General features: G+C 44.2%; 1 protein-coding gene across 1 annotated transcript; it reads right to left on the reverse strand.

The window, feature by feature from the left end:
- Positions 1 to 1,910: 1,910 nt before the first annotated feature.
- On the reverse strand, positions 1,911 to 202,903 carry SASH3 (SAM and SH3 domain containing 3). Its single transcript, XM_086918809.1, has 8 exons — positions 202,494 to 202,903; positions 138,882 to 138,977; positions 91,997 to 92,146; positions 86,724 to 86,871; positions 74,503 to 74,660; positions 58,149 to 58,355; positions 16,132 to 16,282; positions 1,911 to 3,780 (listed from the first exon to the last, which is right to left on the reverse strand). Exons 1-8 carry the CDS (start codon positions 202,548 to 202,550, stop codon positions 3,590 to 3,592), a joined length of 1,158 nt encoding a protein of 385 aa, XP_086774935.1. The 5' UTR covers positions 202,551 to 202,903; the 3' UTR covers positions 1,911 to 3,589.
- Between the last annotated feature and the right edge of the window lie 357 nt (positions 202,904 to 203,260).

Below are 203,260 nucleotides of genomic sequence, written 5' to 3' on the forward strand. Positions count from 1 at the left end.
ATTCCCTTCCAGTGAAAAATTCTATGTCTGGAGAAACGCTGAATACCATGCATGAATGTTTGCTGTACACCCGAGGAGTAGGCAGTAGTTTTTGATGCTAAACCCTGTCTGGCTGTCTTAGTATTTCTAGCTTTGCATCATAAGATATGGGTGTATGTGCTGATTCGCCCAGTAATGCCCTATTGACGCAAAGTCCTATTTGTGCTGAGGGTGACCTAAACTTGTTAAGTTCCTACAAAATCTTAGGAGCTCAACGGTGCAGATTAATCAGCAAAATTACTACAACAAAATATAGCACTCCACTCCTAGATGGTGCATATTGTTTTACTTCTAAACTGTAGGACTCCCATCATATCATCTGGTGAATACCAAGTAGTTGTGCATAGGACTTTTCTTACCCTTTTACCATAGAATATGTACTACATGACAAAAATATGTCAACATGTAATTAAATTACCAAATGTTTTGGGTAGATATTTGGTAAAGCCCACTGGGGTAGAAATTTGAATAAAACCTATAATTAGTTAGACAACATGTTGGAATATTTATTCTGAAATGTTAACCCTTACATTCTTGTTCCCCTTCCCATACTTCATCATCGCTTTCACTATCTCTTATAAGATCACTTATCAATAGGAATGTACAAGTTGTTGCTTAGATGTTACAGGCATATCTTGATCATGGCTTTGGTAGGAACAAATACGTGAGATGTGTTGTAAAGTGAGTCAAAGAGAGCGTGGAAGGGAAGGAAAGGGGAAATAATCTAGACAAAGCTAAAGCTAAAAGTATCTTTATTGAGGTCTAAGATATTCCATTCAACATTGGTGTGCCACTGCTGGGAATGGCCTGAATTTGAGCTTCACAGTCATGTCTCTAAGATAAATCACCTTTTCTGGTAGGAGGTTGTATTGTGCCTCTCAGCAGGCTGTGAATGTCTACAGTACATTGCGTTAAGGACGTGGGGAACCCAATAAACCCTTGTAGGCTTGGGCAATGGTTGATTTAAGTGAAAGGTGACTACAAGGGAATTCGTTTCACAACTAGTTTTTGAGAAATTTGGAGAATACGAGGAAGTGCGTGACGATTGATTCGAGACCCGCCTGCGTTAGAACCAAAATATTTACAATTGCCTACCTGGAAATAAACAGACCAGGATCAAGACATCTTTTTCTGTCGAATGAACCCTGGCAGAATTTCCTTCATCATATGATCACGGCTGCGGAAGATCAGATACTGACACCAATTCCCTCAATGGGGTTTTTTCCTTGATGAAATATTAAGTCCTGAAGATGGTCTTACATAACTAACAAGACAAGACCGAAACGTCGACCTGAGTCATCAACTCCCCAGTTTTTATACACTGAAGAACACCTTCATACATATGTTGTGTTTGGTTTTCTTTGCTTAAAATTATTTTTGGAGCTGATGAATTGTTATGAATTGTTAAGTGTATCCTTTAAACACTGCCTTTCATGACTTTTATTTTAGTTTTGTTCTATTACTTGTCCCCATGGTTTACTCTTTGTGATTGATTCAAATACAATTGATTTTTAACCATAACTTCCTTTTGCTTTGTGCTTTTTCGCTTCTCTTATTCTGTTTTTAATTACTAAAGAGATTATGTATACTCTGCCCTAAGAAATAATACAACTAATCTTCTAGTAATCCTGTGGATACATTTGTCTCAACTATTTAATGAGCCTCTGATTCAAATTTCTATAAATTCATCTAAACTAGTTGTGAAACAAAATCCCTTGTAGTCACCTTTCACTTAAATCATACAGTACGTTGTAGCATGCTGCCTAGTGCAGATTTTGACGTAATTTTACAGCACTATGTTTTTGTTCTTGTTTTATATCTGCTTACACAAACCATTCACACTTTTACAATAAAACCCACACTATTTGATATTCAAAAAACAAGATATAATTGTCAGTGCAATGGTGTCCTAAACGCATCATGAAATGCAGAGATATATATGATTCACTATTCCGAGGTATTGCTACAATGATGTTCTCTGAACTTAACTATTCACTGCTCAATACATTTGTTCTGAACTAGATAAGAACCCACATTATTTATATTAATTAACCAAATGTTTCCTATATAGTCACCTTCAAGATGCTCTCACTTTTTTAACCATGGATTATCGACCCTCTCAGGTTTGTACAGAGGGAAGAAAGATGTGTAATAGATTCTCATTCCTTTATGCACAACCTTCGAAGCTTGTCTACCTTGTGGAGATCCTGTACCAAGATCCCACAACATCAATACATAGAGAAGTCCTAAACCAAAACGTGTTCAGCACTTTCTAGCTGCCAGCATAGCTACAGAACATGTCTACCTTGGACATCTTGTACCAAGCTCCTGCAGTATGTAATAGATAGAGAATCCCTAAGCAAAAAAATGATAAGGACCTTCTAACCATCAAGTTAAGCAGCGGCTCCTACCCAGAGGGATAGGCCTCTGTTCAAACAATCTTCAGTGCATAGGGGGCTTTCATTTTGCAGATACAGCTCGGTCCCCTTTGCACAGTCCCTGGTCCTTGTTATAAGGTTTTTTTAAAATTACACATGTAGATGTTCCAGTATCCCAGAATGACTTGTGCACCTTCAGTGCATGCAAACAATCCATGCACATATCCAGAAGATACATTTATCATAGGCTTATGTCTTAATATAGTAATATCTAATTCCAGCTGGCAAAAGCACAGTGACTTTGACACAAATTATATTGGAATGTCTTATTGTCAGCTGATGCAAACATCCTACAGGACTCCATCCCAAGTTCGAGCCCAAGGATCTAAGCGTTTGCTTCCACGGTTGTCTTGGACAAGTGTAAGCTTGAGGAATACCTCAGCAGATCCATAGATTGACAATATCACTTTTGCATTATAACATCCACAACTAGTCATGATTGTCCTCTCTAAGAATGCTGGAAAATAACATTCACTGCTGGGACCCTTGAAACAATGGTCTGGCCTTTATTCTGTGAGTCGAAATATTGTGGTTAATATTCAATTTCCAACATTTCTAGATATTGAGTTTCTTTGTGTAGAGCTCTTCACAGACATTTTGCATGTATGGCTTATTCAGCATGGCACTGTCCTCTGGGTATGCAAATGGCTAGAACTACTCTCTGCCAAGCTTGTTGCACAATATAAATGTACTCATTCGTAAAATAAAACAAAGCTGCTTCTTTGAAAACAGTTCTAAAAGAAAGCACAGTTTGCTTTTTGCACGCCTAGTTGCCGGAGCAGCTTCTGGAAAGTAAGTTTTTATGCAGAAGCTCAAAGTGAGGCTTGAATCTCAGCAAGGTACACACACGCTTGGCAAATGCAATACATCCAATTGTCCCTAAGCGATTCATGCTACATTAAAGTTGACATTTGTTGTCTAAGAAATCTAGGCCATTCTTTATCCTATGGGTGAGATCTGCACTCCTAGCAGCATCCACCAGAGACTAAAAAAGGATCATCCAAATTCTCTGTTCCCTCAGTTCTCTTCTGAGACAGAAATTTGTTTCCAGATCGCTGTAAGGCACACTTTGGCATTCCGTTATCCGCAAGCTCTGATCTTGAGCTACTCTTTCAGTTGGATGCTTCCAGAGACAAGCTGAGAAGTTTTTCCTCCACACTGCTCAAATCCGGCTCTTCCCTGCTGTTCTCCATGTTGTCAGAGCCTTCGTAGCAACCAGAATCCCGAGGAACATCGTCCTTGTAGTCTGAACTCAGGGGGCGGGTCTCGGAGCTGTTGCTTCCGTCTTCAGTTTCACTCCCAGCTGTAAGACACAAAAGCAAAAAAGACTCATTGATCAGTGCTATGTCTCTATTAACTGACCTATTACAATCACGTTATCAGTACTCACATTATATCTAAAGGCTGTTGGTAATTTAACAATTTGCTATGGATTTGTTGAAGCATCCAGGTATGCATGCACACAACCAGCAAATAGATGGAAAACCCAAGGATATATTATGGGAAAAGAACACACTATGTCAAATTGGGTCAGGATAAGTATTTTCCTTCCATGTGTACATTTAAAAGGACGCAATGAACTCAGCCGCACTATCTAGCCCACTTCATCATAGGGCAATTCCCCAATAGAGATATAAGTCACAGATGAGCCTAATGCAAAGGCTCTTCCCTGATGTTTATGCCCCTACCTACCGCATACTCCTGTATTAGCACAAAAACTGTGTCCTGGTGGGTTGTAGAGCTATTTATTCCCACCATCACTACCAGTAAGACCAAAGGCTGCATTAGGACTCTGTCGGTTCGAAGAAAGTGATGTTTCTGTTTCATGAATTCCTTTAACTGCAGATTACTCATCCTTTGAATTCACCCCAGGCGCCAGACTGGATCTGGACCTTTTTCAGAAATTAGTCCTGCACACTAGTATGTGGTACGATTAGTTCCATGGCGGCTTCACATCGCCTCTGCAAGTGACACCACAGACCTGCATATAGGTGTCACCCAATGCCAGTTTTCTTTTGGAAATCAATCACACCCTCAGATGAATGAATCATAACAGATCGTCACATGGTCGCATGACAGTATGGGAAACCTAACTTGAGACCTTCTTAGAACCATAAAGTTCACTCCACAGAACAAGAAAGAGTGAGGGCAATGAGGAATCTTCAGTTAGAAGTATCCATCAAAATAACCAGTTATGTACCTTTGGTAATGCTCTTTCTGGTGGGTACTCTATCTGGAGAGTCCTTGCCTTTTGAATATCAAAGCAGTATCCCCTGTATGAGTGAACTTACACAAGGACGTCCTGTAGTACTGAGCTGGCGAAAAGGCCCTTCATGCAGACTTGATTGTTGACTGAATACATGAATGAATGAAAATCATTTATAAAACACACACCTACCAGAAGGTGTCGTAGCACTAAGAAAAAGAGAGAAAGAAACTAAAGAAAGAGAGGGCAGAAAATAGAACACTGTAGAGACAGTAGGATTGAACCTGGTACATACAGCAGCCTATGCTACTACTTTCGTGAGCAGCCATGTTTTCCACTGCTTGCTAAATTGCATCAGGGAGGCCGGACCTCGCAACGAGAGAGGGAGTAGGTTCCACCATTTACCTGCACATATGGAGAAAGCTCTACCTCGCATCTAGCTTTGTTAAATCTGGAAGTGTTAAAAAATAGCATAAAGAGCTAGATCTAAGGTTTCTACTTGGCATATACCAAGAGAAATGCTCATGTAGGTACTTTGGGCCAGTCAGATGAAGGGCCTTGTAAACCATGCACATGACCTTGCAAATAATCCTCTTTTGTACTGGGAGCCAGTAAAGATTTTGTAGTGATTCGGACACAGAGCCAAATTTAGGAATTTTTAGAAGTACTCTTCCTCCTGCATTTTGCAAAGCCTGCAGCTTCCGTATTACCCACTTTTGAGCACCCAGGTACAAAGCATTGCAGTAATCCAGTTTAGGGAAAACAAGAGCTGATATAACGGTCTTTTGAAGGTCATGGGGGATAAATGGAAGATTTTTTTCAGAATCTTCAAAACCAAAAAACCAGAGAAGGTAAAAGACTTTATTTGTTTCGAAAAAGATAGTTCAGTGTCAAATATGACTCCAAATTTAGAACTTTCTGGACAGGAGTAGGTGCCCAGGCTCAGTGGCCACCATGTGTCTTTCCCGGAAGAGGTTTTGTTTCAAAAAGCAGCACTTCCGTTTTGTCTGTATTTAGTTTCAGACAATTATTCTGCAGCCACAGTGTCACTTGGGACATGCAGTTACTGAAATTTCTGGCTTCTTTATCCAAGTCCGATGAGATAGAAACCACTATCTGTGTATCATCAGCATAGGAGAACACAGCTAGCCCTTGACTTTGAATGAGCTTGATGAGGAGGCTAACATGTACATTAAACAGCGTGGAACTTGAAACATAAGTGTCTGGGGAAGGAGTAGATGGACACCAATGGGACAGCCTGACAGATGTCCAGCACAAAACACTTTTCACCAATGCCGTGGTGGCAAGACTTGCTCTTGAGGAATGAATCTGAAGGCCTTCAGTTGGCCAATGATTATAAAAGAAAGATGACTTGACGTTCTCTGGGCGCCATATGTCTCTTCTATGGGGTCTGCTCATTGGTTTTCAGTTCCGCCTTTCTACAGGAAACAGTTTCCCGCTCACCGTTTTTGCTTCATATGTTTAGGCAAGCACACCACCCTTTGTTTCTGCAGGTTGGATGTCATTCAGTGAACCGTGTGTGCGCAGGGCCAGGCTGGATATATCACTTCTTTGCTGGTGGTCAGGAGGTGATGGGGAGAGGGCACTCTACTTGTTTCATTTATATACAGGCCTGACTTCTGACTCCAGCGTGCTAACTGCTGCGGGCATACCCGATCCCCCAGGATCCTCAGGCCAGTGCCTCCTCCTTGACCTTCACCATCTTTCCTGGCTGATGAGGGGTAATGCCCTGAAACCGGTCCCAGGATGCTTGTTTCCGGTCCACGGAGGACCTGGCTTGGCAGTTCGGGCTGGACTGTTCCCATGAGGCACAGGGTCAGACTGATTTGCATATGGCCATGTCTGAACTGGGGTGGCTGAGTGAGCTAAAGAATGGTGATGGATTAATCCCAGATCTGTTGACTGGGGGTGAGTGTTTGATTTGCTCTGCATTCCGCCAATCATCTATGTGTCTTTTGCTTTCTCTCTCTAAATGCGCCGGGAATGCCTAAACGTGGCTGCCGGGCTCACTGTGCCCCTGGATTCAAGCTAGCCTGGCTGATGTGGGGGGGGGGGGGGTGCCCCAAAACTGGTTCCTGGATGCTTGTTTCTGGTCCAGGGAGGCCCTCGTTTGGCAGTTTGGTCTGGACTGTTCCCATGAGGCACAGGATCAAGACAGATTTGCATATGGCTTGGTCTGAACTAGTGTGGCATGGTGAGCAAAAGAACAATGGATTTAACGCAAATCTCTTGACTGGGGGTGAATGTTTTATTTGCTCTGCATTCCGCCCATCATCTGCATGTCTGTTACCATCTTTTGCACAGTGCTCACCCTGCTGCTTAGGATCTTTGTCTTAATGATATCGTTGTTGTTAGTAATATTTTGCTTCTTGAACCGGAGGATTCAGCCACATTATTCCAAAGGTCAGACTAGGCGTGCCTTGTGCTGTTGGCTGTGTTAAATGGATGGGCCAGGGCGGAGAGGAGCATTGCATATCCTACTCTACGTCATCTTGACGAGCTACCCCAGCCTCAACAGAAAATATTTAGACCTAGTGTGGTCTTAGGTCTCTTCACACAGTCAAGCACATTTTCCACAAGGTACATAACCTGTCGGTGCTTAGTAGCACTGACTATTTAAGTGCACACTACGTTTGTGAAAAGTGGCTTTTTTAGTGCTACCTCATGATTTTTTTCAATATTCCATTCATTTAAAAGTCTAAATATGGCTCAAACTTTATTGCTGTGTCCACGTATGACTCTTTGGATGAACTACACACCCAAAAAGTTGAATTAATAATCAACTTAACACAATATATTTAATTCAAGAAAAGAGTCAAACTCTGGCTTGAAAACAACCTACTGTACGCGAAGCTGCAACTTTTTAATGAATCGTATATTAAAGTATCATAATGTGGTTACAAAAAAGCCAATTGTAATAAATATTATATGTATAGAACTTGCAGGGACCATTTAACACAGATAAGCTAAGTACCTATTATAACACAACCGGAAAAAGCAATTTGCACTGGGAAACGCAGTACAATTATCTGGCTTATTTTGATACTCTGGCCCATAGAGTCACACATATTCTGTGACATGGATGAACAAACAAAGGAATGAACGGGCAGATCGACAAATGCTAATTGGTTGGATGCCTAGTTGGTGCAGGGGTATGATGGTTTGATCTTTATATCCTTTGCTGAGACCTTACTTTGAAAGTGGAGAAAGAAGTGTCATTATCTAATAAATCCTTGGCCTCTCAGTGGAGAAATGGCTTGTATTCTGTGATTTATTCCTCACTATTGCTTTCTTGCCCTCCAAAGTATGATACTCAGTAGGTTACTCGAAATGGCCTTTATATGTTTGCAGTATTTGTGATATATATATATATATATATATATATATATATATATATATATATATATATATATATATATATATATATATATATATACACATTTATATATGCACACACACATATATACACCACTCCAATTGAGCTCCAGTCAGTGAGCCTCAGGCCCTGCAGGGCGGGTCGGTGAACGGGATCGGAGCGCCCCGTTAAAATATCCCAACAAATCCTCCCTTAACTCGCGAGAAGCACCAACGCCAGCTGAAAGTTATTTAACCCTTTCACTGCAGCGGCTATTCCGCCGCACTGCTAAGGGGCGGGGGGCTGCACGGTGCTCCCGTGCTGGTGACGGAACCGTTCCGTCACGCCCCTCAGGTGAGCTGTGCTTGTGACGGAACCGTTCCGTCATGGCCCCGCCCACTCAATAGAACGCGCCACGCAGGCGCAAAATCAGCGATGCGCAGGCTCGGCGAGCAGGCCGTGACGGAATCGTTCCGTAACCAGCACAGCCCACCCGAGGGGTGTGACGGAACGGTTCCGTCACAAGCGTTGGAGGGGTTAAAAGTGCTTTAATTCACGAGGAAGGTTGCATGCAGGTAAGAAACCCCAACGCGTTTCTCCTTTTTGCGAGGCTTGATCACAGGTAATGAGTCTCTGCCTTTTGACTGTCACGTCTTTTATCACTGTGGTTTAGTCGTCACACAGAGTGCAGCTACAAACAGGAGTGTCCCTTAAAAAGACAGCAGCTTTAAAAACCATCTCGGTTCACTTTCAGGAACAAAGCTGTAATTATATATTTGATAACGGCCTTTGTGTGACGACTAAACCACAGTGATAAAACACGTGACAGTCAAAAGGCAGAGACTCATTACCCTTGATCGAGCCTCGCAAAGAGGAGAAACGCGTTGGGTTTTCTTACCTGCATGCAACCATCCACGTGAATTAAAGCACTTTTGAATCACTTTCAGCTGGCGTTGGTGCTTCTCTGGAGTTAAAGGAGTTTTTGTTGGGATATAGACATATATATACACATTTATATATCACAGTACCTGTATCAGGTGCTCAATTTGAGCTGGTGTTAGTTGATACTCCCCACCGGCACTTAATTCGTAACACCAGCACTTATCACTCTCCACCACATAGTAGAACTGTTTGTCTGTGTTTGAAGTGAACAGTGATGTTTAATAATGTAATATACACAAAAAAAGAATAATACCAGCCATTTAGCCGAATCTTAAAGCTTTGTTTGGCCTGGAATAATCCGAATTTTCACTCTTGTAGGTGTGCGATGGTTAGCAGTTGTGTTAGTCCTGGCATCGGCTTCGATGGCAGGGGCACTGGGTGGTGCAAGCCGCAGTTGTCTCCTGATACGGTCCCTGGCACTTACTTATTTTTTACAAATTAAACACTACCTTTATTTAGGATGAACATAGTTCACATTTAGGGTTTCCAGGTTGCTCCACCTATGCCAGACGTTACGGGTCCAGGCATGCGATTTTCTTCTACAAGTGGTCTTTTTCATCACATCCGGGATGTAGGTTTAATTGGTTTAACAGAAGCACATAAAGAGTATAATTTACACGATGAAGTGAATTATTAATTGAAAACCCAAGCCCAGAAAGAAGTTCCTTGCGTATATACAGCAATCTGCCAATTCAAAGTAGATTCGTTGAAGGTTGGACCGTCTCACTAATGAAAACAGAAGAAGCAACATTAAAATGCTGCAGCAGCTAAACTCGATTTCTCATGCATTCTGCTTGGATTCTTCTCATGCTGCTCCAATCGGAAATCCTACAGTTGCACTTAGCACCTCCATGTTTGTACTTTCCATAGGCATTCATGCTAACCATGGCTTTTTTTACCTTTAATGTTTTAACTCTGTGTTTTTCCACTCTACTTTATAACCCACAGTCCTAGGGCAGGGGTTGCAATCAGCTCCCATGCTCTACACCAGGGTTGTTCAATGTTTAACTCCTATGTTCTGAATCATGATTGACATGAACAACACAATCAAGCACAAGGACATTCTCATGGTATGGAAAAAAGATAAAAACAGACTTCGCCACACTGCAGCAGACACGGGTCACTGATGAAGGAAAAGGGAAAAGCTAACTGGTAAAATCAAACCGTTGGCAGTGGCTCCAGAGCACTTGGGAACCTATGCAAAGAGCAATGGACCCAAGTCTTGAACAGGTTAACAGAAAGGCTGCCAACAAGAGAGTATGACCAGCTGATGCAGCCCCTCCTTGCTTGATAGCTGAAAGTAGTAATACATTTGAAAAGGGTCAAGAGAGTCATTAAAGTAAAAACACTGACTTGGGAAACTGTGGCAGTAACCAGTAACTAAACGGTTATGACCGGGAGAAATAGGTGATGGCATATGAGAATGGGTCAGTCTTAGATCTGCTTGGAGCAGTAGGCGCTAGATGTACTATTGTTCTGGTCACTAAGAGCTCGAGCAATTTGCAACTATTTTTTTTGTGACCAGAAATGTATTTTTTAATAATAGGTTTGTTTGCAAAATCAGGAATCGGAGTGGGTCACAGTCCGACCCATCTAATTAATATTGATTAGGCTTTTCGCAAATTACAACTCACTCTGATTATCACAGTCACAGGGAAGGTGGTCTTCAAGGGTCAGGAGATCACCAACCCTGAGACTGAGTTTGAAGCCAATTTCCTCAAAGGAAGGTGGGCTGCTGTTTGAAAAACAGTTATAATTTCTTAAGCGTTTCAGTGAGAGTTGGTAGTGTTCCCCTGGATCACTGTTCCCAGCCCCTCTGAAACTTGTTTCACAAATCACAAACGGGACATGGGTTCAACAGGGACCTTGGGGCACATGCATCATTGAAAATTGCATTCGCAAAGGGTGCAAATCGCAAAATTCGCCCGTTTGCGAATGCAATTTCATCATTTGGGATGCATCATAATGTTTGTACTTTTCGCAATTTAAAAAATCGCAAAATTGCGATTACTTAAATTGCGATTGCATTTAAGGAATCTCAAATTGAGATTCCTTAAATGCAATGCATCAAACTAAAAAAAATTGCGATTTCGCTAATAGGGGAAGCAAATTACCATGAAGTTGACCTTCATGGTAATTTGCAAAAACTTTGAAAAATGCACTAAAATGCATTTTTCAAAGTTCCATTTTACACACACACATGCCCTTGGGGCATGTGTGTGTGCAAGTTGTACTTATAGGCAGATTTCAGGGGTGCAACAGGGTGTCCTTTTGACACCCTGGCACCCTTGAAATTGCATTCTCAATTTGTGATTCTCTAATTGAGAATCGCAAATTGAGAATGTATTCCCATTCATTCCTACATAGGAATGAATGGGGAGGTATTCCTTAATTGCGATTCGCAATTTGCGAGTCGCAAATAAGGAATTTTAAGAAATCGCTATTTTTTTTGCGATTTCTTCATGCATAGCCTTTTGCAATTCCTTATTAGCGAATCCCTATTTTTCGCTAATAAGGAATCGCAAATGGCATTGTTGATGCATGTGGGCCTTTGTCTCTTTTGCGATTAAGTAACCATCCCAACTTAGGAGTCTGTAATTTTTTAAAGGTTTGTGGCTGGAATTCTAGTTGCAAACCAATGAAACATCTGGTACAGAAACAAAAGTTCCAAATTACAAATTGGTATCCAGTTGCAGCCCCATTTTAAGGATCAGGAAAACTTTAGGTCACAATTTTGAAGGTTTCAGCCTGGAGGGATCTTAGATGAAGATCACTTACGTAGCTGCATTGAGATGCTCCCTCTGAACTTCTCCATATTTTATGGTATGGCGGAGTTAATAATATGGCTTTACTGAGGCTATTGTGAGGATTACTATCAGCACTGTATTATGTATCACCAAGAAAGAACAGGAAAAGACAGTCTCGCGGTAAAGGTCTGTCTTTGTCATGAGGCATCTGAATTGGCTCAATTAAGGCTATCATCTCTTGTTGTGATATGGTTCTGTAGATCTTTATGATTCCTATAGAGTAGTTCAATCAGTTTAATCACTTGTTATCCGCCTTTGTGCACCAATATGTTCCAAGATCTAAAATTACCTTGATATTTACTTCTGGGGGCTTCTTGCATATGAGCATAAGCCAGTAAGGCACCTTCTAGGTACACAAAATGAAATGTAAACTAGGGCAAATTTAAGTCCTGGCTATTGAAGGAGCTTTTGGGAACATTCGAAAGACAGAGTTCTAATACAGAAACAATCTGTCCAGGGCAGTGGGATGCTTACAAGGTGCCTCACTACATAATATTTTTTTATTTCAGGAATCCGCTTAGTAGACAAAGAAAAAACATTGTGACTTCAGGAGGGGCATGAATAGTACGCATGGGAGGATTGGACATAGCCTCAGCACACATGAGTTAAAAGAAATTGTTTGGCCTTATTTGTTCTCTTTTGATCTCACCATTTAAACATTTTCTATTGTTTGTGTCATGTATGCAACCCAAAGTGTTTTTTTCTTCTCTTATGTTATGAATTGAGAACATATTTCAGCAAATAATGCCATTGATATGTTATAAGATTGTTTTGGGATGAGAGGGAGTTAAAGACAATATGAACAACTTGATCAATAGCTTACTCTTCAGTAAATTTACCATAGCCACAGCATGTAGGCAAGGATGTCCTTCATCTTTTGCTCCCTCTAATTCTCTGATGATTAGTGTTAGAAATGGAGGTTTCTGGTTAACGGAGTATATAACCTATCCTAGCAGGAGCTACAATTCTAGACAGGGTAAATCATATAAATAGCCTAAATTAACCTGTGCCCACCCTTTGGTAGCTTGGCACAGAGCAGTCATACTTAAGAGGCAATGTGCAAAGTATTTATGCAACACAGTGAAAACATTACAAAAACAATTCCACGCCAGTTTAGAAAAATAGAGAATGTTTAACTAAGTGAAACAAGGCCAAAACAAGAAACATCCAATAGAATTTGAGATATGATTTTTTAAAGAGTAAGTGTGAAAGCAGTGCTTAGAAGTCACTAGCGGTCCAAAGGTTACTTGAGGTCGTGAGGGCCCGGGGTGGATCCAAGACCGCGATTGACGGTAGACCGGATACAGGACACAGGTCCTACTAACAAACTACCTTGGATGGAGCAAAACGTTGAGTACTTGAGGCGAGGAGTCGAGGAGGTGCCGCACTGTCATCGATTTGTGGATGGAAGAGAGCATCGGTGTCAATCCGTGCCGTCAATGGAAACTTTGTTGCCGAATTCCTGTATGATGCAGGCACTGCACCATTGTCAAGCCTCGCCATCTGTTGTCATCATGGAACACCGGATGTAGAGCCCCGGTTATCAAGCAGCCGCTGCGTCTGTGTCAAAGGGCGATGCGTCATATTCGATCAGTGCAAAGCAGCTTCTGCGTCGACATCAATGTTGAAAAAGCTGCAGAATCCCATTTCTGAGGCCCTGGACTGGAGGGGCACCTCAGGCAAGGGTAGGACTCACATAGTGCAGAGTCTAGCAGCACCAGGAGAGTTGCAAGAAGTCTTTTGTGTCCCTGAGATCTCAGAAAAAAGGAGGCAAGTCAGCAAGCCCTTGGAGAATTTTGGGTTCAAGGATGTATAGTGCAGGTCCAGTCCCTTTCACTCCCAGGTAAGAATCATCAGGCCAACACAGCAGAACAGGTAGGAAAGTGGCAGTCCCTCCTACAGCACAGCATTCACCAGGCCCACACAGCGATGCAGTTAGCAAAATATCAGTCCCGCCTGCAGCATAGCAGCTCTTCTTCTAGGCAGAATGCCCTTAGTTCCAGCAAAGTTCTGATTTGATGGTGTCAGTTTTCCAGTACTTATACCCAAATGTGCCTTTAAGTGGGGGAAACATCAAAGAGGCCTTTGAAGATCACACAGTCCCTGCATTTCTTGCCATGGCTTCAGACACACTAGAGGGGGTTATGCAGCTCTTTATTTGGGGATAGGCATAGGCCTATTCAGATGCAAGTGTCAGCTCTTCCATCCCATTCTACCTCAGGAATCTCCATCAGCCTGGTGATGGGCCACCAGGATGCAAATGTCACTCCCCTTCTCCCTTTGTGTGACTGTCTAGAGGGAATGCACAAAGCCCAGCTGTCACCCAACCCAGACGTGTATTCAGTGACTGGCAGAGGCACAAAATGGTTAAAGTAAGAAAATGGCAACTTTTTAAAAGTGGTACTTTCAAAATTACAATTTTAAATCCAACTTAACCATAAGTTTTGATTTTAAATTGTGAGCCCAGAGACACCAAACTCCAAATTTCCATCTGCTCCCAATTGGGAATTACACTTAAAATGTGTTTAAGGCAATCCCAATGTTAACGTATGGGAGAGGTAGGCCTTGCACTAGTGAAAAACGAATTTAGCAGGTTTTTACTGCCAGGAGATGTACAATTCAGAATTATATGTTCTACTGTTTAAACTGCAGATAAAGTCCTGAGATGTCTGAAAAACATGCTGGCATTTTGAAAAATGATGTCTATAAACTGTACTATGAATAACTCAATAAAATATGTTAAAAAAAAAATTCTACTTTTTAAGTACACTGCACCCTGCCCATTGATCTACCTAGGGCCTACCTTATGAATGACTTACATTTAATATAAAGGAAGATTTGGGCATGGCAAGCAGGTTAACTTGCCAGGTCTAAATGACAGTTTAGAGCCTGAGCCATGATTAAATGGCTACTGAGTGGGTGGCACAATCAGTGCTGCAGGCCCACTTGTAGCATTTAATATACAGGCCCTGAGCGCATATAGTGCACTCTACTAGGGACTTATAAATACATTTAATATGCCAATTGTGGCTAAGCCAATGTTACCAGGTTTGGAGTACAAAGCATATGCACTTTAGAACTGGTTAGCAGTGGTAAAATGACCAGAATCCTAAAGCCAGCAAAAATTAAGTCAGCAAAACAGGAGGCCAGAAGGCAAAAATTCAGGGGAAACTACGCCAAAGATGCCAGATCTTAGAATTAGGATAAGATCATACAGCTCATTTAGGATTTTAGGGAAAGAGGGAGAAGGCACTGCATTAAATTGCATAAAGATGATCAAATATTGTACTATATACTCCACGGAGTCGTATCAACTTTTTTCTTTAGTGGTATAAAGTCACAATAAAATAGAAGAAACTGATGACTCTGAAAGTTCTGTGGGTGGTGCTGGGCACTAGGAAACTCCCTAGTCTCCCATTGGAGTGCTCAAAATAATACTCATTACTAACTTTTTAAAACTACCAATCATACCAACATAGAAGAAAATAAGAGTATTCACTTTCCCTTTTTGACCCAGAAGGATTTACTCTAGGGTTTGCAAAGGATAAGCCATGTAGTTTAATAAATAATCACACTTTTGATATTTATTTGTGACCTTTGGTACCTCAGGCACAATCTTTGCTCTCTGTGGTTTCAGGAGTCAGGAAAACAGCATTTGTAACGGTAAGTAAATAGTATTTAAAGAGTCATTTCTAGTACTTGCCCTATCCCTAACTTAGTGGTAGCCAAAAGGAGGCTACTGAGGGGCTAATGTTGAATGAGCTCCATCCATAGGATGCCATCAGGAGGCACAATGTGGAAGACGTCACTTCCACTGCAACTGGATGACTCGAGTGTATTCCATAAAGTCTGCATGAGCAAATAATTTGGAAGAGAAATCATTAGATTGTAAGCCCAAATGTAGTGGCACCCTATGTTTCACCGTGTTTCAGCGTTCAAGCCTCTTGCTTTCCTTGTAATTCCTAGAACTTTAGATGAGTGCTGGTGATTTTAGAACTCATATCAGTGCTGCACATACATTCCAGTTGACATTTCATTCTTCTTGTGGTCCCAATAGCTACTGAATTTCCTGATCTCATCTGTCAATGCTATGTGCCCTTTGTTAAGCAGAACACACCTGTAGCGCCGCCTGTTGTTCATTCCACTACACTGCACAGCTTTTTACCTAACATTCTAATAAGCAACCCTCTATGATTAATATATGAGGTAATGAAATAAGGGCTTGCTGATGCTGCATGAATATTACCCTTATACTGTTCATCTTGTAATAACTGTGCCAAGAATAGTAGAAAGATCAAGCAAATGTTGTGGGTTCACTCTTACTGTCATAATCCTGCAGTAGTTCTGCTGCAGTGAGGAGCTTGGCACTGTGCTGCGGGTCGGTGATGTTTAACTCCTTCAGGTGAGTTGCACTCAGGTCCTTGAAATCTTCCAAAGTTTGATAACCGTTCAGTAAAAGAGTAGAAATGTGCTCCTGGGGGGAAAATGGAAAGGAAGAAAGGATCATGGAGACAGGGTAACATGGTTGGTGGTATTCAAACACTACTAAATATCTATACACTTTGCTACAGATACAATATGGGCTGGTAAGACCCATTCCTTCAGGTTGTTATGGCATGGCAGTAGCCGACTATAATGTGTTCAACGTGTTTATGTGTCATATTTCTGTTTTAGCTTTATTGATAATGTGCGACAAGCCTATGTCTCGTGCATAGGTTCCAAGCTGCACTGGTGGGCACTATCATCAAAGCAAACCTGAACTGATGCAAAAGCGCTAACCACCTCCTTCCAGGGGATCAGCTGACAAGATTCAAAAGGTTACATTTTCACCAGTCAAAAGAATAAAAAAAGAGCGTATGTTTGACCTCGCCCATACACAAACACTAATGTATAAGCATAAAAGTCAGTATTAAATTCAAGAACCTAAGCCCTAAACCCAAGCACCGTACTAGCTCAGACTTCAACAAATCTCTCTATTCACAAATATTACATCTGTGGTCTTCAAACCTGCCTCATCTAGCTCCAAATCCCACTGTGTACAAGTTGTGCCAGGCACTGTGCCCACATGCCTTGAAAGTTTAAAAAAAATCTTGACCCTGCACATCAGAACGTACATCTTGTTACTCCCCTTTAGAACTGAAGCAGAAACTGTCCTCTTCTCCAAAGTTTACATCCCTTGATTTCTATGAGAACCCTCATCCTATGTGTGCCCAGTGAGTCTCTCAGATCACACATAAGTCCATGATACAGCATCTTTATTTCCCATCTGAATAACATGTAACCTCACTGCATACCCCCCTCTCCATCAAAGATGTACATTGCCCAAGTGCCAAACACCTTGAGATGTTACAAACAATTATGTTTGAAACATTTAGTGACCCTTTTTGAAAGCTGAGAGAATTCGCTCTGTGAAGTACTTTCACTTTGCTCAATTACATCCTCTTTTGTAAGGTAACAAGCCTGTTCTCAAACAGCATTGTATAGTATATAAAGAAGTATCAGAGTAGAAGAACTGACATAGTTCAAAATAGCTCCGCCTCTCTCTTTTCCTATCTTTTCTGTGTAGAGAGCTCCACCACCGTGGTGGATATCTCCTCAAGCTTAGGTACATGTTTTAGTAAAGGTGTAAGGGGCAGTGCCTGAAAAAAGAGAAATATTTGCTACTAAATGGGAGGAGTTTAGGGTAATTTATGGGGAGGGAGGGGAAATTACAAACCGACATCCACAAAAGAGTAAAAGCATTGCTATTTGTAAACGTCTAAAATTATTACAGTCCTAAGGGTGCCAAACTGGTGTAAATCTCCTTCAGCCCAGCCTTGGAACAAGTCACAGTCCACTCATGGCCATTCACAAATACTGCAACACACTCCCATAGAAAATAATAGAGATAGGGAAATAAACTAGCACCCTATATGAAGTAAAGTTAAATTAATTAAATTAGTTCCACATTTAAATAAAATAAATATCTATCTATCTATCTATCTATCTATCTATCTATCTATCTATCTATCTATCTATCTATCTATCTATCTAGCTATATTTATAACCTACTGTCTGTCACCAGTAGGTAGTTATAGTTAGGACCTATTTTCCGTAGGAAAAGCATTTTTTGTTTTGCTAATAACTTTGGCGCTGTTTGGCGATTTAATACAACCCTCAGTTCCGCAGCTGTATTGAACGTTTTGAGTGAATTGTGAAGCAGGGGCTGAGAAAAAGTGGGGGTCCCAAAATGCCTTTTCCCCCATGCAATTTCCCATAGGGATTTTGAACACAACTGCAGCCCGAACGGCTGGACGGAATTACACCAAGTTTGGCAGCAAGTAGCTCTTGGTCCAGAAAGAGCCCTTTTTCTTATTTGGTGTAAATCTGCTCAGTAGTTCTTGAGATATTAAAGGCAAAACACAAATTTTATTTCCAGGAACGTGGACCCTTCGCGGATCCCCTACGGGGAATCAGCGAAGTCACGCACCACCAGCAAAGCCCTAATTGACCCTGATTAGAGAGAAGTTGCGGCTAGCCCTTTTATGTATCAGGAAATGGTCCCTGGGGATGAAATGTAGGGTGCAATTTACATGAATGGATCAGGGTAGAAGTTCCCTGACCCAAGTTTGTGTTACATAGGTGTCAAAAGAGGGTATGATGGGCAAGAAATTGCCTTCAAACATTTCTTTTGCCACATGCAAGATTTGCAGATCCACAATGGAGCTCAGTGCGGCCCCTCATGTAAATCTGCAATGGATCCCGCAGTGAATTAAAAAAAGACACATATATATTCACTTTCCAACTCACAGACACTCATGCACCCAGTCACAGTTCCACACAGGCACTCACATACTCACTCACAGACCCACATAGGCACTCTCATACCTACACAGGCACTCTCACACCTACTCATATACCCCTATACACTCTCACACCCACTCAAAGACCTACTCATATGCTCTCACACACCCACTCACACACCAAAACACCCAGTCCCACACAGACACTCATAGATCCATGCAGGTGTTCTCACACCCTCTCACAAACCTACTCAGACACTTCCATACCCACACACAGACCCACGCAGGTGCTCTAACACCCACACAGACACTCACCAAGATCAACCCTCTCAACCCCACCATCCTCAAGATCTTCAGACCAATAGCCCTACTCCTGTATCTGTCAACAGTTAACTCGCCTCCTTCATGAAAGAAAACAACATCCTTGACTCCTTCCAATCAGGCTAAGGAAGAACCATAGCACCAAAACCGCCCATCTTGCTGCGACAGACGACATCCACTCCCTACTCAACAGAGGAGAGATTGTGGTCTTCCTCCTCCTGGACCTCTCGCTGCCTTCGACACAGTCTCACATCATACCCTAGCCCGCAGACTCCAAGACGCAGGAATCCAGAACAAGGCCCTGAAATGGATCCGCTCATTCCTCTCTGGCAGAACGCAGTGGGTCAGACTCCCCCCTTTCCTTTCGGAACCTACACCGACCACCTGCGGAGTCCCCCAAGGAACCTCAAGCAGCCCCACCCAGCTGCCTTCAACTCAACACGTACACAACCGAAGTACTCATAATGGGCCCACATCTGACACCTGGACTGACATCAGGTGGCCCCCGCTCTTTGGAACCCTCCCTCCTCCATGGACCATGCATGCAACCTCGGAATCATCCTGGACTCCGAACTCAAAATGGACCGCAATATCAACGCAGTTGCCTCTTTCTGCTACCACACCTCCGACTACTCCGAAAGACCTTCAAGTGGATCCCCCTCGAACACAGAAAAACTGCCACCCATGCCTTCATCAGCAGCAGACGGGACTATGGCAACACACTCTATGCAAGGATCAACAAAAACCTCACCTGCAAACTCCAGAATGTCCAGAACGCCGCCGCCAGACTAGTCCTCAACCTACTGTGCCACTGCCAATCAGGCATTACCTACGGACACTACACTGGCTCCCAGTTGAAAAGAAAATCACTGTAAAGCTACTCACCCATGCCCACAAGGCCTTTGACAACACCGGACCCGCCTACATGAACCGCCGCCTTTCATTCCATGCATCTCAAAGATCCCTCCGCTCAGTCCAGCTCTCCCTTGCGACAGTACCACGCATCAAGCAGATCAGAACAGGAGGATGCTCCTTCTCCCTCCTCATGGCCAAGGCATGGAACGCCCTCCCTCCCACTCCAACCCTGACAGACACCAACACTCTCCAAGTTCCTGAAGGGCCTCAACGAATCACCATGAACATCCGGGAGCTGCGCCCCCCCCCACCCCCACCCAGTTCATTGAGACCCTTTCGGACGAGCAGCTGCACTTCACAATGCCCCGATTGATTGACTCACACACCCACTCACAGACCCACCCAGACACTGACAGTCAGAGTCATAGATCTCCTGAGGACCCGCAAATCCACAGAAACTTTATGAGCTTTGCAGAGGATTCGCTGCTTCATGGAAAAAACTGCCAAACTCTGCTTCTACGCAGGGAACATGGAAAGGGTTAAAGACATACTGACCATTTAGGAGCGGTATAACAAAAATGAAAGATAAAAGTAAGCCTGTGATTTGTTAATTAGATCAGCATAAGTAAGAGCATATGGTGAAGGGTAGCCACTTTGTCTGCTTTTCTACTGAGAGAGGAGGTGGTTTGCAGGAGTTCTGACTGGAGCTTTGGAATGAAAATAGATGTTACCAAATATAGAAATAAAAATGAGAGAACAATAAAGAGGTCTTACAGGTATGTTGATTAGGTTGTAGTATATAAAAGTACATTTTGATAACAGATAGTGAGTGCATGTAAGCTGAAAAAAAATGTGTACCTTCCAGACATTATACTAGAAGGGAAAATAGAAGGGTGCTTAGATGATATTAAAAAAAATACAGTGAGCAGGAAAGGAGAAAGAGGAATTGGTATACTGAATGTATATTAATGGTATTATGCCATTATTAATGAATGTGTTTAAAATTAGATGTGGATGCTTGCTTATAGTATGTAATTTAATAGTATGTAATCAGCACATGCTAACACAGTGAGACATGCACTTACAGACCCAGTTACACTCCCACAAAGGCACTTATGTCCCCATCACTCATACAGCCGCCAGACAGTGACTGCAGCACTCAGTCACACTCATAAAACTAGTCAGACACCTCCATTTACTCACCTGTATGTCCATGTCTGAATACTCGTTTGCCCTTAGAGCCTGGGAGGACAACCACAGAATGCAATCTGCACCAGAGGAAGAGTTTTAAGAGGACTACTTCAGCACTCTTGAGATGGGAAAATCCTGATTGTAGTTGACCTTAGAATCAGGGTCCCTAAGGGTAGTGGCTCGGAGAAGGAGGGAGAGGAGCAGAGAAATCCTCTAAAGAGAGAGAGTTCCCTATTGGATTGAATACTGGGAGTAGTGTCTTCCCCCAAACCCAGTCCACTGAGGAGCCAATGACAGATGGGCTGAGAGGGATCTGAGGTTGCAGCTGGCCCAGCTGGCTGCAGAGGAGAGACAAGCTGAGGCTGAGAGAGCCTTGGAGGAGAAAAGGGTCTTGTTGGCTCATGAAGTGATTGTCAAGAAGGTGGACTTGAAGGCCAAATCACTGTTAGAGTCTAGCAAGAATAGCAGGGGCAAAACTACTGTGTCCAGTGCAGAAGAAAGAGTCCATATACCAAGTGATTTTGTATCTGACTGTAAGGAGGGGAGTGACAGAGACAGGTAGGTTGTTTCAGGCATATCAAGTAGATCTAGAGGTACTGATGATATCTGAGGATTGTGGAGCTGGCCTTTGGAGTCATATTCCTGGTGATCGAAGGGAAGCCTTACTGGCACTAGAGAAGGGGACAAGGCTGAGGTATTCCATCATGAAGGCGGCCCTTGTCAGTAGCTATGAATACACCCCAGAGGAGTGCAAGTTGAAATACATGGTCAGTCAGAAACTGGGAGAATGTTGTGGGGTTCTTTTGAAATGTGTATCAAAAGTACTGTTGTTTTTTAAGAAGGTTTTTCTAACAGTTTTATGTTTTCTTTTTTGTTCAAAGAGAACTGGAAAGAAGGAACTGGATTCAGACTGTGAAAAACATGGTTCACAGGGATGCTCAGAAAATAATAAAATATTTCTGCTGACAATACTTTCCATATCTATGTGATTGGAAACACAGTACTTGCTGCTTTACCATTTTTCCACAGTGTATTTTGGACTGCTACATGTTAGATACTGTTCCTTAAATGCAAGTACAGACTCAGCTGTGTCTGCTCCAAATGTAGGTGCATCTTTTAGCTAGAATTGCGTATGAATATAACAGCACATCTTGCTCGGTCCTTTTTTTGTGAAAAGAAATCAGTAATTTCTCCAAGAAGTGGATTTTTTGTTGTCGCAGATGAAGGACAGTATCATTTCAAAATCGGTGGTTAAAGTACCTGCAAAAATTATATAGATGTAAACAGCAAAGTTATCCTGGTGTCTTGAATTTTATGTCTTTAATGTTACAGTTTGCTTGTGAATAAACGTCATGTAATGTATCCCCTATATATTCTGTATAGCTCAGAGTTAGAAAACAAGTTTTTATTTGTACAATCTTTATGATTGTTTTTTGCCCACTGTTCATTGATGATTCCCACAACAGTATATCACTTTTGGTGTATGAGTATAGCACATGAGAGCAGTAAAAAAAAAAGGGAAAAAGCTCCCACAGAGGATATCCATATGGTGACAAGCATATGGCATTAAGTAAGCATCTCACTTAACTTTTTTTTAACATAGGTGGGATTTAAATTACTGTAGTTGATGGTGGTTCTCCCAAGGGTGCTGTACAGGTGGACTATCCTGCAGCAACTAGTTTGTCCCACATCATTTGGTTGTGGCCTCTTTCTGGAATTGTCTGAGTGCTTCCACATGGAAGTTATCCCAGGTAATTACTTTTTTGTAGTGCCCCTGGATAACTGCTTGCTGCAAGTATTGCAATACAAATATTTATCTGTAATCTTTTTTTCCCTTGACGGTATTGTAAGATGATTTAAAACATCCCTTTGTTTTATGCCTCCTGATGTAGTTGTGCACAAAAGTGTATTTGTAAATAGTTAAATAAGTTATGTTATGCTTATTTGCTAATCTGTTGGTTCAAATTGTTTTGTAATGTCTTAATAAAATATATTTGCAAAGTTATACAAATTGTATATTGGTAATTTAACTTATGGATCACAAATACACCAACTCAGTTACTCATACACCTATAAAGCCATTTACACAGGTACTGACACTGCCATACATACACTCACAGCCACTCAAAATCCCATACAGTCAGTCACACGCTCATTTACACATGCAAACTGCTATTTAGATAGACTCATACACCCACACAGTGATTCAGAGTCCCTCTCACACACTCACACATCGTCACACACCTATACAGTGACTCATGCACCCAGTTGTATACTGAAATACCCACTCACACACCTAACCGCATACACCAATACAGCTACTCACATGCCCAGTCATACACTGATTAACCAACTGTTAAAAACACACGCAGACTGTCACATCCGAGATTTCATCCAGGATGGTGCCCATGGACTCCAAAATAACACCTACTTTAGATGGCTTTACGCCATTAGAGACACAAGATTCCAATAAACGTCTGATGGTGATTCAATCTGGGTCCCCTTTGGACCCTTGTCCGGTGTACGTGATTAAACAAATCCCTGAAACCATTGGTTCAGACCTTACCCCCCCTGTCTAATATCATCTTTAACCTGGGCCAGTTTCCCAAAATTTGGAAAACAGCATCAATTCTACCACTGCTAGAAAAACCAAACCTGGATCCTAATGACCCGAACAATTACAGACCCATTCCGTGTCTCCCACTGCCGGCAAAAATGATTGAGAAGGCCATGAATGTCCATCTTAGCACGTTTTTCCAGACCAAAGGTCTGTTGGATCCCACCCAATATGGCTTCCATGCTGAACACAGCACTGAGCTGGCATTTATTAAATCTACTGAGGATGTAAGAGAGGCTCTGGACCAGGGAGGCGTCAATATTGATCATGTTGGATCTCTTGGCGGCCTTCGGTACGGTCCATCATGAAGTTTTGATGGACCGTTACATGGTAACTGGAAGCAGAAAAAAACAAAAAAAAATTAACAGGGTTGCTTCTTCACTGTATTCAAGTATGCCGCCACAGAGGATATTTTTAGAGCAACAGGCATGTGCAACTTTGCCCAGTGAGTAACCATCTCACTTAATTCTCTGCAGGCCGCTGTTATTGTAATCATTGCAGGTGCTGATGGTTCTCCCAAGGTGGACTGTCCTGCTGCACCTTCTTTCTGCCTCATCATTCAGTTGTAGACCCTTTCTTTATTTGTTTTTAAGAGCTTCCATGTGGAGCTTGTCCAATGTGATTCCTTCTCGGCAGTGCAGTTCCAGACATCACTTTCTTTTCTTCAAGTTGGTGTATCTTCCTCCTCATCTGGTTGTGGATGTTCATCATGCACAGAAGATGTAGCTTCAGCCATTGTGTAAAAGCAGAGCACCACTGGTTCTCAATCCTCCTTCTACAGACTTCACTGGAGAACAAACTGTTTTTGGGTGTGGTTTTCCATGTACATGGGTGGTGTTCTCATATATCCAATCAAAAGACAAGGTTTGGATGGGGTTTCGAACGAATTTGCGAACCTAGTGTGTAGTTTCGCGGATTTGCGAAACTCGTAAAATGGGTAACTTTGTTGAATAACAGATATAAGGTGTTTTATACATACTTTTAATATGTTCACACTGATGTCATTAATGACAATGGAGAGATGTACATATTTGAAATAATAAAAAGAAAGTTTTTCCAACCAAAGTTTTGGACTCTGGAATTGATCCCGATAGCGTGATCGGAATTAAAAACCATAGAGTAGTATTCCCGTCTATGTTTTTGGACCCACAGAGGAACTGCAGGACCCAAATAGTTTTTTTTTTAATTACATTAATTCAAACTTTATATATTTTACATTAAGTACATGTGAGATTTTTATGTTTTTAAACATATATAAAGTATATTTATAAAATAAAAAATGTCTACAGTTTAAAGCAATTTTTTTAATAAAAATAAATAGTAGGGCACTTAGTATTAAAAATAAACCCTACAAATTAACTAAGAAAATAAAACCTTACAGGGACATAACACTTTAGAAATGGAATTTGAAAAACCTTAAAAATACACTGAAAAAAGAAAAAGGTTACAGGGATGTTATGGTTAGACAAAGATTTCAACCGTACAAACCATTGAAAATCAGCTGTTATTTTTGCCCGAGCTAACTATAACTTACGCCCCCACAATGCACTGCCTATGACCTCATATATTATGACATCACTAGGGAATACAACCCCCTCTGCCGCACCGGCGGGCTCAAGGAGCCTGTCGGATGAGTGACGGTCGGTCTTTCCAACCGCCAACCATCCGCCCACCTTTGTAATATGACGGGCGGAGAACCTGGTTCCGATGGAGGTGGGACTGCCCACCATGGGCTGTCGGTGGCGGTCCCACCGTCATCATCAGCCCCTTTGTTTCGATAGGAAAATATTTTTATGACTTGCCTATAACTTTGGTGTTGTTCGACCAATCTTCATGAAATTTGCCCAGACAAGTGTCAAAGCACTTCCTGTGTTTCTTGGAAAGTTTGGGAGTGATCCGTGCAGTGGGGACTGAGAGATAAAAGGGCCAAATAAGGGTGCGTTTGTAAGATTAATTCTCATGGGAACGCGTTGTTGAACCTACAGCTTGAACCCCTGGACGGAATTGGACCAAATTTGGTAAAAAGGTAGGTGTTGTTACACAGATTGTGCTTTTTGTTATTTCGTGCAAGTCCATTCAGTAGTTCTTGAGCAATTAAATTCGAACAGTATAGTGATATCTCTAGTTGTTGATATTTTGCTGCGGTTTAGTGGTGATCGTGGGTAAATTGCGAGGAGTTTGCCGTAAACTGCAAAAGCTCACGCCAACGGGGATGCTCTGAGTGGCTGGATGCAACCGTAGCAGAAAGTTGCGGCGGTTTCGAGGGGCTTGCAATTACATTGCGACATGTTAGAGGTAAATTGCGAAAGTACGTCAATGGGAAAGTTGTGATTGACTAGACGCAACCTGAATAGAAAGTTGTGGCCACCATTTTATGCATCGAGAACAATCCCCGTGGGTGGAATCTTTTGGGGGAAAGTGACATAAGGGGTCAGGATACAGATACTCTGTCCCCATGTTTGACAAATGGAGGTATTAGTGACACAAGTTATGTGTTCAAAAATTTAGTTTTTTAATCACACCGATATTCGCAATGTAAAGGCAAGTGTAGCCTCTCGTGTACCATCGTTGGTATCAACATAGTCACAATGCCCGGCGTTGAGCAAAAACAAAAGGTCGATTTTAAAGATGAATTTTATACAAACCACCTTGATAAATATGATTTTAAAAGTACACTAACACACCCATAGTGTCTAAAATACTGTAAAATGTGTGCAGAAATATGTGTTTTATCCTTTATAAAAGAAGGTGTAATCATGGCGGCTAACGACATCCTTCTGATACTCGGTATACACGCGAACATGGAAACTTGGTTTAAATGATTGTTTTTGTACAAACTCCTCATAAAAATACGACTTTAAACAGTGCAGTAATAAACACTATCTAAAATACTGTTAAATGTGTGCATAAATGTGTTTAGCACCTCTTAAAAAGGCGCAATTGTTGTGGGTACCAAAGTCATTGTGACACTCTGCATAATCAAGAAGACTGGCAGTAGGGTTCGAACACACTTTTTGAAAAAGTTACTACAAATATATGTTTACAAACATGTTCTTTAAGTTAGTAATGTGTATTGTAATAGTTGGAAAGAATTTTTTACATTATAATAAGGTCTCGCCTACACAGCACGCGTGCGCTGCATAGGAAGGAGATCTTTAGCAATCGATTCGCCGTTTTAGCCAAAAACGTGCATGCTTTGCATTGCCTTCAATGGCAATGCGTGCAAGTTTGTCGTTTCCCTTGCGGGAGCAAGCTTTGACAGATGGTTACTGCTCACTCCCGCAAGGGAAACAGGCGCAGGAAACCTCCGCTCTCCCCTCCCTTGCTGCCTCGGGTCAAACTTTGTTTTTTTGTTTACCTTGAGTGTGCGACACCTCTGTTTGGTGAGACTCAATATGGCCATGCTGGTAAAAATCACTTTAATTCCAGCTCCCCAGTATTCTTGTACTTGTGGAAAGGGTTGTGCACATGCGACTCATGGTGCCCAGTGCTCACGGCGCAAAGTATACTAAAAGTCCTTGTACACCCAGATTAAGGAACATGATCTATTTCACGGTCCCCAAGCCTGTTTTTCTTCATCGTGGGCACTTATCTCTCCTTGCGGTTTCGCCTTCTGGTATGCCGTTCCGGCAGATGTGGACTCATTCAGTCTTCTCTCTGGTTTGGCTTTGACTTAATGTTTCAGGTTTTCCGTGTACCACCCGATCCATAGTCTGATGTTCCTGTCCTTTTTCGATGGTACCTGACTTCCTGTATGTACGTTGTCTTGCTGATATTCATTAGCATTGTGCCTGTGCTCTGTTCTCGGCGGCTATTTTATTTTCATGTGTGTCATCTCGTTTTGTTCCATATTCTTCTGCAGTACTGCTCCAAATTAATTTCCCGTGATGTCCTCTTCTAATACTTTCTATATTTTTATGTTGACATCGAAATCAGGCTAATATAAATCTGGGTTTTAAGCTTTTTGAGGGTAGGGTGTTATACCGGAGCACTCTGGTTTTTAAACTTTGTGGTATAGCTCACGACTGTGCAGTTGAATGTCTTAGTTGGTCTCATGTGTACAAAAACACAAGCACCCTGTAGAGTGTTTAAACACAAATTAAAATCTTTAGTTAAGTATATATTGTGAACAATAACCAGATGTATTTTGAGTACCAGGGAACACATTTTTTTCCCTGTTTTTTAATTTGAGGCCTTGAGAAGCACAATTGAGTTTTCATGTAGTTGCTTGTAAAGATGACTTTTTTAGCTTCTAGATACTTACTCCTAAAATGGCCCTTAATGGTTAGTGCAATTGCTTTTCCGGAGTTTTAGCAAGAGCAGGGTCAGGTGTCTGTGTGTGTGTTTTCTAGCTCTTGCCTTCTCTCCATTTGTGCTGCCCCAAAGGCCCACTCCTGCCTTCTGTGTGTTTCTCTCATGTATTTCTCACCCCTTCACGTTCCATGATGTTCCTTGTGTGTCATGCCCAGTTCTCTGTGTCCCTGTCACTTGTGTGTAATTCTCAGTCTCTCCATGCTTCTTCTCAAGCCCACACATGCCAAATTTTCCTCTAGCCCGCCCCCTTGCTCTGTGTTCTTCTCTCCATGTGTGGTTTTCCTCCCATCATTCCTGTTGCTCTATTCTTGGTGCAATACCTTTACCATCCTCGCCCCCCCTCGCTCCCCACATTCGTGCTTCCTTTAACCCCTCTGCAGTGCACTTTACTCTAAAACATATTTATTGTTTTATTTACCGAGCCGTGTAGCATCCATCATCCTGGATCGGTAAATGAAATATTAAAGAAAATGGTGTCTGTGTCATGTTGCTGCTGCACACATACATCGTCACTGATTCAAGCATTAGTGGAATTACGCATTGGTCAGCAGCGGTCAAATCATCCCGTCTTTTAAAAATGTATTTATTTTCATATGACGATTCAGCACTGCATCAGAAACTGTAGAGCATCATCAACATGCTTTGGCAGAGTCAATAGGTCGGGGGGAGACCTATTGGCTTTACCAGTGTTCTTTAAAGTTAATGTCATATACTGTCTAAGTGACATGGTGACGGGCAAGCTACCTGCCATCTGAGTGCTTGGTTGCGGCAAGATTTTATCTAAAAAAAATAATACAAAGCACAACTTGAGCACTTTTCTTAAAAAAAAAAAAAAACTAGTGAAACAGTCACATCAGTGAATGCTGTTTTATATTTAGACTTCTTTATTTTTAATACAAGTGAGAGGTGACCACATTCCGGTGGTGCCCTTGTTTCTTTATTTTTTATTTTTGCTTTCTTTGTTAGCTGCTTGCAATAAAAACAAGCATTGGCATAGCCAATAGGTCGTGCCTTTGGGAACTTATAAGTGTTTATCTATGCAACAGTTGATGTTGCACCAAGGATATTGTGCTGCGTAACTAAATACTTATAAGATCCCAAAAGAGAGACCTATGGGCTCTGCCAATGCTTGTTTTTTTTATGTGGTGGTGGTAGTTGAATGTTTGCATTTGTTTTGCGATTTTGTGACGTTATCGAGATGATTGTGACGTTGTCGCAAATTTCAAAATTCCCCACCCAATTTTTTTTTAAAAATCTTTATAAGTGGGGGGGGGGGGGGGTAGGGTGGGGGAGGGGATAGTTGGCGTTTTTCGTACATTGTATGCATTGTTACAGCACCCGACTGATTCTCAGTCTTTCAAACGCGGCTGGCCCAGCCGGGTTGTAGGCGGCATGCCATGTTTAATATGCTTTGTAAGAAACTTGCATTGGTGATGGCGCAGCAACTGTTTTGTCACTGTTCGGCCTTTGCCTCCAAAAGCACTGGTCGGTGTATTTGCTTTAAATAAAAAGATTTAATACTAAAATCTTTATCGTTTTCTGACATATACATCAGCATTATATGATAATTCACTGCAATTATAAACAAAAAGCAACAATACAACTATGCTATGACATCGTGTACATACATATATCTTAGGATTGAAATCAGGTAAATTTGAAATCATACAATAATAATTGTCCTGTGACCCAATCTCTCATATCAAGCAATGTTTCTTACATTACCTCTACACCCACAGAATGTTTATGGGAAACCAGTCAGTGAGCATGCTCTGCTCAGCCTACCCGGTCGGCACTATACCTCCAGGCAGTTGCGTGGAGGAGGATGAGTCCATGATAATGCAGGTATTCTTTAAGCTGCCCCCAAATGTCCTTTGGTCGGGAGGCAAAAGGCTTCATTTTGGCATAAAGTTCACCATTTGTAGAAAGTGAGATTAGATAACTAAGTGTTGACTGTGGAGGTGAGTCTGCTGCCCCACTTGAGCGCTATCTCTCGCTTAGCCAAAAAGAGAGTAAGCGTGATAAATTTGCGTAGTTCCTTAGGGATATTATAAACGTTTCCCAATAGAGAGACCTCAGGTGTAGGATCTATTACCAAGTGCGTCATCCTGGATATGCACTCAAAAATGGCTCTAAAAAAATTACCAATTTTAGGACGGTTCCACGTCAAGTGGGCAAAATCGGCCAAGGGGCTCCCACATTTTGGGCAGCTGTGAGGGCGATTGGCATCTATGGCGTGGAGCTTCGCCGGCGTCATGTAAACCCTCCGTAAGTACTTGAAATGTATTAACTTGTGTCTACTGCTGGGGGACACTTCTCTAGTCTGTGAACAGCAAAATGCCCAATGGTCGTCCTGAACTTGGTGCCCAAAATCCCGCTCCCATGCCTTACGGATCTATCCTCATGTCGAGGGACAAGGGCGACACAAGCCTTATAAAGCTTTGAAATCATTTGGTCGTCCTTTGGGCTAGTAATTAAAATTTTCAGAGGGGGAAAGGACTCGGGCTCAAAATGATAGGTCGGACTCTGGTCCATGAAGGACGCTGTAATGGCAGAGTTTTTGGCTCTATTTAGCAGTGATATAGATCTTAGTCTTGCTCACATCTAGTATAGGTATTCTTAGCCTGTGTTGGCCCTTTTAAGCCCTTTCTTCCAGACCTAGAAGAGGATAGCTGCTTAATATGATGATAGATCCCTTATTCTTGACTCTAACCTGTCTATTGCCTATTGGCTTTGACATACTTGACACATTGGTATGGTTTATGTAGGTATTCTGGCAGAGCTAAGGGGCATTTCATCCCTTTCAGGCCTACAGGCCTAGAGCTAGAGGGACTCCATCTTGATGAAGCTGAGAGGCTTTTCAGGGTAAAGGCAATGTTTATAGTTAAGGCTGATGTGTGCTAGAGGAAAATCCGGTTAGGACTGCTTCTTATCCGAGAAATGTGTTTTTCTCTTGGGCCCAGACGTAACAAGCAGATGGCCACTGCGGTTGCGTGGAAGCCTGGGAGCTGGCACAGGAATTCGGTAGGAGGCAGCCCTCTGATGGAAATTTCCATGAGGGGAGAGGAATCCATATTAGTGAGCTACAGGAGAGGAGGAGTGTTCAGTTCAGTTTGGAGTTCAGTTCAGCGTGGTGTGCATTCCAGCTTGTGTGCAGAACAGCCTGGAGCTCAGAACAGCTTGGAGCTCAGAACAGCTGGGAGCTCAGTTCAGCTTGGAGAGAGAGAGGATATCTGCTGAAGCTGCAGAATAGAGTGCAGTTCTTGAATGGAGAAAGAAGGCAGACGATTGCTGAAGATGAGGAGAGAGAGAGCAGTGCAGAGGGCATCAAAGAAGGCTGTCAGCTGGAGCAACTGAACCAGAGGCGTGGTGATGTGGTGAAGGAGGGAGAGACAGAGAGAGCCCTAATCCCACCAGAGGCAGAGAGAGAGAAATCTTCCTTCTAATAGGTGAGGTAGTCTGAATTAGTTACACTTACACTTACACTTTAATCTTGTTCTTATTCCCTAGGCTATTGTATGTCTAATCTTTTCTCTTTCAGCGGTGTGTTAAAGTTACTGCTAGTTATAGAGACCCCATAGTTTTGTATATGTATGCTTTATTATTGTTACAATAAATGACCCCATTTTAATTAGTGAATTAGTGTGCATGAGTTTTTTTATGATAAAGCTAACCTGGCTTCTAGCCAGTTGCCGTTGAGCCACTGATGGATCAGAAGGGAGTAGGAGCGCTTAAATCAAGAAATAACTCAATCACATAGTGTGTATATCTTTGTCCCCATACAGTGAGGGTAATCTTTCCTGGTAGGTATTACTGTTTGAACAGATGCTACCCCTGATCAGGTAAGTAATAGTGAGGGAGAGAGGAGACCTGCAACTAAGGGACCACGGTACTACACCCTCCCATAATCCTGTAAACAGCGTCTTCCCATAATATTATTGTAGTAGAAGACCCTTAGTGAAGAGACATATATCTGAAGGTGTTCATAGGAATGTGGTCGTCGTTGATATGCGGCGTTAGTGAGAACGTTGGGGAGGATGACCAGCGTGTATACCCACAGGATTGTGGCTTGTGTAAGTGAGAGCGTCAGGGAGGATACTGGCGTGGAGGTTTGCCGGATTGCGAACCGTTTGGAAAAGAGAGCATTGGGTTCTGCAGGCCCATGTGTAGACGCACCGGATTGTGTGTCATGTCTGCCCTGAGGTAGATCAGTCTGGGTCTGAGTGGCCGCGAGACTAACTGATGTATGAGTGTGGTGTAGGGTATGGATATCCTTAGTAATCAGTGAGTATTCTTAGTATCCCTATAGATTTAGTGGTGTTTTTAATAATATGAGCTTGTATATTGCGAGTTCCCCATCCTCAGGTAGGTACCCAGGTGCCTGGATAGATGGTCCTGAGGAGGGATGTGATTACGTTCTGGCTGGGTTGGAGGGGCCCCTAGGGGCTGATCCCATCTAATCAGAAAATCCAGCCATGACATCTGGCGTCACGAACTGCTTTCGAATACTGTGTGTCCTGGCCATGTGCTTAGAGAGTTTCCCATGTGTTCTGAGGGAGTGCCCTGAACGCCGGTTCCATCTGGCGTAATGTTGCAGTTTATGTAGCCTGTGTGACCTATGGGCTTGAACAGTTGCAGCGTGAGGAGATTGCATTACATCATGGCATTTGGTTTATTCAGGGTGGAAGGAATGGTTTTTATCTTGGTGTTTAACCTGCCAGGGTTGAAGGATGGCATTACATGAGGGAGCCAGTTACATCTTTGTGATGGTCCAATTGTATAAATGTGTGTAAAAAATGCTTTTAAATTGTCCATTAAATTGCTTGCTGCATCTGCTTATGCTGTGCAATGTTAAATGTGTTCATTGTTATATGATCTGTGGAGTTCTTTGCATATAGCTCCTTGTAAATATGGCTTGTGAATAGCGCCATGTTATTGTGGCTTGTGAGGTGCATGTTCTCATGTTGATCTGCTGTGTTCCTTGTGCATTGCGCCGTGGATATATTCTTTGTGAAAAGCTTGTCTTGTAAATATGGCTTGTGAATAGCGCCATGTTAATGTGGCTTGTGAGGTGCATGTTCTTATGTTGAATTGCTGTGTTCCTTGTGCATTGCGCCTTGGATATATTGTTTGTGAAGAGTTTGTCTTGTAAATATGGCTTGTGAATAGCGCCATGTGGTAATGGTTTGGACAGGGCATGTTATCATTACGTTAGGCAGGAGAGAGCTGGATCTCTCTCGGGTGCTTGGGGATAACGTTTTGAAAATGTGTGTACGTGTTATCTGTAAACGTGAAGAGATGTGCTCATGACTTTCCCATGTATCTGCAGTCATTGGGAATTGATTGTGCTTGAGCTCCCAAAGGGTTAATATCTTGAATTGAGATGGCAGTCTTTATTTTTAAACATGCTGTTTTACCTTGCATGGTTATCTGAACTGACTATAAAGTCAGTGTATTCTTTTAAGGATTGATGGTTTGATTTTGACTTTTATTGATTCCTTGGTCTGCCTATGTGCTTTGTCAGCTTCTTGACGGAAAGGTAACAACTTGTGCTTTGCGAAGGGTTCTGTTCATTTCACATTCTTTTTGAAATGCGTCTACGAATTTGTGTGAGTTTGCCTTGGAACTGACCCTTATCTCAACCAGTCGGATTGAGATAAGGGTTTGCACGGAGAGAGCTGTGTTCTTTTAAATGTGCTTTCTTAATATGCACCCACAGACGTGTGGAGAATTATTTTTGAATGCATGATTTAAAATGAGTGAAATGTTAAGGAGGTGGCCCGTTAGAATGGATGCTACGGGCTGTTTTCATTAATTATTTCTTTGAGGGTTTTCCATCTAGAAAGGAATGTGTTGGCCGTTTTGCAATGATCACAGGTTGAGAATAATCAATCTTGCCCGACAGTGCATGGTAACATGTGCTTTTAATTAGTGAAAGGCAACCGTGTGCTTTTACAATAAAATGTATTCTCATTGTTATTTTCCCAAATGCAAACTGAATTTTTTTTTAAATGTGACTGTATGCAGCAAAACCGGCATTGGTAAGTTAACCAACTCAGTTAGAAAATAAATGGCTGTTTATTAATATATGAATGTGGCCCTTTTATTAGGTTCAATTTAAAAGTTTGCGCTATAAATTACATTGTAATGCAAAATTACATGATGCCCCTGGTTGAACACAATACAATGGTGAAATGTGTCTGCATTTTATGTTGTTTTAAAATTATTTCTCTTTCAACAGCTGATAATATATATTTTTAATACCTTGCACGATAAACGTGCTGCCTGATAGATCAGAGAAATGTTAAACCCAATATTCCATGTTAATGTGTTTTTTTTTTTAATGCAGTCTGTATAATCTTGTGTGCAGAACTAAGTTGCCCCTTACTAAATCAATGCCCATATTTCAATTATCTTGCCTTTTAGCTGCATTAGTTAGACAAAAGTCTTTTTAGAAAGTGGAGCTTTTAAGTAGCAGTACATTGTAACAGAATTGTTTTTTTTAAAATGCTAGCTTTCGTTAGTTAGAAAAATCAGGCCTGGGAACAAACTTACAAGGAATTTGTTTGTCGACCTTGGCAGACCAGCTGGTTTGTGAAGACGGGTTTTTTCCTCTGCAGGCTTCGACTGCAGCCTGTCCTGTTTTGATTGGCTATAATCCAATTTTGTTCCGCGGACGGCATGTTTATGTAAGGGTGGGGTGAACTCGCTCTTCCTGGCTGTCAGCGCGGGCAGCTTCATTGCCTGCTGATAAGGGATTCTTGCAGACTCTTTGCCCTTGGAGTTAGTTAGATACAGTAGGCCTGGGCGGGCTTCTCTGATCAGGGAATGGGAGGCTTGCAGCCCCTGCTCCTGCTGTGAGATCATCATTTGGCAGTGATTCAAATTACTTCATACTGTAGCCTGGCTCCTGCTCTGAAGGGAGGGGCTGTCTCATAGAGGATTAGGGTATGTTAGGCCCTTCTAAATTTACTTAAAAATTAGATTTTGATGATGTTTTTAATTAATTAGGATATTTTCTTTTCAATAATGAAAGGCACCCGGGGTGCTTTTTAAATAAAAAAATTTATTTTGCAAGATTAATGATACTTGTTTTCTCGTCCTAGGATTGCTGGGTTGTGGTGTTGGTGCGTGGGTCGGCCCCCCCCCACTTCCTTTATTATTTTAGTTTTTTACTTTCATGTTTTTATGTTAGTTTATTATTTTTGGAGGATGGAACCAGACCGGACCAGACCGGAAGGGTGGTGGATGGCCGCATCGGAGGAAGTGTCCGGATACCGAAGATGCCGGGTGGTGACCTACACTGATGTCCCAAAATTGACATTGGACTTGAACAATCAGAGACAATTTTTTTTTTTTTTTGACAGAATCGCAAAAGGATTTGGTTATGTAATTCCTTGGCCTGCATTATTCCCATGTTTTTCTTTGCAATCACTATGAGCAGGCCCCACTTTTAAAAAAATCAACAAACATGTCACCTATTATAGTTTTCCTGTTTTCTTCAAAACAGTTTTTGGCCAATGAAGGACTTTTTTTTGAATGGTGGTGCACACATGTGTTCCACAGTGTGAAGAAACTAGGTGTTATATATATACACCAGCTATCTTGTAGTAATGGGGTTGTCTTCATTTTTTCATGTTATTACATTTTCACCTTGATTGATCAAAGGGTGGTTACCCTAGACTTTAGGTTGTCCTGGGAGGTGTGTCTTTTAGTATGATTATGTATTAATGTTTGCCCAGACCTTGAAAATAATTTGTCATGTCTATTTCTCAGATTTCACCGGAATGTTTCCTTAAATTGACCATAGTAGGTTGGCCTCATTTAGGCCCATTGTTATTTTCATCCCACGAACAAGCCCCTACACCAATAGATTTTATGAGTCATCATTACCTTAAGTTGACCATAGTAGGTAGGCCTCATTTAGGCCCATTGTTGTTTTTATTACACATTTAAGTCCCTACACCAATAGATTTCATGTGTCATCATTAGCTTAAGTTGACCATAGTAGGTAGGCCTCATTTAGGCCCTTTGTTGTTTTCTCATTAGAAGTTGAAACACATTTAGTTCTTAAGTTGTCCGAAGTAGGTAGGCCCCATTTAGGCCCCTTGCTGTTTTCATTCAATACATAAGTCCCTACATCACTAGATTTCACCAGATATCACTAGAAGTTGAGGCACATTTAGTTTGAGGATGCTTTTGTTAGTTTCTGTTGTTATCAGATCCAATCTCAGATATGTTTCAGCATTCGAATCAAGGGTGCTTTGATTTGTTTTCAGTTGGTTGTTAGATTTGTATTCCCTACAATTGAGTTTCAGGTGGAATTTCCTTAAGTTGTCATTCATTTTAGAGAGTTTTCTTGGTTTTTGATTTGTTGATAGATTGTGTTGATGTTTGTTTATATGGATGTTGTTGTTTATCGATGTTCGCAAGATAAGGATCTAAGGGTGGAATGTAATGGCAGAGTTTTTGGCTCTATTTAGCAGTGATATAGATCTTAGTCTTGCTCACATCTAGTATAGGTATTCTTAGCCTGTGTTGGCCCTTTTAAGCCCTTTCTTCCAGACCTAGAAGAGGATAGCTGCTTAATATGATGATAGATCCCTTATTCTTGACTCTAACCTGTCTATTGCCTATTGGCTTTGACATACTTGACACATTGGTATGGTTTATGTAGGTATTCTGGCAGAGCTAAGGGGCATTTCATCCCTTTCAGGCCTACAGGCCTAGAGCTAGAGGGACTCCATCTTGATGAAGCTGAGAGGCTTTTCAGGGTAAAGGCAATGTTTATAGTTAAGGCTGTTGTGTGCTAGAGGAAAATCCGGTTAGGACTGCTTCTTATCCGAGAAATGTGTTTTTCTCTTGGGCCCAGACGTAACAAGCAGATGGCCACTGCGGTTGCGTGGAAGCCTGGGAGCTGGCACAGGAATTCGGTAGGAGGCAGCCCTCTGATGGAAATTTCCATGAGGGGAGAGGAATCCATATTAGTGAGCTACAGGAGAGGAGGAGTGTTCAGTTCAGTTTGGAGTTCAGTTCAGCGTGGTGTGCATTCCAGCTTGTGTGCAGAACAGCCTGGAGCTCAGAACAGCTTGGAGCTCAGAACAGCTGGGAGCTCAGTTCAGCTTGGAGAGAGAGAGAGGATATCTGCTGAAGCTGCAGAATAGAGTGCAGTTCTTGAATGGAGAAAGAAGGCAGACGATTGCTGAAGATGAGGAGAGAGAGAGCAGTGCAGAGGGCATCAAAGAAGGCTGTCAGCTGGAGCAACTGAACCAGAGGCGTGGTGATGTGGTGAAGGAGGGACAGACAGAGAGAGCCCTAATCCCACCAGAGGCAGAGAGAGAGAAATCTTCCTTCTAATAGGTGAGGTAGTCTGAATTAGTTACACTTACACTTACACTTTAATCTTGTTCTTATTCCCTAGGCTATTGTATGTCTAATCTTTTCTCTTTCAGCGGTGTGTTAAAGTTACTGCTAGTTATAGAGACCCCATAGTTTTGTATATGTATGCTTTATTATTGTTACAATAAATGACCCCATTTTAATTAGTGAATTAGTGTGCATGAGTTTTTTTATGATAAAGCTAACCTGGCTTCTAGCCAGTTGCCGTTGAGCCACTGATGGATCAGAAGGGAGTAGGAGCGCTTAAATCAAGAAATAACTCAATCACATAGTGTGTATATCTTTGTCCCCATACAGTGAGGGTAATCTTTCCTGGTAGGTATTACTGTTTGAACAGATGCTACCCCTGATCAGGTAAGTAATAGTGAGGGAGAGAGGAGACCTGCAACTAAGGGACCACGGTACTACACCCTCCCATAATCCTGTAAACAGCGTCTTCCCATAATATTATTGTAGTAGCAGACCCTTAGTGAAGAGACATATATCTGAAGGTGTTCATAGGAATGTGGTCGTCGTTGATATGCGGCGTTAGTGAGAACGTTGGGGAGGATGACCAGCGTGTATACCCACAGGATTGTGGCTTGTGTAAGTGAGAGCGTCAGGGAGGATACTGGCGTGGAGGTTTGCCGGATTGCGAACCGTTTGGAAAAGAGAGCATTGGGTTATGCAGGCCCATGTGTAGACGCACCGGATTGTGTGTCATGTCTGCCCTGAGGTAGATCAGTCTGGGTCTGAGTGGCCGCGAGACTAACTGATGTATGAGTGTGGTGTAGGGTATGGATATCCTTAGTAATCAGTGAGTATTCTTAGTATCCCTATAGATTTAGTGGTGTTTTTAATAATATGAGCTTGTATATTGCGAGTTCCCCATCCTCAGGTAGGTACCCAGGTGCCTGGATAGATGGTCCTGAGGAGGGATGTGATTACGTTCTGGCTGGGTTGGAGGGGCCCCTAGGGGCTGATCCCATCTAATCAGAAAATCCAGCCATGACAGACGCGCCGCTAAATTTACCCCCCTTATTACTGACTAAGACATGACCCTCCGGAAACAAGTCACCGAACCTAGTCATGGAGTAAGATGACAATGTACGCTGTACTAGTCTCTCCTTAGTGATGGGAAGCCATGGATTATTAGCAAGAGGTATTTCCGAGGAGTAGAGGGGATGGCCCCCACGACCCGCGACAGCCTACTCCAGGCCCAGCTTGTTGTTGACACTGTTTGAATGTCACAGGGGTCACATGGGAGCCCCTGGGGTAGTAGAGCATGCAGGGGGGTTGGGAGCGCCAGGTCAGCCTCTGGTCTGCTATAGGGAATACGCGCATCAGGATGATACCATGAGTGTGCGAAGCTGCACTGCGCAACCAGATAATAAAGTTTGAAATCGGGAGCACCAGATCCATCCCTTTCATATGGTAAGGTCATGGTTTCCGAATGGACCTTCGGTCGCCCACCCCCTCACGCCAATCTAATGAGATGCGTTTTAAGAGTATCAAAAACCCTATCCGGGAGCCGAATGGGGATGTTATGGAATAGATATAAAAACCTAGGAAGCACGACCCCCTTCATCAACGCGATTCTGCATGCCAGCGATCGCAGGAGTTTCAGCCAGCGCTCTATCTGAATTTCTATTTGTGTAAAGCTGGCCAGTAGTTCCGCAGAACAACCTGTTCCTTGTCCCTGTGAATCTGGATTCCTAGATACCTAGCTGACTCCTCACACCATGCTAACGGGAATTCGCAGTTCCACTTAGTCGTGCCAGTCATTAGAGGAAACATTTCGGACTTGCTCCAATTTATACCCAAGCCGGAAAAGAGGAGTGGATCAAGATTTACCTGTGGGTCGCGGACATATAGGATAATGTATCTGCATAGAGTGAGACAAGTAGCGGGCCTGTGATGAGCTGTAGGCCACTATGTAGTTGATTCCTCCCAAAAATATTTAACAAGAAAATGATCAACATTTTGGGCTCTTAGGTGGCTCTGACAAGAGCCTTTGTGTTGAGAGTGTGTATAAGACAGCTACATATAAGACTGTATGCAAAGTTTCAGGTTGCCTAGAAACTCCCTGATCCCTTTGTCTGAAAAGTGAACTCCATAACCTTTTTATATTCCATACATGTCAAAACGCAGATTGTTATTGTAGATAGGGCCCATGTTATGGTCCCTGAGGAAAGCCGAAACAGTTTTATTAACATGTTTCCTGGCTTTGTCAATCTGTGGACGGAATTGATTTGACCATTTCCATTTCTATCTTTGACATATATTAGAGTATACCTAGACACTGTGAGGGAAAAGCAACATCAGTTCTGCAAAGGTATGTTTCATTAGGATTTCCAGCCCTACCTCAGTCAAGGTGGCTAGGTCATTGCCACAACAGTGCACAATCATGAGGTGAGGAGCTTGGAAATCCACAATAATTTTAACCAAAGGCAGCAGCTGATGAAACTTTAACCCTCTCTGGCCAAACTAACTAATCTAAACATTTGACAAACCCAAGTCCCTGTCAATACCTTACTTTTTTGCAGCCTCTTTAGCCCAATAGACATAACTGTAGCCCACAATCCACACTCTAAGCATTTTGTAGGAAGGAGGAGTAGCACACAGGACAGGTCTCCAGCTGAACATTACAGTAGGTACTATGAAAGACAGTGAAAATGTATGTGTGCTGGTGGTTTGAAAAAATCTCAAAATTTGATTGGGTGAAGGGAAGATGCAGTAAACCACACCTGCTGTAGTTCATTTTGTAACTATATGTATGGACCTAAGTGCTGCACCATACAGATGCAATGCTCACTATTTAATCATAAAAAAACAAGGACATTATGGATCTGAAATAGAATTTTAAAAAAAAGATTTAGAAATTTACTGAAAAAACTAAACGATACAGGAACATTACAGTTACAAAATAGATTTTTAAAAAAACATAGAAATTCACCGGAAAAGCACATGATACAGGGACGTTATAGTTAGGAAATAGAATATTAAAAAACCTTGAAATTCCGTGTAAAAAATGTGTCAGTGATGTACTATGTGAATTCAAAAGAAGTGCATTGCGGGGGCGCAAGTTATAGTTAGCTCAGCTAACTATAACTGTTGAATTTCTCTGGTTTTGTATGAGTGAAATGTCAGCCTAAGTATAACATCCCTTTAACCTTTGTTTTTTCCAGTGAACATATATATACAAGGGCACCTTTGCCCGAAACGCGTCGCTGGTTTTGTGGGATTTGTTAAATAAATAACATCTTGCTGACTTTTGCTGGTCCGTCCCTCATTTTGCTGGCGTGGAAGCGGTGTCTGCGAGCGCAGAGCGTGCTGAGGAGGAGCCTTGTTTCCATATATATATACATACATACATATATGTTCAACAATGGCTCTGCAAATGAAGAAGCACTCACAGCAGGTAGGTTCCAACACCTTACTTTAATCTCGCATATGATGGTGAAATTTCGTCCGTATTTGAATCCTTTTCCCAGCGCGTTTCAGAGCTGTGCGCTCTTTCTTCAGGGGAATGAAAGCTGCTGCAGCCATTCTCAAGTCTCACGAGTGTTTTAAGGCATTTCATCTGCCTGCTTAGTAGCGTGCATTGTGGGACTTGTATTCTGTAGATAACCCATAGTGGATTCTGCAGCGTGGCTCCCAGATTTAAAAGGTCACAGTGATTTATCTTGACCTCACTGTGAATAGTTAAGCTCCCAGTGAGCCCCGGCATCGAAGCGTCACCTTCATTAGTTTTTGGCACTGCTGCGCTATCTCGCACTCAAAGGTTCGTGTGCAGATGGCCCCCTTCTCCAACGGCTCCTTCCTAATTGACTGGGTGGTGCTCCTTCCACGACGAAGCTGTTGTGTGGTTCAATATTCAACAATGGCTCTGCAAATGAAGAAGCACTCACAGTAGGTAGGTTCCAACACCTTACTTTAATCTCTCATACGATGGTGAAGTTTTGTCCGTATTTGAATCCTTTTCCAAACGCGTTTCAGAGATGTGCGCTCTTTCTTCAGGGGAATGAAAGCTGCTGCAGCCATTCTCAAGTCTCACGAGTGTTTGGCACGGAATAGTGCATGACGAAACACGTGTTGGCTGCCTTTTTTACAGAGTGGATGTAATTGACTTTACTTTTGGAACTGCTGATATTTGATTTGAAATTAAAGACATGTATTTGGACAAGACTAAATTGGAAGATTTTGAATCCTGGACAACACAAAGAACAGATTGGTGAAGCGTGACACGCTTTTGAAACCTATGAACTATATTGATATTGTCGCCTTGTTGGCTGTACCGCACTTGAAACAATTGGTTTACTACCATTTAACATTTATCTTATTTCAGGTAGTGCTCAGGGAGGATCTGTTTCTGTATTATATGAATACCCACTTCGTGGGTACTGTGAGGTTGTCTGGTAGCCGACCTCTTTCCTACCCTTTAAAAGCACTGTATGTACGTATTTTATTGTTACTTGACCTTGACTTACGATAGTGCGCCCTTCTGAACCTGGTTACCAGAGGTGTTTGTTTAGTTCATTAATCTTTCAATTGCACCTTCTAGGAAAATTAAGTCTTTCAAAACATGTCTCAAACACCATGAACTACCACTCGTAATCTGACTAAAGGTTCAATCCATACTCAAGGAAGGGGGAATAAGGGACTTCTCATATATATACTCGGGACACCACTTCACACGTAAGAAACACTCACCCACGTGTCCAATTCAAACAACGCACCATGCCTTCTGGTGAAAGCTTTTTTTTGCCTATCTCAATTGTGTTGAGTCACCTTACTTCTACCTTTAAATAGTCCCTTCTTCTGGAAGTGGAGAGCCTTGAATCATCTATGGGTATAGTCAGCGTCCTGCACAGTCTCCATCCAAGATAGGGCAGAAAGAGTCTGTGGGCCAAATCTGGAACCCAGATTGAGTAAAATTGACTCTCAGACTTGTGGCATTTCCCCTTTCTAATTCCTCCAGGAATAACCAGGGGAAATGTTCACAGGAGAATCGGGGTGAAAAATAGAGCAAACGGAGGTTTGATCATGCAGGGAAACTACTGCAGCTTTTAATGCCCATTCACACTTGGGAATAGTGTGCAAAAAAACACACTGGGGTTAAACTGAAGCCTGCAGGAATGTTCCCAATTAGAGTTTTTTGCATCAACAAAGGAAAGATCGCAAGAATCAAAAGTTTTTTCTTTAGACCTCAAATGTAAGAGCCATAATGCAGGCATGCAATAACTAGGGGGCATATTATCAAGGGGGTTTATCTCCGCTTTTTTGGCTTTAAAAGCCAAGAAAGCGGAGATAAAATTATCTCCCTATTACCAAGCTGTGGCTAACACCAGTTAGCGACAGCTAGTAGGAGATAGCGACCATCTTGGGCCCCACTTTGCATGTCAGTGATATTTATCACTAATGACATGCAAAGTGGGCGTGCCAAGATGTTAGCGACTGGAAACAGTCCCTAACATCGCTATCTCCTATTACCAACTTTTGGAGATATTCGCGCTAAGCGCGAATATCTCCAAAAGCTAACACCTGCCCTGAGCAGTTCTTAGCAATGTTATCTAATGGGAGGTGGATAACATGGCTAAGAGCATTTGCTCGATAATGCATGAATATCGCTGACTTTTCAGCGATATTCATGCATTGCGGCCGTTTTTTATCGCATTTGCGATAAACCTTGCTAATAGCAAGGTTTATCTGCGATAAAAATCGCCGATGTGCGGCGATAATGTTTGTCTCTAAACAAGTTAGAGACAAACATTATCGCTAGTTGTTGGTAATATGCCCCTAGAGGTAGTTGACAAAAAACAGAAGTATCTAACTGCAGCATGGGAAAATTCCTGCTGCGTGTAACTTCTGCAGTTGTTAGTTCCAATTAGGACTAGTGGGAGGCCAAAAGTCACAGGAAAGATTGAAACGTTATCGGAGGGAGCTTCATAGTACATCGCATAGGTTACGTCATCTTGGTTTGATGTTTTGACTTCTTTGGGGCTATCAAGTTCTGTTGCAGTATTGCCTGTTGGTTGTTGCCATTTTATCTATTTTTGGTCATTGCAGTATTTTCTATACCCTTGCCCGTAAGTTTGTGTAACAAATAATAGGACAGCCAATAGAGAGAGCATATTCAACCTGCTCTGTCTATCGTGCGCCATTTCTACCCTGGTGAGAGGCGCGGTTTGGTGGAGCTGGTGGAGCCTACAGAGATATGGTGCGATTGCATCCATTAAATGAGAAGAGTGGGCAAATACTGGGGCATATTATCAAGGGGGTTTATCTCCGCTTTTTTGGCTTTAAAAGCCAAGAAAGCGGAGATAAAATTATCTCCCTATTACCAAGCTGTCGCTAACACCAGTTAGCGACAGCTAGTAGGAGATAGCGACCATCTTGGGCCCCACTTTGCATGTCAGTGATATTTATCATAATGAGATGCAAAGTGGGCGTGCCAAGATGTTAGAGACTGAAAACAGTCGCTAACATCGCTATCTCCTATTACCAACTTTTGGAGATATTCGCGCTAAGCGGGAATATCTCCAAAAGCTAACACCTGCCCTGAGCAGTTCTTAGCCATGTTATCCAATGGGAGGTGGATAACATGGCTAAGAGCATTTGCTCGATAATGCATGAATATCGCTGACTTTTCAGCGATATTCATGCATTTCGGCCGTTTTTTATCGCATTTGCGATAAACCTTGTTAATAGCAAGGTTTATCTGCGATAAAAATCGCCGATGTGCGGCGATAATTTTTGTCTCTAAACAAGTTAGAGACAAAAATTATCGCTAGTTGTTGGTAATATGCCCCACTGTTACTTCTAGCCAATCACAGGAATTCACTGGAGTTAGCGACACCTTGACCTGCCTGCAGTGTCCACACTCCAGGAGCCCATGCTGGACATTCTTGCTGACTTTGCTAATGTTCTCCTCGATTGTGAATTTCAAGCCACTGCCACTGGGGTGTCTCACTTTAGAGGAAGCCGTGGTTTCAAGAACCGAGGGGCATATTACCAACAACTAGCGGTAATTTTTGTCTCTAACTTGTTTAGAGACAAACATTATCGCCGCACATCGGCGATTTTTATCGCAGAGAAACCTTGCTATTAACAAGGTTTATCGCAAATGCGATAAAAAACGGCCGAAATGCATGAATATCGCTGAAAAGTCAGCGATATTCATGCATTATCGAGCAAATGCTCTTAGCCATGTTATCCACCTCCCATTGGATAACATGGCTAAGAACTGCTCAGGGCAGGTGTTAGCTTTTGGAGATATTCCCGCTTAGCGGGAATATCTCCAAAAGTTGGTAATAGGAGATAGCGATGTTAGCGACTGTTTTCAGTCTCTAACATCTTGGCACGCCCACTTTGCATCTCATTAATGATAAATATCACTGACATGTAAAGTGGGGCCCAAGATGGTCGCTATCTCCTACTAGCTGTCGCTAACTGGTGTTAGCGACAGCTTGGTAATAGGGAGATAATTTTATCTCCGCTTTCTAGGCTTTTAAAGCTAAAAAAGCAGAGATAAACCCCCTTGATAATATGCCCCCGTGAGTTTCCCTGGTATTAAAAACACAAGGTACAAACCACAGAGAACAGGCAGTTTCCTGTTGTTCTTTATTCGATGGACAGAAATACGCCCAAAAAAAAAAAATAAACACATCTGTTCTGTTTTTCTTAAAAACTAATCTGTGTAATCACCGTCCTTTAAATATTCTTGGGAAAGGTGCCTTTTCAGGCGATCCCGACTCTGTCCAGCCAATCGGCACATTATTGTGAAACACAAAGTGCAAACCGTCTGGTTTCCATCAGACAGCAGACCACACAACTAACAAACGATAGAAGTTACAAACAGTCACTGCTTGGCACCGAAGCCCAAAGGGCCGTCATCAGCAAAAAGTAATTACCCAGATAACTGTAGAGAAAAAAGGATGATCAGGTCAGTAGGGCGGCTCTAAGCAATCAATTGATGTACCAGGACGTCAGCTAATAATATGGGAAATTTAGGACAAGCTTATAAAGTATCAACATGAAAGCAAGCACAGTCGATGTATTATTACCAAATCCCTACAGGCTGAGTCATTCCAGGCCAGACATGACTCATCATTCCACAAAAATCCTTCTATACTTCTGCTGTCACCAGGTGACGCCACCAGGGCCTGCCCATGATCAAAAACAATGGTTTAATTTTTATCTAAGACCTACCCTGCTGGTAGGTATCTGCCATTCTGTTTTAGACAGGTGACAATTATTTTTCTTGTCTGAAGTTGAAGCAAGACCTCCAAGCCTGCTGAACCTTGCACCCAGGCCCAACAAGGTGGATTGGTCAGCTCTTTGCCCTCTACGTGTTGTACATAATTCCAGTTTACCCTGCCACATAACCTATTTCTTTCTTCTTTCTACCACTAACTGGATGTTTGTTGTTTGATTTAGTTGGGGTTTTATGTAGAGCTGTAAGCCACAACTGCTCAGTGCACAGCTGGTTTAGGTAAAGGGGATGATATTTCTGAGCCGTGATCTCATAAGTGATGGCAAAGCCTTAGAGAAGGAAGTCAGTGGTTGACCCAGCATGGTTGAGAGGCTGGTTTTAGATTTCTAACCAGTCTGGGTCAGGAGCATGTGGCGGCAGCGTAGGGGCTGAACCTAACCACTTCTTGAATCTGCAGCATCAGGTTCAACTCTTAGATAATGTGAGAGGGAGGCATAGGATAGGGATAAGGATAGCTATGAATAGAGCTAGGATAGGGACAGGGATAAGGATTTATAGGGATAAGGACAGGGATAGTGAAAGGGGTAGGGATGATACTTACGTGTGGAGTGTTTTGTTGGCAAACATCTATTGGTGTGTCCGAATTAACAGTAAGTTGTGGTTGATAGATCTCAGGTTTCCGGATAGGAGCTAGGGATATTCCTAACCTGATGATCCCACATTGGACATTCCAATGTTTGTGAATGATGTCAGAACTGCTGCTGGCTACTTTCTTTCCGATTGCACGTGCATTTTTTCCGTGTGTGTGAATGAGCAGGTGCCCCCCGCGGCTAGAGGAGGGGCGCCCTTAGTTGCGCGATGGGCCGAAACACTACCCTGCACAGGAAGTGCAAATGTTGGGGGATGGGCTGTCGCAAATTCAGGAGGCGCAGCATGGACCTTGGGAGCCATTTAAGGCGGCACACCAGAGTCTTTGGCCTCTTTATCCCTTCTGATCCTGCCTGGAAGCAGAGCTGGAACAGCAACCACTTCGCCAACCACCCACCCATCCTGAGAAACTGGCGGGTCCCTGGAGGATAATAATATATGGGGAGACAAAAGAATGGAGATTCTGAGACAGGTCTGACCCCAGGAGGGCGTTTGATTGATTTGTGCGTACACCCGGCAGGGGTGGGGTGAACTGACCTTCTGCTGGTTCTGAACTCTCCGGCCCTAACATGCGATGTTTGGAATGACTGGAATTTTGGGGAGGCTGCTTGTGTTCAGGTATTCTGGTGGGCTGATGCGCTATGTGGTGCCCTAGATTGCCACTGGGGCGGCTCCTCCATTAAGGTGGAGGAGCATCGCCCCACTGCTTTCTCGCAGTGCGAGAAGCAAAAACATAAAATGGTAAAACAACCATTTTTATGTTTCTGCTTCTTGCACTGCCCGAAAATAGAAGGGTTTTGTTAGGGGCAGGCACGTGGGCTGGTCTGCTGGAGGGCAGGGGAGGAGTGGCTAGCCCAATGCTTCAGGCCCTAACGATTTGGTCGGCCATCTGCGGCAAACCAAACCAGTCATGCGCACTCTCCCTTTTCTCTATGTAGGCTGCATGCAGCCTAAATGGAGAAAATAGCCTCTTCATTGGCGCCTGCCTGGGTGCTATCACCACCAATCACAGTGCTACCATTGCAGCGTTGTGATTGGCTTAAGGAAGGGGAGGGAGGCTGCCTGCTTCCTGTTCCATGGAACCCGGCCAGGAGTTGAGACGGTGCAGGACCCCGGAAGATAAGTCTATATATATATATACATTTTAATTAAATCCCCCCAGCACGACCCCCTCACCGCCGTCCCCTCACAACCCCTCCTTCCCCCACGAGTCATGCCGGCTGCGACTGGATTTCAAGTGATGCAATGATCTTCTTGTCAAGGCCTTATTGAAGATTGCAGCAGTGTCTTGCATGGGTGTCCTGGATGGATAGAACAGGGAGAGGGCTGTTGCGCATTTGGGCCTTCTGATACAATGCAGGCAGCGGATGTCACAACAAGATGGGCTGCATGTGCCTAGAATGTGAAGGTGATGCTCATGTATCCAATTGCATTTGATGCCTATTAATGTTTGTTTTGTAAAAGAATAATAACAATACTTCTCTTTCTCGTCTTGGGTTTGAATAGCCCTGTGAGTTGTAAATAAAAGGCTACTCCTTAGACAATCATAACATGAATCTAATGCAGCAAAGCGAGAGAGTGTACGTGAGAGGCACGAGTGGCACGGTGTGCACGTACTATGAGGTATGAACTGTTGCTGGCTGTGTTTAACCTCTGTGTGAGTGAAGTTTGCCCCGATGCTGTGTGTTATACTTTTCTGTGTGAATGTAAGAAAAGGCAACGCTTTCTCGGCTATTGTCTGTGTTTAAGTTTTACTCTGTGTGAGTGAAGTTTGCACCTGTGTTGCGTGTGATGGTAGCAAGTAAACACACTATTTTGAGAGCTGCTGGTGCTGTCCCACCAACAGCATAGCGGTTTTGCTGAGACGTGGAACTGTTTCATTAAAAATACAGGAGCTCTGCTGAGCAGAGGCGGTATTATTCAATTAAAGGTATAGAAGCCTTTCTAAAAATTGCTGGTACGTTCTTACACTTACCACCAGTCAATCAGAAAGAGGAATTGAGATCTCTTGGCCATTCAAACGTTGCCAAATCTGCCAATACTACCAACAACTGTCAGTATTCTTCACACACAATAAAACAAAAAACACATAGACTTCTTTATTCCTCATACATATAAGCACTTAAGAAAAAACTGAATAATTTGTCAATACTGTCAAGATCGGCTTTGCCAGTAACGTTTTTTGTTGCTTGGAAGCAGAAACAGAAAAGCACTGACTCATCAAAAAGTCTATGTATTATTCAAAACGTCAAAGCAGGGCTTACTGGCAGAAAACCTCTCTTGTCACCAACATGCTCTCCTTAAGGCTCAAAAAGACCACTTGATATCTACGCTTCTGCAAAATTGTTATGAATTCCCCCAAATCTTCCACCTAACCAACTTTTGGTCATGCTCTGTTGATAGTCCTCGTGTTTGTGTATTAAAATCCCTCATCTTTAGCCTGGACCTACAAATGCCCATGGGGCAACGTCCTCAGTATCTTCAGCACCATCGTTCACCTAAACTATTAGAAGTGCTTGAGGTCCACAAATGACCACCTTAGTTTAAATCTTACCTCCAGATGTTTCTGTGACCATGAAAGGATCTCTACAGCTGCCTAGCAGTTCTGGAAGGTTCATCTTAGCATTTAAGCACTTCCTTCTACATGTCCTTCCAGAAAGCACCTCTAACCTTTCTCTTACTTATTCTGCTATCATGGCTGCTATAGGGAAGAGCCTAGACACGATTTAGCTTGTGCTGTGTTGCAACGAAAAAACCAGTAGTGTTGCTGTATTAACTCCGTCCATTAGTTTCCAATAATTTCTTACTTCCTTCTTCATGCCAAATGTAATATTCTGTGTTCTTTTAATATTTTCTTTCTCGTCGTTCATTTTGTGCAATGGTAAAGGAGTAGCTGCCCTCATTACCATCCATGGTGTTGCTGGGATTTTAAAGTGCTCTCACTCTGAAATTTCTTTTATGCTCTGTGCACTGGCCAGTGCTTTGCTTTCTTCTCCACTATCCTTTGCCCTTCACATTCCCTACTTTGACTGTCTGCGTGATCATATATGACCTTGTCTACCTTCCGTGTATTTGCCTTCTTTGCTCCCATGCAAACACTGATCTGCACTCTGTATCAGTGCTTAGTTTGTGAAAAAAAAGTTGTCAGGAAGCCACTGCAGCTCTCACCGTCCATTGCTCCCACTAGCGCTGCCAATTGCAGTACCATCACTACTAGTATCACACTCATCAAGTGTGACAATTCAGACTTTAAATAAACATTAATGACTAATACATGCCACCCAAGCTATTCTTATTGCTTTGTGTGGCAGGTATTAGTGATTTTAACGTATATTTAATTATTAAACAGCAGCTGTTGTGCTCCTCAAAAAATAAGACAAACAGCACCACCATGTGGCAGACTGTCATAAGAGCCGGTGATGGCAATAACGTGCTGGTGCTGAGCAGCAGAAAGCACAGGCTCAAATTAAGCACTGCTTTGGGCCATGTGCAGCTGTGATCTACTCTTCTCTGCTCTGCACTACTTTTCCCATGCACCTGCATTCTCTTTGCTACCTCTTCCCTGTCCCATGCTCCGCCTATCTTTGTTTTTCTCCTCCTTGCACCATGGTCTTGCTACCTCTGCCTCTGGCTGTTTTCACTTGCGGTGGTCAGAACCCCATACTTCTGTGACCTTCTTGGTTCTGTCACTCTGCCATGATCCTCCTACCTCTTTGATCTCATTCATGGTCGCCTATTTTCAGGAACACTACAGTTCTCCAATAGGCTTCCACTTATGTTTTGTTTCGCCACCCTATTTCATTGTGTGATCTTATCTCGCAGGATCATACTACAACCCTGTCCTGGTTTATGTTGTGCTCATCTCCAAGATCCACGTCAAGTGCTTTTTTTATTTATTGATACTTGACAAGTGAACATTGCCATTAAGGTCAGACAGGCCATTTATTCCACCAGGCATTTCCCCGTTCGGCTGGCGGTCTGCCTCACTTTCCCCAGCCTAATTGTAGCAAGCAAAGGGAGGCTGAAAGAGAGGGGGGAAGGTTGAGAGAAAGAAATCAGAGGAGGAGAGAAGGTGAGAGAGGAAGGATGGAAGGATGAATAGATGGATGGATGGATAGATGGATAAAGAGAACTTGCACGAGGAGATGAAGAGAGCAAGGCTTGTTTGAGCATTTTTGCCAGGCTTGCTGTGGTTTCCCAGTCTCACATCTCCTACCAATACTCAGATATTCATTTCCCATGACCGTTCCTACCACACTGTGATTCTATCTGCAACCCTCTATCAGTGTCTACAATTCAGCCATACTCTGCTTCCTATTACTGTTTGAGCTCCATTGTCAATTCCTACTTAGAGGACGTGAATTCTCCATGTGTTTCTTCACCTTCCACTGATGACTTTGCAAAGTCTTATACATTTTTTCACAAGAAAAATTAAAAGTTTGTGTCCATGTTCGTAAGCCTTGACATGGCAAACGTTTGGCAAATTGTTTGATTTGAACCTCTTACCTCTTTTAAAGCTGAAGCCTCTCTTACTTTATATAATTTACATATCTAAATAACTTACGCTCAATAGAGTACAGAGTAAGTCCCCCAGCATAACGCAAGCTGTGGTGGGAAAATTCCCAATCCCTTGGGACATGATACCAAATTGATGGACGTTGAAACCAATAAGGGAAGACTGAGGTGTTATAGTGGTACCTTAGAAAAATACCAGAGTTTAGATCCCCAACAATCAAAATAAGAAACGTGAATATGCTTAAGATCTGCTCACCAAAGAGGCGTCCGCATTGGAAGAACATGCCATGGACCTGAGCAGCCTACCTGGACGTCTGGTTGCTATGAAGCACATTGAGTCATAGTACAGTGCTGCCTCTTATGGGAAGACCTCTCTAGCTACAAAACAGCCAGAGCTTTGGAAACAGGAATGACGAAAGTCATAAGATACTTTAATGCAGAGGACTTCAATGCTCCTTAATCTCTCCTGTTTTTCGTAGCACATAGACCCTCTTAGCACAGGGCCTTAGAACATGTGTCCACAAGGTCAACATAAGGATAAAAGGCACAACTACTAGTTGCACTGCCTCTAGACAATTCTCCCACTACTCCGGCTATACCATCATTTTGACCTAGTTACAGCCCTGATCTCGGACTCCTGTAAGACATTTAATACAGATCTTATGAGAAAAAAAACATCATGAAACACCTGAGGATGCAAAATAAATGAACTAAGCTGCGCTTCAACCTCTGAAAGCTGTCTTTTGACTCTAGGTAAGGGAAACGGATTGACTTGAATGTCCTTTGCAACATGCGAAAGGCCTGTGGGCACCCCCAAGTACATTAAAAAGGGGGTGCAGCACTTTTTCCTGTGTGTGACACTCATGTACAGGCACTTTGCCAAGATCCTCCTGCAGACGGCGAGGTGGAACCATGACTGAAGCACAGTAAACATGTCGCCACAGCTCTGAAAAAAAGTGCATTACCCAAGAAAAGTCCATAAAACCTGTTGAAGTATCAATCAATCAATCATCGCATTTATATAGCGCGCTACTCACCCAGAGGGTCTCAAGGCGCTGGGGGAGGGAGGTTCGCTACTGCTCGAACAGCCAGGTCTTGAGTTGCTTCCTGAAGGCGTGGTGGTCCTGGGTCAGGCGGAGGTGGGTTGGGAGGGAGTTCCATGTCTTGGCGGCGAGGTAGGAGAAGGACCGTCCCCCTGTGGTGGCTCTTCGGGGGACGGCGGCGAGGGCGTGGCTGGTCGATCGAAGCTGGCGTTTGGGAGCGTAGAAGTTGAGGCGGCTGTTGAGGTATCCTGGGCCTTGGTTGTGTAGGGCTTTGTGTGCGTGGGTGAGGAGACGGAAGGTGATTCTCTTGTTGACCGGGAGCCAGTGCAGGTCTCTCAGGTGTCCGGAGATGTGGCTGCGACTGGGGATGTCCAGGATGAGTCGTGCTGAGGCGTTCTGGATCCGCTGGAGTCTCTTCTGGAGTTTGGCGGTGGTTCTGGCGTAGAGGGAGTTGCCGTAGTCCAGACGGCTGGTGACGAGGGCCTGGGTGACCGTCTTCCTGGTCTCGGTGGGGATCCACCGGAAGATCTTACGTAGCATGCGCAGGATGTTGAAGCATGACGAGGAGACGGCGTTGACTTGTCTGGTCATGGAGAGGGAGGAGTCCAGGATGAAGCCCAGGTTGCGTGCGTGGTCTGTTGGTTTGGGTGCGTTGCCTAGGGCGGGGGGCCACCAGGAGTCGTCCCAAGCGGCGGGTGAGGATCCCAGGATGAGGACTTCCGTCTTGTCTGAGTTCAGTTTCAGGCGGCTGTTCTTCATCCATTCGGCTACCTCTTTCATCCCTTCGTGAAGGTTGGCTCTGGCGGTGGTGGGGTCGTTGGTAAGGGAGAGGATCAGCTGGGTGTCGTCGGCGTAGATGATGTTGAGGTTGTGCTGGCGTGCGATGTCTGCGAGGGGGCTCATGTAGACGTTGAAGAGGGTTGGACTGAGCGAGGAGCCTTGAGGGACGCCGCAGATGACTTCGGTGGCTTCAGATCTGAACGGAGGGAGGCGGACTCTCTGTGTCCTTCCGGCGAGGAAGGAGATGATCCACTCCAGTGCCTTCTCCTGGACTCCGACGTTGCTGAGGCGTTGTACTAGGGTACGGTGGCAGACAGTGTCGAAGGCCGCGGAGAGGTCGAGGAGGATGAGGGCCGCTGTTTCTCCGTTGTCGAGCAGCGCTCAATGTCATCGGTGGCTGCGATCAGGGCGGTCTCGGTGCTGTGGTTGGCACGGAAGCCAGACTGCAAGGGGTCGAGGGATCCGTTCATCTCGAGGAAGGCGGCCAGCTGCGTGTTGACGGTCTTCTCGATGACTTTTGCAGGAAACGGGAGCAGCGAGATGGGGCGGTAGTTCTTGAGGTCGGTGGGGTCGGCCGATGGCTTCTTGAGTAGGGCGCTGAGTTCGGCGTGTTTCCAGCTCTCCGGGAAGGTAGCGGTGTCGAAGGAGGTGTTGATGATGTCCCGCAGGTGGGGTGCGATGACAGCGTCAACATTGTTAAAGACGTGGTGAGGGCAGGGGTCGGTCGGAGATCCGGAGTGGATGGAGTTCATCGTGCGGACGGTGTCTTCGGTGCTGATCGGAGTCCAGGCGCGGAGGGTGGTGGTGGGGGGCGGTGGTTCGGTCGTGGCGTTCGTCGGTTGAGTGCTGAAGCTGTTGTGTATGTCCGCGATCTTGTTGTGGAAGTAGGAGGCGAGGGAGTTGCAGAGGTCTTGCGAAGGGGTGATGTCGTTGTTTCCGGCGTTGGGGTTGGAGAGCTCTTTGACGATGTTGAAGAGTTCCTTGCTGTTGTGTGCGTTGTTGTGCAGTCGTTCCTTGAATGCAGTTTTCTTGGTGGCGTGGATGAGTTGGTGGTGTTTTCGGGTGGCGAGCATGAGGGCAGTCATGTTGTCCGGTGTTGGGTCTCTGCGCCAGGTTCTCTCGAGGGCTTGGCAGTTCTTCTTGGAGCTCTTGAGTTCGTCAGTGAACCATGGGGCTTTCTTGCTACCGGGTCTGCTGGGCGGGGTCCTCAGGGGGGCGAGCTCATCTGCGCAGTCGCTGATCCACTTCGTGAGGTTGGTGGCCACCTGGCTAGGGTTCGTTGTGCTGGTGGGAGGGTTCATGTTCAGGGAGGTCGCGAGCTGGTCGGCTGTGATCTTGTTCCAGCTCCTGCGTGCAACCTATTGCTGGTGGTGGTGGATCGTGGTCCTTCCGAAGCTGAAGTGGACGCAGCTGTGGTCCGTTCAGTGGAGTCCGGTGGCGTAGCTGAAGGCGATGTCCTTGCTGGATGAGAAGACGGGGTCGAGTGTGTGTCCGGCGTAGTGGGTGGGGGTGGTCACCAGCTGCTTGAGTCCCAGGTTGGCGAGGTTGTCCAGCAGGGTGGTGGTGTTGCGGTCGTTGTTGTTCTCCAGGTGGAAGTTGAGGTCCCCTAGGAGGATGTAGTCAGCGTAGCAGAGGGCGTGCGGGCTGATGAAGTCGGCGATGTCTTCGCTGAATTGTGTGCGTTGTCCTGGGGGTCTGTAGATGAGGGTGCCTCTGAGGGGGGTCTTGGGGTTGATGTGGACCTGAAAGTGCAGGTGCTCGGCGGTTGCGAGGGTGTCGTGATGCGGATGGTGTTCCTGTGGATGATGGCGATGCCTCCTCCGGTGTGGTTGATGCGGTCCTTTCGGATGATCTTGTAGCCGTCTGGGATGGCGATGTCGGGCGCTGAAGAGGCGTTCATCCAGGTTTCAGTGAGGAAGGCGACGTCTGGTGAAGTAGTGTCGAGCAGGTTCCAGAGCTCGATGGCGTGTCTGCGGACAGAGCGGGTGTTGAGCAGGATGCACTTTAGGTGGCTGCTGCTGTTGCTTGTCGAGGTCTTGAGCTCTGCTGGAGTGGTGCAGGTCCGGATGCAGGTGAACTTGCAGGCGTTGCAGCAGAAGGGTCCGTGGGTGCGTCTCGGGGTCGCTCAATAGCACCCCGGGATTCTTCCGGCGTTGAGTGCGTAGAGTTCGGTGGCGTCGTAGGTCCGGCGGGTGGGCTGGGGTCTGCGGGAGCCAGGGGTCCTGGCGCTGGGCGCGGTCCAGGCGCGGACGGGCGCAGACGGGCTTACCTTTGGCGCACCTTCGGCGCTCAGTCAGCGCTCCCGCTGCGCGCGTCCGCTGCGCGGTCGCTCTGGGGGCGTCATAAGTAAGGAGCCGGGTGGGCGGGTCAGCTGGGTGGCGGGAGCGGGGCGGCCAAAGGGCTGGTGGTGGGCGGGGCCGCAGGGAGGCAGCGGCGGGACCTCTGGGTGGCGGGCGGCAGCGGGGAACCAGGGTCAAGCGAGGGAGGCGGGGGAAGATCCGGGCGGCCCAGCGGAGGCTGGGTCGCTCAGCACGGAGGCAGGCAGCGGCAGGCGGGAGAACGTGGAGAGGTCCGGGCGGCCCAGCGGCGACTGGGTCGCTCAATCCCAGGAGGCAGGTAGTGGCAGGCAGGCAGGCAGCGGCAGGCATGGGAGGCAAGGGGGGTGACCCGGCCTTGTTATGTATGAGGGCAGAGTCTCCATGCAACAGACATTGACAATGAAGAAGAAAATAAGTTCTTTCTTGGACGTTCAGCCCACAGCTTACAGCAACAACAAGTAGCATTCCAGGCAGCAGCTCATCCATACATGGAATGGAGGCACAGGACTACCGGAGATTCAGGAAAGAAATGGAAAAACCTCAGACCTTGGGAAATAATTCAATGAGGAATTCTCATTGTAGATCCCCCGACCCTTGTTCTCCACAAAAGACTGAGCGTAGAAAATGAGCCATAGCACATACAATCAATCGGCCCAATCCCGCTACTTAGGGTTCCAAGGCTATTAGAACATTCCGTATACTTCAATTGTGTGCATGCATCAATACATATCAAAGACTAGTGACAGAAGGAAGGTAATACTAAACAGAAATCATTCAAAAAATTGTATTTATTATTTCTTTTTTTTGTAAATATAAATTCATATAAAAATCGTTATAAATCAAGCAATTCTATAGAAAACACATCAATTAATTATACAAATTCATGAAAGACATGATAGAATTATAAAAATAAGCAACAAATAAATATATATACCCCATGGTGTCAGACATACAACCAACTTACTCTCGTGCTACCAAGCAGAAATGAAAATGTAGACTGATGTTGCGCACACACATGTCCAAAGGACATGTGTGTGTGTAACATACAACTGAGAAAAATGCACAAAAGTGCATTTTTCTCTGTTTTCGCTATTTACCACGAAGTCAGACTTCGCGGTAAATAGCGGCCAAAAATAGCGATTTCGCAATTTTTAAATGCTTCTTGAATTGCATTTAAGGAATCTCTAATTGAGATTCCTTAAATGCAATTATTCGCAAATATGCGATTTCTAGAATTGCGATTTTTGCATTTGGGATGATGAATCCCAAATGAAAAAATAGCGCTCGCAAAGGGCCAGATTCTCAGAATCTGGACCTTTGCGAGCCGTTTTCGGCTTGATGAATCTGGCCGTTAGTCCTCATCCACTACTTGCGTATGTTGGATGAAAGCTCACAGACTTACAAATGTGTTTGTTTTCAGCAATTTTTGCTGCTGGACACACCCAGGAAGGACCCACAAGCCCTCCGTTTTAGCAGATGTGCTCTCAATACAGCATTCCACAATACTGGCTGCATTTCTGTGTGAACACATCTGATCTCCAATGGTAAAAATACACTCCCAAAGTCGATTCTGTTTCTGTGAGTCAGCAATGACATTTCGCCCTCACAAATGCATTTATTTGTGCGTCTAAGTTGATATTAGGTGCACATACAGCTTTGTGATTCTGGCCCTGTGTAATGACTCAGACTTCGGACCAGAAATCTCACTTTTCGATAGGGAACATCTGATCTCATCCTGCGGTATATAGAATGACGTATTCTTGAAAAAGACCCAAACCGAATCTTGTCATTATGTTAACACCTACCGGTCTTGATGTCTGACTCGAACATTAAATTAATGATGTTCAACAAAAATTGAGCCTGAATCATTGAAATAATTATATCAATAATAATCGGTAACTGGTCTTAGCATGAGGCTCTGTTTTACTTCTTCAGCGTGACCAGAGACCTTCCCCCAAGTAAAAACTGTCTGTTTTATTTTTTTTTTTGTAACAGGGTGGGCTGTGCTTTCTATACTCCATGGGAACTCTTGCTATAGTTTTATGAGGTTTTCTATCCCAGCTTCAGTTCAACGTTTAATATATGTTTCTTTGTTTGTGGAGAAGTGTGGCTCAATGGTTAGAGCAGCAGACTCTGATGCAGAGGTCTGGCCTGGGACCAGGGTTCAATTCCTGCCTCGGCGGGTCTTGGGCTCAATTTCCTTGGACCTGATAATTCTCGCCTCGGTGCCTATTCTTATCATGGGTCCCACTATGCAACTCTGGGCAATAGCTTTCTTAATCTCCACAACGGCCCCAACAGCGCTGGGATGCCTGGCCTCACCTTCGGGGTGGACATTTCACAGGGAAAAGCCAGGAAGGTTCTACAGCGGTATGCGTTACAGCGCCAGGACACCCCAGTTGGGTTATTAATGCGCATTACAAGTACAAATTACATTTACATTGGTTTTGTTTCAATGACAGCGTTTTATTTGGTATGAAAATGTCTATCAATTTCCTTTGTTGGTTTTTGCCTTTGTACCAATTTTTTTTCCCTTCTGGTATCACATTTTATGTATCTGGATGTGATTTTGAGTCCTAGATTCTGAATCAAACATTAGTTTGGGCAGAGGACCTGACTTTATTAGATAAAAACATGTAAATGGAAGGGGGTCAGATTTACTAACAAGTCACGCAACACAATGCAGCATGACAATTTGCCTCGCTGCGTGACGGGGAGAGGGCAGGATAGCACTATATCTACTGAGATATGGTGCATTCCTGCGCTCTCCCTGCAATGGCACACTCATTGCAGCCTAGTGCCAATGCAGGCACCCTTACAACATGGTCCTGCATTACAACCAAGATTGTCTTGTGCAAAACGGAACACCCACACTCCATCCATGCAACGTCTTCCCAAGGCAGAGTAATGCAAGGCAGCAATCTTGCGTTACTCCAGATTTACTGATCTCATTGAAGCCCTTGCCTTGCCTTGCCTTGCGTGATATAATGGCTATGTAACCTGGACCATAGGGGCATATTAGCAAAACCTTGTTAAAATTATCGTTGTTTTAGCGGCAGGAAACTGCCGCTAAAACTGCACTAATGGGCTTGCTAATATGCATTATAGAATTCCAATAGAAGCCCAGGTTAGATGTCCTGCACATCTAACCTGGGCTTCTATTGGAATTCTATAACGCATATTAGCAAGCCCATTATCGCCGTTTTAGCAGCAGTTTCCTGCCGCTAAAACAGCGATCATTTTAATGAGGTTCCTGCTAATAAACCCCATCAATTTTTAGGTATTGTATGCACGCTGCTGTATGTTTTCAGAAAGTATTTATTTGCCTACCAGTACACCATGTTCTCCGCTCTTACCACCCACCTGCAAGTTTATGCGTTCCAGGAGCTCTTCTAAGGTCTTGGGCTTTGATCGTTTGTTTTTTCCGTGCACTCGTATCCTTTTGGGCTGCTCCTGCTCTTCGGGCACAATATCCACATAGATGAATTTGAAGGATCCCACCTTGCTGTTCAGCAAACCTGTCCATGTGCCAACTGGGGTTTTTTCAATGATATCTATGAGGTCTCCTTTCTGAAAAGCAAAAACATGATCTGACACTTCAATAATTTTAACTTATTTCTTCATATTCTATTGATAAGATGTCTGTGTTGCATGGAAACTGGTTTACACTCTGGTAACCTTTGGTGAACAACCTTCACAATGATACTTTTACAACGCACTACCATTACGCACTACCATTACAACGTTGTCATTACAACACAAACCATTACAACGTATTGCGCTGGGGGGCGCTCTAGGATAGGGAATAAGTTTAATTATCTATCCAACACCTTCCCTAGTGTCCACGGGGACTGGAGTTGGAATAGAAAATTAAACTTTTCACTATCCAGCACCTCTAAGCGCTATGCGTTGTAAAGGTATGCGATGTAAAAACCGCGTTGTAAAGGCAGGCATTGTAATAGCCTGCGTTGTAACGTCATACATCCGTAACCTTTATATAGCGAGTACATACCGAAGGTAGGTACAGGGTACAGGGTAGATGTATGTTCGAGGAGAGTAAGGCATATGAGGCTTAGCACTGCAATTTACATCACAATTTTTTTTTACTATATTAGCCAAAAAGTCATAGGTTTTAGACGTTACTTCGATGAATTAATTAAGTATTCTAAAATAAAGGCTCTGCTCAAACTTGAAGGGTTCGTCAGCTTCTCTTACCCATCGCTACAGATATCAATCACAAACCAGCTGTCAGACTCTAGACCTGCAGCGGCTCCTCCGCTAAGGTGGCGGAGCAGCACCCCACTGATTTCTGAGCAGTTCAAAAAGGAAAAATAAAATAATAACGCAATGTTATTATCATTTTATTTTTCCATACTACTGTGGCTCAGTTTGATTGTTTCAAACGGGGAGGGGCGTGCTGGGCTGGCCAGAGCAGGGGGAAGAAGAGTGAAGGGCACTCCCTAAGTGCGCATGACAGTTTGGCTTGCCATCTTGGGCCGACCAAACAGTTAAGGCACACTTAGCATGTTCCCCACTAGGCTGTATTCTACAGCCTGGTTAGAGAACATGTCCCTGTCTGAGCACCGAACAATTCCACTCAGACTACACACGACGCTGCTGTAATGCTGGTGACAGCAGCGTCATAATTGGCCTGGGGAGTCTGGGAGCCAAGGGGGCTTCCTGCTGCCAGTAGCCAGAGGAGAAGAGGCATCGACCGTCTGTACCCAGGAAAGTGTTTTTTTTCATTCCCCCTCTCACCCACGTTCGACAGCAGCCGCTACTGCTTAGACTTACCTGTCAGGTTACAGATTCTAACATGATATCAGTGTCTTCAGTTCCCTGGTTTATAGCACACACATTTGTCATGCCATTTTCCACATTACATCCACATTTAAAGCACCATTGCTAACCAAGTTTCCACGTTCTCCCGATATGTAAAGCACCATTGCTAGGCCACTTTTCCTATTTTCCCAAGATATAGCTACTGCTCTGTTGCTAACTCAGTATACACATTTCCTGCTTGGTCCTTGAAGCACCATTGTTGTGCCCGTGAAACTGGTTTCATTACCTCTGAATTCAAATTGAGTTTGCTAGGTCAGTTATGCTGGCATAGTGCAGACACTTTTCATATTGGGAAACATGGAAATTGCCTTACCATTTGTGCTTTACATATTAGGGTGACATTAGTATACTAGCTTAGTAGTGGTGAACTAAATATTCGCAGGGGTGCAGAGGCGGCTCGTCCGTAATGGCAGAGGAGCGTTGGCCCACTGAGTCAGTCAGCGGAAAATAAAATGATAATATAACAATATTATCACTTTTTTCCCCCACTGACTGAGCCAGAGAGTCTTGGGTGAGGCAGGCCGGGCATGGCAGGGAGGAGGGGATAGTGTGCAATGTAAAGTGCGCATGTCGGTTTGGCACATCTTAGGCCGGCCAAACTGATCTGAGCACTTAGTTTTCTTCAACCAAGCTGTTTTGCAAAGCCGGGTTGGAGACACGCCACAGGCACTAAGGCAATTTGCGCACCGCTGGCTCTTACACTGAGTTTAGAAAGTTACTTAAGACCTGGCTATTTACCCAAGCGTATAACTGAAGTGTCGTTCACTCTTATACAACTGCCGTCCTTTCTCAGCGCCATGAAACCGCCTGGTGAATGTGAGCTCTACAAATTACTGTTAACATAACAAAACATAACATTGTCTGAGCAGCAAATATGGCTGCTCAAACTAATCCTGGGGCTGCTCTCATGCTATGAAGGAAAACAGAAAAAAGTGGCTGGACAGGAAATTTTAACAAAAACAATTGTTCAACCACGTAGTTAATGTATACCACGTGACCACCGGGTACAAATCCCAAAGTAAATTTATTTTTTCTTTTTACTTAGATTCAAAATTCAAAAGCACAAACACAAACAAAACAATTGTTACGACAGTGGATTCATGATGACATTATATACAAATTTACAACATTTACAAATGTACAACACTTACAAAAATACATCAAGCAAACTGAGTGAACGAGACACACCAAAACAATACTGAAATCAATAAACAAAATCAATTGCCGTTCTATACAACGCAGAAAACTTTCAGGTGAAAAGCATATGACCAGTCCATAGAAATATGAGACCATGGGACAGGCGGGAAAGATGGAATAAAGTGCCTGCCTGTCAACCAATCCTGTGGTTAGTTATTTATAACGGGTTGGCACAACTAGGATCCAAAGTAATTGATGAAATTCTATCCTAGGGTCACCCTTAAGGTTTGCCACAGGGTGGAGGTGTCGACGCGTTTCGAACCGGCGTTATTACAGGTTCTCTTCAGGACAGGGACTGGGGGCTGTTGTTCTGTAAAAAACATATAGAGTGGGTGTCAGAGGTTTCTATCATGAAGCTATTGCATAATGCTCCGACTCCTGGGAACAAACAAAAAGAATTACCTGCACAAGGCATGGAACTAGTCGTGGTGTAGGAGGACTCAACCAGGGAGAAAATTCTGAAATAATAAGTGAAAATGGGCTCAGTGAGGCAAACCAGGGGAAGGGGGTGGTACAGACATGAAAGGTGCACGCATTGTGTGCTTAAAAACGGGTCCTACCTGTGCTTCAACAAGGACTGAGAATAGGGTGTAGTGCCCGCAACGCGGTGCACACGCGGAGTCCAAGAGAGCTCACATGTTGAGCCGTCTCAACGTGGGATCTAGGAGATTGTAAGAAACATAGAATCTAGAGTCAATGTTATTGAAACGAGTATGCACTAACACCCATCAAACTGGTGTGCCCGGGAGGAACACAACGTACCTGAAGACCCAGGCAATGGGGGAAGAGAGGTTACTCCGCGCCAGCAAGCGATTAGTGTAGACAGCTGGAACCTGTCGGGGAAGATGCGGGCTAGCGTTAGTCACACGCTCGGGTTTCAAAGCATATAGCGAGAACGGAGTCAGGCGCGTCCAAGAGTCGCGCAGCACTTACTTAGAGCACGGAATGAATCCGGCGGTCTGGGCGGCAGTGCGGTCAATCGCTAGTGCGCCGCGCCCAAGCACAGTGCTAAAGAACCCGTCCGGTCGGCCGGCCGGTGGGTGTGGCCTAGGGGCGGTGATCGCCAGGGATGCTGGAAGTTGTAGTTGTGACGTCCACAACGTGGGACATAGTGCTGTGGGGGGCGGCAGTTGTGGTGAATGCAACAATGTTACTTGTTTGCTCAAATTGTCATAAAAGCGGAATGATTTTACAACAGTCTATGAAACACATTGACGGAAGTTATTACACATTAAGGAAAGTTATTACAACAAAGCATACACATATTACAACAACTGTAAATAACCAGGAGATATGGAATACCATCAACAATGAACAATCTCGGGAATCACGGGAGTGCATATAATGATATTAGGACAAAGTCTCATAGAAGACAGCACGCAGACCTGGGTAGTGCGTCAGCTGATATATACAGAACCAAAGAAAGGATCAAAGAAAGCCTTCCTGAGCAAGCTACCATAGCGCTGCAAAACAAACTTTCTGCCCAACCGCCCCTTGTTGCCTCAACGTGCAAAACAGATACATTTAGACAAGATAGGGGGTAGATAATGTGAGCACAGCCAAGCTCAGCCAAAAAATTCAGTTCATAGGCTAGTAGATTCAGTCATTTCGTTCAGGCCAGAATTAGAGGTGTCAAACTTAAGTATGAGATACGCCTCTTTGTGTGAGAGACGGACATCTGGGTCACTACTTCCGCCCTTGATGACTGCTAGCACTGTCCATCTCATGTCATGACTGGAATGTTTTTGTTGTACATAGTGAGAAACCATAGGGGCCGTCAGGGTTTTATTGTTGATTCTTGACCGATGTTGTATAATTCTCTGACGGACCTCCTGTGTGGTTTTGCCAATGTATAGCAAGTTGCACGGACACAGTATAGCGTAGACCGTATATTTAGTCTTGCAGTTTGTGTGTTCGTTGTGACGCCAAAATTTTTTCCCATCCGTGAAGAGTGAGCCTTCAATCGTAAGATCGCATACCGAACAAGTCCCGCATTTGCGATGCCCTGTGACTGGACTTGCTCCGAAGATGGTGCTTTGAGAAACCTTTTTAGATGGAGGTCTGGTAGAAGTAATCATTTGGCCAATGCTCCTGTTCTTCTTTAGTGCAAAAAGAGGATTACCTATATCAGGAAGGATTTCTTGCACCAAATGCCAGCTCTTTCTGACGATTTTCTGGAGTTGGTTCGTATGGGGTCCAAAGGTGGAGACACACACCATCCTCTCCGTAGTCGGCCTGGATCTTTTTTCTAGGAGATGTTCCCTGGGTGTCCATCTGGCTCTCTTCATCGAATGCTTCAAAAGTTTTTGGGGGTAACCCCGTTCTTGTAGCTTCGAAGTAAGGTTCTGGCCATGCAACTCAAACTGCTCGGTGGTGGTACAATTCCGTCTCACTCGGAGGTATTGGCCATAAGGGAGATTATCCCTTAGGCTCCGAGGATGGTAGCTCTTGTAATGCAGAGCATTATTTTTGTCCGTCTTCTTTTGGTACAGAGAGCACATCAACATATTGTCTCTCACTGAGACTTCGACATCCAGAAATGGAAGTGATCTTTCGTGGTAGCTCAAGCTGAACTTAATATCCGGGCTCCTGTTGTTCAGCCACGTGTGGAATTCTTCCAGTTCTATAGATGTTCCGTTCCACACACACCACACGTCATCTATATATCGGAACCACTGTCCAATGTGGTCTCTGTAAGGATTATTATTCAGAACAAATCTTTCTTCGAATTGGCCCATATACAAAATAGCCATTTCGGGGGCAAAGGGACAGCCCATAGCTGAGCCTTTAATTTGGAGAAACATTTCCTCTTCGAAGGTAAAGAAGTTCTTTTTCAGTGCCACAGTGGCCAAAGAGATTATAAACTCAGTGGGGATTCTGTGGGGGCGTGGTCGGTTGTCCAAATACAGTTCCATCACGTCTAGGCCATCTTGTTGTGGTATTTGTGTGTATAAGGATGACACATCCATTGAGGCAAGAAGTTGGGTGGAGGAATCAAACGGAAGACCTTCAACTTTGTTTATGAAGTCCATGGTATCACGTAGGAAAGATGGTACTTGCACCACAAGGGGTTTCAAAAAAACATCAACGAATTTGGAGATGGGCTCAAACACAGAGTCACACCCGGATACGATGGGACGGCCGGGTGGTAATTTCGGGTCTTTGTGCACTTTGGGGAGGAAGTACAGATGTGGCGTTCTTGGATGTTTTTTAACGAGGTATTCAGATTCTTTGGGTCCAAGAAATCCTGCATCCTTGGCAGCGATGACAAGTTTGCTGACTTCGTCTTGTATCTGTGCGGTGGGGTCATGGGTTATTTTTCGATACCACTCCTGGTTGTACACATGGTTCCGCCCTTCAGTACGATATAGATCTTTAGACCACAGGACTACCGCGCCCCCTTTATCAGCTTGCCTGATGATGGCCTCCTGCTGAGTTTTGAGATCTTGAATGGCTTCTCTGTGTTTTTTAGTTATGTTTCTTGGGACAAAGGGACGTTTTTTCTCAAGGGCATTCAGTGAAGACATGACTGAACGTTCGAAGGCTAGTATATTTTTGGAAACAGTGTGGTTAGGTGGACAAAACGAGGACTTATTTCTCAATCCTGATGCTTCGGAGACAGTTTGTTCAGTAGCGTCCTTAAAGAACCATCTCAAGCGGACCTTCCGAAAGAACTCCATAACTTCCATTTTGACTTTGGTGAAGTCCATAGCCACCCCAGGTACAAAGGAAAGACCCATCTCCAAGACCTCTTGTTCGGCTTTAGACAGGATTTTATCCGAGATGTTAATAATGGCAGATGGTTTCACGAGTTGTAATGTTTCTTGCGTGTAGTCATCTCCCATTGTGGTTTGAATCGTGTCCGCTTGGGTTGTTGGCCCTGGCCTAAAAAAGGCCTCTTGGGAGTGTTCCTATTCTGTTGGTTTCGATTCGACGGGCCTTCTCCTGCATCGGAATCTTCCATGGATTCAGATGACGATGTTTCCGAAAAGGTAGTGAATCTTCTTTTCGATCTCCCCTGGTTGGAATTCAAGAATCTAACGGAATCGGATCTGGTGTAGAATTCGTCTTTTAGGTAGGGATACACAGTGTCGATGTTAAAGTTTTTTTGGTCTTTCTCAAATTTCGACGTTTTGAAATTGATGGTATTGTCTCGAAATGTGACCAGTTCCTTTTCGATTTTCTCCAGAAGAGCCTTTGCCTCAGATTCAGTATGATTATCCCTGATGGCTTGGAGTTGTTCTTCAATTTCTTCCTCTTCCTTTTTAAGGATACGCTGGGCAGTTTCCACTGTGTGTACCATCAAGTCCCTACTGCATTTGGTACTTATAAAACTGAATCCCTTCCGGTAGACAGGGTCATCGGTGAAGATGACGGGGACGTTTTTAATCTGAAGGCCCCATGGGATTGTACCTGCTCTGAGATTTGTGAGGAGGAAGTGACCATGAAGCTCCGTTCGAACATGTTTTTTCCTGAGCCTAGTTAATTTTTCGGCATAATTGAGCTGTTTGGCTGTGCTGCTGAGTTTTACAGAAGAGCAAAGAGTGGAGTCAGAGAGAAGTTTTTTTATGTGATCCTCACTGAAAGATAACGTGTCTTGTTCGGCCATGCTTACTGTCAAGGAAGGAGAGCCCCCCTGCCACACTTAATGCAACTTATCGACCACACTTTAAAGTCGAAATAAGCAAAAACCTTGCGAGCAACCGCTCGCTCAACCAAACTGTAGAACAGAGAAGGTTTTGGATCCAGCAACTACCCAGCCTGGATCTCAACAATAAGGAAAACAGAAAAAAGTGGCTGGACAGGAAATTTTAACAAAAACAATTGTTCAACCACGTAGTTAATGTATACCACGTGACCACCGGGTACAAATCCCAAAGTAAATTTATTTTTTCTTTTTACTTAGATTCAAAATTCAAAAGCACAAACACAAACAAAACAATTGTTACGACAGTGGATTCATGATGACATTATATACAAATTTACAACATTTACAAATGTACAACACTTACAAAAATACATCAAGCAAACTGAGTGAACGAGACACACCAAAACAATACTGAAATCAATAAACAAAATCAATTGCCGTTCTATACAACGCAGAAAACTTTCAGGTGAAAAGCATATGACCAGTCCATAGAAATATGAGACCATGGGACAGGCGGGAAAGATGGAATAAAGTGCCTGCCTGTCAACCAATCCTGTGGTTAGTTATTTATAACGGGTTGGCACAACTAGGATCCAAAGTAATTGATGAAATTCTATCCTAGGGTCACCCTTAAGGTTTGCCACAGGGTGGAGGTGTCGACGCGTTTCGAACCGGCGTTATTACAGGTTCTCTTCAGGACAGGGACTGGGGGCTGTTGTTCTGTAAAAAACATATAGAGTGGGTGTCAGAGGTTTCTATCATGAAGCTATTGCATAATGCTCCGACTCCTGGGAACAAACAAAAAGAATTACCTGCACAAGGCATGGAACTAGTCGTGGTGTAGGAGGACTCAACCAGGGAGAAAATTCTGAAATAATAAGTGAAAATGGGCTCAGTGAGGCAAATAAATAACTAACCACAGGATTGGTTGACAGGCAGGCACTTTATTCCATCTTTCCCGCCTGTCCCATGGTCTCATATTTCTATGGACTGGTCATATGCTTTTCACCTGAAAGTTTTCTGCGTTGTATAGAACGGCAATTGATTTTGTTTATTGATTTCAGTATTGTTTTGGTGTGTCTCGTTCACTCAGTTTGCTTGATGTATTTTTGTAAGTGTTGTACATTTGTAAATGTTGTAAATTTGTATATAATGTCATCATGAATCCACTGTCGTAACAATTGTTTTGTTTGTGTTTGTGCTTTTGAATTTTGAATCTAAGTAAAAATAAAAAATAAATTTACTTTGGGATTTGTACCCGGTAGTCACGTGGTATACATTAACTACGTGGTTGAACAATTGTTTTTGTTAAAATTTCCTGTCCAGCCACTTTTTTCTGTTTTCCTTATTGTTGAGATCCAGGCTGGGTAGTTGCTGGATCCAAAACCTTCTCTGTTCTACAGTTTGGTTGAGCGAGCGGTTGCTCGCAAGGTTTTTTCTTATTTCGACTTTAAAGTGTGGTCGATAAGTTGCATTAAGTGTGGCAGGGGGGCTCTCCTTCCTTGACAGTAAGCATGGCCGAACAAGACACGTTATCTTTCAGTGAGGATCACATAAAAAAACTTCTCTCTGACTCCACTCTTTTCTCTTCTGTAAAACTCAGCAGCACAGCCAAACAGCTCAATTATGCCGAAAAATTAACTAGGCTCAGGAAAAAACATGTTCGAACGGAGCTTCATGGTCACTTTCTCCTCGCAAATCTCAGAGCAGGTACAATCCCATGGGGCCTTCAGATTAAAAACGTCCCCGTCATCTTCACCGATGACCCTGTCTACCGGAAGGGATTCAGTTTTATAAGTACCAAATGCAGTAGGGACTTGATGGTACACACAGTGGAAACTGCCCAGCGTATCCTTAAAAAGGAAGAGGAAGAAATTGAAGAACAACTCCAAGCCATCAGGGATAATCATACTGAATCTGAGGCAAAGGCTCTTCTGGAGAAAATCGAAAAGGAACTGGTCACATTTCGAGACAATACCATCAATTTCAAAACGTCGAAATTTGAGAAAGACCAAAAAAACTTTAACATCGACACTGTGTATCCCTACCTAAAAGACGAATTCTACACCAGATCCGATTCCGTTAGATTCTTGAATTCCAACCAGGGGAGATCGAAAAGAAGATTCACTACCTTTTCGGAAACATCGTCATCTGAATCCATGGAAGATTCCGATGCAGGAGAAGGCCCGTCGAATCGAAACCAACAGAATAGGAACACTCCCAAGAGGCCTTTTTTAGGCCAGGGCCAACAACCCAAGCGGACACGATTCAAACCACAATGGAAGATGACTACACGCAAGAAACATTACAACTCGTGAAACCATCTGCCATTATTAACATCTCGGATAAAATCCTGTCTAAAGCCGAACAAGAGGTCTTGGAGATGGGTCTTTCCTTTGTACCTGGGGTGGCTATGGACTTCACCAAAGTCAAAATGGAAGTTATGGAGTTCTTTCGGAAGGTCCGCTTGAGATGGTTCTTTAAGGACGCTACTGAACAAACTGTCTCCGAAGCATCAGGATTGAGAAATAAGTCCTCGTTTTGTCCACCTAACCACACTGTTTCCAAAAATATACTAGCCTTCGAACGTTCAGTCATGTCTTCACTGAATGCCCTTGAGAAAAAACGTCCCTTTGTCCCAAGAAACATAACTAAAAAACACAGAGAAGCCATTCAAGATCTCAAAACTCAGCAGGAGGCCATCATCAGGCAAGCTGATAAAGGGGGCGCGGTAGTCCTGTGGTCTAAAGATCTATATCGTACTGAAGGGCGGAACCATGTGTACAACCAGGAGTGGTATCGAAAAATAACCCATGACCCCACCGCACAGATACAAGACGAAGTCAGCAAACTTGTCATCGCTGCCAAGGATGCAGGATTTCTTGGACCCAAAGAATCTGAATACCTCGTTAAAAAACATCCAAGAACGCCACATCTGTACTTCCTCCCCAAAGTGCACAAAGACCCGAAATTACCACCCGGCCGTCCCATCGTATCCGGGTGTGACTCTGTGTTTGAGCCCATCTCCAAATTCGTTGATGTTTTTTTGAAACCCCTTGTGGTGCAAGTACCATCTTTCCTACGTGATACCATGGACTTCATAAACAAAGTTGAAGGTCTTCCGTTTGATTCCTCCACCCAACTTCTTGCCTCAATGGATGTGTCATCCTTATACACACAAATACCACAACAAGATGGCCTAGACGTGATGGAACTGTATTTGGACAACCGACCACGCCCCCACAGAATCCCCACTGAGTTTATAATCTCTTTGGCCACTGTGGCACTGAAAAAGAACTTCTTTACCTTCGAAGAGGAAATGTTTCTCCAAATTAAAGGCTCAGCTATGGGCTGTCCCTTTGCCCCCGAAATGGCTATTTTGTATATGGGCCAATTCGAAGAAAGATTTGTTCTGAATAATAATCCTTACAGAGACCACATTGGACAGTGGTTCCGATATATAGATGACGTGTGGTGTGTGTGGAACGGAACATCTATAGAACTGGAAGAATTCCACACGTGGCTGAACAACAGGAGCCCGGATATTAAGTTCAGCTTGAGCTACCACGAAAGATCACTTCCATTTCTGGATGTCGAAGTCTCAGTGAGAGACAATATGTTGATGTGCTCTCTGTACCAAAAGAAGACGGACAAAAATAATGCTCTGCATTACAAGAGCTACCATCCTCGGAGCCTAAGGGATAATCTCCCTTATGGCCAATACCTCCGAGTGAGACGGATTTGTACCACCACCGAGCAGTTTGAGTTGCATGGCCAGAACCTTACTTCGAAGCTACAAGAACGGGGTTACCCCCAAAAACTTTTGAAGCATTCGATGAAGAGAGCCAGATGGACACCCAGGGAACATCTCCTAGAAAAAAGATCCAGGCCGACTACGGAGAGGATGGTGTGTGTCTCCACCTTTGGACCCCATACGAACCAACTCCAGAAAATCGTCAGAAAGAGCTGGCATTTGGTGCAAGAAATCCTTCCTGATATAGGTAATCCTCTTTTTGCACTAAAGAAGAACAGGAGCATTGGCCAAATGATTACTTCTACCAGACCTCCATCTAAAAAGGTTTCTCAAAGCACCATCTTCGGAGCAAGTCCAGTCACAGGGCATCGCAAATGCGGGACTTGTTCGGTATGCGATCTTACGATTGAAGGCTCACTCTTCACGGATGGGAAAAAATTTTGGCGTCACAACGAACACACAAACTGCAAGACTAAATATACGGTCTACGCTATACTGTGTCCCTGCAACTTGCTATACATTGGCAAAACCACACAGGAGGTCCGTCAGAGAATTATACAACATCGGTCAAGAATCAACAATAAAACCCTGACGGCCCCTATGGTTTCTCACTATGTACAACAAAAACATTCCAGTCATGACATGAGATGGACAGTGCTAGCAGTCATCAAGGGCGGAAGTAGTGACCCAGATGTCCGTCTCTCACACAAAGAGGCGTATCTCATACTTAAGTTTGACACCTCTAATTCTGGCCTGAACGAAATGACTGAATCTACTAGCCTATGAACTGAATTTTTTGGCTGAGCTTGGCTGTGCTCACATTATCTACCCCCTATCTTGTCTAAATGTATCTGTTTTGCACGTTGAGGCAACAAGGGGCGGTTGGGCAGAAAGTTTGTTTTGCAGCGCTATGGTAGCTTGCTCAGGAAGGCTTTCTTTGATCCTTTCTTTGGTTCTGTATATATCAGCTGACGCACTACCCAGGTCTGCGTGCTGTCTTCTATGAGACTTTGTCCTAATATCATTATATGCACTCCCGTGATTCCCGAGATTGTTCATTGTTGATGGTATTCCATATCTCCTGGTTATTTACAGTTGTTGTAATATGTGTATGCTTTGTTGTAATAACTTTCCTTAATGTGTAATAACTTCCGTCAATGTGTTTCATAGACTGTTGTAAAATCATTCCGCTTTTATGACAATTTGAGCAAACGAGTAACATTGTTGCATTCACCACAACTGTCGCCCCCCACAGCACTATGTCCCACGTTGTGGACGTCACAACTACAACTTCCAGCATCCCTGGCGATCACCGCCCCTAGGCCACACCCACCGGCCGGCCGACCGGACGGGTTCTTTAGCACTGTGCTTGGGCGCGGCGCACTAGCGATTGACCGCACTGCCGCCCAGACCGCCGGATTCATTCCGTGCTCTAAGTAAGTGCTGCACGACTCTTGGACGCGCCTGACTCCGTTCTCGCTATATGCTTTGAAACCCGAGCGTGTGACTAACGCTAGCCCGCATCTTCCCCGACAGGTTCCAGCTGTCTACACTAATCGCTTGCTGGCGCGGAGTAACCTCTCTTCCCCCATTGCCTGGGTCTTCAGGTACGTTGTGTTCCTCCCGGGCACACCAGTTTGATGGGTGTTAGTGCATACTCGTTTCAATAACATTGACTCTAGATTCTATGTTTCTTACAATCTCCTAGATCCCACGTTGAGACGGCTCAACATGTGAGCTCTCTTGGACTCCGCGTGTGCACCGCGTTGCGGGCACTACACCCTATTCTCAGTCCTTGTTGAAGCACAGGTAGGACCCGTTTTTAAGCACACAATGCGTGCACCTTTCATGTCTGTACCACCCCCTTCCCCTGGTTTGCCTCACTGAGCCCATTTTCACTTATTATTTCAGAATTTTCTCCCTGGTTGAGTCCTCCTACACCACGACTAGTTCCATGCCTTGTGCAGGTAATTCTTTTTGTTTGTTCCCAGGAGTCGGAGCATTATGCAATAGCTTCATGATAGAAACCTCTGACACCCACTCTATATGTTTTTTACAGAACAACAGCCCCCAGTCCCTGTCCTGAAGAGAACCTGTAATAACGCCGGTTCGAAACGCGTCGACACCTCCACCCTGTGGCAAACCTTAAGGGTGACCCTAGGATAGAATTTCATCAATTACTTTGGATCCTAGTTGTGCCAACCCGTTATAAATAACTAACCACAGGATTGGTTGACAGGCAGGCACTTTATTCCATCTTTCCCGCCTGTCCCATGGTCTCATATTTCTATGGACTGGTCATATGCTTTTCACCTGAAAGTTTTCTGCGTTGTATAGAACGGCAATTGATTTTGTTTATTGATTTCAGTATTGTTTTGGTGTGTCTCGTTCACTCAGTTTGCTTGATGTATTTTTGTAAGTGTTGTACATTTGTAAATGTTGTAAATTTGTATATAATGTCATCATGAATCCACTGTCGTAACAATTGTTTTGTTTGTGTTTGTGCTTTTGAATTTTGAATCTAAGTAAAAAGAAAAAATAAATTTACTTTGGGATTTGTACCCGGTGGTCACGTGGTATACATTAACTACGTGGTTGAACAATTGTTTTTGTTAAAATTTCCTGTCCAGCCACTTTTTTCTGTTTTCCTTATTGTTGAGATCCAGGCTGGGTAGTTGCTGGATCCAAAACCTTCTCTGTTCTACACTCATGCTATGAAAGCAGTGTCTGGATTGGGTGGGGAGCCTGTGCTGGTGTCCAAGGGACTTTCGGGACACCATCAGGAGTGAAGAGAAGCACTGACACGTGGGCGGCAGGAAAATGTATGTTTTAAAAGAAATTATATCTCCCTTACCACTTCTCCCCCAACCACCACGTGCTCCCCCACTGGAGTTTTGTAGCAGCCACACTGGAGGGGTGTGGAAACACTACTGCGATGCCTGTTCCCTTATTTTCCTCCAGTGTTTAAAGCACCATTGCTCAACCAGTTCCACCTTTCATCTAATATGTAATGTATCGTTGCTAAATCAGTTTACACATATTGACTCAATATATGAACACCATAGTTAGAGCCGCTAAACTTACCAATGGTACCATACGTATTGGGGCAGGATGTGTATCCTGGTTTAGTAGCCGAGTATTCCTCATCGAAGGAAATGTAGAAACTGTACCAGTTTGCGCATTTTTTCACAACTTGTAAATCACCAGGTTCAAACCAGTCAATTCCTGGTCTGTCTCTCAGGGTAGAGAGAACAGTTGCCAACACACTGCCAGCCACCTTGACCCCCGCTCCATCCAGTCTATCTCTGCAACGCCCTTCCTAGTTTCCAAGATGATCCACGTTGCTGGAGGTTGGCCTGGCACTGTACCTGCAGATGTAGAGTACTGCATGCTGCAACTGAATCAGCATGCAGTACTCTACATCTGCAGAGTACTGCAACAATAACCACGCCCTTCTGCAACGTGGAGCTAATTTAAACAATTTGCCAGAGTTGATACTGGCTTCCAACTTGGCCCTTGGCCCTGACCAGAGTTTGGAGGCTCTTTCAAGGTTAGATCGGCAAGTTGGGCAACCCTGAAAGCAACCACCTATGTTACAGTGATAGTCTTCAATGGAATGCCTCATTTCTCACCCTGGGCGGTCCTCAAACGGCTCATTGGTGCCTTGAGGTAAAGACTTTTTCAAGTCCACCCAGTGCAACAAGCACCTTCTTGTTTTAGTGTTGTTAAGTGGTGCCAAGCAATCTGTATAATACGGCTTTTAACACTTTTAAGTACAGTGGCGGCTGGCACAGCTTGTGGGTGGAGGGCAGGGCAGGCAGAGGGGGTGCAGCATGGCGGAGAGGGGCGCGGGCACAATGTAATTTAAAAAGAAAATAAATACACTTCAATAAAAATATACAAAAAAAAATACACTTACCTTGCCGGCAGGTCCCGTGTTTCCACAGCTGCTCTCCTCCTTCTCAGACTCCAGGAAGCACCCAGGCTCCCCAGACCAATTACAATGCTGCAATGCAGCGTTGTGATTGGCCTGAGCATCCTCGTTCTACGCTCAGCCAGGGAATGGGGGCCTGGGCATGTTCTCCATGCAAGCTGTAATGCAGCTTGCATGGAGAACAGGAAAGTAGGCATGACTGTTTTGGGTGGCCCGAGAGGTTTGGCCAAACAGCCATTGCACACTTAGAAGGGTTCTACCACTCCTCCCCTGCTCTGCAGCCTCACCCCGTTACGCAAATCTGCCACAGCAGGAGGACAAAATAAAGTGATAACATTACGTTATTATCATTTTATTTTTTCCTTTTTTTTACTCCTTCAAGGCAGTGGGGCGACGCTCCTCCGCTAAGGCAGAGGAGCCGCCACTGTTGATGTGCACAGTACTTTACATAATAGTTAATTGTTCACATTTGTGAAGGTCTGTGCAATTATGCGTAAACACTAAGGGCCTGATGCACTTGTAATAAAGCAGGAGAGGGGTGGTGCAATCCGCACAACCACCCAAATCCGCGTGTGGTGCAATCCGCCTCTAAATGAGGCCCTAAACTGTCTTTGGGAACGCTATTGCTATTAAACTTTGCCAAATGCCGAAGGAGTAATCAAATTCACAAAGGGTACCTTGGTCTTTTCCAATGGGTCGTTTTGTGCCCAAATGTTTTATAAGCAATGGTAACTGGCCGGATGCACAGTTGACTAGTGAAGGGTATCGTCGGAGCTCGTTCGGAAAATGTCAGGATTTTTTTTTTAGAAATCTTAAAATAAGTTTTGTGTGTAGAAGAGGGGTGGTGTTTATAATTCTCGCTAATGCAATCTTATGGCATATTTGCTCTTTTATGCCTAGTACCCGTTTTGACATCGGACTTGCAGGACAGCATAGGTCCCAAGATTCCTCGCCCCATTTTTGCTTTGAATTCTGGGACTTGTACTCCTGGTTTTATAACGGGGTAAACCGGGTATAGCAAGCACAAGATCACTAAGCATAAAACCTGGACTTCCTGAACTACTCACGCGTGGACCTAAGAAGCCTCAGAGCTATGGCACAATAGTGGGGGCATTACATCTCCTACGCGCCCTTTGCATAGCATCTATAGAGTCACAAACATTCAACAATTCAACAAACTTCGGCTGATTTGCATATTTGTCTAAGGTGCAATCGTAGATGAATTAGTCAAGCTTATGCATTTATTTAGGCGTTTTTCCCATACTGCCTTTATTTTGCCAAATCTAATGCAACATTTACACCCTAAAATCGGTTTCCAAATAAAAAAGATAAAAATACTTACCCTGAGTTTGAGGGAGTCCTTGTCGTAAGGACTAGGCGTGAAGTCTGTGTGTACACGAGCTTTGCCACAGAATGGCCCTGTGTACGCAGGCACCGCGTCTTCCATCCTCAGGCTGTCTCTGTTGCTCGTCATGTATGTTGGGCTGAACACTTCACTGCCTGCATAGGAAGGGACACATTTTAATTGTTTTGCTGCATACAATTATACTATAATAGATCTCAATGTGACACAGAAACATATGTAAAATGTTTATTATTTTGTGTTCTTTTGCCTTGTACAAGATAAGAATTCCATATGACCAGCTACAAACCTCACATCTTACCTGCAGCCCTGTATCCAGCACAGCATGATTTGTATCCCTTGGTGTCAAAGTATGATGACATAAAGAGAGTGGGGAAGGTCAAGGGTTCAGACAAGGTATGCATGCAACAAGCTGCCATCAGAAAAGGTGGATGTGTAAGTAAACGACAAAAGCCACCCCTTGCCCCTGCAGGATTCTGAGTGCTTGTATGATGTAAGATGGTGTTGGATCACTACATATAGCCTGGTCCCTATGGTGGTCCTTAGCCAAAGTGCAGAATAAGGTGGAGGGCTGACAGGGTCTTTATGTTAGAAGGGCTGGTCACAAGAGGAGTAAGTGTGCATTGACTTAAGTGTGTGTATGTCAGTCATTTCATTAGCTCTATGCCTGGGATGTCACAGTAGAATGCTGAATGGTGGCTGAGGAGAAACAGAGAGATGAACGCTGCAGATGGACAGGCGTAGCCAAACTGAGATTTGCTCCTGTCATTTTTTCATCCGAAATAGTAAATTAAACTATTCCACTATCCAGCGCCCCCCAACGCAAGTCGTTGTAACGACTTGCGTTGTAAAACCTGCGTTGTAAAGGCATGCATAGTAAAAGCATGCGTTGTGATGACATACATCCGTGAGTACTGATCCACCACATACCAGTTGACAGAACAATTCAGTGAGTTAAGTTACTCACCACTAAGTAATGTTTTGATCAGGACGTTGTGAATTCAAATACTGGTAAGGACTAATCAATCCCTCTGAGGGCATTACATTGAAAACCATTACAGTTGGTAATGGTAAAACACATGTAACCAGTGAACATGGAGACAATTGAAGTGAGCTACTAAGCACAATATAAAAACAAGTTATTATTAATAAGAATGTACTTATGTTTTATGCTGCTCCAAACCTAGACAAAAATTGAAGGTGTGGAAGTCCTGATTTATTGACTGAGCTTACAGGTCACTCTACAATATGGCAATGCCTTATACAATCATGAGGTTAGTCTATCTACTCTAACCAATTGCGTTACGCTTTACTTCATAATCTATACCTCATCAGTCTTGGTTTAACATTCAAACTACCGTTACCCTAAAACTGTCGCCTCCTTTTGACCTTTGCCTAGCCTGTAATGAGTAACCATACCTCTAATCGTGTCCTTTAAGAAATATTCAGTTATTTAAACATTGATTAACATTCATTTAATTACATAGTAAAATAAAACAATCTGCCCTTTTCCTAAAATTACCATTGTTTTAGTCAAAAATAAATATTTTTAGAGACATAAAGACCAAAGGCAAAAACATAATACATAGTTTAACACAATATAGTTTACACAGAAGATAAATATACACAATCACGCTTGAGCAAATCTGCTTGAGGAAATACAGAATGGGGAAAATTAACATGAACATAACAATATAACATTTCATTTAATATAGATAATCACGTTCGAAATTCAATAAGGGCAATTACTTGTAAGAAGCCAAAAACCTACTCGAAGTATTCACAAACAAGTCCTACAACTATTTGTATTATAGTTCAGAGCAGGAAGCTTCGGTTCAACTTCCCTTTGGTAAACTCCAATCTTATGATGACCGCCAAACCCAAACTCGGTTCCTAGATAGCCATTAGACATCTGAACCATTTCAACATGGGCATCGCCTTCCGGTCATGTGATTCCTTTTCTGAGAACAGACTCTTCCCGTCTTGTGGTGCCTGTCCTGAGACCAGCCCTTCCTGTTATTAATCTAGCAGTGCATAATGGTCTCAGAGCAGTGTATACGCTTGCAATCAAATTATCTGGCTTGCTCCTGCTGTTTCATTCTTTGCTGCTGCCTGTTCCTGCTCATTTTCAGTCCTGCCACTCACATCTTTGCTTCTATCCTGCCAGCTTCAGTTCTGCTCCAGTAATAACAGCTGGTTCAATCCTGTCATCTCCAGATCTGCTTCGGTTTCCCAACTCTACATCTGCTCTGATATTTGTCTTATGCAGATCTGACGATTCAGCCTTGCAACAACTGTCCTGTAACTGTGACCCAGCACCCTTCAGGTGTTTTGTACATTTGGATTTTATCCTCCTGGTGTTTTCAGGCACTACTTTCCAAAGGACATCTTCTCTTTAACTCCAGAGACAGACTGTGTCCGTCATTCTGCAATGCGCCGCTTCAATGGCCTGAAGAAATATTACTATATCTCCCAACCATGATAGAGCTCCAGTGGCACACCTTCTTTTCTGGCACACAGCTGCACCATCTTCAAAACTAGCTAAATCATCTACAAAGACATCAATACTTACCCACCTTTCTCTTTGACAAGTTTACCATCTCCAGTTGCTCTTGATACGCAAAGATTTAAGACAAAAAAGTGCAAAAAGGAATAACAAGGCAACAGGTCTTGTACATCTATGCATCCAGAATCTTGAACAACAGTGGCATATCCATCAGAACTGCCCCAACTCTGATATAGTTTAGGAAAGATCTAAAGATGCACTTTTTTAGAGAACACTGTATCGCTATGCCATATTAGAACACTGGAATGCTGAGCGCTCAAAAACTATGTGAAGAAAGGCCTCCCGGAGCCCGAGTGAATTTCAACCTCCTCTGCCTCATTGAGGCCTTTGTTTTACAAATTAGAGCATTCTGCCCTCTAAGGGTGGAATGTTCTAATAGTCTTTGAGCCCAGCGTAGCGGACTCCACCGGCCATTAACGGCCCACTCTCTTGTTTAAGGCCCTCGCCTTTGGCCTTTAACACTGAAGAGGACCTTTAAGGGCCAGTAGAGACTGCTATGTTGGGCTCTAAGGCTACAATAGATCACTACAAATCTCACAACACAGTTATCACCCTAATCACTCTTTGACTCTATCTTTGCTATTCACCCTGTACAGCTCACCACTACCCTCTGACTAGCTTCACACTATACTAATACTACATGTATAGATACATACAGGGCCTGATTCACTAAGGTAAACATACACTTTTGTGTAAGTTTACGATTGTTTGCTATTCACAAAGGTATGTTTCGAGTAGTATCTTCACGACTGTGGAGTCTCCACACATATAAAGATAGGACAGTCTAATCTTTCATGTGCTGAGACTCTGCAGGCATTAAGAGACAACTCGTAAAATACCTTTGTGAACAACAAACAATCGTATATTTGCACAAAAGTGCAAGTTACCTTCATGAATCAGGCCACTTTTATGGCTTCTAGAAGGGGTCATCCTTTCCTCAGTGTCTCTAAGAAAGAGGCAAAGCAGTAATCCCAATGTTCAGCCGCTTGTCACTAATGTGAAAAAAACGTTTGTTTCTAGATGGGCCACAGAAAACATCTGCATTAACTAATTATCATTGAACATTTTTGATTCTGGTTTAAATTTCCTATGAAGGGTGGATTTCATATCATGAAAGTTCTTGCCAATCGTTGCCTTTGGAAGATAACGTTTTAAGGGAGGAGGTAACTTTTACTAAAATCATAACTGAATCCATGCCAATTTTTTATTGAAGAAAAAGCAAAATGCTCTTAAAAACACTTTTTTTTTAGAACTTTGTTAACCCTAACTGTAAGCTTAAGCTTTGATAAAATAAATATCTAATTATCTATATGTAACTGAATGTAGCATATTTTATATCTAAAGTAAATTACATTAATTCAAGTTACATTTTGTGCCCCTAGCCCTTACATTATCCCTTATCAATAAAATAATTAATTATTTTTATACTAAAGAAATTATTTGAAATTAAATACATTAATTTAAGTAAGGAGCACTTACACTAACAATGCTATCTATCCAAAATTTGTTACACTTAGCACAACCCTAATGTTTATCCCAGCACTTGCCAATATGTAATGCTTATTCCATTAATGTTTTTTTTTTGTTTTTTTAATGTCTTTTTATTGAAACAAAAATAAACACTCATGACATCAGGTGACATAGTTCAGAATCATACAGGACAATATTCAACGTTCCATACTGCAAAATATATTGCAAGTTTTACAAGCGGTGGATCAAGGAGATACGTGCTTTACAACCTCCACGGGACCCGTCGGGGGTGGTACAAATATCTCCTCTATAGTGGTTCCATGACTCCCAGATCTTGCCCCACTTCCCGGAACAGCCCCTGGCAGAATAAACTGCTCTTTCCCTGAACATGCACCAATCCAAATCCTCCCTCCATTTCTCCACCCCAGGCGGCTGACAGGCTCCCCATAGTTGTGCAATATTGCGCTTCGCAATCATGAATACCAGCGTTGCCCATTGCTTTTTGTACACATTGAGGTCGGTTGGTTCCCAGACATTCAAAATGCACCTACGAGCTTCCAACTACATTTCTGTGCCCAGGACTGTTCGCAACGTGCTATGGACTCTCCCCCAGAACTCCTGTACTCTTGTGCAGTGCCACAAGATATGCATGAATGTCCCCAGTTCTCCACACCCCCTCCGGCACTCCCCATCCACCGAGCGGTCCATATGAACCAATCGGGGCCCTGTGACATATGACCTATGTAAGATCTTAAGCTGCACCAAACGGAGCAGCATTGGAATTGCCACGACCTCGGAGACGACGCCGCCTCTAACCAATCCTCATCAACCAGCTCCAACCCATCCTCCTGCCAATGTCTTCTGAGAACTACTAGCGGGTCTTCCGAGTTATTGATTAGCTTCTTATATATCAGGGAGATAGTTTTCTCAGGAAGATGTCCATCAAACACTCTATCTTCTTGAGGAGAACCGTCTGGAAGTGCAGGGCCCCTGGGAATATGCGTAAGCAGCGCATGCCGCACCTGCAGATAACGGAAATATTCACCGTCACTAAGGTGATATTGTAGCTTAAGGGAGGCAAATGTATGTATCGTGCCATCCCCCCATACATCCTTTATGTGGGTTATGCCGATGAGGTCCCACTTATCAAAGCCTTTCGACTTCCATAAATTACCCAATTTCTCCGAACTCCACAATGGGGTGGCGAGTGTGAGCTTCCCTTCCCACTTAAGGTGTCTGTTAGCCGCGTGCCATACCTGGATGGTGTGCGCCGTGGGTCCTTGAGGGGAAACCTGCTGGGACTGGCGTAAAGTGCTCTATTGTATTCGTCCCCTGGCATTAGCCAACGGTCCATGGCATAGCCAGGGTTGCTTGGGGCACCGTATATCCCGTGGTTGATCGCCGCTAACTGAGAGGCCCAATAATACTTCCTGAGGTCTGGGAGGCCTATGCCCCCGCCATACCAAGGAAGGGTGAGCTTGGAAAATGCTATGCTGGGTGTAATATTCCAAAGTAACTGTCTCTGGAGGGACATAGAAATAGGCCGCCGGAACGGGGTCCATCGCATTCTGCAATGCGTACAGGAATCGGGGCAGGGCCAACATCTTAAAAAGTACCGCCCTCCCTAGAGGGGAGAGTGGGAGCACCTTCCAGCGAACCACATCATTCCTGAATCACGCCAATGAGGGAGACAAATAATTGGCGTAGCGGAGCTTAGGGTCCAAGGTGATGTAGACACCGAGATATCTAAAGCTCAGTGGGGCGACCTGTATCAGGCAGTCGCTCGGGGCTGCTGATGAGTCCCCTGCAAGGACAAAGAGAACCGACTTGGGCCAATTAATGTCAAAGCCCGAGTACCTTCCAAAAATGGCCAACACATCCAAGAAACAGCTCAGAGACCTTTTTGGGTTGGTGAGGTAAAGCAGGATGACGTCTGGGTAGAGTGAGATTTTATCTTCCCACTCCAAAGTCCATCTCATCCCTCGTATGGAAAGGTCCTGCCGGACCATGCCGCCAATGGCTCCAGGGCAAGGGCAAACAGGAGCGGAGACAAGGGGATCCCCTGTCTGCTCCCCCTGCCCAGGGAAAAATCAGGAGACTTGCGGTTGTTCACCACCACCCGGGCTAATGGAGCCGAGTACAAGAGGCGCACCCAGTCAACAAAAGCCGGTCCAAAGCCTGGCTTCTCCAGCACCGCAAAAAAATAAGGCCATTCGACTCTGTCAAATGCCATAGTGGCGTCTAATGACACCACCACCCTCGGTTCCTGGATAGTTGCGGCTCGGTCCAGGACCCCGTGAAGTCGGCGCAGGTTAAGAGTGGTATTGCGGTGCAGCATAAAGCCCGACTGGTCTGGGTGCACCAACGTGGTAATGACCTTGGACAACCTCATAGCCAGCAACTTTGCCAGGACCTTAGACTCGACATTTAAAAGCGATATAGGCCTATACGACGAACAGCACACTCTGGGTTTACCCTCCTTGTGGATGACGGCTATGTTGGCAACACGCTGGTCATACGGGAGTTGCCCCCTTTCCTTACTTTCGGTGAACATAGAGCGCAGGAATGGAGCCAGTCTATTGGAACTCAGTTTGTAGAGCTCGACAGGAATGCAGTTCGGTCCCAAGGCCTTGCCAGAGTGCACTCCTCTGATAGCCTGGGTTACCTCATCGTTCATAAGTATTTACTGTCCTCAGCAGAGAGCATGGGCAGTTGAATCTCCCTAATCATTCCCCTGTTGTCCTTCACCGTATAGGCCCCGTCCGATCGCTATATCTCCCTATATTGGTCTGCAAACTTGTCAGCAATGGCCTGCGGGTCGGTGATCATTTCAGAGTCATCCACCTGCAATTCCGGTACCAGCCTCGACGCCCATTCTTTTCTCTCCAGCCACGCGATCAGTTTTCCCACTTTGTCCCAAGCTCATATATCCTACTCTGGGTCTTACCATACTGTGCCCTAGCCCCTTCAATTGAAGGGCTCCCGAACTTGTCCTGTCGTAGCCTAAGTCGGTGAAAACCTTCAGGGGAGACTGCTTGAGATACTTCATTGTCGAGGGCTAGTACTGCCTCCTCCGCCCTCACCAACTCAGCCTGCCGCTCCCTCTTTTCCTGCACTATCCGGGAAAGAACCTCTCCCCTGATCACAGTTTTGAATGCCTCCCATAGGGTCTGTGCCGATTCCACCGGACCCTGGTTATCTTGGAAGTAACTATCCATAGCTTTGACTATGTCTTTCTTGACCCCTGGATCTCTAAAGTGCCAAGGGCTGATGGGGGCTATCTTTCCGGCAGTTTTTTGATCGAAGTTCAGTTGTAACCAGACTGGCGAATGGTCTGAAATGCCCCTCCGAAGGTGCTGCGCCTCCCGTACCGCACATGCCAGGGCAGCCGGGACTAAAATATAGTCTATCCTGGACAGACTGTGATGTGCAGCCGACACATTCCTATACTGCACTCCGCCTAAGTTATGCAACCGCCAACCATCCACCAGTCCCATTGTATCAAGGAAGTCTGGAAGCCACCTCTGCGCCGGCCGCAGCGGTCTTGCCGGGTGTCTATCCTTCCTACCATCAACCACGGCATTAAAATCCCCGCCTAAGACCATGGCGCCTAGATCACGGAATGTGTCCGTCTGTAAACCCGGGGGACATAAATGGAAACGAAGGTGGCAGTCTTTCCCTCCCACTGGCCCGAGATTCCAACATACCTGCCCTGCTGATCAGACCATGCGGCTTGAATAGTCAGGGGAAAGGAGTTTTAAAGTAAAATGCCGACCCCCCTCGACCCAGACGTGAACCCCGCATGTGCCACCAATTTATAGCCTCCCCTATGGAGGGGCATACATCTATTCCCAATCAGGTGTGTCTCCTGCAACAGCACCACATCTGGGGAGTGGCGTCTCATAAACTGGCTAACCATTCCCTTTTAATTTTGTCACCCAGCCCATTCACATTCCAGCTGAGAACTTTGATCTCCGATCCCCTCTTACCATTGGATATTGGGCTGGCATGGAAGCATCGCAACGGTGTCTCCTGATGTCATAAACATACAACTAAACATGTCCAAACACAACTTGGCCCTGAGAACCCAGAGCCCCACCAACCCCACCCCCCCACCCTGCACCCCTGCTCGTGGCTTCCGCCCATCCCTAACTTGCAGTGTGCCTGTCACCCCTTAATCTAACTACTGACTAACTAAAGGTAGAAATGAGGAGGAGGAGGAGTGCCGGTGCCCCCCCTACCCCCCCAGCCTAGCGCAGAATGACCCCTCTCTGCCACTGTAACCGCCCATAATTCAAGAGGTCAATTCAAGTGAAATACACGCGGGTCAACCCCACTACCGGACAGATCTCAACAGTCCCACAGAGTCAATGATCTCCATCATTCCTGCTCCCGCTGTCCGCCTCCTTCGTCTCGATCCTGTCCCTCCGGCCCGCTCGGGGGGCAACTTTCCAACCAGTCTGACGCCACTTCTGGATTATCAAAAAACCAGGCCCTCCCCTCTACCTCCACCCTCAATCGGGCCGGGAACATCATTGCATACTTTAATCCTCTGTCCCTTCGCTTTTTCTTCACTGCAAGGAAACTTTGGCGCTGTTTCTGAACAAGCTGCGTGAAGTCAGGGAAAAAGGAGAGGGTGGAATTCTCCTACCTCAGGGGGCCACTTGAGTGGGAGGCCTGCAGGATAGCATCTCTGTCCCTGAAATTCAGGACCCTCGCGATAATTGGGTGAGGGGGCGCTCCGGGCCTGGGTCTCCCACCTGGTACCCTATGGGCACGTTCAATCGTGAAGAAGTTACCCAGTCCCTTGGGCTTGAGATGATTGAGGATGATGTCCTCGACAAACAGATCCGGGGCCGGGCCTTCCGCCTTTTTGGGGACACCAAGAATTCGTACGTTGTTATGTCGCGCTCTCCCCTCGTATTCACTCAGTTTCCGGTCGGTCAGGTCACGAGAGGACTTCAAGTCACGCACCTCCTGCTGGAGCAGAGCTACATCGTCTATTAGGCTGGCGGTATTTATATCCAGAGATTTGACTTTCTCGCTTGCCTTAGTAAGGTCAGCACGGATGAGATTGACCTCTATAGTGACTGTGTCCAGTTTAGAGTTCAATGATTCCATCTTTTGCCCCAATGACGACTTGACACCGTCAATCGCCGCCATCACATCCAGCAGTGTCGGCTCAGCCAGGGGGCCCGACTGGTCCCCCCGACTGACTGAGCCCACCTTGAGTCAGGGGGAGAACTTTTGGGCTTCGTATAACGGTCCAATTTGTTAGTTTGTACCTGCTTGGACCCCCTGGCGGATCTAAGATGGTTTTTATCTACATCCGGTTTAGTCGCCATCGGAATCGCAGTCCACGGGGCACGTCAGCCCTCCCGCTCCGCCAGCCACAACAACACCCAATGACTGCGAAGAACGTTAGACAATGCACCCAGAAGGGCGTCCGACGCCCAGAGGCCGCCGATCCACAGTGCGGCAGGAGCGCCAGGGCCGACAACAGGAGAGCCAATGGGCCGGGCAGCCAGAACGACACCCCGACAGGATAATATTAAGGAGGGCAGAAAGAAGTATCACAGTCCGAAAACTCACCTCGTCAACCAATCGGACCTTCCAGGGCCAGGCAAAACCAATCTGCCAAACTAGTGCCCCACAGTGTCACCAAAGCACTTAGCTGGCATTCCCACACCGGAACGGATCAGAATAGAGTGCACGCCAGCCACAACAGCCCACCAAGGAGTCTCTGTAGCAGCCAAAAAGGTTGGCATGGGGGGAGACCCCCACACAGTGCAGCCGCCCCCAACAGCCAAGTCGCAGCCCCTAAGTCTTCCAAGTCTGGTCAAGCCCAGCACAGCAGGTCCTCAGTGTTCCAGTTCACATCCAATGGCACTGGAGTGGTGCGTGCCCCCGCTGCAGCAGCTCCTCCCCCAGAACAAGAACGAAACCAGTGCCCCCTCCGCCATTTCAGCGGCGGGGGGGCAGCTCATTGTCACCAGTGAGGAGGGGGGGTTTCATCCAGATACCAGTGTCCTCATGCAGTCCCGGCAGCCCAAAGCAGATCCCAGCAGCCGCCTGCCCCAGCCACCGGCCTTCCACCAGGCGTGCTGCCGGGAGCCAAGCACTGCCTCCAATCTCCATCTCCAGTGCTCACATACAGGGGGGCCTCGTGACATTTCCACTCACCGCCGCGCCCCCTCCTGTCACTCTCCGCCGCAATTGCCTCAGTACCGGGGTTCGACCTGTGACTTCCGGTGTGGACCCCGGTGTTGTTGAATTCCGTGCCGGCCCCTGCTTCAAATCGAGCCCGCGGCTCCGGACTAGGGTCAGGCCCCAAGCAACGGGAGGCGTAGCTCCGGCCCCCGAGATCGCAGCGGGCCGGAGTCACTTCAAGCGGGTCTTATAGTCAGGATATGAGCAGGATAGTTAGGCTGGGGGATAGGTCCAGCGTAGCCGAGCTCTCACGCGGCCATCTTGGTCTGACGCGAAGCTCCTCCTATCCATTAATGTTTTTAAAACAAGGAAATCTTATGATAACTCTATTACTAACTTTAGTATGGAACTTAAACTTTCCCCTTGATCCAAATATTGATAGCTACTGTGTAATATAATTGAATTACATCTAATTAATACATTACAATATTTTAAATTTCCATGAATATTTTTATATTAATTCAAATATTTTAATTTAAACAAATCAAATAAAAAAGTAACCATTTTCCCTACACTAAAGCCTAGCCTAGCCCTTCCAGTGGCATCCATTGCATTTTATTCATTTTAATATGCTTTAGGTTTAAATATTCTTTATTTGGATAAAACAAGAAGCAGAGTTGTACACAGCATATCAAGTAAACAACATATCATATATCAAAGGGTACATTTCTAAATTGGCAGATTTCAGTTTTCTCCACAAAAAGTAAATATCATGTCAGAAAAAGACAATTATGACCCCTCCTTGCACAGCTTAGTCAACTGGATCTACTGCCTGGAACTTATTGGGGGTTATGGGGAGGGTATAAGCAGTTGGGACTGCTATGGGGTAGCAGTAGTGGGACAGGGAGGGGGGGATGTTAAAAAAAAAAGAAAACTAAACTTACCTTACCGGCGGCCGACTGTCCTCCGTCCTTCTTGCCAAGGCACAGGAAACAGGAAGCACACAGGGTCCCAATCTCCCTTAGCCAATCACAATGCTGCTGATTGGTCTGAGCGCCGTCGTTCGGCTCAGACAGGGACTAGGGGCCTGTGCATTACAGCCGTTACAGAACATGCAGAGTGTGCATGACTGTTTGGTGTCTCCCACTCCTGTGGGCATCCCAGCCCTGCCCCGCCCCTACAGGGCTGCTAAGGAAAAATAATATGATAATAACATGGTTATTATCATTTTATTTTTCTTGTGGGATGACGCTGAGGAGCCTTCACTGGGTATAAGTGCAGACTGGGTAAACACCGAGGGGCATATTATTAAGACAGGCGAAAATATCGCCGTTTTAGCGGCAGAAAACTGCTGCTAAAACGACGATCATTTTATCGCCTGTCTTGATAATATGCCTTCATGGGTCCTATTCATAAAGATAAGTTTGCATCCGTAGTTCTGCTCCTACACTTAGATGTAGATATGTACTTTGGTGCTTAGTGTACCCCCTACAATGGCGCTTCTTAGGAGGCGGGTACAGTGGTCTCAGGAACACTCCAGGCTTTCCCAAGTGGGTGGGTAAATGCACACCATACGCATGTCTCTGGGGATTACCTGTTCACTCTTACAATTGGGGGTGAGTCTGCTTTCAGTGAATGCGGGAGATGCAGTTTCAAACTATTGAAGTTTGCGCCTGCACTGCGGACCGCAATTTTTATCTGTAATTTTGCAAACTGTCCCGATTGGTGCTGGGGGCAGCCAGTTAAGGGTATGACATGCCACAAGTTGGGACAATGAACCAATTATGCACTTCGGCCCAATTTCTTTTTTATTAGAGGAGATGCGCATGTGTGTGGTCCTGTGTTTGACGAATTATCTGATTTAGAGTTAACCTCCTGAACACAAACATTATGGAGCCCTAGATATTCTTAATATCCAGTACATCAATGTAACTAGAACAATATCCAGCTGAGGTGTAATTTTATTGAAACAGTCATCAATTTATGTAAAGTCAGCATTTCCCCCATCACTCACCGCTGGATGTCTGCCGGCTCACAGGAGTATGAGGGTTATCATCTGAGTCAACAAAACATAGTGCCATCTTCTCATGTGAGTGCCCATCCAGACTGTCATTCAGCGATACCGGTGAGGGGGATCCCTGATCTGCATGCTCCATTTGACCCTGCAGAAAGAACAGAAAGTTGCAAGACATATTTTAAAAAGTTATGATTTAATGGATATTTTGAAACATCACAAAACAGCCCACCAACTGGGCATGGGTATGTCCAAAAAACAAATAAGTTTGCATTGGTTAGACGGACAGCGCAGACCATTTTTGGTGGGATTTGGAAGTGAAGAAAGTAGCTAAATAATGTATATGGGGAGTTGTGGTCACCTGACCTTGTTACTAAAATATGAAGAAAAGTGCATTATGTGTTTAGGGAAGTTTAATAATTCCCTTTTGTGCCACTTGTCTCCTTCCCAGTGCATCCTTTCCCAGCTAAAATCATTGAAAAAAACAACACTATTTTCAGGGGTGCAAGGCCTGGTTCTATTTCAGTGTGTAAACAGAGTCTTTTAAACAGGCACTAAATGTGAATTACATTTTTATTAAGACCAGTGTGTCTATACAGTAGAACGTTTTTTGATATTGAATTCTAATTGTATCTTTAAGGCGCAAAGAAACACATTATGATATGTTGAAATATGGCAAACCATAATGGAACACCTATTCCTTTGAATTTAGAAAACAAATTCATACTGAGATAATTGTAACTAATATAGGGTGCTATAACTTAAAAAGCCATAACTTAAAAAGCCATTGTAAGCACCAACCCTTCTCCCTACCTCCTGATCCACTGCATATTCCCTTGCTAAGGAACATGCTGATGCTCTCTCAGCAGTATGGCTGGAAATCATACATTTGACTCTTGCACAAGTAACTTTACCAGATGCTGGAACAGTGGGCCTTATTCACCCTCTTAAAAATTATATATAACACTGACCGAGACAACCAACAAAACTAAAGTCCCATTACATGGATACCCTTCCTTTATAACGTCATAGAGAAATTTATAGATGCCCAGTTGGAAAAATATACAGGGGAAAACGAGTTGCTGGGACGGCTTCAGTCTGGATTAAGATATCCTCAAAGCAAAGAAATGCCCATGCTCAAGATTATAGATGACTCCTTATGGACAATTGAGGAAGGAACAAACTGAATGCTTGTACTCCTTAACCTATCACAGCTTTCATTACCATCAATCACAATTTTCTCCTACATCCTGCTGCAGAATGGGCATGGAAGGCAGAGGGCTAAACTGGTTTAACGCACACTTTTCTAAGAAAGTTCAGTACGTCAAAACAGATGAACCTCTAACCACTCACAAAGCCATTTCATTTGAAGTTCACCAGGATCTGTCCCTGCCGACAATTATTCAGTCTGCATGTTGAACTGCTGGGAGAGGAATATATGGCCATATAATTACAATGTATGCTTTTACAACGGGGTTTTTACATCGCAACTACCATTACATCGCATGATTTTACAACGCATGCCATTACAATGCATTGTTAAAAACTACAATTACAATGCATTCCAATGCAACGCATACCATTACAACATATACCATTACAACGCATAATACTTTTAGGGCAACAGTAGCATAAGTTTTTGATAGTGTAGGGGTAAAAATTACTATTCCCACTCCAATGAGTGCAACAGTAGGGTAAGTGTTGGATAGTGTAGGGGTAGAAAATTATTATTCCCACTCCATTGAGGGCAACAGTAGGGAAAGGGTTGGATAATGTAGGGGTAAAAATGACTATTCCCATCTACCTCAAAACTCATACCCACCTTAAAACTAAAAAATCTCCATTACTTACCTTATAATGTGCCTTTAGAAGAATTTGTCAGGAAAGACACACATGAAGTGGTTTAGTGAAGTCAAACATGCATTTGTAAATATAATGCAGGTGTTGACTTCAGCACCCACTTTAGGGCTCCCTGATTACTACTTTGCATTGCAATGACCAAAACTGATTTGCACTTGGGGTTTACCGTTTTGGTACACAGCCATGGGGACAGGAAATAACCCCCAGCCTTTTTTTCCTCAGTGCTGGACGAGTAGCAGCTGGGGTCACACCATATTTACTGTCTGTTGCGTCCGTCGCATTTCTTATTAAAACCTCAGAAAAGATTGTGCTAAGTTCCCACTAACTATTGCTTTGTCCATTTCTCTAGCTGCACTTCTCACTACAAAAACTCAACATCTGTACACAGCAAGGATGTCTCAATATGAAATAGTACTGTTATCTGCCTCTCATATTTCTTTGGTTCTCTGTCCCTCTGTGAACCCTGCTGATTTGATGCCTAGCAGTGAAGGTGGAATCGTGAGCGTATTTTGAATACAGCACAGGTGACTAAGCCACATATTTATCTAAATAATGTGCCTCTGAATGAATGTGAATTAGCTTATCTTGTGGATGGTTCCTGTCTCAGAAATGAAGTAGGTACTGGCTATGCTGTTTTCACTGTTAAACAATCTGATGGAGAGTTGTAACTTGCTCACAGTGAAATCGTCCCAGTTTGAGGAGCTCATTGTGATTACCAAGGGCTTGCATTCTAGCAAAAGAAAATACTGTTATTGCATACAGCTTTCCATTGCATTGTATTAATCACAAACTTTTATAATGGTTTGGGAGGCTCAGAAACTATAATGCTTCATGTTGTACGTTGCACAGTTTCCAGTGTGTTACCTTGTTTTCAAACTGGGCAAGGTAAACAGGATGTTGTCAGAAGAATGGAGTTAGTATAGTGTATATGAATAATATGTTCCTTTTAAGGCTTTCCACTTGCCCCAGGGGGGACGATCCTAACTCCTGCAAAATGAGCTATGTTTTTGTTGAGAGCAGCAACGCAACACCAATGCAGGCACCCTTGCACTATGGTGCAAGGGTGCCTGTGTTGCATGCTGGATTGGTTTTTGTGCAGGAAGGGGCTCTTTCCTGTGTAGAACAATCCCCACAGGCATTTTCCTCTTTCTATGTGAGCTGCAGAACGCAGCACACATAGAAAGAGGAAGTAATGAGGAGAAATAAAAATATTTCTCCTGGTTATGCCTCACCTGGAAAGACGTAGCAGTTTGATGCATTTCCATGTCTACCAGTAATGGTAAATCTGGGAATGTGTTGAAATCAATGGGTGTTGTGTGGGAACACCCACACAATCCCATGGCATGCCTCCCTGGTACAGAGTAATGCAACACAGTGCTTTGTGCTGCATTGCGTTACTCTGGATTCATCAATCTATTCAGAACCACTCAAAATGGCCTTCGTGGCTTGATAAATTGTTTTTTTGGGGGTTGCGTGGTGCAAAAGTGATGCAACCCCTTGATAAATAGAGCGCTAACTGTTCAAATAAAACAGTGAATGAAATTATTTTTTAAAAGCAGGAGACACCAGGAGACAGTGAAAGACTGGCTTACTGCACAGGAAATGCCTATGCAACTTTTTAAACTGCTAGGAAGTGATTACATCATTCTCAGACAGCTCATGAAGAGAAACAAAGATCAACAGAAATCTTTGAATGCAAACGAACAAAACAATGAAGGCAATCTCAATGCCACTTTGTAAATAATGCAAAAAGAAAAATTGATGGACAGAATGCAGAGCAATGTCATACATTCACTCCAGTATGGAGATCTGGGCCTAAATCCATCGTTTTTTTGCTCTACATGCCTTTCCAGTTTGGACCCAGCCTTATGGAAATCAGTCTTGACACTGCGCACAATGGGAACAGTCCAGCCCGAACTGCCAGGCCAGGTCTTCCCTGGACTTGAAACAAGCATCGTAGGACCGGTTTCGAGCTTTCAGCCCTCATCACCAGTATAGCTTGACTCCATTGGCATCCCACGTCTGGGCATACCAGTCCTACTCGGGGTGATAAATGCAAAGAGAGCAATTTATGGATAGAATGCAGAACAATGTCATACATTCACACCAGTACAGAGATCTGGGCCTAAATCCATCGTTTTTTTTGCTCACCATGCCATTCCAGTTTGGACCCAGCCATATGCAAATCAGTCTTGACCCTGCGCCCAATGGGAACAGTCCAGCCCGAACTGCCAGGCCAGGTCTTCCCTGGACTGGAAACAAGCTTCTGAGGACCGGTTTCAGGCTTTCAGCCTTCATCAGTCAGGAAAGCTTGACTCCAGTGGCATGGAGAGCACGGGACCCACGTCTGGGCATACCCGTCCTAGCTTGACTCCAGTGGCTTGTAAATAAGGCCCCTGTTTATGCTACACTTAGCGTGAAAGGGGCGTGCACTGGGTCTTGTGGTGGGCATTCTGCCACAACAACCTTTGATTTTGACACTGACCTCTATTTGCAAAGGTGGTGTAAATAGCACCAACATTAAGACCAGTGAAAATCTCGTCTTAACAGGCCCAAAAGAGGAGAAGTGCGCAATTTCTACTCGTTTTTGCTGTTTCTATGTGTACTGCACTGTGCATCACACATAGAAACAGCAAATTGCCATCAATTATTGTTCAGGTGCAGTAAGGTGTTCCTTCCTGCACATAAATGTCTACAATGTCCACATAAACAATCAGTAAAAAATGTATAATTTGCAACTTCTATGTCTGCTGCACAATGCACCACAAATAGAAGTTACAATTCACCATTCTGGATTGTTTTTCAGGAAGGGACATCTTTCTGCACATAAACAATAATTCCCCCCAAAGCAGACACCCTTGCATGTAGTGCAAGGGTGCCTGCATTGGCGCTAGCTGCTAGATGTAGTGCCAGCGCTAGGGAAAACGCAGGGGTGCACTGCATTCTTGTAAATACGGCGCATCCCTGTGTTTTCAGATTGGTGGAGCTAGACGTTAGCAATGTTTGCTTAACACCACGCTTTGCCATTCCCTAGTGAATATGCCCCAGTATGTCTCCAAACCCTAATTGGAATAAGCTGCAAAGTTCCGGTCAAATCTAATGTAGCTGGATTATAATTTCAAATGGAACATTGTTTTTTTCCTTTCAAAAAGTTGTTAACCCTTCCATGCTCATGACGGAACGGTTCCGTCATGAGCGTCGGTTGGCCTGTGCTTATGACGGAACCGTTCCGTCATGGTTCTATTGGTTCTTTAGAACCTTCAGCACCGCAGCGGAATTCGCGCAGCACTGAAGGGGTTAAACAGTTGTGTAATAATATTGAGAGGTGTATTTCAATTTAGTGATTTCAGTCAGAATGAAAAGAGTATACACGAGTTCACATAAGGAAAGACTGCTTGAGAAGTGTTCCTTACCATTTCATCAGCCAGGGCCTTTGCTACCGTCTTCCCCATCTTTCTGTTCATTGTGCGAGAAATGACTGCCCTCCATTTTTTCCCAAGTTTGCCTCCACTGCCCTTGCCAGAGTCATCGAGAGCCGGACATCCAGCTTCATCCTCAGGGATCTATGAGGAAACAAAATGCAAATAAGAAGAATGCTTAGGAGTCATGCGAACTGCCATAATTCTACACGCACCAGAGGCTTGATTAAAAAAACATGTGCATGCCATTGGTACGCCTCATTAGTTCCCGTTAGTCCACACTCGCATGTACACAACATTACAGTCTCCAAGGCAGGGGCACATGGACATTGCTCGAGCAACAATGGAAAAGCCTGCACTACACAATTATAGAAGGGTGACCTCAGGCTCCACACCACTTGTGTGTGCTGCAAGCCAAGGGTCAGCCTGGGTTGCATTGATAGTTTGCGGTCAGTGCATCCCAAGCCACTTTTTGGAAAGACACAGAAGATCTTATGGGGGCAATGGAACATTGATCCGGCTCTCCATGATGCTCCCAAAGGCCTCCAAAACACTAAGGGGCATATTATCAAGGGGGTTTATCTCCGCTTTTTTGGCTTTAAAAGCCAAGAAAACGGAGATAAAATGATCTCCCTATTACCTAGCTGTCGCTAACACCAGTTAGCGACAGCTAGTAGGAGATAGCGACCATCTTGGGCCCCACTTTGCATGTCAGTGATATTTATCACTAATGACATGCAAAGTGGGCGTGCCAAGATGTTAGTGACTGGAAACAGTTGCTAACATCGCTATCTCCTATTACCAACTTTTGGAGATATTTGCGCTAAGCGCGAATATCTCCAAAAGCTAACACCTGCCCTGAGCAGTTCTTAGCCATGTTATCCAATGGGAGGTGGATAACATGGCTAAGAGCATTAGCTCGGTAATGCATGAATATCGCGGACTTTTCAGCGATATTCATGCATTGCGGCCGATTTTTATCGCATTTGCGATAAACCTTGGTAATACCAAGGTTTATCTGCGATAAAAATCGCCGCAGCTCAGCGGTAAATTTTTGTCTCTAACCAAGCAATAGCGATAATTATCGCTATTGCTTGGTAATATGCCCCCTGGTGTCTTCCTCCTAATTTGTGGCATACTTTCAGCATATAGTTGCATTCATGCTTCACTGTACTCCAAAATAAGAGCGCGCACAATTGACAAAAGGAATTTCCCCATTTGATTCTTGGCACAGCTGCATGCAAATAAGACAACAGGAGAATGTCTACACATTTACAATTACAGAAATGGGCTTTAAGTGCTTTTTTGTAAAACAAAGCTGTGTCCCCTCCATGGCATGAGTGATGTATGTGGACGGTTTTTCCAATCCACCCTACAGTGTGACCCCATCCATATAACTGTATGCATGGGAAGAAATCACACCAAACAATGTTACAACATATTCAGTACATATCCCTGAAATTTTTCACAACTTGTCCACCTAAAACTGCAACTTCTCGCTGGTATTTCTTTAACTAGAGGCGTTTCCTTGTTTTTTCATTTTGTCGCATGTAGGCTAGGGGTAGGCGGAACTCAAGGAGTTCCACTCCGCAGAGTTCCGCGGAGTTACAAAAAACTCTGCGAGATTACCAAGTGGGCAGAAGTCGTCACGCCGCACTGCTCGCGCTGATTTTTAGCGCCAGGATCTAGTTGCGTGCTGCAAAATCAGCATGAACTGCACCACGTGGTGCATCAGAGGGAACTGGCTCTTTGCTGCCACTCAAGTAAATTTTATACTTGAGGAGCAACTTTCTCACTGTGAACAGTCACGAATGCTTGCAACTGACTGCAGTGAACAAATCTCGCTGGGTGCCTTCCTAGCACCAGAAAATGGCGCTAGGGGATGCCAATTCTCGCTTGCCAACTAACTGTTGGTGAGCCGCGTGCAAGAAAAGATCTGCCATGCGGCAGTTGGTGGAGTTTGTCCAGAACCACGCATACAAGCGTAACGTGGAGTGGCCAAAACTCTGTGTACTGCGGCGGCAGATCTGGATTTCGCTCATGCCTAATGTAGTCCAATGTTCACAAACCCACTTGCCGGAACTGCCTCCAGTACAAACAAGTTTTAATTGGTATTTTCAACAGGGCCTTCAGGCCTGTAATCACTCATCATAAAACACTGTCTTCACGACATTACTGATTGAGAAAGACCTTACTCACTTAAGGGTGGCTATAGATACACACTTAATTAATCTAACATGATAGCTATATTTTCTACCACAGCTAATGACAAGTGAGCAATGATAATGGATTGGGAAAAAGAAACTGTATATTGAAATGGAAAACACTGATTGCAGGTCCCTCTTTCTTGTCCAAACAGCTGTTAAGTCCTTCCTGAGACTGGATATTGAAAATGTCATTTTCAATATGCACCAGGGGGGCATCTCCCATAACAGAAGACAAAATGTGTGCACTCTACAGGTCCTTTTGTGAGGAATGTATGAGCTCTGTAGTTCCCCCTGTCTGTAGTAGTGTGTTAAGTATTACCATAGATAATTACTTTTGTGGTGATCCAAATCTGCAATCTAACTCTTATTCCAGCTAGTAATTCCACTACGTGCAGTAAATCCAGTTATTGTACATATGGGAATATATCGGGTGCTTGACGTGTACAGGCTAAGTCGAAATGCTGCAGCCAGAGTTTAGCCTCAAGGTGACATTCCACTTGACATAGTGCTTGCAAGGTTCCCATCTGAATTAGCATATAATTACATAGTTATCACATCTGCGTTAATATCAATTACTGGCAGTATGACTTTCCCGTACAGGAGGAAGATCCCTTTTTATGGCTTTCTATGTGTGTCAAATTGATCATCAGGCAATGGGCGCAGTAAGATTTTTTCAGGCGGTCCCTCTACTAGTCTTGTTTCTGGGGGCGGGTGGGTTGAAGATTTGGCGCACTTATGAGCAGACTACTGTCAGCTACTGCTATTATAATAAAGTGGTTTAGCTACTATTTCAGTAGGACCTAACAGTACACATGTCTGAATTAGAACATTGGAATATTGAGAGCTCCATTGAAGACAATGGAGTAGCCCTGGGCTTATGATGGCTAGTTTAAGCCCTGAGCTCCAACATTCCAATGTTAGTATTCATGTTTCTCCCATTTTAATCGAGAACATTCTACACTTAGTGGGTGGAATGTTCTAATAGCCTTACAGCACCTGACCTGCAACAAGAACTTTGTCAATCACTTTTCTCAGATGAGAGAAATAAATGAGATACGGGGCATATAATCAAGGAACGGCGTTAAAGTTATCGCCGGTTTAGCGGCAGTTTAGCGGCGATAATGGGTTTGATAATATGCCCTTGAGAATTCCAATACAAACCAATGTTCTGGTGTTAACATGGGCTTCTATTGGAATTCTCGACGGCATATTATCAAGCCTGTTATCGCCGTTTTAGCAGCAGTTTCCTGCCGCTAAAGCGGCGATAAATTTAACACTGTTCCTTGATAATATGCCCCTGAATTTCTAGACAAACCCAAAGGATTTTACATGTATAAAAATTGCTCTATTTGGAATTTGGTAAGAATCAAAACAACAGAATCAATAATTAGAGGTCAAAGATATGCAATTAAAGTCGGATCAACTGCGACAGAACATTTGTCGTATACATTACATGTCTTGCCAATAAAACCTATATTGGGAGTACCATCAGGCCACCTAAAAACCGGATTCAGGAACATTACAGGAACATACAAAAAGTTGGATTAAACATTACCGTTGGTTAAACATTAAGAGGATCAGCATCAACATACTTTTACGTTCCATGGAATTGAAAAAATTAAAACAAAATCTTTGAGGAGGCAATCAAGAACTGATTCTGCGTAGACTGGAAAGGGCTCTAATACTTACATTTTATACATTAAGACTGGGCCTGAACAAAGATGCTAAGTTACAGACGGCGTTACTTTGATTCATCATCTCAATCAAAACTCATTGATCTGGGTTATGCTGAGTTAAACAAAAGGACAAATGGACAGACTTTCAACCCATCTAAAACAATCTATATTACTGAACTTAAAATATGTATGGGATCTAATATTGTAACAATGTGTATAACATAAAAATGAGGAACTCAAGATTCTACAAGTATGTTTGTATCAGCTTTTTCTATCCCATTTTGCTTTAACTCGTCAGACACGGTCGCTCCACCTGAAGCTGCCGGCCCGACCCAAGTGCGGTATTGTTATTTAACCTGAGCTTCACTCGATTGAATAATCTTTTCCCACAGAGCCCGACCGCAACTCCTGATTTGCATCACGGCCGATATTAATTAATTAATTTCACTCCCTGCCTTGATTAGAGCTAAGCTGCACCGGACCTCAGCCACTTACTCCCATAGCGCCAGGTTTCAACAGTTAACTACTCATCCCCATAGCGCTCCAACTCCTCCATAGTTGCACTGTCTGTCTCGCAGCGTAGCGCTTTTTGCCACTTGCACCAATTAGCATAATCACAGAGTGCCAGCCTCCATAACGTGCTGTAACCCTGAGCTCTGTCTGCTTTGCCTTGCCTTCCATTTATTTGACTGTCTGTGCCCGATTTTGTTGAACAGTCTGTGCGTGTCATTTATACTGTGTGCCCCCATCTGTGCATTGGTTTTTGGCCGACTGCCATCTTGTTTAGTCTCTTGTTGTTGTTGTTGTGAAGCCTTCCCTCCCCGGATATCCACCCCGCCTCCCGCCTCCCAGCTGCTCCGCCCTCCCACAGCTCTTCAGGCTCGATCTCCCCACGACACCTCTGTGACCGTCCTGACTCGTCAGACACGGTCGCTCCACCTGAAGCTGCCGGCCCGACCCAAGTGCGGTATTGTTATTTAACCTGAGCTTCACTCGATTGAATAATCTTTTCCCACAGAGCCCGACCGCAACTCCTGATTTGCATCACGGCCGATATTAATTAATTAATTTCACTCCCTGCCTTGATTAGAGCTAAGCTGCACCGGACCTCAGCCACTTACTCCCATAGCGCCAGGTTTCAACAGTTAACTACTCATCCCCACAGCGCTCCAACTCCTCCATAGTTGCACTGTCTGTCTCGCAGCGTAGCGCTTTTTGCCACTTGCACCAATTAGCATAATCACAGAGCGCCAGCCTTCATAACGTGCTGTAACGCTGAGCTCTGTCTGCTTTGCCTTGCCTTCCATTTATTTGACTGTCTGTGCCCGATTTTGTTGAACAGTCTGTGCGTGTCATTTATACTGTGTGCCCCATCTGTGCATTGGTTTTTGGCCGACTGCCATCTTGTTTAGTCTCTTGTTGTTGTTGTTGTGAAGCTTTCCCTCCCCGGATATCCACCCCGCCTCCCGCCTCCCAGCTGCTCCGCCCTCGCCCCTCCCCCTCCACCATCCATATATGACCGATGCCTATACGCGCAGCGTGTACGCGCAGCGATCGCGCCCCAGTCGCGCCGAAGGTGCGCCAAAGGTAAGCCCGTCTACGCCCGTCCGCGCCTGGACCGCGCCCAGCGCCAGACCCCCTGGTCCTCGTAATGCCCACCCCTCCCGCATTACTTACGATGCCACCACCCTCCTAGCCCTTAACCCCGGCCGTTCCCCCAACTGCGTCCAAGCCGCTCCTGGACACACCCATGGACCCTTCTCCTGCAACTCCTGCAAGTTCGACGGCACCAAGAACAACTCCTCATCTACGAACACACAACAGATATCCGACCCCAACCACCTACAATGCATCCTGCTCAACACCCGCTCAGTCCACAGGCACGCCATCGACCTCTGGAATCTACTAGACACCATCTCTCCGGACGTCGCCTTCCTAACAGAAACTTGGATGAACGCCACATCAGCCCCAGACATCACCATTGCCATCCCGGAAGGCTATAAGATCATTTGCAAGGACCGTACCGGCCACACAGGAGAAGGCATCGCTATCGTCCATAAGAAATCCTTCCGCATCTCAACCAGCTCAGACGTCAATCTCGCCAACACTGAACACCTTCACTTCCAGATCCACATCGACCCCAAGACCACACTCAGAGGCACCCTCCTTTACAGGCCACCAGGACCCCGCGCACAATTTAGTGAAGACATCACGGACTTCATCACTCCACACGCGCTCCCCTCCGAGGATTACATCCTTTTGGGAGACCTCAACTTTCACCTTGAAAAGAACAACGACCGCAACACCACCACCCTTTTGGACAACCTCGCCAACCTCGGACTTAAACAACTTGTCACTACCCCCACCCACATCGCAGGTCACACACTCGACCCTATCTTCACCTCCAGCAAACATGTCTCCTTCAGCCACACCACAGCTCTCCTTTGGACTGACAACAGCTGCGTTCACTTTACCTACAACAAGCCCACATCCACCAACCACCCCCAACCCACTCTGCAAAGAAACTGGAACAAAATCACCATCGACCAGATCTCCTCATCGCTTCTTCTAAACTCCCCAGCCCACTCCTCAAACCGCGACCAAGCAGCCACCAACCTCACCCAATGGTTATCCAACAGCGCCGACATCCTAGCACCACTAAAAAAATGACAAATCAAACTAGGCAGCAAGAAGGCCTCCTGGTTCAACGATGATCTTAAGAAATCCAAGAAACTCTGTCGCTCTCTTGAGAAGGCCTGGAAAAAAGACCCAACCACCAACACCAAGGACGCCTTCAAAAACGCCACCCGCATACACCACGAACTGATCCGGAATGCCAAGAAAGCCGCTTTCAAGGAACGACTAGATAACAACGCCCACAACAGCAAGGAATTATTCAACATCGTCAAGGAATTTACCAACCCCTCAGCCAACTCCAACGACATCACCCCCTCTCAAGCCCTCTGCGACTCCCTAGCCTCATTCTTCCACAACAAAATTGCAGACATCCACAACAGCTTCGACAACCGACCCGAAGACCAACCCACCCAACCCCCTGCAGGACCCCCACCCCCCTTGAACATCCTCAATGACTGGAAGCCAATCTCCACTGAGGACACCATCCGTCTGATGAACTCTATCCACTCAGGATCCCCCACAGACCCATGCCCTCACCACATCTTTAACAAAGCAGACTCCATTATAGCACCGCACCTCCGAGACGTCATCAACTGCTCCCTCAACTCCGCAACCTTCCCGGAAAGCTGGAAACACGCCGAACTCAGCGCCCTCCTGAAGAAACCCACAGCTGACCCCACCGAACTCAAAAACTACCGCCCTATCTCACTCCTTCCATTCCCGGCCAAAGTCATCGAGAAAGCGGTCAACAACCAGCTCGCCGCATTCCTCGAAACCAACAAATCCCTCGACTCCTCACAATCCGGCTTCCGAACCAAGCACAGCACTGAAACCGCCCTCATCGCAGCAACAGACGACATTCGAACTCTACTGGACAATGGAGACACAGTCGCCCTCATCCTCCTCGACCTCTCCGCAGCCTTCGACACGGTCTGTCATAGCACCCTATTACAACGCCTCAGAAACGTCGGAATCCAAGGAAAAGCACTGGAATGGATCACCTCGTTCCTCACCGGAAGAACCCAGAGAGTCCGCCTTCCACCATTCAAGTCAGAGGCCACTGAAGTCATCTGCGGCGTACCACAAGGATCTTCACTCAGCCCCACCCTCTTCAACGTATACATGAGCCCCCTTGCGGTCATCGCACGCCAACACAACCTCAACATCATCTCCTACGCCGATGACACTCAACTGATCCTATCTCTCACCAGAGACCCTAACACTGCCAAAACCAACCTGCATGAAGGAATGAAAGAAGTAGCCGACTGGATGAAGCACAGCCGTCTGAAACTGAACTCAGACAAAACAGAAGTCCTCATCCTAGGCACCTCCCCCTCCGCCTGGGATGACTCTTGGTGGCCAGAGGCCCTTGGAAAAGCACCCATCCCGACGGACCACGCACGGAACCTGGGCGTCATCCTGGATTCCTCACTCTCGATGAACAGACAAGTCAACGCCGTTTCTTCATGTTGCTTCAACATTCTTCGCATGCTCAAAAAAACATTTCGTTGGATCCCCACCGAAACTAGAAAAACGGTCACCCACGCTCTGGTCACGAGCCGACTGGACTACGGAAACACCCTCTACGCCGGTACCACCGCAAAACTCCAGAAAAAACTCCAACGCATCCAGAACGCTTCAGCCAGGCTCATATTAGACATCCCGCGTAAAGAACACATCTCTGGTCACCTGAAAATCCTCCACTGGCTCCCCGTCAATAAAAGGATTACTTTCCAGCTCCTAACCCACGCACACAAAGCACTCTACGATATCGGACCCGAATGCCTCAACACACGACTGTCCTTCTACACCCCCTCCCGCCAGCTACGATCCTCCAACCAAGCCCTTGCCACTGTACCTCGCATCAACAAAACCACCATGGGAGGTAGATCCTTCTCCTACCTGGCAGCTAAAACCTGGAACTCACTTCCCACTCACCTTCGCCTTACTCAGAACCACCTAGCATTCAGAAAGCAACTTAAAACGTGGATATTTGACAAGTAATTCCCCACCCTTCTTCAAGCGCCTTGAGACCCTCTGGGTATGTAGCGTGCTATATAAATTTATTGACTTGCCTTGACTTGCTTTAATTTGGTTCATGGACATGCAATAGGATAACAGGGGGTTATGCAGGTACCAAAGCAGGACTAAAACTGAACCTAAATCATAAGCCTTAACCCCTTAACTGCTGCCGTCGGCCAACGGTCGTCACGAGCACTACCTCCCCAGTGCTGCGCACGACCGTTGACCGACGGGCCAGCATTCGTTATCAGAACGTTCAGCACTGGGCGCTGAACGTTCGCCGCTCTGATGAGGTTAAAATAGTTTTACTTTGGGATATTCTGGAGACCACCCAGCTAAACTTTAAATAACTCTATAAGTTGCCCATGATATAAATGTTATGAGAACACAACATTAAAAGATGGTGCCCATAGTTTAGAGTGTCCCATGGTCACGTGGAGACCTAGAAACTAATATGGGACCATATATACATTGAACTAGGGAACCTTATTTGAAACTGGTATGCTTGAAAAACTCCCATTCATGGTGTCCAGTCTCAGATGACTTAAGTAGAATTCGAGAGATTTCTTAGTAAACTCCAAATAACTCTACAAGTCGCTGATATTTTATATATATACACATACATATATATATATATATATATATATATATATATATATATATATATATATATATATATATATATATATATATATATATACATATATATATATATATATATATATATATATATATATATATATATTTATATATATAAAATCAAAAATAGGATTATTAGATTGAGTCTATAGTTATTATTGCATCATATTCAAATGGTGACCCGGGAACCTACAAAGAATAATTTATATTCTGAACTAAGAATCCCTAGTTGATAATGATATGGCTGAAAAAAAGACCACTTATGATAATACCAGTACTAAATATTAGTCAAAGGATACATTTGCGATTCTCAAATAGAGATTTTCAGAGAATTGCTATTTGAGAATCGCACAGCAATATGTATTTCAAAATTAACAATTTGTTTGCGATTTCCTTGCATTCCTTAATTGTGATTCGCAAATTGCCAAGAGGCCCATTGGAAAGAATGGGAATTGCGTGCGCAATTTCAAGGGTGCAAGGGTTCCAAAAGGACAACCTGTTGCACCCCTAAAATGTGCATGTGTGCACATGTGGCACACATACATCTGTGCCACATGGCACTTTAAAAAAGCAAAACAAGTGCTTTTTTAAAGGAAATCACAAATTACCACCAACTTGAAGTTGGTGGTAATTTGCGATTCATTAAGGCAATATTGCTATTCGCGATGCCTTCTAGCATTGCATTTAGAGAATTGCAAATTGCGATTCTCTAAATGCTTGTGCAAAATAAGGAATCTGAATTTTTGTGATTCCTTTTTTTCTGAGTAGGTTTAAACTTACCTACATAGCACAAAGCTAAATTGCGATTGCGAAATTCAGTGTTTGCAAACGCAATTTAGCTTGATACATATGGCCACAAATGTTAACTGAATTTTAAACAAGTCACAACCTCTATTAATAAGATTACTCTCTAATATACTATACATTATTTTGCAGACAGTACTAAAAACGTTACCTTTGCTTCGAGAAACACAATAATAAGATAATATTAAATATCAAGATGACACCCACAGTTAGTCCTAAGGCCATGTGCCGACATTAGCAAAGGACTAGGCATATACACAACGATTTTAGACACGCCTCTAGATTTAAAAATGGTGTCCAAGGATAATGCCAGTAGCATACACTCATGGGCCGCAGAGACTGCACCGGAGCTATTGGCAGCCTGACGTAAATGGGGTAATCTCCTATTACACTCCACCAATTGGCCGACCCATGCTATCTGTTCCCGCATCTCTACTATGGAGCTTTTTAATTAGTTACCATAACTTCTAGGTCACCTACACCAGACAGAATCGACATGCAGATACATTTAGGGCCTAAGGAACATTTTGCTGTGACTTGTGTTAAAAATAAACTTAAACTAACAAGTATATCTACGATTATCGGTTAGCTCCTGTAAACTTCTATTTACTGGTAGTCCTTTGTTATTTTTCCGGTTTGCTCAGAGTAAATAAATCGCCATAAACTTGTCATTACCAAACCAGTACGAATTAATATGTTTCAAAGGTAACCTTAGGAGCCAAGTTTCACTTGATACTTGTATTGCTATTAATATAAACCCTACTGTCTTTAATGTCTTTTCCAGAGCCATATAATTAAATGAATAAATCAAACCTTAAGAAGAATCTCTACTAACCTCCATTATCACCAGCTACTCGAGTCCTCTGAAGAAGCATATACAGAAGTTGAAAACTGGTAATGTGACACCCTCTTTCTTTTACCACCATATTTTTGTATCACTCATAGGTTTCCAGATTTAGCACTGTTAATTCCCCCGCTGTTTTGTTTTCGTTTACTAATTTTGACTCCTCCATTTCTCCGAAGGATAGTTCGGTACATTCACAATGCTTTCTCTGAAAGAAACACTCCCTCATTCCTGAGCCAGTCTCATAACCATTAGGTCTAGCAGTTTTCTTTGCTGGATACCGCTGGCCTCCTGTTCTGTATTTATTCTCTTTAATTCCAGTCTTTTTTGTTTTTTTTAGTTTCATGCTCATGTTCCCTGGCCATGTTGCGAGCTGTGTGCCTATCTTTTTTTAATTCCAAAGTCTGCTTTTGTCATTGGCTGCGCTCGGGGAAGGGTGGAGGCAATGGGTAATGTCGATGGCTAAAAACAACAGAAAAAAACAAGCATGTGCAATGCAATAGCTCAAACTTTCAGTAATGTAAGACCTATTGCACTGCAAATGCGTGTTTATTGTTTTAGTCATCCTTAGGTGTTTAAACTATGCCTTCATGTTACAGTAACAAAACATCAATACAATACAGTTTTTTACTCCGATAGGAATCATATTTTCCTGTGGCGTGCATTAAAACCGAAAAGGTTTCTATGCATATTCTAAACGCACTTGCCTTATAGGAGTATATGTAATGTCATAATAAAATTACATGCATTTTTTTAATTGACTAATTTTGAATACTGCATATTGCAAGTTTCTAGGAGCCATGTTTGCAAGGCCAAACTCAAGGGCTTTGCTAATGCTTGTTTTCCTTTGGATTTTTGAGATACCTGCATCTAAGGTGCTTCACCCAGATTTCCTAAGGCGCACCAGCTCAAGGGCACTCAGTGGGAAACATTGCCACTGAGTATCGAAAGTGACTTTTTATTTTGTCGATGACATAGATTAGCTTCAGTCAATCACTCAACCCACCTTTAGTGATCCAGAAGTTTTCTTATCACTCATTGAATAAATAGTCCTTAAGCAAAGACTGTGAAGCTGTCAGCTTGGCTCTGCACAACCCTTTAAAGGACGAGCTTTAGGCAAAAAGAGCAAGTTATAATAAGAAGAGCCAGCTTAAAATAGCCTTCTCAGAAAAGGAATATTTTGGGCTCACAAATGTTGAACAGCAGGGAAGAAATCTCTGCTGTCAGTTGTGGATTTATTGTGTTTAGATGTGTAAAAATTACAAACGATGAAGATATCCAAAAGTCCAGTGGTACCTAAAACGTCACCAGAGGCTGCTGATTTTCTGCCTCTAAATATTTAAAGGTTTCGAATGCCAGCACACAGATCTTACACTGTGTTCTATAAACATTTCTAGCCAAAGAAAGTTCAAACAGATGCAGAGGATGCGAGCAGTTTGTCCTTTCCTACATGTCACGCACTGCAGCTAGTTAAATCAACCAGATCATTGGCAAAGCCAATAGACCTCACCTTTTGGTTTTTCCAGAGAAAACCTATTTTTTTGCCAATGCATTTTAACGTTGAAATTTATTATTGACATAAAGTAAAACATGCTTTTTGCAGATGATGCTCATCACGCAGCAAAAAAAGGTGTTAGGGTGCGTATGTGCGCATACTTCATGATGTGGCAACCAATTTACAACCTGGCCACAAAATGTAGCTGTTGGTACAAACTAAAAAATCTAAATGAATAAGCTAAAACAAAAAAAAATGAGTTGGGGATGATAGAGCAACAGGGTAGTGTGCAAGGAGGAGGGGTGACATAAGCACGCTGGGGTGACTGCATTTGGAGGAACTGGGTTGCGAGGGGCAAAAATAAAAGAACAAGATAGACAATGGGGAAGCATAAGTGGGGACTTGAGTGGGGAAGTAGTACAAGAGGGAGAGGCCATGAAAGACATGGACGTAGATGGCAGATCACTGAATATAACCAGTGGGAGGATACACATCTACTCAAAATAATTTTAAAGAAGGGAGAGAGACAAACACAAAAGGAGGAAGCAAAGCAATATAATATGAACCAAGCAAATGAGACTGACAAGAAAGCCAACCAATAGGACGCAATGGGCTGGACCAAAGCCCACTGTAAGTCCTGCTTTGTCCACAATAGGTCTACAGCAACAGTCAATCAATACATGTGCTTTATTTATATTTATATTCTGGTTCCTTCATAAATCCAATAGACCACCTTTTAATATTTTAGAGTTCTGATCCTATGACAAAGTTAGCATGTCTGCCATACTCAAAATGACACCCAGGCCCTATGCTCAACACACCCCTTCAGCGCAGCCCCATGGCTCAGGTGCAGATGGGAGTGTTGGGCACCAGCGAGGTTGGGCACAAGGTTTGTCCAGCAGCCAACCCCATGCCGTGCACGGCCAAAGTTCGCAAACTGCTAGCTTTGGCTTTGTGTATGGCAATAAAATATTACTTCATCTTACTATACATTTTTTAAAAATCTTAGAAATTCACAGAAAAAAACAGAAGGTTAAAGTAAACTTATACGTGAAAATTTCATTGACAACATAACATTTTCCTCTAAAAAAACACAGAATTTCACAAGTTATAGTTATCTCAAGTAATTATAATGCTTACCCTAAAGTAACTATAACTCACGCCCTGGCAATGCACTGCTAATTACTTCCCACAATACATCACTCATGACATGTTCTATGACATCACTGATAACATCACTGCATCATCTGAAATGACATAATTGATGACAACACTGTGCATGGTGGGAGTGCGAGTTGTGGTTATTTTAGGGCACAAGTTATAGGGGCATATTACCAACAACTAGCAATAATTATCGCTATGTTGGCTTAGCGGCAATATTTTTATCGCCGAGCTGCGGCGATTTTTATCGCTTAGGAACCTTGCTATTATCAAGGTTTATCTCCTAAGCGATAAAAATCGGCCGAAATGCATGAATATCGCTGAAAAGTCTGCGATATTCATGCATTACCGAGCTAATGCTCTTAGCCATGTTATCCACCTACCATTGGATAACATGGCTAAGAACTGCTCAGGGGCAGGTGCTAGCTTTTGGAGATATTCGCGCTTAGCGCGAATATCTCCAAAAGTTGGTAATAGGAGATAGCGATGTTAGCAACTGTTTCCAGTCGCTAACATCTTGGCACGCCCACTTTGCATGTCATTAGTGATAAATTTCACTGACATGCAAAGCGGGGCCCAAGATGGTCGCTATCTCCTACTAGCTGTCGCTAACTGGTGTTAGCGACAGCTAGGTAATAGGGAGGTAATTTTATCTCCGCTTTCTTGGCTTTTAAAGCCAAAAAAGAGGAGATAAACCCCCTTGATAATATGCCCTGTAGTTACTTGAGATAACTATAACTAGTGAGTCTCAGAAGTTTTTTTAGTTTAAAACGTTACGTTGTCACTGAAATGTTCACCTAACTATAACATTCTTTAACCTTTGTTTCTTTCAGTACATTTGTAAAGTTTTTTTTTTATGTAAAGTAGATATTCTTACCATACCTAACAATTACATCACTTTACCCTTTTGGTTTCTTCAGTGAATATCTATCTATCTATCTATCTATCTATCTATCTATCTATCTATCTATCTATCTATCTATCTATCTATCTATCTATCTATCTATCTATCTATCTATCTATCTATCTATCTATCTACACATATGTATGTATGTATGTATGTCTTTTTCAATTCTTTTTATATTGTAAGTTTCTAGCAGACAGCTAAGCCTGTCAAGCCTTCTATAGAGAATCTAACGAGAATTATTACAGTGGGAATCTTAAACCATTCAACTTAAATGCCCACTGACTTTAATGCGTTTCACAATCAATATCTCAGGCCTTCTGCCTTCATCGTAAATTTTCATCATAAACAATCAGACCTATAAACTTTATCAATCGCTTGTCATCATAACCAACTCAGACCTACTGTGTTAATCATATATTTTCCCACAAGGTATCCATCAGATGTACAGTGTGAAAAGTCCAAATATGTACAAAATTAAAGTTGCAAAATAATATAAAATACCTCCTAATAGAGCACAGTTAAGGTTACCATAGTGCAAATTTTCTTTCCATTGGTTTGCTTGGGTGAGTCACCAAAACCCTCCCTGCTACTATAATCTGCGAGATTCCGTCTAACAAAGTACTAGGCTGCGCAGAATTAAAATTACACAAGCGTAATTTTGGGTAATTTTGGGTATTTAGCATTATTCTTGTTATGCCAAATTACCGTCATTGTGCCACATTGCGTATTCATACTGCCTTTTGTGGAAAAATTATAGAGTGGGAGCAACGTGAACAACAAGAATGCAGACGGGTGTTGTTCACCGCACATGTATTTTTCATGCCTTTTTTTAGCACAAAATGTGCTTGGCATAAAAAATTTATCTAAAAAGACATTCTGTGCCAAAATATGCTGCTAAATGATGGATTTGAACTTTGCATGCTTTTTCTGAAATTCTGTGTAGTCCAATTTTTTTAAAATATGAGGTGAACTCACGTGCTGACGCCATTGACCTCCTTACAGAAATGTCAGTTTTGGATATTACAATTGCCTTGGGGAAGTTTATGAAAGCGATAAGAGAATGTGTAACGGAGGTAACAAAGGAGGGTGGGAGTGTTTAAAATTTACAGAGTATCCCAATTTTATGTCTTATTGTTTTTTTAAGTTTTATAGATGTGTAAAATGAATTGTGGTCTTAACTATATTATCACTGTGTGGATCCATTGTTCTATGTATGGTTTATAGACTATTGTCTAAATAAACTTTGTTATCAATTCAATTCAAATTCTGTGTAGTCACGCAAAAGTAATTTATGTATTTTTCCCACACCCCTGCAGTCTACTTGTCTACAGGCTTTAGCACAGTGTAATAACAATCCACTTTTAAAAGCCTATCACCTTTTACAAAAAGTAAGTTAGCCCGACATGCTTGGCCATAACTTTTCATAAACAGATCACTCCTAAGGAATCTGATATAACTTTTCCCAGTGAACCGATGAGGGGTATAATCTTTACTGAGGCCTACCGGAGTGTGCATAAACTGGCATAAATTGGCAACCATCATGCATACGAGTATAAAATTACACAAATTTACTGAATTAAAGATGACAAACCCATATACAAGCCCTCACAACACGGCCTAACAATAATCATCACAATGAAAGTGTTCTACTCAGGATTTGTCAGAGTGGGTGATCAACTCCAAAATTCTTGGATTATATGGTAATCTGTGAAATTACATGTAACCAAATACCTGTTTACTTTCTGTAACACAGTGCGATAATAATCCTTTGCTTAGAGGGGTATTGCCTTTTAAAAAATGCTTTTCATAATAAATAGGTCAGATCTACTGCCTTTGTCAGATTTTCTAAATAATAAATAGACCAAGACCAATGGCATCTGGCATAACTTTTCCTTCCCTTCTAATAAAGGCTAATAAGAATTACCATTGTGAATATCTTCTATCCTTGTAGTTTGTTTGGGTGGGTCATCAACAACCCTCTCCTACAATGGCAATCTAAGATATTCAGTGTATCAAATTACCTGTCTATAGGATTTAGCACAGTGTAATACCAATCCACTCCTTAAAAGCATATTGCCTTTAACACATGTTTTTCACAACACGTAAAACAGGCATACTTGTTTTGTCATAACCTTTCATTATAAACAGATCACTCCTAAGGAATCAGACATTAACGTTTTCCAGTGAACCAATATGGCCTGTAGCCTTTACCATTGACTTAACACTATAACTAAATCAGCATTATTGAAGTGTGTAAAAAACTGGCAACCATCGTGTATACAGTTATAGAATTCTTACTATTCGGGGGCGCACGGGCTCCATATACGCTTAGACCGTTTTATGGTATCCAATGACCTTATATCGAGCGTCTTAGGGTCCTCCTACATGGGACAGACGCACTCTAATCATAATCCACATATAATAGAGTTGGGTTGGGAGGACGTGACGCCGCCAATCCCCATGTGGCGTCTTCAGCCAGACGCCCTCCTGGATGCACCATTTCAGGACTCCCTGGCTGCCAGCGTGACTCAGTAATTTGACGACAATGCGGGCACTGCATCATCACTACTGATAGAATGGGATGCCCCAAAGGTGGTAGTTAGGGGCCATTACTTGGGTACGCAGGCGAGCATCAGAGTGCAGTTAAGGAAAGACCGTACCGCCTTGGAGAAGCAATTGGCAGCTCAGGAGAAATAAGCGATAGAGGATCCCAGAGGCAGCTGAATCACTGTAGAGGCGAGCATGTGGGATTACTGGAGAGACTGCAATGCCTTAACTATGCTGTATACTCAGCACAGAAGCACCACATGGGGGACAAAGCTGGAAAGCTGTTAACATGGCTCATCAGCCAGGAAGAGTCATCGTCCCCTTTCACGTCCATGTAGACGGCATCAGGTAACATAGCATACACGCAACGCGAGATTCATACTGTATTCGTGACTCATTATCAGGGTCTATACAACTCTCGGGTGCAGGCCACACCATTGGAGTTACAGCTTTACCTGGAGCAGATAGACTTACCACAGCCCACGCGCATACAGATGGGAGACTTAAATGCTCCACTCTCTGGGGAGGAAATACGTGAGGCCATATTCTCGTTATCTAATGGGAAATCACCAGGGCCGGACATTCTGCTGACCGAATTCTATAAAGCCTATGCATACATATTAGTACTGCAGCTGCTGAAGGTGTTTGAGACTGCTCTAGATATGTCCACACTCACTGATACGCAAAATGAGGCTCTGTTGGTGTATCTCCTGAAGCCTGACAAAAACCCGAAATCCCAAGGATTCTATCGTCTGCTGGCGCGTCTCAATAATGATTACAAAATCTTTGCATCACTGCTTGCAAGGAGACTATCACTCCTTGTTAAAACGTTGGTGCATCCTGACCAAAACGGCTTTGTTCCCACCAGGAATACCTCCCTGAATCTCTGCCGGTTTTTTCAGGTACAACAATACGCGCTACATAGGTGGCATCACTCTGGTTGCCTGGTACTAGAGCTGGAAAAAGCCTTCGATTCTTTGGAATGGCCCTACCTGGCAGTAGTGCCTAATAAATATGAACTTGGAGATCACTACCTGAGTATGGTCCAGTTGCTATATCAACGACCTACTGTCCGGGTCCGCATATCAGACTCTATCAGAGTGAGACGGGTACACACCAGGGTTTCCCGCTGTCCCAGCTACTTTTCTCTCTGTCCATGGAACCATTGGCGATGCTGCTCCCCGGTAGTGGCGAGGAATGAGGCATACCACTGGGTGATGGGACTCATACTTTGTCCCTATGTGCCGATGATTTATTGTTGTATGTTTGTGATATTGTTGGTATCCCCACGTCCATAGCGGACGTGTTGAGGACCTTTGAGGTGATTTCGGGTCTCCGTGTTAACTGGGCCAAGTGCGGAGTGTACCCCTTTGATGTGCACTTGGAGGAAACTGATGCATCATCAACAGCTCACGACTCCCGTGGTACTCCAACATCTTCCGTTATCTAGGATTATTATTTTATCGGACACCGGAAGATTTGCTAAAAGGCAATTTGATGAGGGCAATATCGGCGGTGCGGGCCCAGGTGCACTTTTGGAAAATGCTCCCATTGAATGTTATGAGACGTATCACCCTGCTGAAGTTGATAGTCCTTCCAAGCTGCTATATTATTTCTCGAACCTCCCGGTCTATGTCCCAACCAAAGTCTTCCACGACCTGGAGAGTATGTTCCGAGACCTCATATGGAATAAAAGAAGGCCCCGTTTGCATTGTGGAAGTTCTATGCACCTACCAGCCAGGGGGGGTTAGCTGTTCCCAACATAGAACTGCATTATATGGCTGCCCAGCTGCAATGGGTAACAAAATGGCTAGGTGGCAACACGCTAGAGTACACAGTGACCTTGCAGCAGCCGTGGACTCATACCCAAGCCTGTCACCTGTTTCATCCCGCGGCCAAAACCCCGCGCCTGGCCCAGCTACATTTAGGGTTAGCGTACAGATGTTATAGAAGAAGCTTGTATCTCACCTCCTTAGCCATTCCATATGCCCAGGCGTTACCACTTTTGGGGACACTGAGAGGGAGGGCTGGAACTTCCGAAAAGGCCCTTACACAATGGCGCGCAGTGGACGTGGAAACTCTGGGCGATTTCTATAGAGCCGGTGTGCTATCACCATTCGAGGATCTGGCGGATGACACTGGCTTACCAGTAGGGCAGTCTTTACTACACACCTCTCTCACAAGAGCTCTATCAGCTATATGGGGAAATCTAGCGACTGAACCCCCAATACATTTATTGATACAGTATCTACATATTATGGGGGCGGGGTCGCATATGGTACACTGGCTGGTGACGGCCTTGCTTGAAAACACACTGAAACCAGTGATGTCTCTCTGTGCCCGCTGGGAAGCGGATTGTGGCCAACCCTGGGCTGACAAAGAATGGGACAATATTTTGACCAGCTCCACTCAAATGCCAAGAAGCTCCAAAATCAAATTAATACAAACCTACATATTACACATAGCGTATCTACACCGGTGCTTCCTCCTTCGTCCGTGGCTTTCGTGTTCAAAGGAGGAAGCTCTGATGTGCTGGGGGTTGATTGGACCCTCAAATTACCCTTCGCTCAAGTCTTGGCTCATGGAGCACTGACTCCAAACCTCCTAAGCTTACTACATCAGAACTTCTAATTAAGCTAGGAACACGTATATTTATAAATTATATTTATACACATTGATAACAAAAACATTATTTCTTTGTACATACACCTTAATTTTTCTGTGGTAAAACATTAGTGAGTGACATGGGTATCTGGCCCCGGTCCTGACGAAGGGGCATGGCGCCCCGAAACATGTTGACCCGCACAGGAGAGTAAGCCCATTAACTTGCTTTCTCTCTCCGCATCACTTTTTTAACAATACCAGCCAGTGTTTATTAAACAGTTTTTTCTACCACTAGGCCAGGTATTTTTTAACATCACTTATTTATTATCACTCCTGACCCTATTGCTATCACTCCCATTCACTCACATAGCACCCTCAATAAAACGGTGCTCCAGCGTAGTCGATTGTCGCAGCACTGCCCCGTCCCGCAGCGGGGCGGGAAGACCCCAATGATGAAGCATGACACCAAGGGCCCTTTTGGTGTGTGAGGGGTATTTTAACACACATTGTGCATTCCATGAACACCAGGATATACACTAATTCTACTTGAAGTGGACCTTGTTGATTATTTGTACTTTCAGGAGAGGAGGATGCGCCCACCTTGGTGCCGTTAAGCACCACCTCTTCACTCCCCCCTTTTTTGATATTCTTTATTTGTGTATATTCTGCAGTCAGCGCCTTTTTTAGGTCTACAAGACATGTGCGTATGCACGGAGTAGGCTTGACTTCCAGTCCAAGCGCCAAGTCCAAGAACGTATTGATATTTTTCCTCCCAGTGGTGCATTTGGTATCTCCCAGTAGGAAGTGCAGCCCCAGTGCTGGCACCGATGTCTCAGTGGCTTCTGATAGAATGGTTTCAACCTAAGACCAATATGCACGTATGTGCAGGCAGTCCCACACCTTGTGTAGGAACGTGGCGTTAATGCCACGACAGCGGGGACAAATGTCAGGGGAGCCCTCATACATCCTAGCTAGTCTGTGTGGGGTTAAATAGGTATGGTGTAGATAGTTAAATTGTGTGAATTTGATCCGGGCGTTGGTTGATATTATTTTTGGGTATGACAGTGCTTGTGCCCATTGTTCATCTGTTAATGCAGTTCCAAGTGCGGCAGTCCAATATTCCCTCAAAGGAGCCATGCAAATTGGCAAAATCTGGCTTATGCGAGCTATATAGCATAGTAATTGCTTTCCTGCCTGTTCCAAGTGTCAAGAGTGCTTGGAGTATGTCAGAGGTTTTTGGTTCGGTTTGCCTAGGGCCCCATGTCTGGGATAGTTATTGAGTCAGTGATGCATATAGTAGGAATAAACCGAGGGGGGGGGAAGTATTCCATAACCATCTAACAGTGTCGCAAATTCGCAGAGTGCAGACTCAACAAATAGGTCTCTCCAAGACGTGAGTCCTGCAGTACACCACTCTGTCATTTCTAGCCAGCGGACCCCTGCTTGTGAATTGGGAATCACCCATATGGGTAGGTCTGGAGCCCAGGGCAGGGTTGAGCGCGCAGAACATACATAATGGTGCCAACAGCTATGTGCCATTGACATTAAGAAATTGTTGGGGGTTTTCAGGATTGCAGTGTTCGTACCACCCAGCCACTCTAATAATGTCGTCTGGTAGCAATGTGGTGACCATTGCCCAGTTCGGTAATGTTATGGTTCGCTAGCCATCGCATCAGCCATTGTGGTTGTGCGGCAGAATAGTATTTATCATAATTAGGCGCCCCTTATCCCCCTTCTGAAATAGGGCATAGAGTTTCGTGAGGGCCACATGAGCTCTGGACTTTCCCCATATCAAGGAGGTTAGTATTGATTTCAGTTCCCGGAACAATTTACTCAGTATTGGGAATGGTAGTGTTGCAAAAGAGTATAATTGGCGTGGGAGCAACAGCATTTTGCATAGGGCTACGTGCCCCATTGTGGAAAGAGGTAGGTCCGTCCAGAATGAAATGGAGGAGCAGGCCTTAGAGACTGCCCTCCCAAGGTTGCCTGCTATGATGTCCGCTTGGGGATGATATATTTGTACCCCTAAGTATTTAAAGAGTCAGATGTCCTGGTAAGAGGTGCTTGTGAGAGAGCCGCCTGCCGTTCCAAAGATAGAGGGGCCACTGGGAACAGGAGGGACTTTTCCCCGTTCACTTTGAGGCCAGATGCACGCCCAAAGTGGTCTAGCATTGTCATCAGACCCTCCAGCACTGCATGATGTTCCGGAATATATATCAGTGTGTCGTCTACATACAATGAAATTATATGCCATGGGTTATGTTCTTCAATACCCCAATCCATTACTTGACTCCACAGTGCGCATGCTAAAGGCTCCATTGCCAAGGTGATAATAGGCGAGAGGGGACAGCCCTGTCTGGTGCTGCGTCCGATGTGGAACTGGTCTGAGAAAAAGCGGCCAGTTTTTACCCTGGCCTGCGGTGCACTATATTGCAGTGAAATCCATTTCAAGAATTTGGGGCCAATGCCATATCCTGCAAGCACCATGTCCAGGTATTCCCAACCCAGTGTGTCAAATGCCTTCTCAGTATCTAAGGAGGCTATCCACTCCGACTCCCCCGATGTGCATGCCCAGTTTAGTAATCAGAAAAGGCGCCGTAAGTTGAGGCCAGTGTTTCTGCCTGGTAAGAATCCGTGTTGATCCATGTGTACTAGTAATTGTGTTACCTCCGTCAGTCTATTGGCTTGAACCCTGCCCAATATCTTGCAATCTGTATTTAGTAGTGACAATAGGTGGTAGGATCCCATTTGTTGTGGATCCCTTCTGGGTTTCAGGAGTCCCACCAGTGTTGCTTCCTGCATCGAGGACAGTAGTGAGCCCCGGTCATAACCGTCCAGGTATACACAGTGGCGATGCAGGATTATTTGCGTGCTCAAAGTGGTGTAAAATTCTAGGGGGCAGCCATCTGCTCCCAGGCTTTTCCCTCTCACCAGCTGCTGTATAGCCTCCATTATTTTGGTAGCTGTGATGGGGGCTTCCATTGTCATATAATAATTAGGCTAGATTTGCTGTAGCTCTATTTGTTCTAAAATTTCCTGTATTACTGTCTCCGTGTCCACTGGAGGGGGCTCTATAGAGGGATACATAATATTGTTGGAAAGCTGCATCAATCTCAGCTTGTGTATTAACCAGGTGGCCCTCTAGAGTGTATGGTAGTGACTGGTGTGTGGGTCATGTCCGTTTTCAGTAACCAAGCCAGTGTCCTGCCGGCCTTGTCACCACCTGCACGTTTCCTTGCCAGGTATCTTTTATAATTCAATCCGCATAACCTAACTTCTCTTTGTAAGATAAACGAGCTCAGGCTAATTTGGGTGCTGCCTGTTTGTTCTTAAGTAGCTGCCATTTGTGGGTTCGGATTTCTGCATCCAGTCCCTCTAGTTCCTCAGTGAGTGTCATACGTGCCCCATATACTGATTTTATCATGTGTCCCTGTAGGACCACCTTGAATGAATCCCATTCCACACCAACGTTAGAGGCCGTGCCTTCATTATCTAGGAAATATGTTGTGATGGATTGCGTTAGTGTTTGTCAGAGGGGTGTATCTTTGAGAGCTTCCGGGGTAGATTCCAAGTTGGGACACTGGGTCTGATTGGTCCACACGATATCTGTATTTGAGGGGGCTTGTGGTCGAAAAGCGTGCATGAAGATATTCGGCATGTGATGTCAATGGTAGGGCTTCTGATGAGTAATATATCAAATCTATTCAAGTGTTCAGGTCATGAAGTCCAGAGTAATGAGAATATTTGTTAAGCGTTGGGTTTAATTTGCACCATGCATCATATACGTGCACTCTAGTGGACCAGGCCTGTAGATGTTGTGAAAGAGCGATGGATTGGGAGCCTTGCAATGGTGGGCGTGAGCGATCTATTGCTATGTTGGGGGTGCAATTAAAGTCTCCGTACCAGTATGTGGGCGCTGTGGGGTTTTGTAATAACATAGGAGTGAGTGTTTGTAGAAACTGGGGTAGGCCTGAGTACGGGGCATATAGTGATATCAGAGCTATTGGGCGGCCATTAAGTATCTCTTGTTATTGTTGTTGTGTATCGTCAGTTCGGATCACAGCAAATGGATTGTATCACCTGTAGTGTCCCCGGTGCCACCCATATCAAGAAGCCTCTGGCATAGCCCGAGTATGTGGTTCCCACCACTGTGCCTTTCCATCTCTTGCACATGGATGAAATTGTCTGTGTAGTCAGATGTTTTTCCTGTAAAAGCTCAATAGTAACCCCTCTCCTCCTTAAGTATTGATACACCCAATGGTGTTTGGCGCAGCCCGCGAGCCCACATGCATTCCAAGTTATAGTGTAATATTATCTGGTCGTGTAGCCATTTGTCTAAAAATATTATGATGTAAGGATAAATGCCCCTCCTCTGTAATGGTGCGTCCACCAATCCCATGTAGGTGTATATGTACTGCTGAATATAAGAGTGATAGAGTCCGTTTATAATGACATCCTTCAAGTTTGGACAATGGCTAAACATTATGAATATTAACATTCCCCAACACCTGCACCCAGGCCTTTGTGCCAACTGGCAGGCAGCCATCCGCACTAAACTGCAATACAATACTTTGTAAAACTACAGAAATATAACTTTAAAAAAAAAACAATATCCTAAAATTCAGTATAATAGAAAGCAACGAGCACCACCAAGTCTATTACAGTCACACAATGTGAACGGTGATTGGGGAGGGTAAAGACTACGAGACATTCTCTTGATCCCCGCCTGTATAAGTTCCCAAACTGAATTCAAACATGGCCTGTAAGAATGCACTCAAGCGGGGGAGAAAGGAGGGGTCAGGATACCCACCTGGGAAGTACATGCAACCACAGACTGCCATAGCAAACCTGTTCAAGTCCTGTTACATGAAGTCATCTGACATCTGGGGCGTGATGTCCGGGCTTCCCACTTTCACGACTGCCCTTTGAGAGTCTGTTAAGGAGGATGTATCCTCCGCTGGGTTATCAGGTTCGGACCCAGAAGATGTGACAGATTGGAGTGCGGCGTACTGTTCAGCATTCTTCACTACTTGTGCTCTTTTCTCTCTGCCTCCACTTTGGTGGGTCCCTGCGGGCAATACCTGAGACGCTGCCCTCTGCGTTTCTGTATCTACCATTGATTTTGGAGTATGGAGGTCGAATCATTAGTGTTCGCCAGGCCATTTTGTTCCGTCCATTCCCATGCGGCCTCTGGTGTAGTACATAAGTTGGTCTTGTCACCGTATTGAATCCTCAGGATGGCCGGGAATTGCAATACGTACTTTACATTGCGTTCACGTAGGCTCTGCTTTATTGCAAGGAAGGAGGATCTACATTGCTATACCGCTAGAGTGTAAAGTGGGTAAATGTTGATAGCGGCATTTTCGATCATCTAGGGTCCACGTGCTCTTGTGGCCTGAAGGATCTGATCCCTGTCGCTGTAATTAAAGAGTCGGACCGCCTCTTGAGTTGTTCCTCTATACCTTCTGTTTCAGGGATGCCAAGGTTGATTCTGAGTTCTCCGCTTGCTCTATTAGGCGTTTTTGATCTTCCCGCAGAATACCAACCTCTATACAAAGTGAATCTATTTTGGGGCCCAGAGTGGTTTTGATGTCCAATATGGCTGCCATGATTGCATCAAAGTGGTTTCTGGGCGTTGCTCCATCACAGTGGCAGGCTTGGATGGTTAACTCACTGAGTAAGGTGCACTCCTCACCTATACCCGAGTCTTATGCGGCTTGCTCCTGCCCATTTTGGTTGTCAGGTGGGGCGGGAGAAGAGAAGGAGGGCAGATTCATATTGTGCCGACAAAGGGGAGACTCCTTGCTCCAGAGAGGCGAGGAGAAACAACTGTGCCCATTCACAGCTTCAGACCATGGGACACGGAGGGTATTATGTAGCTTTATTATTCATATCCAGGGGCCTCCGGTCTACTAACCCAGTTTGAATTCACCACTCCCTACTGGACAGCTGATGTAGGGAGTGTGACGTGTGTCGCCCTGTCACACAAGCAGAGAACCAGAGTCCTCCCACACAGTATACTGTCTTATGGTATGACGTGCCAGGGTAGGCCCAGCGGCCTGGGGCAGGGTCTGATTCACAGTGCCGACTGAACATACCCGTGGGTGACCCCAACGAGGGCACAGCACTGTTCAATTGAGTCCCAAGGGGGCTCCTCCATCCTGAGGCCCAAGTCCACTGCAGCATGCTGCCATATCTGGGGGTTTGGGGGGAGGGGGCTCCTCAAAAAGGCTCCCGATCTCGCCAGAGCGTGTCTCCGGCAGTCACATCTCGGGATATGCCCTGCAGCTCAGGGGCCCGGTCCGTTTCACCACAGCGTCCGTGCCCCAGGCGGCCCCTTCCGCTCAAAGCCTGGGCCCCTGGTAGCACTACACTCACGAAGTCCTGGGCAGGCGCACCAGCACAAAGCCCAGGTCAGTTGTGTTATCATGCCAAGTATTGGATTCCTGAATGGCATCATCCTCCCAGGACCCCGGGCCATCGCAGTTTTTGGAATTCATGTTGATTTCCACGAAACAGGGTTCGAGTCCAGAACACCTGCAGCTCATGTAGACCCAGATTATTCACACAGTTCGGGTAGTGCCAGATCCTGACGGACCCTGGATGGTTCCTCCAGGACCAGGCCCAGGGCCCCCGACAGCACCCCAGCTGCTCCCAGTGAGCCGAGGTGTCCCCTTCGATCTCGGCCCAAGCCTGCCACCACATACTGTCGTCTCACGGGGGCCACGACTCAGTACCCGCAACACAGAGCTCAGGTCTGCCTGAAGCGACATCTGCCCTTGAGGATCTGGGTGGGGCATGCTGCCCTGGGACCAGTCCAGCCATGACATGCCATTGGTTTACGGCCTTGCCGGATATCTTCAGGATTGGAGCAGCAGGGGTCCAGCCTCCGGGGCCGACAGTTACCCGCTTACCGTTGGGGGCTCTCCGATGCCTTTAGCATCAACTGGAACTCTCCCCACGGCTCCGTCTCTTCGCACCACAACCGCGCTGTGGGGGCTGTCGATTCAGCGCACACCCCGGCCCTAGACGCCACTGGCCTCCGCAGGCAAGCCACTCTGCCGGGCCACGAGACAACACCGTGGGCCCGCTCTGTCCGCCGTAACTGCGGTATCTGCGGATTGTGCCGATCAGGCTGCTGGTAGCACAGTGCTGGTCTTAGCTGTGCAAATGGAGCCGTGGAACAGGCAGAAAATCAGGATTTCACTTGCAGGTCGGATCGCAGCAGTATCCTCCGGTCGTCATCTTGGCCATGCCCCGAAAAAATATATATTTAAACATAAATGAACCAAATTCCATTGATCGCATCTGAATTTGTTCTTTATATAAAAACAGGTATGTAGTGCCATGTATAATATAGAACAGCATATCTACCTCTTATAAGCCTGTAAAAAAGAGAATGATGGCAATAGTCAGTCTTGCCCTTTGGGTCAGCTTGGTTGTCTTTTCTGCTATCAAGTTCTGTGTATCTGTTAAAGTACCTTAGCTTAATAGGCTGGCCTCCCTGCTGCAATCTTTTACAACAATAACTACACTGGATATCATTACTCACCTCTACTTCCTTCCTCTTCACACTAACTCTCTGCTCTTCTCATTTGTCACCCTTGCCTTCGTTGTACGAATAGTCTTCTTTCCGTCCACCAACCATATACAATCTTCTTTATCAATCTCCATGGCAAATTCTCTTATCACCATCACCATGAATGGTCCATTACTCAACTCCACGCTCCTCTTGTGCACAGATCTCTTTAAGTATGCTCTCTCCCTTTCACACAGCAAAGGATTTTTCATTACCACCCATATACTACTTAAGGGTCCTCTTTCTACCCATGTCCAACTTATCAGCTGTTTACCCAGTACATAAAGTTTATGTCCATCTCTCGCTTTCCCTGCTAGGAAATCTTCTCTCCAACCAGTGCTTTGTGCTGTCCTTAAACATTAGTCTGTCCTCTTTCACACAGACAGCATAATCTGGACTCCCGTGAGAATCCTTAATGTTACACAGCAGGTAAATTGCATCTTAGACCAGTCCTTCAAAAATGTCTACACAAGGTGAAAAATATGCCATACAAAGGCAAATCCGACTCAGATGCATTAGTGTTGTGTGCTTGGTGCATCAGAGTTCTTGATAAAGCTATACAGGTTTCTCAGTATCACACTTTAAGGCATAATAATAATAATAATGATAAAGGAGTTTGTAGAGCGCATGGTGACGCCATCTCGGCGTGTCCCCGCGCTGTGGAGAGAGAGGCATTACCGTGACCGAAAACAGAATCTATAGGGTGTACAGGTAGGTCTTTAGAAGTTTTCTGAACTTAGTTTCAGTGTCTGCTTGCCTAATGTTCGCTGGAAGTAAATTCCATTTGTTGGCCGCTAGCACTCTAAAAGAGCGGCCTCCCATTCTGGCTTTTTGGACACGGGGATTTTAAGTAGGCCAGTCCCTTTAGAGCGAAGTGCTCTGCTTGGCTCATAAGTGAGGGCTAGGTCCGCCAGATACTGAGGAGCTTTGTGCGATGTAATCCTATAGCACATTAAGAGCGCTTTGAATAGGATCCTTTTTTTTATAGGTAGCCAATGTAGGGCAGCCAAAGTTGGTTTGGATGCTGCTCTTTTGGGTAGTCTCAGGACCAAACGTGCTGCGGTATTTTGAAGTACCTGCAGGCGCCTAAGATTTTTTCATAGGTTCCCAGGAATAGCACATTGCCATAGTCTATACGGGAGGTCACTAAAGCTTGGGTCATGGTTCGTCTAGCCTCTAAGGGAAGTAGGTCCAGGGTGCGATTAAGAGTCTTTAATACCCCGAAGCATTTCCCCACTAACCTATGAATATGGCCATCATAAGATAATTTGGGATCAACCCAGATGCCCAAATTCTTAGCTTCTTTACAGGGAGTAGGCAGAGGGCCAAGACAGGTTGGCCACCAATCTCTTGTCCAGCTTGCATCATTCCCTCCCATCACCAGTACCTCCGTTTTGGAGCCATTGAGCTTCAGGCAGTGTTGATTCATCCAACCTGCTAGATCCTGCATACAGGCCTTAAAGTTGGCAGCTGCCGTGGTAGGGGCTTGGGATAGAGAGATTAGCAGTTGGGTATCGTTGGCGTATGAAACTAATTCTACACCGTACGATTGCACCACATCTGCCAAAGGCGCCATGTATAAGTTGAACAAGGTGGGGCTCAGGGCAGAGCCCTGAGGCACCCCTTGTTCTAAGGCTATGCTGTCTGAGGAGAAAGCTCCCCGCTGTACCTGAAAGCTACGATCAGTAAGGAACGCTTTCAGCCAGCCCAATGCCGACTTAGTGACCCCGGCTTTGTTTAGGCACTGTAGCAAGATGGAATGTGCTACAGTGTCAAACGCGGCACTGAGGTCCAGCATAATGAGAGCCATGGTATGTCCAGCATCTGCTCCTAGTCGCAAGGTTTCAGTCGCTCTCAGAAGGGCAGTCTCCGTGGAGTAGCCAGGCCGAAATCCAGACTGAGAAGCTTGAAGGAGATTGTTAGTTTCCAGATGGGCCACTAGCTGAATGTTAGCTACTTTCTCCGCCACCTTCGCTAAATAGGGTAACAGGGAAATAGGACGTAGGTTTTCAAGGGTATCATGGCTCACATTAGGCTTCTTTTTAATCGGGAGAACAATTGCTTTCTTCCATACTTCCGGGAGTCTGGCAGAGGAAAAGGAGACCTGGAGCACATGTCTAAAGAACGGCTCCAGTACTGTCAAGCTCTCTCCGAGTACCTTAGGAGGAGCAGGGTCACGAGGGGAGCCTGACTTGATACTTTTACATATGCTATTGAGGATTTCTGGAGGGGGGACCGAGAAACATTGTAAGCATATCTCCATAGAGCTTACTCCTTCCCTTTCTACAAAATCATGGCCAGATGTCATATTACCAGAGAAAGTAGCATAAATGTCTTTTATCTTTCCAGAAAAGTAGTTAGCGATTTTATTACATGATTCCACTGAGTCGGTTTGGGTGGTGTTGTCATTGGTTAACACTGAGATCTCCTTAAAAATTTTAAAGAGCTCCTTAGAGGAGTTCTCTGCTTCCCCGATGCGAGATTTATAATGCATGGCCTTAGTAGTACGTATTTTGATGTTATATTCCTTTTGAGCTTTTTTGTATTGAATTTTGATTGTAGGGCAGAAGTTTAGGCGCCATTGTCGTTCTAATTTTTTACAAGAGGATTTTTCTGCCTGTAACTCAGGTGTGAACCACGGGGTGGTCTTCTTTCTGCTATTAGGTCTTTTAATGGTACGTATAGGGGCAGTGCTATCTAAGGCATTTAAAATACGTTCCTCTAACCTACTATTTGCGCTTTCGCAGTCCATGCCCCCTGGCGGTCCTCCTAGCTCCAGTGTTTTATTAAAGGTTTCTTGTGAGAAGTTTTTCCATTTTCGACATTGGTAACGGTGTTCATTGTCTTTTTTTATCTCAGGCTCTGATATCCGAAAGTGGAACGGAATTAGAGAGTGATCTGACCAGGGTACCGGTAAGGGTGACTGAACTTTCACTCCAGTCCAGTTCCCGAAAACAGGGTCCAAAAGATGACCACGTTTATGGGTAGGAGCACAATTTTTTAGGTCTAATTGTAGGGACTGTAGCTCTTGCCTGATGTCCTTTGCCTTTTTGTCGAGGTGATCGTCAAAATGGACATTCATGTCTCCTAGTACCATAATTCTGCTCTTTCTTATGGCTAGGTGGGCTGCCACTTCCGCTAGGCTAGCCGTGAAGTCATATAGCCTGCCTGGGGGTCTATATACAAGAATACCCGATATGGAATGTTGAGGCCCAAGTATAATTGTGAATAGACCAGCTTCACAGTGGTCAATCAGCAGGGGTGATAGAGAGCATTCCAGCGGAGCTTTGATCGCAATTGCAATCCCTCCGCCCCTCCCCTCCTTCCTATCTAGTCTGGAGAGAGAATAACCAGGTAGCATGGCTTCTATAATATCGGGGTCAGAGTGTTCTCCAAGCCAAGTTTCTGTTATAAACAGTATGTCAAGTACTTCATCTTCAAGTAGGTCATGGATTTGATTATTATGTTTGCTAAGAGATCTACAGTTTAACAGTCCTGCTTTTACCTTTCCTTTGTCAAGGTCATTAGGCGGTTCTCTGACAATTTTAAAAGGACACACGGAGCAGCTACGCAAAGATGCCGCCTCCATAGTGTACCGGCAGGGTGCACTGATCGCCAGACATGGATCCAGCAGTGCCTGTCTTCCATACCATATGTGGGAGGACCCAGGCCATACACAGGGAAGCACCTTTTATGTTTGGGATTTGAGCCTTTGAGAATGAACCATAAGTTTCTGTTGAAAGCAGAAGGGAATTATGGGTTGGACACATATGAATTAGGTATGTTTTTTATATTGAGTAAATACGTTTAAAAGGCTGTTTCCTGAGATCAGACAAAAGTTCTACTTGGGCCATTTTTTCAGAGACAGAAATATGTTCACCTTAAGAAATGGTATACCCTTTATTTTCATACAGTTTACAGTCAAGGTTAATGGGCAAGATCAAATCACCCCAATCACAGATCATTTTCTCCCTTTGATGAAATAGACTTGTCTGTTTTGATTGGGATAGAAAAAGGGAAGGGGCTGAGAAGGGGCTATAAATACTGACTGAATTGCTACTAGATTGCTGCCACCTTCCTTCAACACAGCTTTGAGGTTTTCAGGGAGTAAGTAAGAATGTTGTTTTTTACTGTTCAGAGAGTTGACAGGCGCTTTGGCGTGGAGAGAGAGAAGCAACAAAATATTTGAGTATTTCCTGGTCAATGAAGAAAACAAAACAACAAGCACTTGCAGAGAGATGGACTTGGCTCGGGTGGGTAAAAGGAGGACTCTAGATAGGCAGGACTGAGAAGTGATTGATGCTGAATACATTGTAATAAAAATGTGTACAGCTCTGTTATGGATACATTAAAGTTCAATATTTTTAAATAGTTTTACAATGAAATATGGCAGTAGGACAATTCAGTTCAATTATTACCAACTTTAAAATGATATAATCAATATTAGATATACACGGGGTTGTACAGCTACATATTTTCTAGGCTAATTCCGTCCATCACCAATAGTTTATTTCGGGTACAAAACCAATAAAACAACAAGTCCATATTCTCATCATATATAAGAAAAGTTAAACGGACAGTAAAACCATATAATATATATCCAAGTAAAAGTAGAACTGCCATAACGTACCATTCTTGTTACATAAAGTTCAACGTGACAGTACAGTGTCAAACAACCATGTTAATTAAAAAACCTAGAAATGCAAGATGATTACAGAAAATTACTGAACTATTAGTAACTACTGAAAAACAATGAACACTTTAGAAAATATCCAACCCCTTTGATCCACAACATTAAAGCTAGAGCACGTCTGTTCACTTAATGCGGACTTTATAATGGAATAATTAATATTGGATGTAAATGGTGGTGTATAGCTACATATGTATTGTCTATTGCTCCTTTAGGTGGCTTTGATTGAAACTCGGAGATAACATCATTAAGAAGAATGTGAAGTCCTAAATTGTTTCTTTGTGGGACCGTAGTCTGATAATATTTGTTGTAAAACTCACTCATTAAGGGTGTGATTACGAGGAGGCCCTGCCAGATGCGATAATTATCACAAATTGTTAGATAAGGGGGTTTCTAGTTGGCAGAGGTAGGTACCAATGTCCAAATAGGGACCCTTGCTTCTAGTCAGGGTAAGGGGGATACACTCTTAGATAACCCCTGCTCACACCCTTGGTAGCTTGGCACGAGCAGACAGGCAAAGTATTTGTACCAACACTCACAGTAACACAGTGAAAACATCACAAATGGACTCCACACCAGTTTAGAAAAATAGAAGTATTTAATCTAAACTAAACAAGACCAAAACGAAAAATATCCAAAATACACAGTTCAAGAATATGGTTTCAAAAGGGTTCTTAAGGTTGCATTAAAATAATACACAGTTGCGGCACGTTTTAGCCAACAGTACCTTTAGATACGACAAAAGTTCCAAGTGAAAGCTACAGCATTGAAAAACAAGCGATGAGAGACTCTTGAGACCCTGGGTAGGCGATGCGACAACCCCGCTGGATGCAGCGGGCGTGTTGCGGTGACTCCGGTATGTATAGGGAGGGATGCGATAGCTTGTATGGATTCCGGTGCGCAGGTTTCGTAGGAAGCGTCTCGTAAAGGTACGATGCAGCGATCTTCAGGACGGCGACGATCTCAGGTGCGGCGGCGATGCGCAGCGTCGATCTTCTCCTATCGCAGCCCCTCGATGCGAGGGCTCTGCGACGACTCTCGCAGCGACATGATGCGGTCCGCAAGCAAGCGGTGTGACGATCTCACCCAATGACGATAGGGTCTGCAACGATACTCACAACAATGGTACTCTTCCCGCACCGGAGCGATGCATTCCGCAAGCGAAGGATGCGTCGGTTCTTGCAGCGGCAACAGACGCTGCGACAATCTCAATCTTCGCGGCGGCAGGAATTTCCTCGTACTGACGGGGATGCATTCCGCAAGTGAGTGATGCATAAAACTTGGTAGAAAGCCTCAGTTTCTTCTTTTCCAGCTTCCCATCCAACAGGTACAACTTCCAGAGGCACCACAACTGGCCCAAGCACTCTAGGAAGGACAGAACTCTCTCAGTAGAGTTCAGTGGGGAAGCTGGGGGTGAAGTCCTTTTGTTCCTGGGACTTCTTAACAGGGAGTCAGCTCTACTCAGGCCCTTGGAGATCTCTTCAAGCAAGGGGACCCAGCACAAAGCAAAGTCCTTCCCCTCGCCTTGGCAGCAAAGCAACTGCAGGTCAGACCAAAAAATACACAGCAGGACAGTACGTCCTCTTCAGTCTTCCAGCTTTCGCCTTGGCAGAGGTTCCTTCTTGATTCCAGGATGATCTAATTTTCTGTAGTCTGGGGTCCTATACTTATACCCCTAAAAGTCTTTATTCCCTTTGTGCAGGAGGGCTCTGAGCCCGGTCTGAACCAGTTCTGGGAGTTCCTTGAGCACTTTGTTTTCCTGGCCTCTCCTTTCCATTCAGAGAGAGGGGCAGGGTCGTCAGCCGCCCAGCAGAAGGTGGAGCCAGCATTGTGGAAAGCAGGCACAGCCCTATTCAGGCCCAGGTGCTACCCCCTCCCACCACTCTAGATGCAGATGGAGCTATTCAGCCCAGGAATGGCCCACTCAGCCTCTGGGAGCTACCCAGCCCCTGCCACTCACGAACCAGACAGTCAATTCACAAACAGGCCAAGGCACAGAGAAAGGTCAGACAAGAGAACAGCCACTTTCTAAAAGTGCTGTTCTTAAACACAGAATTTAAAAACCACCTTTCCTAAAAGATGTGTTATTACATTCCGATTTCAGGGATACCAGACTTTTATGTCCTATCTTGCTCCTATGGGAAGATGTGCAGGTAACCACTGTACGCAGCATTCCCCATGATTACCTATGGGCAAGATAGCGTTACAATAGTGAAAAACGAAAATGGCTGTTATTCACTACCAGAGCATGTCCCCTGCACTAGTACATGCTCTACCTTTCACATACACTGCACCCTGCCCAGTGGGGTACCTTGGGCCTTCCATAGGGGTGTCCAATGTGTACAGAAAGGGAAGAGTTAGGCCTGGTCAGTGGGGACACTGGCCAGGTTGACATGGCAGTTCACAGACTGCACACAGGCACTGCGGTGGCAGGCCTGAGACACCATTTTAGGGCTACTCATGTGGGTGGCACAATCAGTGCTGCAGGCCCACTAGTAGCATTTGAATCACCAGCCCTGGCACACTCAGTGCACTTTACTAGTGACTTCTTGGTGATACAAATATGCCAATCATGGATAACCTATTACAATACCAATTTACTCAGGGAGCACTTGCACTTTGACACTGATCAGCAGTAGCAAAGTCCCCAAAAGCATCTAAACCAGCAAAAACGAAATCCAGTGCAGCGTCAAAAATATAGGAGGTAGAGGCAAAAAGTCAGGGCAAACCACACCAAAGATGCCAGGTCTAACACAAATTAATTACTAAAATCTGATGCTGATGTGTTGGGAATTTATTGGATTAAATAATTGTCGCTTATTCTCAATTTCTGAAGAATAACATGCGGATTTTGGTGCTGAATTGGTGTTCAATACAGGTCCTGTTGAATGTTACATGTTGTATTCTTTTTACAGGCCCAACGACAAGAATTCAGAATGGATCCCCTTATTCATCCTGGCGCGTAGATGTGCCACTCTATATTATTTTCATCCTTCATATCACATACACATTGAAAAGTTTTCAGACATTTCAAGTAGTTGATATAGTATGTATTTTTGAATTATGATATTATTATGCTTTAAGATTTCTTTGCAGTATAAAATGATGTTCAAAATAAGTGTAAAAGAGCTGGCAGTGCACTCTTGGAATTTCCTATATTCTTCAAATCTTTCTAAAACTAAAACTCAAAAGTAAGTTTTTCACTTGGGCGTCCTGTTTTTTTTATCTTGTTGCTTCTATTGCATAGATGCCCCTTGTTCAGACACTGAAGTACAAGTGTTTGAAAAGAACAAGCTACGTTTTCTTTTGAAGCAAATGTTGCAATTCTTTTCTTCAGTTGAGCGGAAGGGGGGGGGGATGAGGGTGGGGGGGCTAACTGCCAAGAAGTGAATAGGTACTACTATTGCTTTTAAAGTTTAATCCTATACTGCTCCAAGTGGCGAGAAAGATCTTCATTCAATAAATCCTCTGACCTATCTTGTGAGGAACAGAAGGCAATCTCTGGTCAGAGAGGACCAGGTCCTGGTGCACTCAGTCTGGGCATGTGACCCTCAAAGATTCCGATTGACTGATTGACCATGACTGACGGATGGTCATTTGCTGTAGGCTCTCTGGTGCCTGCTGACCTTTGCTCCTGTGAGTGCTGGACTGCATGAGCTGGTGCTTCCTGATCTCAACTAGTAGCAGCCTAACCAGTGGGATTGCTTTTTCTCCTTCTGAAATAAGCTTTATCCCCACTATGCCACTTCGATTCAGGTAATACAACAGTACACTGTGAAACAAATAAAGGCAGAGCAAAGCAAAGAATGCATAGCAAATGCTTCTACTGTGTATCAAATAATGTTTTCTGCGAAATGTTTTATTACTGTTTGCCAGTGGTAAGTATAGCATTGTGCTGGGTAGTTAATGACTAGTCACCAGTTTATTCTAAAATCGTACACCTCAATTTTATATTAGTCCTTCCTTTGCGTGACTAGCATTTCTACGGTTCATGTGACTGTCCTGGGCAATGAAGACCACCATTACTTTCGACATGTTGTTCTTTATTTAATTAAAGTTAGATGTTTTCTGCATGCACATGTTCAAAATAGTTCAGTTTCACCAACGGTGTTTTCATGATTACGAGCAACATTGTAAGGATACAGGGAACAATAAATGAAGTGTATGGTTTTTTACAGAAATGTTTCACTTATTAATCGAATGTATGTTATTAAATGCAAAATGAACCGATTTATTTTAATCTGCATGATTTGGAATAAAAGCAGGCTTTGTTGATTTGTGTTCATGGGTTTTTCCAGAAAAAAAATGTTTGATTACAGTTTGTTTTATGCAAGGAAACATTTTATTTTATTGATGTTTCGACAACATAACATAATTAGCTCCTTAAAGTTAGAGAAAAGTCTATTTCTGTTCAATAAGATTTCGGGTGGTCTATGAGTAATTGTTTAAAACATTTGCTACAGTAATAGTTTGTAAATTTAGAGAAATTAGGGACTACAATTGTGGATTTACACCACAAAAACATAACATAATAATTTAGATGTTAATATTTCTCACAAAGTAAGATTTTGGTAAATAATTTTAAACCGACATCTTATAAATAAAACCTCATCATTCAGTCGCGTTAGCAAGGATACACTCTACAGATAAGGGAAGAACATTGCAATCCTTCCATTAGTTATGTAGTTGAAACTTTTCACTGTTTAAGTGGGTGTTTGCTTGTTAAAAGATTTCTCCCGCAGGTCATCACATTTTATTCTACCTCTCTCCCTTGTACACTGGAGACCTGATCTAAGGAAGAGTAAACAATACAATGATACGCTGTTAGTTTTTCACACAAGCCCCTGCACTAGCAGCGCTGACACTGGATGTAACTGCGTCGCTGACACTAGAAATCTCATTTTGCTTCTCATATGACCTCATTTCGGGTGACACACATATTTTCTTTCCCTTTCCATTCTACAATAACTGCAAGAGTGAGTTATTAACTGTCTGACTACAATTCATCAATGCCATTGCTAATGCTGAACAAACTAAATTGAAATAATCTACTTCGCTACCTTTTCCCACAACAACTTGAAACTCCACAATGACATCAATATTCAACTGGCCACCATTATTATGTCTGCTAACATTGCGTCCTGGTGCCATCTTCTCTGTTTAAGAATAACCCCACCATACATTCCACTCACACATCACTCTTTCCGATGCCTTTTACTAATCACCTTCCATATCATAGTAGCTATTTAATTAAATCACCATGATGGGTTCTCCTGGGATTATTTTTATAGGCTTTTCTCTGAGAGCCACCCATTGGTGCTAGAACCTCTTCCAAGCACTGAGGGGGTGGGGGGAGGAGTTGTGTGTGTTGGGGGGAGGGGCTGGGAGAAGACATTTGCTGTACAAAGTTGACACTCAAAATGTTGTACCCCTCTTAATGACATATGTGATGTTGAGTGACTCGGTGTCCAGGATTTATCTGCGGGTAACAATTCATCTCTACCTTCCCTAAATGTCTTTTGATGTGGGATGGCAGCGGATGAGACCACCCTATCTACTTTTGGATCTTGAAGCTGGACCCAGTTTGGAAGGGTGGTTTTAAACTTTCCTGGAATATAGCAGGCATTAGGTCTAGGTTGTGAAATGAAGATTGGGTGGCGATAGTGATCAACCAAGTATAGGAACAGTGGAGAAGCCCTAAAATGTGTCTTTAGTAATAGGAAAATATGCCAAAGCCAGGAGCAGATAATTTCATATGGCGTTTTGTACCTCTCCTGTGCTGTTGATATGGTGAATCGAAGGAAGCTATGGGCCACCATGGAAAATATGGGAGTTGAAGCAGCATTGGTAGATTTACTTAGGCATTTACATTAGGATACAACAGTTAAAATACGGTACGGTCCAGATGGGGAATGCTCCCCTTCTATAAATTCAGATTGTGGAATATGACAGGGCTGTATCTTAGCAAATGTTTTGCTCTAATTTTACATCAATGGCCTGGATAGTTATCTTGCATTTAGGTAAAAAGATTTGCCACAAGTTGGGAAACGTCCAGTCTCCCTTCTCTCATACCCAGATAAAGCAGTTCTTCTTGCGAGAACTGCAAACAGCCTTTACATTTTGCTAGATACGGTTACTGAGTTTATGACTGATCTTGATTTAAAAGTCAACCTGATTAAATCTGTTATTATGATCAGTGGACCAAAAAAAAACATTAAATCTAAACTACATTCTATAAGACGGCTTTAGTTGTGAGAGTCAGAACTTTTAACTATCTAGTCATCATTTCTGATCCAGATTTGAAATGGGGTCACTTGCTGAATCAAAGAGCGCAGTCCTTTGCAACAGCAATTGAAGCAATTTTCTGGTTTGCTTCTAACTTAGGCCATAAACCTATGAAAGAGATGTTCAACCTATATAAAAGTAACAGTTTTTCTGTAGTGACCTATGGGGCAAGGGTTTGGGGGTATGCCAACCCTGAAATCTTCCAAAGGGCATAAAATAGTTTTCTATAAAGACTGTTCCCAAGAGAGTTGATACATATATATGTCATACTGAATTAGAAATGGACTACTTAGAGGATAATATAAAATGTGCCCCTTTACTTTGTTGGTGGCTTTGTTGAGACTTGTATTTAAGGACTGCAAAGCCCTAGATGATGTAACTAAGTTACCATTGTTATCGTATGAGAAACACGTTTTCTCTGGTTTGGATGTGTCTTAATTTTTCCGTAGCCAAGAGATGGTTGATATTAACTCAGGGGGCATATTAGAAATCTGTTTTTAATTATTGTTGTAAAGAACAAATAATGCACATGTAATATATGCAGTCGGTTGCCCATTATACCTCTTTGACTACCACTTTAAATGTAGAGCCATTTCTGGTTTTGATGTGTAACCCACAGTATTGATTTTATCTCACTCAACTTCTCTTAAGCACAGTGCTTGCTGCATTTTCCCAACAAGGAACCTTGTTTCTAAACCGACTGAATTGCACTTGTGATATTATAGCCACATAGATCACTGTGCACTTTATGCTTTTTTGTACCTTACATAGAACATTCCGTGTCCGATTTTTGCTTTCAATCTAGAGGTCTGAAGATATTTGAAGCCAAAAATCAGGCTTGATATTCTTACCCCGGTTAGAGTCACAAGCTACTAGCTAATCAATAATGAATTTTATACAAAGCACCTTTGCAATAAAAAAAATGAATTTTAAATGAATTTGTAAATATCTACAATGTATACTTTTTATTATGTGCTTGGATGAGAAGGACAGGCTTTCAGTTTTGCTTAGAATGCACACGTGTTACTTAAATATGATCATGTGATATACCATTTTTGTAATTCATTTTAAGTGAAATGTGCAATAATAGTATGTGCCCAGTTTTTATACTTTTTAATTATTGTTTTTATTTATTGATATGTACTTTTATAACTTTTTGCCAACTAAAGATATATTGACTGACTAAGTCACATAACATTTTTGTTTCTGCTATTTATGGTCTATCAATGGTTCCTTGTTGTCACTAAGACATTATTAAAGTATGGGCTACTTTGCCTGCATCCTGCTCATCATCTATTCATAGTATCATGGTTAGTTTATTTGAAGGATTTTGCTTTTTCGGCACTACAATAGAACAATCCTTGTATCTTTTAATCTTAGTTAATTGTAGTCTAATTACGAGTCTGGCGGTGGTGGGGCGGCGGTATCAGTCATCTGAGAACGCCGAGTGTGCCATGGAACAGCTGTTCCCTGGCAGTGGCGGTGGTCTTGAAGCGGTGGTCTTGAAGCAGTAACATACTTGGCAGGACAACTGAGGTACCACCAAGCATATTACAACTTTCCTCACCACCACTGATTTAATAGAGGTCTTTCCTCCATGAAAACAGTGGTGGTGAGGATAACAAAGGGGTCCCTACAGGGTCCCCTTGTGTCTCACTCCATGTGGATACACACAGGGGGGCACAACATGTACCTCCCTATGTGCATGCACCCCCAGTTCCGGCCTGGCATGGACTTCACACTCCATACCGGGCTGGAACTACCTTTGACATTCCCTTTGCGGTGCATATTTTATAAGCACCTCCGTGGGAACACCAAAGGAACCGCCTGCCAGTGACTAAAAAAGTCACAATTCACCGGTTGTTCTCACGCGGGTTTGGCAGGGATGCGGTGGGGCAGTCCCGCTTCAGCACGCCAAACTTGTAATCTGGAACCTTAGTGTTGTGTTGTCCAAATTACAAAGTTGCATCCATACTTAAAGCGCCTAGTTATAACTAGCCTGATGAGTTGAGATCCCCGTGCAAACATTTACTTTCTCAGGGATTGCAATTATAAATGGTGCAATGTGAGTCACTTCTATTCCACTGCTGCATGTGTAATCAGGCCCCAATGCAGCTCAGTAATTTATTTGTCTACCTGAAATTGCTACAAGCTCAAATGCCATTGTGAGCTGACTTAGGCCTCCATTGCAGCTAACGTGGGAATACTGCTACTGTAAATCCAGTCAGAATGCATGCATTCCACACAATACACCTAATAAGAATCAAGTCATCTATAGCAAATTCCAGGGAAGTGCTCCAGGCAGCAAAACAACAATTAAATGAGCTTTACCAAACTACGGGAAACCACATATACATATGGGAAACCTTCACAACCACATTTTCAAAGGCCTACTCATCTGTAGTTCGACACGTCCTGCCCAACGATCCAACAGTAGCTGGGAAGGCAACGAGCACGCAAAGGGCGACCTTGAAAAGCTATAAACAAATCACTAAGGACATTGAGGTTACGCCTGGGGGACAAGGACTTACACCAACAGCTCCACAAGAACAAGGCCGAACTTAATAAACTTAAATGGGATTGCACGTTTTTGGGAAACGATAAATAATTTCCTACAACCCGCACATGGTGGTCTCACAACACATATAACAGAAAACAACTGGACATCCTTTTTAGAACGTCATTTCAACCAACAGGTTTTTGGATTAAACTTCACCAAGGATGAACAGCCTGTATCTCAATTTCAAACTACGATGACTGACGAGGTCGAGGAAATTGAGATCGACGCCGCCATGATCAGGGAACAAATATGCAAAGGGAGGAAGGATGGTGCACCCAGGCCAAATGGGATTCTGACTACTCTTTTTAAGCAAGACCCAGAAGACTGGAAGAAATCTGCAGCTCAGCTAGGCAAACTGGTTGTTTGCCCGCATCATGGAAGGGCTCCATCATATCACCAGTTTAAAAAGCGGGGGACAAAACCCTACCCAAAAACTACTGTTTAAATGCACTACTGGATGTAGAGGCAACATATTTTGCTGGGAACCTACGTATTGAGCTACAGGAATGGGCAACAGAGCAAAATATAATTCCCCCTAGCCAAACAGGGTTCTGTACAGGGTCCGGAACAACACCCAACCTTTTAGCAATGTCACTACTTATTGATAAAAGCTATTTTAACCAAACAAACTCTCCATTTTTGCTTGGATTTTAAGGCGGCGTTCAACAATGTTAACCAAGCTAACCTCTGGAAGAAGCTGGCTCAATGGGGGGTTCCTCCATCTCTCCTGAATCTTCTAATAGAATTACATTCCAACACATGGATACAGGTCAATCTCGGCAATGGCTCACACCTGTCGAGGCGTAGACAAACAACTAAAGGCCTCAAGCAGGGGTGCGTTCTCGCACCCTTTCTCTTTAACCTTTACACAGCAGAGTTGACAACAGCCCTCACTGTTTGTAATGCCCACGCCCCTCGAATAGGAGGAAAAACCATTTCCAGCATGTCTTATGTGGACAATGTCGTTCTAACTAGCCACACTCAAGTGGGTCTACAACGGCTACTCAACACACTGCATGGGTACGCTGATGAGAACCATTTAGAAGTTAAAATCGACTAAACTAAAACTTTGACAATAAATGGAAAAAAAACTGTCCCATTGTGGTCACTTGGAAAAACTACAATTACCAACTGCAATGTGTATAAGGACCGAGGTGTCATGATCGACAAGGGAGGCCAATTTGCGAACCAGCTCAATGCCATCAAGAGGATAGGAATGGCGATTGCGACAATGCTAAGGCAACTCAAAACAAAATTGACAGGACCGACATTCGCCCCACTTCTCTGTGTTGCGCTAGCAAAAATTCCATCATCAGTTACATATGGTAGCGAGGTATTGAGAGGCAGGGATGCTTCATTGCAGGATACCACCTGGGCAAAAGCATACAGAGTAATGCTAAACCTCACGCCTTATACCTCACCAGCATAGATTTGGCTCGAGCTTGGTCTAACGAAGTTACTCCTCGCAAGGCGGGGCTCGTACATAAAGTGCTGGCATGAAATTAAGAACTCCGCCAGGACTGTCGGAATTTCTGTAGAGTACTGGATGCAATATATAGTGCACCAAAAGCCAGATTATTTATCAATGGCTCCTTGACGGCACCGGTCTTTATTGGTAGAGGCACTAGGCAGGGGTGCCCTTTATCACCACTTTTATTTAATCTATACATAGAACCCCTGGCCAGTAAAATAATGGAGGACCCAGAGATTATACCGTTCCAATTTTAGGGATGGAGTAGGAAATTGGGTTTATAGGCTGACGACATTCTTATTTGTACAACTAATCTCCAAGACACCTTAAGTCGGCCCATGATATTAACAGTTGATTTTGGAAAAGTATCGGGCTATGATATAAATAAAAGCAAGACCGAAATTATGTCTTAGAATTTAGAGCCAGGGGAAGTTGTTAAAAAAGTAGTAATTAGATATTTGGGGCTTATGATCCCACAGGATATTTCCAAACTTACGAAAATAAATTTGGAAAAGGCAAAAAAGAGATTAGTAGGCTTTTAAAAATTTGGAAAAATGTCCAACTCACTCTGCTAGGTCGAGTCAATTTAATAAAAATTATGATCCTCTCCAAGCTAACACTCTTGTTCGACACCATCCCGCTTCCCTTTGAAAGTGAAATGCTTAAAAAAATGCAAGGCCAGATTACCAGCTTTATTTGGTCAAGCAAAGGCCCAAGAATAGCCTGGAAGAAATTAAGAAGGAGGGTGATGAAAGGTGGCTTAGCTTTGCCAGACCTGATTTTCTATTCTTAGGCTTTTCTATTAAAGAACGGGAAAATGCTATTAAATACACCTACCCTATCTGAAATTGGGAGACTGTTCAGAGTCATGACAGGACAGGAGTTAGGAGGCAGCCAAGGCTTTATGTTCAAGTATGCAGATCCCAAATATTTCAAGAAAGTAAGGCTGAAGATCTTGAGGGGCCTAGCTGAAACCTGGTATCAGATCAGAAAAGCGCTTTAAATAACATATTTTAGTTCTATGGCCCCTACCTGGTACTCACCAGGCTCACCGGAATGGGCAAAAGACGCTTTGGCTAAACCTTTGAGAGAGGCAGGTCTAACGAGCGGAACCACTTTACAATTGATACGCAACTAATTAGCTGGGAGGCACGCAATCTTCTATCCGGTCAACAAATATCCAGATTTATATACTTACAAATGCAGAGCTGGTTCCATGACTCACGTTTGAGGATAGGAGTTACAAATGAATTAGAGGACAGACTTCTGGATTAGTCACCTAATAAAAAAGAGTTGGCGATGATTTTACTGGCTGCTGGTTGAGTTGGAAGACGGAGATTTCACATTACCTACGGAATTATGGGGAAGATGCTTGCCAGAGTCTTCGCTGGAAAATAAGTGGCAAGTATCAATGTCTACGCTTTTTAAAATTGTAAAACCTGCGCACCTAACGAGAAATCACTTTTTTTCCATCCACAGCGCATACTGGTCGCCACATAGGCTGTCAAAGTTCGTTCGGGAGAGGAGGCGACGTGGCTTGCCCAAAGTGCGGTAGTTTGAAAGAAGAAGATGTGCATATGTTTGTAGATTCCCCTGAGATCCAGCCCTTCTGGTCTGACGTGAGTAAGGCGCTGTCCTCTATGTTGGGGTCTGACATTAAGGTAAGCATTCTGTCGATCATTTTTGCCTGTGAAGACTCACTTGCAGGGTACACAGAAGGCAAGTCAAGGCTGTTTTTTTTATTCATTGCTACTAGCACGTAGGGAAATTTGTAAGCAGTGGATATCGGTCTCCCCTCCCAGATTTTCTGACTGGCTTTTTTCTGTTAAATATGTGGCCAGTCTGGATATGAAGGTTTCTAAAAAGCATAGATTTTGGTCCCCGGTTTTCAAGTGGTGTGAGCAACAAACAAACGTTGATATCCAATGATTATTCCCTATCTGCCTAGTACGGCTGGTACGTTGGGTCTCCTTTCCTGTTTTTCCCAATGTGTGCTTCGGCTCATGAGGGACGGCTGAGGAGTGATAGCAGGGGAGTCGAGGCTGTAAGACTAAGCTTCTTTTAATCAGGGCGGATACAACTTCGAAGCTGGTGTCTCCTTTCTCCTCCTCCCCTGCTTCCAGCACAAATGTGCAAAAGGGCCTGATTTTCTCCATTTACACTGGTGCAAGTGGAATGGGTTTCTTTTTCTCTTGAAAAGGCAAATGAGGATAAAAAAAAGAAAAAAAAAAAAGAACTCCGCCAGGAATACATTGAACCACCAGCTCTGGCAGGAACTGTGCAGCACATCTACCTCGCCGGCTAAAGCCTACTTGGAGGAATCACTTGCAATAACGTGACTAGCCAGCCTATGGGAAATCCGAACAACGCACTTGCACTCTAAGCACATTGCAAATAAAGTTATAAAGAAAATGTCTCTCACAGAAGATAAAGCTGCTTTTGCACACAGGAGCCATGCATGGATGACTCTGTGCAGCTACATATCATTTGGGTCACAGGCATACTTCGAACTGGGGTACTCTAGGAAGTCTAAAGAAGCCTTTCTAAAACACAGGTTAGGAATCCTGTCAACCATACCCCATCTTCCAGCATGGCTGAAAAAGAACTACAGGAACTCATGCCGGCTAAGCCGAGTTGGAAATGGGGACAGTGAACATATAATATGCTCTTGCATTAAGCTAAATGAGGAAAGGGTTGGCATGCTAAAAATTCACTTTAATGAACGAGGCATACGTACCCGGAGACAAGCAATACTTCCATGCTTCAACCCAAGGGAACCACAACTAAATGGGAAGCTTGTTAAGTTCCTGCTTCTAGTAGCATCCAAGCAAGGGACGCTCAATACTGCAACCAGCGTATAGTCCTCAGAGGCTCTGAGCAAAATGAAGTTTGGACACTCCGTACTTTTTAATTTACTCATGCATGTATTGACACATAAAGTATCGACCGAAAAGTACATTTACCAAAATGTTTTATTAGAATGTATTTTTGTAATGGTTTTAATTAATCAAAAAACAATAAAAAAAATTACTTTTACTTACTGCTTCTGTAATTTCAATAACAAGAATTATTAATATCGCTAGAGCTGGTGGTCATGAAACGAGACATAGCTAGAGCATGGGGGTCAGCGGCAGGTCCGTCTCTTGTTGAATGGAGTAAGAGCATGGACATGTATATGCTAGGAGAGAAAACAACATATAAAGCACAGGGCTGCCCTTAGAGGTTTTGGAAAATATGGAAGCCATGGCTTGCACACTATGGACTCTCGCTCTCTGATTCACAATGATTGTAGATGACTGGGTGAATGGTTGGGAGGGGAAGATGGGGCCAACGACAATGCTCTGGTGCATAACATTGTTTGACTCTCCTTTACTGCTGAATGGATACCCTGCTGCCATCTAGTTGAACATGTTCACATATCTTACTGATAACCATTGTTGTTGTCGTGCAATCAAAAAAATGTCACTAAAATATTTCAACAAAAAATAAATATTGATATCATGTGTTTCAGTATCTACAGGATGGGAATGACCATACTTTTACAACTTTTACCTTGAGAGATAGGCATTTTACTATAGTATTGAATGTTTTTGCGCCGATTTATGCAAGTAATTACGTGATTTTACCTGGTGAAGTGAGTCTGCAGAAAATCATGAGTGTGCAGTATTCCTATATATCGCAGAATCCCCTTTCGAGGAGAAAGGTTCCATCCAATCAAGATCTCCGAGATTCTTATGGTAAAGGCCTTGCAGTTCCACAGAGTTCTTTGGTCCTTCACAGCTAGGAATCTCGATTCAAGGAGAAATTTTGCATACCAACCAAGATCTCCAAAAATTTCATACTGAAGGCCTTACTGTTCTACCAAGAGTTTCCGAGAGCTTATCAGTGCCAGAAAACTCTTGTGTCATATCCTAGTTTCTCAGGTATTACAACTGAATTTGGTTCAACTACATGTCAGCAAAGTTTAAGTATAGGTACCTGCTTTCTGCACAATCTTTCTTTAGGCAGGACTTCTTAAAGAGGAAATATTCACATTATCTTTCATGTGAGGCTGCTCTTTGGTAGCAGATAGGATAAGATGAAGCATTATATTTTGATTTAATGTGATGCTTATTAAGCAGCAGTTACACTAACTGAAGTTTCAAGGTGTTTTGATGGACTTTTTTGAGTGGAAATAACGATACACGATAAAATGGGTTCTGCTGTTGCTCCGAGAAAATTCTACTAATTTATGCCATGGCCGTGTCTGAATAAGGTTTTTGTGAGAATGTGTAAACAGGCTTCCCCCATATAATGGATTGTGGGTGTTCCATGTATGACCCCCCCATTCTTACCAGATGAACTAGCTGGTCCTTGAGCTCCTTGTTCCCGATACTTGGTTGCGTGTAACATTCTCAGTCGACCCGGATATTTTTATATGAACCCACCCTAAAGAGCTCTGAAGCAACCATTGCTGGGTAAAAGCACTTTTTCAAAAGTTGCTTTCTTTCAAAAGATGTCACAAATAATAAAATAGGTGCGACGGGAATGTCAATCACTAGATCGGACTAAAAGAGAATGAAAGGGAGAGACATTTTTGCAAAGGTTTCAACATGTAACATCACACAGGTTCTATAATAGGTGCCCATAACTACTGCGCCACCTTATGCAGCTCTGTCTGTGCTCTTGACATAAGGTTCACTCACTGTAGAGATAACCATAGTGCTATCAATTTATTTAATATCAAACTTTACTTAAGAGTAAATACTTACCTCAGTTTCTAAGTTGAACTCTTTATCTGTCACCACAGGGGAGTTGGGCTTTGATTTCGCAAAATCCTTAAAACTACTTGACCGCTGCAGAGACAGCTGAAGGAAAGCAAAGAAAGAAATTAAAAAACACAATTAGTACATTACCTTACTTCATGATCCTGACACCATAAGTACAGGTCTCATAGAAGTTCTGTGGATTATTGAAGAATTACTGATTTCCTACTCTAACCATAAGGAACAGCATGCATTTGAGGATCTGTACATAAAGACTTTGGGCCTGATTCACAAAGGGCCTCTGCACTCGTGGCGGAGGCCCCACAGTCATGGAGTCTCTACACTTGGGCATAGTCTATACAATCAGAATTCTCATTGTGGAGATTCTGCCCCGAGTGCGGGGCAGACTCCCCCACGACTGCTGGCCCTCCAGGATGAGTGCGGCGCCCCTTTGTGAATCAGGCCCTTACATTGTAGTAGAACACCTTGCTCAGAAGGTGCTGACTGACAGACTGAGCATGAACACATAGTTTTTCCTTTAGAACACTTGACATCTAAACAAAAGATCAATATCAGTTGGCGAACCATCAGACCTGGATGATAAACCTTCACTACAGACTTCGGGTGAAGGGAAATCGCTTTCCTAGAAGCACCACTAAGAGCAGACTGGCCGCAAATACAGCGCCTCAGTGGTGATCCTTCCCCCCACAGCACCCCACCCACATGTCACTTTCTGCTTTTGACAGCTCTGGCACCCGTTTAGGGGGTCTACTTCATGGTAAATCACAAAAACAACTAACAACATGGTCTCTATCTAAAGTGAAATTGCTAGGTTAGTAAGAACATACAGGAGGACATCTCATTGAATGTCAACCCTATTTATTTATTTGCAGTTGTTTACAGCACGTACAAGGCCCAATTGCGTCTGAGCATTTTACAGAAGCAGTAATAACAAGTATGAGCAAGTAAACTACATAAAGAGAGAGAGGAGGAAAGAGAGAGAGAGATCACTGATGCAGTCAATAGAGTATCTAGAGATGGTAAATTACAAAACCACAACAATAAGAATATAAGCACATGCAGTGTCAAATATTTAGATAGCTGAAAATTTACAGCAAGTAGCGATCATCAAAAACAAACATCAGGAAATATATAAAATATCGAACAATTATGTAGTTATTCCAGGTGCAAGGCATTCCACAAAAATGGTATTAGAGGAATTTCAGGACTGGTAAAGGTAGGACATGGAGGCAAACATAGCAGGGAGGCTGGGGAGGTGTAGAGCTAGTGTTTATCAAAAATCAGTATTTATTTAAGACACACAAGAACGGCTACTGCAACAAAGTTTGCACAGGTAATGGAGATCAACCGTGTGTGTTAGCATTTACTGTTCCAGGAAGTCTTTCCTCACTGTCGTGTTTCAGTTATTCCAGCCTCCAAACATATCCTAGTGGCCTGCGTAGCTCTAAGGGGCTCCCCTGTCTATGTGAACCTTTACTCATACAGATAGTCTAAATAGTGCAGTTGCGTGTTCATGCTAAAAGAAGTGACAGTGTGTTCCTGACCCGGAGACTGTCACAGAAGGATCAGTTTAAGACTAATTATTAATATACATGTTTCACAGGGAGCATATAAGTGCGCCTTGGGTTTTAAATTAATCAGAAGACGAAGTCCCTATACATGCACTTATAGGTTAACATAGGTTCTCACTTCATGATAGGCCATAATGTATATATACTTGGCCCCATATAACACTCGTAACTTACTTTATTCTTTCTTCAAAACATGTTGTCTTTGTATAAATGTCTACTGCTAGAACCCCGGTCTATCTCACACTCCTTTCAACTTTCTTTGCAATTCTGTGATCTACAGATAAAAGTAGATGCCATTGCCTGCATAAACATTCATCAAAAACTGGGGGGCGGCCTAAGGCTGGGCTGTCCTTTTAGATTCCCTCTGCAAAGTTCTAAGAAAAACACCAGCACAGGAAAAGGAATAGCTTGTTACTTTCACAACTTGTACAGAAACAGGATCAAAAGCCGAAAATGTCCACCTGCCACTAAGAGCAGAACAATCTCTTGTGTCTCTTATTCTTCACTTACCAGAATCAGCACATCTCTCCCTCACTGGTCAAGACATTTGAGCTACCCCTCACCTTTGTCAGATCAGCCCATTGCTCTGCCAGATGATTGATATCTTGCTTCATGCAGTAAGAAAAAGCATCGGTTACTTGTCTCAGGTAGCAGAACCAACTCTGAGCTGTCACAGACAGCTCAATTATCTCTAAATGGTCACATACAGCAGAGGTGGTTCTTGTTCTTCTAAAGTATCCATGGATAGGTGGGTACCCTCTGTTTACCTGTCTGCATGTTTGAGGGAACCACGGAGCAGGGTACAAGTGGCTTTGAGGCAGGGCCGGACTGGGAGCCAAAAGCGGCCGGGGCAAAGTGCTCGGCAGGCCCCCCCCCCCCTCCCCGGGGGGTTGGGGGTGCAACCTCGCTCTTTGCCAGGGCCGGTTTTTGGCCGTTTCTGTTACAGCTGCAAAAACGGCCTTGTAACAGAAACTGCCCCCAGTGGCCCAAAACCGGCCCCCACCCATGCGGCCTACCGGGGGATTGCCCGGTGTCCGCAAAGGCCAGTCCGGGCCTGCTTTGAGGAAAGAGACCCTCAGAGACAAGTCTGGTGGAGCAAGAAAGCCATAGAGCCACTGCATTTAGCCAGTTTTTGGCACATCTATTTTAAACGAATCTTTATGATACATGATTTACTCCGATGTTCAGCTCACCTTTTCTACCAATACCCTTCAAATTTACCTCTGGCTCTACCTATTGTTACATCTTTACGTACATACCCTTCTCCCTCTCTTAACTTTCTTTACCATATCTCTTTCTCTCAATTTTCAACTCCACCACCCTCTAACACACTCACGAGTTCACTTCTCTCTCTACCACTCTTAGTGTCTGCCTATACATCTCTCTCTCAACCCTTTTCTCTAATTTAACTTTCTCTGGCTCTTACAATCTCTATGCGTCTCACTGCTGTTTCCATCTCACTTCCCTCTATCGGTGAGTATTCTACTACACCGAGCTCAATCTCATTTCAATCACTTTTCTACCTCGCTCTTTCTATTCCATTTGTCTCTTACTATATTTCTTCCCTCTAGCTCACCTTTCTCACTTCCATACACCCTTTTCACTACCTCTACCTCTTTTTCTTTATCCATACATCCTCTTTCACAGTAAGGGGTTTTCTGCACTTGTAAATCTCACCCAAGGGGTGGGAAAGTGGTCCTTCCAAGGTGTGACTAGCTTTGGAAGTTTGTAAACACCCAAACTTTTGTTAGCCTTTGCAAACTCCTCTCTTTCACCCCTCCCAACTGATGAAGCAGTGAATTATCACTCTTTCCAAGTGCCGGCATCCATCCATTTCCAGGGGTGGGAAGGGGAATGGATCTCCCTAGGTTTGGTAGGGTATATGAGGAGGGGGACTCTGGGGGAACAAATTGTGCATTTGCACAGGGGATATAATCTCCATGTAGATGTTTCCCCTGCACAGCGGGATTAGGATATTGCTTGGAATTTCACATGGAACTCCCATGAATATGTATGTTAATATGCCCCGAGTGCAGCTTTCCATGCATGTTCCTGGTATTGTTTGTGAATACCTCAAAGTATTAAATTTACACTCACAGTTAGGTGTAAGTGCAGATGTACGACTTTCTATGTGACTCAGGCCCAAAGAAGCTACACTACAGCAAAGCATAATGATAATTGTTGGTGTAAGAATTAGACCCTTTTGCAGTTCTGCTGCATACACAGATGGGTTGGCAGAACACATTCAGGCCCACTGCCAAGGGTCCAGGGCTGGGCTGGCACCACTTGGGAGTTGGCAGAGTACAGGTGCTGGGATCAAGGCTGTTGGGAGCCTGCTCTCCTCCTGAGGCTTCTGATCAGGAGGCTAGCCAACTAGTCCTTGGACTCACTCTGGTGTCCTTGGTTTAGAGTCGCAGGTCTAATCCATTTTACCCAGGCAAGAGGGCAGCAGGGCAGCACAGCAAGGCAGGAGTCCTTTCCAGCCAGCAGTCCAGCAGAGTGGCAGTCTTTTCAGCAGCACAGCAGTCTTTCTTCCTGGCAGAGACCACATGCCAAGAAGTGTAGTGAATAGTTGGGTCCATGGTCCAAAATGTATCCCTGCTGCCCATGTTTGATGTAGAGGAAGCTCCTAGAGGTTTCCAGCCCCATGAGGTGTCAGACATCCCCCTTCCTTCCAGCACCGACCCCAGCTTGTCTGGAGTCACAAAAGACAAGTGTCAACCCCTTTATGAGAGTGCTCAGGCAGAGCCTTTGTGATGTACAAGTGTCTGAGGTGGTAGCTTTCCCCCTCACCAACTCAGAGTGACCCATCCTCCCAACTCCTATCTTCCCTTTGTCTCACTGTCTCTGAGTAATATACAAAGACCAACTGCCAGCTTTACCTAGTCAAGTGACCCAGTAACAGGCTGCAGGCATCATCTAATGGGTAGGACAAGTAAATGTCAACTTTCCAATAGTGGCATTTTCAGAACTGTGAATAAAAAATTAACTTTCCCTTTAAAGAGGGCTTTTAATTACAATTGTTTATACACCAAACATGACCTGTCCACCGGCTCCAAATTGAAAGTTATTACTCATTGAATGTATTAAGGTAACACAAAGTTATCCTATGGGAGAAGTAGTCCTCACAGTAGTGAAAAACGAATTGGAGTTTTTCACTAACAGCACATGTAAAACTTAAAAGTACATGTGCAACTTTTAAATACACTTCACCTTGCCCTCTGCACTATGTAGTGCCTAGCCTAAGGGTGACATATGCATTAAAAAAATGAAGATTTAGGCTTAGAAATACACAATATGCTGTTAGAACAACCTTTGGTGACAGCCTGAGAGTAGGTACCTGAGGAAATATAAAAATAAAAACACCAAATTGCAAGGATTCTCTTTTACCTTTACGCAAAGGGACCAGCTGTTCAAATAAAAGATTTTAGTAGAAACTAGCAGCCCGTCCCGACCTTGTCCGGGAGCAATCTGGCTTCCCCGACACCCGCCCGCCCGCCCCGTTGAAAATATAGTTTACAACAGAATGTTCATGTGCAAAATTCCACTACCACAAAGTTCGGAGAAGTACAAACATGCATTTAAACATATTCGCAGAAACAGGATTTCTGTGCGTCTCCACACCTTCCATGAGAGCAGCAGTCGGGGGTATAGAAAAATGCGTAGGCGCCAGTATTTGTAAGCTTCCCTTTCACTTCCGGGAGGCATAAACATACGGTGGTCGAGGGGATTTAAACCAGATAGATGTTCTTTTAACACCTGTCTCCTACGCCCTGGAGAGTCCTGGCCAACGGCTATTAGCCCGGCCCCCACCCGGCCCGTCCTCCGCCTGCCCCGACTCCCGCCTGCCCCTACAGCAGCCCGGCCCCCGCCCGGGCCCTCCCCCGCCTGCCCCGACCCCCGCCTGCTCCGACATAGGTCCCCTTACCTCAGCCGCCACTCCTCAGTTTACCGCTCCTCGCCGCTTCACTTGACCGCCGCTGGCTTGTCTGCTGCTCCTCACGTCACCGCTCCTCCCCCGCGCCATGTCCGCCGCTCCTTGTCTGGCTCCTGGACGCCTTCCTCCCCGCGCACCTGACGTGAGCACGCACGTCGCGGCCGGCGCTACTTCGGAGGGACTACTTTTTTTTTTACTGTACATTTTTGAAATAACGTTTTTTTATTTTATTTATATAGCCTATAACCATCTACACACCCTGGCGATTCCAACAGTGTATCGGGTGTGTGGATTGGCGCTGTGGTTCCCGAGTTTACCCGCCTCAAAGGCTGAAAGTTCTTCCTTTATTATAGTAGTATAGATTACATATTTTATGGTGGTTCATTTGTGCAAAAAGAATACAGTAGTTAAGCAACTAATGGGTGATTTAATATGATGCACAAAATAACATTAGAGAGGGAATAAAATGAAAATGGATAGTTGGTTCTCATATGATCATTCGAGAAGACATTAGAAACTCATTTGAAAGCAGGTTAGCTGTACTGTTTTCATTATCTCATCGTGATTTGGCAACCTATTGCTAAGCTTTTCCAGGAAGTAATACTGCTCTTGAAGCAATGACTTGACTAGAGCAGGAATATGATGACAGAGGGTTCTTCTCTCTGTCCAAAGTCTGCTTGAGAAGGAATATGGCTATTTTACTGTAGTATTCATTCACAAACATCCAACCACAGGTTTCACTTTTACCCAAGTAAAGTTACCGGTCACCGCTCACAACAGCGATTGACCCGGTCCATGTGCTAATAAAGCAATGAAGGAAAACCTTTTCAGGGGTCAGAATTATGCAGTTTCAGGGCTGGGGATTTTATCACATGTTTGTTCAATTCTTTTTTAGGTTGAAGAGACAAACATCAAATGTGAACACGTTAAGAGCTGCAAACATAAGGGACTACATGCAAGGTTAAACTGTTCCCTCTAACACATCTCTGCCTCTTAACTGCCTCACAATAGGGTGGGGTCAGAGTTAAAAAAAACAACAAAAAATATAATTGTTTTCCCCCCCCAACATTGGCATTGGGGATAGTTGGTGCAGATTGGATTTCTCAGTGAGCATATAAGTACCAATGGGCTTCTTGGTGCCTGCAAAATACTGTCAATGTCAGAGCACAGGAAAAACTGTATTTAATTCTAAAAACTGCCTTTCCAACCAGAACAATGGTGCATGACTTGCATATCTTATAAGCACAAGCCTGCGACAAATTATAATAAAATGCCATTTATTGCAATTTTATTAATGTGTGTACCTCCTGCGCTCGCAGCAGGTGAGGCGCGCTCCTCCTCCATAACAGAGGAGCCGCTGCTGGTTGTGTTATGAGCCTTAGTAACAACTGGCACACCCTTCCTTCTTGGGGCTTGTGCAGAAAGATGTTTTGTGTGCCATTTGGCAGCTTAAATACCCCAAACACAACGCAACTCAGAAATTGGCAACCCAATTGCAGATACCATGAAGGAGAGAGGTGCAAACCAACCCACTGCTGCTATGCACCTTGGCTGCAAGCAATGGAGCTCACTAAAAGCTCATCGGACAACAACACCTTTCGTTGCACCTCAAAGGTCATCTGCTGGATGGCAGAAGGATCCCACATTAGTTGCATTGGATCATCTTAGTGACCTGATGCTGAAGCTCTGGAAGAAGGAGCCTATTTGACTCCTAAGCAGAACCTACCACCAGATGCTCTCCTCTCTTAGCCCAGAAGTCGGGGAACGAAGACCATCAACTGGTTGGTAGAGTTCATGAACATCTTCTACAGCACTCTGCTGTGTTTCAGCTCATAATAAATAATTGTTATATAAATGCAAAGGTGACAAATGACTGAACAGGGACAGTAAAATAAATAAATAAAACCACTTTTGTGCTCGCCGCTTCGCAGACTCGGCGATGCGGCGAGCGCAAGGAAAGTGGTTGTATTTAGGTATTTATTTTACTTCTATGATCCTGTCGTTCGTCACTTTAGCCCCCATCACTTCCAGCCCACCGCGCCCCACCCCACCATCAACTACACACCACCATTACCTGCCATCAGCATTGTGCAGCAAGCTGAAGGAGCAAGAACGTTGTGAAGCAACCAGAATTGGGGAATCTGGGACGTAACGCAGGGTGTGAGTGGGGCAAGATTCCACACTTATCGGGGCCCTCCTGTACCTATCCAGGGACGGTACAATGTAGCCAGATAATAAACAGTACCTGTTGCTGTCTGGCAGCAGCTTTCTATGTGCGACGTCCTCGTAACTAGAAGGAAACAAAATGCAACAATTTTGATTTATTGTTGCAATGTAGGAGGCCTTCCAGAAAGATGCCCTGTAACTCTCTCTGTCCCTGAGTATGGGGAAGAGACAATGAAGCTGATGGGAAAAACAATCAGGAAGAGGACAGTACAGAGACACTGACAGAGCAGGGAGCCTGAGAGAGACTATAAAGAGTCAGGTGTGTAACAGACATTAAGAAAGAGAGAGATTGGAGAGGTGAAAGCAAAAGAGAGGGAGACAGAAGAAGGAAAGGTTATAAAGCAGGTTGGGAAAAAGTCGAGCCAGAGGAGACACACGAGACACCAGAAGTGAGAAGAAGGAGAAACAACCAGTGGAAGACAAAAGAGCAGAGGATGACACCACAAACAGACCAGTTTGGGAGAGAGAAAAGTTATTAAAAAGACATTTGAGTAAGAGAGAGACTGTGTGTGTCTGTGTGAGCGTGAGTGTGTGTCTATGTGTGTGGTGTAACCCAGACCCTTGCTGTCTCTGTGGCGCAGGGGAGACCCCGCGATTTAAGGGCCCCCAACATTTAAAGGTGCCCCCATTAAGCGCAAGCCGAATAAATATTTGGGAGACAACCAAGGCTTGGGGTGCCCTATCATTTCGCATTACGCCACTGTGGGGAGTTGCTATCCCCAGAATGAAGTAACACTAAGCAGGACATGCAACAGCGAAACTGAGCAACAATGGATAGGCTACCCCTTTCACTGTGAAGAACTACCTCTTAGCATCAGAACTTCCATCACCAACATTTAGGGATGAGTAATATTATGTGGCACACAATTTAGCACAAATTTACACAATGTTACACCATCCTACACAGATAATACAGCTGTCCACTGCGCTCTTCCTCCTGTGAACATTGGGAACCTTAGGGACTTTGTTGTTATTGGGGAGGATGCAATGTACCACCTCCCTAAGCGTGATGCCCCCCCCCCCCCACCCCCCACTGCCAATAGAAGGGAGATTCTTGTAACTCTCTGGTGTGTTTCTGTCACTCTGGCACTTCTACTTAGACACCATACACGTAAAAGCTCCAAGTGTACGGAAAAGCCCTTTGGCATTCCTAAATGGGGTCTACTTTTAAGAGCAGTTAAATTAGCTATAATGAAAGGAAAATCAAGTGCAAACATTTGAGACAGAGTGGAAACATAAACTGTTTTCTAATGAGAGATCCCACAATCTTCTTGGTTGCTTTAGAATCACATATTATATCCATTGCTCAGCACTTCTCCTTGTAAATCTTACTGTTTAATGAACTAAAATAGATGAGGTCGTGATGTTATAAAATGTCCAAAGGTCACACTTAGAAGTAATTAAAGATTAATTTATTCAAAAAGAATCATTGCTAATCAGGTTCAAGGTAATCATGTAGCACCCCACCAGGAGCTGTGCTGTTCTTCTCTCGGCCGCAGCTGACTACGGTGCAATTATGAACACCCTGACTGCAGGCCCGGACTGGCCGTAGCGGGCACCGGGCAATCCCCCGGTGCGCAGCACAAGTGGGGGCCAGTTTCATAGCTGCAAAATCGGCCCTGTAACAAAATCGGACGAAACCGGCCCTGGCAAAGAGCTCGGTGGCACCCCCGACCCCCCCGGGCGGTGGGCGCCGAGCACTTTGCCAGGGCCGGTTTTGGTTCCCAGTCCGGCCCTGACCCTGAGGCATCACTCACTCATATAGACGATTATATTATGAGAACATGACCTCGCACAAAACCACATTAGAAACAAGACCCACCAGCATCCTTGTACATTCCTTCAAGACTGTCACACAGACATTTCTTTGTTTTTTTTAAATAGTAACTTAGCATTTATGCCATAATGTGACATGCCTGCTCTACATGCCCTAAGGATCACTAGCAATCCCCTGCATTCAATAGTCTTCTTAGCACATACATGATTCATTGATAAATAGCAACACCAATGTATGCCTCAGTTGTAAATACCAGCAAATGGATGCATCTGTGCCCAAATTTGTACCATGTTTAATACGGTTATATCGTTCAAGTAGGCTATTATCGGATGTATCCGCATGGCTGTACTGTTTGATTTATCACTCTGACGGCTGAGCTGGTCTTGCTGGAGATTCATAACAACCATCAATAAATAAATACACCAATACACCAATATACACACCACACACCCCTCCTCTTCTTTCTTTAGTTCTGAGAAATCTCAAAGTATACTTTGAGCAATCTGCCGCTCCTACTTAAGCCAAAGCCAGCTTGCCCTGCACCACCAACTGGCCGAATAGCACACAGGAGTTTATTATGCGTCTCTAAGCCAACCATGTCAGCTCAAGATGGAGCCCATGTTTAAAAATTAGTAGGGCAATGAGGTGTTTCAATTGTTGGTTTTACCTAGAAATGACCAGCGTTCATATTTTAGTGTTTCATGATGTTAGATATACAAGCATATGCTGTAGGAAGGTTAATGTAGAAGATAATTTTCTAAAGTCTAATACATGGGAGTGAAATTTTAGTGACCTGTGCAAGCTGTGTGGCCCTGAGTGTGCAGATGTTGAGTCTGTGCTCACTTAGCTTCAGGACTTAAGTTGTGAGTGGTACACAAGAATGTATGAGAGCCCATTATGAATTTGATACTTAACCTTACTGTCAGAGAAAGTTAGGGGAAAGTTGGTTAGGAAGTCACTGCCCCTCAACAAAATTATTAGAGGATGAGTTAAGGGCCTGTACATTTCAAAGACGTGTACATTAATTGGCAAAGTGGGCAATTGGCCAGGTCCACCCAGCTTCCAACGGACTTTGCCTACCTCTACATCTGATTCTGTCTCTCTTTTCCCAGTGTCATCTTTAGGACCTTTGGGTCCCTGAAAAGACATATTCAATTGTTTCTGTGTGAACCCCTTTTCTGAAAGTTTGTTCCACATCTTGTGAACTTCAATTATTAGAAAGTAAGTAATACATTTCAAAGTTCTTACAACATGGGCCCCCAAAATATGTGTTGCTCTGTGCCCCAAAAATTATTTAAACATCTCTGGTTCATTTTACAGCAACATTTTAGAAGCACATAGAGTTAGGACATTCTAGTAACCCAAAATAGTGAGAATATCTTGGATAAACCTTCTTAGGATTCTGGAGAAGAATCACCTAGCTGTAACCTGGCAACTTATTAGAGGGAGAGGTCGCAAATCTGCCTAGAGTATGACAAGGCGCAGATTTTCTGGTCAAAATACAGAGCATTAAATGTGACTCTGCCGAGGTAAGAAATGTTAATGTATATGTGCCTTACATCTGATGAATAACTTTATTCAGCAAGAATAAAAATGCCATAAAAGTACAATAAAACATGATAAGGCAATATACATAGTTTCCCAGTAAAACTCCAATTCCTCTTTATAAAATGACATACAAAAATCCAGATAATTAATTCAGTTAAAATTAAATTTATTGAATCAATTAACCATAGACAAGGTGCCTAAGGAAACCTAGATTCAGCAGCTGCCTTTTATATTTTATAACTTATTAATAACGCCAGCATAAAAATAAAAGTCGCCTAAACACAAGAAGCTAGATTTGTCCTTTCTTGTACCACCCGCAACCTTAGTCTCCACACTATCAATAAACAAGCATTCACATTGCAATGGTCTCGGCATTATTAAAGGTAGGGCTATTGGCATTGCTCATGACATTTTTTTGTATAAATCACTAGCAGCCCGTCCCGACGTTGTCCGGGAGCAATCATGGCTCAGAGCCCCCGCCCGCCCTGACGTTGTGTAACCTGCTCACGTCACTTTTTCCTGCTGTAATGCCCCGTTTGGTACCTGCCCACGTCACTGGCCACGTCACTTTTTCGTCCTGTAATGCCCCGTTTGCTACCCGCTTCTTTTTGTACGCTTTTGTCACCTGCACACGTTTCTTTTTCCTCCTGTTAACCTGCCCACGTCACTTCCCACGTCACTTTTTCCTCCCTGTAATGCCCCGTTTCACTTTTTCGTCCTGTAATGGCCCGTTTGCTCCCCGCTGCACTTTGTACGCTTTTGTCACCTGCACACGTTTCTTTTTCCTCCTGTTAACATGCCCACGTTACTTTTTCCTGCACACATTTGTTTTTCCTCCGGTACCTGTGGCTCGCTCACCGCTCCTCCCCGCCGCCGCTCCTCCCTCACGTTTGCTTTGCTGACTGGTAACTTGGCGTCCTACCTCATCCGCCGCTGATCGCTCCTCCCCGCCGCCGCTCCTCACTGTCTGCCCGCCGATCCTCACCGCCTATCCGCCGGTCATGTCCGCTGCTCCCCTGATCTCCGCCGCTCCTCGTCACTGCTCCTCCCCGCGCTGATCTCCGCTGCTCCTCCCCGCGCTGTTCTCCGCCGCTCATGTACGCCGCTCCTCGCATGTACGCCGCTCCTGATGTCAGCACGCACGTCGCGGCCGGCGCTACTTTGAAGGGATTACTTTTTTTTTAACTTATATTTTTTATTAAGGTATTTATTTTTAATTTATATAGCCTATGTCCATCTGCACACCCTGAGGATTACAACGATGTATCAGGTGTGTGGATTGGCGCTGTGGTACCCGAGTTTACCCGCCTCAAAGTTCTTCCTTTATAATAGTAGCATAGATAAGTGAATGGCATTGTCATTTACATTGCCAATAGCTTAATCGTTTGCATATGCCAGACCTATTGCATTTGCACCCACACACAGAGTAAGTAGAGTAGTACAGTGAGTAGTTGATAGTGAGTAAGAGAGAGTTATTAGTTAAGAGAGTATTAGAGATCGAGTTGTAAAAAGTGAGTATTAAAGAGTGAGAGAGTTAGTAGTAAAGAGTCCTAGAGCCACACACATTTACATGCACAGCCACCCCCTTACATATCCAAAGTGTATTTTTAGTTTTAGTAGTAAAGAGTGAGTAGTATAGAGTGAGTAATTATGAGTGAGTAGTGTTGAGTAGTACAGAGTTTAGCAGAGTGTGTAGTACAGTATTACAGTAAGTACTATACATTAGATGCTATTTAGTACAGTAAGTAGTAGAGAGTAGTTGATAGTCAGTAATACAGTTATTAGACAGTGGTAAGGAGTTGTAGAGTAAGTAGTTGAGCGAGTAGTGATACTATTTGAGAGTGAGTAGTAAAGAGCGAGAATTTGAGTGAGTATTTGTGAGTAGTAGTAAATGGCATGTAGTAGAGTGTGTAATAGCGTGTTATTGTGAGTACTGCAGAGTAGTGTTTTTGTGTCCTAAAGTGAGTAGGGAGGACAAGAATGTAGGCATTCTATTATGGTTCAGGTAAGGAGAGATTCAGGGCTTAATGTCTCTCGGGTTCACACCTATCTCGAGGTTAAAAAAAAGTTCTCTCAATGTATCACTGTGTGGTGGGATTTCTTTTTGGGTCCAGGTATCAGTGTCTCTCAGCTATGGTCAAAGTTGTCTTTCAATGGCAGTAGCATCTAGAAAATGGAAGTTGTTTTCCAGTAATGCAGCTGTCTCTCAGAAGGGGCAGTGTCTCGTTGTTGCACGCCTATTTCTCGGTGATGAAGGTGTCTCCCTGAGGAGATGGCTCATGATGGGGGCCTCTCAGGGTTGATGGGGACCTCTCAGTCACGGTTGATGGGTGGGGGCCTCTTGGGTTGAAGAGGAGCTCTCGGGGGAGAAGGGGGATCTCAACGGGTGCAGGGGGGCTCTTGGGCATTAGGTGGGCCTCCAGGGGCTGAAGGTAGGCCAATGAGGACATAATATCAACGATTTCATGTCTCCTAGAGGAAGAAGGTGGGGTGTGGGTGGAGAATGAGGGAGGTACTCAGTTATGTAAGTGCCTCAGTGACCCGTCACAGGTGAGAGTGGTGCATTCTCGGGAAAGAGGGGCATGTCTCGGTGATGGAGATGTCTCGCGACGAGGGACCTGTCTCTCAAGAAAGAAGGGGTGGGAAGACGCTCGTTCGGGCATGACAGCTATCATTCACTGAAAGAGTATCACTCAGGGTGGAGGGGTGTCTCTCTGTGATGATCCATCATTGATTTCTCCCATGCAGACTGGTGCATTTCAGAGACAGGGCAGTCTCTCGGTGGTCTGATGGGGTGTCTCTCGTGATGGGTTGAGGGTCTCTTGGTGCTTTAAGTGGATTCAGGGAGAAGTGAGGTCTCTTACGGTCACATCCCCTGTCTTGCTCCTCAGTCTCCTTGGAGTGCCAGCTTCTCGGGTGCTGGTTGGGTGCTGCCCGCCATCCGCCGCTCCTCAGGATGCCCACCTCCCAAGGACCGCCCTTCCCGGGGAGGCATCTCCCGCACTGGGGGCCCGCAGGGCGCCGTCTCTGAGCTCAGCAGGGTCGTGACTCCCCCCAGCACCCACCACCCTGCGCTCAGAGGAAGTGACATCACCCGGAAGAAGGGGATCTGTGTGTGTAAGACAGCAGGGAATTGTGGGAGAGAAAGGGAGTGCCCTCGAGAGAGGGAGGGGCACGAGGGGAAGAAAGGGAGGGTGTATAAAAAGTACGGGCCCGGTCCTGTGATCTGGAGTGCATTAGGTAGTGGGGTTTTGGAGTGGTTAGTGACTGTGGGGCGCGGCAGAGCGTGATAAAATAGCAAAATATCCTCAAACTAATTTGTTAGCCTTTTGCGTACAGGTAATACTATATACAATATTTTGCTCAGCTCCACGCCAAACTAATAGTGAAACATATTTTATTTGATGTCTAAAGCCTATTAAAATTGAAGCACATCGGCAAAATAAGAGAAGCTTTCAATTTGCAATCACCTGTCACAGAATGTCCCATAGTCGGAGCATTTTCTGGAGGGAAAAATCTCGGATTGAAACCTCTGGCACACGTTTGAGTCAGTTTTCAGTTGAATCACAATGTCCGGATTACGATGTAGCGGCTGATCTCTACAACAAAGGCATTAACCCGCAGAGTTTTCTGAGAGAGGGAGGGGCGCGAGGGGAAGAAAGGGAGGGCAGTCGGATGAGAGTGCTAGGAGGAGGCCGCCGAGGAAAAGAGCTACCAAGGAGAGGAGACTGAGGGAAGGGAGGCTCCAGAAGTGGGGAGTAAGAAGCATAGAGTACCGGGGAGTGTGGAAAGGGAGTGGGGAGGAATAGTAGAGATTTATGTCGGGAATGGAAAGAAGGAAGACCATAAATTGGAAGGAGGCTGCTCTGGAGAGGGAAAGACAAGGCTTTGAAGAGAGAGTGCTGAAGACACAGCTAGTCAGAACTTTAGGGCAGACAGGAGCTAGGACATGGATGTAGGCAGAAATGGAATTGGAATTAAGAGAAGAGCGCTCCACACGACCACCTTTCTCCGAGGCGAGGCAGAAATGCCTCGGAGAAACGCAGCCTAATTTTCGCATTCGGGGCGTGTTTTCTTTCTCTCCTCTTCCCATTGGCGGGAAGAGGAGAGAAAGAAAACAAGAAAGAAGCTTAAAAAAAGCCCCCGAATCCGAAAAAGACGGGGCTTGAACTGAGTGACGCCCCTTTCCTCCAATGGCTGGCCTTCGTTTAGGAAGCCAGCCAATGGAGAAGAACGGCGGGTTCAAGCCCCCTTACTAAGAAACATGAAATCTCAAAGCTCCGCCCACTGCTTACGCAGTGCTACGCAGTCCTCAACCTAAAAAACAGGATACAACAAAAACGTTTGTTTGACTCACACCAGACAATGCAAACAGGACGCCGCCGAGTTAACGGCACACGAGGGGTGAGCAGAAGCCACACCAACGCGCGAAAACGATGCCGACCAATAGGCGGTTGATGGGACCTACTACAGACATTGGGGCTCCCAACCTACACATTCTTCCACGGGGGCCGGGTAGGCACAACTGTGGAGGCCACCTGGTACAATAAGTGGAGAATTTATAACGTGCAATTTATATGCTGACCCAAAACCCTGAAGAAATCCCCGGTAAGGTAAATAACGGTGATGAAACATGTCGTTGATTTTAATAGAGTGAGCCAACAGCACGGAATAAAGTTGTAGTTGCCAGTTTTGCTCAGCTCTTTTTAATAGTGGTATGTCTGTATCTCGTTGTTAGGGGTACTAGAACACCACAATGGGTTATGTAACACGTGTAACACATGATGGTTGTTTGGTTTGATTGCACTATTTTTATCCCCCTTTTCATTTCGGGTTGACGGTAGCTGATGATGAGAAGTGAGGAATCAGGCGAGTACCATACTGTCAGATCCTCCCCTTGGTGTTGCTTCCGTGAGGCATCGTTAACCTCCCCTCCCCCTTTTTTCTTCACATTCGGAGGACACAGGGAGGTATTAGATCGGTGGTGGACTTCTGAGACACACATATATAGGTGCGATGTTTGATTTAGCTTGTGACTGAATGCAGCATATTCAAACAGAAGGCTTTCTTATATCCTCTGCCTGATCAAATTAAAGAGTACTTGGGTTTTTTAACCACAGAAAGCAAAGGGACAGGCCATTGTTGTTGAGTGACTCACACCAGAACCAAGTATTCGGAGATCATCTTTATATGGTCTAGTACACAGACCCCAGCATTTCAGAATAAGCCACTTTTTCCTGGGTAAAAAGGATGTGGGGCAAAAGAAGAACATATGCCCCAAGGCTTCCCTAACTGCCCCACACGTTGGGCAAGAGCATCCTACTGAGCAATATACCTGCGACAATTTACTGGTATATGAGGCAATTGGTAAGGTTCCATACCTTAGCTGCAAATACAACTTCCGAGCCAGCATGGATTTGATTCAATCAAGAAATTCTTCAGAACTATATGAAACTTTAACTTGTAGGAATCACTCTGTCAGAGGACCAATGGTAGAATTCGACAGTATCTGACCCAAATTATACTGATGGTTACTTTCTTTAAGCATGCAATTGTTTGGAGAATGGAGCTGTATCACAAAGTTCCCACAAATCCCCAAACCAAATCTTTACAAGGATTTCTTTCACGCATCTAAACCAGGGAATGTTTTGTGCACCCGGAATCCTCTGCACGTCTCTTAGGCCCTCCAGATAGGATGAAAGGGTGGGTGTAGACCAGATTTGTCGCCAGTATAGAATTAGCTTTAGACCTATTTCCTTGGAAATGGACCACAAATAAAATCTCTAAGAGACTAGGGGGGCACTTATAGCAAGACCTGTTAGTTTTCAAAAAAAGATATTCTCTGGAAATTGTTGTTGCATCACATTCTAATGACCCCAGAGTTCCAAACCATACATCACAGTACCCAACGTCTGCAAATTATAAATTTGCGTAACTGTCAAAATTGGTCGGTAGGACAATTTTTAATGAGCTCTTAATAGTGCCCCATTTAACTGTACAAATTTCAGCCTCCTATAATCTAGCGGATTGCAACAGTCGAATGTCCTCATTGCGAACCAACCTCTGATAATCAAATACTTTTACCCGCTCTAGTGAAACACCTAAGAGATTGGGGTTACCTCGGGAATAGCTTTTATTTAAAATGATATATTTTGTTTTTGCAATGTTAATTTCCTATCTCCATTTCTCACAGAAAGTTTCAAAATGGCTCAAAATATTCTGCAAACCCATAGGGGATTTTGAGATTAATAAAGTATCATCGGCAAACATCAATGCCGGGGCCTTAAGGTTTGCCAATCTAGGTTTATCATTGTCACAATCATCCAAAAGGTTATAAATTCATTCATATATAAAAAGAATAAAGTGGGAGCCAGCACGCATTCCTGCCTTACCCCGCAGTCCACAGAAAATGGGGTCATTAGATTGCCTGATGGTCCACACCGGACTTGAGCATAGTTACCTAGCTGGAGCCTGATTAAAACAGCCAATACATCCGAAGGGACACCCATGGCAGACAAAACTTGCCAAAGATTATGTCTCGGCACTGTGTCAAAAACAATATACAAACTATCACTACCCAGAAGCACCGCTTTCCAATAAATTTACGAAAAAGCAAAAAAAACGATCAATTGTAATGACTCCCTTTCTAAAACCTGCTTGGTAGGGGGTTATAATCTTGGAATTATCCATCCATATTTGGAATCAGTTTAGGAGAATAGTACAAAGGAGTTTCTGAGAACATACTATCAGACTAATTGGGCGATAGTTACTTGGGTCATCGGGGAACCCTTTTTATAAATAGGGATAGTTTCAGCCCCTGCCCATGTAAGAAGGATGGCTGCTCCTTTTAAGATGTTATTTAAGAAGACCATAAAATACGGTCTCTACACATCCTGATTTTGCGTTTATAGATCACCAGGAAAGATGTCCAGACCAGAGGCTTTATTGCTGCTTATTTTATCCAATGCTACATTTACGTCCTCAAGTGAAATAGAATTAAGGATTGATCAATTTGACAGACTTCTCTTATCTTTCAATAAATTATCCAGCATCAGCGCTTGCTGTTGTGAATCACCACTACACTTCAATTAATATAAGGATGCAAAGTGTGAGGCCCAGTCATATGCAATGTTCGACATCATTGGGCGAACCCTCCCCTTGCAGCCCATCGAAACCAGGTTCCAAAGGCAGCAATAATCTGTGTTATTAACTGCAAATAACATGCACTTCCAGCGTTCAGTTTCCCAATCTACTTTGGCCTGCCTGATAGTGGATTTGTACATGGCCCTCAGAAAAGTAATTTCTTCCTTGTCTTGATTTTTAATTGATAAAGCGAGAGCTCGTCTAGCATTCTTAAAGCACTGATGCGAGGGAGGTTGCTTACAGGGTTTCCTCAATTCTGAGTAAAATATGACCATAAGGTCATTAAACAGTTCATTGTGAATTATGGAGATTGATGTAGGGCACCAATTGCCTGCACAATCCCACCTCACCATAAGTGTATCACCAAGGCTTGCGGCTACCAACGTGTAAACCGTACCCATCTGAGCTGCTGAGTCCTTCACTCTGTCCTATCTTATTCTACGCATGTTGCTGGTAACAACTATATTTGGGTCTGAACAATTCTCCTGCAGGAGTTTCAGCCCTCGTGTGCAAGATCTATCTCAAGTTAGAGGGCATTATGATCGCTCTCAATCCGATCTATTACAGCAAAAGCAATAAAGAGGGGCCAAAGATGTAAGTCTATTAGATATATAATCAATAAGACTAGAACTTGGTGGCCAGTTAAAGGTATGTTTTCTCTGACAATCAGATGGAGATCTCCCATTGACAGCTTGAAGCCCTACAACTAATGTCAGGGCATTACTTTGTAAGGCCAGGGCGGACCATTTCTTCACTGGCACTAGGGACAGCCTGGGAATTCCCTACACAGGGTCTTCCTCATACAAACCAACCTCACCATCATCGTTCAGGGGTTCGAACTGGCAATGGAAGTTCCATCAACAATTTTTTTGGGCTACACCAGATACAGTTGTCAGATAAGAGAATAGCAACACCAGTGAAAGAATTCATAGACTGTTCCCCCTGGTCTAAGATATACAATGTAAACATTTACAGTGTGAGTTAGGTTTGTAATGGACACACAAAAGACGTCGGGATGGCACAGGAATCTCTTTTATTACACCTGGAGTGTCTGCGTGGAGCCAAGTGGTCAGCCCTCCGGACGGTCTCTCCCTAGCCCTCGAGACAGCTTCTTTAAGGAAAGTCATATATCCAGCCAATACAAACGTTTAAGCAGCCATGTTTCCTGACAAAAACAGATGGCATGATGGTCAATAAAGGTGGGAATGTTAAACTTTGAGTTAAGGCCTGCAATATACATGGCCGCAAGTGCAAACGTGCGCAGTTAAAGGCCCTGTGCTCACTGTGCCATGGGACTCGAGCTGATGAGGCCCGAACAAGTTTGACATGGGTCTGAGTTGGTTGTTTTCCCTTTCAGATAGAGAGTGCGATTTATTTTTAAAATAGGAACTGGACTTATTATATAGCAGGATTCTTGTCACATCGCATGTAGTGCATTTTTTTAATCATTCTGGTGATGGATTACTTTCTAAACTTCCTACTGATTATTCCGTGGTAAATGCTCTTCGCTTCTGCATTAGTTCTTGCCCTGAAACTGTTGAAGAAAGCCATAAGTTCCCTATTAATAGATGAATTTGCTATTTGCTCACCCACACACTGCCATCAGATCACTCAAACAGACTGATTAGGTGAAGAATTATTCAATTGTAGACAATCACAAAGGTGAAGACTTTCAGGCCTGATTTAGAGTTCCTAATGCACATGTAATAAGGTGGACGAAATATCCCTCATGTATGTGACGGAGTACCCGTTTGCCAAACTCTAAGTCGCTATTACCCTTAAGACACAAACTACTAATTTGAACACAAGCAAATCAGTTGTAACGCATGTACATGAACAAGAACAAAAACCCCAACACAATGACCTTTCCGATATAAAATAAAACCTCAAAATTATATGTAAAGTTACACAATGCAATAATAATAAAAGTAATTCAGGGTATTATTATTCAAATAATATTAATAACGACAGCTACAATAAATATAATAATGATATGACTGTTATTGTTTTAATTTTAATTATAGTTGTGAAGCTTGGGTAAGCTCCTAATTAAAGAATCAGTTTTGACATTTTCCAATTATTCAAATGATGCACTTGTTGCTTGCACAGTAAGGTCAGAGCTGTTTTAAGCAGGGGCTGCTCCTCCACTATGGTGAAGGAGTGTCGCCCCACTTCTAAAAGGCAGCAGATTGAAAAAAAAATTATAATGAAACTATTTTATTATCAATTTTAACTTCCTTACTAGTCCGACGAGTTGAGTTCAGGCAGTGCCATCCTCTCTATTCCAGGGACGTCAGCTAGGGAGGAAGAATGGTAGGTGCACTTTAAGTGTGCACATCTGTTTGGCCGGCCATCTCAGGCCGGCCAAACAGACATGCACACTTCGCATTTCTCCACATGGCTGTGTTGCACAGCCGGGTGTAGAGCCAGCGCAAGCACCCAGGCCCTAACAGAGCGACCTTTCAGCCCACTCAGGCCAACCATGATGCTGCTCTAATGTGAGAGCTGCATCGTGATTGGGTGAGGGTGGGAGCAGAGAAGCACTGAGACGACGGGAATGGATGAGCACTGAGGCAAAGTCCGGCAGCAGCAGGTACATTCTTTTATGTATTTTTTATTATTACCCCCGCTTCCCGCCCCACCAAGTGTTATTGGGAGTAGCAGCTGCTGGTGGTAAGGCCTGGACCTAGTAGGTTCTGGCCCAGGACCTCCATCCTTCTAGGGGCGCAATCATTAAGCTTTCAGGATGGTCCTAGACATTGACATAGCGCACAAATGATGGGGCCACCTGCCCAATATGAAAAGGGGCTCCCTGGTCTCCAATATCTCATAAATATTCAAAGGCTGTGCAACAAATGGGAACTCCTTGAATGACTGGGGTCCCAACAAAAAGAGTTGTCAATGATTAGGCCATAGTTCCTGAGGGTGTGAATGAGTTGAAAATGGATAATAAATTCAGAGTTGTTTTGCGCAGGGCACCGCAAATTATGTTTGGCCCAAGGCCCACAAAATCCTTAAGATGTCCCTGCTTCCCTCTCCCTTCCTCCAAATCATAATTTTTACAAACTGGCCTAGTAGTACATAAGTTGGTTCTCAAAGTAATTTGGTAGTGATAAAAAGATGTATGGAAACTGCAAAAAGTTGTTCGAGTATTGCAACTGTTATTCATAAACCACATCTTGAGGACATATAGCCCTTCCTTCTTCCCATTATATGCAGACCTACATTTAAACAACCTACCTACCAAACAACTATATCAGGATAATAATTTACAATACACAGGAAGTTGGCAAGTATACTCAAGCATGACTCTATCTCTTAAACATATATTCTTCAATCTGTACTTCAGCACAGATCCAAATTTGCCACAATATGACTAAAAAACCCATGCTAAACCTCAGCCACGACAATAAAGCACTTCCCATGGCTACTATGAAAAACCACACTCTACCAACCAAAGACAATGAAGGAAGAAACCTCATACTTGATTATAAGCATGTCCAAATGTGACTGTGTCTCTCTGCTTTTCTCCATGCTTAAGCACAGGTATAATTTGATGGTGACCACCGCCAAACCTCTACCAGGGCAGCAACGTTATTTCCATATAATTAACTCCATACGCCCACACTCTAAGAACCATGCACAATGGAAGGAGTAGGCTTTTAGTGGCCTCTTTGGAATTGTTTTATGGCCTAGTCAACATTGTAAGTTTGGTCGTCACACTGTGTCCTAGTTTTAACTTTCATACTGTGTAAACTATTTGACGAGCAGAGCCAAATGCTTCTTAATATAAAAGATAATTCAAAAACACAACATCTTCTTCATTATTGGTCATGGGAAAATGCTTTGTTTGTTAGATACTGAAAACCAATGATCATTTCAGTGTTATTTTAAGGACTTGGGGCACACAGGGCAAAACAAATTTGAAAGCCCCTGTACGGAACAAATCCGAATTTTAGCCCAAAAGATGCTGAAAAAATACTAAATTATATGCTACTTTTGAACAAAGACTTACAAAAACAAATGAAATATGTCTTGCCTGGGAACCCAAAACTCCCTACGATGACACTGGTTTTGAGAGACAGGGTTGGAGGTAACTGTAGACAGAGAGGGAAATGGGTCTAGAGAGAAGTAGCATAGCCAGAGGACATATACAGAGAAAATTCAGTTTCCCAGGGCAGCCCTTGGAAGGCGAGGTCCTGGGCAGTGGCACAAATTAACTATGCCTTAAAACGTCTCTGGATCATTTAACCATCCCATCAATACGTCTCGTAAACTCTCCTAACTGCTGTGTAGTTCCTAATATGTAAATGAGGCAAACACCCTCATGCTCTGAAGCAGTGGTGCTACACACCCAGTTTAGATCATGACATATGTACCTACGGTAGGGATTTTCCTGCAGGATGAAATTCCAGGTTTGTTTCTCACAAAGTTTGTTATCAAGGTTTATGATGGATTTCTTTTTAAATTATTTTATTGCCATTTTTAAATGCAATCTAAACAACGTATTAACATGTTACACATACCCGAAAATATAATAAACAGTTGCATACTTGAACCTTCAAGTCACCCATGTTGGCATCAAAGAATCAATAGGAAGCAATAATACCTGCATAGCTCGCCACTGGAGATGGTATGGGTGTGCGCTTCATATCATCAAAAAATACCCAGTTATCTGGACCAATGAAAACCGAACATGACGGCCACTTTGTCTATTATCAGTTAGTAATCAATGACTAGTTCAGGGTGGAGCAGTTTAGTAGCTGCCTCATAATAACTGTGTACCTTCTTTCACCCCACTAGGACACCTTAACAGCCACTCCTGCCTTGCTGGTTTTCAGTCTCTCCAAGAAACTGGCTGCTCCATCTGTCTGAACTAATCCTCAAGTGACATTAGCAAATGGGACTGATAGAGGATTGTGGCTTAGGACCCCAAAGATTGGAGAATCCTTCAATTCCGGTTTCTGTTTTCTCCCTCTTATTTACTCTGGTCTTAGGTCCAGGAGGAATGGAATTCTGTAGCCCTGGTAAAATACCTTGTTTTTAATGCCTGTGGACTTCAATACTTCTTACTGAATGCCCTCCCCATGAAGCACATTCAAGATGGTTCCCCAGTCCGTTACCTCCAGATCTGGAGTTCTTTGTAGGTATTCTTACCTCCCTCTTAATGTCCGCAGTTCAAGATACCGTTCCTCATTGGCCAGCCAAGGATCCTTAGGTTGTGTGAGCACCTGGTATTCTCATAGCACTCTACTTGTTTTTCAAGGCATACCATGGAAGGCACAGTGTACCTTTTAAATGTTGCACACTTTGTATTCCTCCTCCAAGTCGTTTCATAGATTCCTCCAAATATAATTATTGCTCTTTCTATCCTATCCACTTCTTTTCAACTTATTGCAATCTAGTTTCCATTTACTCCATTTTTGTTTCAGACATCACAATTGTCTTATCTTCTTTCCAGCATTTACCCTGCATGTGCTCCAAAGAGTCCAGGATGGCTTTCTACCACCTTGAATTATCATATCTCCTCCTTCTTCATTGGAAGGCCACTTCACATGGGGACAGAATACCTCTTTGCAAGCAATTTCTGGGAGAAAGTGGTGCACTTTTGATTTGTTCTTGAGTGGTTCCTTGGACCCCAGCTGCTAGCTACTTCTTGATTTCCCTATAACAAAGTGTTGATAAATATGACAACTGCTGGCTTCGGTGCTGGATCTAAGATCTGTCATATGGCAGCACCGGATTTATCTGGTGTGATTGACTCTGGGGTAGACAAATCTCTCCCTATCAGGAAGAAGATGTTGCACTCTGTCCTGAATGCCTGACAGCCCTTTGCAGACCTGTGCTGGGTACCTTATGCCAGTAAAGAAATGTGTTTCTTTCTTCCTCCCATATGTCCCAGTTCCCCATCTTTGGTATGTAGGGCCACTTCCCACTCAGAGTGACCATATCTGATATCCCACATGGAGGCCACTATTTTGCCTCCTCCGTGTTCCGTGAAGAAGACCACTCTGTATGATAACTTCAGTCCTTTTCTTGTTGGTTTTCAGCTCTGAATGTGGTTCATTGCTGCTCCCTGCCACTCCCGGGTCTCTAGGAAATATGGGTTGTATGTGATTTTATAGAATACCAATGCTGATAAAGCTTTTATCTCAACTCTATAATTGACACTTTTAAGATGAATGGCATTTACCACTTAGTGGAAACCAATTTATATATTTTATTTTAATTGTCTTATTTTTACATATGACTTTTTGAGGTGTCTATGCCATTTGTCTTGAAAATGTTTTTATTCACCGTGTTTTTTATTCAAGGGCTGTATAAATCAATTTTGCATTCACCATCTTCCCTTCCCACATCCTGTCATTGAGTAACATTTCACTATTTAAAAGAAATTGCTGTGTCAAGTGGTTACCTATGAGCCCCTGTTCCTTTAATCCTCTGTTTTCTTTTTCATTCCTATGGTCCTTTCCCATCTAGTTCCTCCCTCCCTCCATGTTTTTTGGGGGCGATCAACCCAACCTTCTTATTTCCATCGATTTTAATAATTGTTTTATTCGCCACCCACTTCCCAATGCGCCTCCCTTTTTTTCTACGTTTTTGTGGGGCCCACCATCAATACTTTCATTCATCCTAGTGATTATTGCCCTACTCTCTTCCCTCTACCATTACCTCATTGTCTCTCTTTTCTTCTTCAGCTATAACTTCAATACTAGGTTCCAAAATCAGGATAGAATATCCCATTGGCTCCATAATTCATTTTGCTTTAAGATAAAAACGTTTCGTTCTTGTTTTTCAAGAAAAATATTATTTTTTAAACTATTTTAAAACTATTGTTTTTTTCAACCAAACTTTATGTATGTTATTTGTTTCCCCCCACTAAATTAGTTTTCCACGATTTTGTTTCTCAGAAATGGGTTTCTATTCCTTTGTTTATCTATGAATTAACATACATCATCACGTGTAGGAAAGGCAGCCATCCCACAGCCCAGTAGTCAAGATGCCTCCCGACTACCCTTCAGGGTCTGTGGTAACTAAATATTAGTTACCCCTGTTGCAGACAGATAGATTAAAATTGAACACACACAATAGGGCCAAAGGTGGATCTGAGATTGTAATTGTTGGAGAGTCTATATTTGAATTCAGTGATGTAATAACAATATTTGAATGTACATAGCATAATTTTGGTTTATTCATCATGTTGCTGGAATTGCTAGAATTTCACAAGCTGAGGTTTTAGCAATGATAGGCACATGGTGGATCATGCTTCAATTTACCAACACAACTGACCCATGTCACACTGAAATTCCACTGACTACTTTCAGTCCAAAAATAAGCACCATTGTCCTTCAATCTCTGTCTAGAAATGGAGGAGTATGAGAGCCTTCAAAAATGAGTTTGTTGTCCACCAAGACTTTGTGTGTATGTGATAGACAATGACTACGAGGCTAGCATGTACAGCTGAGGCTCTCGTTATAAATGTTGGGACAGACAGCAGCTTGTGCACTGAATATGCAGATGCAAAAACATGTGTCCCTTAACTCTGGATACTCACAAGGCCTGGAGTCATGTCAGAAGACCAGATCAAGTCAATGTAACCCGAAGATGGCAAGCAGTGGAAACACTTGGATAGCGAGCATGAAATTGCACAACAAGAACAAATGTGGAAGGAAATAAATACGCAATTGACAAACAAATATTCTCAGGATCAGACAAAGCCATCAAACGTGGTGTATGAACATACAAACACAGGTTGGGCTGTGCATGTAGAAATCAGATTCTCCATAGGAGCGCGCTCCAGTCTGCACAACCTTTACTTGATTTAAAAACAACAAATGACTGGCGGACAGCGCACTACATAAAACATCTTAATCCATTCTAACAAGTTATATACGTTTTGTTAGCTTGCACCTATTCAATGATTTCATCTCATACTAAAGCCAGCTACTTGAGGCGCACAGTGCAAATGCAATATTATGTTGTATTCTCATTTCTACTTTGATGTGAGGAAATAACTGCTCTGAGTACTCACAATGTGTTCTTGTTGTAAGTACTCACAGAGTGCACAAGGTTGTCATTTAAGGATTTTTTGTGTCTCTGGAATGCTTTCCAGCCCATGTGGTTTCCTGGACATTTAAAAGGTAAGTAGGTGTTTAGTGTTTGATAGTTTCAGTAACTGTTAGGTGGTGTCTGTTGGTATCACTGCTTCTTAACATGCTACCACCTTGAGTTTTTAGTAAGGAAACCCATATAACTGCCAATGAAGATCAATGCTGTCACTGAGTTTGGTAGGCTCAGAGGAAAATATGTGGTACGACCTCTACACAAGGATAGCGCTATCCCTCCCGCGCATTGGTGCTCGGTTCTCTACTCCTTGCCTCCCCTCCTCAGTGTTCTTTCTTCCAGGTGCCACCTGCCTGCACAAAAACCCTCCTGGGTGGCATATTCCTCTTTCTTTCAGAATAGAGCACACATAGAAACAGGAAGAAATTTGGAGGCAACTACACTGTTAGAACAGCATTTGAGCACAACAGCAAGACCACTGTATCTGTATAGCAGGTGTCAGAGGAATGCAGCTCTTAAGCACGATAAATAGAAACTGTTACTTTAATCTTAACTCATTGGCTATCATTACACCAAACTTTGATGTATAGAAAGCTGTCTGCGTTTGCCTGGATTCTAATCTATGACTTGCGGATTGAACACAGATATTTGTAGCAGATACATTCTCCGGGTAAGCTACCACACCAGTTAATAACCAAATAAATACAGTATTTGGGGATCAATCTGAAGCTTGCAGAAGCAAAACTGCTCAACAGCAAGGTTTTGTGCATTACAAATAAAAGAAGCACACTGTGCTGCTGTGACACTGACCGTCTCCCCCTCTTTGGCTGCCCTCTTCTTCAGCCGCCCTTCACTCCCAGCCTATGTGTCTCTGACCAGCGAAATGTCTATTACTACAAGTCAAAAGCCACAGCAAATTGTTTTGTCAAATGGAGGAAACGCTAAGGAGTAAATCACAGGACAAGTGGCCAAATCCTGCAGGAGGGCATCATACACAATTACCTCCTCCCACAAAAAGATGGAATTGACCTGTCTGTCTCCAGCAAAGCACTCATCGCCCTGAGGCTGAAACAGAAGGTGATGGCCAGATGGTGCTATCTTCCTTTTATTAGGCGCCATTAATCTTCTTCACCTCTGTTGTCATGTCAGGTTTATTAACCCTGCTGCATCCCTCTTTTAATGGCCGGGAGCAAGGGTTGTGTAAGGTTCAACTAGATGATACGCCGGTTTTTGCACCATCATGGCACTACTACTTCGAATGCTGACTGCCCAATCACACAGTGAGAGCTCACTTCTCCACATAGACTGCTGTGCCGCCACTGAGGGCAAACCCGGGCACACCTGTGGTCCAGTAGCCATGGACCACGATGCAAGAGCGAACAAGCATTTGCAATGCAATAGGTCTCGCATTTGCAAGAGTTTAAGCTATTGGCATTGTAAATAACAATACCTTTTATGTACACGTTTTGATAATTGACACAAAAATAAAAGGCATTGTCATGTACAATGCCAATAGCTCAAACTCTTGTAAATGCGAGACCTAGGCAAAGTAGAGGCCACCATTGTCCTGGTGTGGAAATTAGCAAAATTAATGTACCTAAGCGGCGTTCATTTGCCCTCTCCCGTCCCCCTCCCTGTAGGCACCACGTATACCCTGAAATGTTGACCGCATCATTCTGCCAATGAAAGCCCATACCCCTATGCATATGTACAGCCATTCTAGGCACCATGGCCTTTTTACCCATTGAAATCCCCGGCTTCCCTCCTGCGCGTATCTTACACCCCCTCTCTCATGCATAGACCATGAAACCCTCTCCCTCTGCGCGACCATGCTGTGAAAGGCAACTCTCCTGCTTGACTCGCACAAAACCCCCCCCCCCCCATTCCCTCTTGAAGAGGCATCCTTCGCCTTGGCTGACGTAGCCCTCCCCAGCTGCACCTGACTGCCCCCGCTCTCTCATGTACGGGTCATCAGATCTCTCTCTCTCTCTGTGACTCTGTCCCTGTGTCCACCCTGGCTACCCCTCCCTTCTCCTCACATGGGCAAATCTTAAACCTTCTTCTTCTGCAAGGCCCTGTCCTTGAGAGTCACGGCCGCGCCTGACCAACACCTCCTTTCCTTCCATGAATACCCCTCTGTTGACGAGCCTTCCCTCCGCGCTCGATTGTCCACGCGGCATGAATACCACTCCTTTGATGACCCCTTCCCCCGAGTCCGGCTGACCACACATGTCCGAGGCCATCGCCTGAGCCAGGAGATACCATTTACTGCCCTTATTGTATGGAGTCACTCCTCTTCAAAGGATCCACTATTGATCCTAGCCACCCCACCCCCGGGGCTATGATCAGGCGTACACATCCTACGGAACACTCAGCTGCGTGATTGCCCTCCCCTCTTATCAGCAGGTCAAGGGTCCCCATTGTGAACATATGTGGGGTAGGATTGACACGAGGATTATAGGGATGTCTTTCTTTTGCGTCATACTGTCCTGATTGTACTATCAAGTGTTTTGTAAGGTATAAAAGCAAGAGTCTCAGCTCACTTGTTAGAGCACCTCCAGAAAGACACTGTGTTTCGTGTCCGAAATGACTGGCTCTCCTCATGAGAATTAAACTCTGTTCTTGATTCCTGCTTCCAGCGCCCGTCTCTTTATTTAGGTAATTATTCAGAATGGGAACTAAGAGGCGTCTTGCGCCAGCAGCCTGGGCATCGATGGTAATATGGGCTCCTGTTCCACAATTGGCGTCCCAACGCGGGGTCCATCAGTGACATAGGGTTCGGTAAGAGAGATCCAGACGAAGAAGTGAACATCTAGAATGATCGGGGTATGCCTGCCTTGAGAGGGCCCTCGCCCGGCTGCCGATCAAAAGAACTTCACCAATTCTGAATGGACCTCTCTTGAGTGACCTATTGTCCTGACTGGAATCCCACAGGAATGCTACATGGAGTAAGAGAACGATCGGGCGCTGGAGGAGGAAGTCGAAGAACTGTCCGTATGGTCCGGTCCGGGTAAGATTAAGTAGGGTGTTTTTACGCCTGATTGGTAGGGTGGTTCTATCCACCTGATTGATTGATTGTTTGTATTGAAATCGGTATTTGTATACTGATATTGTTGGTATTGGTTCATTTAGCTTTGAATGCTACTTGACATATTGGTTCTCTTCTGAGAACGAGACATTCTCTGTTTGCAAACAGCGGCGAATAGGAACGTCGTCCCTCTTTGCAGATAGAGAAGGGTAGGTAATGCAGACTTTTGTCCCCGTTGTAATCCGTCATGCCTACTTTTCTCCCCACTGGATTGTTTGAAATCGATTAATAATCGATTGTTGCTCTTTGAGATCTTCCCTGTCTACAAACTGAGACGAGTAGAAATATTCTGTCTTCCTTTCTGGATAGCGAAGGGCAGGTAATGCAGACGTTTGTCCCCGTTGTAATCCGTCATGCCTGTTTTTCTCCCCACTGATTGGTTGGTTGCCTGGACATTGTTGTTCCAGGAATTGTTTCGTTTGAGGTATTTTCTGCCTGCAAACAACGTGGAGTAGAAATATTCTATCTAGTCTTTGCAAGTAGTAAAGGGTAGGTTATGCCCCTTTGTGAATTCGTCAGTCCTACCCACTCCCCACTGTTTGGTTATTTGGGGGGTAGCTCGCATGGTCCGCCCAGGAGACTACCCTTATGGAGGACATATGCTCCCCGCTCATGGGCCATTTAATGGAAGTAGACCATCTGGTCCGTCCAGGAGGCTACCCTAGTAAGTGGAAGTACATCGCTCGGTCTGTCCAGGATGATACCCTAATGAAGGAATATATGTTCCCCTTTTGATCGTTAATCTAGTTCCACCCCGGACCATTTTATTGGAGGGAACTCGTCTGGTCCGTCCAGAAGTACCCCCTAGTGAAAAGGACACATAAAAATATGAAGTGATCACCGTTCCCTACTAACAGAAAGCTTTAGCTCGAAACACGCTAAGGAAGAGAAAGAAAAATAAAAGGAAATCAGGCTAAGTCAGTAACCCCCTGATGAGCTTTTGACTTCACTAAAAATAAGAAACATTAGAAATAGTTCGTAATAAGAAATATAAAATGGCAAAAAGTTTGGCAGCAAAAATAGCCACGAGGTAGCTAGGCTCTACTGCCTATTCCTGCTCCCAACATGTCTGCCTCATTGCCCGCCACGCCCAAAATAACGGTCACATGAAATAGAAACAATTCAATAGGTACCTACCCCCATTCCGGAAGCTCCCGAAATGCAACAGGTCAGCGGTTACGCCCATCCGGAAGGCGAGGCCTCGAGGCACGAGGGGCCCGCCTGGCCACGGTCAGTAGGAGATGATGTTGGGCAGGCGGTCCAAAGGATGACAAGGACCTCTCCATCTCTTCTCTTCTGCCGCCCTGCAGGCCGCGGGGAGAGAGGGGGCTGTCTTGCCTCGGCCACCGACCACCCCTCTCTCTCACCCGATCCGGCTTTCGTCGACGGCCGAAGCCAAAGCGAGGATGGCGGCATTTCTTTGTGCTATAATGGCGGCAACTACACCCAACGCCTGACAGTTGCAAGTAGTCCCGTCACATGCCATCGCCTGCATAGTTACAGGTAGTCCCGCCACATGTCGACGCCTGGACAGTTCCAGGTAGTCCCGCCACATGTCAAGAGAAAAGGGGGGGATGTCTTGCCTCAGCCACCGACCCCCCCCCCATCTTCAATGGCTGGCACGGCCAATATCGAAGCGACGGAGCCGAGGAACGGCGCGGGGTCGCTGGAAGGGGGAGGTGACGCGAACGAGCCTCCCCCACCTCCCTCCAGGTGGAGGCTTCCAGCGACACCCCAATGCACTTACTTAAAGAGGGTCAACATCAAAAAGCGGTCTTCTGCCCAGGACGGGCACACGCTCCATGCCTTCTCTCCTCAACCTTGAAGATTCTATAAGAGCCGGGGGGCACCCTGATCCCTCCGCATGGGCGCCCCCGCCCCCTTCACTGGGAACCACGACATCGGTGCAACTCCTGCCGGCGCCAGCCTCGGATTGGAAATGGCTAAAATGCAGCCACGGCACAGACTTGTTCAGTTCCGGAGGAACACCAGAATGACCCGGTAGGAAAATTGTTGCCGCCCTCCCCACTCTTTGACTCATGGTCCATATTTGATAAGACTGTTAACTACATAGCACAAAACTTTTTGAACTGCCAACGGAAGGTTCTGGGCCAACCATGCGAGACTAGAGACATTCTGACTGTGCTGGAACTCGCCTGACCCCACCCAAAATGGCGCCGACACAAAATGAGACTTTTGAATAAACTTTATTGCACCCTGACCACGCAGCTTTTTGCTCCGAGATATGTATGTAGTTTTCCTGGATAATGAAAGTAGATACGAAGGATATTGAGTATGTGCTTGGACAATGAACTGACTTAGGGTGGGTACTGATTAAGATTTGGAAAATGAATTGGTGTAATTTAGGTAATGAATGAACATTGGATAATGAATTTATGAATTTATTAAAGATGAATTACTGACATGCATCATGCTTGCTCTGTAGGGAAGTTTTAATACGATTTTATTGCACTGCTGCACTTTATGCAATGAACTGCCACCAACTTTGTTCTTCCTATGTACAGTTCCAATCTGCTCCGTGGCCGGTTCACTGGGTTGTAGGCCTGTATTTATACACCAGCACTTTTTATTAAAAGTATTTTGAAAAGGAACGCATAGTTGTAGCGGTTGCATTAATGATTTTTGAATGTATTCCTACTGTGAGCAACGAGAAAGTATGATGAAGGCTGAAGGTTAAAAAGGACCCGATATTTAGCAGCTACATTATGTGTCACAGGCAGCCGAAAAGGGGTTTTAGACGCTTTAAAAACGACACCACAGAAATGCCACCTGACCGCCACCCTTGCACACAACCAAAAGGGGTCGCGACCAAGTAACTCATGTAGATACGCAGATCGTCAATGATTATCTATCTGACATTACTGGTCCCTCTGGGCGTATACGCCGAGATGATAAAGAAATGCAGCACGTGGAGATAGGTCGAGTATGTGGTAGGTAAAAACATTTTCGGACTACTGCATGCTGATGTGCTTTGAATGCTGCCCCCCCCACCTCTTCTTTCTCCTCCCTTCTGCAGGCCGCGTTGGAACATTGACTGAAGTATGGGAGAACGATGATCAAACCACCGACGAAAAAGGGAAGGAGGGAATAGGAGCATAGTCCTTATGACGATAAGTTTTTAAAAGACGTAGATTTAAACATGACTATTCCTCCTTAGGACATAGCAACTGGGAGGATGGACTGACATAGGGACTTGACGGGTACTGTAGGACGAAAATTGACTCGAAATAATACGTTAGATAATGTAACTAGACGTTTGACTAGGTAGGGAAAGGACAAAGGAAAGTGTGTGGGTAAGGGTTACCACGGCACCACCCGTCTGGGAAGTTAGAAATGATGCTGATGTTCGAAATGTACTGCCCCCCTTCTCACACTCTTATAGATCTAGCCAAGCTGTCTGACTGTTCTCCCGATCAATACTTGCCGTTGCCTCAGCCTGGAGAACTTCCCACCAAAGGAAGGAACTGAAAAATGGTTTAAGATCCAACCATGGGTAAATAGCGCGACCAGGTTAATTTCAGATCGACTGACCGAGGTGTAAATATTGGCAATTGAGAACGCGCGCAGAAATAACAAGCGAGAGGGAAAAGGAGGGAAAGGTAAAAAGAACTAAGCATGAAGACAAATAGGAAAGTAAAGACATGAAGGATATAAAAAAAAAAAAAAAAAAGAGAAAAAATAGATTTTGTTGGCCAACTGTTGTTTTGTGTTTTGTCGTGAATGTCTTATATATATGTAATACATGTACTGTCTTCCTCTGTCTGAGTTTGTGTGTATGTGCTGTAGGGGTTTATGTTCTCCCTTTGTTTGTGTCTCTCCGTTACCTGACCCCCTGCTGTTCTGTGTTATGAACGCACTAAATGACCTATTTTTGTACACGTCTCTCTCTTTCTCTATCTTTCTCCCTTTTTCCTATATCTCTCTGTCTCTGTCTCTGTCTGTCTGTCTCTATCTCTCTCTCTACATGTCATACGTGTACCAAATGGCTCGTTTAGATTGCGGACGACTCTCACTCTCTGAGAGTCTCCCTATTTCCTCTTCCTTTTTATGGTAAAACCGTGCCTCACTGGCACCAGCCTGATTGGATACCTATTGAACGCGAAGGTGTTCAGCGAAATTGACCGAAACTAAAATGATTGTATCTCGCCATATTTCTACCTCTCCTTTCTGCAAAAATGAATGAACTCGAATTGGCTGAGAAGGAAAGGACAGGTAAGACGACTAAGGTCCCCCAATTTGGCCTTTTATAGGGGAACTGTATGTCAATGGCACCTTATTTTTCTGTTCATCAGAGACGAACACCAACGTCTAGATTGACACCCAATGCCCAGATTGCCCCACCCCCTTTTGCACCCAAGCGCGAGCGCCCGAAGCATCCCCGCCCCATTTGATAGACCCCAGCTGCTGTCCCGGATATAAGCATGATGACCATGAGTAACTGTCGTCCCTCGAGAAACCCCTGTTTTACCTGACTCTCGATGATAGCGCCCCCGCCCTGTTTGAAAAGGTTAGCCAGCCTTGAAGGGAAATGTTCCGAAATATTGAATATGATGAAATGCACAGTTGATGGGAATCTTGTTTGTCCTCACTTGAGTTATAAATAGGACGATGAGTAAACTTGGCATGAACTCAGTAGGAATGCCGACATATGCACTGCCTGGTAATAGACCTCTGACTGTGACCGATGAGCGTATCTCCCAAATGCGTAGGATTAAGGGAGGAACTCACATGCATAAATGTCTTCGTCTGCCAGTTCTCTAAAAGCTTGTTTTGTACCTATTCAAAGATTCACGACCACCGAAGGAGAAGGGTCGGATGTGACGTACAGCCTGGGTGCAGATCTTGAGACACGTGTGACCTCGACCAAAGGTGGAGCTGCAGAGCAACAAGATGCGGGACGAGACAGCAATTTCAAACGTGGAAAATGAAACTTGACGGGCTGCCCTGAAGCCCTCCGTCTGCTAACCCACGTGTGCCTGGAGTCTCCGTCCCCCTTCTTTGGGCCCGATTGATGGGCCTGCCTGCTTGTTATCCTTTGCTCCCTTGGTCTCTTTTGTGTGTCCCAGGAACTCTGACCCAACTCCTCCTCTCTCCTATCGACTGTTTGAACAACACACACCCTCTTTTCCATGTGACTTCACGCCAAAAGGAAGAACGGCATTCAGGTGGGAATAGGGTGTTGCCACGGAAATATAGGTGCCGAGCATAAGGCGCCGCTAAACGGATTGTTTAGGGAACAGGACTGTGGTCTAACAGCAGAGGACTGACCGCACCCTGCAACGCGTAAGGATAGAACCGAGCTGGACCTATAGCTCCACCGCCGGTGCTCAACAGCGCCAACGAAAGGACACGGACTAGAGCCTACCAGTGATGGCTCACTGCTAAAAGACACTGTGACGAAGAGATCTCGTATATTGAACTGATTCCGCCCTCAACTGCTTGGTCAAGATGTTCATTGGTCACATTTTTAAGTCAGAAACATTTATGCTATGTAGTGCTTTTGAAATGATAGGAACTCGACAAATGCAATTTCCTATGTGCTGCATTCTGCCCACCACATCAACTGTTCATGATTTTTGTGCAATATGTTAGTATTGACAAATGCTATTTCATCAACCACGTGTTTATATGTACGCCCCTTAACTAGGAAGGATAGGAAAATGAACTTTGTTGTTTATATGTACGCCCATCATCTAGGAAGAATAGGAAAATGAACTTGCTTATGTTAAAAGCGGCGACTGTGGAAATTAGCAAAATTAATGTACCTAAGCGGCGTTCATTTGCCCTCTCCCGTCCCCCTCCCTGTAGGCACCACGTATACCCTGAAATGTTGACCGCATCATTCTGCCAATGAAAGCCCATACCCCTATGCATATGTACAGCCATTCTAGGCACCATGGCCTTTTTACCCATTGAAATCCCCGGCTTCCCTCCTGCGCGTATCTTACACCCCCTCTCTCATGCATAGACCATGAAACCCTCTCCCTCTGCGCGACCATGCTGTGAAAGGCAACTCTCCTGCTTGACTCGCACAACCCCCCCCCCCCCCATTCCCTCTTGAAGAGGCATCCTTCGCCTTGGCTGACGTAGCCCTCCCCAGCTGCACCTGACTGCCCCCGCTCTCTCATGTACGGGTCATCAGATCTCTCTCTCTCTCTGTGACTCTGTCCCTGTGTCCACCCTGGCTACCCCTCCCTTCTCCTCACATGGGCAAATCTTAAACCTTCTTCTTCTGCAAGGCCCTGTCCTTGAGAGTCACGGCCGCGCCTGACCAACACCTCCTTTCCTTCCATGAATACCCCTCTGTTGACGAGCCTTCCCTCCGCGCTCGATTGTCCACGCGGCATGAATACCACTCCTTTGATGACCCCTTCCCCCGAGTCCGGCTGACCACACATGTCCGAGGCCATCGCCTGAGCCAGGAGATACCATTTACTGCCCTTATTGTATGGAGTCACTCCTCTTCAAAGGATCCACTATTGATCCTAGCCACCCCACCCCCGGGGCTATGATCAGGCGTACACATCCTACGGAACACTCAGCTGCGTGATTGCCCTCCCCTCTTATCAGCAGGTCAAGGGTCCCCATTGTGAACATATGTGGGGTAGGATTGACACGAGGATTATAGGGATGTCTTTCTTTTGCGTCATACTGTCCTGATTGTACTATCAAGTGTTTTGTAAGGTATAAAAGCAAGAGTCTCAGCTCACTTGTTAGAGCACCTCCCGAAAGACACTGTGTTTCGTGTCCGAAATGACTGGCTCTCCTCATGAGAATTAAACTCTGTTCTTGATTCCTGCTCCCAGCGCCCGTCTCTTTATTTAGGTAATTATTCAGAATGGGAACTAAGAGGCGTCTTGCGCCAGCAGCCTGGGCATCGATGGTAATATGGGCTCCTGTTCCACACTGGGCTAATTATAAAGTGAAAGAGCGCATGGTCCACTGAATATTGCAGGAAAGCATTTTGTGCCTGCAGTAGGAGAAACTAATTAAAGAAAATAGTGCTTACAGACTAGACTGTAAGAACCGAAGTAAAAGGGCCAGTCCTCGTGGGAGGTTACGAATGAAGACAAGGCGGTACCAAGGAGGGACTAACAAGCCTAGTAACGAATCAGAAGCCAGCCTTTACGATGGACGGTGACACAAACCGATGATAAATATGGGCGGGGCTTCTTTTCCATATTCCAATACAGCAAGGCTCGCAGTGCATGTGCGGCCCAGGCTCTGCCTCATAAATGCCTCCTTTGACTGCTGTTCGGGTAGTGAAATAGGGCATTGTCAGGGTTCAATTAGGCCCCTTGTGGCTCTTGGCCCTGCCCAGGGACGGATTGGTAAGGTGGGGACTCAGGCAATGGGCGATGGGCTGGTTTTCAAGTTGCAGCTGTGGGTCGCTTTTTTGCCAGTGTGCTGGCCAATTTGGGCTGTGTCTCTGCCGTTCAGGCATCGTCAGAGGCCCAATGGGGGCCTGACTGGCCTTTCCTGAGGCAGATGGGCTTCTAGTACCTCCCTTTTAACAACAAGGCGGAGGAGTCATTCCCTGTGTCCTGCTGGGCCGGCCCATGAATGTATGCAGATTGAGCAAGGGGCCTGGCCAGAAGTGGTCTCACTTATTTTCATGTGTGGTTCACAACTGTGAACTGATCCGTGCACAAAAAGTCCTAGCAACATTTGATTTTTTTTATTTATCTCAGCGAAGTTAAGAAAACAAGCCTCTTTTAGAGACACCCTCTCCCCCCTTTGATAATACTTAAAACACTGAAGCAGTGTTTTGCGGAAAAACGCAATCCGCAAAATGGACCACTTTTTTTTAGGGTGCCCGGGTCAATATTTGGTTTCAATCCAACCCTGACCCTGCTCCTGCATCTGCTGCACCAATGGTAGCTACATCCCCTGCTGTGACCTGCATTAGGCCAACCCTCAATGACGACAATAATCCAATATTATTCAGCCCATTCGTTTCTTTAGGTGAATTAGTCGATATTTTTCCAAAAGGATCTTTAAGTATGGGGAAGCAAGCATCAGAGAGCTTCAGTCCAAACACCTGCTGCCACTAATCTGACTTACCTGAGGCATCACAACACCCTACACCACCATCTTCCTAACATGCAGCACTGAACCCAACCACTGCATGGAGATGTTAAGCAGGAAGAGCGTCGCGTGACTACCTGCTGACTGTTTAATAGCCATGTGGGCTTTTACTACCTTCATTCGTTTGTTTTAGATGCCTTCTATTTTCGTTCCCTTTATTGCCGAGGAGACTGAGTCATGCATCGAGAACACAGTTATATCTCCATTAGCTCGGATATCACGCTCGCGTGTGGACGTGTTTAATTACGCGGGTGACAGCTGCACGAGGCTGGCCCGGGGCCCGCGCGGCGCAGTTACGGCAGCGCTCGTGAAACGCTGTATCCGCGCGGCGGGCAGGGAGCGGGACGCTAGAACATCCATTTTGTGTCTAATAAAACCAGCGCCTCGGCGGTCGTGAAGTACTGCCGTCAGAGCCCGCGAGAGAGCACAACACGGACATCAAACGCCGAGCGTTCCTACATCTTTTTGTATTTTTATCCCTGTTCCTTTCTCCATGGATGGAGTCAGTCACAAGGCACACATCGGCTGTAATTGGAAAATTCTCTCCTCACAATGGCTTTCTGCTTTGACATCTAGTCTTGATCGTACTGGTTTTTTTTTCATCAAGGGCTCAGGTAACCCTGTCAGTGCCTTTTTGTCAGATTCTCCGTGCAGCAGCTGGATTCTGAGCCTATTAATAGCTTCCCACGTGAAGGTCAAAGAGAGAACGAATTCCTAGAATCGATGCATGGCACTGCAGAGGCAGACCTGTGCTGCCAGCATCAGAGACCCACGGCTCCGTTTATTGTGGAAGTGGGGAGGGTGGACTTTTAGGTTTACAAAGCCACTGTGGCCTGGCACTCAAGGAACGGAGAGGGGTGTGCGAAACCGCCTAGACAGATGAAAGTCCAAGCATCGGGTTTATTTAATCCAAATTATGAGTCAATAGCAATACATTGAACCAATTATATATCACTAGTTACTGGCCCCTTCTCAAGTACCAACCTGTCCTTTATCATTGGAGTCCCAGGCCTAATGTGCTCTTCTAAAGTGTCAAAGGTTTCTGTTTTGGTCTTAACTCTCAATAGATAGTGAGGTCGAGCATCCAGGCTTAATCAAGGCGGTGGTCATGGTTCAGGACTCAGGTAAACTATAAAACAATCAAAGAACACTCACAAAAGACTGTGGCAGAGCCAGATCTTTAGTTCAGAAAACATATGGGACTTTATTAACAGCAGAGTAAATGGATGATCAAAAAAGAAATACAGAGGGGCAGATTTATTATAACTGGCGCATCCCCAGGGATGCGCCAGTTATTTTGCGCCGCTGCTCCGCCACCCATGGTGCGCCGCATTTACAATGCGGCACACCATGGGGCAAAAACGGCACAGATGTGTGACGCATCTGTGCCGTTAAGGTGGCGCATTGCTGGAGTTGCGTCGCAAGCGCGACGCAGCTCCAGCAAGGCTCGGGGGTGCCCCATCTTTACAATGCTGCGTCAAGACCTACGCCTGCTTCAAGCAGGCGCAGGGTTTTGACGCAGCATTGGCCTGAAAGTGACTGAGTGAAATCTTATAGATTTCACTCAGCCACTTTTGCGAGGCGCACCTGCCCCGGAACGCCCACCCTGCGCCGGAACGCCCACAAGCGGCGCAGGGCTTTACAACGTGACGCATCTGCCTAGATGCGTCACGTTGTAAATCGGTCGTAGGGATGCGCCACGTTTACGCCGCAGTTGCGTGACGCAAACGTGGCGCATTCCCAACATAAATCTGCCCCAGAAGGTCCTAGCACCGTTTGTTGGTGAGATATGAACCAAATTGAGGATACAAGGCCTCTAGGCACTACTGTGTCTTTAAATTGCAGCAGCAGAACAGGAGAATGCCTCAAATGTCTGTAGGTTACGCATGAGACAGATATCAGATAAAAAAAACATATATTCAAAGGGCAAATACAACAACAGTGTCTCTGCCAGCTCACTGGAAAAGGTGTGGCTTGACAACTCAGCAGCCAGGTAAATGCAATAGAGTATGTTCTTTGCAAGCACCCCAGATCCTACCAAGCAAGCACTCAAAAGGACACAATGAAACAAATTCCATTATGGTTGTCAAGGGCATATTTGGTTTTGGTAGAGAAGTGTTCTCAAGCCAATGGTTAGATCAAACTGTAGCCTTTTACAAGGTTCAGATGTTCCTGTGGTCTGTATCTCAAAATAGTCAGTATCACAAAACTCTCAGATGCAAGAGGCTTTACACTAGTGTTCCTCTTGGGCAGATGGACAAGAGGTGTGTGGTTCTATGGATGGAGAGTCTACACAACCGGATGAGATGAGGTTGAGGCCTAGGAAGAAATCGTATGTAAACCAATCCCCACCCGCACATCACAAATAAAAAACCTCACATCGCCAAATGCTGGAATGCAAGAAGTGGGTGTATAAGCTGACAGAGAAAGGACAAGAGAGCCTGTACTCCAAGCAGCCATTTTCCACTAGGCTCCTATAATTTCATCTCACCTGATGGTTAGTATTCTTGATTTTTGCCTCTGTGGACCCAGGCAGGTGATCCTATGACCTTGGGCATGATCTCTTTCCTAGATCAGGTTCTGAGAGTAGTTCTCTCTCAGCTAATCTCAGGTTAAGTTGAAGACATCTGCAGTGGGGGTGGCTCTGAAGCTCTATGCCTGGTCCTGGTCTTGAGGATCGGGAAAACACCATCATACAATTATTCCATGCCTTCCTGTTACACCTGTCAGCCTTAGGGAGTTCTTCTCCCCAACCTTTTGCCTTTTTCCTCCCTTTTTACCAACCTTGTTTCTGCTGGCCGTGCAACTATGTGCACTTTGCCACTGCTAAGCAGTGCTAAAGTGCTTGTGCTGCCTCCTCTAAACATGGTGATAATAGCTTATTACCAATTGACATATTTAATTTACTTATTAGACCCTAACAAAGTGGGACTACATGTACCCAGGGACTGTATGTTAAAAATTAGGTTTCTAGTTGGCAAAGGTATGCACCCTGTCCAAGCAGAAGACACAATCCTAGTCAGGGTAATGCTAGATACCCACTAAAAGATAACCTGTTCTCACCCTCTGGTAGCTTGGCATAGAGCAGTCGGGCTTATCTAAAGAGGCAATGTGTAATGTATTTCTGCAACATACACAGTAGTACAATTAAAACACCACAAAAGACTCCAAAAAGAATTCGAACACTAGCCCCCACATGCATCAATGTAAGGTTTTGCAAATCATTATTTGCGAAAATTAGGGAATCGCAAATAAGGAATCGCAAAACGGGATGCAACAATTAATTCGCATAATTTTTGCGATTTGGTAAAAATCGCAATTTTTACAGAATCGCAAATATTATGCGAATTCTAAATTGCGATTTCGCAATTCCCATTGATTCCTATGGGCCAAAAGGCCCATAGGAATCAATGGGAAGGCATTGACATTTTGCGAATTTCTATTAGCGATTCGCAAAATGTTAATGCATTCCATGGGTGCAGGGGGGGTCCAAATGACCCCCCCTCACCCCTAAAATGGAATTTTAAGTGCATGTTACACACACACATGCCCTAAGGACATGTGTGTCTGTAACATTACAGTGTTTAAAATGCAATTTTGTGCATTTTAAAACTTTTTTGCAAATTACCACGAGGTTCACCCTCGTGGTAATTTGCACCCCCTAATTGCGAATTTGCAATTTCAAAAGCAATCATGCATTGCTTTTAAGGAATCGCAAATTTACGATTCCTTAAAAGCAATCGCATTTTTGGAATTCGCAAAAAATAGCGATTTTTCCAAAAATGTTTGATGCATACTAAAAAGATATTTAGGAATCGCAAACGGCTGATTTTACCGAACCGCACAGTTTGCGACTCCTAAATACCTTGATGCATGTGGCCGTAGGTTATTATATTCTGAACAAAATAAGACCATAACGACCAAAATCCAATGTATAGAAGTTGAGATATTGAATTTTAAAGGAATAAATGTAATAAGGTGCTTAGAAGCAATTAGCGCTAAAAAAGTTACTTTAGATCGCTGTTGGCCGGAGCAAAGTTAAAGTTCGGGCTGACCTCATGGAACAGCAGACTGGCTACCAGACCCATGCAGGACCCGGTGAACCGGGTACCCGTTAAAGTAAGACTCCGGACCAAGTACGTTCAACTTAGCCTTTATTTCAACATCAGCCTCCACACCACGGTCGCTCCGAAGGCAGCCTAGAAACTGTCACTGCTAACCAGCACATAGAATGTTGGCCAGCACGCGCGGCCGGAGCAGAGTAGGTGAGCAGGGAGAGTTTATAGAGAAAGGAAGAAGGGGGAAAGCCGTAGGATGGGACAGCGCACACATACTATGTAAATCATAAAAGAAAGGACATTACAACAAATCTCCCTCCTAACAAAACAAGATGATGATGTAGAGAAACTGGAATAGCCACAATCACAAAGTCATTACTGTGGTACATGCAATACAATTTGACAGTCTCAAAGTGCGATAACATGAAACATAATTAACAGGAGTACAACGATTAGTAGAAAAAATGGATGTGCAGGCTATGAGGGAATATACTAGAATTTTAACAAGGGGTACTCTTACACAACAGAAACATGCTGATTAATGCAGGATATAATCTCTGTGTCACCCTGGAGCTCTGTGTGGTTTCATACTCTTACAATCATAATTTTTCCTAGAGCCACCCTCTGGAAACTCCACGTGTTTATCCTTAACCAGGGAGTGATGGCACACAGACAACCTATCCATGCCACATGTTCTTCCATCATCCAGGTTAACCACATTCTTACTCTCTTGGACCACTCTCATGGGCTTGGAAAACGTGTTCCTTGCTCCCTGACATGGTACTGGTAATTTGACAAGAACAGCGTCTCCCATCTTCCATCTGCCCTCTTTGGTACCTAGTCTGGCATCATATCTCCTTTTGTAACCATCTTGGTGAAGTACCCTATGCCGATTCATCTCATCCCTTCTCACCCACTTGGGCTCACCTCCACCCAACCAATTAGATGACAACTTTTTTCCTCTCAATATCCCTTTTGATGGCAGGAATGGAGAGACATTGGTAACTAAATTAGATGTCGTAAGATAGGACCATAGCATGCATTGAAGAGCCCTGTATGCCGGGTTGTCAGATGCAAGGGATAACTGCAAGCATTCCTTTATCATTGGATTGACTCTTTCAACTAGCCCAATTGCCCTGGGGCAGTACAATGCTGTCTTGAAATTACATATGGACCAATCCTTCAGGAACTCACACATTTCTTCCCACCCTCGTCACCAAATGTTGAAGTAAGACTCTGGACCAGGTAAGTTCAACTTAGCCTTTATCACACCATCAGCTCCACTAGCACACGAAGTCGGAGCAGAGCGAGTGAGCAGGGAGAGTCCATAGAGAAAGGAAGAAGGGGAAAAGCAGTAAAATGGGACAGCACACAAGTACAAGTACTATGAAAATCATAAGAGAAAGGACATTACAACAGAACCTTTCCTGGTTGTAAACTGTGAGATCCGTTAATCTTCTACACACAGTGAAGGCGATTCACCAGTTCAGAAAATGGTAGCCAGAGTGGAGAGCTGTTGAACGATGCACTGGATTCTGTCACACAGTTGAGGGGATGCGTTGATCTCACCGAGCTGCAGTGGTGGCAATATGCTGTCCGATGCATCAATTTCTGGGGGCAAAGGGTTGGGTCCCATGCAATAAGCCGATTTTTACTACTGCAACTAGGTCGATGCGCCGGTTCTGTTACACACAGGCAGAAGATGCATCGTAATCCATGTTACAGGTATCTGGGCCACTTCCAGTGAGTCAGGCACAGGAGCAGGCCTAAAGACTTTGATATCCCTGAATCTCAAGCAACAGAAGGCAAACCAACAAGCCCTTGGAGATCAGTTGGAGGGAAGGCAGAGTCCAGCTTCCTTCAGCAGAGTTAGGATGGGAAGGAGAAGTTGGACACAGCCCCACTTACACCTGAATAGGATGTGTCCTCCCTCCACACACTGGACAGAATACAGCTTGTTGTAGGTCTGAAGCCAGGGCAGGGAAGGCAGGATGCCTGGGGACTTCAAGGGAAAAACCTTTAGAAGCTTCTACCCCACTTCAAAGGCACAACTGGGTGTAAATATTAGACCTCAGACACCACCACCTCTGGACCTATGAATACTCTGCAAGGAAGAAGCACTGCTGTGCTGCTGAAGCACTGGCACTCTATTGGACCACACTCTGCTGGCCTACAGCTTTTTAGTGCTGACCTGCTCCCCTCTTGCCTGGGCCACAAGGACTGGACATGTATCTCTTCAAACCAGAGTGACTCCAAGGGCGGGTTGGCTGGCCTCCTGATCCGAAACCTCAGAGACATAACAGGCTTCTAGCAACCTTGCACCTGCTCGTGGACTCTGACAACTGTGAGTCTACCCTGCTAAGTAGTGCTACCGCAGTCCTGGACCCTTGGAAGCAGGCTTAAGGTGCTTCATTAGCCCCTGTGGACCTAGGGGATGCAGCACACTCCTTTAATGCAATTTTTGTCATTTTGGTCTTGTTTTATCTATTAAACAACGGGCCAATTTGATTCTTTTTGTGTTTTTTTTCACTGTTTTACCAATTAAAGTCTTGCACAAATACTTTATGCATTGCCTTTGAGTTTAGCCTGACTGCTCTGTGACAAGGCTACCTGAGTGCTAAGCACAGGTTAATTTAGAGTTGGCTTGTGAGTTCACTCTGAGAAGAATTGTGGTTGCTGCTTGAGAAGAGATTCACCCTCCTCAACCAGTAACCCAATTTCTCACACTTCATAATGCAAATACGTATATCCACTCAGACAGAAACACACACACACAGTCTCCCATATTTTTGGGAATCTTAGTTAAGTATCTTTACACAATATAATCTGTACCACACAATAAGACACCACAATTTTACATAGTACACCACATCACCCCATCCGTCAATGCACCACATCGTACCGTGCAAAACTCAGAAAATATAAAATGATACATTACTTCTGTTTTATAGTCTGGATATGTTTTATCAATTAAAGGTCACTGTGCCTTTTTAGGAAATTGGCATCTGTATAATCTCTTTGAAGCAGTGGTTGGGAATGGTGGCCTTTGTGCTATGTATAATAGGCAAAACATGACATACCTTACTTCTCAATATCTCACCATCCAAAATCACATCACACCATTCAGTACCACATCATGTCCTACTACAGCACATCACATTACATCATACCATACCATATCACACTGTACCACGCCGCAGCACATCAACCAACACCAGATCACACCAGCGTATAATAGACCATGTGATAACACACCCCAGCATACTATTCAACAAGTACCATATCTTGCTAGCCCACACATCACGGAACAAAAACATCTTAGTTTACTCCCTACCACACATCATGACACACCCCGGACATGATGAAGTCAAGGGACGTCAGTTATTGTATCTAGGTGGACCTTTAATCAAAGAGAACCAGTAGGCAATCTTCCAGCAGTGATACAGGCAAAAGGGCCTATGCCCCTTCACTATATGCAAGATGCCACTGCCACCAGTCACAGCATAGCTCCGATTGAGGGGCAGTTGCCACCATCACTCAGAAAGGGTGTCCACATTGTATGTCCACATCACATCATGTCTCAGCTCTAATATCAACAGATCTAACAAGCACTGGCAAAACCAAAAGACCTGCCTTGCATTTTCAGTTGTAAGCCAAACACTTAGGTAGTGGTAATGGTGGTGTAATGGTGGTAATGGTAACCCTGGTAATGTTAATGGTGATGGAAGTAATGTGGTGGTAACAACTGTGTTATTGATAATGAAGGTATTAATGATTGCACTGGCCGTAATGATGCTGATAGTGGTGTTGTAATGGTGGTGTTTGTAGTGGAGGTGGTGGTAGTAGTGATTTTGCTAATAATGGTGGGAGTATAGGTAACCGAGTGGAGATGACAATGGTCAGGGCTGTGATGTTAATGGTGTTTGTAGAGGTAGTGAAATTATGAAAAGGGGATAGAAATGGTGCTGTGGTGGTGGTGGTGATGGTGTAATGGCACTAGTAGTTATGGTGGTCGTGGCAATGATAGCGATGGTATTATATATGGTAATAATGCTGTGTTGGTGGTGACAGTGGTGGCGGTAAAGGTGGAGATGATGGTGATAATGGTGGGAGTAGAAGTAATGTTGGTGATAATGGTGGTGGTGGTAATGGCTGTTAGCGATGGTAATGATGGCAGTGGAGGCAGTGTTGATGTTAATAGTGGTGATAGTGGTAGTAATGTCAGTTAAGATGATAATGATGGTGTGGTAATGGTGCAGTGATGATGGTGGTGTAATAGTAGTGGTAATGGTGATCTATTGGTGATTTTCATTATGAGGAAATGGGGGTGATGGTAATGGAGATAATGGTGGGATAGTGGCAGTGGTAATAGTGGTAATAGTGATGGTAGTGGCAATGTTGGTGGTAATTGTGGTGTTATTGGAAGTGATAGAGATGTAATGGTGATGATGATGGTAATGCTGGTGGTGTAAATGATGGTGATAATGCTGCAGCATCTATGCTTTAATCACCTAAAAGTTCTGAAGTACTTGTAGTGTACTAGCAAGGAGAGGGCAGCTAAGGAAAGGGATAAAGGGAGAATAAAGGATAACTGAGTGAGAGGTGGCATAGAGATGTAGAAAGAGCTGCTTGGACTGAGGAGTAGGCCTGTGTGAAAATTAAATGTTTGCAGCGTAATTATAGCATTGGAGCGCAGGAACCACTAGAACAACCAGACCGTGATCAGTTGTTTGTTGTGGTACTAGAGCTTTTTGCTGTGTTTTAGTGCAAAATGCATCTTCGTGTCAAAAATTGATGTGAAGATGCATTTTAAGTTATAAAGCAGCACTAAATGATGAATTTACATTTCACATAATTACGTGTAATTTTGTTTAACATGCCCAAATTCTGTGTGATCCATGAATTTCTCACACAAACTTTAATCATGAGTAGTAGGTGCAGAGTGAGAAAAGATCTAATGACCATTTACATATATTCAAACTGCTTTCAAGACTATAAATAAAACCAAAATAAGTTTTGGTGTACTTTACAGGGTTGAACATACATTAAGGCTTTTGAGTGCTCTAATGCTCTTTTACAGTGATTACAGCACACAGGTGAGGGTGGGGAACTATGGTAAACAATCTGAAACCCTTGAATTTGGCAGAGGATAGTTCTAGGTTCTAAGTATCCTCTCTACAGATTATTTTATATAAAAAGTCCATATGTTGCATTTTAGTTGAATATCAGGCTGTGGTCAAAATGATGGGTTTGTTGGATTTTCAATTCTGCTTTTCACAGATTATTCGGTAAAAATACCAATAATGGGAAATGTCCTACAAGGATTATCAAATATATTTGTACAATATGCCTCGGAAAAAAGTCTAAAAAATAAAGTTAAATGGTGTTCTATGCATCAACATTGGAAGTAGGAAAGACTGAATTGGCCTTGCTTGGATTCAATTTTATGACATTCAGTTCACACCAGATAGCAGCAGCTGAAATTTACCTTGCTGAGCAATGTTGCAATGTTTATAAGACTGCACTACCACCCTCACTCTGTAGTAGTATCCCCAGTACTGATCCATCCCCACACAGCACACTATCCCATCTCCATAGCATCACCACTGCCCACCACCGAATAACAAACTAACAGCGTTAGTCTTCCAACCTCAACACAAGACTATGAACAGACATCTCTATGTCCACCACCACCGCAATACCACTCACAACATCAGATTTCCACCCCATTAACACTCAACCCTAATAGCTGTTCTACAACAAATCAGAGTTTTAAATAACATCAATACCAAAAATCCATGTCCTGAAGATTGACTACTACAATATCATGAAGGAGTTATGAATCATAATTCTGTAATTATCTATGTATATATTTACCTACATAATATTTGGAGATGGATATATTATGGATATGACATTATGGCCGGACGATATTTTGCACTCAATATTATGACATGCATCCAGGGTCATACACTGTCACCCTTAGAACAACACCCTGCCATTCTCCACCAATGACAACAATCTCAGCACTGCACTCTGATCCCAGTATTGCATTACCTCTACTGTCACCCCGCTTTACTAGCATCCCCCAGAATTCTTCAGCCATGTCTATCAGCACACTGCCACAGCACACCATCACACTGATGCTTCCACACTGCAGTACTATCATGCTAAACCACCACACTATGGCCTCTTGATCACATTACTATTTTTCTTCATTCTACCCAATTTACCCGATTGCCTTACACTACTACACTACCTTCAGACAACTCCACTAGGATCTCAGAGCTCTGACTCAACCTCCTACCATCACACTACAAAATCCATCAGATCACTACCACCCACTCCACCATACAACTGCTTCGCAGTCCTTCACCGCAGTTCCCCAGCAGCACTTTGACATGCACAGTACCCCAACAGCTATTACTAGCTCAGCACTTCCACAGCTAATCACTGCTCTACCAACTCACAAGTGTTGTACTTCCTACTATTACATCTCTAACTGAATACCATGGTGCCAATCAACACTGATTCCTGCACCCCAGCAGTATAACCCTCAACAACACTCTTCCATCTCCGGCAATGCTCTAACTCCAGAGCAGCAAACTACCACCCTCATCACATTATTATCATACCTACGCTAGTTCTAGCACAGCACTGTAACAACAACATCCTCTAAGCCCCCCTACTACTGCTCTATCACTGATCTAACACATCACAGTATCACACTTCTACTTCCCAAATGGCACTATTACCACCACAACTTCAATCCCATCACGACACTCTCGTCTCACAGCAGTACACTGATGAGCATCACTCATGTGCTAACATACCTGTTGGACTTGGCCCTTTTTTCAGGGTCATCCCTGAACTTTTTGCCTTCCTCCTGTACTTTCTCTGACCTGTTTTTGTTAGTTTTATGACTCTGGGCACTTTATCACTGCTGATAAGTGCTAAAGTGCATATGCTCTCCCTATTGTAAATTGATGAATGGATTTGTGACTCCATGATTGGCTGGTTTAGTTTGCCTGTCAGACCCTAGTACAGTGCACCAGGAGTGCCCAGGACTGGTAATCCAAATGCTGCTGGTAGGCTGGTTGTGCCACCCACAGAAGCATCCTTGTAAAATGTGTCCCAGGTCTGCCATTGCTCAGCCTGTGTGCAGTCTGGTACTGCCATGCTGACTGGGCAAGTGCACCCACGTGCCAGTCCGTAAACTTTCCATTTTCTTCATATCAGACACCCCTATGGTAGGCCCAAGTGCAGGGTGCATTGTAAGTATAAGGTAGGACAAGCCCGGAAGTGTGTGGCATGTCCTAATAATGAATTACAGCCATTTTGGTATTTCACTGTTGCAAGGCTACCTGTTCATTCTAGGCCAGAATGGGCAGTTTGATTATTACATTTTATAATCCTAACTTACTCGGGGAACTAGGTAGAAATTCGACTTTAGTATGCCTGAACACAGAATGATAAAATACATCTTTTAGTAAAGTTGGTTTTAACATTCTGTGTTTGAAAATACCACTTTTAGAAAGTAGATATTTTCTTGTCTAACCATCCAAGCCTGCCTCTGCTAGGTTGCGTATTCCTTGTCTGGAGTTTGAGTGACAGGGACTGGGGGATTCCAGGAGACAGGGTGAGTCAGCACAGGGCTGAATAGAGAGATCTACATATAGATGGGTGGGAGGAGTTGCACCTGGGACCTGAAGAGGGCTGTGCCTTACCTCCACATTTGTGGCTCCACCTCCTGTGGTGCGTCTGATGTCTCTGCCCTGTACTGTGAAAGGAAAGAAGGAGTCATGTAAACAGAGTGCTCCAAGACTGACCAGAACTGGTTTGGAATAGGCAAAGGCCTCTATGCCTTTCAAATCGCATCGCAGAAGCACCTCACATCCACAGAGAAGCGGGCCGCAGCCGCTGTTGTTGCATCTCTGAACAAGGGTGTCGCCGCTGCAGCTGTCTCATCGAGCCGAAGCGTCTTGCATCGTCGGAGAAGAGTGACGCCGCCAAAGCCGCTGTCATCGCATCACTGAACAAGGGTGTCGCCGCTGTAGCTGCCACATCGAGTCAAGACGTCTTGCATCATTGGAGAAGTGTGTCGCATCAAGAAGACGCCATCTTTGTTTCATCGCACTGGATCTTCGTTGCATCACGGCGTTGCCAGCCGCGCTGCCACTGAAGCACAGTAAGAAACCGACACATCACCGTTCCTGCGAGTCAGGAACTGACGCATCACCTTCCGTGCAACTCTTTCATTGTATAGTATTACGCATCCAATGGCACATTGACTCAAAGTGTCGCATTTTTAACATCTAAAGAGAACTAAGCTAATTCTACCATTTTAAGTGCAGTATTGTGGATTTTTGTTGTTTGTGGTCTTGTGTTAAGTCTATATAAAAGATACTTATTTTTATAATACAACCTGTGTGGTGTTCATCTGTGGTGTTGTCACTTGATTACTGTATGTGTTGACAAATGCTTTACACACTGCCTGTCTGCTCTTGCCAAGCTACTAAGGGGGTGAGCAGGGTTTTTTTTTAGGAGTGTGCCCCCTTACTCTGGCTAGACGCAAGGGTCCCTATTTGGACAAAGGTACCTACCTCTGCCAACTAGAGGCCCCCAAATCTAACAATACCCCTCACAACAACCCAAACGAAATCAGCACTGTTTGGACAAAAGTCCAAACATACTGAGCTGCTGTGACATCCTCCCATTTTTTGCGTTACCCCTGAACTTGCGCACTACGCTCAGGGTTTCTTGGATGTGATCAAGATGGATAAATATCATAAGATAGGCTGGCTAAAGGAATTGTGACAAATCCTGGAGAATATGGGCATGAAGGGGTTGTGGGAGAACCCAGTGTTAGCCCAGTTTCCATCGAAAGCCACTCTCAAAGATAAATACTGGGAATTGGTAGCTTATCGGAACTGGAATGATGCTGACCCTTCTTCCATGGAAGGTTGCTATTTGGAGGCGAAAGTTTTGCCCAGTTTAGAGCCCTACTGGGACGTCATCTCTAAGCCTGAGGATAGGAAACTCTACTTCCAGCTTAGAGCAGGTTCGCTTCCGATTAGATCACTAACAGGTAGATGGGCTTAAGCTCATTCTAATTTTTGTCCGGCTTGCAAAACTGGAATTGAGAATGTTTCCCATCTTCTTTTTGTTTGTAGCGCCTACTCAATTCCCCGACGTCTTTGGCTAAGAACGATGTGCAAATCGCTAGGCATATGGGATAGTAAGGTGGCTCTAAGATTAATTTGTACTAGTACATTGCCGGTCTTCTCTGTGGCGGTTGCTAAATTTCTAGGGTGGACATGGTCCATTAGAAAGAATTACTTGCTGTGAAAAATCTTATAGATTGATTAATTCTAATCCTTAGCTCCTGCCTCCTCAAATGATCGGAATGTTTAGACCACCAAATTTGGGTATCTACTGGAACCTCCCTATGATTTTGTCTACTTCGGTTGTTCTTTTGATGAATTTTATAATTATTGATGTCAAAATGCTTTTTACTGTGTATTTCTGGTAAATATTGCTCTTTTTAAAATTTTAAAATTGTATTGTAAAAATGAAATGATAAGTTCGGGAGTGTCTAAACATGTTTTATGTTTTAATATCTTAACATTGAACAAAAATTGTTCCTTTTTTTTAATCAATGTACTGTGCTTTTATGAGTTTTATCTCGAACAAAGCAAATTTGACTGACTGACTGGCCACTGAAATTTCCCTCATCTTTTTGTTTTTGCAAAAGTTTGATGAGCCCCTAAACCTAAGGGATTCCGAAATTGCAGACTGGTTCTCCTCAGGCTCACTCATTTGGCGAGCCCCGAAAGGTGAGATGCCCATTGGTTTTTTTTAACCCTTACTTGAGTTCCTTTTTAAAAAATCTCAGCATAAGCCCAGGCATTTTGGGAACATAGAGTTTATTTTTGGGGTTCCTAGAAGCACCCACAAGAGTGTCCAATTCACTTTCCTGTGTATATAAGTACCAAGCCCCAAGCACTGGTACTAATGAGAGCTCTTCCTGAATAATATTTTCTTAATAAGGGTGATGTTACATGTAATCATTGTTGGTGAAGCCCTTCATGAACTTTAGTATATGCGTAATAAGGTATAAGATTGTTTTTATGGGTGCTCACATAATGAGTGCCAATATTTACTCTATATCAAGAATTGCACTTGCAAAATGGAGGATGAGTGCTGTCAAATGAAGATAGCCCTATCAATGACTGCTTCCATCTGCTCAGTTCTTTGTCTTTAGCCTGTTAGGAGGGAAAAGACATAATGCCCCACCAGAGAAGCCCCAGAGAGTTGACCTGTATACAAGGACCATATAAGCAGGGGCTTCTTTGTTCCCAGACTCCCCTATGAGTCGGGACAGACTGAGTCAGCCTGATTTTCAGGACCTTGGAAACTGGAAGGATGCTTTGGACGCTGATTGTCAGTGGGCTTCTGCCCAATTGCCCACCATTCGAATAAAAGAATCTGAAGCTGCCCTGTAGCTCACAGAACATTATTCGGACTCTCGGATCTGCAGATACACTACTAACAAAGGTGCATTTCACAGGGTGGTGTTGGCAATCAGCTCACTCTCTCCTACGCCAGTGGCTCTGCTGAAGCTTTCTTGGGCTCCCTTGCTGCTCCCTTTACCCTGCTGGGAAACCCCCATTCAGCCCAAGGAAAGCTACTAAACAGAGGGAAGCTAGATCCTATTCGGCCCCTCACCACGAGATAGCTGCAGGATGCTGGTCAATTCACGTTGATGAAAATATATCTTTAACAACCTTTGCTGAGCTCTTTGAGCGTCAGTGGAATGTTTGAGAGATCAACTTCTACAAAGTGTAGGTGAGATGGTGGTGACTCTGCCTGGTGAACATACTGCACTGACTTTCTTTATTTGAAGCACTTTATTCATCTGTCATTTGACAGATGTATATTGTGGTTCTCAATTACCAATCAGCCCTGACTCTACACTTTTCAACACACAACCAGCCCCAACATTATATTATCACTCCACCACCTCACTACTTTCACATACCACTACATTGTTGTGTTACTCATAACACTTTTATTAACATCAACTGTATTCTAAGCTCTATGACCACACTTCAACCACTGTATTGCCATCTTATTCAATCACACTACCCGACGCTAGTGCATTCCCAATCCATGCCATTCTACTACTCTATTCATAAACACTGTTCTTGCGCCCAACATCACTGCACAATTCCATCATACTGGACTATCACCTCCCAGCAACACATACCAGCATCACACCACACCTTCACATCACCAAACTCCCTGTCACCGCCATTGCTGCTACCTCACCAAAGTTCAACCCCAACATCTGCACTATGACCTCTATCAAAGTTCCACCATTTCACAGCTCTGCACTCTCCCATTCATACCACACTACTACAGTATCACTCACCATCACCACCTCCATGGCTTCGCTACCACCTCAGAAAGCCACATTATCACGCCCACCACCACCTTACTGCTCCAGAACAACACTACAACCACTAGGAACGGCTCTACAACCTGCAGCACCACACTAACACTATCTATACAGAACCACACTATCACCCAAGTATACCACCACCACCCCAAACACAAACACTTTCACATCCCCATAACACCAACATGAGCAATCCACTACCACTCTGCACTGAAACACATACACAACAATGCACTATCACCACACTGAATTGCATTACCACAGGGATGCTGCCAAAACAATACACTGGAACCCCACAAAACAAGTAACAACCAATCACCACTGTATCCAAAAGTACTGTGCTGCCACATGAAATCATACAATACCACCCCATGATTACAAGACCACCACATCACTGCATTAGCTTACAGCATCACACTACCACACTACAACCATCCTTTCACTAGAGAACCAAAATTCCACCTCCGTTACATTCCCAGATTCACCAAAGTCCTCCCCCTTAACAGCACCATGGCTCACCCCATAACTTTTGTCACTCACTAAAATACCACCCAAGCAATACAATACTAACCCGTCATAGTACCACGACCAAACAGCAACAATACAGCACTATAACACCACCCATAAACATAACAGAACAACGGATGTACCATGTTACAACGCATACCATTACGACTACCTACTGTTACAACGCGACCATTACAACGCATACCATTACAACGCATAGCGCTTTGAGGTGCTGGATAGTGGTAAGTATAATTTACTATTCTAACTCCAGTCCCCGTGGACACTAGTGAAGGTGTTGGATAGTAAATTATACTTATTCCCTATCCTAGAGCGCCCCCCAGCGCAATGCGTTGTAATGGTATGCGTTGTAAAAGTCGCGTTGTAACAGTAGGTAGTTGTAAAAGATGCGTTGTAACAGGTGTATACCCAGAAGAACAGTACTAGGACTCTACCCACAAGAACTACACAACCTACCTCCCCTATTTTGTGGCAACCTTTTTTGCCGAAGTATAATTTATGCCCCAAGTGGGTGTGCTTTCAGATTCAGTATGTTAAATCCACCATGGTATTTCGTATTTCAGCGGAGAGGGCGAAGGGGAGTCGTGGGAAATGACACTGGAACAAAACACACGTGTTAACTCAGCTTTAGTTGCATCTATTCAGAACAAGGAGGGATCTCATAAAATGTTAGCAAGGTGAAAGAAGCTAAGTGTACCAAACAGTGAGTTAATAATGTTTTATCTAACTGCTGCTGTGACTGTCTTACAATCCTTTAGCTAAACGTATTCACTCTTTGGGCAACATCAATGGGTTTTAGAAATAGGCAATGGCACGATAGTCACTGACAACATCATGGTTTATTTTGCTTTATAGAAAAAACTTGAGCCAAAATTCGAAGGTGTTGGGGAACTGTTTGACAGCCGCTCGTAGCTAACTGAAGTTAAGTGGATAGAGGGCATTTATATGAAGTGATCAGATGTGAGATGTTGTTACGAGCGAAGCAGAGATACTCACAGTCAGATAAGACGACCATGAGAAGCACAAGGCATTATCTGTATTTCTAACATTAATTGTCTGGTCGGGAATGAGGTTTACTGATCTATTTTTTCAATTTTTTTTATAGCATGGCTATACCCAAGTTTGGTGTCAGTGCCCCTTACAAATAAAACAGCAATGGAGATCAAGATTTAATTACAGAGAAAAGAGAGAATACAACACTGAAAACTGAGAGCTGCAATAAACAAGAACTGGGGTGTAAACTCTGCTGCAGGGATGGAGTTCACAGAGTTTTGCCACTTCATGCTTCGCTTGGAGCATGGAGTTTGGCAAAAACTCTGCCTACACCGCATAGCGGAGTCTACCGGCGCTCGCTGCTCACCCCTAAATTAAACTAGGCACCTGAAAGAGGCATTAAACTATTCCAGATCCCATGAAGTATCAATTCCAGATCTCATGAAATATAAATTCCATATCTTGTGAAGTAAGGCAAGAGAGGGGGGAAAAGCGTAGGTAAAACAATATGGAGTTTCTGCTTGAATTTGCCAGGACATGGATTTGGCTAGATGGCAAAAATGAGAACCAAACCAAAGAGAAGAAATTAGAGGGGAGGGCTGGAGACGAGTGGTGGACAGATGGAGGAAAAAAATGACAAAGGAATCAAAAAACATGAGAAAGAAGTGCTGATGGATAAGGACACAGTGTGGTGATGTAAAAATAGGTGCAAGTAATAAGGTGGTGGGGAGGAGGACAGGGATCGAGGTAAAGGAGGGGTAGGTTTGGGAGTGTCTGGCAGAGGAAGAGACATTTAGGATAGTAGTTGCAAATCAACAAAACAACAAATCACCAGTTCCAACAGGCTATATCCTCTGGAGTCAATTTTAATCAAACTTCTTATGATAGCTACAAAATATAAGAAAGTAATCAAGTCACAAAACTAAATGGAAAGCAAGGCACTATATTGAAAATGAAAGGTGCATAAGACAACAGACTACAGAAAGGTTCTAGTTAAATGTTAAATAAGACAAAAATGTTTAGGCATATTATAACAGAGCATTAGCCCTTGTCAGAGACAAAAAATGGACATAACATAAAAAGCACAAAAGCATCGAAAGGAAAAGTGGTTACATAAAATGTTGACAGACAAGTCCAGCAAAATCCTGGATCCTAACGAAGATAATGATGATAACATGATTTTCTTATGCAACAGCCCTAAACTGGTAACACTGGAACACATTTCACACAATTCACACCTGAAATTGCCTGATCATGTGAGCCTTTTATGCTATTAAACCATGTGTACAATATGTGGGCATCGCTGTGGGGGAATCATCATACAGCGCAAATGCATTTGATTTATCCCAATAATCTTCATATTGCTCTATCAGTCTACATCATTTACAATACCTAGAATTGGAAATGCTCTGTTCCGCATGATAAATGTCCATTCTTTTACAGTGCTTTTTATTCTGACATTTAAAACACTTCTTCACAATCATGAATGTTCACATAAGAGAATTTTGGCACAACATAAAGGGATCCATAGCAGAACATACTGGTCCATCGCGAGGTAAGGGAGCCCATTTCATGCAGGTTATTGTGGAAGGTAGCTGGTGCATGTCTCCCAATTGATGGTGGTAGGTGATTACTTATAGTTGATCAGTTCCTTCCTGATGCTGGTTGCCATCCTCCACCACCTGTGGAATCCAGCAGAGCAGCACTGTAGTGATGGAGACCTGGAGAATGACACTTTTGCTTGGAGCTATGCTACCCTACAAAAAAGCCATGCCTTGAAGTAAGGATGCCATCTCAAGGAAAAATTAGGAGGGGCTTGCCTCAAGTGGACTGCCAGTTAGTTGTGGGGTAGGCACTAGTGGTGCCCAGAAACACTAATGTTAAATTTATTCAAAACAACATTCTACACCGTACGTACCTGACACCGATCCCCCAACACTGGATGTTCCTGTCGGTTTTAGATGCATGTGAGTGACGAGAGGGTATTTGGACGGAAATTACTGAATTTATTGGGTACTTAATGAATGACACTATAAACTGTACAAAAGAAAAACAAGTGCCAGGGCCGGCATCAGGAGGCCACTGTAGCTTGCACCACCCATTTCCCATTCCAGCACTGCTAGTGACAGTACCAACACAACTACTAACCATCACACTCTTACAAGTGTGACAATTCAGACTATTTAAGATCTTAAAAGCCATAAGAATGGCAGGTATTAGGCATTTTAATGTATATTGAATTAATAAACAACTGTTGTTGTGCTAAATTCTAAATTAGACAAACAGCTCCACCATGTGGCAGAATGTCATACGTGTCGGTGTTCAAGGTCCAGAGCATAGGAAATCACTGACTCAAATTAAGCACTGCAGTATTTCCAGCTGGTATAATCACTTGAGGCTTTGGCTACAACAGAAGTCAAGTCTCTGTTTCCATCTCTGCCTGAGGTTTTATTTAGCAAAGAGAAATGTAATGCTCTTCCCTGCCAGGGCGTTATTGACTCTTTTCCTCCCTTACTTCTGAACGCCCGCTCCACCCAACCCCTCTGCCCAGACCACAACCTCAACGCCCTTCCTTCCTTTCTTCTTCCCTCCTTTCCCTTTGACTGCCTTCCTCTATTCATTCCTTAATTTTTCTCACTGTCTCTCCTTCTTTCCTTAATCGCTCCCTTCATTCTAAACTGCTACATCTTTACCATTCTTAAATCAATCATCAAGAAATGGGCGGTGCAGAGCCAGAATGCCCTGAACATTTGTGTGTACCTTCAAAGGTACACATTTGTGAGTAGTAACAAGCTTCTCTTCAACTGAAAATAAATGATGTTGAACAAATGCAATGGCATTCGCCCAAGTCCCATTGCGCAATATGAACTATTGCATATCGCAATTGCAAATCCAGAAACGTTTTCCAGTACTACTTAAAACATACTGCTGTTGAAGGCTCCCAGCAGGGAATTGAGAAAAAAGTGAATTACAAAAATGAATAAATCTACACCATGCAAGGTCATAAATGTCTGATGTATATGTATTCTTTGTTTTTGAGAACCAGGCCTGTCTGTTGCAATTCTGCACTTTTTTGTCTGGGTGTCACTGCCCACCGAATCTTACTAAGGTATCCTCCATTGTCGTAATATTTGCTTGAAAAGACAAAACACACGTTTTCTTGTTAATGTTCAATTTGGAGTTTCGTTGCAAATACAAGTACTGCAAGTTATTTCTCTTTACACAAAACACTAAAGGCCACATTAATCAATATTTCACGCAACGCAACGCAGAAACACACCTTGCTGGGCTGCATTAAACGGAGAGCACAGGAATGCACCATATTTACCAATATATGGGGCCTTCCTGCTCTCTGCCAGCTGGTGCACAATCTGCTGCCCGGCGCCAACACGGTCAGGATAGTTTTTAATCCGGAAGGAACACCTTCCTGCACAAAAACAATCCTTCGAGGCTTTTTCCTCTTTAAAGGTGTGCTGCAGAAGGCAGTACATTCAGAAATAGGAAAAATATGAGAAGAAATAAAGATATTGCTCCTCGTTCCACCTCCCCTGGTAAGATGTAGCATTTTGACGCATTCCCAGGTTGGCCAGTCTTGTAAATCAGAGAATGCACCAAAATCATTGGGTGGTTGCGTAGTAAGACCCAAGCTGCACCCATGGAACGCCTTCCCTGGGCAGAGTAACCCAAGGCAGCAACTCGCGCTGCCTTGCATTTCTCCTGATTTACAAAGCAACGCAGGACGACCACGCACGGTGGCTTTGCTTTGCTTGGTAAAACTGACTCAAGTTTTGCGGTGCCTTTTCAACACCATGCGTGCCGCAAGCACAACACAATACAATAATACATCTGTCCCTTAATGCAGACGTAATACTGCGTCGACAGGTATCATAGTAAGGACCTTTTATTCATCATGGAACTTATTTGAAATGTTGTGGTTTCAAGGCAATTGTAGTCTTTATCGATTTAACTTGAGGTTGAGCAGGAAATCTAGTTGCAACACGAATTTACCCTTTAAAAGTTTTTGTTTAACACACTTGGCTGCTGAGATATTTTCATTCTAGCTCAAAATGGACCTTTATGTACAGGAAGTGTTCTGCAGAGCAGGTGCAGGAAGTGGTGAGTGAGGGGTGGAACGTGACAAGTCGCACTCTGCAACTGATAGTGTCACAAACCAACACCTCAGACCTCTGTCTGTGCTACTGTATGATGTTCAACAAGGAACCAGCGAAAAAAGAGATTTGCATCTTTGTGCGCGTGCAGCTTTTTTCTTTTTACAGCATTTCGTGGCACAACACTTTAACTATTCAGTAAAACTGCATCCTAAGTTTGATCCTTTGATTTTACCTTTATACAAAATACACCTTTAATAAAATATATTCTCGCTTAGTAGCAATCCGAGTTAATTTCGTGGATGAACTTCCAGTAGAATGATGTATTTAATTAATGTGCTAGTGTTTCCTGATATCATTTAACATGGTGTATTTTGGACACTTACGGCACTTTGGTCCTTAGAATCATGTGAGAACAATTAGATGATGGATTGGGCCCTGATGTAGAGAGCTCACAGTGAAACCTATTAACGGGGATTTCAGAAGCCTGGCCACTGATGTAATGAAGCACACATGTGGCCCTGATAAAGTCTTCGCTTGGTTACAGAAAGCTTGTTGTTATCCATTCCACTCGCCATGCTGTGTAGTGTTTGCACAACTGCCAATTTATTTGCTCTTAGGACCCCCTCAACCTAGTACCATATCTAAACATAACATCCCTCCCCGAACATAATTAGCAGCCAACCACAAAACTAATTAACCCAGGAAAAACTTACAGGGTATAAAAGTGTACGAAAGTCAATCACCTGAGTCGTATTAACAATAGTCTTCCAATCTCTTTATTGGTTGGTGTGAAAAAATTGGGTTGTTTGTTGGGGTGGGGAGAGGAAGTCTGAGCCCTTCTCAAGCAACAATCACAATCACAATCCTTGTCAGGGTGAACCACAAAGTCACTAAATCAACCAGTGCTTAACTAATAACTAAACTAAACTAATACTTGAATCAGCGCTCTTTCCAAGAGATCAATAAGTGATATTAAATTATGAAGGCACATAGGCTGTGTGTGCGTGTGTGTGTGTGTGTGTGTGTGTGCGTGTGTGTGTGTGTGTGTGCGTGTGCGTGTGTGTGTGCGTGTGTCTCCTTTGTCTCCCACGAGGCATTGATGAAAGCCCGAAGAGGGTCTTGCATCAGTCAGTGGCATTTCACTAACATTGGTACCTGTAGACGGGGCATAATGCACTCGTTAACCATAAATTACATTAAACGAAGGCAAACAACGTGACCTTTTAACCCACCCATCTCATAAAGCACGTTTGTAAACCACCGTTTTTGAAAGCCCAAGGTCACACATGTTTATGAGCTTTAGTCAACAAGAGCTACTAGCTATTAAAACAAACAAGAGCTAAAGGCATACTAAATTTAAGAGCCCATAAATCTGACTGAGTAAATCACAGCTATTGCAAAGCAGTCAACATGATTTGCAACACGAGTTTAGGCGTAGCATTTCACGCGGATAACAATGCATAAATGTCATCAGGGACGCTTAATATGAGCCCAGGCAGAACAGCCTAGTCAGAGCGCAACGGACAACCTTGCACCCCAGAGGAAGGAAATATATACGACAGTCCTTAGGCACCCACACCCATACACAAGAAGCACTACAGAGGATCCTGACAGGGGCAGAGTTTAGTCAGTAATGTCAGGGGTGGGTGAGTCTGGAATTTTCCAGCAGGCAACTATATAGCCAAATAAATATGACAGGGGTGAGCTGGGGAAGTCAGGGAGTGGGGGCTTTAGGTGGTGGTGGTGGGGGATAATTGTCAGGGGTAGGGGCATTAGTTTGGACCAGTAGGCGAGTGACCTCGTCTTGGGGGAAAGGAGTGTAGGCTGGGGTACTCTGGATCCTTCTCCCCCCAGCTGCCCCAAAGCTCTGGCCGCACCCGGAGCAGCATGTGCATGGATCTCCGTCCTGGGCGCGTGGCTCCCTCCTGATTGGGGCCTCTTCAGTGCCGGCTCGGGGAGAAATGCACCGGACATGATGATGTCAGGTTCAGGCGTGATCGTTGTAGTAGGTAAATGTTTAAACTGAATGACTGAACTTTGTTCCATCTTCAAGTGGTGCATCTTGGAAAACTCACGCCGTCACCAGCACATACCCATCCTTCTGTCCTCAAACTTCAAACAAAGGGGTATTCTGAGGGATGTCAAGTTTTTTTTTATTAGCTGGAGAGAATGAATTTATCCCTTGCAATGAAGGGAATAAGTCCTGAGCAGCACTTGAGCATGTTTGCACATTTTCATTTTGTGTCACCCTTGCTCACAGAGGCGGGGAGTCAGATATAGGAGGTAGTGTGTCACGGTACAGCACACAGGTACTTCTAAACTTGCTCTTACTTCTGGGATGAGACCCCTCAATATGGTTGTTGTGGTTGGTGTCATGAAGATTAGTGCCACTTGAGGGATGTTTGTTCTGGGATCGCCTCCCATGGATGGGGTGGTTTCGCCCACGTGAAAGTTTGATGAATTTGAAGTATGGAGATTGGTTTCAGTTCTAAGATGCCAAGCCTATGTAATTGTTTCTGTTGATGCGCAGCCTGCCACCAGAGACGAGTGCCTGGCTCCCAAGGGGGAGGGTCTCTGCTCTCCTGCGGCCATAAACCAAGCCTGCTCAAACAGGGAAGCCTTGCACACCGGCCCACAGGATGGCCTATGGATTAGCATTCCGAAGAGGCCCACTGCCTTTGGTATGCAAATCTGGTTTCTCTCACAGGAGAGAAAAATGACCCATTTTGCCAAGTTGTCTTTTCTCACTTTGCAAACACTTGTTTTTTTTTAGCTTGTGGGTGCTCTATTGAAAAAAGGACGATTCACTTGTTTTAATATTACAAAGAAACATTGTTTCTTTCTTTTGTGTAATTTATGAAAAAGTGCTTTAACACACAATTATGCAGGACACCCCAATCCACCCCATTCCAGCCCACCCCATTCCAATCCACCCCAATACAATCCATCCCACTCCAGTCCAATCCACTGAATTTCAATCCAACTGATTCCAATCCAGCCCAATCCAATACACCCAACCCCACTCCAATCCAATCCAGCCCACTCCAATCCAATCTAACCCACTCCAATCCAAATCACTCCACTCCAACCCACTCCAGTCTAATCCATCCCACTCCAATCCAATCCAATTCACCACAATACTCCCCACCCCACTCCAATCCACCCGCTCCAGTTCAAAACCTCCACCTCACTCCAGTCCAATCCACACAACTCCAATCAAACCCACCCCACTCCAATCTGTCCTGCCCCAGTGTACCTCATTCAAACTCCCACTTTAATTCATCCCAATCCACCTCACCCCATTACAATTCACTCGACCCCAATCCCATTTACCCCACTCCAATTCACCCCACCCCAGTCCAATGCACCTCCCTACAATTTAATCCACCCACCCCACTCCAATTCAATCCACCCACACCAAACCCCTCCACTCAACCCAATACACCTAACCCCAATGAAATCCACTTCACCCCACCCTACTCCACTCCTATCCACCCACTCTACCCCAATCTACCCCGTTCTACCTCAATCCAAACTACTTCACCCGATTCCACCCGACTCGGCGACTTTGTAAGCCACTCCAACACTCTCAAACACTGACCCACTAAACTCTACTCCCCTACTTCACTATATGACCCTGCTCCAACAATTCCACTCTACAACACTATACTCCACTCTTTGACACTCTACTCCCCCCGACTCCCTTTACGACACTCTACTCCCCTACTTCATTCTATGACACTCTACTCTACTCTTCTCCTTTCCACTACACTCCGCACCTCTAACTTTTAGCCATGCTGAACAGAAGCCACACTGGTGTACATCAATGCTAAAACACATTCCCAAAGCCAATAGCATTGGCATATGTGAGACCTATTGACTATGCCAATGCTTGTTCTTCTATTGGAAATGTAGCAACCCTAGATCACATCCGACTGTCTTTGTTAGCCATGAGCCGACTCAAAAAATATTTGGTGGTGTTCAATTCCAAACACCCCCCTCTGACGATATGCCCCTGAATCCTGAAAGAACATGCATCTTAATATGCCTCGTATCCAAAAAGAGCCATTGCCAATCAATACACTGGACACACAGGCCTGTAACCAACCATAATAATACAGGCCACCCTGACTCCGCCCAATGAGAACGGCTCTTACAACAGCAGAGAACCGTAAAATGACCCAAGTCCGCTGGATAAAAGAGGGCTAACATAGCTACACCTATAGCACTCCTAATGACAGTGCTAACATGTATCTCTCTAAAGTTGGTAAAATATGTAACATTAAATTGGGTCACAAAAACGTCTGTTATTTACACTTTACAGAGCTACCAAACGCCAACTTCTATGTTGGCAAACTGCACGGTACATTTGAACCACAGCAAAACACTACTTTGAGGACATGTGAGATGTAAGCCACACACACATCCACACACACTCTGCTGTAGGGCGAGCTTTGCAAACGAATTTGAAAGAGTATTTTTTTCTTTCTTTTTTTACAATCAACCTACAAAATACATATCTCTGCATCACATATCAATGCTGTCTTCCAAATTGTTCCGAAAGCACATTCTTTTCTTGTTCATTAAAGAGGCCACGGCCACATTTGTTCAGACGGTGAGGCCAATGAATGAGCAGCACTAAAAGGATGTTTCGTGAAAGCGAGAGACTTTGGTTACACATGAAGAGATATGAACGAGAGCACGTGGCGATCGGAGCATCCTCTTTTCATCTCATCTCTTTATATTTAGGACCAATTTCCTCGTGTTGGGAAGAACAGAACAGCCGACGTATAGACACACGGTGTAATTTGGAAAATCCAGAAATTGAAATCTTTCAATATATGTGGGTAAAAAAGTCGTCCATTCGCTTCTTTCGCATCCACTGGTCTTGACACACTTGTGCCCATCCACAATTCTGTTCCCCAGTGGCCCAACGTGCACATAGACCATAGGAATTAAAATAGGCCTTTTTTCAAGTTCCTTACCTTCTTTTTCTGCGTGCCTTCTTTGTCCGAGGCATTGGATGGTTTCCTTCGTAACATGTCACTTTTTTTACAGGAAGAAATAGAAGAAACGGTGGTTAAGCTCGCACGCTCCGGCTAGGTATCATTGCAAGGCGCCGGCCTGCTCGGGATCTTTAAGCGCGTTACAGGAAGCCGGTCACGTGACCTGCCTCACAGCGCTTGCTGGTGTTGCCGCAGTAAGAGAAGATGAGGGGACCTGCGACTCAGGAAGGAAGTTACCGCTTCAGGGACACCTAGAAGTCTACATCCTCAGAGAAAGGAAGCAAGAGGGGCACAGACAGCAATTTGAGTTTAGCAAACGAAATGCTACTCAAATCAGTAAAATAAATAATCATTGATACGCTTAAATGCACAGATGCTAACACGACTGTGACAGAAAAGGGGAAGTCTCGTCGTAAGTTAGCAAATTCCGTTTCCTGAGGGGGAGGCGACATGTGTCACTCGGTTTACGAGGAACTGGTGCGTGACCTTATGGTGTCAATCACTTCCTGTATCTAGGGGTGTTTGTTTCTTGGGCTCTGAGTGGGTAGAACATTTCTCAATTTCCTAACATGTGCTGTTGTGTCGCCTGTAACAAGAGGTCACGAAACCGCACCTCGGCCCTAAAAGCTCATCTGCAAGTGGTACTTTGTGGCTCCGAGATGTGTGCAATCCCTGAATTTGTGTTATTTATTGGGAGCTGTCCAGTGCTTTAAATCGGAAAATATAAATGCGGGTACTCATTAAAT

This window comes from Lissotriton vulgaris, chromosome 4_1, assembly GCF_964263255.1.
Source record: "Lissotriton vulgaris chromosome 4_1, aLisVul1.2, whole genome shotgun sequence".
NCBI classification, from domain to species: domain Eukaryota; kingdom Metazoa; phylum Chordata; class Amphibia; order Caudata; family Salamandridae; genus Lissotriton; species Lissotriton vulgaris.

Coding starts and splice junctions, on each gene's coding strand:
- SASH3 (XM_086918809.1), bottom strand. CDS start 202,550: ATGTTACGAAGGAAACCATCCAATGCCTCGGACAAAGAAGGCACGCAG. Junction 92,147..138,881: donor AGTTCAACTTAGAAACTGAG/GTAAGTATTTAC, acceptor GTTTCCTCATAG/ATCCCTGAGGATGAAGCTGG. Junction 74,661..86,723: donor GAGCCGGCAGACATCCAGCG/GTGAGTGATGGG, acceptor CTTCCTATGCAG/GCAGTGAAGTGTTCAGCCCA.